At 45.6% G+C, this 232259-nt stretch overlaps 8 protein-coding genes and 2 non-coding genes across 21 annotated transcripts; 4 read left to right on the top strand and 6 right to left on the bottom strand.

Moving 5' to 3' along the window:
* Positions 1-5986: 5986 nt before the first annotated feature.
* Positions 5987-74724, bottom strand: Trpv1 (transient receptor potential cation channel subfamily V member 1). The gene is made up of 16 exons (XM_070001774.1): positions 74693-74724; positions 47549-47865; positions 46745-46911; positions 46520-46672; positions 45917-46057; positions 45525-45823; positions 44536-44715; positions 40853-41011; positions 35363-35458; positions 33916-33986; positions 25088-25253; positions 24693-24759; positions 15267-15592; positions 14478-14605; positions 13387-13502; positions 5987-7023 (listed from the first exon to the last, which is right to left on the bottom strand). Exons 2-16 carry the CDS (start codon positions 47830-47832, stop codon positions 6851-6853), a joined length of 2526 nt encoding a protein of 841 aa, XP_069857875.1. The 5' UTR covers positions 47833-47865; positions 74693-74724; the 3' UTR covers positions 5987-6850.
* On the bottom strand, positions 58395-95931 carry Shpk (sedoheptulokinase). 4 transcript variants are annotated; one of them, XR_011367746.1, is made up of 8 exons: positions 95697-95931; positions 87390-87531; positions 79141-79324; positions 78545-78697; positions 77562-77737; positions 75309-75509; positions 64764-67372; positions 58395-64083 (listed from the first exon to the last, which is right to left on the bottom strand). XR_011367746.1 is itself a non-coding variant. In XM_070001764.1 (7 exons), exons 1-7 carry the CDS (start codon positions 95856-95858, stop codon positions 66960-66962), a joined length of 1431 nt encoding a protein of 476 aa, XP_069857865.1. In that variant the 5' UTR covers positions 95859-95931; the 3' UTR covers positions 58395-66959. The 4 variants fall into 4 exon arrangements, 1 of the variants encoding a protein (XP_069857865.1); XR_011367747.1 differs by having other exon boundaries at positions 58395-64916; positions 66039-67372; XR_011367748.1 differs by having other exon boundaries at positions 58395-64857; positions 66039-67372.
* On the bottom strand, positions 58814-58920 carry LOC138813355 (U6 spliceosomal RNA). The gene has a single exon (XR_011367756.1). It is a non-coding gene; the product is annotated as a U6 spliceosomal RNA (small nuclear RNA).
* On the top strand, positions 95410-116368 carry Ctns (cystinosin, lysosomal cystine transporter). 6 transcript variants are annotated; one of them, XM_070001765.1, is made up of 13 exons: positions 95411-95427; positions 96271-96469; positions 99971-100050; positions 102264-102342; positions 103802-103886; positions 110501-110604; positions 110735-110866; positions 111983-112082; positions 112169-112288; positions 113491-113661; positions 114703-114820; positions 114971-115085; positions 115464-116368. In XM_070001765.1, the coding sequence occupies exons 3-13, from the start codon at positions 99990-99992 to the stop codon at positions 115576-115578; spliced, it is 1200 nt and encodes a 399-aa protein (XP_069857866.1). In that variant the 5' UTR covers positions 95411-95427; positions 96271-96469; positions 99971-99989; the 3' UTR covers positions 115579-116368. The 6 variants fall into 6 exon arrangements, with proteins under 6 accessions (XP_069857872.1, XP_069857866.1, XP_069857871.1 ...); XM_070001771.1 differs by lacking the exon at positions 115464-116368 and having other exon boundaries at positions 95410-95427; positions 114917-114994; XM_070001770.1 differs by lacking the exon at positions 113491-113661.
* Positions 116369-117756: 1388 nt separating this feature from the next.
* Positions 117757-122364, bottom strand: Tax1bp3 (Tax1 binding protein 3). Its single transcript, XM_070001772.1, has 4 exons — positions 122235-122364; positions 119458-119577; positions 119002-119079; positions 117757-118723 (listed from the first exon to the last, which is right to left on the bottom strand). Exons 1-4 carry the CDS (start codon positions 122271-122273, stop codon positions 118586-118588), a joined length of 375 nt encoding a protein of 124 aa, XP_069857873.1. The 5' UTR covers positions 122274-122364; the 3' UTR covers positions 117757-118585.
* A 50-nt stretch (positions 122365-122414) lies between these two features.
* Emc6 (ER membrane protein complex subunit 6) lies at positions 122415-123361 on the top strand. Its single transcript, XM_070001773.1, has 2 exons — positions 122415-122635; positions 122794-123361. The coding sequence occupies exon 2, from the start codon at positions 122842-122844 to the stop codon at positions 123172-123174; it is 333 nt and encodes a 110-aa protein (XP_069857874.1). The 5' UTR covers positions 122415-122635; positions 122794-122841; the 3' UTR covers positions 123175-123361.
* Positions 123362-125768: 2407 nt separating this feature from the next.
* On the bottom strand, positions 125769-149490 carry P2rx5 (purinergic receptor P2X 5). 4 transcript variants are annotated; one of them, XM_070001760.1, is made up of 13 exons: positions 149284-149490; positions 142965-143115; positions 142271-142342; positions 141981-142056; positions 141802-141898; positions 141094-141174; positions 140767-140899; positions 139863-139996; positions 139011-139104; positions 138822-138887; positions 134534-134616; positions 132912-133070; positions 125769-130735 (listed from the first exon to the last, which is right to left on the bottom strand). In XM_070001760.1, the coding sequence occupies exons 1-13, from the start codon at positions 149418-149420 to the stop codon at positions 130666-130668; spliced, it is 1353 nt and encodes a 450-aa protein (XP_069857861.1). In that variant the 5' UTR covers positions 149421-149490; the 3' UTR covers positions 125769-130665. The 4 variants fall into 4 exon arrangements, with proteins under 4 accessions (XP_069857861.1, XP_069857862.1, XP_069857864.1 ...); XM_070001761.1 differs by having other exon boundaries at positions 141981-142023; XM_070001763.1 differs by lacking the exon at positions 141094-141174.
* Positions 149491-159723: 10233 nt separating this feature from the next.
* On the bottom strand, positions 159724-231062 carry Itgae (integrin subunit alpha E). Its single transcript, XM_070001758.1, has 31 exons — positions 230927-231062; positions 214587-214704; positions 204306-204391; positions 203326-203393; positions 202738-202855; positions 202378-202527; positions 201969-202084; positions 200831-200982; positions 200066-200219; positions 198854-199004; positions 198430-198497; positions 197630-197771; positions 196471-196613; positions 195845-195985; positions 195283-195507; positions 193945-194075; positions 192200-192330; positions 190717-190886; positions 188241-188369; positions 184020-184093; positions 177806-177938; positions 176160-176258; positions 175650-175732; positions 174156-174230; positions 173353-173416; positions 173054-173161; positions 169795-169857; positions 169172-169267; positions 163797-163892; positions 160862-160972; positions 159724-159947 (listed from the first exon to the last, which is right to left on the bottom strand). The coding sequence occupies exons 1-31, from the start codon at positions 230958-230960 to the stop codon at positions 159855-159857; spliced, it is 3522 nt and encodes a 1173-aa protein (XP_069857859.1). The 5' UTR covers positions 230961-231062; the 3' UTR covers positions 159724-159854.
* Positions 170088-172750, top strand: Haspin (histone H3 associated protein kinase). Its single transcript, XM_070001757.1, has one exon. The coding sequence runs from the start codon at positions 170088-170090 to the stop codon at positions 172227-172229; it is 2142 nt and encodes a 713-aa protein (XP_069857858.1). The 3' UTR covers positions 172230-172750.
* On the top strand, positions 226404-226510 carry LOC138813356 (U6 spliceosomal RNA). The gene has a single exon (XR_011367757.1). It is a non-coding gene; the product is annotated as a U6 spliceosomal RNA (small nuclear RNA).
* Positions 231063-232259: the final 1197 nt, after the last annotated feature.

Here is a 232259-nt window from a genome sequence, read left to right as displayed (position 1 = left end):
TGCCTTTGCAGATGAATCCAAGAGAGTCCTGAAGTTTCCACTCACAGTTTGAAATCTCATTGATGTGCCTGAAAAACCATCATCAAAGTCCAGCCTTGAGTGAAGCACAACCAGGCTCTGTTGCTCACTTGCTCAGTCCTAACTCAGCCCCCGTCACCCCTCCTGCCTTGCTCCTGATTGTGTCAGAACCTTGCAGATGGGGCTGTTCTGGTCGGAGTTTTTAAGCTTTCCTTGTGTCCAAACTTTTCCTCATGCTCTACCTTGTAGCTAGTTAAAAAGATTTCTTATCTCCCATTCGGAGGCTTAGTTTATGGCCATCCAGGAATAAGGGACATCTTCTTCATCTGTGAGCATAGCAGGTCCAGTCACCAACAGAGGCACTACCTCATGGAAACTCAACCGGACCCCAAATGCTTAGAAATGGCAGCTCCATGCGCTAATCCACAGTCCCACTTAATCAACCATCATGAGAACCCAGCTTGAAGCCCTGGAGGGATCTGAGGGGGTCAGTGAGTGATTCAGAACCACAGGGAGGCCAGCTCAAGCAGGGAACCCTGACCCATCCATCAGTCATGTGACAAGGGAGGCCTCTAATGGGGCAGTAAGAATGAGTTCAAGACAGAAGAAGCATTTGGGTTGAACTTGAAAAGGAAGCATCTGCAAAGAGAAAAAGCCCCATCAGCAGGGGCTTGGAGTCTAGAACCAGACTAACAAAGGTGTGGTGACAAGCCTGGAGCAATGTGTGAACTCAGTAAGGTGACTGGATCTGAGGCTGCAGCCAGGCTGCTGGATCAGTCTTTACTCCTCAGTCACCCAGACTATGTTGGCATAGCCTCCCAAGGTACAGAGCCTATGGCTTGGTAGTGATGCATTCGTCACTACTGACCCAGCAGGACTGAACCCACATCTTAAGCCAAAGGCAGTGACTCTAGCTGTCTTCAACAGCACTGATTTTTGGTCTGGTGAGATTCCTGACCTGAATCTGGGATCCTTGATCTGGTGAGATTCCTGTCCTGAACCTGGGATCTATCTGGCACAGTCACAGGAGCATGAATCCACAGGTCTCAACTCTTTCTACCAAGTCTTTAGGCCTTGCAGAACCTAGCATTACCTTTCTCATCTTAACTACCACATGGGTGTCCATTAGGGCTCATCGCCATGATCCCAATGCCTCAGAGCCAAGAGGAATTAATGACTACCTTTCACTACCAGGATCTGGTCCTGGTATCAGCTAAGGGCCACATTGGGTTCTCCTTTCCTCAGGGATTGATTCCCTTTTAATAAATAGATGGGCTACACAGAGGCTCTAGACATCTGCCAGGATGCCCAATCCCCATCTTTCTCCCTCCCCATCCCCAGGTGGGGAGCAAAAGCCCTACCTAGTCAGCAGTATCTAAGTGCAGAAGCTATCCTCCTGCCTGGCAAATGTCCCTAGAGGACCAATCTGGGTCTGCACCAGAACCTGTCGCCTACATCCAAAGACCAGCTGACACCAGGCCCAAGCAATAAACCCAGAGTCCCCCTTCCCAGGGAACAGGCAGGAAAGATGGTATCTTTAGGAGTGGGGCAGGCAACTGATCCCTCCACACACCAAAGAACACTGTTTACCCATGAAGAAGAATCACAATTCCATTCCCTATCTCAGGTCTGGACAAGTGACAATGATGTGGTCAGGAGAAAGTTTGCCTGTTTGTCTACACCATGGCAGGACACCGCTGGTCCTGAGCTAGAAGAGCAGTTCCTAACTAGCCAAACAACTTCCCTGCTGGGAATTGTGGGTGTGGCTTGGATGTTTCCCAGAAAGGAAAGACAGCAACAGACTTGAAAACTGCTAAGACAGTAGATACTAATGTTATTACCACAAAAATATGGTAAGTAATGAGGTGATGTATGGGTTATGTAGTTTAACTCAGCCATTCCATGATGCATATGTGTATCAAAATATAATGTTGTACCTAAGTATATCCACTGAATCCAAACTTGCCAATGAAAAATAACAATTTTAGGGCTGGGAAGGTGGCTCAGTGGTAGAGTGCTTGCCTTGCATGCCTGAGGCCCTGGGTTCGATTCCTCAGCACCACATAAGCAAAAAGAAAAAAGCCGGAAGTGGCGCTGTGGCTCAAGTGGTAGAGTGCTAGCCTTGAGCTGAAGAGCTGAGGGACAGCGCCCAGGCCCAGAGTTCAGGCCCACTACTGGACCCAAAATAAATAAATAAATAAATAACAATTTTAGAGCACATAAACACATAAATCAACATCTTATAAAACAAAGATTTTGTTTTGTTTATGAGAGGATTAGTAAATTTAAGTATATTAAATGTATGATGAAAATATCACAATAAATTCCTCCATGCAATTAATATATGTTAATAAAATGTTTTAAAAGAGAAAATATAGAAAAATGAAAGGGAATATGACCTGAAAAGAATACAACATATGAAATGTAAATTCATACGACACATTAGTCAAGTTCCAATGAAAGTATAAGAGACAAACAAAAAGACTACTTCACTCATTAGAAAGGACCGAGTCCAAAATGCTGGCATCAAAGGCTAGTGAAGATATGGAACAAGAATCCTCATTCATTGCTAGTAGGATGCAAACTTGTTCAGCCACTTTGTAAGAAAAGTTGGTGGTTTTTTACAAAAAAAAAAGTTAGTGGGGGCTGGGAAGTTGGCTTAGTGGTAGAGTGCTTGCCTCACATGCATGAGGCCCTGGGTTTAATTCCTCAGCACCACATAAGCAGAAAAAACCGGAAGTGGCGCTGTGGCTCAAGTGCTAAAGTGCTAGCCTTGAGCTGAAGAGCTGAGGGACAGCGCCCAGGCCCAGAGTTCAGCCCCCATGACCGGATCCAAAAAAAAAAAAAAAGTTGGTGGTTTTTTAACATACTCTTACTTAGTATGACCTAGCAGGTATGTTCCTTGGTACTTATTCACAGGTGTCAAAAACATATCCTCACACAAAAAAACTGCACATGCTGCATATGGCAGCTTTACTAGGAAGTACCTCAACTTGGAACTGCTGAGATGTCCTGTAGTAGTTGGGTAGATAAAACATGATATATCCAGATATAGGAATTTTATCCAATGTCAAAAAGGAATGGGTTATCAAGACATGAGGACTGGAGTCATGGCTCAAGTGGTAGTGTGCCAGTTGAGCAAGAAAGCTGAGCAAGAGTGAGAGGCCTTGAGTTCAATCTTATAACATACACACAAACACATGCACACACACACACACACATACACACACACACGCACACACACACTACAAGAAAAGACAAGAAAGAAATTTAAGTGAAATAATTCAATCTGAAAAGGCTACTGTATAATTTCAACTACACAGCATTCTAGAGACAGTACAACTAGGACAACTATAAAGACAATAAACAGATTAGTGGTTTTCAGAGGTTGGTGGAAGATGAGGAGGGAAGGATGACAGTGGAGCACAAAGGATTTCAAGGCAGCAAAACGATTTTAAATGATACTGTAGTGATTGATAAACATACATCTGCCAAAATCCATAGAATTAGATGACCCAGAGGGACCCCAGTGGACTCTGGATCATAATAGCATGTTAATCGAGACTTGAGGGACAGGTGTTTGACCCCAGTTAAATAGTTAAGAGATAGAAAGTGACTGGAACAAAGACACGCCATGGGAAACAAAGGAAGAACATAAATCACTGTTCTTGTTTCTTTCCTAGGAAGCATGTTCCAATTGCATGTGTACTTAGATGTGAGCACAAGTGAAGGCAAGCTCTCCCACATTCACCCAGGAAGGGAGGGGTCTAACCAGACAGGAACTTCCATCCAACTGGAAAGGCCTTCAGCAGTGAGCAACCATCACTCAACAAATCAAATCAAGGTACATCTCCCGAGAGAGGCAGATATAGGGACCAAAGATCTAGCAGGCCAGACAAAGAAGCCTCAGATTTTTCCTCACAGAGTGACTGGGAAATGCCCTTCCCACTCAGGGAGTCTGCCAATTCTTTTCTTCCTTCTTCTTTTTTTTTTTTCTGCTTTCTTTTATGGTTTTTCTTTCACATTCAAAGAAACTTAATTCACCCAATGCCCTGCCTTTTTGTTCTTTTAAAGGACAGAGAAAAAAAAGAAGTGAAGCCCTTAGACTCCTCAATTGTACCAAATGTACCACTATGAGGCAGGATGTCAATAACAGAGGAAACAGGAAACATATGAGGTATCAAACTTCTGCTTGATTTCACTGTAAACTTAAAACCACCCTAAAAATCATTTATCCTTTTTTTTTTCTTTTGTGCTGATCCTGGGGCTTGAAGTCAAGGCCTGAGCACTGTCTCTGACTTTTTTTGCTCAAGGCTAGCTCTCTACCACTACAGCCACTTCTGGCTTTTTGGTGGTTAACTGGAGATGAGAGTCTCATGGATTATCCTGCCCAAGCCAGCTTCAAACCAGAATCCTCAGCTCACAGCCTCCTCAGTAGATAGGATAACAAGTGAGAGCCACTGCCTGCCCCCCATTACTAATTTTAACAGAGAAGAAAGAGAATCTCTGCCAATATGTCCTTTCTTTAACAACTCTAGATTTACACAAAAAGTTTTGATTAAAGGAACACACATGAATTTCTTTCCAGCTCTGAGTAAGTTTGAAAGCTGGTCCAATTTGCAGATAAATGATGTCCATTCAATATTTTCAAGACAAGCCTACAGATACAGCAGGGAGTGGCAGGCCTCAACAGCAAGGCTTCTTTCTCTCTCCTGACTCAGGGATAGGCCAGGTGCCCCAGGCAGCATGACTCATCAGTGAAGACAGGCTTTGGAGCCATATAGCCTGGGATCAAATCCAAGCCCGATGCTTTGCTGGCTGGATAACCTTGCCAGCTGCTAGAGCCATAATTTTTTATCTATAAATGCAGCTAAGAATAGCTTCTTCACAAGCTGTTATTTAAAGGATAATGCACATCAAGCACTTTCATAAACTCTCTCATTCGTCTCCACACTCACCTTCCCTGGGACCTAGGCATGCTTCACTTCAGTCAGCCCTCTGGCTCCTCCTTAGATCCCATATGTGGAACAGACATAATGGAGAACACGGAGTTCATGCATCACCACCAGATTTTCCTTTTATGGTAGGGCCAAAGCCCTGGCCTCTGCTTGAAGTATCTATCCTTTCATAAGCCAATGTCCCATGATTTCGTGACTCAACAATCCACAGATACTAACATAGCTCATCCATATCTGGGACAGATCTCTCTCCTAGCATAAGTTCTATTCCATAAAGGAAATTGTTAGGTTTTTTTTGTTGTTGTTTTTTTGGGGGGGTCCAGTCGTGGGGCCTGAACTCTGGGCCTGGGCACTGTCCCTCAGCTCTTCAGCTCAAGGCTAGTGCTTTACTACTTGAGCCACAGCACCACTTCAGGCTTTTTTCTTTTTGCTTATGTGGTACTGAGGAATCGAACCCAGGGTCTCAGGCATGCAAGGCAAGCGCTCTACCACTGAGCCACCTTCCCAGCCCCAAATTGTTAGGTTTTTAAAGAAGAGGTAGCCAAGTAAGAACAGCACCACGCACGTGGTATTCAGTTAAGGGGTAGGTTTATTCATTAGACCTGCTGGGGAAGGCCTGGGAAAGACCTGGAAAAGAGAGCTGGGAAAGAGAGCATCTGGGCCTGGGTGAGGCCTTATCTAGGGTATAGGCGGAGAAAGGTGTGGCCACATCAAATTCAGATGTGACCTCAACGGATGCAGATGGGACCTCTTGCAGGTATGCCAGTTGCCTAGGTAACGAAGGTACTGAGTGGAGACTTTGCTGCGAGGAGGGTGGAGTCTGCTTGCATCCAGGAGCAGACCTTACAGAAATAAGGGTCATTGAACGTTTCTATAAAGGGCTAGATCGTAGATACTTTAGGCTTTGTGAGCTATTTGGTCGCTGGTACAATTATGCAACTCAGCATTGTATCGTGAAAGCCAAAGACAATAATAAATGACTGTGTGAGGCAAGGTTTCAGTGAGGGTTTATTCATAAAAACAGGAGTAGATTGGATATGGGCCAGGGCAAGGGAAGACTGTCACCATTGGCACAACTAGGGTGACCTGAGGTTCCTAGTAATTGGAAGTACATGGTACTATGAGCATGCACACACACACACACACACACACACACACACACACACACACAAAGTTCACACCTGTAATGTACATGTGTGTATATATACATACTTTTTTTTATTTTTAAGGATGACAAACTAGATGAGGGTGAAATAGTTTAGTCCTGAAGGGGAATAGGGTTATTTCTAGTTACTACCAATTGAAGTTCATTGATAAAATTCTTACCATATCACTTAGATACAGTTCTGAACTTTTATCTAAATAGCAATTGAGCTAATTTCTGGGGGACTTTCCTATTTCACACCAAAATCACTCTTGGGAAAACTTGATTCTTCCAGAGCTTGGAGTGAGACCAGTCTTCCCCACCCTCTCTGGGAGCAAATGATAAACCATTCGAGGCAGGTAAGACATTGGGCACAATACAAATACAGATGGTTTTGACATCAAAGGAAATGTTTTGTTCTGAGAAGTGTTTTCATAAGCTTCATATACTTGTACTCCAGTAATATAAAAACCAAAGGAAAAGAAAAGGCGTTAACATGTGTTGCAGTCAGTAAAAAGTTGAAAGGCAGGTCATTTCTTGTTTGAAGATATTCACCTGGAGACGGGTGGCTGGAATCTTCCCATAGACTCAAGCACAGTCAATGCAGTATCGGGCACAGGCCCAGGCAGGCTGGCAGGCTGCACACAGGGCACTGGTGTTCCTTCAGCAGCTCACAATGGCAGTGTGGCACTCAAAGGCCCAGCCTCAGAGGCACTCTGCATGACATCCCTCACTTCTCCCCTGGAGCCATAGAATCCTTGGAGACCTCAGCATCCTCTGGTTTAAGGGACCCTGTAAAATGCTTCAGATGAACTTCCTCAGGCTGTGCAGGGTGCCTTTCTCGAGTGTTCACATCTCTCAAAAGAGGAACCAGGGCAAAGTTCTTCCAGTTTCTTCCTGAAACTGAAGGGCGAAGTAACTGTCATTACTACTTTGGATACAATAAAACAAGGCTTACTTATTAACCTCACAAATCTCTAGATGGGGGGTAGGGAGGTGGGAGAAGGGAAGGGATGGGAAGGGGAAACAAAGGAGGAGGCAACAATGCTTGATAAGAAATGTACTCATCTTGCCCATGTAATTGTAACCCCTCTATATGGTATTTTCACAAAAAAAAATCTCTAGATAAACAGAGACCTGAGGATGTACGTTCCTCTTCCTGAAGGTGCTTGGGGAGCCTCATCCACTTGGGTCAGACCCTAACTTCTCTCACCCACCCTGGCATGCTTATGACCTCATGAAACACTATTCACTTGCTTCTTTCATCACTGCCCAAATGAGAAACAGGTTTCTTCAGTCTAACACTTCCCATGAGTGGCTCCATACTAGATGAGCTCTAGAGTGATGAGTGCCAAAGAACCAGGATTTGGGGTACAGTCTAACAGGGCCTTGTAGATTGAGAACAATGCCAAGGAAAGCTCAAATGTAGCCAGAAGTCTCAGGGAGCTCCTGAAGATGGCCAAGTTGTTACTCCCATAACCACCTCAGAGCCACCATCTGGCCAACGCAGAAAATGACAGCCAAAGGGCAAAGATAGGGTGTTGTCCTTTCATTTGTTTGGTTAGCCAGCTCCTGTGGATGGCCACATTTTATATGATCTGTCTGGAAAACCCGCCTAAACTCACATCTCCCATCCTTGTGTTATGATCCAGGCCCTTCTGCTAGCATCCAACACCTACCACATTGCAAAGGCATCTGCAGTGGGCATTCTGATTGTAACTAGTCCAGCAGAACACACATCAATGATCTGCTGGCCAATGAGGTGCTGGCCAGTTCCCTCCCCCATGCTGGAACCAAGTCCTAATTGCTACAAAAAAAATCTCTATGCTCAGAATGCTGAGCATAGAGACAGAAGGACCCATGAGACAACAGGCTGGGTGAGTACTTGGATACTACCTACTGGCTGACTGAGTGGTAGGGACACCCAGCATCAGAGATTATTTGGCTCAGTCCTAGTTCTAGTGCCCTCAAAGGAGGCCCGAGTTCCCAACCACTCATTATAGCTCCAAGACTCCCTCCTCATGCTCCTCTAGCTCCTCTATTTACCACTTTTCTTCCCCAGCCTTTCCCTCCTACATTCTTTCACCTCTTTCTATCATTTACACTGATTGATGGGGAGAGGTCCTTGTTACCTGAATTTATCTAGCTATGCTTTGCTGGGATTTCTACTGTGACCAAGGAATAATCCTTAATAAATTCTTAATAAATTTTAAGTGTGAAATCAGGAACTCTCTCACCATCCCCCATGCCTGCTCTGTTAAACACAGCTGTGTGTATCCCTGACACTGGGTCAATGTTGTTATTAATATCACATTGAAGCTGGTACCAGTGGCTCACACCTACAATCCTAGCTGCACAGGAGGCTGATATTTAAGAATCCCAGTTCAAAGTCAGTCTGGGAAGACAAATCCTAGAGACTTTTATCTCTAATTAACCAGCAAAAGCCAGAAGTTGAAGTGTAGCTCAACTAGTAGAGCACAGCCTTGATGGAAAAGCTAAGAAAGAGCTCCTGAATTCAAACCCCAGTACCAGCACACACACACACACACACACACACACACACACACACACACACACACACACGCACACGTGGGCATGCACACATGTGCAGTAGTTACCTAAAATTTATAAAACTGTCTCTTATGCGGGGCAGCCTCGATTATTCAAGAAACTGAAGCAGGAGGAGCACTTGAACCCAGTTGTTCAGGGTCAATGAGGCTCTAGCGCTAAAATAAAATAATGAAATGAAATGAAACAAAGTGAAATTAAATAATGAAATAACTCTGCTTTATATGTATGTTACATCCCAATACAAAGTTGATTTTTAAGTTTATGAAATATATAAAATGAACCATTTATGATACAATATCAAATATGAAAGATATAGCATCAGGAAAACTGGTTTAAAAAAGTATGCACTTTCTGCAAGACTTGATTTACTCTTCAGTCACTTTTTTTTTTTTTGTCAGTCCTGGGGTTTGATCTCTGGGCCTGGGCACTGTCCTTCAGCTCTTCAGCTCAAGGCTAGTACTCTACCACTTGAGCCACAGTGCCACTTCCTGTTTTCTGGTGGCTAACTGGAGATAAGAATCTCACGGATTTTCCTGCCTGGGCTGGCTTTGAACCATGACCCTCAGATCTCAGCCTCCTAAGTAGCTAGGATTACATGAGCCACTGTTGCCTGGCTCTTCAGTCACTTTTAAGGACAAGGTCATCTATCAAGTGGTAGAACACATGCCTAGCAAGCTCAAGGTCCTGAGTATAATCTCCAGTGTCAAAAAAAAAAAATAAAATAAAATAAAAAGCTAAACAGCAACTTTAGAACTCACATCTGTAACCTTAGAAACAGCCTGAAGGTCTATAGTAACCAAACACCAAATCAAGAAAACAACTTTTAAATGATAGGGAACTAAAACTACTTTAAAAAAAAAAAAAAAGGAACCCTATTACACTGCTGGTGGGAATGTACACTTATACAACCACTTTGGAAAGCAGTCTGGAGGGTCCTCAGAAAGCTAAAGATTGACCTCCCTTACGACCCAGTCATACCACTTCTAGGCATCTACCCTGAACAACAGGAACCAATATACAAGGACACATGCATTTCCATGTTTATTGCAGCACTGTTCACAATAGCTAGGATATGGAAACAACCCAGATGCCCACCACAGATGAATGGATCCAAAAATTGTGGTATCTATACACAATAGAATATTTTGCAGCCATTAGAAATGACAAAATAATGGCATTTGCAGGGAAATGGATGGAGCTAGAAGGAATCATGTTGAACGAGGTGAGCCAAGAGCAAAGAGACAAACGGTACATGGTCTCCCTGATAAGTGGATGTTAAATCCAAAATGTTAGGTGATATGACAAAATTAACAGGACTTAAGAAACAAAGAACTTCCATTCATCTGGTCGAACCACTACTAAATATCCCCAAGCTGCTGATCACATGTATGGTGTATATGTGTACACCGTTATATGTTATAGACCGTGATAGACAATTTGCTCCAGGAAAGTTAGAATGAGCTTGTGACTTTAAATGAGCATCATTATTCCACAATACTGTGAAATTTGGGAAATTACGTAATCACTTAATCACAATAAAAAAAAAAAAGCACCAAAGCCGGGGGCTGGTGGCTCACGCCTGTAATCCTAGCTACTCAGGAGGCTGAGATCTGAGGATCGCGGTTCAAAGCCAGCCCGGGCAGGAGAAACCGTGAGACTCCTATCTCCAATAAACCACCAGAAAACCGGAAGTGGCGCTGTAGCTCAAGTGGTAGAGTGCTCGCCTTGAGCTGAAGAGCTGAGGGACAGCGCCCAGGCCCAGAGTTCAAGCCCCACGACCGACAAAAAAAAAAAAAAAAAAAAAAAAAAAAGCACCAGAAAACTAGAAGTGGCACGATGGCTCAAGTGGTAGAGCATGAGCCTTGAGCTGAATTGTTCAGGGACAGCTCCCAGGCCTAGAGCTCAAGCCCCACAACTGACAAAAAAAAAGAGAGAGAGAGATCTTTCATGCGATTGTTTCTAACATATTTATAAGATGATGTCTTTGTTGCCTTGTATGCCCCTCCCCCATAGTACAACCCCTGCTTTCACTAAATACGATGTTGGTATATGTGGAGGGGAAGGGAAAAAACAAATTGTTAAAACAGGGATACAGGAAGACCCATTACAACAATGAGATGTACAAGTCGTTATGTCGAAAAACGAACTTTACAACTTTGGTGGAGGGGGACGGGGGGGGGGGGGGAGGGAAGGGGAAAGGATACGAAGGGATGGGAAGGGGAAACAAAGCAGGAGGCTACAATGATTGATAAGAAATGTGCTCATTATCTTACCCATGTAATTGTAACCCCTCTGTACAGTATTTTCACAATAAAAATATATTAAAAAATTAAAAACAAAAACAAAAACAAAACCTCTTTCCAAAAGATAGGAAGAAATTTTCATACCATTCAATTTGGCAATGATTTCTTGGATGTGATACCAAAAGATAGGGAAAGAAATGAAAAAAGTCCAATTTATGGACTTCATAAAAATGTAAACAATATTCTCAGCCAGGCACCAGTGGCTCACACCTGTAATGCTGGCTGCTCAGAAGGCTGAGATCTAAAGATTGTGCTTCGAAGCCTTCTGGAGCAGGAAGTCCATGAGACTCATCTCCATTGACTACCAAAAAGCTGGAAATGGGACTGTGGCTCAAGTAGTAAAGCACTAGCCTTGAGCAAAAACAAGCTTATGGACAGCACCCAGGCACTGAGTCCAAGCCCCAAGACTGGCACAAAAAAAAAAAGAACTTTCTCATCTGGGTACAGTGGTGCAGCTGGTGCCACTGCATTGGAAGCTCAGGTAAAAGGATCACAATCTGAGTGTAGCCCAGGCAAAAATATAACTAAAATCAAAAGGAAAAAAATAACTAAATCAAAAGGAAAGGCTGAATGTCTAGCCAAAGTGGCAAGTGCAAGGCCCTAAATCAGCCTGCTGAAAGGGAAAAAAATACATATGTGATAAATGATTAATATCCAGAATAGATTAAAAGCTAATATTTTAATGCATAAAGAACTTAAATAAAGAATATTTACAAAAGGCAAATAAGAAGATAATATGTTAAATATCATTTGTCACTAAGAAAATACAAGTCAAAACTACAATGAAATACCACTTCAAAGTTAGGATGATTACACTTAAAAGAAAAAGAAAAACATGGCAATTGTTGAGAAGAATGAGAAGAAATCAGGACATTGAAGCATTACTAGTGAAAATATAAAGGAATGAAGCTACTTTGGAAAACATTTTGGCTATTCCTCAAAATGTTAAACAGAATTACCATATAATCCAGCAATTCCACTCCTCAGTGCATACCCCAAATCTCAGATGAGAATCATATACACCAATGCTCATTATAATAATTTACAATAGCCAAAATAGCAGAACCAATCCAAATACCAATCAACAGGTAAATGGATTAATTAAATTTGTTATAATGCATGTAATATAACATTATCCCACCAGCATAAAAGAACAAATATTATTGGATTCCTCTATATAACTTACAAGTGGGAAAATTCACATGAGAGAATGGAACACAAGTTACTAGTATCTGGGGAAAAGAAGAAAGGGGAACTTAATGATTAGTGATGATAAAATTTCTGTTCGAGATGACAAAAAAATTTCTAGAGATAGATAGTGATTATGATTGAACAATGTTAATATAATTAATCCAGTAAAATTTTATGTATATTTAGTGTATCTGTGGATGATAATAGTATTTTGATTTTGTAGTAGGAATCAAGCCTAGGACCACTACAAGCAATCTTGCTAGACAAACTATCTACTACCAAGTTATATCCTAGCCCATATTTTAAAAACAAAAGCAAAAACAAAAAACAAGCTGGGAACAGGTGGCTCACATCAATAATCCTACATGCTCAAGAGGCTGAAATCTGAGGATCAGGGTTCCAAGCCAGCCTGGGCAGGACAGTCTATGAGACTCTCATCTCCAATTAACCACCAAAAGGCTAGATGTGGAGTTTTGGCTCAAGTGGTAGAATGCTAACCCTGAGGAAAAATGCTTAGGGACAGCTCCCAGGCCCTGAGTTCAAGCTCCAGGACCAGTACACACACACACACACACACACACACACACACACACACACACACACACACACACACACACACACACACACACACACACACACACCATTAAAAAAATTCCAATAGTTCAGGTTATAATTATGCCTCCAAATGTACTACACTTGCCATCCTCATCATACCTTTCATTTAATGCTTACTGTGAAAGGTTGATCATTAACTATTAGGCAACATTCTGGTTGTAATTTTCCCCAAAGTTTTCTGCTTCAGATGTACCCTTTTCTCCCCTTCCATCCTTTCCACCTGTCCACTTGTGCCATTTAAAAGAAGTGTTCCCATACAACTCTTATGTCCTCATAGCCCCACATAACTGATTGCATACGTGGGGTAGCCCTCAAAAGCAGGGATGTGGCCTAAGCTTCTCTCTCAGGAGCCCTGAGGCAATGCCAGGGCCAGGGATGTGGGCACAACTGGCTTGTAGAAACCCCAGGAGCCCTCAGTGTGTCATGTTTAAGGACATTCTAGAGTACCATAGCTAGGGATATGTGGCAGGCATCTGAAGCTACCTCAGAACCCAGGCCTTCACGGGGTATGGGGACCCACCTGCCCAACGCCATGCCACTGGCCAAGGAGGCCCCTCCATGCCCAGCACTGGCCCTCATGCCTCACCTCTGCCTGACCTCAAGGAGAAGCTCAGGGTGCGTTTGACGCCCTCACAGTTGCCTGGGTCCTCATTGATGATGCCCACAGTGGTGTTCCAGGTGGTCCAGTTCACCTCATCCACCCTGCAGGTGACAGGTGAAGTCAGGGAGCTGGCTTCCCAGGCTGGCCCAGCTTCCCGATACTACTCCCAATACATCAGCATGGAAACAGCTACCAAGAGACAGGAGCCTACTTTGGGGACACTTTCTCTCCCCAGTTTCATCATGAGACACTTTAATTGTAAATTTCTAGTCCTGACCCATCAGACACTTAAAACTTTCCATCATTGAACATTTGACCATGTGCTAGAATCTACAGTGGTTTTCTTTGCCCAGAGCTAAGCCCTAAGGGGCTCTCAAAGCTACAGCTGCCTAAAGAGTTTCATATTTTTATGGGGTACCAGTAGCTCAGGCCTGTAACCCTACCTACACAGGAGGCTGAGATCTGAGGATCATGATTCAAAGCTAACACAGGCAGGAAAGCCTATGAGACCCTGTTCTCCAATTAGCTACCCACCCACTCCCCCCGCCCAAAAAAGCCAGAAGTGGAGTTATGACTCAAATGCTAAAGTATAAGTCTGGAGTGGAAAAGGCTCAGGGAATGAACCCAGGTCCTGAGTTCAGCACCACTACTAGCACAAAAATGAAAGAATACAATAGAATAGAATGCTAGGAAATTGATTTTTTAAATTAAAATAGCTAAGTGTTGGTGGCTCACACCTGTAATCCTAGTTACTCAGGAGGCTTAGATTTAAGGACAGCAGTTTGAAGCCAGCCCAGGCAAGAAAGTCTGTAAGACTCCTATCTCCAATTAACCACCAAAAGTGGAGCTGTGGTTCAAGTGGCAGAGCTGTAGCCTTAAGCAAAAACCAGGGACAGCACCCAGGCTCTGAGTTCTAGCCCCAGGACTACACCAAAAAGAAACAAACAAAAAGTCTCCTATTCTCCTGACAGGCCCTAAGAGGCCCTCTATACCCACAGCTGACTCCAAGCATGTTCCTTCATGCCCATAACTGCACCCCCCAGGTTCTCAAGCATTGATTCCTACCTAGGTCTTACCTAAAACACCACCTGTAGTCGTCCTTGCCATCCGGAGTAAACCCCACCTGCAGCAGCTTGCCAGAGCGGAAGGCCTTCCTCATGCACTTCAGGAAGCTCTTTTCTGTGTCCAGGATAGTGATAGCTCTCTGCAGGAAGACACAAAGGGCTGAGCAGCCAAGGGTCAGAGGGACAGAAGCCACTAGCCAGGATCAGCCTCTCAAGGTATCTCCTAGCTTCTGATACCTCAGACCTGACCTTCCAGGATCCCCTCTCCTGGGCTTGTTTCCACAGACAGGCAGGTTTGTGCTCTAAGAAGGAGCTCAACTCATCCAGCTCAGATCTGCCTGGTGCCTGCTGAGCCTGGCTGGGACAGTTCCATAAGTGACCCCAGACCCTCCCCTAAGGAGCTCACAGGTCACCATACAGGGAGTAGGTAAAAGGAAGGACTCCAAGTGAGTCTGAATCCTAGCTTTGCCTCTTGCAGCTGTGTTCCCTGGGACACCTAACCATCCCTATCAAAGTGAGGGGGGATTAAATGAGAGAAGCTTAATAACAGGAGGTATATGTAGACTGCATGGTTCAGAAAGGGAGCTCTCAGCATCCTTTGCCCCATGCAACTAGTATCAATTGCCACCCTGCACCAAATTTATCTGTGATGGACACTCCACATGTCCTTCACTCCAGAACTGCCCAATCTCAGCCACACATGACTTCTATGGATGCTAGTCCTAGGTCTAGCTGTGCCCAGCTGTGTGAGGCAGCAGTACAGGTAGCCCTCTGGGCTGTGTCCCCTACCAGCTGTCCCACCTGAAGCTTCCAGATGTTCTTGCTCTCCTGTGCAATTTTGTTGACAGTCTCTCCCATGAGGGCAATGAGCATGTTGAGCAGGAGGATGTAGGTGAGAATCACATATGCTAGTAACAGGATGATGAAGACAGCCTTGAAGTCATAGTTTTCAGTGAACTCCAGGTCACCCATGCCAATGGTGAACTTGAACAGCTCCAGACACGTGAAGTACAGGCTGTTGTAGTTGTCAGGTGGTTGTACCTTACAGCCTGGACCCCGCCTGCTTTGCAATGTGGGTTCAGCCAGCACAGAGTCATTCTTCCCATCCTCAATCAATGTCACCACCGCTACAGGCCATGGAAGGGAGAGGTACAGCTGGATGGAAGCCAAGACTCCAGGGCCCCTAACACCACTCTCCTGCCTTGCTACCCAGGATGGGTTGATAGCAAAAAACCTGCTCAGACATGGAGCACCCTTGCGTGCAACTATCAGAAATTTTCCATAATATATTGCTTTATCATAATAAGACTTTATGTTCATATGCTAGAAAAATGTTAAAATAAATCTGTTAGGGCTGGGAAGGTGGCTCAGTGGTAGAGTGCTTGCATGGATGAGGCCCTGGGTTCGATTCCTCAGCACCACATAAACAGAAAAGGCTGGAGGTGGCTCTGTGGCTCAAGTGGTAGAGTGCTAGCCTTGAGCTGAAGAGCTAAGGGACAGTGCCCAGGTCCAGAGTTCAGGCCCCATGGCCAACAAAAATAAAAAATAATAATAAATCTGTTAATACGGTGTGAATATAGTCACCTTTGTACAATGTACAACCTGCTTAATTTTACACATCAGCCCTAGCTTTATCCCATTTGTCAGCTACTGCCACGCCGACCCCAGTAGAGTCTGCTTAGCATGGGAAACCATCTATCAGACCATGATAGGGGCCTCGAGACCCATCTCTGAGTTTTGGGACTTCACCGAAGTCTACCTCAGAGAATGGGGCTTTACAGAAACCTATCTCCAAGTTTTGGGACTTCACCGAAGTCTACCTTAGAGAATAGGGCTTCTAAGAGGCCTACTCCTGGGAAAAGGCTGGCAAAACCCCTGGAAAAGATGTGTTTCTGCCTATCTTTTCCTCATAAGAGTGCCTATTAATCTTTTACTGTTTCTACTGCTCATTGTACTTACTCATTGTCAACGTTCCCTTATTCAAAGCTCTTTCTTAAGAGTGTTGACGACTCCAATATCTGATGAGTGTCTTAAAAATATGACTAACTCACCAGAGTTAAGTGCTACCCTGAAACCCCTCTTATGGAGGCTAGTAGACAAGTTATAAGTAAATATAAAAGTATTGGGGGTTTCACAAAGTCACTCCAGAAGGAATTGTAAGAAATTTACAAAAAGTTGTAGGCACGGCTAGAACAGAAAGAATGTATGGCAATTGCTGAGATAACTACTTAGGAGAAAGAACTTCCTCATTTACTAAGAGACTTGCTAAATCTAAGTCTCCTTGGTGCTTACTATTAAAGAAGGAACAGGAAAGATCTTAATGGGACAGTTAAGGCCTCTATAGAAAAAAGTATAGATCTAGGCCTCCCTGACCTTACTATTAAAGAAGGAACAGGAAAGATCTTAATGGGACAGTTAAGGCCTCTATAGAAAAAAGTAGTGGTTAATTGGTGACAATCATCGAAACCCATTGTATTTCTTAAAAATAGAGGTAAAGCTGGAAACAAGTGCTTATCAGGCGACCAGCTGGTGACCACCCAAGAATGAAGCCCTGCAGCAAGATTATGTAACCTTTTGCCCTTTCTTATGGAGACTTTTGCTATAAAAGTTTGTTATCCTCTGCATTAAATCGCACTCAGCACTCAGCACTCAGCATCCACTCCTAATGTGTGTGAGTTGTCTGTTTGCCATCTCCCCGTCCTATTCCAGGTTCCTCCCCTAGGTATCCTCCGTCGTCCCGACAGAACCCGGTCCGCGGCAGGTGGCGCCCAACGTGGGGCTCAGAGCGGGGCAAGAAGCAGTTTCTTCAGTCAAGGAACCTTGGGAGGTAAGCATCTATCTCTCTCTCTTTCTCTTTTCCTTTCACCTGGAATAGTAGTCAGAAGCTCGTTGGGGTGCTGCAGGCCCCTCAGTTGTGACTGAGAAAGATAACGAGTAAATCATGGGGAGTTCATCTTCTAAGAATAAGGATAGTTTGTCTCTATTTTAAAACATATACTCCACAGCAGCAGTGGGAGAACAAACTAATCCTTGGTTCCCGCAGGAAAAAGGAAACCATTGAAAAAGTGAATGTAATTCTAAGTTCCATAAAGACGGAACTCCTCCTTTGAGAGGAAACAAAAAACGGAAAAAGGGAACCATTGAAAAAGTGAATGTAAATCTAAGTTCCATAAAGACGGAACTCCTCCTTTGAGAGGAAAAAAAAAAAAAATGGAAAAAGGAAACCACTGAAAAAGTGAATGTAAATCTAAGTTCCATAAAGAGGGAACTCCTCCTTTGAGAGGAAACAAAAAACGGACAGAGGGGCAACCAGCCCCTCCCCAAGAGAATAAGAAACAGTTAGATCATTTGATACAATTTTCATATTTCAGGAATGGTGAAAGCCTGCCTGCAGGTGTGGTCTTGGGGCTGGCGGAGAGTCTTGGCGGACGCGCTATAAGACTGCCAGCGGGGCCAGTGGGAGACGTCCCCTGGACCCCTGGGTGGGGCTGTCCTCGAGATCGGGTAGAGGGGGTTCGAGTCCCCCCGATTGGCCGATTCTCTCTGGTTGGAAGCCCTTCTGGACAGACTGTCTGACCAGCAGTCTGACGCGCTTGCTGTCTGTCTTGAGTGTGCGTATATGTCTTCTATTAACTCTAATTTGAATCTTAGGCACGCAGCCCTGGGGCTGGTGGATGAGGGGCTTACTGATCCCCTAGACCCAGAGGAAGAGTGCGCATTTCCCACTTAATTGCCCCTTCCACCCTTTTAGAATTACAGGAGTGCCCGGACCAGATTGCCCACCTCCCCAGAGAAAGCGTGACCAAGTGCACATACATTACCAACCCCCGTATGTGGTGTGTGTGTATGTGTGTGTAATTTTAACTTCTTTTTCTTTCTTATCTCAGTTTTATTAATTTGGACACTCCTTGTCCCAGAGATGGGGCAAGGACAAAGCAAGCTTACTCCTCTCAACCTCCTGCTCAATCATTTCAAAGAGGTAAAAGAGAGGGGGTATAATTTCAGTATAATTGAAAATCTCAGAAGAATCTAAAAAGAAAAATTCTCTAGAATAAGTAGAGGGGGTTCTAGTCCCCTGGTAAGTGGTGAGATGTCACCCCATTCACTGAGACCTAATTTTGTCTTTGTGGCCACTTGTTTGTCTTGTTTAGTGTGTGTGTTCGTTTTATGTTTTCTGAGGTAGGGAAGATTTGGGTGAGTGTGACAGGCTCACTCAGCAGACTCTGGATTCAGTTTGCTGAATGAGAACAGCACAGAGATTCAAAAGACTAATTAGTGAATTGCCTTGCTAGATAAGCAAGCTCTGGGAAAATTAAGCCCAGCAAAGGTACCTATTTTAAAAGAACTACTGTCTTAAATTTTTGTTTAAAAACTTTAAATAATGTACGTACAACTGATTTTTATTTTTGCGCGCTTTAAGATCTGTGTGTTTTGTGTGTGTTTGTGAACATGTTCAAAGATAAAAAATTGTCAGCATGCTGTAACAATTGGGTGAGTTTAAATTTAAAATTCAAAAGGTTATGAGGTTTGGACATTACCAAAAAATTTTAAAAAATCTTCACATTGTTTTAAATGGCTTTTTAAAAGGTTCTTTAACTTGCAAATTAGAAAATCTGGTATTTTAAAAACTAATATTTTAAAATGCATAAGACTGTTTATACTGTAATCAAGTTATCTGGCTTAACAAAAATGCATTGGCTGTTTGGGGTCTAATTCCCTTGGCTAAAATTTGGGGATAAATATTAGAAATTTAAATGTAAAGGTTAGTTTAACACTGTCAAAGATGTTACCTGTTCTGTCTATCTAAAACTGTATTTCATTTGAGAACCAAGAGAAGAGACAGGGAAAAACTTAGAAACCAACAGAAGACCTATCTTTAGGGGTGAAGGGTGAACAAGCAGAAGTGCAGTTCAGCTGGTCATGCAGTGGGACAGGCCCTGGGAGGAGTCCACCCATGGTGAGGCAAGCTGGCACAAACGCAGTTCATCTAACCCTAAAGAGTCAGATAGAGTGTGTGGCCATTCCATAGGAGGGGCCAAGTGGCCCATCGTTGTTCTGTCTCTTTTCCCTGCAGATAGACACTGAAAACATGATGGTTAAAATGAATGATGTGATAATCTGATTAGTATTGCTAAACTTTCCCTTGGATGTGTTAACATTAAAATTAGGAAGGCCTTAAAAAGAGGGTAAAAAGTTATTTGTATAATGTGGCTTACTTTCAATTATGTTCTACAATTAGGATGTTTTTAAAAGTTATAAAGATGTTAAATCTAGCTTTGTGGTATAGTAAAGGTGACTGTAATTCTTGCATTAAGGAAAATTGTCATTTGAGTTTAAAAATCTTAATGTGTGTCTGTTTTAAAACAAGCAGCCAAGAGGCAATGAGTGACACTTGGCCTCAAGATTTCAAGGGATCTTTTCAAAATGCAAATGAAAACTAAAGTATAAAATATTAAAGGTGATTAATAAGAGGTTTAAAAAAATAGGGAATGGATTTTTGGATATATAGTTTAAATGTAAAATCATTCTTGACATTGGCCTCAATGTGCAAAAAAAAAAAAAAAATAGGATTATCAAAATGATTGCTATTCTAGTTTGCTCTTATAGGTTTTTTAAGTTTCCAGCAAGCCCAAAGCAAAGCACAGAGGATTCTTACAGTTTGTCAGATGTAACTTTGACTCTTAATAAGTGTCAGGTAAGTGCATGCTTAAAAGCTACTTCTATGTTGACCACCTTGTTGCTTTTAATTGGAGTAAAATGGCCTTTTATAAGACTCAGTGATCTGCAAACTGGTTCAAAGCCAGCCCGGGCAGAAAAACGTCCCTGAGAGGCTGTCACCTCTATTCAGCCAGCAGAGTACTAGCCCTGGACTGAAGAGTCAGGGGACAGTACTCAAGCCCCAAGCTGGAGACTCACAGTGGCAGAGTACTAGCCCTGGACTGAAGAGTTAGGGGACAGCATTCAAGCCCCGAGTCTGGGACTCAAAGTGGCAGAGTGCTAGCCTTGAGCTGTAGAGCTGAGGGACAGTGCTCAGGCCCCGAGTTCAAGTCCAGCAACCAGCTAAGGAAAATGCCAATGAGGCATTTATCCAGTGTAGAGAAGACACTCCTGGGACAAAAACAATGGTGGAGCATCCAGAGGCAGTAAGCCACTGCTTGGATGGCAGAAATGTCAGATCCTAGAGTCATTTGTGCATGGCCCTTCAAAACCGGTCAGAGCCGGGAGGTCATGGGAAGAGTTTATAAGCATGCCTAATGTTCATGACTACCTTGTAAGGGACAGGAACTTGCCAGTCCTCTGTGATAGTAAAAAAGCTAATGTTATAAAATATGGGGGGGTAGTTTAAATCTTAACCCCTTTATGTGCCAAAAGCTCTAATTGGCAGTAATATTGAGCTGACACCAGTAACATGAAATTCATCTGCCCAGGAAAAAGTTTGTAAACCTGAGAGAGTGTTTCTATTGATATCTGTCTTAGGCATTATTTGGGATCATTAGAGATCACATTCCTAAGCCATCTAAAAAGATGCTTTTTGCAAACTAGAGTGCTATACAAGCTACACTACTGTAGCCGGAGAAAAGGTCTGTGCAGTTGTCAAAAGTTAAATATTGTTCTTAATGACATCTAACCCTGATGGCCTCTTTGTAAAATAGGCTAAGGTTATAGGCTCCTGGCTAGGTAAGATCAACGCCCCTAAAGTCAGCTTGAAGAAGTTACAGAAGATTGACCTTCGCCCTTCTACCCCCATTTTAAGATCAAGGGTCCAGAGTCAGTTTTGAAAAAATGAGGCAAAATAGATAAAATAATTTTTTTTAGAAAAAGGCATAAAGAATAGTGTTAACAGCTGTAGGTGTGCAAGTGTGGAGACTGCATTTGTCAGAGATGGTTACAAGACTAAGCCTTCTGTGTCTATTTATAAAAAAAAAAAAAAAAATCTGGTTAGTAAAAAAGTTATTTTGGTAAATTGTCCTGGGCTATTGTCTAAATGTTCTTAGAAACCAACGGAGTCATGGCCTGCCAAGCCTATGTATTACTTGCATCCTTAACCAGTCTGTGTAGGAATTTACAGCCCAGCATGAGGTGTGACAGTCCCTTGGAGCCACTGAGAGACCCGGCTGTTGTGGTTGCTGCTGCTGCTGCTGCTACTGCTGTACACCTTAATGGGTAAAGTTCAACGACGGCCTGACAGTCAACCAGAGATACTCCTGCTTGATTCCATCACCTGAATCTGCTTCCTGGTTGAAAGCTGCTAAATCTAAGATCTTGTGGGACATTCTTTTGGGTGATATCCAGAAATCCTCTCTCTTCCCACAGTGGATATTGGGGACAAGGATATCACTGGCTTGCTTGTCTTAGGCACTTCAGTGCATAGTGACTGGAAATCCACTCTAGGGTCACAGCCTAGTTTGACTCTGATATGGTAATAACCTGAGTGTGTTATCAATAGAGGTAATACTCTTAGCCTTAAAATCTAGCAAGCTTCTGCATCATGGTGGTGCCTTAAGGCTGTTCTAAGATAAAGGTTCCGCAAGCCAAAGGAAAATTGGGCAGTTTTAAACTACAGCCACAAAGATGGACAAGAGATTGTAAAGAAAGAGGGTGGTAAAGAAAGCCTTGGGAAAGGAATTGTAAAGAAAGAAGGAAGTAAAGAAAGCCTTGGAAAGAGAATTGGGGAAATTTGAAAAGTAAGGATTGTCTTTAAGACAAACCTCAGAAAGTTTAAGTATGTCGCAAATGGTATGAGTATGTCTTAAAATTGGAGCTTACAAGGACAGCTGGTATAAAATTGATACACGGAGTCAGGACTGGTGAAAATTAAAAAAAAAAAAAAAAAAAAAAAAAAGGGGCAAATGCCACGCCGACCCCAGTAGAGTCTGCTTAGCATGGGAAACCATCTATCAGACCATGATAGGGGCCTCGAGACCCATCTCTGAGTTTTGGGACTTCACCGAAGTCTACCTCAGAGAATGGGGCTTTACAGAAACCTATCTCCAAGTTTTGGGACTTCACCGAAGTCTACCTTAGAGAATAGGGCTTCTAAGAGGCCTACTCCTGGGAAAAGGCTGGCAAAACCCCTGGAAAAGATGTGTTTCTGCCTATCTTTTCCTCATAAGAGTGCCTATTAATCTTTTACTGTTTCTACTGCTCATTGTACTTACTCATTGTCAACGTTCCCTTATTCAAAGCTCTTTCTTAAGAGTGTTGACGACTCCAATATCTGATGAGTGTCTTAAAAATATGACTAACTCACCAGAGTTAAGTGCTACCCTGAAACCCCTCTTATGGAGGCTAGTAGACAAGTTATAAGTAAATATAAAAGTATTGGGGGTTTCACAAAGTCACTCCAGAAGGAATTGTAAGAAATTTACAAAAAGTTGTAGGCACGGCTAGAACAGAAAGAATGTATGGCAATTGCTGAGATAACTACTTAGGAGAAAGAACTTCCTCATTTACTAAGAGACTTGCTAAATCTAAGTCTCCTTGGTGCTTACTATTAAAGAAGGAACAGGAAAGATCTTAATGGGACAGTTAAGGCCTCTATAGAAAAAAGTATAGATCTAGGCCTCCCTGACCTTACTATTAAAGAAGGAACAGGAAAGATCTTAATGGGACAGTTAAGGCCTCTATAGAAAAAAGTAGTGGTTAATTGGTGACAATCATCGAAACCCATTGTATTTCTTAAAAATAGAGGTAAAGCTGGAAACAAGTGCTTATCAGGCGACCAGCTGGTGACCACCCAAGAATGAAGCCCTGCAGCAAGATTATGTAACCTTTTGCCCTTTCTTATGGAGACTTTTGCTATAAAAGTTTGTTATCCTCTGCATTAAATCGCACTCAGCACTCAGCATCCACTCCTAATGTGTGTGAGTTGTCTGTTTGCCATCTCCCCGTCCTATTCCAGGTTCCTCCCCTAGGTATCCTCCGTCGTCCCGACAGAACCCGGTCCGCGGCAAGCTACCCTCTGTGTACCTGTGTTTCTTGGGGGTTCTGTCTACTCTAGAACTCTAGATGTCAAGCAGAGTAGCCTCTTCCCACATACCACCCTGTTCTTTAGCAGCTGTACAACATAGTTATGCATATCAGTATCATGAACCCCCTTGGCCTTATCCCTTCCTTTGGCTACTAATATGCAGGGATTTCAGGTACAGATGCCAGAGCCATCTCTACCAGGGCCCTCCTGGATGAGCTTTCCCACTCTCCCACAGAACCCATGTAACTGCAGAACTGAGACGAGAATCAGAACAGAGCCACGTGCTTCAAACATGATGTGCATATGTCAAATAAAAGGCACAGAAGTCTTCTTGAAGGGCTCTCAAGGACCAACCTCAGACAATCTGAGCATCAGAGTAAAGGTTGGTAAAAAGGATTTACTTGCTGAGTGCCAGTGGCTAAAGCCTGTAATCCTGGCTACTCAGGAGGCAGAGATCTGAGGATCATGATTCAAATCCAGCCCAGGCAGGAAAGCCCAAGAGACTCTTATCTCCAATAAACCACCAGAAAACCAGAAGTGGTGCTGTGGCTCAAGTGGTAGAGTGCTAGCCTTGAACTGAAAAGCTCAGAGACAGCGCCCAGGCTCAGAGTTCAAGCCCCAAGACTGGCAAAAATTAAAAAAAAAGAAGAAGAAGATTCAATCATTTAAAAGTAATAGTCCATGAAGCAAAAAGAAAAAGAGAAAATCCAAGGGAGGGAAAGAGGGAAGAAAGGAGGAAGGGAGAGAAGAAGGCAGGCAGAAAGGAAGACAAGAAGACAGGCAGGCAGGCAGAAAGGAAAGTTCTATGGGCTCCAAAAACCAATTTTCACTAAGGGGTGTGTGTGTGTGTGTGTGAGAGAGAGAGAGAGAGAGAGAGAGAGAGAGAGAGAGTGATTTGTAAATCTAGGGAATCTAAGTAAGCAGTATAATAAAGTTATTGTTATTCTTCATAAAACTCTCCTTTAAATCTTATGTTAAAATAAAGCTAGGAGGAAACTGAGTCACAGTACAGCTATGCTACAGACAATCAATATTACCTATATCAAAAATTACTGACAACTTTTTTATGAATCACATTTCCAAGTTCTCAGGCTGGTTTTAGTGTATCCTCTATCCATTCACTCTGTCACCTGCAGACATAATACTGTCTTGTCCCCCCCCCCCACACACACACACGTTTCTTTCCCCCCTCCCAGGCAGAAGCCTTAGGAAGTCAGGAGCCCAACCCTCCCACTAGGCCTGACCAATCCCCTTACCTGTGGAAAACCCAAACAAGAAAACAAGATAGACAAACATGAAGCGACACAGGTCTCTCAGGATCATCTACAAGAGAGAGTAAGCTTATTAGAGACAAATCTGGGCCCTAGAAAAAGCAAAGCAAGATGGCAGGCAAACAACCCATGAACATGCAGGAGTGCTGGGTTACCGCTCACGCATACCTCCCATGGGCTTTGTTCTGGTTGGGAGATGGGCTCTTAGGGTTCAGAGGGTCAAAGTTCAGATAAGCCCCCACACCTCAAAGCCTGATTACATGATTCTTGGGAAATGGGTTGAGAGCTAAATCAACACCTCCCAAGATGATTGAGACAGGCTGGGTAATGTGAGGGGCCATGCTCTATACCCCTGGGGTAAAAGAGACTATAAAAACCACCTTCTCAATCATGACAGCATAGATGCCCATCTGCTGGAAGCCTCGTGTATAGTAGAGCATGTTGGTCCAGCCCATGGCCAGGGAGAATACCATGGAGGCCACGTACTCCTTGTGGTGACAGAAGTACAGCACCACAGATGCCAGCATGAACAGTGACTGCACAAAGCTGAGTAGAGAGACAGGAAGCTCAGTTCATGGGTGCTTAGAAGGCCTGGTTCCCTCAAACAAAAACCCAAGGCTACACATGTGGGCCTGAAGACTAAGGCCCGTGTAGGTGCTATACTGCTATACTGCATGAGCTGTACTGCTTCCTATAGCCCATGAGTTCTCATCAGGAGCAATATTACTCTCCTAATAGGTAAAATTTGGTTAAGGGTAGGAAATAAGATCTTATTCTCTATAAAGCCCAGATATAAAAATAGCACTGATGTTCCTTATGAAAGCCCATTATAGCTGAAAAAGCATTGGATCCACTTAGGTTACTAAACATTAGAGCTTAGCAACACAGAGCATCAGAGTGTATGTAGGTTGTGCCCTCATGATCATACAGCTCTCTGCACAACCCCACAAAGAAGACCCTGCAAGCCATGCATTGGTGGCTCACACCTATAATCCTAGCTACTCAAGAGGTTGCAATCTGAGGATTTTGGTTTGAAGTCAACCCAGGTAGGAAAGTCCATTAGACTTTTATCTCCAGTTAATCACACACACAAAAAAAACAGAAGTGGAGCTATGGCTCAAGTTGTAGTACTAGCTTTGAGCAAAGAAGCTCAAGGAGTACTCCCATGCCCTGAGTTCAAAACCCAGGACTGGCATACACACCAAAAAGAGGATTATGCAACATCCTGCTATCCCAGGAAGATACACAAATCTACCCAGTACCTACTAATTACATGCCAGCATGAAGTAAAATCCTAGGTTAAACAGTCTTAAGTTGGGAACTATCTGTACATAAATGGATACATAATATCACTGAGCCACTAAAATTTCATGGAAGTTTAAGTAAGAAAAAATATCCAAAAAGATAATAACGGAAAATGGTTGAGGAACATTGCTTTAACACCCAACAACCTTCCTACTTGGTCCCCAGGAACAAGAGACTGGCAGGATAATAGATGACCTAGGAAGCCTAGGCCTGTAAGGGGAACAGCAATGTTCTTTCAAAAACCTACAGACAAGCAGGGTGCTGGTGGCTCACCCTGTAATCCTAGCTACTCAGGAGGCTGAGATCTGAGGATCACTGTTCAAAGCCAGCCTGGGCAGGAAAGTCCATGAGACTCTTATCTCCAATAAAACCACTGTGGCTCAAGCAATAGAGCATTTGCCTTGAGTTGAAGAGCTCAGGGACAGCACCCAGGCCCAGAGTTCAAGCCCCATGATTGACAAAAAAAAAAAAAAAAAACTACAGATAGTGGTGGACACATCCTTAGTTTCAGGAACAAAGCCAAGGAAAATGTCCTTCAACTCCCTAGCCCAGTGAACAAGGTGGAGGGCATCTAGAGGGCCTATGACAGAACTGTTCAGTGACTCCCTCCTTGTCTTGGTTCATCATGGTCTCCTTCAAAGAGTCTTCCTGGCTACATTCATCCTACAGACCACATTGGCAATCTTACTCCTAATTTGTATAAAAGGTTCAGCAAAAGTGACCACTGTTCTGATATGAATCTGGGAAACTGTAAAGATTGTATCAATAAACTGGTTCACCAACTTGAATCCTCAGCAGCTTCAGAACCTGGGCCAGAAAGTTAATTAAACCAGTTGCAATAGGCAAAAAGCTATCTCTGGTGACAAATGGGATCCCCACAATGGATTTGGGAGTTGAAACACAATAAATAAATGAAAAGTGAATTAGCAGACTCCAGAATGCCAAATCCAAACACAGCATTGGGGGAAAACTGAGAAACAACCCTGACAATAAAGTAACTTCAAAGGCTTCCCCTAATTAGAAGGAGAGTGAAGAAGGGCCTAAAAAGGAATACTGGAAGCTTCATCTCTGAAGAAAAAGGCCTTTGATCCAGATTTATCAGCATCATTAAAAACATTGAGAAGGGGCTCATGCCTGTAATCCTAGTTCCTAAGATTTTAGGATCAAAGTTTGAAACTAGCCCAGGCAGAAAAGTTTCTGAGACTCTAATCTCCGAATCATGAGCAAAAAGAAGAATATTTGAGGGTGACATTGTCCAAAAAGAAATGTACTCATTACCTGACTTATGAAATAGCAACCCACAATACATCACCTTTATAATAACAATTTTTTAAAAGGAAGTTGAGATGTGGATCAAATGGTAGAGCACCAGCCTTGGTCTTAAGTTCAAAGTCACACACACACACACACACACACACACACACACACACACACACACACACACACACACACACACACACACACACACACACACACACACACACACACACACACACACACACAGAGATATGGTACCAGAAACAGAAATAGCTATTGTGTACATTATATAACATAAGTGATAGAAAGCTGGGAGGTGGATGACTTCCTTCCAGGATAAAAGCTTGAGAGGAAAAAGAATTTTCTTTATAAAGTTTGGTTTATCCAAATCTGTCTATAGTAAAGCCTAAATTGATAATGCCAGTCCACACATAAAGAGCTTGCAACCAGTGTACCATGGTTTTTTTTTTTCTTTTTGTGCCTGTACTGAGGCTTCAACTCAGAGCCCAATCACTGACCCTTAGCATTTCTGCTCAAGGTTGGTGTTCTACTGCTTAAGCCACAGCTCCACTTCTTGCTTTTTGGTTAGTTTAATCGGGGATAAGCATCTCATTGACTTTCTTGCTCAGCTGGCTTTGAACAATGATCCTCAGCTCTCAGCCTCCTGGGTGCCTAGCTCAGTGCTGCACTCTTTATCACAAACATATATCAAGAATTTCCAGATTATGATGACAGCTGCTAACATAAAAGCAAAAAAACAATTAAACTATAGGAAATAACTTGGAGAAAAGAAAAACTATGCAAAAATGAAAGAAAAATAAGGTTGGAGGCCTGGCTAAGGGGGGTAGAGAGTCAGCCACCAAGTGAAAGCTTCAGATCAAGACTTTGAATATCACTCTTGGACCAAAAAAAAGGTTCCAAAAACAGCCTACTCAGAAACAAACCACCTTGAATGCCAGGAAAGACCATACTAACTAATAAGCATTTTGTGTGAAAGGCAAACTAACGCTTTCTTATCATCTTAAAGAAAGTGACAGAAAACCCAGGAGATCACCTGCCGAGCAACTTGTTTCTGTTCCATTCCAGAGATAACATGATAATAGTAACTTCCCTATAATTGCTTTTGATTCAAAGACAGCCACACATCCTGTGATTTGGGACTCTCATGTGTTCAGGCATTTCCCCTTCTCTTCTTGGAGATGCCTTTGATCTCCTAGGTAGTGTATATGCATACTTTTCTCATCCCCTGTCCCTGATTCTTCCTATTTAACCTGAAGTCAATGGCTGTACCTCAGAAGATAACTGAGGATGTACTAAAAGGCTCCCATGGCTGCCGTGGAATAAATCTCCTTTCTCTGCCTTTTACTATGTCTTTTTGTTTGGTAGGATATAACTTGGGACTCCTGGACATTGAGCCTGGTGTCCAAAAATCCAGGTTCAATGGCATATGCCTGTAAACTCCAACAGTTGGAAGGTGAGTCAGCAGGAGGATTACAGTATGGACTACACAAGTTCATAGCAAGAAGGGGGAAAGGAGGAAGAAGAGGAGGAAAAGGAAAAGGAGGAAAAAGAGAAGGAACAGAGAGAGAACAGTTATCTGGATAAAAAGAAACCCACCTGAAACCAAAACACAGCTGGGCGCCAGTGGCTCATGCCTGTAATCCTAGCTACTCAGGAGGCTGGATCTGAGGATCACGGTTCAAAGCCAGCCCTGGCAGGAGAGCTTGTGAAATACTTATCTCCAATTAACCATAGAAAAGTCTTGAAGTAGTGCTATAGCTCAAGTGGTAGAGCACTCTCCTTGAGCTGAAGAGCTGAGGAACCGCACCCCGGCCCAGAATTCAAGCCCCATACTGACAAAAAAAAAAAAAAAACCTAAAAAACATTTAGAACACGAGCACTGGTGGCTCACTCCTGTAATCCTAGCTACTCAGGAGGCTGAGATCTGAGGCTCCCAGTTCAAAACCAGTCCTGGCAGGAAGCACTGCATGAGAAGTAGAACCAGCCAGAAGTAGAACTGTGGCTCAAAGTGGTAGAGTGATAGCCTTGAAGAGAAGAGCTCAGGGACACTGCCCAGGCCTTGAGTTCAAGCCTTACAATTAAAAAAAAAAAAAGTTTAAAACATAAGGGACAAGAAGAAGATATAATAAATTTACAGAGAAAAAAATTAAAATAGATCTTAATATAAAGTCCAGAATCAGAGTGGTTTTATCTGTAATACATTTTACTTCCCTCTTGTCCTGTTTTTTGGTTCAAGACACTCTTCCCCCAAAGAAGAGAGTAAACAGAAAAATGGAGACATGGTTGGGTTTCAGAAAATAAGAAATACCACCTAGGAAATTAAAGGGATCTCCAAGAAGAGAATGGGAAATGGCTAAACACGTGTGAGTGATGTGACTCAGAATTCAAGCACACTGAAGGCTGTTATCACTGTGTCCTCTACTGTTATACCATCTTTTTTCCACCAGTTGAAAATACAGAAGCATATGTTCAAATAAAACAAGAGATAAAGCTAAGAAAGAGGAAGACATGAGAAAGCAAGGAGCAATGAAAATTCCAAGATTGATATTAGGTAAGTCTCAGGGTGTCAGGAAGGAGAAAAGCTAGATGCTAGGTGGCACACATCTATCATTCTAGCTACTAAGGAAGCTGAGATCCTAGGATCACAATTCAAAGCCAGCCAGGGCAGACAAATCTGAGATATTCTTATCTCCAATTAACCAGCCAAAAAAAATACTGGAAGAGGAGGCATGGCTCAAGTGGTAGAGCAATATAAGAAAACATTACTCCTTCTCATAGACCCTGTCTGTGGCTAGAGTTTGCCTTTTCAGAATAAAGAATAGGAATCTCAAAATTAGGGGGGAAAGATGGAATTTATGAGCCCTAAGAACACACTACCTGAAATCAAGTTAGAAATATACTCTTGCCAGGTACCAGTGGCTCACCTATAATCCTTGTTATTCAGGAAGCTGAGATCTGAGGATCGCAGTTCAAAGCCAGCCCAGGCTAGAAGGTCCATGAGACTCTTATCTCCAATTAAGCACCAAAAGAGCTGGAAGTGGAGCTGTGGCTGAAGCAGTAGAGTGATAGCTTTGAGAGCAACAGAACTCAGGGACAGTACCCAGATCCTGAGTTCAAGCCCCAAGACCAACATTTTTTTTTTAAAGATACCCACTTTTTTCTCTTCTCAGGATGAGGGAAATCTGGAGTCCAGGACAGACAACATGAGTGAAGATACCCAGAGACTGGTTCTCCCTGTCTGAAAATCCCATGTGCATGACATTCCTTGGAGGTTCTAGATTACTTTATAGAGGTTTCTTGTGACTATCATATTTTTACAACTGCATTTTTACTTCTCTGTTTCTTCCTAATATGGTATTTCTTAATTAAGAACAATTCTGGTACACATACCATATCACATCACATCATACAAAATAGAACCCTTTGATAATATCTGTGATCATTTTTATTGTCAAGACTGGAAGATGAACCAAGCACTGGTAACTCATGCCTATAATCCTAGCTACTCAGGAGGCTGAGATCTGATGATTGCAATTTGAAGCCAGCCCAGGCAGAAAAGTCCCTAAGAGTCTTATGTCCAATTACTTAGCAAAACACCAGAAGTGGAGACAGAAGTAAAGCACCAGCCTTGAGTGGAAAAAGGCAAGAAAGAGCTCAAAGCTCAGTGCGCGCGCGCACACACACACACACACACACACACACACACACACACACACACACACACACACACACACACACACACACACACACACACACACACACACACACACACACCACAGCCTGGCAGATAAGGGATAGATAGCTGTTGGCATTTAGTGAGTAAAGCCAGTGATATTGCTAAATCTTCAACACACAGGATAGCCTCCTCTCACTACAAATAAAAATTTTCTAGTCCAAAATGTCAGTAGAGCCAAGATGAAGGAAAAAAAAACCCTGCCCTTAAAGACTAGAATGCAGAACAGTCAGCGTTCCTAACACATAATTTTGTGGGAAAGACGTTTACCAAATAGAATATACTGTTTACATATACTTTTTTTCATCTTTCTTCTCACAGTGTAAAGCCAAAAATGTTCATCTTCAAATTTAGTCACATCAGGTCTTTTTTTTTTTTTTTTGGGTCCAGTTGTGGGGCCTGAACTCTGGGCCTGGGCGCTGTCCCTCAGCTCTTCAGCTCAAGGCTAGCACTCTACCACTTGAGCCACAGTGCCACTTCCGGCTTTCTTTTCTTTTTGCTTATGTGGTGCTGAGGAATCGAACCCAGGGCCTCAGGCATGCAAGGCAAGTGCTCTACCACTGAGCCACTTTCCCAGCCCCTCACAGCAGGTCTTTTTTGTTCTATACCCCTTTCAGTCTGCCATGTCCTTAATTTGAAACACAGTTGAATTCATTTGTCCCAATTTGTATTGTATATCAGATCTCTCTGACATCTAATTTGTTTTTAATTTGGAAACTGTACATTTAGCCTGTGTTGCATAGTTCCATGAGTTTTGAAAAATACATAGCATCATGCCAAGTGCTGGTGTCTTGTGCTTATAATCCTACCTCCAAACCCTGGTAACCACTGGTATGCTGGCCTTCCTTTTGAAAGATTAAAAATTAGAATTACATTTTACAATTGCTAACTGCTGATTTTGCTTTTGTAAACTTGCTCGTGCTAGCACTAACACCCCTCCCTTCTGGAAATTAGGAATTGAGTGAAAAAAAGTCTCGGAGCCAAGATGTCGGCCCTGGGACAAGCTCTGTAGTCCTAAATAAAGAACAAACATCGTAAATAAAGAACAAAGGAGCGTGAGTTCCTGTTTGGAAATTCCCCAAATGGGACCTGAGATAAGGGCCATCTGGCAAGTCCAGCAAGCTAGGTCAAATGTCAACCCATCACAAGCCTGTAACTATGTGAACTCCCCTCCAAGGTAACCGCTCCCCCTAGATTTGCCCTGAGCCAACCAGTTTACTACGAGTGCTACAAAAATTTCCCACCTAGCAAAATGATTGCCGGAGTACATGGTGAATTTTAAATTGGGCCAATCCCAGAGCACCTGGTGTCTTATGCTAATCCTGTGGTCTTTGCCTTTAAAAATGCTCGTAACTGCTGCTCCGGGCTCTCTCCCTTGCCTGGGCAGAGAGACCGTTTGTGCAAACGCTGAATAAACTCCTCTTGCTTGTTGCATCTACTGGTTTGGAGTCTTGGTTTCTGGGGTGCCCTCCTGTAGACAAAAGTATCCCAGGAGTCTGGGGTCTTTCACTTTTAAATAGCCTTTTGTAGAATCTTATATACATATAATTGTATAATCAATAGTCTCTTAGGCCTGGATTCTTTCACTTAGTAAAATGCATTCTTTTGACTCATCCATGCTTGTTGCATAAATCCTTGGTTTCTGCCTTTTTTGTTGCCAGTAGTATTCTATTGTATGTACCACAGTTTGCTTATTAAGCTACCTGTTGAAGGATATCTAGGTTGTTTCCAGTTGGGTCAGTTCAAACAAAACCGCTAAGAACATTTAAACAAATAAACAAGACGTGTTGGTGCATACACGTGTAATCCTAACTACTTAAGAGGGAGATCTGGACAATCACAATCCAAAGCCAGCCCATACAAGAAAGTGTGTGGGACTCCATCTCCAAAATAACCAGTAGATCATAGCAGGAGGTGTGACTAGAGTGGTAAAAGGCCAGTTGTGCAGGTGAACTGAGAAACCCCAGTGGAGGGGAGGCCGGGGATGGAGGGGTGAACAAAAAAGACTAGAAATTCTTGAAGGCAAAAAATAATATTTCATCACAATCTTCAAGTGCTAACCCAGAGAATGCCAGAGGGATGGACAAACTGATGGAAAGAATGAACAAGGAAACGTCTAACTTGGACATTAAGTTAAAACACAGTCTGTCAATCTGAGCACCTGACTCTCATCTGGCATGGATGGTATAGATAGCACTGGGTATGCACTCACACATGCAGTAAACACTTGAATGCCTTCTACCATGGATCCAACATGTTTAGCAATGCCCTAGTGTACTAGATGATCCAGAAGAGGCTCTTCTGGGTCTTGTGAGTTTACTAAAAGCTGATCAACTCAGACCTGCCCCCACTTTATATCTGTACCCTCTGATCTAAGCTATGCCCTGCTGCTTACTCTACTATTAACTTTGGGTTCCAGAGGGAGGGGGGGAAAGAAGAAGAAAAACAAGGAAGTAGTGGAATGCAAACAGCCCCTCAAACAAGCAATGCCAACTTCTATCATCTTAAAAAGAACAGTCTGAAGCTCAGGAACCCACAGGCACCTCATTCCTGCTGGCCCTGGTAAAGTGGTTAACAATTTCTCCAGAGACAAAAGTAATGATCCAGCAGGCCACACTTTGCCCAGTACCTACCACTTTCCCCCAATTCTCCCCATTGAATATGTACTGTCAGGTAATTAATAAACCTCCTTCTCTGCCCATGTTTCTTTATTTGGCATATAAGGGCAAGTAGCTGGACCTAACATGGGATTCCTGGGATTTAGGCCTGGAGTCTAAAAACTAGATTTTACACCTGTATTTAGGCCCAGAACAAGTGAAAGAATGAGTGAAAACTAACTGCTGTCACCTCAGGACTAGACCAAAAGAGAATAAAAGTCAACATATCACTTACAAAAGCATCTCACTGTAGCTGTCCACAAATAAGGTCTTGATTGATGGTCGTCTCTGCAGGAAATACTGAATCTGCAGGTAAGCAGACAGAGTGAGGCTTCAGAAAATGTTGGATACACTCAATGGAGAGGGAGCTCTTTAAGTATCATCTGATGAGACTCTGGAGTTTATTCAGAGATTATTAAGGATGGAAGAGAATGGATCCAGCTAATCAAGTGATTGTGGTGAACTGACCCCATTTTTTTCTAAATATAAAGTGAAATTATAAGCACACTTAGAAGTAAATGTCAGAGAAAAAGTCACCAGAATATTATCCATTACTGCTACTTAAAGGTGAGATTGAACTTTTCTTTCTCCTTTCTAACTAGTGCTTTTTTTCTTAATTTTCTCTAAACATTGTAGTAAAAAGTTAAAAAGTGAAAGTCCCATTACTGGCAGAGAAAGAAAATAAGAGAAAAAAGAGAGACAAAAAAAGAGGAAGGAAGGGAGGGAGGGAGGGAGGGAAGGAGGGAGGGAGGGAGGGAGGGAAGGAAATCATAATGATCCCACTGGGCCTGGTGGTTCCCACCTACAATCCTAGCACTCAGAAGGCTGAGGCAGAAGATCAAGAGTTTAAGGCCAGCTGGGATACATAATGAGATCCTATCTCAGTAACTGTTTTATCAAATTCTGTATTCAAATCTCTTGGCATTCACCTAAGTTCTTGCCCCTCTTTAACACTGAAACTGAAAATAATAAATCATGCATTCATTATAGCTTTAGTTTTTGCTAAAAAGATGAAGTAAGAGCCAAAAGGTAATCCCACATTCAAGAAAAGATTCAGAGCTGCGAGTGTAGCTCGGTGGTAGACCACTTGTCTAGCAAGTGCAAGGCCCTGGGTTCCATTTCCAGCACTACAAGGAAACTAGAAATGCTAATAAAGTTCTTTAAAAAAAAAAAAAAAGGAAAAAGAAAAGATTCTGCCTATTAAGAAGAACAGCCTTATACTCTGCTTTCTTTTAAGACCTTATAAATCTTTTGCCTTATATTGGAAGAATGGCCGTAGAGTATACATGCAAGAAAATTTGTTAAAAGAAAATGGGTCCAATATACAGATACATTTCCTTTATTATTCTGAGCCTTAACAGAAGCTTTGATGATTTAAACTACTAATCCTGATTTTTCATTTAAAAGACTTCCACCCAACTCCTGGATTTAACTATTACTTTCAATGAGAGGTTCCCAGTGGAAATCCCTGACTTCCTCAAATTTGAGGAGTCTAGGCTCCTAGGCATGCACTGGACAGTCTCCTACTCCAGCCCAGAATGCCCTGAGGGACTTTTCCTGAAATTTAGCTATTCTCCTCTCACTTCAGGTAGGGCCATTATGTGCCTATTGAAAACAGACCCCTTAGCTTTTTTGTCTCCTTTCCATAATAATAGAAACTCATAGCACAAAGGAATACTCACACCTCTGAAAAAGAAATAGACGCCCCCAGACACTGACAGAATCTCTCCAGTGACTCGGAAATAGTCTCCAACAGTGTTTTTCATTTCATAAGGAGGCTGTGGGAGGCAAAGAAATTGGTGATTCCGTTCACTTATTCAGTCAACAAACATTTACTAGATTCCAAGCCTTGTGATTAAGATCCAGCCCCTTACTTGGAGAGACAGCCTCCATTTGGAGAGGTGGAAGAAGGGAAGGTAGGACAGGAGGAGCAAGAGATAGAGAGATTGAAAGAACACAATTATGCCTTATTATGAGATGCCTGCAAGAAAGCTCCTTTGTGGGACATGATTTCCCCATAGTGGCAGCCTTCAGGTAGCAAACAAAGAATCCTTCACACTGCTGTGCTGTCTTCCTGGCTAGGGTCTGCCCACTGGGTGAAGGAGGCTCTCCTACAGATCTGATGGCATAGGAATCCCGCTGCTCCCACGGCCTGTGGTACTGAACTAAGGATGTTTGGTCTGGCACCTGCTTTCCAGGAGTGTAGGAACTTCTCACAGATAAGGGACAGAGAGGGCCACCACACATACACACACACACATACACACACACACACACACACACACACACACACACACACACACACTTTTGTTTCAGTCACCACTATCTCATTAGCGTGTTTCATTGATTAGCACATTTCTCATCTTTACTGAAGTCATTAAATGATCTTAATAGATGGGTAGCAATCAGTTTTCATCTAACTATGAAATTGGGGACATTGTGTTGTTTATTGGGCTGATTTCAGGTTTGGGATTTGTTTGTGGTTCTAGGGCTTGAAGTCAAGCAGACACTCTACCACCTGAGCCACAGCCCAGAGTTTTTTAGACCAAATTTCCAAGCAAAATGCCTCAGAAATAGAAGCAGCAAATTATGTGCCCTGGGTATTGAACAAGAAAGACTCAATTCAGAAAGGAAATGGAGTCCATGCCCAGAGTAGAACTGAGTAGTCTTACAAACTGATTCAATTGGTAACACAGGGCCAGATACAAAACCAGTGTTCAAAAGTATAGGTCCACAAAATGGACTATGAACAAGTAAGTGAACAAAATGGAGCAGGCAGGCAGGGTGGAGATGAGATCAGTGTGAGACCCAAAGAGCTTTCCACCAGTGGCTTATATCTGTAATACTAGCTACCCAGGAGGCTAAGATCTGATGGTCATTGTTTGAAGCCAACCAGGGTTGACAAATTTGAGAGTCTCACCTTCCACTAATCAGCAAGAAGCCAGAAGTGGGGTGCAATTCAAGTGGTAGAGTGTCAGCCTTGAGTGAAAAAGCTAAGAAAGGGGGGGCTGGGAAAGTGGCTCAGTGGTAGAGTGCTTGCCTTGCATGCATGAGGTTCAATTCCTCAGCACTATATAAGCAAAAAAGCTGGAAGTGGCACTGCGGCTCAAGTGGTAGAGCACTAGCCTTGAGCTGCAGAGTTGAAGGACAAAGCCTAGGCCAAGAGTTCAGGCCCCAGGACTGACCAAAAAAAAAAAAGGGAAGTGGCTCAAGTGGTAGAGTGCTCGCTGAAGAGCTGAGAGACAATGCTCAGACGCTGAGAGACAAAGCTCAGACCCAGAGTTCAAGCCCCACGACCAACAAAAAAGAAAGCTAAAAAAAGGCTCAAGGACCTGAGTCTATCCCATCTGCTGAGAGCTAACTACCCAGCTTCAGCCCCAGATGTCAATCCTACCCCTAAGCAAACTCCTCAGCCCTATAGGCAGTTCATTCTCAGACCTTGAAAAGCCCCCAGTCTGGTTAATCTAGCACTGGTAGTCTGAGGATAACAGTTCAAAGCCAACCTCAGGCAGGAAAGTTCATGAGATTCTTATCTCCAATTAACCACCAGAAAACTAGAAGTGGAGCTATGGCTTAAAGAGGTAGAAAGCAAGCCTTGAACAGAAAAGGTACATGCCCTGGCCCTGAGTTCAGGCCCTATGGTAGACAAAAAAAAAAGGTGCCTCCAGTCTCTAAAGGAAGTCACCCCCTGACCCTGACCATTATTGACCCTGGCCAGAAATGCTTATCAGGTTAACAAATGAGTCTCTGCTGTTGAGCCCCATCTTGCTCTTCTTTTCCTTTGACTTCCATGCTCATTTTGGGGAAACCAGGGCACATGTTAGGGCCAGGATTCCCTTGCAACCTAGGAAGCAGTGGGCAACAGCTGCTCATCCCCGGGTAACTCCTGGATCTTGTTAATTCCTTGCTTCTCCACCCAGTCCTCCTGCTCCATTGCCATCTCCGGCGCCCCTCGTTTACTTCTACTTTCCACATTTCTTCCCTTTCCTCACAAGCATCTAGATACTTCTTGCTGACAGCAACCTCTGCTATTAAAACTTACACTGATTCTAAATATGTTTATTATATTATCCAATCTAATGCCCAAACATAGAAAGAAAGAGAATTTTACACAGCCCAGAGGTCTTCCATAGTAAATGGACAATTCATTCAAAAGCTATTCCCTAAACATATTCCCAGCTACACTTTCTCTCGAAGATCTGCTCTGTCAAAAATCCACCCCACAATCCAACATCAGACACTCTTCCCCCCCCCCCCATTTCCCCATTTTCCAGTCCATCTGGGACACTCCCAGGACAAGACTGACAAACTGACTTCACTCACAGGCTCTCTATTAAAAGAATTGGTTACCTGCTTGTCCTGGTGAATACCTGCATATGATAAGTCAAACTTTTCCCACCATCAGCAAAAGAGTTTCTATACTCACCTCCAAACTACTGTCTGATATTATACCATGCTTCAGCACCCTTTCCTCCTTTCAATTAGACAATGGGTGGAATTTACCTCCCAGATCACCCAACAATTCACATTTCACAGTAAGTGGAAATTTCATATTCTCTAACAACCCAATCACCAGGAAAAGTAGACAAGATGAATTATCCCAGTGATCCATTAAAGAACTTAGTCACCTCTGTTCAGTATGGGCACATTAGCACTGCATAGCTCTACTGCCTTTGGTTTTGTTTTTTGTTTTTTTTTTTTGTCAGTTTTAGGGCTTGAACTCAGGGCCTGGGTACTATCCCTGAGTTTTTTTTGTGCTTAAGTCTACCACTTGAGCCACAGTGCCACTTCCAGTTTTTGAGAAGGTCATTGGAGATATAGTCTCATGGAGACTTTTCTGCCTGGTCTGGATTCAAACTGTGATCCTCAGATCTCAGCCTCCTAAGTAGCTAGGGTTACAAGCATGAGCCACAGGCACCTGGCTTCCCTTTGTCTCTTTTAAAGTTTTGCTCCCTGACTTGCAGTCCCCTTGTGATTAGTCCATATGAGTTCATGTCTAGGCAATCTCTGCTAACCTCTGGACTGGATCTTATATCTACTATATCCCTGCCTAATTCAATAAACTATCCAGTCTTTGCTGTGGAACCATGCTGACTCCCACTTACCCCAACCAGCATCAATATCAACTGAAACTGGACCCCAAAAATCAGGAGATTAGGTGTTTCTCAAACCTCTGGCCAACCTATTCTGGCCAGAATGAGAGAGATCTCATCAAGTCCTCCTCCCCCTATCTACAGCCCCTGAGCTCAACAGATTATCCCAATGGTGCCACTTCTACCCCCTAAAGAAGGCAGCTCCCCCACCGGGACTCTTCCAAACTCCTTCACCTCTAACCTCCTCTTCTCTTGTATACTAACAGGAGCAACCAGTCTTCACCTTGTGCAAATACTGGAGGAGTGACACCAGATGTCACTCTTGTTTCTGGCCTGCCACATGACAGGCAGGCACTACCTGGCTGGTCACACCTCAGATTTGCAGTAGTATTCCTCCTAGTAATCAGTAATTACTCCTTCACAGTTTCTGAAAGTATGATGCAAATTATAGCTACAAGGAACCTTCCAAAAGTATGCTCCCACTCAGTTCCTCTTTTTTTTCTATTGCTGTCTTTTACTAATATTTTCCAGTGCCTACACCTGTATCTAAACTCCACTATCACCTTTACTGCCTCCCTTCTGTTACTGTACCATAATGCTTCAATTCATCTGCCATGTTGGGTCTCTGTTTTCATCTCTCCCAGATAGCTGATCTAATGTACCCAGAGGGCTATAGCTCAGGCAGTATTTCACTTCCAGGAAGACCTCATGAAAGAACTAAAATAGGCCAAAGCCACCAATATTAGCAACTCCAGATTCACTGGCCAGTTAAGACAGGATCTGTCTTCCTTGTCCCTCCTCAATAGATAATACAAAGACTCACCCCCACATCACATGACACAGTATTGCCACCTCCATCTGCATCAAATGACCCCTTTTCAGGGATATGCCCAGACATAACTAATCCCACCCTTCCTCTATTACTCCACCAATAAGATATCCCTATTGCCACATGCTGTCATTCTACAGCTGTCAGTCTAGCTACTCAAGAGGCTGAGATCTGAGGATCAAGATTCAAAGCCAGCCTAAGCAGACAAATCCATGAGACTCTTGTCTCTAATTAACTGACCAAATCCATAAATAGTGGTGTGGCTCAAGTGATTGAGGTACCAGCTTTGAACAAAAATCTAAGTGAGGGGGCTGGGAAGGTGGCTCAGTGGTAGAGCGCTTGCCTTGCATGCATGAGGCCCTGGGTTCTATTCCTCAGCACCACATAAGCAAAAAGAAAAAAGCCGGAAGTGGCGTTGTGGCTCAAGTGGTACAGCACTAGTCTTGAACTGAAGAGCTGAGGGACAGTGCCCAGCTAGGCCCAGAGTTTAGGCCCTACGACCAGACCCAAAAAAAAAAAATCTAAGTGAGGGCTGGGAATGTGGCTTAGTGGTAGAATGCTTATCTAGCATGCATGAAGCCCTGGGTTTGATTCCTCAGTACCACATAAACAGAAAAAGCCAGAAGTGGCACTGTGGTAGAGCACTAGTCTTGAGCCAAAGAAACTCAGGGACAGTGCCCAGACCCTCAGTGCAACCCCAGAACTAAAAAAAAAAAAATGCTAAGTGAGAGCACAAGGCCCTGAGTTCAAGTCCCAGTACTAACGTCACCACCACCACCACCCATGCCACCACAAGATCACTTCACTTTAAAAAATCAGGAAGGATATTCAAGAGCCACCCCATGTCTTAGTAACCACATCTGTTTTCTTTTTCTTTAATTCTCATGCAATCAGAGCTTACACCATCTGATGCTGCAGACACAAGCCCTGATTTCTGCATTATTTTTAACTGAGTGCTTCCTATCCTGTACTCAAAGATTTTTGCAACATACAAGTTGAAGGAAGTTGGCCAGAAGTGGACACTGAGTGCAACCTCAAGACAACCAGAGAGCAGGAAGGCTGAGTCCAGGGCAGTAAGGATGTCCTAGGGTCCTTCTTCCTCTCCAGTGAGCCAGAAAGGGTTTTGAGGCAGAATCTGGACCTAGAGTCTGGCAGAGGATGTCTTATGGAATATTCCACCCAGTGGACACCCACAATCACCTTCCCCTCTACCTCCCCACACAACCCATGGCCCAACCCGCTAGTCGCACCAAGCCATGCACAGGCCTGTAGTATGCAGCCGTAGTGAAGATGATCATATACAGGCAGTAGATGAAGAAGTTGAAATAGAAGATACGCTTGACAAATCTATCCCATTTGTCCTGCAAGAGTCGGTTCAGGGGCTCTACCAGGAGCATGTCATGGCGATTCTAAGGGAGCAAAAAGAAGGAGCGTCATTCCCCAACCAGGGGCTGCCTTGTATATTCACAACAGCCTGTGGTGTTCTCACACCATGTAGACATATGTCTCATCAGTCCACCAAACAGCTGAGGAACATCTAGCATCTGAACCAGTAAGCAGCCAGGACCTGGGGCTGGTATTAGCTCTGGCTCTTAGTGACCACCCTCTTGTCTCAGTGTCTTTGAGGGGACAATGTGAATTTGGGAGAATTGGATAAACCCTAATTTCTCATGTAAGCACCCATAGCATTGTCCAACTATGTCCATTAGAAACTCACTTTAGGGAACCCTCATCTTTATTATTCCCACAATAATGGGAAGAAGCTGGCTCAGACAGAGTGTGGCTTGCTTCAGGTATGACTGAGGGCAGGTAAGAAAAGAGCCTCTAGATTCCTTACTTCTCACATTTGCACCCCTGGATCAGGCTGAGGTGGTCATCATCTCATCAGGAGATTTAAAGGAACCTGAAAGACTTTTCTTGAAGTAGGGGACCAATGATGGTCACTGTCATTACAAGTATGCTTTAAGGCAAAAGTTTCATATCCAGAGACTTTGTTTAGGTCCAAGTAACCCTGGTCAGTGTAGTGATCTCTTATCAGTTCTTGCCTGAGGGCCCTAAACCAAGCCTTACTCCTGGACCCAATGAGCCTTTAGAGACACAAAGATGTCAGGGATGGCCCCAGAGTTTTCTTTCCTCCAGGTCAATTCCTTTTTTGAGGTCATTTTATATGTGCATTGCCCCTTTGAGAACTCCTGTGTCTAGACTCTCAGTCAGAGGCTAGATTCAGCATGGCAGCCTAGGTATACACAATAGGGCCAAGCAGCCAGGCCTCGCCACCCCTGCTGGACTCCATTCCAGAAAGGTCCTCTGAAAGGGGACAGGTGATGGGGCCTTTCTTATGTCCTGCCTGTGATGACAGGATGACTGCAATATGTGACGTTGAGGTTTCTTAACACCTACACAGAAACAAATTCTAGATAAAGTGCCAAGAATAAAATACATGTAAAAGAAGTAAAACAAAATAAAGAATAAATGTGTGACTTGAAGTGGAAAAGGCAGAGTGAGCAGCAAGCACAGAAACTACAAAAGGAAGAGACTAAACAGCTTGACCCTGTCAAAATGAAAACCTTCTATAAGTAAATGATATGATAAGTGAAATTAAAAGGCAAAAGAGACTAGGAGAGAAAAAAATCATAGCAACATGGGCAATAGAGAAAAGATTGATTCATTCTCAAGTAAGAGCATCAACATCTGAGCACTTGTGGCTCATACCTATGATCATGACCGCTCAGGAGGCTGAGTTCTGAGTCAGCCCTAGTAGGAAAGTCCATAAGACTCTTAGCTCCAATTAACCAGGAAAAGGCTGGAAGTGGAGGTATAGTCCAAGTGGTAGTGCTAGCCTTGAGCAGAAAAAGCTAAGTGATAGTGTCCAGGCCCTGAGTTTAAGCCCTAGGGCAGAGAGACAGACAGACAGACAGATAGACAGACAGACAGATAGACATACAGAGAGAGAGAGGGAGGGAGGGAGGGAGGGAGAGGGGGAAGGAGGGAGAGGGAGAGGTAGAGGGAGAAGGAGAGAGGGAGAGGGAAAGAGAGAGGGGGAGAGACAGAGAGAAGGAGAGAGAGAGAACATCTATAACCAAAAAGCCCAATAGAAGAAATGGAAATGGATAATAAATAGGAAATTGTCCAAAGATACATGAAAGGTTGATAATTTAAAAATCTCTGCTTCATATTAATCAAGAAAATACCCTATAATCCCAGTTCTTGGGAGACTGAGGCAGAAAGATCACAAGTTTGAAGCTAGCCGGAGCTATAGATACAGTCAAAAAAAAAAGAAAGAAGGGAAAGAGAGAGAGAGTGGGAAGAAGGATGGGGGAAGGAAGGAAGGAAGGAAGGAAGGTAGTTTAGATATTAATGAGATTGCATTTTGTCTCTATGGATTTAATCCATATTTTAAAAGAAAAAAGTAATAGAAAATGACTTAAATTCAAAACACTCACCTTTCCCCCTGATATGTATAAAACTGCCCTTGTAGGCTGGGAAGGTGGCTTAGTGGTAGAGTGCTTGCCTAGCATGCATGAAGCCCTGGGTTCAATTCCTCAGTATCACATAAACAGAAAAGGCCAGAAGCGATGCTGTGGCTCAAGTGGTAGAACACTAGCCTTGAGCAAAAGAAGCTCAGAGACAGTGCCCAGGTCCTGAGTTCAAGCCCCATGACTGAAAAACAACTGTCCTTGCTATAGACCTCAATGAATCTGAATCATCTTCTACCCTGTTCCTTCTTCCCAAATATACCCTTCAGCTGTAAAAAAAAAGATAACCTACAATTTTTTGCATGCTAAAAACAGATGCTTCCCTATAACTCAACCCAGTTCTAATCCCACCCCCACTTCTGATGACAAACTACCCCAGGCCCCTGCCTGACTTCACTCTCTCTAACGAAAGAAGACCTCTGGTGTAAGAGAGTGTGCCAGTGTCTCTCCATTCTTACTGGAAGACTCTGGAGCCCCTCTCAGGTTTTCATCCAAAATAAAACTCTGTTGATCTGTTATATTTGTTTTCTGCCCTTTCTTTATCCTGATACCCTCATGACTCAATTTCCTCACAAAAAGGTTAATGATATTCAGGTTGGCAAGAATGCGGATAGTTATGTACCCATTGGTGGTAGATTGATTAAAATGTTAAGAAAAGCTGGGCATGCTGGTACATGTCATTAATCCTAGCACTTGAGAGGCTGAAACAATAAAAAGCCAGAAGTGGAGATATGGCTCAGCAAAAGTAGAGGTGTGGCTCAAGCAGTAGAACACCAGACTTCAGCAGAAAAAGCCAAACAAAAGCACAAGATCTAAACTAAAGCCCCAGTGTGCATGCATGCACAAGCTCATGTGTACACACACATACATACACATACACACACATAAACAGCCTAAATAAGCATATTTTTGATGGTTGCAACTCCAAGTATCTTTCATTGAAAAACCCTCGAACCTAGACCAAATAACCTGCAGCATGGTAGCAGCAAGAATTTGCAAATAACTGGAATGTCCTGTGGACACCTATCATCCCACAATCAAATATTATGCAACAATATTTTTTAATGAGAAGGACTCAATTGCATTGATATAATATGTCTACAAGGCATGCCATTAGTTGAAAAGACTTGTTTGTTCTACATTGTATATAGCGTGATTCCCATTTATGTAAACAAAATGAAACTTTCATATGGTACAAATGAAACCTTTTATATGATACAAAGGAAGGGTTTATCTTTGTCTATGTACTTTTTCAATGTTCCAGTTTTTATGAGACAATAATCCTCTGTTGTTTATATGCTTAAGAAAACATCCCATGGGAATAGAGGGGGAGAGGAGGCTTCAGGGTCTAGGCTTGGGGCAGTAGGATTTTACTGGTGCAAGGTGGGCTATATGGGCTAGGTAGAGCTATGGGGAATCCCTTCTGACCCTGGCCACATCTTAGCCCTGGCACTCACTGGGGTCTCACTGCTGCTGTAGGCGATCACCTCCAGCACTGAGTTCTTCTCACAGGTGTCGATGCAGGACAGGTCATACAGTGAGGAATGCACAGGCCCATAGGCCCACTCGGTAAACTTCCTGGACAGGTGCCGGCACTCAGGCTCATGGATCTCTCTTTGAAGAATATAGGCCAACACCTGAAGCAGGTACAAGAGGCCTCAGAGGCTAGTTAGAGTCCCAGCCATGGGCTATATACCCATGCAGGCCCTAAGGTCTCCTGGGAAATGAAATGAACTCAGCTTCTCCACCTGGCAGCACCACTGGGGATTCCAGGCTCCCCACTAGCCCCCACCTGCTCTTGCCCACTATCAAGACCCACACCTGCCCACTGCCTCTAACTCCACCTGCAGCCATATTGTGCCCACTATACCTGGGCCCCTAGCCCTCCCCTCCCCCAATGACATCCTAGGAAACCTCAAGCCAGAAGGAAACAAACAAAATCCAGAAAGTAAAGCCAGGTTTCCTAAGAGGCTTGGACAAGATTCCAGGATCCCCTGGTACTAAGAAATTTCCCTCCCCTCCAATTCCAGCATCCTCACCCCACCCTCAACCCCTGCCCCAGAAGCCTTCCACGGCCTAACATCATCTACAGGCCCTGAACTTGGGCCTGGTCACCCCACACTGTCCCTTAGGACCTTCTTTATCATGCAAAACTGCTGCTCACCATGGAAAGACACCAGTAGCCTCTTCTATCTAACCCTAGGCTCCACTCACTCCTCCCTAAGTCCACACCCATCATGCATCCCCACCCACCACATTGGTGACACTAGAGTTGGAAATCAAAGATGGTAGGTCTGCCCTGCTGGCTTCTGCTCCGTGCTCACAATTCCTTTGACTTACTCTACCAGCAATACTGGTTGCTGCCATGAGAGTCTTGCACATAAATCCTCTTAAACTACCCTCACTGCCCGGTGCCTCCAGTTCAGGGCTGAGACCCCTCCTTTACCCCAATCTTCCCACTGCTAGCAGCCAGAGCCAGTGGTGTGAGCCCCTTCTTGTTTGTGAGCTCCTCCAACTTCAGCGTGGGATGGAGCTTAGCCCCCAGAATCAGAATCTCATTGTACATGCTCGTCACAAACTTGGTGTTGTCAGCTGTGTTGTCCGCCACCTCCACCAGGGCATGCAGAACTGTGTTGCCAACCGAGTCCCTGGCACTGATGTCTGCCGGCTGCCAGGAGTTCTGCAGCAGAAACTTCACGATAGCCAGCTGGTTAGTGCATGCTGCCAGGGAGAGGGGAAGCTCACCTGCAGTCAACAGTGGGTCCAGGGAATGAGATGGACTGGTCCCTGTACCATCATCCCTCCAGCCCCTTCATATTTGCCAAATGGTCTCCCTACCAAAGTAGAAACCAGGTCGCCCTTTGGTCTTCTTAAAGAAGTCCCCATTGGCTGCTGCCTGGACATCTGCTCCATTCTCCACAAGGAGGGTCACCAGTGCCATGTTGCGTCTCTCAATGGCAATGTGCAGCGCAGTCTGGCCTACAGAGGATATATATTATATGCTTTGTGATGACAGTCCTATGAGGACTAGGATAAATGCACAAAAGGCAGGGCTTTGGTTGGGTAGCAGTTACCACTGGTAGTACCAGTCTGAAAGTACCCAGATGGACTCTACTGCAAGAGGCCATGCCAGCGTCCCCAGGGGAGTCTAGGAAGGTCCTACAGCATGAGTTCAAACTCACAGAATCAGGAGGAAAGTGAAAGGAATGGAAATTTCACAGGGCCAAAAGTTCTGACTTCCAGGGACAAGGATCACCAATTGAGCAGGGGACTCTCCTCCCCAGAAGGTGACTACAGATGAGGAAAGCAGGCATCAGAACCAGAAGAAACCAACACTATAGCTGGACAAGCAGTAGAGTACAGAGGAATGTGGAAGCCCTTGGCTTCCCCCTCAGTTTTAGGTATGCTGTGGGCTGTCACACTACCTCTGACACTACTCACCCTTATAGTAGCTGTCTGTATAACTGGCATTGACAAACTCATCTAGGCTGCCTGTCTGCTGGGCAATGTCCAGGAGCAAAGAGATGGTGTCATTCTGCCCGTTGTGCAGGTTGAGCATGGCTTTTAGTAGACAGGTCTTCCCTGTCTCAGGGTCTGAAAGACAAAGGGAAAATCAGAAACAGGCCAAACGGAGCCCTCCCAGGGCACCATGATCCCAATGCCCACCTTTGAACTCGCTGTCAGTGAGGCGTTTCTTGCTCTTCTGAAGAAAGGGCAGCAGGCTCTCCAGCTCCTGGCAGTTACTCTGAGCAACAGCATCAAAGATGCTTCTGCGGTCATAGAGCTTGAGGGGCTTCTCCACACCAGTGGGGACAGGGTCCTGGGATGATTGTCTGGGGGTAACAATCAATAGACACAATCTCAGACATAATTCCATTTCATGCCTTGGGCTCCCCTGAGGATTTGTCCCAGCTCATGCCCTGGGCTCCACTGAGGACTTGGAAACTTATAAAGAGACCATAACTAAAGACTGAGGCAAACCAGAAGGTGGGAATAAAAACCATGGCATAAAGGACACCCCTCTGGTTAGGTGACCTTTCCAGGAGCCACTATAATAGGATAGAACATACATGTCTCCACCCTATTTGTGGGCATTAGCCTACCTGTCTTCCTTCTAGGGCTGAGAAAGCAGGAGTTTGGAGGAAGCTGGGATTCAAGGGCTGACATAACCCTTGCTGAATGCAAAAGCATCCTCACACTATCCAGAAGTCAGCTGTGCTGCTGCCCTCCCTGTTCGGCTTCAGAAGAGGAGGGAGGGCTGGTGGGCTGGTTACTGTAACTCTCTGTCCTTTCTGTCTAATGGCCTTGAAGAATTAGAAGGGTTTAGGGCTGGTGATGAGCGCACACATCAGCCTCAGGGACCACGTGTCCCACAAGGTTCCAGGAGTACAAATGCTGGGCCAGATTGCCTCTGAAGTCTCCCCAGGCCCCATGCTATAACCCATGGCCTAGAGTGGCCTCCAGACTTACGTGATACAGGCAGGACCATCGCCAGGCCTAAGGATGGTGGCAGCAGAGCTGACTGTGATGGTTGGGCAAGAGTTCAGCTTGCCTTCCTTGGAAGAGCAATCCATAAGCAACGCCTCCCCCGACTCACCCTTCCCAGAGAGCCGGGTATGGCTCTTGGCTGTGGAGATGTGGGGTTTGGCTGGAGGTGACTTGCAGTTGGGGTCTCCATTTGGGGGGTCTGGGTAGGAGTTTTCTTGTGGCGTGTCCTCAGACTCCCTTGAGTCTAAGTTAGCCGATTTCTTCATTCTTATCAGATCTTCTGAGGCTCAAAATGAAATCTATAGGCAGCCAGAGATGAAGTTTGTTCTCAGCTTGAGGACTACACATTCTTAGCCCCAACTGCTCTCTTTGGCAAAGCCCTTATGAAACCCCAAAAGTCCAACCAGTGCTGCCCTTTACCTCAAACTAATGCTTTCATGATCAATCCTCCCTCACACCACTGTGGCCTATAATATGCAATTTTAGCTCCATTAGCAAGGATTGGGGCCAGTAGGCTATGAGACTGTGTTTAACATGACCCCAACCTCTGAAATTCTCTGTCCACAGTCTCCACTGCTCTCTCTCCCTCCCCAATCCCTCCTCAGGTGCTTCTAAAGGAGTGGACATCACCAGCTGCATCAGGGAAGGACAAGGCGCTGAGGATGGCTGAGCCCCAAAGACATAGGGTGGGCAGTCTGTATCCCAGAACAAGGTGACACCTCACTCTGCACTCTGCACTGCACAACCTTCCTCTACAGCTCATATGCCACCAGCTCTGTCTACCCCTTTTCTCAGTTATGAGTGTATTTCAGCATGCTGGCCTACCCTTTCAGGCAGAAAACTGGTTGTTAGGATGGCTGCATCCAGCTAGGACTAGGTGCTGATGTTCTTTTCCACTCCCTTCCTAACCTCATCTCCCACATTTCCCTTCACCTACTGAGCATCCTACTCCCTGGTACCCAGTGTTACCCCATCACAGGGGCCTTTGCTCTCATGATGCATCCCCCCACCCCCTGCCCAAGTCCTCCCATCCCTCTGATGCCTCCTTCCCTCAGAATGCAGCACTGCTAACTCACCTCACAAAGGCCCCTTCACCAACCATGACCCCACTCACCTCTAGCATGGCCACACTTTCTGTCTAGCTATTCTGATGGCCCACCTTGTACAATTTCTATTTGTCCCTAGCAAGTTTTAATCTAGCAAATGTGTCTATTAATTTTTATCTCTCTCTCTCTTCCTGACCCATCTCTCTGAGAAAAAAAAAACTGTGTTAGTCTCCATGGAGAAATGGAAATGGACCTAGACTTTCTGAACACTCATTTAGTTAGTGAGATTAAGTTCCAGCAGCATCTGGATCCTGGAAAACAGCCACTGAAAAAGTAGACTCCTCTCAAGTTCTGAGCACATGGCAAGGCCAGGGTAATAAATCAACTATGGTCTGATGCCCCGAGACACAGATGGGGCAGACTGCTGAGCAGTGGTCTCTCGCCTGCCCCATCCATTCTCTCCCGCCCTCTCAGGAAGGCCTAGATGCTTCTGACCCCAGAATGGGACAAGGTGATATGTTATCCAAGCCACAGAAAATTCCACATCCATCATTCTTCCCATTCAATCCACCTGTCACATTCCTTCAGGGAGAGGGAGGGAGAAGATGGGACCAGGAGCAGCTGGAGGAGAGGAAGTCAAAGATCCAGCAGGATAGGCAGCAGGCTACATTGTAGGCCTTGAAGACAAACAGAATGTGGACATGCTTATGTGGACCATAGGAAGCATTAAGTCGCTTTACAAGCATGCAGACCACAAGTGAATCTGTGCTTTCAGAAGATAATTTCCCATCCTAATGTGGAGAGCCTGTAGTCATTTCAAAGGCACAGCAGGGATGGGTATGTGGCATGCATGAGACCCTGGATTCCATCTCCAGTATGACCAAAAATATAAAATAAAATAAAAAGTAAATAAATAAATAAATAAAAACATAGGAAGTGAATGAGAATAAGTGAGCATGCTCTTCACGTGTGTGTTTGAGCATTTGGTATGCAAAGCACAATCACCATGCCAAAGAGTTTACCTACATTCCCTTAATTCTTTTTTTGTAGTACTGGGGTTTGAACTCGACCTCTGGCTTGCTAAGCAAGCTTTTGTAAACCACATAGCCAGTCTGGCATTCACTCAATTCTCACAATATTTCCTAGATGTAGATGTTGTGGCCCAGAATGGTGTCTGACTTGTCCAAGTCACACAATGAGAGGAAGAACTTAGATCTGGTCCCAAGCAGCCTTGCCCCTGGGGTATCTCTGGTGGTCTATCATCTCCAGAAGGCTCCAGGTTCTTTCTCAAATGTTAAACTTGGTCCCAGACTACAGGGTAGGGCCTGGGGATTGATTCGACCAGTCACTTCCACCCCTGGGACCAGATCTATCACACTCTCCTGAGCCACCAAGCATCTCAAGCTCAAAATCCAAAAATAAAATCACACATAAAGCTCAGGCCACCTTCCATACTTTACTCTCCCTGGAGTAAGGTTGGCTGTAAATTCAAGAACAAATAAATCCCTTGCTAGCAGCTTGTAGAATGCAAGCAAGAGAGTGCCCACTAAAAGAATTCCAACCAAACAACTAAACCCAGTAAGCAGAAAGCAGCTCACAATGTACCAACTATCAGTCAGTCAACAATCCCTGAATTGGTACTACACATGCTATACCTAATTTCCTATTGGAAATCAAGCTTCTTCCAGAGTTAAGGGTGAGATAATGAGACAAGTGCTGAGAGGCCATTTGCTATGAGAGAAAAGAGGAACAGGACAAGATAGTTTGTCACTACCAGACCTGGGATGTACCATACTCACAAGTCCCACAGTGACTCACCTGTCACAGTGATCAGAGGAATTTCCAACCATGTTATCTATCTATGGATTCTGAGCTGGCCCCCTTTGGCTCACACCTGTCATCCTAACTATTCAGGAGACTGAGATCTGAGGATGGCAGTTCAAAGCCAGCCTGGAAAGTCTGTTAAGACTCGTATCTCCAATTAACTACCAGAAAAACCGAAGTGAAGCTGTGGCTCAAGTGGTAGAGTGCTTGCCTTGAGCTGAAGAGCTCAGGGATGGTGCCCAGGCCCAGACTTCAAGCCCCACAACTATTAATATATATATATATATATATTATATATATATATATATATAATAAAATAAATAGGGTTCTGGTTTCTGTATCATCAAGATATATTAAGTTCTGAAAAACTGTCCACAAAAATCTGGATTGACCTGGTCCATCTTCACCTCCTGGGAGGTAGGGTGGTTACCCTGTATGGTCCTGCTCACCTCTCTGCTCAGAGCCTCCATCCCTGCAGGACCTGGATGCACCTCCCTGTCACTGCATATGGCTTTGAGAGTGGGACAGCACTGGTCCAGGACCCAGTCCCATCACTGCTACCCCCTCATCTGATCTGGGTACCCCCTCAGGAAAGACAGGTAAATGGGGGCTTCCCAAGTAAGGCATGAAGAACAGAGGAGCACATCCAAAAATGGAGAGGTAAGAGCCAAGGCAAGAGCACAGCATTGCTGCTGCCCAGCCCTGAGCCTCTCCTCTGAATGGAGAGAGTAATATACTCAAAACCTCCAGCCTCCACAGCAGCTCAGCTCCCTCACTTCTGCTACAGGAGCAAAGATCATAAACACTGATAACATGAAACACTGTCATTTACCCAGGGCTCGTGGGTAGCCAAGCTGAGTGCAGAGCAATGTCACCTAGGCCTCACAACCCCTGAAGCAGCCATGGCTGCCATCCTAGTGAAACCCTCAGAGTCCAAGTGAACTGCCCATTGTCACACAAGTTACAAGTGATAGTTAGCGCTCATAATGCCACTCTAAGAACATCTGCACTGGTACCAAACAAACAAACTGATAAAGGACTTACCAGACAGATGTATACACACCTCAGACCTGATGGGCACCAGTGAGCTCAGAGAGGCTGTTCTTAAAGGAAGCATGAAGCTGGTGTGGGAGGAGAGTGGTCTCCCCACCTCCCTCTGTGAGGGTCCTTGCCCCGCCCAGGGCCCTGCTGTGAGGCTGGGCAGTGGGCACACACTGGTGCGCAGGAAACATTTCCACCAACGGTAGCAGCTGCTGTTTCCACAGCTCCAATTCCCAGAGGAGCTCAAAGCTTTTTCCCATCATTTTTGCCCTGTTTTTCAGAAACCACTTAGCCACTGCTCCTCCTCCAGCTATGCCAAGGCCACAGGGCACTTAGTTTCCAGCAGCATGGAGGATCTCAGGCTAAGCCTCAGATCTCAGCTCCCCAAACCCATCTCGCTGCACATGGAAGTCTGGAGAGTCCTAACCAGAGATGTCAACTCCAGCATCCTAAAGCCACCCTGCTTTCCAAATAAAGATGGAATAGAGCCCTCATGTCACCTCCCACAGTGTCCTGGACTGGAACTCAGGGACACATGGAAGTCTGAAGAGTCCTAACCAGAGATGTCAACTCCAGCATCCTAAAGCCACCCTGCTTTCCAAATAAAGATGGAATAGGACCCTCATGTCACCTCCCACAGTGTCCTGGACTGGAACTTAGGGACCTGCCTGGATGCCCAGTACAACTTTGACCTCACTCTTGCCTCTCTTGGGCCTCTGCTTTCTTGTGTGTGCAACCCTGGATGGAGACTAGGGTTGGGGTTATTCTAGGCCTGCCAGGTCCTCGCTTTTCTCAACCAAGGTTACTCAGTGAACCACAAAACAGAAAATTATGGGTATAAACTAACATGTTGAATTGAAACCCTCTCTAAAGCTACTTAAAGATAATTTTTTAAAAGGCAATGATGAGGGCTGGGAATGTGGCTCAGTGGTAGAGCGCTTGCCTCAATTTCTCAGCACCACATAAGCAGAAAAGCTGGAAGTGGCGCTGTGGCTCAAGTGGTAGAGCACTAGCCTTGAGCTGAAGAGCTGAGGAACAGCATCTAAGCCGAGTTCAGGCCCCATGACCAATGAAAAATAAAAATTAAAAAAATAAAAAAGAAATGATGAGTACTTATTTTCTCCTCTAGTACGCTCTTCAATGGACAGGAGGCAAGGCCATTCATCACTACAATGGATAAATAGAACTGGGAGTTCATTCTTTCCCAAACTTACCTGAGAAAAGCTATGGTTTTTCTGAATATTCCTATGGGCCATATCCCAAAGCATTCTGGAGAAGCCATAAGAGAAGCTGCCAGACAAACCTGACAAGACTTCAACAAGCCATGGGTTGGACCAGCCAGAGGCAAGCAGGCTGTGCAAGAAAGCATTGTAGCCCCTCCTGGAACAGCTGAAAGCTATGACCTGATCTAAGGCAAGGGCAACTCCCTCACAAGTTCAAGGACAGCCCAGGCAAAGTTAGTGAGCCTCAGCTGGTGCAAGAGGCTTTCATTATGTTAACTACTCAAGAGGCTGAGACCTGAGAAGCAGTACTGGGCTGGCCTCTGGCAACTGCTCTTCTATTTTCTGTCTTTATTAAATTGACAATCTATGTATATCCTTTTAGCAGAATGGCATAGTATTTGTCTTTTTTAAACTGGTTTTCTTCATTTAACATGATGTCCTCATCCATGTCATAGCATGTGTCAAACCTCCTGGCTATCCGGGCACTGGTGGCTCACGCCTGTAATCCTAGCTATGCAGGAGGCTGAGATCTGAGGATCATGGTTCAAAGTCAGCCCAGGCAGAAAAGTCCATGAGACTTTTTTTTTTGTCTGTCCTAGGGCTTGAACTCTGGGCTTGGGCACTATCCCTCAGCTCTTCAGCTCAAAGTGAGCTCTCTACCACTTGACAGCAATACTTCAGGTTTTCTGGGTGGTTTATTGGAGATAAGAGTCTCACAGAGTTTCCTTCTCAGGCTGGCTTTGAGCCGTGATCCTCAGATCTCAGCCTCCAGAGTAGCTAGGATTATAGGCATGAGCCACCAACACCCAACTCATGAGATTCTTATCTTCAGTAAAGCCACCAGAAAACCAGAAGTGGCACTGTGATTCATGTGGTAGAGTACTTGCCTTGAGCTGAAGAGCTGAGGGTTAACACCCAGGCCCAGAGTTCAAGCCCCATGACCAACAAAAAACAACAACAACAAACCTCCCCCCTTTTAAGGCTGAGACTTTTATCTCCACTTAACCACTAAAAAACCAGAGGTGGAAGTGAGGCTCACATGGTAAAGCACCAGCCTTGAGCAGAAAAGATAAGGGACAACACCCAGGCCCTGAGTGCAAGCCCCAGTACCAACACACACACACACACACACACACACACACACACACACACACACACACATTAATGAGAACCTGTGTCAAAAAATAAAACAAAAACAAAATGGCTGGAAGCACACCTCAAATGTGAGTGCTTGCCTAGCTAACTTCAGGCCCTGGGTTAAATCCCTAGTAATCACAAAGAAAAAATGAATGTAGCCTTTCCCATTGGTTCAGCAGAACAGTTAACAATGAGCTTTCCTAAATCCACTCTTCCAGGCCCTACAACAACCCTTGGTAGTGGGCAGGCAGAAACTGTCACACCCATTTTACAGGTGAGAAATCTGTGACACTAAGCAATTAGACCATTGACCAGGCCACACTGCAGGTCTGGATGTGAAAGCTGGGCTCAGGACACCATGCCATGCCACACTTCTTGCTTAGACCCTTGTTTCTGTTGCATGTGCCATTTTAGCGTCAACTGATGTTTCTAAATTCGTAACTATAACTCTGGTTACTCAAGAGGTTAAAATCTGGGGATTGAGGTTTAAAGTCAATACAGAAAACTCCTTGAAACTCTTATCTTCAATTAACTATCAAAAAGCCAGATGTGGAGCTCTGGCTCAAGTGTCAGAGTACCAGCCTTAAGCAGAAAAGCTAAGAGAGAGCTTCCAGGCTCAGTTCAAGCCCCAGTGCTGGTACAAAGATTATTATTTATTAATTGTACTAGCATACACACACACACACACACACACACACACACACACACACACACACACACACACACACACACACACACACACACACACACACATATAACCTAAAATTTACCATCTTAACCTTTTTTTTTTTTTTTTGGCAGTCCTGGGGCTTGAAATCAGGGCCTGGGCACTTGCTGTTCCTGAGCTTCTTTGCACTCAAGGCCTAGTGCTCTACCACTTGAGCCACAGCACCACTTCTGGTTTTCTTTTCTTTCTTTCCTTCTTTCTTTTCTTTCTTCTTTCCTTTTTGATTAATTCATTGCAGATAAGAGTCTCACAGACTTTCCTGCCTGGGCTGGCTTCAAACAGTGATCCTCAGATCTTAGCTTCCTGAGTAGCTAGGATTACAGGTGTGAGCCACCAGTGCTTCCTAACTATTCTTAAGCACATAGTTCAGAAGCATTAATTTTTTTTTTGGCTTGGTTTTTTTTTTTAATTGTGAAAATACTGTACAGAGGGGTTACAATTACATGGGTAAGATAATGAGTACATTTCTTATCAAGCATTGTAGCCTCCTCTTTGTTTCCCCTTCCCATCCCTTCCCATCCTCCCCCCTCCCTGCCCCCCCCACTCAATCCTCGCCCCCACTAAAGTTGTAAAGTTCATTTTCAACATAACGACTTGTACATCTCATTGTTGCAATGGGTCCACCTGTATCCCTAGTTAAACGATTTTTCCCCTTCCCCTCCACAAATTATACTGACATCAAATACAGTAAAAGCAGGGGTTATACTGTGGGGGAGGGACATACAAAGCAACAAAGAAATAATCTTATAAATGTGTTAGAAACAATCACATGAAAGAAAAAAAAACATTTGAATACATATCTTAGGGTTCATTTCCTTAACAGAAGCATTAATTTTTACATTTACCATCATCCATCTCCAGAACTGTTTCATCTTCTCAAACTGAAACTCTATTCCCATTAAACTACAATTCCCCACTTTTCATTCCCCCAGCTTCTGGCAACCCCAATTCTACTGTCTTTATGAATTTAACAATCTAAGTACCTCCTGCATGCAGAATCACATAGTGTTTGTCTTTTGGAATTGGCTTTCTTCACTTAGCATGAAGTCCTCAAGGTTCATCCATGTTGTAGCATGTGTCAAGCCGCCTCCCTTTTAAGGCTGGACAACATTTCATGGTATGTGTACCAAATTCAGTTTCTCCATTCATTGGATGATGACACCTGGGTTGCTCCCGCCTGTTGGCTATGGTGACTAATGCTGTTGGGAGCACAGGTGTGTACATATTTATCCCTGCCCCTGCCTTTTGATTCTTTTGGACACCCTGTCTGCCTAGAATTGGAATCTATAATCTATAAAAGACTTGCTGATACCAGATGGCAGGATCTTATGGCATGGGAACAGTAGAAATAGATCAAGTCACATATTAGAAACAAGACAGGACAGACTCCTTTGCTGGTTTTCAGCCTGTGCTGGCAGACTTCAGCTCAAGCTGAAAGGATACAGTAGTGGGCAGAAGAGGAATCAGGCTGCTGCTCACTGGGGAAAAAAAAAAAAAAGAAAAGCTTTCATTGATTTTTTAGGGTAGGCTGAGGTTTGGTAATTTGGTCATGAGCACAGTTTCAGAAACTAATTTCCTTCTTATGTTTGACCATCCTGGCCCTGTACCAGGGCTCATGGGCTGTCAACTCCATTTAGGAGATGCTGAGTTATAGCAGGTGCCACACAAGCTTGCATACGTGTCCTGGCCTTATGATGAGGTTAAAAAATGGTCAGTGCTCGGGCTGCTAAGAAAACACAATGGTGGGGTATACCCATGCCAACAGCTCCTATACCAAGTTAACCCTGTGTTGTGGTATTGAGTAAAACATGTTTCAAATGATCAAAATGTCTACTGAGTAGTATCTAGTTTGGGTGAAGACAGAAAAGAAGACAAATACAATATGGGTCTTTTAAGCCATTTTAGTCCTCTACCAGGTATCAAATGAAGTATCAGACATCTACTGATTCAAGTGAGGAATTTTGTTGTTGTTGTTGTTGTCCCAGTACTGAGCCTTGAACTCAGGGCCTGGACTCTTTCCCTTAGCTTTTTTGCTCATGGCAGGCATGCTAGCACTTAAACCACAGCTCCACTTCTAGCTTGTTTTCTGGTTAATTGGAGATAAGAGCCTCTTATCTGTAGCCTCAGATCTCAGTCTCTTCAGTAGCTAGGATTACAGGCTTGAGCCACCTGTACCCAGCTCTGTTGGTTGTTGTTTTCAGCAAAAGTGGATTCAAGTTTCTACAAGCAGATGTTATTATAACCCACTCATCCATGGTGTTATCTCCAACTAGTTGGAAGCTAATAATGCCTTGCTCAGCTGTATGACCTCTAAAGTTAATGATTTTTAAGTTAACAAAGAAAAAGTGAATGCAGAGGCCCTATTTAGATTTTTTTCTCAGTAACAATTCCCCCTTGTCTTTATCAGGTGTGTGGTCACCTCCAAAACCCCTTGTTTTAGCTTGGTTTACTCCTAAGGGGCTCACAGAATATAAGCATTCTGGCCTTGTGACTCAATCTGGTGTTTTATGACAGATGTTGAAAGCATGTTTCTACCCAAGATTACAGGCTAAGAGGCCAGAGCTGATTTGCCTTCCTTCCGTGCAGCTTCATCAACAGTGCTCCCTTGATTCACAAGTCCTTTGGGATCATTTCCCTTCCAAGTACATGGGCCAGAACAATGTCCAAGAAAGAGCTGGCTGGCACTTCTCCAGAGCCATTCCCTTAGCATCAAAGGTGGTGAATTTTGCCTGTAGTAAAAAAGATAGCACAGGCGGGTGCTGGTGGCTCATGGCTCAAGAGGCTGAGATCTGAGGATCACAGTTTGAAGTCAGACCAGGCAGGAAACTCTGTGAGACTCTTTTGAGTTTCTTAATTCTTTTTTTTTTAATTGTGAAAATACCGTACAGAGGGGTTACAATTATGTTGGCAAGGTAATGAGTGCATTTCTTATCAAGCATTGTTGCCTCCTCCTTTGTTTCCCCTTTGTAAGGTCCGCTCCTGGGTGACTAGCAGACTCCACCCTCCTCCCAGCAAAGTCACCACCCAGTACCTGCGTTACCTAGGCAACTGGGACACCTGGAAGAGGTCACATCTGCATCCAATGAGGTCACATCTGAATTTGATGTGGCCACACCTTTCTCCACCCATACCCTAGATAAGGCCTAGCCCAGGCCCAGACGCCCTCTCTCTGCTCTTTTCTAACTCTTTCTCAGCTCTTTCCTTCTCTTCTCTTTCCCAGCTCCCTTCTCTTTCCTAGCTCTCTCTTTCCCACCTTTCCCAGATGCTCTCTTTTCTAGCTCTTTCTAGGTTCTTTTCTCAGCTCTCTCTGTTCTTTTCTAGCTCTTTCTCAGCTCTTTCCTTCTCTTCTCTTTTCCAGCTCCCTTCTCTTTTCTAGCTCTTTTCTCTCTTTTCTAGCTATTTTCTCTCTCTTTCCCAGGCCTTTCCCCACCGCGTGGAGGACCAAGATGGCCTGGTGCCAGCCAGAACGATGAATAAACCTACCCCTTACCTGAATACCACATGCCTGGTGCTGTTCTTACTCGGCTACTCTTTTTAAAAACCTAACACCCTTCCCATCCCTTCCCATCTCACCCCCCCTCACCGCCCCTGCTGTTGCCGCGCCAAAGTTGTAAAGTTCATTTTCCACATAATATCTTGTACATCTCATTGGTTGAGACTTTTTTTTTCTTTAGATTTTTTTTTATTGTGAAAATACTGTACAGAGGGGTTACAATTACATGGGCAAGGTAATGAGAACATTGCTTATCAAGCATTGTTGCCTCCTCCTTTGTTTCCCCTTCCCATCCCTTCCCATCTTCCTCCCCACCCCCACCCCTCCTCCCCCACCAAAGTTGTAAAGTTCATTTTTCAACATAACGATTTGTATATCTCATTGTTGCAATGGGTCCATCTCTATCCCTAGTTAAATGTTTTGTTTTTGCCCTTCCCTTCCACAAATTATACCAACATCAAATACAATGAAAGCAGGGGTTATACCGTGGGGGAGGGACATACAAAGCAACAAAGAAATCATCTTATAAATACGTTAGAAACAATCGCAAGAAAGAATAAACATTTGAAAACTTATCTTGGGGTTCATTTCACCTAACACCAATTTATCTGAACTGTTCTGCTTGACTCAGACATATACTAATTATTGCAAATAAGGGAAACCATGGGACCTATGTTTCTTTGGGCCTGGCTTACTTCACTTAATACATTTTTTTCCAAGTCTTTCCATTTCCTAACAAATGGGGCAATGTCATTCAAAAATATGGAACACTTCACGAATTTGCATGTCATCCTTGTTCAGGGGCCACGCTAATCTTCTCTGTATCATTCCAATGTTAGTATATGTGCTGCTGAAGCCAGCACTGAGACTGTTATCTACAATAAACTACTCAGAAAAGCTGGAAGTGGTGCTGTGGCTCAAGTGGTAAAGTGTTTGCCTTGAGCAAAAGAAGCTCAGGGATAGTGCCCAGGCTGGGAGTTCAAGCCCCTGAACCAGGAAGGAGGAGGAGGAGAAGGAGAGGGAGAGGGAGGGGTAGGGGAAGGAGGAAGAGGAGGGGGAAGGGGAGGAGAGAGAAAGCACATAAAACCTTATATAACCCCTATAACAGAGTTTTAGGTGCTAATAGTATCTGTCAGATGTACTTGGCTTTGTATGTGATCCACCATCCTGGTCCTTCTCCTCTGGCAGTTCCCTCTGTTTCCATGGCTGCCCTTCCTCATCACGTCCTTCTGGTAAACACAGGAATACCCAGGTACCCACCCAATCCTCTTTCCTAACTCCTTCTACCACATATACCCTCCAGGAAACACTCCTCCCTATGACCCCTCTGACATTTCTAACCCAGGGACTCCATTCCTGGAGTCCAATCCAACCTTTTCTCTGAGCTTCCTCCCTGATATTCAGAATCTTCAGGTAAAAATAGCAAAGCCTTTTCCTCAGCATCTCAGTTAAATTCCTCTTCCATCCACATTCAGTTCCCCCTGAGCAACTCCTGACTGTAGAGAAACCAACTTTCCTTTGGTGTAGAGAGCTGGGAGAGGCCGCACCTGGAAGATGGCGCCAGCTTCCGCCCTCCGCCTTCCCGATGGCGAGTGCTCTCGTGGTAAACAACTCCTTATATGGCTAAGGCAAAGAATCTGGCTTGCTTCCGCGCACCTGAACCTATTGGTGGTTCCCACGTGGCGTATCAGGGTTGGCTACCCAGCGGGTACTTAAGGCTGTGGGGAATTCTCCCCGGGGTTGGGGTCAGAAGATTACTCAAAGGTCCTGAATAAACTGCAGAGAGAAGAGTCCGGTGTCGCGTCTTCCTTGCTGGTCGAGGCGGTAGCGACACTTTGGCCACCAAATTCCATGTTCCCTGTTATCTCCAACCTCCTCTTCTCCGTCTTGTCTGGGCTACAGGCCTCATATCCATCCCTCCTTTGACTTGACAGCCCCTTCTTACCTAATGATCAAACATGCCTCCTGTCCCTTGTACAGACTTCTCCACCCTCATCTCTTGACCATCATCTGATCATAGACCCTGGCCTCTCAGTGATCCCCTCCATTGCTAAAGAAGACCTCAGCCTCCAAATTTACACCTGGATCTCATAGCCTTTTCTATCACTGGGCTCCCTTTCCAAGCCACACTCACCACACTGCTTCCATACTCTTCCACTGCCATCTTTCTGCCCAATCTGCTTATACCATTTATCCCATCAACTTGCTTAGCTCAACTTCAGGTGTCAAGTGGGATCTATAAATACCAGGATTATACTATTTGAGTACACCTTCTCCAACACCCTCCCTTGTCATGGGCAGGGCAGAAAGTTCCCACCTCCACACTCCTATAGCTAGCTCAGCGTCACCTCCTACTTCCTAGAACAAGTGGCACCTGTAATCACAATGGCAGCAACAACAATGGCTGTGACTATTTACTGAATATATGGAATATGCCAGGTTGGGTTCAGCACTTTATTCACAGCATCTCATTGGACTCACAAAATGTTCATGAGTACTATTTTATCCCATTTTACAGATATGGAAATGGGACATTTAACAAGCTATGTGACCTTCCCCAAGACAGGGACAACTGTACTGGTGTCCTTGGGAGCTTCCTAATGCTTGAATTGAGATTTTACTTCTCTAATTGTTGTGATCTTACTTTGGATCCTAAATGCAGATCCTAAATAGCGCTCTAGGACAAGAGAAGCTATTATGACACTTATCCTTCTTTGAGTCTAACAGTGTCCCTTGCCTTATGCTGCAAGCAGAAACTGTCTATTGGTATGGCTCTATCTGAGCAGCACTTGTGCTACTGAGTGATTGTACTATAACTCACAATACGGTACAAGGACAAGCCCTATCAGCAATCTGGGCAGTTTTCTGGGTTGGGGGGGCATAATTTGAAATGGTGTTCTTGGATCAGCTCTATCAGTTGAGCCATGTCTCCAACCCTTCTGACTTTGTGTTTGTATGTGTGTGTAATAGTACTGTTGGGTCTTTGTCCGTCCCACAAAAGACAGACAGGGTCCAAGGAAAGGTAAGTGCGGCGCTCACCCGTTCCCCAGCCTCCCTCAGCCCAGGAGACAATCAGACACAGCGGGGAGCCAAATCCAGCAGGTAGAAAAACTCGTTTATTAACAGAGAGCAGCCCCTTTTAAAGACAAAAAGGGTGGGTGGTATGGTAAGGGAGGAAAAGGAACCAATCACTGTCAAGGCACACCCTATCATTCACCTGAGCCTTCACGGGCTGGTTAGGTACTGATCAGAAGATCAATTGGGCTCTGCCCATTCTATTCTTTCCCAGCGCCATCTTGGCTGCCCATGTGCTCTACAGTAAATTAGGTTCTGCCCACTCAACCCCCTCCCAGCGCCATCTTTGCTGCCCATGTGCTCCACATAGTACTAAGGATAAACTCAAGGCCTGGTGCTTTTTTTTTTTTTTTTTTGTCGGTCATGGGGTTTGAACTCTGGGCATGGGCACTGTCCCTCAGCTCTTCAGCTCAAGGCAAGAGCTCTACCACTTGAGCCTCAGAGCCACTTCTGGTTTTCTGGTGGCTTATTGGAGATAAGAGTCTCATGCACTTTCCTGCCGGGCTGGCTTTGAACCACAGTCCTCAGATCTCAGCCTCCTGAGTAATCAGGATTACAGGCATGAGCCACCAGCACCCAGCTAAGGCCTGGTGCTCTTGCTCAGCATTTTCACTCACAGCATAGCACTCCACTGATATTGAAATACTACAAAACTGGGATCAGATCCATTGACTCTGACTCAAAGAATGAATCAATGAACATGCCAAGAAGTAAAATAGCAAAGATTTATTGAAGAAAAAGATAAAAAACAGAGCTAGATAGGAAGGGTCCTAAGAAAGGGCACTCTCTGGGGTACATTGTACAGCTGTTCATATATTTTTATAAGAAAACTATGTGGCCCTTGAGATCACTGGAGCCATCAGTCCTCAGAGTCAGAAGCTCCACATATATACCCGCACAAGTTCTCCATAAATTCTTTAGCCCCTCTTACTGGGTGCCTATTTTGGAGCATACCTCTAGGGTCCAATCAGCTCACTGTTTACATTCTAGTTTTCTAGAGGCAATGGACTGTGATGTGATGGCCAGGGTCTTGCATGCATGACTGCCAAAGGCCATGATGATATGATGTCTAGAGGAATGTATTACAGGACTGCTCAAGGCTGTGGTAAGGGATACAGAAATTCTAGGAGGGAGGGTTGCGCTTCCCTTGATTGCCTAGCCAGGCTCTTTTTTCTCTCAGTTTTCATCTTTTTCTGGTTAATTGGAGTGAAGAATCTGCCTGGGCTGACATCAGACCTCAACCATCCTATCTCAGCTTCCTGAGTAGCTAGTATTAGAGGTATGAGCCTCACCCTTTTTGCTTTTATTACTTTTCAGGTAAAGCCTTGTTTTTTCTCAGCCAGCCTCAAGCCACCATCCTTGTACCTATGCCTCCCACATAGCTAAGGATCATAGGCATAGTCCACATTTAATTTGCTGTTGGTTAAGATAGTCTCCCAATCTCTGCCTCTGATTGGCCACTGTACCCAACCTGTCAATCATATTCAAATGCTCACTTCTGGGTGGGTATTTTTCTAAGCTCCTGACCAATGGGGATCAGAGGCAGTGTAGAAAAGCTCAACTGCTTGTTGGGCCAAAACAGATATGGCAGATGCTAAAGCCAAAAAGGTCACCAAATACCACAGCTTTCTCTTTAAGTGCTATGACCAGAGTGCAACTCAATTAAGCTGAGTTCTTGATCTTAAGTAGATGTACAAAGGGGTTTCAACATGTCAGTTTATCAAATTTCCATGTCCATAAAAGCTTGATTTCTAACACTAGGGATCAACAGTGTGACATCTCAGGGGAGCCTGGCAGGCATGAGCAGAGTCAACCTCGGCCTGAGAGAACACTAAGGGGGCTGTACAAGTGCTGTTATCTGCTCAATGACTGCTCTACATCTCCCAACTTGACTTGATAAATTTCGTACTAAGGCTTTAACTTCCTGACTTTTATGTTTTGCTTCTCAGATTTTAAATGGCTTAAAGGGGGTCCCAAATCCAGGTATCAGTAAAACTGGAGGATAACTATTTCCCATTTTCATTTCACCTATTCATGAGTGTTAGCAAGTACCCATGTCAGTGTGAAAAACTAACTCATGGGGAAGACACCAGGAGGAGATGGAGCTGGCCATCCTAGCTAAGGGAAGCAGAAATCTGGAGCCCTGTCTACAAAGCTGTGTCTCAGGCAGAGACCAGGAACAAGAGGGAGGACGGCAGCCACAGGGTTGGGATGGGTAGTGAATGGATAAGGACTTAAAAGGCCCAGCTGTGCCAAATGCCAGCCATATGAACCTGCCTGGCAGCCATACCTCTGAGGCTTCCTTATCCATAAAGCAGGCAAAAGCACCTGCCCTGCTTGCTTCACAGGGCTTTTCTGGGGATTAATAAGGATAGTGGTTGTGAAAGCACTCTGGGATCTGGTAAAGTCCCAGGCAGGCAGGAAGGATTATTGTTCTCAGAACATCTGCTGACTTCTGAGCTATATCCGGCCATTAGCTGGAGGTTGTGACTAATTGTTTTTTAATGAAAAAAAAAACATTTGCTTAATGTCTCATGAAGTCAGTCAAGCAAGTATCTCTATAATGAGAATATCTTGCTGTCACACACTTGTCCTGGCCATCTATTCTTGGCTGAGATGAGAGGTCAGGTGAGACCCTTGCCTCCAGCAATGATACAATAGGGTGAATAAGAGGGTTTAAGCCCTAAGAGTACCCACAATAGATGAAGGAGGAGGGCAGCTGCACAGACCTACTGACACCAGGCAGAGTGGGGCACATGCGCCTATCAGACCAGGTGTTGAGTACCAGCAACAAGGGCTGATTCAAGGTGCAAGACTTCAGCTGCAGCTGAAATCCAATGTCTTAGGCTACCAAACAGACTCCTGTGTCAGGTAGAACACCTTTAGGCAGGGCTGGTGACCCGGTAGATAATTCTGCTATGTGAAGAGGATGTTCAAACACAAGAAGCAGCCTATGTGGTAAGGAAATGGAAAAGAGAACAGTTAACAGGGACCTTGTCCTCAAGGAACTTTCAGTCCACTTGAAAACAAAAACGGAGAATAGAAAAGCCACATCAACACTATTTGGATACAGTCTAAAGTCAAAGACATGTATGTGGCAGGGGAAGGGACAAGCTGGAAACCTCTAGCCAGGAAAGGCTAGGTTGCACTTGTCTTCCTAGGCCATTTTATAGCATCCTCTATTAGGCTTCTGCACCCCATAACACCAGCCTCATTCCTAATTTCAGAAGCCATGCAAACCACTCAGCCTGGCAGCCAAGACCCTCAGAGTCTGGCCAACACTTATAACCTCAGCCCCTATGACCTCTTTCATTTGCTCTCTGACTCAGTTACTCCAGACAATGTGCCCCACCCTAGGCATGCCCACACATTCACTCAGCCTAGCCCCTCTACCTAGAATGCCAGAAACTAGCTCTAAGGGTTGACTCCTAACATTGCACCCTCAGATAAATTTTGTGTGTCAGTTTCCCCATCTGTGAAATGGAGACAACAATACTTACCTCCTAGGATTCTTGTAAAGATCAAATGAGTTCAAATAAGTAGAGTTTAGGTTAGTTCTCACTATAAAAAAATGTACTTACAAACATGCAGTCACTAGACTGACACTCTCCAAGGTTTGGTTAGATATTACCTGTGAAGAATCAATTCTTTCCTCCTGGGAATGTGGGTGACTGTTTTCTGAGTATTCCTGGCTCAGCAGGAACATGCTGCCCATGTTGACATCCCTGTAGGCCCAAGAGCATCCTAAAGTCTTTCTGTGGTTTGAAGGGCAAGTCTTGCAATGCTGTCACAAAAGGGTCACTATCATAGCATCTATTCTCCAATTCCCAAAGGACCCCAGGTTCTGGCAGGCCTAGATTTGAAGCACTCAACACCCATGACTTTGGGAAGCAGTCAGGTTGTCTCTATAAACATTTAACCAGCCAGGGGGAGAGGGGGAATGTGGGGAGATATGGGAAGGGATAGGAAGGGGAAACAAAGGAGGCAACAATGCTTGATACGAAATGTACTCATTACCTTGCCCATGTAATTGTAACCCCTCTGTATGGCATTTTCACAATTAAAAATTTTTTTTAACCAGTTATGATTGCCAGAAATCCTTAAATAAATTTGCCTAGGGATTCTGGTTATATTTCAGATACTGAATAAAGCTCTTTTTTTTTTCCAGATTCTAACACTTTTAATAAAACATATACCTGTCTGCTCTGGGAAGGGTACATGCTATAGCCTAGCAACAGAGCCTGGATGGCAGGCTAGCATGGTGGTATGGACCCTTGTGGGCTGTTCTGTGGAAAAGCCTGATCCAAGTGCTCACCACAAGTGGGTGCAGGTCACTCAGGCAGTAGAATCAGATCTCTTTCATCAAGGAAGTCCTCAGGAAGAAAAAAAGACAGAGGGACCTCAAATAGCCTTGTCTGTCTGAGGACAGACAACCTCTCCGACCTCAGGAAGGCAGGCTCAGGGTGCTGCTCTGAACAGAAGTCCTAATACTCTAGCCTGTGCAGCATGATGCAGGACCTCTCCCCTTTCCAGACCATGCGTTTGCTCTACCACAGGGCCAATCCTTGCCAAATTCAAACATGTCAACTAAGGATCTCTTGCACATGTGCTTGGCACCATTGGGAGATAGTAAGCAGAGCATAGCTCTCAGGGCTCATTTTCTCTGGCCTGAAGTCACAAACTACTCATTGCTTCTGCCAGTGAGGTGAAAGGAAGTTATTGACATGAATACCATGAGAGTTACCCACATGCCCAGGAGGAGAAGCAATTTATTCTCCATGCAAGTGAGACCTCACAGAATGAGGCTTGGGGATAAGCTCAGGGTTTTCTCTGATTAACATGGTTACCTTGTAATGTCAGGGACAAAAACACTACTAAAATTTCAGGAAAAGGATCGTGCTAGTACCTTGTCAACTTCTTTGGAGTAATATCCAGAATGGTGCTGTCCACAGAGCTTCAGTCCCCTTTGTTGGTCAGGCCATCTGTCCATTCTTCCCTGGGATGTGTTTTAACACAGTTGTTGGTGGCATTTGGGGCAGCCTCAGAGAAGCATGCTTTCCTGGAGGTGAGTGTACATGGCAAGAAGACTGGCACAGGCCTCTCCTGCTTCATCTGAGCCAGTCTCATTCATTGTGCTTGGGTCAGCCACTTCCTGGCTAACTTAGAGATAGTAAGAGTCAGAAAGGGGTCTCAGCCACTTGGTACCATCTAGTAGAAAATGACTTTTCTAACAAATTTGTGCCTCATGTGTCTAAACCATTTCAAAAGCTGGATAAAAATAAAAAAAACAAGTTGTCTTTGCTTAATTGGAGCCACCAGACTCAGATTTATTTTCTATATCCAGGTGAATCACAGATAAGGCTGCTAACCAGGAAAGATGTGCTCTCCTTTTCCCCCTCCCACACACATATTTATATTTGTAACCAGCTTCAGATGGCTCTTTGGAAGGCACTAGTTTGTGAACTGGTTGATGGCTCCCAACTTCATGATTAGAGTGTGCACTAACAGGGCAAGGAATCTTTTGTCTACCAAGGGCTATTTGGATATTTATAAGATCACTTATGGGCCATACAAAATTAACAATACAAGCCAGGGGTAGTATATGTGCCTGTCTTGTCATGTTCCAAAGTAATTCTAAGGGCATTATACAATGCACAAGCCAGATTGCCCGCTTCCCCCTACCCCCACCCCAGCCCCGCTTCTCCAAACGTCAGATCTCTGAAATCAAGTACATTTTAAAAGCTGCCTAGTAAAAGGCTAGCTCACGGCTCATGTCAGGAATATTAACTAGGAAAAACATAGCCTTCCTTAAGCCCAAATGTAGGGACTAAGACTCCTTCTGGCCGAGGTTTCTCCGGAGCACTACCAGAGCTGCTCCCACCGCAGCATCCACATCCTGCCCAAAGGACACGGGAAGCGGGATGGCGCGCTGCACCTCCTGCTTCAGCACCTCGTTTCTGGACAGTGCACTGCCACTCCCCAGTATTCGTTTCACACCCCACTCCTTGAGCTGCTGGAAGGGGAGCATGGAGTGAAGGTTCTGAACAATGCCTCTGCACAGGGCCCGGGTCACATGTCCCAAAGAGAGGTCAGAGGAGGAGATTCTAGTCACAGAGGCCAACTGGTCCGGCAGGTGCCGCTCTCCCAACACTGTTGGGATTATAGTTAGGCAGGTATCTTTCTGCTGTGCAGCTGCCTGGATCATATGCGAATACACAGAAGATTCTTCTACCTCCAAACCTGTTAAAAACAGGGAAGATCTGTGTGAGCTCCTGCAGCTCCTGGATGAAGGATGAGACTGTTTAGAGGGCCTACCAGGCAGAGAGAAATCTACTGCTTTTCCTCACACTGTAGCCAGAAGCTTCCAGGTTCAGAGACTCACAAAGTCTTCCTATGCCCCATCCAGCTTCTCACTTGCAGCCCCAGCCTCAAATATCTACAGGCAGATGTCTCATCATCTTGCAATGAGACTTGACCCTAAAATGAGCACTGAACTATCACACAGATGTAAGACTGCAGGTCCCCGTGGAGTCAAATGCACACAATGGTTAATAAGCATTATCAAAGCTGGTATTGAAGCCATTAGCAGTGTCACACCAATCCCAGGATCCCAAGCATATCACAGTCTGGGCCACACTGATTATGTTCATAGGACACCTGAGCCTGACAGAGAAGTGATATGTTGGCAGCAAATGGCTGATTTTCCATCAGAGTCCTGGTCAGATTTTCTTCTTCTACATTATGTTAGCTCTGAATTCTAAAAAGTTTAAAAATATTAAATGGAAAATATTAAATGGAAACTCTTTTGTACAACTACTTAAAGGTAGTAACATAATAATAAAGAGTTAAATAACAAAGGTAATAAATGAAAGAGATTGCTTCAATATACTTTGACCTTACAATCATTTTGAAGGCTAGGATGTCACTTGGGGGTAGAGTGCTTGCTGAGAATGCACAGGGTTCCAATTTCTAGCATAGAAAAGAAAGAAGGAAGAGGAAGGAGAAGAAGGAAGAGAACGGAGAAAGACAGGGAAAAGAAGAAAGAGAAGGAGAGAAGGAGAAGAGAAGAAGGAAGAAGAAGGAGGAAATTTGTTTGCCATCAAATGAGGAAAACTAACCTGGCTTTGATACAAAGAAAACTGTCCTAATACAGTCACTTTGGAAAACAGTCTGTAGATACCTCAGAAAGCTAAATATAGATCTCCCCAATGACCCAGCCATACCATTCCTAGGCATCTACACTGAGCAACAGGAACCAGTATACAAAGACACATGCACCTCCATGTTTATTACAGCACTGTTCACAATAGCCAAGATTTGGAAACAACCCAGATGCCCCACTACTGATGAGTGGATCCAAAAATTGTGGTACCTATACACAATGGAATATTATGCAGCCATTAGAAAGGACAAAATAATGGCATTTGCAGGGAAATGGATGGAACCAGAGCAGATTATTTTGAGCAAAGTAAGCCAAGAACAAAGAGACAAATGGCACATGGTCTCCCTTATATGTGGATGCTAAAGCCAAAATACAAGAAGATATGGAAAACAAGACTCAAGAACCAAAGGACAGCCACCCATTTTGTTATATCATTGCTAAATGACTCCATGTTCTGGACTATATAAATGGTAGATATATGCATGGAACAGAGGGAAGCCAGGAGGAGGAACAGAATTAAGAGGGAACAGCTCACACTAAGCAAAAGGAAAGAAATGTAAACATCACCTGATATGAAAAAAATAACTTGTAATGTCAAAGCTCATAGAATTACAAACTGTATAGAGCATGATAATGACAATTTGCGTTGTGAAAATTAAAGTGTGTTTGTGACTCTAAGTATTACTATTCCACAATTCTGTGAAATAGGTGAAATTTATGTAATCACCTAATTTCAATTAAAGAAAAAAGTGAGAGAAGGGATGGGTTAAGAGAGATGGGTGACAATGTTGTCAGACACTTTGTACTCATATACTGTTTTGTAGGATGTAAACTTCTTTGTACAACTACTTGAAGATAATAAAAAAATTAAAAAAAGAAAACTGCCCACACCAGGGCCCTATACTAGAGAGGCATACTGCAATCACCTGAGCTTTAATAGCACTGTAATCCCCATCCTCATCTGGGTTTCAGGAGTTTTTAACCCTACCACTTGATTCTGAAATGCATCCAGGTTAGAGAGCCACTCACCTAACCTAACCTTAGTGTGAACAAATCACTTATTAGGTCCCTTATGAAGCTTCTGACTCAGTTCCCAGTAGGGAACACGAATGCTCTTCTTCTGTTATCAGTTCCCAGAGGAAGTGGGCACTGGTGCTGTTCCCTGCCAGAGCAGCACTTAGCTACACGCATAGATGTCAGGATCACCTGAAAAACATTCATAAAATGCCAATCTCAGGTTCCACTCATCCCCGAGTTAAATAGCCAATATCTCTGCAGATGGATCCAGAATGTCAATATTGTTGTTTTAGTTATCTGTAAGCAATGTACAAAGGGGTTTTAATTAAACAAGTCAGTTTATGCATACAGCTTATCTTGATAAGTCCCAATATTATTTTTTATATCCCACAGTTATTTCCAGTGTGTGGCTAATGCTGAGAATCTTTAACTGAGGGTCATATAGTAACATTTCAATACTATACAAACTCAACTTTATATACTCAGAAATGAAGAAGCAAATATATATAATTTTCTGTGTCCATCGTGATGTTGGAACTCTGGACCTGAGTCCCTCAGCTCTTCAGCTCAAGGTGAGTGCTCTACTACTTGAGCCACAGTGCCACTTCTGGTTTTTTGGTGGTTTATTAGAGATAAGAATCTCATGGAGCTTTTCTAGCTCTTTTCTCCCTCTTTCCCTGCTTTCTCTCAGCTCTCTCTTTCCCAGCTCTCCCAGCTCTCTTTCCCAGGCCTTTCCCCACTACGTGGAGGACCAAGATGGCCTGGTGCCAGCCGGAACAATGAATAAAACCTACCCCTTACCTGAATACCACGTGTGTGCTGCTGTTCTTATTCGGCTACCTCTTTTTAAAAACCTAACATAAATGGTGCCGTGACTCGGATAAAAGGCTTAAAGTCAGGATAGGTGGGATTCCTCTGGGTTTTTTTTTCCTCTTTTTTCTTTTTTGTTTGTTTTTCCCTTTTTGCTCTGAGGAATACCCACAGTTCTGACAGCCTTTTGCGAACCCATCTGTCTGCTGCGGACACAGTGCATCAATACCATTGCTGGCCTTCACATCCATGCACACACCACTTCTCTACTCTGGTGAGTGAAACTACTCTCTACAGCTTTCTGTCACTCAATCTCTGTCCAGACGTGGTGCCACGCCAGAGAGCTCCTACGGCCTTTAGTTGAAAGGCCGGTCACCTCTGAAACTGAGGACGCTTGGCTTTGGGGGCTTGGCCATTTCTCTCTAGAGAGCTCTGGGGGAAGTCGGGACACCGCTTCTGCCTGGTCAGCTCTCCTTCACTCACCAGACTGACTCTCCTACTCATTTAATGGGGTGCTGCGAATCACGCCTGAGCCATGAAACCCCTTTGAAATGCCTCCTGCGCTCTCTGGAAAGCCAGAGAGCCTAATTTTATGCCATTCTCAGATGTACACAGATTTTGCTACTGCAATGGTAAATGGTCAGAAGTCTGTTTAATTTCAGGCTCTCTTTGCTCTCTCTCTGCCATTCATGTCCAACTTTCTATCCTTTTTTCTACAACTTTTTGGCTTGTGCCTTGAAGAGTGCGACGCAGGTTGGGTCCCGGGGACCCCCCTCTAGGTTCCCTCTCAAAGGCTAGCCAATCTAGGTTTGATCTACTTGTTCAGGGTTTCTTTGCATTTTTTCAGAAATTTGTCATCTTGAGTTTGCCATCTTGACCACATGGTGGTTAAGGGTTTGGCCCCATCTGACCCTTAACCTTCCACCAAGCTTACTAGTTCATGTATTCTAAGGTGCCTTGCTAACAAGTTGCTCTTTTCATAGGCCCTGGTAACTGAGGCCCAACTATCTGATGTGCTTTGTTAGCAAAGATGTCTAAACACTGATGTCAAAATTTTAGGTTTTGAGTTTTGCCTTTTTTGTTTTGTGTTCTGTATTCTACTGACTACATGGTTCTAAAATACTGGGCATATCTGTGCTAAAATTCTCATCACATCTAATGAGTTTTGTCATTTCAGAATATTTGTTGGCAATTTTTGATAAGGACCAGGTAAGCTCTACTTATTCTATTAGATCTCCTTGTTACTTTAATTGGAAATAATAAAGGGCTTTTGTAGCAAAGATTGCAGTTCAAAGCCAACCCAGGCTGAAAAATCCCTAAGACTCCATCTCCCAACTAACCTGCAAAGAGCCAGGCTGGAAGCATGGCTCAAGACTCTTACCTCTAAACAGCCAAACACTAGAAGTGCTATTGTAACTCAACGTGGTAGAGCACTAGCCTTGAGCAGAAGTGCTCAGGGACAATGCCCAGGCCTTGAGTTCAAACCTCCTTGACTGCCAACTGGGACTAGCCATCCCAGCAACAAACACCTAAACTCAGCCAGTCTGGGGAACAAGGGACCATGGAGAGGAGTAAGAGGAGATGATGTCACATCATCTACTTTGTGGCTGTCCTTTCAAAATTAACCGGAGCCGGGAGGTCAGTAGAAGTAAGAAGCCTGCCCATCCAATGTCTATACCTGTCTATCTATTAACTGAACAGGAATTTATATTCTTGCCTTTGTCACCTGACTTCTCTACCTAGTAGCCAGATGTCAGAAGTAGCTAGGGACATTTCTACGAACATTTTCAGCCCCAAGTCCTTCCTCTTGCCATTTATTTGTTCTCTAGTATTTTTTTTTCCAGCCCCTCAATGTTCATGAGACTTCTCCAGACTTCATCTAAGGACTCACGCCACCAAGGGACAGCTGCTGCTCACTGCCTTTTACCCCTATTGTCGACGCCCCTTGTCAGCAGGAAGTAGCCAGAGAGAATCCGTGCCCTATTTCATGATTATTAAAAGGCTGGAATCTAAGGTCCACTACTGGATAGCTAGCAGACTCCACCCTCCTTGCAGCAAAGTCTCCACCCAGTACCTGCGTTACCTAGGCAACTGGCACACCTGGAAGAGGTCACATCTGCATCTGCTGAGGTCACATCTGAATTTGATGTGGCCACACCTTTCTCCACCCCTACCCTAGATAAGGCCTAGCCCTGGCCCAGATGCCCTTTCTCTGCTCTTTTCTAGCTCTTCTCTAGCTCTTCTCTTTTCTAGCTATTTTCTCTCTTTTCTAGCTCTTTTCTCCCTCTTTCCCAGCTCTCCCAGTTCTCTTTCCCAGGCCTTGACCCACCGCATGGAGGACCAAGATAGCCTGGTGCCAGCCGAAGGATGAATAAATCTACCCTTTACCTGGAAAAAAAAAAAAAGAATATCATGGACTTTTCTTCCCTAGGCTGGCTTTGAACCGTGATCCTCAGATCTCAGCCTCCTTAGTAGCTAGGATTATAGGCATGAACCACTGGTACCGGGTTAGTTTTATATTATAAACAACCAGTCAAACTTTGATCAGCAGGACTCCTGGTTAAAGATGACAGCATAAATATAAAATGTATCATCTCCTCTAGGAATTCTACAAAATTGAAATTTTCTGGTTTTTGGTTTTTGGTTTTCCCCCTTTGTGGTACTTAGGTGGAGCCCAGCCATTGGAACATGCTTAGCATGCTACATCTACTAAGCTACACTCTCAAAACCAGTATTTTTCTTTTTCTCCTATTTTTGGCTTTGTCTTAACATAGGGTCTCACTCTGTAGCCCAGGCTACCCTCATATTTGCAATTCTCCAGCCTTCAAAGTGCTGGGATTACAGGCAGATGCCATCACATCCAACAAAAAAGTGTCTTTTTTTGTCAGTGGGCTTGAACTCAGGGCCTGGGCACTGTCCCTGAGCTTCTTTTGCTGAAGGCTAGCACTCTACCACTTTGAGGCACAGTGCCATTTCCTGTTTTCTGGTGGTTAGCTGGAGATAAGAGTCTCATGGATATTCCCACCCAGGCTAGCTTCAAACCACAATTCTCAGATTTCAGCCTCTTCAGTAGCTAGGATTATAGGTATGAGCCTGACTCTTTTTTATGACAAAAAACATGGACATAAGGAATGAGAGATTATGATTCATATTTGGAAGACTTGCAAACAGAGTAAAAGCTGACATTTCCAGCCCAGCTGAGGAAACACCATCTATGTGTGAGGCTACAGCAGAAAGTGCTGACAAAAAACAATTCTTCCCTCTTCCATAAGGATTGGAGCTTAGGAGGCACGGTATGTTTCAAAAGGCAGAAATACAACAGAGCTAGAGCCAAAACTCCATGAGCTCTTCTCCACACAATTGGCCAATGCATCCCACTTGCCCCGACTTGGGAGGCCTGCATGCCAGAAAATTCTCAGCCCACATTTGCAGAGCATACAAAGGTCCAGCCCTGGCACTGGCTCCAGGTCTTCTACTGGCCTCTTTATTTCCCTCTCCCCAAGAGGGGACATGACCATATATATGGCTCCAGGAACACAGAACCAAGTGTTTCACAGCCCTTCGTTTGATGCCTGGGACTGCGGCAGCCAGTGACTTTTAGATCTAATGAGATCAGCAATCTAGCTGCCAGACACTGCTCTAGTTAAAACCCAGTCCTCAAAACAAAGACTAGAGTTTCTACAAAGCATATAAAGAAATTATATGTTAGCACTAAAACTAGGGTGGAAATGGTGGGATTATGTTACTCTATAATCTTCCTATATTGTTGGGTTTTTAAAAATCATGTAGCCAAAAAAAAAATCATGTAGCTCAGCCAGACCCTGGTGATTCACACCTATATATATAATCTTAACTACTCAGGAGGCTGAGATCTGAGGATCACAGTACTAAGTCAGCCCAAACAGGAAAGTCTGTGAAACTCTTATCTCTAGCAAAAAGCCAGAAGTAGAACTGTGGCTCAAGTGGTAAAGTGACTGCCTTGAGCAAAAATTCTAAGGAAAAGTTCCCAGACCCTGAGTTCAAGCCCCAGTACTGTCGCGCACACTGTCGCGCACACACACACACACACACACACACACACACACACACACACACACACACACACACACACACACACACACACACACACACACACACACACACACACACACACACACACACACACACACACACACACACACACACACACACAAAACCCATGTAGTTCTACAATAGAGTGCTTATGTGATATGCCTAAGGCCCTGAGTACTATCCCTAGCATAGGAAATAAATGAAACATTCCCAACTCTTTCAGAGGTAAGAAAACAGTCCAACACAGCTCTATGATGATTAACACAAGCAACCCACTATACCAGTATCTGGATAAAGGGTTTGCCTGGCGATTCTGACCACCAGTTCTACAACCTGAAACTTTTTCCAGGTTCTTTCAATCAAGTACCTCTCAGAGAACTAGCCTAGATCTCCCCAGCTATCCTGATGTCCCCAATCATCCTGAACCCCAGTCATCCTGAAAACACTGAGAAAGATCTGCCCACCCGGGAAGAACTTTCTACACTACTACCTGTGCCTACCTTTGTTCTCAGGTTGATGTTGTACATTTCCTGAAGTCATCTAATTTTGAGACCCTGCATCTGATGGCCATGATTTCCCCAGACCTAGACAGTGTGCCAGAAAAAGAGGCCATTATATATGCAGAACAGAGAAAAATCCTCCCCTGGGAATAAAAGAAGATAGATGGAAAACCTCAGAGTTTCCAAGGAGGCTTCCAAGAAAACGAAGCTGGAGCTGCAGGATTATATAATGTAATATTACCCAATACCAGAGTCTTTTCAGTCAGACATGTTTGAGCACTGTATTTGAGTTATTTGTAGTCAACTAAAGAAAAACTTTAAGTGCAAGGGATCTAGGAACTTTCTGGCAAAAGAAATAAAACTGTGGGTCAGAGGAAGTAGAGGAGCTGTTGGAATATTCTACATCCAAGGTAAAGAAAAGGTGCCTGCCACCTGCCACAAAGACAAGAGTATGGATGGTCTGGCAGTTCAGTCATAAGAGACAAAAAGGCTTCCACACAGACTCCTAAAGCAGGAAGGAATATGCTGGACCCAGATGGACCTAGACACAGCATATTAGACACTATCACATGAAAATGACAAGCACAGAACACATCACTGTGTGGGCCACACTTACCTAGGTCAGTAATCCATTGTACAAGCATATGAACAAATGTGGCCAGCACATTGCCCCCATTGAGTGATGCTGCCACTCCCAGGTAAGTGTTCTCAAAGTACGGAAAGTATGCAACTGGGGCTGTAGGGTCTGGAGCCTGCGCTGGCTGGAATCCCAAAGGCATGGAGGCTGCCAGCTGAATCGAGGTGCTGATGTTGAGAACTGTAGTCCAGAAAAAGCAGAGCTTAGGCCTGCTAGGCTAACCTGGAGTCATAAGTTATAACCAAGCAATGGGAGGGTGTGGGGGTTTTAAATATATCCATAATCAATTCTCTGCTATTCACTCCTTTCTAGAGGTAAAGACTGATTCCTCTGTCCCTAAGTAGAGGCAGTATGTAACATGTTTCTACAGGATAAAACAAAGCAAAAGCAGTATTGTGTGGTTTCATGAACCATTGTGTTTAGGAGCCAACCTGAGTTTAGTTTCTACCTTTTGCAACTACTGGAGTTCAGAAGTAACAAGAGCAAAAGCAAGTCTCAGAAGGTCAGAGACCTTTACATTTGGCCACGTCAAGTTCCTACCATGACTATAAAGCAGAATCACCAAGTCCCTGCCAGCCCTTTGGCTAAGGGGATCAAGGACAGTGGAGAACCAGCATTGTCTGTGGACAGGTCACAGATAAAGACACGCAGCAGCCCCAATCTGGAGCCAAAGAACCCACCACCTCCAGGAGGAGGAGGCTTGCTGTGGCTTGAATGTCTCCAACCCAAATGCTGGTGGAGATATATAGATACGTATATGTACTTATGTGTATATATATATATATATATATATATATATATGTATATATAGTCAGTTGTGGGGCTTGAACTCTGGGCCTGGGTGCTGTCCCTCAGCAATTCAGCTCAAGGCTAGCACTCTACCACTTGAGCCACAGCGCTACTTCCAGTTTTCTGATGGTTAATTGGACTTTCCTGCCCAGGCTGGCTTTGACAGTGATCCTCAGATCTCAGCCTCCTCAGTAGCTACAATTACAGGCGTGAGCCCTGGCCCTTGCCTGCTGGTAGAGATTTAATCCCCCACTGTGAGCTGTTAAGAGAACCAGGTGGGAGCTTCATGAGTGATTGGGTCACAGTGACTGAGTGGGTTAATGGGTAATGAAGGAACTAGCTTCATTATAAAAGAGGGCTCATTCTGGCTAGTTTGTTCTGTCTACCCCTGTGATGCCATTCAGCATGCCATGACCCAGCAGGAATGTTCTCCCCATTTTTCTGGCCTATTCAAGAAAAATTTGATGGGCTGGGAAGGTGGCTCAGTGATAAGAGTGCTTGCCTCACATACATGAGGCCCTGGGTCCAATTCCTCAGCACCACATAAACAGAAAAATCCGGAAGTGGTGCTGTGACACAAGTGGTAGAGCGCTAGCCTTGAGCTGAAGAGCTGAGGGACAGCGCCCAGGCCCAGAATTCAAGCCCCATGACCAATGAAAAAGAAAAAAAAAAAAAGAAAAAAGAAAAAAATTTGCCAATCTTGTCCCAGACTGATACCTCCCACCTCAGTGTGACTCTCTTGCCCTAAATATAGAAACGTGCCTGCAATTCTAAACATCTTGACATAACTTTCACTGACAAAAACACAATAACAGCTCTACTCTACACATCTCTTTTTTTCCCCCTGTGCTGGGCTTGTACATGCTAGGCAAGTGTTCTACGACTGAGCTTCATTTCCAGGCTAATCATCTAATATTTTGGTCATAGAGTATAGAAAATAACCTTACAGGGGCTGGGAAGGTGGCTCAGTGGTAGAGCGCTTGCCTTGCATGCCTGAGGCCCTGGGTTCAATTCCTCAGCACCACATAAGCAAAAAAAAAAAAAGAAAAAGAAAAAAAAAGCCGGAAGTGGCACTGTGGCTCAAGTGGTAGACCACTAGCCTTGAGCTGAAGAGCTGAGGGACAGCACCCAGGCCCAGAGTTCAGGCCCCACAACCGGACCAAAAAAAAGAAAAGAAAGAAAATAGCCTTACAATAGAGCTATTTCCTTCACCTGGCTCAATAAGCCCAGATGGTCAGCCTACAGGGGCAGAAACTCATCTGCTGGCCTGCAAGCTCTCTAAGGAGAGGGATTCACTTGCATAGATGAAGTTGCTTTCATTTCTGTAGATTAAAGGGTACTAAGGCTGCTAAACTACCCATGCCCCTCAGAACTTTGCTCAGGGATAGCACTTAGGAGACAGGAGACGTTAGTGTCTCGGGAGAGAACAAAAGCAAAACTTACCTGCATCTGTCTTTTGACCCATGCAGGAATAGACTGAGGCCTGTAAATCACCCATGGCCACACCCACCTGTGTCCCTTTGGGGATTTCAAACCACATATGGGAAGTTCTGCCAGCTGTACTCCCTGGCTCAGCAATGTCCGGGAGCAGGTGGGTGGGAAAGCCTGAGGTTCTCAGTCTGCAAAACAAAAGCAGCCACCTGGATTTACCTGGTGCTTGGTATTCTGGATTTTGTTATTTCAAGGAAACTCACTAAGAAAAAAGTGCTATAGAGAAAGGAAAGTAGAATCCTTCCTTAGATTCCTCTTTCCTTTGGCTTTTTTTTAAACCATGAGTTTGTTTTTTCTATAGTGAACAAAAGCTGGGGATTTGCCTTTAGTGGAGGGTACAGTTTAAATACCAGCCACAAAAAAGGAGCAGAAGTGTTAGTTTCATGACCATTCAGCATTCCAGACCCCCTCCACCTCACACTTGAAGGAAACACAAACTCTCTGCAAAGGGAGGCCTCACTGCTACAGTGCAGTTAGAGTTGGTTAGCCTGGGCCAGACAAAAGCCAAACCTGCCAGCCTCCTGGATCCCCACACACCCAGCTCTCAGGGCTAGTGAATACAGAAGTACTATTTTATAAAACACGCTATAAAAAAAAAAAGTCCTTTACCTGAACTACCAGATGCTTTTCGCTTTATGTCAGAATTTGGGCCCTGAAGGAAATGAACTTACAAGGCACTGAACTTCTGTACCTGAAAAGGCAAATGATTGCTTTAAAAGTACTTAAAAGGCATCCCTCCAGTCTACTAACTCTGGTTATCAGTCTTACTTTAAACATATAAAACTCAGAGTGGCTCAGGTGGTAGAATAATAGCCAATGTGTGAAAACATCAAATACCAAGTTCAAGTCCCAATCTTGGAAAAAATATACCTATGTATATGCATATATATGTGTATATCTACATATATTATGTATAACATGTAGGTTATACTTACACCTCCAAGTTCCAGCTTTGGCTCTGGGTGTTGAAATACCCCCAGCTGGCAGCATTTTGGTCAGACATCACAGGTCTTGGCAAGCCACACAGCATAGTAACCACATAGTCCTGGATGGTGCCAGCTACATCATAGGACTTCAGGAATTCTGGGCTGTTTTTCACATCAAAAACAATTCAGTGCAGTCTGATGGGGGTGGAAGTACGTGATGTACCCAGCTGTGAATGACAGGACCAGACAGTGGGCAGCTGGGGGTATATCACAATTCTGTGGCTCATGCATAGCTGAACCCCTAAAATAAAACCTTGCCACTCCATGCAAAACATGAAGAAGCACTATGCCTGGGAAAATAGGACATGCCCTCCCCTGTCCCATTCCTTTCCCCTCTGGGTTATATCTGGATGACAGTAGAGAACTGCCTGCAAAATGGAGCCATCCTAGACCAAATCTATGTTTTGTGACCACATCTTATGTCAGGCCACATTTACAATAGCACTGTCCAACAAGGGCCATCTAGTCCAGGGGCTGACTAGGTAAAGCTGCAGTCCCTGCCTACTCTTAGCCCCTGGAAATGATTCAAAGAGTAGTTGTCATACCTATTTTTCAAAAGCCAAAAGATGGTTGCACAGCCAAATCCTGTGGCCACACTGAGATGGGACCCTGGCTGGGGCAGAGAAGCCAGGAACTCACTGCTACATCGGCCATCCTGCCATGTGACCAGCTGGCTCACAGCTCTGGGCTCAAACACAGGAACAGGCCCTCCTTCTATCCATTCACAGCCTGGAAGAAAGAAGACACAAAAAAAATGGAAGAGAGAACTAGGGGAATGGTTAAGTGGTGGAGCCTCAATGGGTTCTGAGTTCAATCTGGGGTAGAGGGACAGGAAGAAGCACCTGAGAAGTCACCCACATGGTCTCAAGACCACTGTACTTGTGAGTTTACAACACAGCTGTATCTACCCTGTAATGATGCTGGACTCAGACTTGGTATTGATATCAAGGTGACTTCATAACTGTGGGCAAGTCATTTACTCCCTCCATGTGTCCCACTTCTGTTTTTTTTTTTATTATTTTATGTATGTATGGGTGTATGTATGTATGTATGTTTGCCAGTACTAGAGGGCTTGAACTCAGGCCTAACACTGTTGTTAGCTTTCTTGTTCAAGGCTGGTGCCCTACCACTGGAGCCATGCCTCTAGTATAACATTTTTGCTGGTTAACTGAAGGTAGAGTCTTGTGATCTTTGCTTTCTGGGCTAGTTTTGAACCATGATCCTCCCAAGTTTCAGCCTCTTAAGCAGCTAGGATTATGGATATGTGCCACCACCCTACTCTTTATTCATTTGTGTGTGTGTGTGCTGGTATGGGGCTTGAACTCAGGATTTAGGCACTTAGCTTTCTCACTCAAGGCTGGCAGTGTACCACTTGAGCTATTGCACCACTTCCAACTTTGTTATGATAAATTGGAGATAATAAAAGTCTCATAGACTTTCCTGACCATGCTGGTTTTGAACTGTGATCCTCAGATCTCAGCCTTTTAAGTAGGTAGACTTATAGGCATGAGCCATCAATGCCCAGATTTTCATTCACTCTTAAATTATTACACTTTCCAGAACCCCATAAAATATTTAGTAGTCTCAAGTCCCCTATCTAAAACTCTCATCATGATGACATTATCTAGACTTGATTGTATGATTACCAACATATTTTCTCTTTTCCTTTGGTTTTACCTAATTGATCTTTTTAGGGGGAGGAGGAAATGGCTGGAACTTTACTAGAGAGCTGCATGAGTGTTCAGTATGTGCCATGTGCTCTAATACTGAGCTACAAGCCCAACTCCAAGCTAATGGATCTTTGGACATCATACTTTACATCATTGATCTCATACACCTCTGCCAATTATCTGCTCTGATTTAAATATTTCTTCCAACTTGTTTCCAGCTTAAACCATTCTGTAACTATGTGTCTATAGGCCTAAAGGCCTCCAAATGCTTTTCATATTCTCATATTTGAGAACAGCTAGATCCATTGTAGTATTCTAGTCTTAATGTTGTTTTTGTAATGCTTGAAAGCTTTATTTGTGGTAGATTTGCACAAATTCTTCACTATACTTCCCATTAGGTGGTGTAGCACAATACCATGCCAGTAGTTCATGCATATAATCCAATCTACTCAAGAGGCTAAAATATGGAGGATTGTGGTTCAAAGCCAACCCCAGGCAAAGAAGACTACAAGACTCCATGTTCAAAACAACTAAATGCATGGCTCAATTGGTAAAGTACTAGCAGAACAAACAAGCCCAGAAAGTACAAAACCCTGAGTTCAAAGCCCACACCAGAAACAAAAAGCCCACACCAGAAACAAAGAGTGAGTGAGAGAGAGAGAAAGAGAGAGAGAGAGAGAGAGGTAATATCATAATATTTAAATCCTCTCTCCTTGAATTATTGGCTGGCCTTGGTGACTTGCTTAAGCAAGAGAATATGGTGGAAGGCAGCCACAACCTGGAATATAGAAAGCTAATTCATAAGAAGTGTTGCAGCTCCCACTGGAGCCTCTCTGGGAGAAACCAGCCCTTAGGGAAGAAGCCTAGATACTCTCAAGCTACAGTGCCAGAGAACTACAGGAAGAGGCCACATGTAGGTCTGGTGCAGTCTTCCAGGTAAACCCAGCTTTACAGCCCACCAGTTACATCACAGCCATTGAGAAAGGGCATCATGAAACCTCCTCATCTGTCTATCCACCAGATGTTCAAGCAACTGCTATTAATTCCATGCAGAAGAATCAGCCAGTTGAGCCCTGTGCAGGCCTTGACCCAAAGAATATCTAGATATGGTAAAATAATGCTTGTGTAAGTTACTAAGGGATGAGCAAAAAGAGCTCAGGAATAGTGCCCAGGCCCTGAGTTCAAGCCCTGAGACTGTACAAAAATGAAACAAAACAAAACAAAAAACCTGCTAATTTTCTGCATCCAAGCAGAGCCAAAGTACCAACTCAAAAAGTAGAGGGCCAGGAACCAGTGGCTCACGCCTGTAATCCTAGCTACTGAGGAGGCTGAGATCTGAGGATCATAGTTCAAAGCCAGCCTGGGCAGGAAAGTCCATGAGACTCATCTCCAATTAACCACCAGAAAACCAGAAGTGGTGGTGTGACTCAAGCGGTAGAGTGCTAGCTTGAGCTGAAGAGCACAGGGATAGCGCCCAAGCCGGGAGTTCAAGCTCCATGACCAACTGGGGAAAAGAGAGAGAGAGAGAGAGAGAGAGAGAGAGAGAGAGAGAGAGAGAGAGAGAGAGCAATGGCTGCTATTATGACCAAAGGCCCCACAGGTACAGGCCTTCTTTGCCTTGAGGCTCCACCATAACAAGCCAAGGCCTCAAAGTATTCTTCCCTTCCCTTAGTGAGGAAACACATCTGGGTGAGAATGGAATCCCATTTGAGTGCACCTTTCCTTCTTACAAGAGCTTAAGCAGATTAAGGTTCATTTAGAGAGTGTTCCAAATTCAATTTAATATGCTAATTTAAAGCCCACTTCTTTATCTTGGTAGCTTGTGTTTGTTTAAAAATAGAAGCTCTGCCGGGCATCGTGGCTAATGCCTGTAATCCTAGCTATTCAGGAGGCTGAGATCTGAGGTTCATGGTTCAAAGCCAGCCCAGGCAAGAAAGTCCCTGAGACTCTGATCTCCAATAAACCACTAGAAAATCAGAAGTGGCGCTCTGGCTCAAGCAGTAGAGCACTCGCCTTGAGCTGAAGAGTGCAAGGACAGTGCCCACGCCCAGAGTTCAAGCTCCACGACCCACAAAAAAAAAAAAAAGTAGAAGTTCTGCAGGGTACCAGAGGGTAACATCTGTAATCCTAGCTATTTTGGAGGTTGAGGCCTGAGGATCACAGTTTGAAGCCAGCCCCAGCAGAAAAGTCCATAAGACTCTTATCTCCAATTAACTAGCAAAAAGCCAGAAGTGGACCTATGACTCAAATGGTAGAGTTAGCCTTCAGAAAAAAATCTCATAGATAGTGCTTAGGCCCTGAGTTCAAGCCCCAAGACTAGCACACGTACATAAACACACACAGCCATATTCTATAGGAGCATTTTATATGTACCAGTATTAGGACTTGAATTCAGGGCCTGAGTACTGTCCCTTAATTTTTTCACTCCTAGTTGGCACTCTACCATATGAGCCACATTTCAACTTTTTGGTGGTTAATTGGAGGTAAGAATGTCACTGACTTTCCTGCCTGGGCTGTTTCAAACTATGATCCTCAGATCTCAGGTATGAACCACTGGCACCCAGCTATTTTAAGTTTTGAGTGACACAAGTGGATGAATTCCCAACACAAAATTTTTAAATATTACAAATAAAGATCCTGCTTGCTCAGCCTTTTTATCTCTCCCAGCATTTGTGAGGCTACACAATATATTTAGTTAATTTGTGTGTGGATTTTTTTTTGGGAGGGTCCAGTTGTGGAGCCTGAACTCTGAGCCTGGGCGCTGTCCCTCAGCTCTTCAGCTCAAGGCTAGTGCTCTACCACTTGAGCCACAGCACCACTTCCGGCTTTTTTCTTTTTTGCTTATGTGGTGCTGAGGAATCGAACCCAGGGCCTCAGGCATGCAAGGCAAGCACTCTACCACTGAGCCACCTTCCCAGCCCCTGTGTGTGGATTTTTAAAACAATAGTACTTTATTCATTGTTGCTCAATGTGTTCTTAATTGTACTGTATTCTGTTTAAGTATTTCATATCACTCCACAGCATGGGCCTGCCACTATCCATTTAATCCATCCCCACAGGTAAATGTCACATTTTCACTACAATAAGCAAGGATGCAGTAAAGCAGCAGCATAATGCCTCCTCATGCACATGTGTGTTAATTTTCCTGGATTGATCCATAAGCACAATAACTCCTGAGTCACAACAGCTACCTTATTTTTAACAGACTAACCAAAGTAATCAAAACAGCTCTACTAATTTGCATTACCAGCATTAGCATTTTAAAAGACCACCTTACACTCTATTAGCACCTGACATCCTCAAACCTTTTGAATTCTTGTAATACAATGGGTGGGAAACAATTTCTCATTGTTTTCACCTGTACATCTCAAATTACCAATGCCATAGATTTGATCATCATGTTTACTAGCTATTGAATATTCTCTTTTAAGAACTACCTGCTACATATCTTTTGTCCACTTACCCTTTCTTTGTTATTGCTTCTTTATTTGTACTGGTATCTGTACTTTGCCTACTCTGGCAAATATTTTCTTCCAGCCTAATGCTCACCTCTTAGTTTACTTTAAGATCTCCATTTCTCTCCACTTTTACTGAGCCTGAAAACAGAATGTGAAACAGGTGTAACCACAGGCCTCTAAGAAGATACTAATCACTCCGCTCCCTCTCCTCCAATTTGCTGGCCCTTGCCTTCACTGAAGCACTTAGCTCTCTGCTCAGGTTACAAGTGCCTAATTGTATTAGCTATGTTCAGGTTTCATCCATTCATTTTTATATCTCCCACAGGGTACAATATGGGGCCTTATGTGTTGTAGGAACCGAAACCAAACTGAATTAAGGCTGCCATTAAAAGTAGTATAACTTGATTCCAAATGTGATTTCACGCAACTCTACTAAGCAGGAACAATCAGCCAAATGATGGCTGTCCTTCTTCCCAGAAACAGAAAACAAAACAAGAAAGCATCAGGCTGGTCCAATGAAATATTAAGCAGCTTTTCCAATGTTGTGGCTGATGGTTTGTGTGGTTGGTACAGAATCCAGGAGATGGGCAGAAAGGAAGGCATGTGACCAGACCACAATCATTAGATCTTTGCAGCCCTCTTTGGGAAGGGTTTTAGTATTAAAAGGACATTTATTCTTGTTAATGAATAATTAAGGAGTTTAAAAGGCTTTTACAACCTAGACTCTGGTGCTCTAATTGGCCTTCTGCTACTGCCACTGCTGGAGCCAAGCAGCTTCCATAGTCTCAGCCAGCCTGACAAGAGGCAGACACAGGAGTAGGAGGGAGACAGCTGCCTAAGGCTTCCACAGTTTGCGAGCCCCTTCCAGGGCAATAATTTAAGGATGCATCACCAGACACCAGTCATACTAAGAGGCAAGTCAGTACTCACTCAGCCAGGGACTCTGAGTCTGACTCTCCAGGCAGAAAGGGATGAGTACAATGTTCACATCCTCTTAACTATATCAGTCCAATGTTGATGAGTACAATGTTCACATCCTCTTAACTATATCAGTCCAAATTAGCCATCCAATGTATATAAACATATACAGGGGCATATGCATGTGTACACAAACATATTAACTAAATTATGGTATATGCAGGGGAAGGTTCCAATGGTTTAACTACTTTTAACAACTAACTTAGTTTAACAAAATGAATAGCCAAGAAACTGCAATGTATGTTGTTGGGGGCAGCATAAGGCCAGGGGGAGAAGGGGCAGACAAATGGAAAGAGGAAGAGTAAGTAAATATAGTCATAACACCAAAGGAGGATACTCTTAGGGGTAAACACAAAGGTATAATGCCTCTGATCATATAAAATAATATCAAATTAACCCCAAGAAATGGAAACAAGAGGGTTTTTTTTATTTTTCCTTTTATATTGTTTATTCTTCTATCTGCCTTTGGGGTGGGGAAAGACACAGAAATGGCAGGACAAAGAGTGAACAAAAGCAGCACTGGTACTTGGTATGTTGAAAATAAACTGTACAACTTGTGGGTGGGGATGGGAGGGAAAAACAGAGAGAATGAAAAAAGGATGACATTGTCCAAAAAGAAATGTACTCATTACTTGACTTATGAAATGGTAACTCTGGTACATCACCTTTATATTAACAATAAAACAAATGAAGATGGAAAAAAATATAGTCATAACATTCAATGTACATATGTAAAAGTGGAAAACAGAAGTTTTCCATTGAGGGAATGAGTGGGGTTGGAAGAAGCAGGGGATAATGATGAAAAGGGAAACACTGACCAAAATGCATTGTATTCATAAACTGACAAATTGAATTGAAACCCCTTTGTGCACTACCTAAAGACAACATAAATAAATAGCAAAGTACTATCTATGCTGTGCTTCAAACACTTAGCCAGATGTGTTGATGGCTCATACTCACAGTCCTAACTGAATAGATGATATGAAATAGCATCTAAAACAGTGTTTTGTTTTGTTTTTTAAAGTCACCCATACCCACACTCAAATGCTGCTTATTTTATTGAAGCCAGTGATGAGTTCATAGTATTAGTCTTAAGATTAAAAAAATATGTTAGCTGGGTATGGTAGCTTATGCCAATAAGCCCAATACTCAGAGAGCAGGAGCGGGAGTGTCCTGAGTTCCAAGCCATCCTGGACGATGCACTATGAGACAATGTAAAGACAATGTAAATATATAAACAAAAAGGGCTGGGAAGGTGGCTCAGTGGTAGAGTGCTTGCCTTGCATGCATGAGGCCCTGGATTCAATTCCTCAGCACCACATAAGCAGAAAAAAAACGGAAGTGGCACTGTGGCTCAAGTAGTAAGTGCTAGCATTGAGCTGAAGAGTGAGGGACAGTAACTGTAACCCCTCTGTGCAGTATTTTTACAATAATATATATATATATATATATATATAAAATAATTATAGAACAATTAAAAAAAGAGTGAGGGACAGCGCCCAGGCCCAGAGTTCAGACCCCACAACTGACAAAAAAATAAATAGATTAAATAGATAAACAAAAAGTATTTCCCACTATAACAGGGAGTTCATGACTTTATATATAAAGTTGGAAACACTAATGGGAAAGTCTTTTCCTTCTCTGAGCCATTGTACCTTCCTATGAAAGCTTGGTATCTGAAGGCACACAGACCTAGGTTGCTTTTATATAACCCTAAAGACATTATTCTAACCTACTGAACTTCAACTTCTCCTCTTCACATAGTAAGGTATTGGGAAATATTGATGAGGTCATGCAAGTAATTCCCTTAACATAGCATGTGAATTGTTCTTTGTTGTTGTCCTGGCTTAGTGTCCTCCTGGAGGCCAGACAGAGGAGGTTACCACCACTGTGCCGCTGGAGACCTTCATCAAATAACCTATTAAGTGCAACTCAGCCCTTAAAAGGGTTACTCCCCAATGGATGTGGTGACCTTGATCAAGATATATTAAAATCATAAAATGACTTACAGAATTGAAACCTCTTTGTATAATTATAATAATAATAGTAATAGTAATAATAATGAGTTACTTATTGGAATTGAAGTCATAAATCCTTGTGATTATATAAAGAACAATGAACTTATTCCAAAGAGTTTCCTCTGTATCTTGGCATCTCCTAGTTACAGCTAACTTCTTGTTTTAAAACACTGGTACAATGAAGAAAAAGTTCAGAAAATCCACTTCACTGTACTATACAGAAAAATCAGAAAAGCCTCCCTTTTGATCACATTGTGTGTGGATAGTTCACTTTCTTTTTTTTTTTTTTTTTGGTCGTGGGGGCTGAACTCTGGGCCTGAGTGCTGTCTCTCAGCTCTTCAGCTCAAGGCTAGGCTAGCACCCTACCACATGAGCCACAGCGCCACTTCTGGAATTTTCTGCTTATGTAGTGCTGAGGAATTGAACCCAGGGCCTCATGCATGCAAAGCAAGCACTTTACCACTGAGCCAACTTCCCAGTCACAGTTCACTTCTTTATTACACATTTGAAGCAGAAAAAAAATGTACCCAAAAGTCAAGGAAACACCATGTTACTTCATTCTAAAGAGCCAAAGCACTACTCTCTTGTGTCATTAGAAGACACTCCTCACAGAGCCCTTGTTCTCAGTCTGTTTGTCAGTAGCACGTGATCATCCCACATTCCAGCATACCTTGGCCTGTTTTCCAAAACACTACACCATGCATCTGTCCAGACACTCCAATAGCCCCAACTCTCTGGAGCTGATGCTGGGGAAGGGCAGCAAGGCATTCGTTTAGGGCCTGGATGATTCTACTCACATTCTGCTCCCGACCCTGGAAAAAGAACAAGAAACAGTGGGTATGGGTAGATAAGATTAGGGAGTTTCCTGGAGGGAAACTGCTCATTGAACCAGGGTCACAAAAAATAAAAATTGAAAAGAGGAGAGAGGAGGAGAGAAAAAGAAAGACAAGGGAAAGGAAAAAGAAAGAGGGAGGGGGAAAGGGGAATAGTGGAAAAGGGGAAGAGTTGGGGGAAGGGGGGGAGAGAGAGAGAGAGAGAGAGAGGGATGGAGTGATGGAGGGAGGGAGGGAAGGAAGCAGAGAGGGAGAGGGAGAGAAACCAATTCCAATCAATGGATGGGAGTCACAGACTGACTCCAAACAGGTAATGACAAAACAAAAAATATCCAGGCTCTGTGACCTCCTCATCCTTAAAATATTAAGTCCCTATTAGAAACTTTACACCCCATTCCAGGAAGGCCTACAACTAGAGCTCACCCTGAAGTGCTTTAGTCCTTTGGGCCCTTCTTAGCAACATCTTCCCAATACCCTCAAACATGGTATTGTTTTTTGTATACTGAATGATTTGATCTAAAAGAAATTAAAAGGCTTCAAAGTTGAGAGCACCCCATGTCTCTCCCTGAGAGCACCCACACTCTGTTAAGAGTGTGCCCCTCCCCTTCTCTGTGTGTTTGTCTGCTTTTTGTCTGTCTGCTTACTTACTTAATAAAGCTCTGCCAAGTTTTCTTTAAAAAAAAAAAAAAAGCTGGGTACCAGTGGCTCACTGGTTAAGATCGAGGATCAAAGTTCAAAGCCAGCTTGGGCAGGAAAGTATGTGAGACTCTTATCTCCAATTAGTTACCAAAAAAGCCAGAAGTTGAACTGTGGCTCAAGTGGTAGAGTGCTAGCCTTTAACAAAAAAAGCTCGGGGACAGTGCCCAGGACCTGAGTTTAAGCCCCTGGACTAGCAAAAAAAAAGGCCATCAAAAAAATATTCACTTGGGAATACAAGACAGAATTTTTCCTTTGTGAATAACTAAATTTCCAAGTAGGAGAATCAGAAAATAAATATATATGCATATTTAAAAGAATCATACCTGTGCCATTAGTATTTATAGTTGTCATGGAAGTACTTAATATTTTAAGGTAGTATACATATTTAAGTAACTGTTCCATTTACAAAAATATGTGAAACATATAAAAACATTTTTAAAGTTTTATTGGCATATATTTATTTGACTTATAAAACTTAAGTATTTTGGGGCTGAGGTGAAGCTCAGTAGTAGAATACTTGTTTAACATTCTCAAGACCCCAGGTTCTATCCTCAAAACAACAGTATTGTGAAAATATTTAAGTCAATTTGTGAAAATAAAAGGAAAAATCATAATGATAAAACGCAGAAAGCTCTTCAAAACAGCCAGTAGGCCATCAGGAAACAGGCCTTAGGTATAACTGTTGCCTGAAATTTAACTGATAACCAATGTCCTTTTGTGTAGGTGTGTGTATGCTGGTACTTAGGCTTGAGTTCAGGGCCTGGGTGGTATCTCTGACCCTTTTTTTTTTTATAAGGCTGGTACTCTACCACTTGGGCCACAGCTTCACTTTTGGTTTTGGTGGTTAATTGCAGATGAGTCCCACAGTCTTTCCAGCTCAAGCTGGCTTCAAACCTCTATCCTCAAGATCTCAGCCTACTGAATAGCTTACAGATGTGTGAGCCACCAGCACCAGGCTAAATTGTCCTTTTGACTGCAAATTCTAGAGCAGACAGTTTCCAGGAGGCTGGAGACGCATATACAGACTACTAGATTCTTGGTATGCAAACTTTTTTTTTTTTTACTAAATATATACATTGTTTATCTTCAACAACTGTTCTTTTGCAATTGCAACAGAAATTCCCCACAACATAATTTGTATTGCTTTGTATTACTTGCCCTTTGGAACTCCTCCTTTCCCTATCTTCTTTGGAAAAGTGATTCAGATCTAGCAGAAGTTGCGCCTTCCAAACTGCAATCCCAGTGTGAGTTTGAATTGACAAAGTACAAGTACCTCTGCAAAAATAGATTAAGTGTATAACTGCTGTTTAAAATATCTGAGGAGGCAGTGTTATGCCTCAAAGTTAAAGCACTTGCTTACTCTGGGTTTGATCTGTAGTACTACAAAAATGCAAACCAAAAATACAAAACACCGAGATTTTGGGGGGCTTGGGGGAGGGGTTGAAGGTCATGCAGCTTGAACTCTGGGCTTGGGCGCTGTCCTTGCCCTCTTCAGCTCAAGGTGAGCACTCTACTGCTTGAGCCACAGTGCCACTTCCGTTTTCTAGTGGTTTCTTGGAGATCAGAGTCTCAGGGACTTTCCTGTCCAGGCTGGCTTTGAACCGCGATCCTCAGATCTCAGCCTCCTGAGTAGCTAGAATTACAGGCATGAGCCACCAGCGCCCGGCTTGAGATTTTTGTTTTGTCACATTGGGGTCTCAGGAATCAAACCCATGAAGTCAAGCATGCTAGGCAAGAGCGCTCTACTACAAGTTACACACTCAGCATTTCTCTTTCTTTTAGTTTTCATTTTGTTTTGGATTTTGGTATTAGATTTCTTTCTTCCTTTTTTTTTTTTTTTTTTTTTTGCCAGTCCTGGGGCTTGAACTCAGGACCTGGGCACTGTCCCTGAGCTTCTTTTGCTCCAGGCTAGCACTCTACCACTTGAGCCACAGCATCACTTCTGGCATTTTCTGTTTATGTGGTACTGAGGAATTGAACCCAGGGCTTCACGCATGTGAGGCAAGCACTATACCACTAAGCCACATTTCCAGCCCTTTTTTGTTGTTTTGGTTGTTGTTGTTGGTATTGGTGGTGGTGGTAGTGGTTGGGCTTGAAATCTAGGCCTGGGCACTATCCCTGAGCTCTTCAGTGCAAGGCTAGCACTCTACCACTTGAGCCACAGTGCCACTTCCAGCCTTTTCTGTTTATGTTGTGCTGAGGAATGGAACCCAGGGCCTCATGCATGCAAGGCAAGCACTCTATGGCTGAGCCACATTCCCAGCCCCCTAATGCTATTTATTAATAGAACAATCTTTATAAGCTAAATTTAAAAACTTATATAGGAGCTGAGGTTCTACTACTTATTTTTATTTCAGCCAAAACAAGCTATTTCTGAAAAATAAAAATTATCTCAAGGCACAAAAGAAACTAGCTTTTACCAACCAAAGGGATCCACACACAACTCAGAAATCAGTAAGAAATATAGCACAACTCTCAACAAATGCTGATTCTATGGGGAAGGAAAAAGGCTTGCAGCCTGGAAACATCCAGAGTCCTGGAGATCCTGGAGGGAGTGCAGCTTTCCCCTCCCAGGAGCAAACCTGTTAGCTTTGCAGAGCATTCTCTGCTTCTACGGAGCATGAAATAAGGAACAAAGAGGAAGTGTGTGTGTGTGTGTGTGTGTGTGTGTGTGTGTGTGTGTGTGTGTGTGTGTGTGTGTGTGTGTGTGTGTGTGTGTGTGTGTGTGTGTGTGTGTGTGTGTGTGTGTGTGTGTGTGTGTGTGTGTGTGTGTGTGTGTGTGTGTGTGTGTGTGTGTGTGTCAAAGAGAAAGGGAGGGGTGTATGTGGTGTGTGTGTGTGTGTAACAAAGAGAAAGGGAGGGGTGTATGTGGTGTATGCAGAGAGAGCATTCTCTGCTTCTAAGGAGCATGAAATAAGGAACAAAGAGGAAGGGGTGTGGTGTGTGTGTGTGTGTGTGTGTGTGTGTGTGTGTGTCTATGTGTAGAACAAAGAGGAAGGGGTGTGTGTGTGTGTGTGGTGTGTAGAGACAGAACAGCATTTCCTGAGGAGGCAGCCCAGATCAAGACAAGGATTTTTTTTTTTTGGGGGGGGGGAGGCATCCAGTCATGGGGCCTGAACTCTGGGCCTGGGCGTTGTCCCTCAACTCTTCAGCTCAAGGCTAGTGCTCTACTATGTGAGCCATAGCTCCACTTCGGCTTTTTTCTTTTTGCTTATGTGGTACTGAGGAATCGAACCCAGGGCCTCATGCATGCAAGGCAAGCGCTCTACCACTGAGCCATCTTCCCAGCCCAAGACAAGGATTCTTTATATATGGGAAGGATAACAGCAGGTGTTCAGGAGTTGTCCTGAACAACAGCAGTCAAGACAAACAAGCACAGAGGAGCCACCAGGCCACACATGATTCCCAAAGAGGAAAAAAGAAGACTGGGCAAGTGGACCTCCACTGTCCAATACAGCAGTCATCAGCCATGTACAGCTAGTCTGAATTGAGAGGTATAGCATGAAACATATACAGGTTTAGAGTTTGTATGGAAAAAAAAAGGATACTAAGTGTCTTGTTAATAATTTTTTTTTTTCAGTTGTAGGGCTTGAACTCTGGGCCTGGGCACTGTCTCTCAGCTCTTCAGTTCAAGGTGAGTGTTCTATCACTTGAGCCACAGTGCCACTTCTGGTTTTCTTATGTTTATTAGAGATAAGGGTCTCAGGGACTTGCTTTGAACTGTGATCCTCAGATCTCAACCTCCTGAGTAGCTAGGATTACAGGCATGAACCACTGGCTCCCAGCTCATTGGTAAATTTCTGTCAGTCTATTGGTCACTACATGCCAAAATGATAATTATTGCATTATATAAAATATATGATAAAATTAGGGGCTGGGAAGGTGGCTCAGTGGTAGAGCGCTTGCCTTGCATGCATGAGGCCCTGGGTTCGATTCCTCAGCACCACATAAGCAAAAAAGAAAAAAAGCTGGAAGTGGCACTGTGGCTCAAGTGGTAGAGTGCTAGCCTTGAGCTGAAGAGCTGAGGGACAGCGCCCAGGCCTAGAGTTCAGGCCCCATGACCGGACCCAAAAAAAAAAAAAAAAAAAAAAAAAATATATATATATATATATATATATATATATATATATGATAAAATTAATTTCAACTGTTTCCTTTTACTTTTTTTCTCAGTACTAGAATTTGAACCCATGCCCTCACATTTGCTAGGCAAGTACTCTACTACTTCAGCCATACCCCCAGGGGTTTTTTGCTTTTAGTTTTGGGTGGTACTTTTAGGTTAGGAGGTGAGGAGGCAGTCTTGGATTTGTTTGTTTGTTTTCCAGATAGGGTCTCCTGCTTTTGCCTAGGGATTCAGACCTCAAGGGTCCTACCCCTGCCTCCCAAGCAGCTGGGACTACAGGTATCTGCCACCACACCTGACTTCTTTTTACTTAAATGTGACTACTCAAAAAATTGCACAAATGGCTCACATTTGTGTCTTGCACTTGTATTAGAAGATAGTAAAGAGTATTCACATGGACAGATCATCATATATCATCTCAGAACAAATCAGCCATAGTTAAAAGGAGCCTGAGGGTAGGTAAGTTGTGAGAATGAAGCATACAGACTAGGGAAACAGGAAAGATAGGAGTGAAGATGAAGTACTGTGTGGCAGGCAGTCAGTTCCAGTTTCAGCAGTGTGGTCAGTCAGGAACAGAAAGTACACACACGCCCACTGCATGATAGGACAGCTCTTGCCATTATTTCTTAGTTCAAAATATCACCCTATATCCAGATCAAACCCTAGAATTTTAGACTTGAAAAAATAATTAAGGCACTCGCATGCTCTCATTCCTAAACCCTTTGTTTATAGCTGAAGAGACTGAAACCCAGAAGACAAATAACTTGAGACAGGATCATTGAGCTTTCCTTAAGACTCTTTTGTATTTTAGCCTGGTGTAATGGCACACAATGTGAACGAAGTCCCCATTTAAGGGGACATTCAGACAAATACCAAGGTCCAGGTGAAACAAGTGAGCCTAGTGCTTCCAAAACAAGCATGTGAAATGAAGGAGGGAATCAAGCCTGAGAAATGGGACAGACAGAATGCAGATATGAAACAGGAGAGTGCAAGCGGTGCCCATGGCCTCAAATTTTTAAAGTATGGTCTAAAGAAGGAATAAAATCCCCAGTAGCCCTATAAAAGCCTGTCCCTAAGTCTATACTTATACAGAAGTAGCAGCACCAACAGCAGTAGTGCTATGCTCCTTTAGCTAGCTCCCCATCCTGTCTCTCTTGTACAGGTGTCCTAATAAACCTTTGCTCCTTCTATTCTCCTGTCTTGGTAAATTATTCTTACCAATCCACAACCATAGCTCTAAGTATCCAGGACACATAGTTTTGATCCCAATGTTCCATAGACTGAGGTAGGAACCAGCCTAGGTTATATAGCAGAACCTTACTCCTAAAAGAGGAGGGAGGGTGGAAGGATCAACAAAGAAAGAAAAGGAAGAAAAGATTTATCTTAAATTGCAAAAGCCTACAAACTTGATCATCTGAATCTCTGCCAAGTTCAATCTTGGTATACACAGTACTAATGGTGAGTGACAAGGATGAGCATACATGAGGAAAGAGCTTAGCCATCTGATATTCCTATAGATGGTATTTCTACTTGGGGTGATTTAGTTCTTAGGGGACATTTCACAATAAGGACATATTTTTGGTTATAACATCTGGAAGGGGAAAATGCCACTAGCACCTAATGGGCTAAGGTTGGAGTTACTGCTAAACAACCTACACAAGATAGTACCTACAACCAAATGTCAACAGCCCAAATGTCAACAGTGCCAAGGCTGAGAAACCTGCCATAGATGAAATCACAATGTTGTTTGTCATAAATAAGTATAAAGGGAGACAGATAATTACTGCCACCCCCATGCTCTTCACTGGGCAGGTGTGACATGCTGGGTATACCTGCAAACAGAAACAGCTTGCCTGTAAAGCAGGAACCAATGGCTCATGCCTGTATTCCTAGTTACTCAGGAGGCTGTGATCTGAGAATCAGAGTTCAACTTAAACTCCAAAAAGATGGAGATGGAACTGTGGCTCAAGTGGTAGAGTAACAGCCTTGAGTAGAAGAGGCTCAGGGACAGCACCCTGGGCCTGAGTTCAAGCCCAAAGACTAGCCAAAAAAAAAAAAAAGTGATCCTGGACTGAGTATGTAACTCTACAACAGAGCAGAGGAGAGCAGAAAGCACTTGTCTAACATGCATGAATTGAACCCTAGAATTGGGAGGAAGGGAGAGGAAGAGAGATTGGGGGGGGGCGGAAAGGGAGGCGTGCCTGAAGTTACTGTCCTGTAATCCCAGTTCAGCTGCTCACCTCCACAAGGTCAGAATCAACTTTACCTCCATTTCACAGTCCCTAAAGTGAAATAAATCACTCTAAAATACCAAGGCCCCAACCAGAGTACTTTTAAAAGCCTCTCTCAAAATGCAAAGTGTTCTTCAAATCTTTATCCTCTGAAATGTTTCCCAGAAAGATGGATTCTGAACCCTAAAGAACTGAGTCCACAAGAGCTTAGGAAAAACAAAGCTCTTGGGGGTAGGGCTCGGCCCGGAAAATGCCAATTTGTGGCTGGAAGAGGACTTAAAGGTCACCTATTTCAACTCAAGAGAATAAGCTGAGGCCCAGAAAATAACCAAAGGTTACACGGAAAGTTCCCTGGTATTCATTTCTATCGTTAATTGGTTGTACAGAGTTACTTTTGCAGGGTCCCCATTTGTGAGGACTGAAATCCTTTCTGAACCCACCCGCCTCTCTCCTGGCTTCACAAGCCACTGGTTGTGATGCATAATTATCTATCTTTTAAAAAATCAGTATTTTAATCCACTTATCTGTGTCTTCCTACCAGTTCTGGTCTTTCCTCCAGAGTGTCTGTTTTTGGAGCTGACAGACTTTGGCTAATCAAGTGAGTGTTAGTTGCGGTTATATTCGGTTCTAAGGAATGAAAGGAGCCTGTTAGGCCTGATTCTGCATCAGATTTGCTGAAGATAACTCCCAGGGAACAAACTGAGGAACAAACTGACCCTTGAACTATGGACATAGGGCAGACATAAGCTGCAGCGTACAGCCAGGGTAGGAGAGGCCTGTGGTCATTCTACACGCACAGGAGGGCGATTCCTCGAAGCCAAGGTACAGAAAGTAGAGGGCAGAGAGTACTGGAAGCCAGCGCCACAAGTGGGGTGCTGCCACCGAGCAGGGAGCCCATTGACAACAGGTGGCAGGCTTGGAGCGGGGCTGTGGCAGGCAGCCAAGCCTCAGGAGACAGCGCGGACGGCAAACAGACTACTGCAGGGGCGGGGGGTAGGGGGGCGGGAGCCCCAGCGGGAGAGTGTGGCAGGAAGGCCTCACGGAGGAGGGCGTCGAGAGGCCCCGGGGCGGCGGGTCCGGGCGCTCCTCACCTGGGACCCGGCAGCCACGCACTCGACCTCCGCCCGCGCTGCCCGGGAGCAGCTCGCCAGTACCAGGAACCCGGATGGATGGCCGGGTGCAGCCTCCAAAAGGGCTGCCTTCACAGACGTGGTGCCCAGGTCGAGGCCGAGAGTGACGGGCCGCACGGCCATGGCAGCGGGAAACCAGGCAGCCCGGGTAGCAGGCGGTAGCGCAGCTCCCTTCACCCCGCAGCGAGGCACGGGGAAAGCTACCCGACGCCTCTCACCCACATTCAATATGGCGGGCTCTCGCCTTACCATTGGTCGAGCGAAGAGGACGCCCGTCACGGGTTACGGGGATAGGTGGAAAGCAGGGAGGAGGCGGGACCCAGAAGGACCCGCCCAGTAAGGCAAAGGTTCCGGGACCACCTAGTGCTGCCTGGGCCTCTCACCCCAAACGAACTCTGGTTTCACCACTTGGGGAAAGAGGCTCCGAGATCCTTTTGTCCCTAGTCATGGCTTGATCATTCTCATAACTGAGCCCTTGTCCCTGCCCTGGCGCCAGTGCCCTTCCTTCCTGCCTTACTCTGTCCCACTAAAACAGACCCGTGAAAACTACAACTCCCAGGGTGCCTCGCGCGGAGCTCGGCCTCCAGGAGTCAGGTGGCGCTGGTCAGGTGACCGCAGGCCCGCCCCGACACAAGACCACCCGGCCAGGGGCATCTCCGTGCACTCCGAAGCTACCTCTGGCGCGAGGTTTCTGCGTCCGGTGAGATCGGTCCCCGAGCCCGGGAGGCTGTCAGGTGAGCAAAGGCTCGGCCCCAGGGTCTCCCCCCCAGTTTCCCGAGCAGACCCTTGAGACCCAGAGACTGGCCTCTCACGCTTCTGTGGGACAGCCTGCTGCCGGTCAAGCTCCGCTCCGCCGCCCCTGGACTCCAGTGGCACCGACGACCACTCCACGTCCAGACGCCTGGACAGCCCTGGGCTGAAGGGTCTGGGTGACGGTGCATGAAGGCAGGAACACTGGCCGGGATGCCAGGGTGATGTGGGTGGCTCTCCTCGCTTCCTGCTGTGTTGCCTCCTGAAGCTGGGTTGGAGAGTATGCACGTTGTTTTGGAAAGGCGAGATCCCCAGAGGACCATTCCCTGGAGCTCCTGCTGACTTGTCCAGTGCTGGGCTCCAGGGGACTAGGCAGGAGGAGACGCCCCCCCTGCCCTCTTGGGTTCTTAGACTGGAGGATACCTGGGCCCTGTACTGAGGAAAGTGTTAATCAATGCCGTGTGATTCCTTGGTAAGTATGCTGGGCTATGGTAACGATCACATTACATCATTCCATCATCCACCGCCTTGAAACTTTAATACAGCTGATAAGCTGTATGTATGTTTTATGACTTTTGGGAGCCCTAAACCACTGTAAAATCTTACCTTTTTTTTTCATATGCCAAAAGCTGATTTTAGTTTCTTTTGAAAATGCAAGCCTTACATCTCATTTAAATTCATTCCTGTTGTCCCATTAGGAAGTCGGGAAGTTAAGTAGTACCCAAAAATACCACAACAAATAAATGTATGCCCACGTTGGAACCTACCCAGCCTGTCTCCAGCCACACATTCCTTGCCACGTTTGTTGTTACCTCTCCAGAAAGTTCCAGATGGTGGGACAGACATACCTGTCCTTTGTGACAGGAAGGTAGCCACTGGAGGCATCTGCATCCAGGCTGCTCCCAGGAGGGAAGGGAGGAGTGGCAGAAGTTCTTGAAACTGTTGATACCTGAGTGAGACCTGGAAGAGAGTTAAAACTTACAGCAGAAAAAAAGTACATCTGCTGGTCATCCGTGGCTCACACCTGTAATCCTAGCTACTCAGCAGGGTGAGATCTGAGGATCATGGTTAGAAGCCAGACCTGGCAGAAAAGTCCCCAAGAGACTGTCTCCAATTAACTACTCAAAAACCGGAGTGGCACTGTGGCTCAAATGGTAGCACGCTCACCTTGAGTATAAAGAGGCTCAAGGACAGTGTCCAAACCCTGAGTTTAAGCTTCACGGGAGGGGGGGGGAAGGGGGGGGAAGGGGGGGGAACCACCGAGGAGCCTATTGTCACAATGAAGTGCTCAGTGGTGGTTTGGTTTTTTTTTTAGTTTTTAAAGTTGGATAACAAAAGCTTAAAACAACAACATATTGCCTGTGGTAGTCTCTCTGCTCTCTCTCTCTCTGCTCTCTCTGCTCTTTTCTAGCTCTTTCCTTCTCTTTCCTGGCTCCCTTCTCTTTCCTAGCTATCTCTTTCCCACCTTTCCCAGACGCTCTCTTTTCTAGCTCTTTTCTCTCTTTTCTAGCTCTTTTCTCCCTCTTTCCCAGCTCTCCCAGCTCTTTATCCCAGCCCTTTTCCCACCACGTGGAGGACCAAGATGGCCTGGTGCCAATCAGAACGATGAAAAACCTACCCCTTACCTGAAAAAAAAAAAATATTGCCTGTGGTGAATACAAGATAACCTCATCAAAATAATAAATAAATATACAAATTCCTAATGGGAAAATTATGTCAGCATATTAGTTACAGAAAATATCACAATAATTAAGATAGCCACTAAAGAAAAAAGTTGAAATTTAGTTGCTGAAGAAAATGTAAATCAACACTGCTAGGTCAATAATGTTTATTTGTAAAACTTCAAACTAGATAGTAACTTATCTCAGGGAATTAAAATGTATCTCTTAGATTTTGAGGCAATTTCCTTTTCTTTGACATAATTTCCTTTTAAGTAAAATAAGTTGTAATTTGACTAAATGCATTCAGTTTTCAAATACTTTTTCAAAACCGATCTGTGAAATCATTAAAATGTTTTAAATTTGTAAAATAGATATAGAAAAGGTAAAGTAAATCAATGATAGCATGACTTTTGAGTCAACTCCGCGTACAATCTTATTTTTTGGAATTTGATAATGAAACAAAACTTTAAGCAGATAGAAACTAACATTGAACAATTTACTCATCTATTTCTACAGTGGGGTTTTTTGTCACCATATCATAATTGATGAAGTGCTCTGTTTCTGCCTTGTAGCATCCACCAGCCGTTAGTCGTATGTGATATCAAATCTGAATTTTTTCAGCATTAAGATCAACTTACTGGTTAATGCTTTTCTGTCTGTCCAGAGTGTCTCATCCTTTGGCATTGAGGGACTTTTGCTGACCCAGTTTCATTTTCCATGTTTTGCTCTCAGTAAAATGACAGATGTTTTAGGGAAGTGATACTAATTAAAAAAAAATTATTGTGAAAATACTGTACAGAGGGGTTACAATTACATGGGCAAGATAATGAGTACATTTCTTATCAAGCATTGTAGCCTCCTCCTTTGTTTCCCCTTCCCAGCCCATCCTCCCCCCCCAATCCCCCCCCAGCACCAAAGTTGTAAAGTTCATTTTCTACATAACGACTTGTACATCATTGTTGCAATGGGTCCACCTGTATCCCTATTTCAATGATTTGTTTTTCCCCTTCCCCTCCACAAATTATACCAACATCAAATACAGTGAAAGCAGGGGTTATACTGTGGGGGAGGGACATACAAAGCAACAAAGAAATAATCTTATAAATATGTTAGAAACAATCGCATGAAAGAAAAAAACATTTGAATACATATCTTAGGGTTCATTTCCCTAACATTAACTTAAATTTTTTTATAATCACATTTCACCTTTATTTTAGTTAAAGTACTGATTAATTTAAAAAAATTTTTAACACAAAACTAGGTTACAAAAGGCAATTGAGGGGAAAAGATAAGGCTTGTGTTGACTTCCTCAGAATAGCACAACCCACTTAGCTTCTCTAAACTGGTTTTCCTATGTATCAAAGAAAGATAAGCCCTTTCTGGAGGTCCCCTTTTCTGACACTATGATGTCAAATCTTTGAGGTCAGAGATGTGAAAGTCTTTTTTTTTTTTCTTTTTCTGCCAGCCCTGGAGCTTGAACTCAGGGCCTGGGTGCTGTCCCTGAGCTCTCGCGCGCACACACACACGCGCGCACATGTGCAAAGCTACAGCTCTACCACATGAACCACAGCTTTACTCTTAGCTTCTTTGTGGTTAATTGATGTAAGTCTCATAGACTTTCCTGCCCAGGCTGACTTTGAACCTTGATCCTCAGATTTGGACTCCTGAGTAGCTAGGATTATAGGCATGAGCTACTGGTGCCCAGTTGCAAGTCTTTTATGAGCTGTCTTATTGTTGTGGTTCCAGGTGGTATATTGTCCACTTGGAGCTGAGTTGATTTCAACCTTAACATGAATTTTGCTTGCTGTTTGTTTTTCTTCCTAGTTCTAAGAAATCAGAGAACATGATAAGGAATTTGCTGCTTATTTTTATCCTTTTTCCCCTGAATCTCATAACAAATTGTGGTAAGTTTTTAAATGGTTTGTCAACTTTGTGAAAAAAAGAATATATATATATATATATATATATATATATATATATATATATATATATATGTATAGAGAGAGAAAGAAAGAAAGAAAGGAAGAAAGAGAAAGAAAGAAAAAGAGAGAAAGAGAAAGAAAGAAGGAAGGAGGTTGAATTAGGTAACTTTCAAGTTTCCTTCCAACCTAAGCATCTTAAAATTTCACATCTCATTTCTTCATCTTCTGCCTGTAAGGGGTTTGGGTAGATAAAAGCTGAGCCCTGTCTGCAGACTCTACCCCTTGTAAGGAGTTGGGTTCTCTAGACTATGTGTAATCCCAAAAACAAGGAAGCAGGGAACATGAGATTGGCAGGTTTAGCATGAGGCTTTTATCACACATGGGAAGGGGACAAGAAGTGGGAAATGGGTTACTGAAAGAACACAGGAATAGCTCAAACTAATAGTTCTGTTCGGTTACAAGGATGTTCGTAGTCATTTCACCTAACAATATGTTATCCACTTTTTTCCTTTGATTTTTTTTTTATTTGGGGCTTGGGGGATTTTGTTATTGTTGTTGTTCTTATTTCATTTTTTTTTTTTTTGGTCCGGTCATGGGGCCTGCACTCTGGGCCTGGGCGCTGTCCTTCAGCTCTTCAGCTCAAGGCTAGCACTCTACCACTCGAGCCACAGTGCCACTTCCAGCTTTTTTCTTTTTGCTTATGGGGTGCTGAGGAATCGAACCCAGAGCCTCATGCATGCAAGGCAAGTGCTCTACCACTGAGCCAACTTCCCAGCCCCTGTTGTTCTTATTTCTGTGCTGAGTTTTGAACACAGGGCCCCTCACTCTCCCTTAGCTATTTTCTTTTTCTTTCATTCAAGTCTGGCACCTCCATAGCCAGTGATACACTTTTTTCTATCTTCTTCTTTTTTTCCCTCGCTCATCTTCCTTCTGTTCTTCCTTCCCTCCTTTCTCCTCTTCCTTTTGTTCTTTGTCTTCCTCTTCTTCCTTCTCACCATGTATTCTAATCATACACTCTTCTATACCTCCATACTCCCATACCTCCAGACTCCCAAGTTAGTTTCCTAAGGCCAAACTTGTTCCCCCATCATCCTGAGGGCCTCTTTGTCTCAAGCTAATACCTTAATGTCAATAAGCCCCAATAGTGAAACTGTATGTTTGTCATTCTCCTCCAGTCTCCAGATAGACTTGCAGAAAGATCATACATTGGTTGGGTAGGTCAGGAGAGGAACCCAAAAGGCTATTTAGAAACATGTTAGCTGGACCTGTGCATCTCTGAAAATGCAAGAATGTATTGAACCAATTCTTTGTGCTATTTTGGGCCCCACAAATAGGGCTATCTGTGCTATCTGTCTAAAGAGGTGGTTCACCATATACAGAACCAGATGGTGGCTTGAATTCCTTTGTGATAATTTCTGGGTTCTATGGTTCTTAGACTCTCTGAGTAATTGGGTAGCAAGTTCTCAGAGTCTGTCAGGAGAAAGAGATGATGCCAGCATCATCTTCACTGTCTGGCAGTAGATAGGGAAGGCACAATCAGTGGTCTGAAGGTCTAGTCCCCTCATGGAAACCTCCAACCCCTCTGCCTCCCTCTCTCTCCCTCCCCTCTCTCTTTCTGGTGTGTGTGCATGTGTGTATCTGTAAGATAGTGTGACTGTGAGTACTGGGCTTAAACTCAGAGCCTCACACTCTTGCTTAGCTTTCACTTGAACCACAGTTCCACTTCTGGCTTTCTGGTGATTAATTCAAGGTAAGGGTCTTGTGGGCTGAGATCTGAGGATCATGGTTCAAAGCCAGCTTGGGCAGGAAAGTCCCTGACACTCTTTATCTCCAATAAACCACTAGAAAACTGGAAGAGGCGCTGTGGCTCAAGCAGTAGAGCACTTGTCTTGAGCTGAAGAGTACAGGGACAGTGCCCAGGCCCAGAGTTCAAGCCCCACGACCAACCAAAAAAAAAAAAAAAAAAAAAATCTCGTGGATTTTCCTGTCCCCACTGGCTTCAAACCTTGATTCTCAGATCTTAGCCTCCTATCTAGGATTATAGGTATGAACCACCAGGGGTGGTTTCATCTAGAAAATAGGACTGTCAGTGAGTCAGGGTTCATGAGTTCATATATCAGGGACCTCATACCTGTTTCTCATGGGCCTGTACTCTCTGACTGAATAATTCATGTCATCAACTTGGGTCTTTTCAGAATCTACTTTCAGCCTCACCGTCCCTCCCATTGTGAAGCTGGAAAATGGCAGCTCAACTAATATCAGCATCACCCTTGGGTAAGTTCTCTGGCCTGGTCTTGGACAGACCCTGTGGACTTTTTTTATTTGGGTATAACACTTTTGCCTTTTAGCTATAGACAAGCCATTCAGGGAGCAGTGAGACCAGCCTGGGGCTACCAAGCAGGTTCTTGGAGCACCATACTGAGCCTGTGGTTGCACTGGGGGGGAAGAGAAAAGGAAAATATACTGCTTTTCTCTAAGACTTGAGCCTTCCCCCATACCCTGCCCCATGACAATCCTTGAGTGAATAGCAGTAGATGGCCTAGACCTTTCCAAGATTATAAATATTTCAGGCTAAGGGAGCTGAAGTACTGACCAGCACTGCTGAGGTCACATGCTAAACCAGAAGTGACTGCAACAGAGGATTCCATAGTGCTGCTAACCTAGTAGTGACTGTATCAGAAGATTCCATAGTGCTGCTCATTGCTTGGCCTTTGTTGGTGGAGTGTCATTTGCTGACACCTACTGGTTTTGATGTCACAGCAGTCTCCACCTTGTGCAGAGTGTTCCTCTTCTCCCTTTGTCTCCCTTTGTCTCCCTTTGTGTCCTTTAGTGGTTCATCCTACTCAGGCCCCTCAGCTATGAGAATACTCTAAGCTGAACACCTGGAATTCCTTCCTTTTTACATTATCAAAGATCAAATCTTAGCCAAGTGCTGGTGGCTCACACCGGTAATCCTAGCTACTCTGGAGGCTGAGATCTGAGGATCTTGAGTCAAAGCCAGTCTGGGCAGGAAAGTCCAAGAGACTCTTATCTCCAAGAAACCACTAGAAAACCTGAAGTGGCGCTTTAGCTCAAGCGGTAGAGCACTCGCCTTGAGCTGAAGAGTGCAGGGACAGTGCTCAGGCCCAGAGTTCAAGCCCCACAACCAACCAAAAAATAAAATAAAAATCAAATCTTTACTCTGATTTCAAACCAATACTTCAGCTTCCAGGCCCCATCTTGGACCTCCAGTTTCATTCCCATATCCCAAATCTCTATACATACCCACCCACATGGTATAGATCATGTAAGTCATCTTTTACCTCAACTCTCCCCTTACCAGAATCCTTCCCTGTTCCCCACTGCCCTCTATAAAGTAATTCTTCTGTTCCCAGAGGTTTCAGTTCTTTCATTCAAATGCTGACTTTCTTATAATACCCTGCTTAAATCTAACCCTTTCTGGGAAACTTTTCCCACTAGAGCGGGGAGACATGGGCCTGTTCACCTCTGGGTACCTCCGCTATTATTCTCAGCCCGTTTGCCACCTTCTCATATTCTCATCCTTTACTAAAAGGACTTTCAGTCTCCTGATTTAAAAAAAAAAAAAAGACAACTGCTCCTCAAGGTTAAGCATGCAGCACTTCCTGCTCCTAATTACTAGAGAAATAAAAGCCCAGAAATGAAGTCTAGAGGGTTGATTGAGATCTCATTGGGCCCCATTTTTCAGCAGTAATTAGACTCTTGTCTTCCATAGGTATCCATTAAATGCAACCTTACTGATCACTTTTGAAATCACGTTTCGTTCAAAAAATATTACTATCCTTGATCTCCCTGATGAGGTAAGTAACAGATCTTAAACTAGTGAGTAGGGAAATGCTAGGAAACAAAACAAAAGCTACGGAAATATATGACGTATACTGTCCTTTTGCCATCGTTCTAGAAATCTGTGGGTTTTTTGTCTTTGTTGTTCTTTAGGGGAACGAATGTTTTTGTGTTGTGTAGGTTTTACTAAGTAGAACTAGCAAAATGAATGCAAGTCCATTAGGATGAATAGTTTCTAGAGAACTATTGTACAGCATGATGACTGTAGTTGGTAATAAGATTATTTTTTATTTTTTATTTTTTGCCAGTTGGGGGGCTTGAATTCAGGACCTGGGCACCATCGTTGAGATTTTTTGTTCAAGATTAACAATCTACCACTTTGAGCTATAGCAACACTTCCAGTTTTTAGGTGGGTTAAGTTGTATGGACTTTCCTGCTGCCCAGGAAGACTTTATCAAACTGTGATCCTCAGGGCTCAGCCTCCTGAGTAGCTAGGATTACAGGTGTGAGTAGTCTTGCTCCAATAAGAAGCCTGAGGCAAAGGTGGTTCCAAGAATGTAAAAGTTAGCCAGGCACTGGTAGCTCATACCTATAATCCCAGCACTACTCAGGAGACAGAGATCAGAAGATCATGGTTCAAAGCCAGCCCAGGCAAGAAAGTCCATGAGACTCTTATCTCCAATTAACCTCTAAGAATCCAGAAGTGGTGCTGTGGCTCAAAATGGTAGAACACTAGCCTTGAGCAAAAGAGCTCAAGGACAGTACTCAAACCCCAAGTTCAAGCTCCACAACTGACAAAAAAAAAAAAAAAAAAAAACCACGGTAGGTCATTAGATAGTTTGCTAATGCCTTGCTACATTCATAGACCAGCAGCATTAACCTTGCTTAAAAACCTGTGGGGCTGAGGATATTCAGTGGTAGAACACTTGCCTAGCTTGCATGAGGCCCCATATTTAGGCACCCCCACCACATCAAAAAAAAAAAATCTTTAATTAAACAGAATCACAGACCACAATCCCAAATACACTGATTCAGATTTTACTTGTTCACATGGTTTCCAGATAATTGGGGTCCATATTAAGATTTGTGAAGCATTGTACTGAGGCACCATTAAGTTGGATGACACTTGGAAAGATGAGTTCCAGAGGCTATCTGGTATAATAGTGGTAATCATTCATACCATCATATATTTACTTATTTGTTTCTATCTTGCTTCTGTCTTAACAAGGATGTGAACCAGTTACCATTTAACTAGATAAAAGACTACCAGATCAAGGTTGAGGATTTAGCTAAGTGGAGGAGGACTTGCCTGGCAAGTGCAAGGCCCTGAGTTCTGTCCTCAACTCTGCAAAGAAAAGAAGAAAGAAAAAAAAAAATACTACCATAAGGAAGCAGCCTCCCAGGATCAATAAGAGTCCAAAATCATGTTAAGGGAAGTAAGTCAGGCCCATAGACAAAGGACACATTTTCTCTCATATGTGGAAGCCAGAATTAACTTACAGATATATAAGTAAACACTTTGGAGTGTACACAAATGTATCAAATGGTTGGAGTGTATACAGATGTACCAAATGGTCTAATTCCTTAGAAAGGCTAACTCACAGTCCAACAAAATAAACAGAAAATGGGTACTCGAAAGTGGAGGGGAGGTAGGATCAAGGGGAAGGGGATAGACAAATGAAGGGGGGGGAAATGCAGTCATAAAATTCAATGCATATCCTTTAAAAATTAAGAAAATTGAGTGGTGTTGGATGTGATGAGGGAGAATAATGAAATAGGTGACAGTGATCAGGATTCACTGTATTCATAAACTGCTTTGTTGAATGGCATCTCCTTTGTACAACTACTTAAATATAATAAAAACATTTGAAAAACAAGTTGAACACCAGTCAGTTTAAGATGGATAATTTGTGGACAGCAGGGTGACAACAGTTAATAAGTTGTAATATGCAGTCACACACCACAAATGCCATTTTGGTCAGTGAAGAATAGCGTATAGAATATAGTCCCTTAATATATCATCTAGTGATTTTGTAGCCATCTTAGTTTGTGCACATACACTCTATGCTGTTTGCACAATTATGTAATCACTTAATGACACAATTTTCAGGGTATAGCTCATTCTACAGGTACGCATGATTGTAGTTGAAAATTGCTAAGAGATTAAATCTTCAATATTCCTACCACACAAAAACTTATGTATATGAGATAATGGATATGTTAATTTTCTTGATTAACTCATGCAAAAATACGCACTTCACATTGTATGATATAAATATATGCAATTTTTTTTTTTTTTTTTGTCAGTCGTGGAGCTTGAACTCTGGGCCTGGGCCCTCAGCTCTTCAGCTCAAGGCGAGCACTCTACCACTTGAGCTACAGCGCCACTTCTGGTCTTCTGGTGGTTTATTGGAGATAGGATTCTCACGGTCTCTCCTGCTCGGGCTGGCTTTGAACCGCAATCCTCAGATCTCAGCCTCCTGAGTAGCTAGGATTACAGGCGTGAGCCACCAGCGCCCAGCAATATATGCAATTTTTTATGACAAGAGTTTGAACTCAGGGCCTTGTGCTTGCTCAGCTTGCTTGCTTGTCAGCACTCTACAACTTGCGCATGCCTCCTTCATTTTTGTTGTTTATTTTGGAGATAAAGTTTCTGCCCAGGCTCGCTTCAAATCAGGATCCTCCAGATTTCAGTCTTCTGAGTAATGAGGTTTATATGAGCCACCAACTCCTGCATAAAATATACATTTTGTTTGTCAATTATGCTGTAATAAATCTGGGGAGGGGCAGGAAGAGAATAATGCAGGAATGAGCTTGATGGCCATGAGGCACATCCTGAGAATCTGGGATCTGACAAATCCCATTGCTGAGAGGAGCTTCAGAGTATCCCACTAAAGAGACTTTGTGTGAGAGGTAGATTTTACCTCCCCCACACGCTAAGTCCAATGTACAGTGCAAGGAAAGCTGCTGGTTCTAACAGCAGGTCTGACATGCAGCCACCAGGGATCTGTGTAATCCATGTACACTCAGAGGAACAGATGCTGATCATTTCATAGCTCCAGACATTTAAGTGAAAAGATTCTCTTAAAAATAAACAAAAGTCGGGGGCTGGGAAGGTAGCTCAGCAGTAGAGTGCATGCCTTGCAAGCATGAGGCCCTGGGTTCGATTCCTCAGCATCACATAAACAGAAAAAGCCAGAAGTGGCGCTGTGGCTCCAGTGGTAGAGCGCTAGCCTTGAGCTGAAGAGCTGAGGGACAGCGCCCAGACCGCTGTCTGCATGACCGGCAAAATAAAAATAAAAATAAAAGTCAAGTGTAATATCAAATAAGAAGAGCATGACGCCAAAAGTATGGGCTATATGACTCCTTGTATAAAAAAAGGTACCAACCCGGGCGCCAGTGGCTCATGCCTGTAATCCTAGCTACTCAGGAAACTGAGATCTGAGGATTGTGATTCAAAGCCAGCCTGGGCAGGAAAGTCTGTGAAACCCTTATCTCCAATAAACCACCAGAAAACTGGAAGTGGCGCTGTATCTCAAGTGGTAGAGCACTAGCCTTGAGCTGAAGACCTGAGGGACAGCACCCAGGCCCAGAGTTCAGGCCCCATGACCGACAAAAAAAAAAAAGGTACCAACACAAGTTACCCTGGGAGTCAGTAGCCTGGAAGAGACAGAACAGGACTTCTAGTATGTTAAACTATTCATTTCTTCATCTGGGAGCTGGATGTGTTCCGTCTACAAACAGGTCATCAAGTGTGATCTTTGTACTTTTCAGCATTGTGTCTATGTATAATATTATAGTTCAATTTATATTCATTTATAGTTCAATTTTAAAGAATTTTAACCGTAAGCCAGGTGCCTGTGGCTCATGCCTATAATCACAGCTACTTGGAAGGCTGAGATTTAAAAGTCAAGGTTCAAAGCCAGCCTAGGTAATCAACCAGCAAAAGAGCTGGAAGTAGAGGTGTGGGTCAAGTGGTAGAGTGCTGACTATGAGCAAAAATGCTGAGCAAGAACATGATGGCATCAGTTCAAGTTCCACTACAAGGAAGGAACCTATTTATTTATATTTATATATATATATATATATATATATTACATATTTATATAAGTATATATATTTGTATAACTAAAGCCATACATATATATTATATATATCTATTTCTACCTATTTCTAAATCTTCATATATATCTTATGAAAAATTTCATAGGAACCTGAACCACCTTCTCAGGCTTCTGGTTGCTGGCCTGCCCTATCCAGCTTTTATCAGTCCTGTCCCTTACTTTACTTGTTTATTTATTTATTTTTGGGTCCAGTCGTGGGGCCTGAACTCTGGGCCTGGGCGCTGTCCCTCAGCTCTTCAGCTCAAGGCTAGCGCTCTACCACTTGAGCCACAGCGCCACTTCCGGCTTTTTCTTTTTGCTTATGTGGTGCTGAGGAATCGAACTCAGAGCCTCATGCATGCAAGGCAAGCACTCTACCACTGAGCCACCTTCCCAGCCCCCTTACTTTATTTGTGAATCAGAGAGTCAAGTGGCTAATGAGCCTGGCCTTGCCTGTAAGCCCTGGTAATATACTTCAGCCCAACACAATATTTCCTCATTTGTCTAGGTAATGTCTCCTTGGCTGCACTGTGAGAATTAAAAGCAGTAGAGGCAAATCTAAAGTGTCTGAGTTTGTACCTGGCAGGTAGGGAGCACTCAGTAAAGGCAGTGGTCATTATCATTTCATTGTACCTTGTTCTGGTCAATATCTGGTTGGTCCATTTGTTCCTGCCTTTCTCCAAACGGATTTAGTGGCCATATACAAAATTGCAAGCAAACTCTGTTTAGGGATTTAGTGGCCATATACAATATTGCAAACAAACTCTGTGTAAGGGGTTGGGGGGGGGATGAGGTGATAAGAAAAGAAAAGAGCCAAAAATGATAGCATATCACCAAAATGTAACTTCCAGGTCAGTCGTGGTGGCATGCCTGTAATCCATGGGCAGTTCATGGTCCAAAGCTAACCAATATCCAAAAAATTACTAGCCAAGCATGGTGGCTCAAGTCTGTAGTTCTAGATACCTGAGAGGTGGAAATTTAGGGATTTCTGTTCGAGGCCTGCCTGGGCAGAAAAGTTCTTGAGACTCCACCTTAACCAGTGTGTAGGTGTGATAGCATATACCTATCATCCCAAGCTACAGGGAAGCAAAGATGGGAGGGTCACAGCCCAGACTCCCCAGGCATGGAGCAAGACCCTATTTGAAAATAACCAATGCAAAAAGGGAGTAGTAGAATGGTTCAAGCAATAGAGCACCTGCTTAGCAAGCATTGGGGCCCTGAGTTCAAATTCTAATACCTAGTACTAACACACACACACACACACACACACACACACACACACACACACACACACACACACACACACACACACACACACACACACACACACACACACACACACGGCAGGGGGGAGGCGCAAAGAGTTGGAGGTATGGCTTATAGACTGCTTGCCTAGCAAATGAAATGCTCTGAATTCAAACTCAAATATTTAAAAAAAAAAGTGGCTTGCAAGACACAGACCACAAGTTGGACTTCATTTCCATTGCCAAAGCCCCCCATTTTCTGGGGCTTAAGACCAAAAACTAAATGCCTGAAGGATTCTCATTGAGAAGCCACTGTTAGCCTGGCATGATGGTACAGCTTGTAATCTTAGCTATCAGTAGGTAAAAGCAGGAGGTCTGGAAATGAGGCCACCCTGGGCTACATAGTGAACTCCAGGTTGGCTTGAGCTGCATAATGAGAGCCTGCTTCAAAAGAAAAAAAGAAACCACTGCTATCTATGAGCTATATCCTCATAGACACAAGTGATCTGATAGGTTGAGAGTGGCACCCAGAGTATTATCCAGGGACCAATAGCCATTGAGGGCAGGAGACAGTTTGGTTCAATAAAGATACCATCTTTGTTGCTCTGCATGGATTTGTATCAGAAGGAATGATTTCAGAATGTGACGTCATAGGCGGGCTTTAAAACCTGTTTTCTTAGAGCAAGACTAGATAAATATTTGATGAAAATGAGGATGAGAACATTGTCCTTACCACATATTTGTTCACCTTTCTGTTTTTCCATGTGGTAGCCAGGCAGTGCATGGTAGATATCCTTCATGGGAATGGAGGAACCCAATAATGATGAAAGTAGCAATGATACAGATATAGTACATTTGTGACATGATGTACTCATGGCCTGCCATGTGCCAGGTCTGTTCTGTAAGCTTGATGGAAGTTGTATCATTGTTAGTGACCCTGTTGAAGTCAATGCTTGATGTTTTGTTGTTCCCTAAAGTTTACAGATGAACAGAGATCAAATAGCTAGTAAGAGAAAGAGGGCCATCCCACACTCCTGTCCATTGTCCATTAGCTAGGGGAGGGCCTGAGTACCAGACTGCAATACTGAATGGAAAGCCAAAGAGAGAAGAGCTGGGGAGCAGGGGTCCAGTTGGTTGGCTAGCCCAATACTGCCTTTGGTTAGGAAGCTCTTGGAAGGCAGGGACCATGTGTGCTATGTTCTCAGCCTGGAGCAAGGCACTTGTTTTGATAGATGGTCAATAATTACATATGGCCTCAGATCAAATTTTCAGTCTTCTTAACAGGTTGTAGTGCCTCCCGGAGTGACTTATTCTTCTTTCCAAGTGACATCTCAAAATGTTGGACAAGTGACAGTTCATCTGCATGGAAATCATTCCAACCAGACCAGGTAGGCTGGCCTCTGCCCCTGCGTGTGTGGACCACACATGATGGGAAGGGAGGCTGTGCTGAGCACAGACACACTGGGGTTTCCTTCAGAAAACTAGCCTCAGCTTATCCCATTCCCAACTCCATTCTAGCCCAAGAATACTCTTCTTAGTGATCCACAGCAGTGCTATTAGCATCATAAACCAGATGATTGGCTGGATCTACTTTGTGGCCTGGTCCATCTCCTTCTACCCTCAGGTGATCAAGAACTGGAGACGGAAAAGGTAACCTGCTGAGCCAGACCTGCAGCAGGCTCAAGTGGGGTGGTATGATGGGCATCTTTCCTGCCCTTTTGCAAAAGCTGTCCCTATAAGAAATCTCTACAGGAATCGAGATAGGACTTACAATGCTGGGCCTTTAGTCCCTCACCCAGTTCAACCCCATTCTGTGGAAGCAGTGACATGGCTCTTCTTCGCTAAGCAAAGAATGGACTGGGTGAACCCGTTTTAGCCCTGTAAGACTTGGGTATTCTGTCACACAGCCCTCAGCCCTGGACACTGAGCCACTCACTGATTTTATAGACAGAGTATAGGTGCTTCATAGACACTCTGGCCTCTTAGGGTACTTTGTGCGGTAGATGCTGCCTTCCTGAAGGAAGCCTCTAGGAGAAATCTTTGGAGGGAGAGAGAAGGAACAAACTGGGTCTTAAGAGGTATGGAGGCTGGGAATGTGGCTTGTGGTAGACTGCTTGCCTACCGTTCATGAAGCTTTGGTTTCAATTCCTCAGTATACATACATAGAAAAGGTTGGAAGTGGTGCTGTGGCTCAAGTGGTAGAGTGCTAGCCTTGAGCATAGAGAGGCTCAGGAACAGTGCCCAGCCCTGAGTTCAAGCTCCAGGACTGCCAAAAAAAAAAAAAGAGGCATGATTGGCAGGGAAATGGTGTCTTACACCTGTAATTCTAGCTACTTAAGAGTCTGCGAGGCTGGAAAGGTAGCTCAGTGGTAGAGTGCTTGCTTTGCATGCATGAGGCCCTGGGTTCGATTCCTCAGCACCACATAAGCAAAAAGAAAAAAGCCAGAAGTGGTGCTGTGGCTCAAGTGGTAGAGCGCTAGCCTTGAGCTGAAGAGCTGAAGGACAGCACCCAGGCCCAGAGTTCAGGCCCCACGACTGGACCCCAAAAAAAAAAAAAGCTCAGGAACTGTACCCAGACCCCAAGTTCAAGCCCCAGGACTAGCAAAAAATAAAAAGGGAGGAGGGGTGTGGTTGGCTGATACCAGTTGTGCAGTAAGACCTAAGGACAGTGCTCTTCCCTGTGTGCCAGGAGCTCTGTCTCCTCCCTTCCCAGTGGTCCCTATCCTCATCTTTGCCCTATTTCATTCCTCTGTCCCCTGCCCACAGTGTCATTGGCCTGAGCTTTGACTTCTTGGCCCTGAACCTGACGGGCTTTGTGGCCTACAGCGTGTTCAACATTGGCCTCCTGTGGGTGCCCTACATCCAGGTACAGTACTGCCCAGGCCCCACAGTCCACCAGAGCCACTTGGTAGCCAAGCTGCCGTCACCTCCCATCTTCCTTCCCCCTAACAGGAGCAGTTTCTCCAGAAACACCCCAATGGCGTGAACCCTGTGGACATTAATGATGTCTTCTTCAGCCTGCATGCAGTCACTCTCACTCTGATTGTCATCCTGCAATGCTGCCTATATGAGGTAAGAGATCAGGCCTGCCTTCATTCACCTGCATGAGCCAATATCCTTCCCATCCTACCCACATGCCACTGCTACCTGTCCTTCAGTGGAAGATGGGGAATACTCAGAAAGGAAACATTCATCTATCCACCCATTCATTCATCAGCATCTCCTTCCTGGGCCTAGAGAATGGGCCAGACCCTGTACTAACCATATGGAACACTGCATGTCTGGGGTGAGGGACATAAAGAGAGGCAGTATAGAGAGTGTGGTATGGAGTGGATTGGAAACACAGACAGTTAGTGGAGGCCTGAGCCCAGCCAGGGAGAGAGGATGGCAAAGGAAATGCTTCTAGTAATCCAAGGGTTAGTGAAGAACCCATGCTGAAGGGAAAGGGAGGATGTTTTTCTTGGGGAACAGAATCATGAGGCTGAGGAGCAGGTGAGAGGAACTATGAGCAGTAACTGTAGCCAGGGTTCTGAGTACCTATGGGGGAGCTGTTTTCCAAAAGGCCAGGAGCAACCAGGACTCAGCCTTGTTACTGGAGGACTGTGGGATCTCAGCAGGGAAGACATCCTTAGGAGACCCCAGTGTTTCAGAGGACTCTTGAGGTGCCAGCTTTGCTTTCGCTTTCCCATGGTGCACCTCATCCCTTTTACCCTGTGTGAGGAGAGGGGTTGCATGGCTTCCAAGAAGGTTCTTGGACCTCCTAGGTTGTCTTATCTTTGCTATGACACTGTAGTAAAGATAGCCTACTTTGGAACCATGTCAGAGAAAGGCTGACATACAGGATTCAGAGACTTCTAGACTTCATGCAAGCCATGGAACAAGTCAGTGCCCAGGCCAGAACAAGGTGCCAGGCCTCCAGATTAGAATCAATAAACCTAACCTCATTCAACTCACTCAGAATGACACTCAGCCATGCAAAGTAAGAACACAAAAGTAGGTGAAAGCAAGAAAATCCACAGTGGATATATCAGGAGACCTTGATAGTATTTTTTTTAATGGAGTCTGTGCTGGGGACCTTACACCTTATCCAAGCCCAGGTGTTGACTTATCCCATGATCTAGACAGAGCAAGATCTCTGGATCTGCCGAGGGCCCCTCCCTCAGGCTATGTCAAGGCCACACTTCTGCCTCCAGCTCTCTTACACCATCCCCCCCTTAGACCTTGCAGCAACTTCTGTGCCCCCACCTACAGCACCTCCTCCATCTCATCCTCAGCGAGGCAGCCAGCGTGTGTCATGGCCTGCCATTGGCTTCCTGGTGCTCTCATGGCTCTTTGCCTTCATCACCATGGTTGTGGCTGCAGTTGGAGTGACCACATGGCTGCAGTTTCTCTTCTGTTTCTCCTACATCAAGCTTGCCATCACGCTGATCAAGTATATTCCACAGGTACTCCAGGGCCTTCCTGCATTGTTATGTGGCTGGTAGGTGGCATGAGAGATGAGAGGTACCTAGCCTGGGCCCTGCTTCCATAGGGCAGCTTGCTGCTCACCAGAGAAAGGAGAGTGGAAAGCTGCAGTGGATGCCAGTGAGACTAGACTGGCACTAGACTAAACCACTGAGAGCTGCTGCCTGCTCTTGCCCTGCAACTGAGTCACACAAGTCTGTCTCCATGCCCACAATGACTCAGGCTAAGAAGCTTGTATGATGTAGCTGCCACTACAATTTCCACAAAATTTTTCTTCCTTATGAGAAGGCTCCTTGTGTTCACAGGTTCAGGAAGGAGAGCATTGGCTGGGAGCACAGCTATACCTAAGGGAAAGTAGAGTTCAGTGGATGATGAAGGGTGCCCCAGGCTGGGCTACACACAGGAGACCTGGCTGCTGAACAGTATTAAGAATGTTGGAAGGCTAAGCTCTAAGAATTGTGGTTTGAAGCCTGCCCAGGCAGGAAAGTCCATAAGGCTCTTACCTCCAATAAACTACCCAGAAAAAGCCAGAAATAGCGCTGTGGCTCAAATGGTAGGTAGAGTGCTTGTCTTGAGCTGAAGAGCTCAGGAACACCACCCAGGCTCAGAGTTCAAGCCCCATGGCCAACTGATGTGAGGATTTCTGTAGGGTCAGGCCCTGCATGTGGGAAGGCTTGGGACCAGGAACCTGGAAGGCAGAACTGCAAAAAGGGAGACATTTGCAATTGTCTGGGACTGGGAAAGAACCCAGAAAGAGGGCGCTACCCCTCCCTCCATTGGAGTTGGAAGGGACAGAGGTAGAAGGGAGGTCTTCTTTGGCCTGGATGATTAGACCATGGGACACCCAGATTGTTCTCTGGACGGAGGCTTGTCAGAGCCCAAAGGTCACTGTGTTCTTTGGTGCTAGTCCTGAGTGGGAGCCTTCAAAGCTGCTCTTGTTTAGAGTAGCAGTCACCAGACACGTAAGGCAGTGGCCCAGACCCCTCCCAGCCCTCCTTGTGTCTATCCCTCCTCCTGCCTAGGCCTACATGAACTTTCACTACAAAAGCACTGAGGGCTGGAGCATTGGCAGTGTGTTCCTGGACTTCATTGGAGGCAGCTTCAGCCTCCTCCAGATGTTCCTGCAGTCCTACAACAACAGTAAGTCAGTCTGAGAGCTGCCCCTACCCAGTGGGTGGAGGTATGGGATGGGGTTGGGGTTTCCAAGCTGACTGGGCTCCTCTGCTCTTGCTGCAGCTGCCTTGGGCACTATCAGCTAAAACTAGTTTCTTCCCTCCCGGCTGTTAACAGACCAGTGGACGCTGATCTTTGGAGACCCAACTAAATTTGGACTTGGCATCTTCTCCATATTCTTTGATGTTATCTTCTTCATCCAGCACTTCCTTCTGTACAAAAAGAAATCGGGGTACGACCAGCTGAACTAGCACTCAGAGAACCACCAGTGTAAACAGCCAGGGCCAGGGTCCTGGTTGGGGAAGGCTGTACCCACTGAAGGCCAGAGAAGCAGCTGGCATGCAGGCCCTGTGTGGCATGGCCCAGCATGCCGGAGAAGCACTTTCTTCCTCAGGCCAAATGCCTTAAACACAACCACCTTGCCTTCACCCAGGCCCCTCCTGGGCCTCAAAGGACCCCCCACCCCCTTTCTGGGATGGACACCTGACTCTGCTGAGACTGAAAAGCAGACCTCAGGTGGTCCCTCTCTGCCTCCTCAGAGGTCCCAGCTGAGCCAGACTAGGGGTCTGGCCCTCCTGCATCTTGATGCACCACCTCTCTTTTCTTTAAGGCCTCAGGCAGCATTCACAGATCCTGACAGCCATACGAGGCCGAATGGGACACTAAGCTTGCAGCCGAAGGCCTTGCCCCAAACAAGTGTTTCTGGGAGCAGCTTGAAAGGCTGACCATGCCGCTGGGAGAGCCAAGGGCACTTTGCTGCCACCGTTGTGGTCCCAGGAACCAAGCAGCCAGGTGCTTTGGCCAATGGACTCGAAGGTGCCGATGCTGGTGGTGGAGGGGTGAGGACTGTGGGACTAGGCCTTAGGGTCCTTTCTCGGAAGGCCACTCCTGAAACTCATCCTGCATAACTCAGCTTCCACAGCTGCAGTAACAGGTGGCCCAGAGCAGGGCCTGAGCACAGAGGTACCTGCCAGATAAGCTCTGAACTGCACTCTGCCCAGTGTCCATTGTCTAGACACCAGTCTGTTGTCCTACTAACTCAGAGTTTGAGAAGGGATGTTTTAGAAATGGCTTGCTCTTCCCTGCCTTCACTTTTCTAGTGAATTGGGGCCCTGTTTGAGCACCCTACTACTCCTAACTTAGCACCAGCCTGTGCCTTAGAGGCCTGCCCACCTGCCAAGTAGTGACAGCTGCTCCCTTGGAGGGGAGGACCGGGCCCCCTTCCCTTGATTTCCCCCAGACACCTGAGACTTCAGTGTTTTGGTCATGGAGAAATTGAACCCACCTCACACAATTGGTATGGGTCCAACCCCAATCTCACACTTCCTTCCTTATCCTCTCCAGCTGGTGCCCTCCCTGGGGTGGAAGGAACTGGAATGTGCCTTGTGTGACCTGAGTTTGCCAATCTTTTTTTTTTTACAAGTACTTGTGCCTTGTTTTTCCTTAACTGCTTTTTGTGTCCTATTTGGGTGGAGCCCTAACCTTAATTAAAGCTTGGCTTATTTCCTTTGTGCACACTGAGTATGCTAGATATGGAAGCTTCATCAGCCTGCAGAACCAAGCCCATTGGGCTTAGTGAACCAGTCTTGCTCACTTCGCATAAAGGAACAGGTAGGGCTGTGGAGTTCACTGACCAGAGGTAGCTGCATTCTGACCCCCAAATTCATCAGGGAAGGTCCCTGCCCTCTCAGATCCAGGTAAGTCTTACAGGTACAGTCTACCAGTATCAGTGTGCCACTAGCATGTCAAAAGCTGTGGCTGTGAGCAGGGATTGAAAGAGATGGGCATGACACCACTAGAAGCAGGGGCAGGAAGAAGGGCTTTTCCTCTATCCAGTTGTAACTTAAGGAATTGCAGATCCCTTTCCCCAGCGCAGATTAGTTAGACCAAGCCCACAGCCCTATTTTATTGGAGCCACCTAGTGGTTGGTTGGTGTGTACATATGTATCTGGGTGCTGTGCACTCCAGGCTGACACTCTACCACAGCTCTACTCTGTCTTGAAGAGTTGTATGGACTTTGCTGCCAAGGCTTGGCACAGCCTTCTGAGTAGCTAGGATTATAAGCATGAAACACTGGTGCCCAGTCCAGTGTCTTTTATAAAATATTGTTGGGCTGGGTATGTGTCACATACCTATAATCCCAACTATGTGGGAGACTAAGGCAAGAGGATCCCAAGAAGCTGGGAAAGGCTGAGGATATGGCTTAGTGGTAGTGTTTACTTAGCTACATGGAGGCTCTGGGTGTGATCTCCAGCACCTAAATATATATGTGGTACTATATTAAAAATGGGAGATTGTAAATTCTGGACTTTAAAAAATAGTTCTAGCAGAGGGATGCTATAGTTTAAACCCAAGGCCTACATGCTAGACAGGTACTCTGTACTGAGCTACATTTCAGGTCTTCCAAATTTTCTTGACAAATCTGATTTGGCAGTGCTAGACAGGGTCAGGAGTGACAGCATCATTCTGGTAGTAACAGGATCTAACCAGCCCTATCCCTTTGAACATCTGGGGTTGTGTCTTTGACTGTGTGCTTTATAGTGTTTTTGAGTCTCGGGGGCAGTGAGGCTTTGTGGGCAGGGGCTGAATCTAGGTTATTCAAGGCAAATTGAGGGCACTCAGAATCTTCAGTGATAACAAGAAACAATACATACCAGGTTCCTCACCCCAGCTGCACTGAAGGTGCACCCCAGGTTTCAACAGATGTGAGCCTTGCCAAGTACAGCATGTCTCCTCCGCAGGTCAAAGGTAGCACACCAGCCAAATATTCCATGCAGGGGATCCTGGGAAGACTTAGGCTTTTTCTCAAGGCCAGGAAGAGGGCAGACACTTTAAAAACCAAAACAATTGTCCCAATCCTCCCTTAAATCTCCCTAATCTCATGGCTCAGTAAAGACCCCTCATGAATTTCATCCTTTATTGAGCACAAGATGTCAAGTGTGGGTAGCATCATACTGCCCCATTTCCACATTAACCAAATTAAGGCTTGTTTGTGTGTGCTAAGAGTAGTTGCTCCCAGATGTGAATTAGTAAGCTAAATTCAAAAGTGAAACTGGCATTTTCCAAATGGTAAGATAAAAACACTTTGTATCAAAGTTACGATTTAAAAAAATACAAAAGTTAAACCCACAGGTGAAGAAAAACTTGGCAATCCTGAGAGCTGCCCAAAAATAGCTCTGGAACTCATCTAAATCCTGTAAGCAGACACGTCCCTCCCACCCCCACCCCGGAGGCCAGCACCTGTGGGAGAGGAGGTTAAGTAGCTCTGGTACTGTGTGAGTTTAGACCCCAGCTGGGCATGTAGGGAGCAGTGTGGTGCCCAGGAAGCATGCAGCACACATTGTGGTAGTAACAAGGCAGGGCCAAGTTCTGTAGCCAGAACAAACAGAAAAGTGACCCCACCTGGCATTTCCTAGCTTTGGCAATTGTCAGGTGTTTCCTGTTCACCTGAGCACTGCTATGGGCAAGCAGCAGGGCTGAGAACTGAATCTAGTCACTGCAGATGCACAACCACTCAACTTCAGGCCCTGGTTTCCAATCCTCAGTGTCCAGGGGAAACTGCTGCTACCAGGGCTCAGACTTGGGGTAAGAGGGGAAGGGAGGCTGACTCAGCCTGGGGATCAGCTGTCACCCTTCTAAGCTGAGGCCCAGCATACAGAAGCCAGGAAGTAGGCAGAGCATGGTAGTGGTCACTGTACAAATAGGCAGACAGGTATGAGTCAGGGCAAGCTGCTAGGACAACATGGACTGCTGCACGGCCTTCTGCAGCGACTGCCTTGTCACCAGCAGACGCACCACTTCTTCTGAGCGCTTGGTGAGCCGCTTCCGGGCCTGGTCATGTGTCACCATGGTCATGTCCCAGCCATTTACCTGGTCCAGGGAGAGAACACATCAACTCCTTGAAAGCAGACAGCTTGGGGGGAACCCAGGCCATCCAAGCGGAACCCCAAGTTATCCCCAGCCTTGAAAGTGCCCAGCACTGGAGCCAAGCACACAGGATAAAACAAGCTTCCTTGGGCATCAATACCAGCATGGCTTCCAAAACTGCTCTGGTGAGTCCCTCCCCATGAAAGGCTGGGCTAGCTCCCCCATCCCAAGGGCTTTAACCCCTCAACAAGCCCTTTTTCCTTCTTTGGGACTCCCATTACCTGCATGATCTTGTCTCCAATCTGTAGCCCAGCAATTTCCGCAGGACCTCCCTCAGATACACGTGTGACATAAATGCCCTGGGAAGAGACAACCCAGGTAAAGCTCTGCAGTCCCAGGACTGGCCCGTAATCCACAAGGCAGAGCCCAGCAAAGTATATCCTAGCCCTCTGTCCTTGTGCCCACCCTCTCCCTACCACTTCTCTCCCTGCCACTCAGCAAGTACATCTTATGTCAAGACAGCAGGGAGAAAGTATAGATTTTCCAGGATGCTCTAACCTGTTCCTCCTGGCTATCTGAAGCAGGCCTTCATAAGACTGGGAGGCCTAATATTCACCCCCACTTATTCCTACAAGGTCATTCTGGGACCTCCTTAGGACTGTTGATAAAAATGAGGTCTGCTACTTCCACGTAGGCACAGGAAGAAAGCCATACCACCTCCTGCCTGTCCCTCTCACCTTGTCTGTCTTATCTTCTGAGAAAGGATTCTGGGAGGGATCCTGGTCAATCCCACCTCCGATGCTGAAGCCAAGGATTAAGTTCTCACCTTGGCGTAGCTTGTGAATTTCAACTCGTTGCTGCCAAAGAAAAAAGCAAGTTGTAGGTAGGTGACTAGGCACAGAATGAATCTGGTCTATATCCACAGCAACAGCAGGCTTTGCCAAGTAATAAGGCCTACGTCCCTTTGCCAGTATCCAGCTGTTCACTGTTCTGGGAGCCTGGAGATTTGGGACCCAAACCAGCCACATGGAGCTATAGCATAGCTCTCAGCCTTCAACCTTTTCCCTCCTCTTCCCCCAGGTTTTGTCAGCAAATAATGAGCTTCTCTAGGCCCAAGAACCAAGGGTGCTATGGCTACTGTGGAGAGGATATGCATCTATCCAGGGAGGGCACACAGGGAAGGAGAGGTTATAGCCTAAGAAAAGCCACATATCTTGCCTGAGGCAACTCAGGTTGCTGAACCAGCCCTAGGAAGGGTAAAACAGGAAGTACTCAGGAAAAGTGGAGAATATAAATAAGCACTGAAGAGAGAAAAAGGATTTCTTAGCCAAAAGGAAGCAGGTCCCAGGTGCTATGGGTACATGTTTGTGAGACCTAAGTGTACAGCACAGGATGCAGGACTAGTAGGTAAGATGAGACTGAATAAGTAAGTCTATGGGCTACTGGCCTGAGACTGGTCACATAGATGGAGCGTCGTCCTCAAGCCAAATTCTTGTGCAGTGTAAAAGACAGTATCTTAACGGCTTTCCTACCATGCGTTGGGACTTAGAATCCCCAACTATGCAGTCTCCTTTCAGAGCCCTTGGCAAACACCTTCCAAACACTAGATGCTGAGAGTCAAAGCAGATTATCCTCAAAGTGTAACACAGGACAGGAAAAGACTTCACAGAGGAGGGATTATTTGTATGAGGTCTTGGAGGGAGAGGGGGTGATGCCTGATCTTGGTTCTGAACCCAGTGGAGTTCAAGGAGTCAGATTAGGGTAAGGCACAGCCAGGTTTGATCTGACCACTCCCATAGTCAGTAGAGGAATGGATGTTTCATGAGTTGGATGTGGAAGCCACAGGACATGAGCTACTTGGAAACAAAGATCCACAGACTTGAGGACTGCTCGAGGAGGAGGAAAAGCCAGTCATCTGGCCTGGCTGACTGCCATGCTCAGACAAGGTGGAGTTGGGAGTGTCAGAAGCCACTGTACAGTTATCCAGAAGGCAAATCTATGGAGCCAGTCCAGCGAAGCCAGAATGATTGTAACATTCACAAGGATGAACTACACATGAGTGTGGGAATGGGGAGAAAGCCACCCCCACCTCATCCACTATCCAAGACACAAGAGAGGCCAGACCCACACAAATGTACTGACGTGCTTCTGGCGTTAGAACTGGAGGGTTGTGTGGGCTTGCAGCTTTGAGGGAGACCCTGGAACTGGCCATGACACGAAGGGAGGAGGCACAGAAACCCCATCCTGAAGCCCATTCAAGTGACAAGACTCCAGACCTGTTTCAATACACCTTCCTTCATACCCAAGGTCAGGAAAGAGGATTCCCCTCACTGCCTTGCTAAGAAAAGACAGTAACAAAGTTCTCTCTGGCTCCTCACTTACAAACCATTTTTTACCAGCTAAGGAGCAAACCTGCAGCAGCTAAGAATCTGGAAAAGCCAGGCTGGTGCAATCAAGGTAAACTCCAGTCCAACTCTTAGCAGCTGGTCCAGCCAGAGCTGGTGTTCTAATCTCACCCTCACTGGTAACTGCTTTGCCCCCACCCTCCAGACAACCACAGCCCTCAGGTAAGGCACACCCATCACACACCTCCAGTCCCCCACAGGGCTGAGACTTGCACTTAGCCCTGTGCCTGCCAGACAGGCATTTTCCTCCCCCATTGTCTAAAGCCTCTGGACTGCTGAGTAGGTAACCCAGGTCCTTCCTAAGATTCTGTCTATGGCTGGACATGAACAGCTTTCTCTCTGGGACTCAGTTCACCCACCCCTGCCATGGGGTTGGCCTTCAAGGCACCTTCTGTGACTTTGGCATCCATACCTAATTGCCTAAGTCTCCCTTCTCCTCTTTGCCTATTCAAAGAGCACCGAAGAACGAAGCAAACCTGAGCTGACCTCAAGGGTCTCCTCGTGTTTCAAGTGTCAGGCATGGAACCTGAACTTTATCCGGAGGACTGGGGATCCAGAAAAAGTTCGGAGAAGGATGGAAACGGTCGTAAGAGTATTCTGGGACTGGCCATGGGTGGGTCCACGGAGCAGGGTCAAAGGGGAAGGGGGGGAAGAGGCCGCTAGAGCCACCCCGCGCGGGCCGCCCCCGCCCCCCACCCCTCCCCCGCCGGGCGGTGGCGCCGCGGGGCCCAGGAGCAGGAAGCGCTTCCTCATTCCAGCGGCTGAGACTCAGCACCGCCCCCCGTGGCTGCCGGCTGGGGACCGAGACCCCGGGCCGGGAAGCTGCCTCGGTCTCAGACCACCGAGGTCCTTTTCCTTCCGCCTCCCGCCTCAGCCAGCAGAGAGCCCGCCGGCGACAGCAGTGCCAAGGGGCTGGCCTCGGATCCCACCCATCGGTTCCGCGGCTGGAAGAGGTTGCATAGCTGCTCCGGCCGGGCGGGGTGCCGAGCTCCGGTCCCGGTTCTCACACAGGAGCCTCACTCCCCAAGCACTGTCAGTCTGCTAGGACGTCAGTTTACCGCCCTGCACAACGGGGCAGCCAAAGAAGGAGCCCGCGCGGGCGCACTCACCACCACGGCGGTGACCGGCTGGCCGGGGATGTAGGACATCTCGACCCCAACCCGGGAACCGAACGCCACTCCGGGAAGCCCAGCCCGAGAACAGCCAGGGCCGCGCCCGCCCGGGCTAACAAAGGCAGCTGGACTGAGCCCGCCCCCTCGTGAGGACTCCGCGAGGCACCAGCCAATCAGGGGCCGGAGCGGTGTCAGCCTTCGGAAATCCAAAGGCGAGCCCAGTGCTAAGGGGAGCGACTGGGAGGTGCCCACTGCGCAGGCGCCAGGGGGCGGGACCGAGGTGTGCGCACGCGCAGCTTGTCTTCCCAGCAGCCCCCAGAACAAGATGGCACCGCGGGAGTCTGTATCCCTGCCTATCTGAGGGAACGTCAGGCTGTCTGTCCGCCTCCGTATTCCAGGTAACTGGGAAAACGTGGCCGAGGAAGGCAGACGTGCTGCCAGGCCCGGCGAGCCCTAGCCTTGGGCTTTCCCAGCGGCTTTGAAGGGAGCCCGGGAGGAGCGGCGTGCGCTTCGCGCGCCCAGTTCCGGCATCAGGGCCACTTGGTTTTCTTTGCAGCTCTGCGTTGCTCCTCGTGGAAGCGAAGCCTGAGCTCCGGCGGGCGCGATGGCCGCGGTGGTGGCCAAGCGAGAAGGGCCGCCGTTCATCAGTGAGGCCGCAGTGCGGGGCAACGCCGCCGTCCTGGATTACTGCCGGACCTCAGTGTCAGCGCTGTCGGGAGCCACCGCCGGTATCCTCGGCCTCACCGGGCTCTACGGCTTCATCTTCTACCTGCTCGCCTCCATCCTGCTCTCCCTGCTCCTGATTCTCAAGGCGGGAAGGAGGTGGAACAAATACTTTAAATCACGTAGACCTCTCTTCACAGGAGGCCTTATCGGCGGCCTCTTCACCTACGTCCTGTTCTGGACGTTCCTCTATGGCATGGTGCACGTCTACTGAAGTGAGGGCAAGGGAGACTTTAAAAAAAAAAAGTAAAAACAGATTGAGAAGACTGTTGCCAGAAATTAACACCTTGTAGACCTCCTTAGTTTTTAAATTGAATTCGCTGCTTGGTCTGTAACGTTATAAATAACTTATATCAGAAGACAGCCTGTAATATTCTTCAGATTAAATGAAGTGTGAGATATTTGGTGGAGTGCTTTTCTGCCTTAATGCAAAATGTGCATAGTTACAGAATGGCCAAGATTTGACTCCTGGAGAGCAAGCATTAGAGGCCATAGCAGGTAGTTCCCTTACATGTGGGCCGGAGAGGGGCCACTTAAGAGTTAACACCCTGAGGGCTGGGAAGGTGGCTCAGTGGTAGAGCGCTTGTCTTGCACACACCACATAAGCAAAAAGAAGCCGAAAGTGGCGCTGTGGCTCAAGTGGTAGAGTGCTAGCCTTGAGCTGAAGAGACCGGACCCAAAAAAAAAAAGAGTTAACACCCTGAGAACTGATGACATTTATTGTGTTCCTACATGCCAGGCATTGTGCCTTGTACTCTTTACACCCATTATCTCACTTAATTCTAGCAATAACTATAGAGATCTTTTTTTAACCCTCTGTTGATGAGGAACCTGAGGCAAAAGTGAAATTCCTCTGCCAAAAGAGGCTGAGCCAGGATCCAAATGCAGGTCTCTTAATTTGCTCTTGCTATATTGGCTAATGTATCGTTTTCACATCTCAGGATTCCCTCCTAGTAACCACTACTTCCCTAGGCATGAGTGGAGTTCTTCTCATTCCATTTTACCTACCTAGGCACTGCTTGTCTTTCTGTAAGGAAGTAAGTTTAGCTGGGTGCCCGTTGCTCACACATGTAATCCTAGCTACTCAGGAGACCGATACCTAAGGATCACCATTTGAAGCCAGCCTGGGTAGACAAATCTGTAAGGCTTTGGTCTCCAGTTAATCAGCAAAAGCCAGAAGTGGAATTGTGGCTCACTAGCCTTGAGCAAAAAAACTAAGAGGTAGTGCCCTGAGTTCAAGCCCCAGTACTGGCACCAAAAAAAGTAAGAAATTCAAGCTATGATTTCATATCTTGATTCAGAATATGTCTTGGGAAGATTAAATAGAGTCCTTAAAAGTTTGGTTTGGGCTGGGAAGGTGGCTCAGTGGTAGAGTGCTTGCCTTGCATGCATGAGGCCCTGGATTCAATTCCTTAGCACCTCATAATCAGAAAAAGCCAGAAGTGGCTCAAGTGGTAGAGTGCTTGCCTTGAGCTGAAGAAATCAGGGACAGCAACCCAGGCATAGAGTTCAGGCCCCACAACCAACAACAACAAAAAAAAAAAGTTTGGCTCAACAGTTGCCTCTGCCTATAAATTGACATTTTCTTGTTAGGAGGGTTATCTTAAGAATATGCTTAGTGAAGAAATGCTTCATTAGAGTTAACAGTAATGAACATGTTCATGTTGAGATTATCATTACCTAATTTTGTAAATATTTAAGTACTGTGAAAGAGTGCATAGAAGCACATTGAGAATGGGGGTCAAGGAAGGCTTCTTTGAGGAAATAGTTATATCTGAGACCCAGAAGTTGAATAACAGCCAAGGAAAGGGTAGGGCAAAAAGAGGCTATCCACAAAAACGGACACATAGGAGGGCTATTAAACAGGAAGGAAAATGGCCTTTTATCTGGAGAATAGAGGCTATGGGATTGACCGGGATTATGGAGAACCCTAGGAGACAGTTGGTCTTATACCAGAGAAGCTTTTGGAAGTTATAGTCAGAACTGATGTCAATCAGGTTTAGATTTTAAAAAACAACAAAACAGTCATATTGGAGGATAAGAATATGAGTCCAAAGACCCTTTTACAGACTATAGGTAGTCTGTGTCCAGTAATACATTCAAGACCCAAGTATCCTGAATCCCATTTTAAGCTCTGAAACACAGGGGGCTGGAAGGTGGCTCAGTGGTGGAGTGCTTGCCTTGCATGCATGGGGCCCTGGGTTCGATTCCTCAGCACCACATAAATAGAAAAAGCCAGAAGTTGTGCTATGGCTCAAGTGATAGAGCAGTAGCCTGAGCTGAAGAGCTGAGAGACAGTGCCCAGGCCCAGAGTTCAGGCCCCACGACTGACTAAAAAAAATAAATAAAAACAAACTGAAAAGAAACTGAAGCCACAGCTTTGCCTCTAGGATCCTCACACTCATGGTTTGCACAACCCAGTCCTCTTTTGGGCTGCCTTTTTTGTAGGAAGGGAGGACTCATTCCTGATGCAGAGGAAAAAGTAAGCAGAAGGGTTCCTGTTAGGACAGTGGAGAAAAGGATGAATGACAAGTGTGCAAATTTACTTAACCACTCCCCTATTGTTAGGCAGTAAGCTTGTTTGGAACTGTTCAAAATTAGAAGGAAAAAAAATATACCTATATATACATACATACATACATATATATATATATAGTAATGAATGTCTTCACATTTATGCTGTTTTGAGGGAATGTATAATCTCCTAAGGTGCAAGAGGACACACACTACACTTGAATAAAAATACCAGCTTTATTAGTGCCTTCCTAGTCTTCTAAGAGTTCCAATACTTTTATTTGAATCCCTTGTGAGAAAATGAGCACAGTATATTGCTTATTATTTCTTGTGTCTGCCTCTTTTGGTCTTCTCTCACCATATATTTTTCCTTAAAACATAGGGTAACTATAAAACAGGCAGGCAAAAATTTAGGACATTTAAAATGGATGCTTTTTATTGTTTTAGAACCAAATGTGCCAGAAAACATATTTTGGGCAGTTCCCAGAAAATGTCTGTCATCTTGCCCCTTGAACTCAGTACTGGCCAAAGGGGAAACAGCTGGAAGAATGATGTTGCCTTTGAAAAGAAAACATTCTTTGATCCACTGAAGAATGTGCTGCGAGGGCAGCCGCACACATGAGGGGGCAGGGTGCTGGGAGGACAGCTGCACCTGCACACTTGGGGGAGAGGTCAAGGTACTGGGAGGACAGGGCACACTTGGGGGAGAGGGCAAGGTGCTGGGAGGACAGGGCACACTTGGGGGAGAGGGCAAGGTTGGAGCAAAATGGAGCCTCTTTCCAGATACGTGGGCTATCACTCCAAGGAAGGTGATTGAGCAACTCCACAAGACATCATACTTGGCTGGTATAGACATCTAGAGGAAGTCATCTTTCCCCTTTATGACTGGCCCGCACTAAGAGGAAGGAGAGGGGACGCAGCCAAGGCTAGTCAGTCCTGATGACCGCAGCCTGGGCTGAAAATAAGCATAGACACTTCATCTCATCCTGGAATATCAGAATAGAAAGGAGCTCTTGGGGTGGGGTGTTACAGTGCAGGCCTTGTTTCCAATTCCCAACACTGCTAAAATACTCTAGAAATATTGGTGCTCTCAACAAATCAGTGTCTTTGGAGAAAATTTTTACCAGCTTTTAAGTTCCTGCTTTACCTCTCCCTGAATAAAAGTCCATTTTCTGTGACTTCTCTTGGGTCCCTTCCCCAGATGGAGAGTTTTTGCTACCTTTACTGCTTTTCTTTTACTTTCAAATAAACTTTCTCTTGGTTGAAAAAGAAATCCATTTTTCTGCCTGTATTCTCAACGCTCAGATGGCTGAGGATGATGAAGATAGGGAGGATGGAAGAATCTGAGGCCTGTCTCAAAAACCTTCAACCAAAAAAAACAGCAACAAAATCCTTCCCTAAGATTCCCCATCCCCCTCACACCAATGTGTGGAAGGTCAGAAGCAGAGCATGCAGTTCTGTCCGAAAGCCACAATGGGTTCCTTGGCTTTTCTGAGCTTCTAGCCCCTAATATTCAGGCAGTGATGCCACCTAGAAAGCTTTATCAGCCATGAATAGGTTAAGTCTCTAAGGCAGTAAATTTTTGAGCTATCCTTAGGATTAAGGAAAAAAACTTGGTTAAAGAATCCATCAAAGCTGGGTGCCAGTGTCTCACACCTGCAATCCTAGCTACTCAGGAGGCTGAGATCTGAGGATCAGAGTTCAAAGCCAGCCCGGGAGGAAAAGCCATGAAACTCTTATCTCCAGTAAACCACCAGAAAACCCAAAGTGGTGCTATAGCTCAAGTGGGAGCCTTGAGCTGAAAAGCTGACAGTGCTCAGCTTAGAGTTCAAGCCCCATTACCGACAAAAAAAAAAAAGGCATAACAAACTAGGTACTGGTAACTCACATCTGTAAAGCTACTCAGAAGACTGGGATCTGAAGAATCACAATGAAAAAGCAGAGGTAGAAGTGTAACTCAAGTAGTAAAGCACCAGCCTAGCAAGGCAAGACCCTGAGTTCAAATCCTGCCACTCAAGACTCACTGAAGACTGGTTCACACATGTAATCAGCATTCAGAGGCAGAAGAATCTCAAGTACCAGACTAACTTGGGCTATGTAGTGAAGCCCTGTCTCAAGAGAGGAGGAGTATAGAAAGAGGAGTGGAGAAAAGGAAGAAAGGGAGAGAAGGAAGGAAGGGAGGAAATACCCACTTCATCCTCTGCCCATGCCAAAGCAGCTCTGTGCCTGTGTTCTCTTACTGAGAATGCCAAATTGCCTTGCTAAATTCAGATTTCAACACCTATGTATGGCTACTCGTGGTTAACTCTTGCCAGACCTGAAGCATGCTACGTAGATTGTCACCACTGTATCTCTAAAATGTCCAACAACTGATACATGATAGAATTCAATGAGTATTTACTGATTGAAAAGCTACAGTGAGACATTTTCATTCCCATATAAGTAAATAGTACAATTGTTCCCAAATTCTATGATTGCTGCCATGCCATTTCAAAATCTGGTTAAAAGGAACCAGACCAGTTGTTTACTAGCCATGACTCTTGCTTGTCCCTCATTTCCTCCCACACATAAAAGTAACATGTTAGATTATAAAACCCAATTGCTTTAGTGAGGAAGCAAAACACCTAAGTGAATTACCTAGATTTTTCACTTTCCATTTGGAAGGGCAAATTGGCTCAGTTCCCAGATACCCCAAGGTGTGGGAGCTGCTTGCTCTAGAAAGGATTCCGAAGGCAGCAACTTCTACCAATACCCACCCGCCCGCTTTGAGATGGGGCCTCCCTCTCTATGTTGTCCAGGCAGAAAACTGAGTCCAAGTCATCCTGTGTGCTGGAATTACAAGCGTGTGCCCCTACACCCAGCTGACCCTTCTGATCATGCTTATCTCCCTCTCCATGTGCAGAAGAAATCCTTTCCAAAGAGGAGGGATCCACTCCACAACAATGCCCTAGAACTAAATCAAAGCAGCCCTGGAGCCCTGTTGTCTGCTCATAGTCTAGACAACAGTGCATGATGGCTACCTTCTGGCCTTGTGTTTCTTCAAGGACTCTTCCATATAAGGGGAAAGGAGACCTGATCTAGCCAGTTCCCAAGCCCAGTATTTAAGCTTTCCGTGTGAATTTCTGACACAAGAGACTTGATTCTCCAGGAAAAGATCATTTCCTGAGTGAGCACACAAGCAAGCCAGTGCATTATTAACAAAACAAGGGAGTCTTTTGGAATTGATCACACTATTTGCTCCACAAAGAACAAATGTAGGAAGGACACTTTTAACTTCTATTCTTTTGTACCTTTAAATTTTTGAATTATGCAAGTATTACCTAGTCAAGCCCAGCAAAGGTGCTCATGCCTGTAATCCTAGCTACTCAGGAGGCTGAGATCTAAGGATAGTGACATTCAAAGCCAGCCTGGGCAGAAAAGACCATGAGATTCTTATCTCCAATTAACCACCAAAAAGCCAAAAGTGGAACTGTGGCTCAACTGGCAGAATGCCAGCCTTGATTGAAAAAGCTAAGGGAGGTCTCCTCACTAAAGCAATTGGGTTTTATAATCTAATGTGACTTTTAGGTGTGGGAAGAAACAAGGAGCAAGGGTCATGGCTGCTGAAGTTCAAAGGCCCAGAGTTCAAGCCCTACTACTGGCACACACGCACACAAAAATAACAGTATTACCTAGTCAAAATAGTTAATTAAAATAAAGTGAGTATAGTGTTGCTTTTGTGATGGGAATGAGAGAGAACAATCCCCCTGCTCTCAAGACAGCATGGGTAAGTCTAACCTAGAACACCCCTTCTGATCAAGTTTACTTCCTCTCACTCCCAACTAGAGCTTCCCAAATAGAGTGCTTGCAAATCCCGTCAGGATCTTGAGCAGAGGCAGGTTCTGTTTTGGTAGGACAGGGGAAGGGCCTGAGACTGCATTGCTCACTGGCTTCCTGGAGACACTGACCCTGCTGGTCCACAGACCCCATTTTGAGTTATTGGACTCTCCAGCCCTTAAAAGTCTGTAGCTTAGGGGTGGGAAGGTGGCTCAGTGGTAGAGCGCTTGCCTTGCATGCCTGAGGCCCTGGGTTCGATTCCTCAGCACCACATAAGCAAAAAGAAAAAAGCCGGAAGTGGCGCTGTGGCTCAAGTGGTAGAGCGCTAGCCTTGAGCTGAAGAGCTGAGGGATAGCACCCAGGCCCAGAGTTCAGGCCCCACAACCGGACCCCCCCCCAAAAAAAAAAGTCTGTAGCTTAGAGTGGGGCATTTGACATGGGGAAGGTGGGGCACCAGACTGGGAGTGAGGGCTCCCTATCAACTTTGCGCCTGCTCAGAGAGCATTATCCTTCATTTCATTAGCAGCACCTCAGCCCAGGCATCTAAGAAGAGTGGGCTGGGTGCAGCTAGTCAGAGCCAGCCCCACAGAATAGCAAGAGCCAACCGTACACACAGAGGCATCTCTCACTTCAGCCAGTCAGTATTCCCAGAGCTTCCTGGACCTGCGATGGGCAGCAAAATGGAGCAGAGGCTTCCCTGCCACCCCTTCCTCACCAAGCCTCTGCAGCTGACCTCTTCCCTTAAGCGCCAATTGCTTCCTGATTGGCGCAGCCTTTTCCCAGTTGCCTCCTGAACCACTTTTAAAAATTTATCCCTGGGAGTACACCCAAATGTCCCTTGGGATCTTGTCCAAATGATTTTTCTAAACAAGCATCATTCTCTACAGGGTCTTGTGAAAACTGTTAAGTTAGCAACAAGAGGAGGGCTAGGTACCCAGGCTGGCTGTCATGTCTCTGTAGGCTCTGGAGGGAGTTATATGTGTATCTCTTCCCTAAGAACCAGGTTAGCAGCTCATTTAAGCATCTCTAAGAAAGCACCCAGCAATAGGCATGCTTTAATGCACATTTTCTGCATAGATGAGTGCATTTCCATTCAGGAGAAATCATACCACTCTAGCATTGCCAGGCCTATGGCGGGCCCTTTCCCTGGGTGCCTGCCCCAGGGCTTCTCTTCTGGATTTGAACTGCTCTAGTCACAGAAGGTCTTCCCCTTCACACAAGAAAAGGCTTAGAGTAGGACTCTAAAAAGCAGGAGTGATGGCTTTTCCAGAAAGCCCCTGTCCAATCCAGGTACAGGGATGCCTCTTCTCAGTTAAGAGCTGTGAACTCTTCTGGCCCCAACATCTTCAAATCTACTCTTGGCCAGAAGGTCTGGCTACGTCTCTACAGTCTGCAAGATCTGCCGCTGCTTCTCATTCACCGTGGCATCCTCCTGGAGCCCAGACCTGTTGGTAAAAGAAAGGACACACAAAGGCAGAGAAGACTGACAGGTCACTGTCTCTCAAAAGGTAGGAAGCACACAGCAAGCAGCCTCAGCCTCTGGCAGGCAACAAGTAGTGTTAAGAGCATTTTGAAAGAGGTGCACCCTGGGTTCATTGCAGCATTATTTACCATAGCTAAGATAGATGCTCCAACCTAGATGCTCCTCAGTAGATGAATGGAACAAGAAAATGTGGTATACACACACACACACACACACACACACACACACACACACACACACACCAGTGGAATTCTATGCTTCCATCAGAAAGAATGACACCACCCCATTCATAAGGAAATGGAAAGACTTGGAAAAAAATCATATTAAGTAAGCAAGACCCAAAGAAACAGACTGCACAGTTTCCCTCATTTGTAATAATTAGTATATGTCTAGGATAGTCCAAGAAGAAGATCACAGTAGCTCAATAGCTATGTACATATGACCATATAAGATGATGCTAAGTGAAATGAACTCCAAGATATGGAAACAAGAAGTTTGTCTTTGTTGTTGTTTTTAATGTACTCTGTGAAGTTATTTCTTTTTTCTTTCATTCTCTTTTTCCCCTATGGTTTATCCCCTATTGTTACTGTATTTGATTTTGGTGCCCTGGGTATTATAAATACGTTTATCTGAATTAGGAAAGGGAAGGGCAACAACAAAATGGTGAGACAAAGGACAAAGGGAGAAACAATGCAACAGTGATACTCACAAGACACTATGTTGGAAATGATCTGTACAACTTGGAGGGAGTGTTAGGAGGAGGGAAAGTAGGAGAAAATGAGGGAAGAGGAACAAGTCTGACAAAAAATGTACTCCCTACCTTACTTAAGTAACTATAACCCCTTTGTATATTACCTTGACAATAAAATAAAATTAAACAAAAAGAGGCACACCCTGTTGGGGTTCCTGGACACTTCCCAGACACAAGGAAATCCTTAGGCTGAGGCCTATGGGCTGCTTAGTAATGAGCAACAGTAACTGCGGTGGCAGCCAGCCAAAACCCTGCCATTCCTCCCTCTCCCCCCTCCATAAGGTAAGATGCTCAGAGAGGTACCAAGACAGTGACAGTCAAAGCAGGGAACGTGGGGACAGATCGGGATAGCCAGTCTGGCCCTGCTGTTTCAGTTCTCAGTCTCCTGTTTTGTTTTTTCTTTCACTCTGTCCCAGGCTGTTTCTCTGCCCTTCTTCTGCCCTGGCCCAGATTCAAGCCTAAGGCTGCCAAACCCTGAGTCAGCAAGGACTGAAAGCTAAGGGCAGCAATGCTGTCCCAGGCCAGGAAACTCCATGGGTTGTGGCTTACAGGAAGGAGGCACAGAGCCCAAGCCTAACTGCAGAGCAGGCACCTGTCTAGCTCCACACTGGAAGGAACTAATAAAGGAGCCTGGCTCAGGTAGCTCTCCCTGTAATCCATCCTAGCTAATAAGGCTGAAAATCTGAGGGTCATGATGGTTCGAAGCCAACCTAGTCAGGAAAGTCCAAGCCCCAGTTCCAACACACACACACACACACACACACACACACACACACACACACACACACACACACACACACACACACACACACACACACACACACACACACACACAAAATTTACTGAAGAAAAGAAAACAACAAAGCAGAGAACACAACTAGGCAGCAGTGGAGTCTTATTTGAAAAACAAAAAAGGTCAAGCTGAGCAGGAATTCAGGGCAGTACCCCAAGGAAGAGCAGCTCAAGAATATCCACAAAGAAAAGGACCAAGGGGAGTAGCTTGCTGGGAAGGTGGGGGAATGGGGAGCTTGAGCAGGTAAGCACACGGCTTGGAGAACAAGAGCTGAAGATCGGCTACCTTCATTCAAATACCAACTCTACCATTTATTAACTGTGGGGCTTGAGCAAGTTGTGTAACCCTTTTTGTGCTTTGGTTTCCTCATTTGTTAGGGCCTATCTATGTCCTCATTAAGTTGTACAAACAAGTTAATATATACTAATAGCTCAGGGCTGTGTTGGTTGGGAGAGGCTTGAGGGTCTGGGAAGTTAGGAACTATGTAGCAAGATGCTTGCTTTGCAGGGGGACTCAGGGGTCCAGTCCATGGGCAGCACCCTAGCAACCCCCACATTGGGGATTCTAATCATCATCTTCCCAGAAGCTCCTCACCTGGCAGGCCGGAGGATCTGTGGGTCCAAACTGCCATTCTGCTTCCAGCTGCTGTTTCTGGGCTGCTCGAGGGGCAGATCCCCCTCCAGGGGCTCATCCTCCTCTACCCCCTGCTTCATCACTTCACCCTTGGATTCCAGAGACCTGTCCTCTCGGCCCCTGGGCAGAAGGATATGACCCATTAACCTAGCCCAGGCCTGCTGCTACCAACATCCACCCTCCATCTTCCAGGGGTACAGCCTGCAGCCAGGTGGGGCTCAGAGCTCAGGCTGCAGCTGGAGTTAACCCAAGCAAACTACTCAGGCCCCACTTCTGGAACCCACCATCATAGGCTGAGGGAACATCCAGGTGTCTGTTCCAGGATATTATTTTGTTGTTGTTGTTGTTGTTGTTGTTGTTGGCTATGGGGCTTGAACTCAGGGTCTGAGCACTGTCTCTGAGCTTTTTCTGCTCAAGGCTAGTGCTCTACCTCTTTGAACCACAGCACCATTTCCAGCTTTCTGATGATTAATTGGAGATAAGAATGTGGCTCAGTGGTAGAGTGCTTGCCTAGCATGCATGAAGCCCTGGATTTGAGTCCTCAGTACCACATAAGCAGAAAAAGAGAAGTGGCACTGTGGCTCAAATGGTAGAATGGTAGCTTTGGGCAAAAGAAGCTCAGGCACAGTGGCCAGGCCCTGAGTTCAAGCCCCAGGACTGGCAGAAAAAGAAAAAGAGTGTCTCACAGACTTTCCTGCCTGGGACCGTGATCCTCAGATCTCAGCCTCCTGAGTAGCTAGGATTACAGCTGTAAACTACTAGTGCCCAGCTCAGGGTCTTAGCACCTCTTGAAAGATTTCTCAAGGAGAAAGAGCACCCCAATCACATGGATCCCCTTACTATGATCTGCTGCTCTATATATACATACATGCACCCCGCACACATGCACACATGCATCCCACATGCATACATACATATGTGCACACACATGCATGCACACACATGTATGTGTGCACATCACAAAGCCCACTCAAGAGACCTTGGAAGAGGTTCCAGAGGAGGAGGAAGGGGAGAGGCATTCATTTTCCCCTTCCCTTGTCATTCATCTTCAAAGCCCCACCCTCTAGTACAACCAAGTACAAGAATCACAAATCACAAGTGCTGGGAGGCCCTCTGCTACTGGAGGGGAACTGCTAGCCTCCAACCACATAAGGTCCATGAGATCATTTGGTACCAGATAGGACAGACATATGGCTTCCCCCATGCACCTCATCTACTGTTGTATGATACTGATAATTTCATATGGTTCATGGTTCATCACGGAATGCATAGCCCTTGGCAGGAAAAAGTTTCCCCACCCCTGGACCAACATTCATCTGAGGCCTCTTATCAATACTCATCTTGCAGACAGAGAAACTGAGGCCCAAAGAGGCCTGGGAGTGACCCAAAATCACAGAGACTGTGATGCTGAGCCTGCAAAGCGGGCCTTCAGCAAGATGGCCTGAGGCAGGCTCTCCCTCTGGAAGCTCTGAGGTAGTGCCCTGTTCTATGGACAGCCACACCCAACATTCCACCTCCACACCCTAACCCCACAACCCACCAGGTGAAGATAAGCTGGCACGCAGGAAGGAAGACTCACTGACCTTACTTCCTCATATTTCTTGTCTCGGTAAAACTCTCCCGTTTTGATGATATAGATGAGTACGAGGTCACAGAAGAAAGCCCCCTGAAAAAAGAGTTGAGGGGGGGGAGCTGACCCAGAATCCTAGCTTCCTATTGTTTGATTCCACAACAACACACAAGATGAGGGAGTTACCATGGCCCCATTTAGCTCAAGAGGAAACAGGACCCAGAATGGAACACCACTGTCCAGGGCCACAGAATGACCTGTGGTCAACTCAAAACTAGACTAAAGTGCTGCCACCTATCCCATGCATTACCTTGAGCAGCTCCAATGCTTTCACCACATTTGTCAAGCATCCAGCACATTTCTGTACTACACCAGGGTACAAGGAAGACACTGACCATACAAACCTTCTAAAGATACCACCTCTGCTGCAAAAAGCAAGGAAGTTGGGCTGGGGAGGGGGCTCAATGGTAGAGCACTTGCCTTGCATGCATGAGGCCCTGGGTTCAATTCCTCAGCACCACATAAGCAAAAAGAAAAAAAGCCGGAAGTGGCGCTGTGGCTCAAGTGGTAGAGCACTAGCCTTGAGCTGAAGAGCTGAGGGACAGCGCCCAGGCCCAGAGTTCAGGCCCCCACGACTGGACCCAAAAAAAAAAAAAAAAAAAAGCAAGGAAGTGTACTGTGACAGAGTGGCATGTCTTATAACAGAGAGGATAGGAGCAGGCAGAAGACAGGACTTCACTAAGCCTGGGAAAATAATTCTGGGGTGACTTTTGAGGGCAGAATAGGAGTTGATACAAAGCCTATGGAAAGTACTGCAGAGGAAGGAGTAGGATTTGGTGCCTGAAAGCTGCCACGGGGCCTGTGGGGAAAGAGCAAGATGCTCTTCTAGGGAAGTCCATAGGAAGCGGCCTACGTGAGAATGCTTTCAAGGTATGTGTTCTAGTCCTTTAGTGGGGGTATTTAGGGAAGATTCCTCTGGCCAGATGCCAGTGGCTCATGCCTATGATCCCTGATAGCTCAATTAGATTACTTAGACTTTGCCAGAGAACCACACACACATCCAGGTACAGAGAACAAAGAAAGGGTTATTGCCGGGAAAGGGGCTGGCAACACTCCTTCTCACAAGGGAGGAATGAGAAGAAGCACCCGCTATTGTCTGGGGTGACTTATATAACCTAGGAGGTTTAGGAGGGGCTAGGAGGGGCTAGGAGGCAGAGACCCTGGTGTGGACCTGTGGGCCAAGGGGTTCATCATGGTGAACTAGGATTTATGGCTGCTGTCCAAATAGTAGATAAGGGGTCCTGCAGCTATCCAGACCTGAAGGTCTAAGAGGCTCTTGTTGCCTTATATAGTGGTAGGAAGGGGGCATGCTAAGCTGTGGAGAAGGGAAGGAGTGGACTAAGCTATGGGAAGGGACTCATTTTGCTAACAATCCCAGCTACTCAGGAAACTGAGATGTGAGGATCATCATCTGAAGCCAGTTCAGGCAAACAAATTTGAGAGACTCTAATAGCCAGTTAACCACCAAAAAGCCGGAAGTGGAGCTGCAGCTCAAGTAGTAGAGCACTAGCCTTGAGCACAAAAGTTCAAGGGTAGTGTCTAGGCCCTGAATTCAAGCCCCAGGACAAGTTCTCAAAAAGGGAAATGAATGGGCTGGGAATATAGCTTAGTGATAGAGTGCCTACCTAGCATGCCCAAAGCCCTGGGTTCAATTCCTCAGTACCATATAAACAGAAAAGGCTAGAAGTGGCTCTGTGGCTTAAGTGATAGAGTGCTAGCCTTGAGCAAAAGAAGCTCAGGGACAGTGCCTAGGCCTGAGCAAAAGCCCCAGAACTGGGGGGCAAGGGGAGGGGGAAGGAAAAGAAAAGGAAGGAAGGAAAAAAATAGGAAGGAATGAGGGAGAGAGAGAGGGAAGGGAGGGAGGAAGAGAGAGTGGGAGACAGGGAGGGAGACAGAGAAGGAGAAAGAGAGAGAGAGTGTGTCCTCTGGTAATCAATGTGAATATATTGGAGAATTGGGGACAGCCTTGTTCTGAGTTCAAGCCCCAGAACAAGAACAAAAAAAAAATTCGGGGCTGGGAAGGTGGCTCAGTGGTAGAGCACTTGCCTTGCATGCATGAGGCCCTGGGTTCGATTCCCCAGCACCACATAAAAGGAAAAAAGCCGGAAATGGTGCTGTGGCTCAAGTGGTAGAGTGCTAGCCTTGAGCTGAAGAGCTGAGGGACAGCGCCCAGGCCCAGAGTTCAGGCCCCAGGACCGGACCCAAAAACAAACAAACAAACAAACAAAAATTCTAAGCCAGGCATCAGTGGCTCACGCCTGTAATCCTAACTACTCAGGAGGCTGAGATCTGAGGATCACAGTTCAAAGCCAGCCCAGGCAGGAAAGCCCGTGAGACTCTTATCTCCAATAAAACACTCAGAAAACCGGAAGTGGTGCTGTGGCTCAAGTGGTAGGGTACTAGCCTTGAGCTGAAGAGCTGAGGGACAGTGCCTAGGCCTAGAGTTAAAGCCCCACAACTGACAAAAAAAAAAAAAATATATATATATATATTATATATATATAATTATTCTGGTAGTCAATGTGAGATAGATTGGAGGAGGCCTGACCTTCACCGCATGAAGCTACAGTAGTGGCCAAGGAAAGAGAGGAGGCCTCACAAAAAGTCCTGACCAGCATGTGGCCTGTATGCAGTGCCTGTCTGCTCCAGCAGATGGCACCCCCACACCACATAGGTGGGAGTGTGATCTTGAAGGCTAGAGTAAGGAGGTGGTACACAGGGGAACTCAGTCTGGCTGTGGGTATAACACACGTTTTTCCCCAGATGCTATGTGATTCAGTAATTCCTTGTTCACTCTTACTCCAACAGCCACCATCTCACTTGACTCCGCACATCACCTTTAGCTCACAGGTGTGCCCTCTGATGCCTGGACTACTCACAGAGCAAGCAAACTGCATGTACACACATCCAGGATTCCCTAAGGATGTCAGCAGTCCACGTAGGACTCACTCTCAGTCCCCTCTCAAGAGCACTGCCTCTCTGACTCCTGTCCTCCTAGCCCATATGAACTTGATCTTGGGTCTTGATAGAATCCCCCAATGGGCCTCAGACTGCCTAGTAGAGCAGTGAGGGAAGAGGCTCCAGAAAACTTGAAAGGAATTTGCTGGCATGGGCCCAAGCTCCCACTTGTCACGAGCACAAAGGGCATTACCTTTCTTATTCTCTAACCACTATGTCTGCTTCTGTGAGCCCCACTGGGACAGTTGGGGCCTCTTCCCAGGAAGGACTGCCTCCCCTGCCTCTCTTTCTTTTAGCTGGCCAGTTCTCAGCAGCTGCCACTTTGAGGCATCACAGCTGAGAGGGGGCCACTGACACTCAGTAGGTAGACATCAGGAATGCTCTTAAACATCCCACAGTATGCAGGACAGCCCCCAAACAATGGCTGAGTGGGGTTGGTAGATCACACTTGTAACCCTAGCCACTCAAGAGGCTCAGATATGAGAACCAAGGTTTGAAGCCAGCTTGAGCAGGAAAGTCTGTGGGATTCTTTTTTTTTTTTTTTTTTTTTCCGGTCGTGGGGCTTGAACTCTGAGCTTGGGCACTGTCCTTGCCCTCTTCAGCTCAAGGCGAGCGCTCTACCATTTGAGCACAGTACTACTTCCAGTTTTCTAGTGGTTTATTGGAGATAAAAGTCTCACAGACTTTCCTGTCTGGGCTGGCTTTGAACCGCGATCCTCAGATCTCAGCCTCCTAAGTAGCTAGGATTACAGGCGTGAGCCACCAGCACCCAGCTTTGTGGGATTCTTATTTCCAATTAATCACCCAAAATCTAAAAATGGGGGTGTGACTCAAGTGGTAGAGTAATAGCTGTACGTGAAAAGACTAAGGAACAGTGCCCAGGCCCTGAGTTCAAGCCCCAGTACTGGCACAATAATTAACAGCCCAAAATGTCAACAGTGCCAAGATTGAAGAAAACTGTGTATATCCACCTCCTAGCTGAAGCAGAGATAGGAGATGTTAGAAGACCCTGGGTTTAGACTGACCCGGGATCCCAGAAAGCTCCATTTTGCCTAAGACTGACCCACACACACCACACACCACCCCACCTCACAGTGCGGAGCTTCAGACAAGCAAATGCCTCTCCACTCTGTAGACTCTCAACAGAAGTTGCACCCAGGGTAGCTGGGAGGGCATGAAACTCTTGAGGTCACACACACTTGTATGTGACCTCACTATCTCTGAGCATCAGATAGGTTTCCTGTCCCTCCGAGTAGAGGGCGGGAGGTGGGGTAGGTACTCACCGCACCCATGAGTGCCACCCCAGAGCCTACATTGATGATCATGGGGATGATGTTGAACTTCCCTGCCTGAAAGACAGAGACACCAAGGATTGACAGTGCTAGGATGGGAAGCAAGATCCCCGGATCTCTCCAGCCCCCCTCCACCCTCTGGGCCTGCTCAGTCTGAGAACAAGAAGGCAGTATGCGCACCTTGCCATTAACTATCACATCAAAGCGTATCCCATAGGCTTTCATCAGGTTGCGGAACTCCACCCCAGCAGCATCTCGGTAATACCTGGCAAACCTAGGGGAGACAAGGCCCAGAGAGGTTCAGCCTGCTGGCACCTTCCCTCCATGGCAGCACAGAGCACTGCTTCAAGAGCCCCCAGGCCCCTGACCCTCAATATCCATAGAGGACAGAGATCCACTCACTGAGTCAGGGACAAGATACATCCGGCTGGTGCTGGTGATGTGGGCTTACACCTGAAATCCTAGACACTCAGGAAACAGATCTGAGAATTGTGGTTTGAAACCAGCCCAGGGAAGACAAATCTGAGGGACTCTGATCTCCAATTACCCAGCCAAAAGCCAGAAGTAGAAGGGTGGCTCAGGTGGTAAAGTGTCAGCCTTGAGCACAAAAAGACAAGGAAGAGTACAAGGCCCTGAGTTCAAGTCCCAATGCTGGCACAAGAAAAAGAGGGAGGCACATCCATACCTTATAAAACCTCTGCATTCTCCAAGGGGCCAGGGCTTTCACACTGTGCTCAGCACCAGCCTCTGGGGCTGCCAAAGCACTGAGGGACTTCACTCCACAGAGAAGCCAAGCCTTACAGCCATTATCGTAAGAACAGGGCAGAACAGACCCCCTACTTCTCCCCCCCCCCACTCTCCCACCTCACTGGACCAGTGCTTACAGCTACTGCCCAGGCCACCCTTGCCTTCCCTCAACCATCCCTCCCTGACTCCCACCCCAAGGCACAGGTGTCATGGTATTAGTGCTCAGGGAATGGCACAGAGTATGGTCAAGGTCAGGATTAAAAGATGGTATAAGATAGCTGTTACCTGAAGTTGTACCCCGAGGATACAGACTTCGTCTCTTTGTTGTCCAGACGGTTAAAATAATAGTGCGGGTGGCATTCAGAGGCAGCTTTGTCAAGGTCGCAGTCCCATTCAATATGAATTCCTATCACGCCACCCTTGATACAAGAGATAAGGTCAGTGCCTAGAGCACATCTTCAGACGAAGATGGACCGAAGTCACAGACAGCTCTTCACAAGAGCTTCAGGCCCAGGATCAGCCTGCTGGAGCAGCCTTTGGAGAAGTCCCAGCCCCAGCCCTGTAGCAGCTGTGAAGGTGACTTGCCCCAGCCCTCACTGCTCATGAGAACAGGGAGCCAGCTGCCCACATGAGTATGTTTTATGGACAGCGACTTCACATATGAACCAGCATGTACTCATGGACTTTTTTTTTTTTTCTTTTTTGTCAGTCATGGGGCTTAAACTCATGACCTGGGTGCTGTCCCTGAGCTCTTTTTGCTCAAGGCTAGTGCTCTACCACTTGAGCCACAGCACTACTTCTGGTTTTCTGGTGGTTAACTAGAGACAAGAGTCTCACAGACTTTCCTGCCCTGGTTGGCTTTGAACCATAATCCTCAGACCTCAGCCTCCTCAGTAGTTAGGATTACAGGCATGAGCCACTGGCACCAGGCTTTCATGGGACTTTTCTCTGGCTCTTTTCTACTGATACCCTGAGGCCTGAGGAACAGATGCCAAATCTGCCCTATGCTGAGTGAGTGCCTAGCACAGGCTGGCTGTGTGGCACAGCTAACTAACACAGTGAGTTCCTGTTTGGCAAGTGACTTTGCAGGGCTGCCTCCCACTCACCTTACAGGTCCCCCATCCACACTCACCTCCCTATCGCAGAGCCCGGGTCCCCACAGAAGGCTCCCTTGGTGCATGCCACCCACCTTCAGAGCCATGTCCTGGAAGCTGCTCCCTGCCCAGTGTAGCACAGACCCCAGGTGGAAAATGGGGCAGTAGTGATTCTTGGGGCCAAAGCGACAGGATTTCAGGAAATGTTTGTTGTCCAGCACATTTGCTCTGGGTGAAAGTCATGAGATAAGAGTCAGACTCTGTTCCTGGGCACAACTCAGTAGTGAGTGAGCCCCTTGCTTGACGACCACTCTCCTCAGCATTGCCCTGAGGCTCATTCACATGGAGATGTCACATGCGCATTCCCAATAAACATGCACAGCCACAAAGAAGGCCAACCAAGAGTCTCAAGCCCTACATACTTGGAGAAGTTAAACTTGGGGAAACGAATGAAGTTCTTTATGAAAATGGTGAAGTCCTCAGCCTCCCTCAGGAGTGGCTCTCTGAAAACCAAACCAGGAAAGCTTAAGCAAAAGTTGGACTACCCACACGAGCACTTTTTTTTTTGTTGTTTTTTGCAGTTATGGGCCTGAACTCAGGCCTGGGCGCTGTCCCTCAACTCTTCAGCTCAAGGCTAGCACTCTACCACTTGAGTCACAGCGCTACTTCTAGCTTTTCTGCTTATGTGGTGCTGAGGAGTCAAACCCAGGGCCTCATGCATACGAGGCAAGCACTCTACCACTGAACCATCTTCCCAGCCCTTTTTTTTTTTTTTAAATCAAGGCTGGCACTCAACCACTTGAGACACGCCTCCACTTCTGGTTAAGTGGACATAAAAGTCTCATCTGCCCAGGCTAGATTTGAACCTCAATCTTCAGGTCTCATCCTACTGAGTAGCTAGGATTACGGGCGTGAGCCACCAGTACCTGGCCACAAGCACTTTTAATGGACAAAGATTTCACACCACCATTGGCCTGTGGCAAGGCCCAAGGCTATCCCTTGCTCTCCTGGAGCCTTTCCCCTTTGCAATGTCCTCACAGCTTTCTGGTTTGTCCTGACATCCCCTCAGAATGAGGCTCCTGGAATGGGCATGGCACTGTGTAAGTTCTCAGGGTACCCCACCCACTCACGTTGGGTTGGAGTTTGTTTCCACTGGGCACCAGGCGAAGATCTCACAGGTGCCCCTGGTTGAGTTTCTGACCCTCAGACAGCGACCAGTCTTCACTCCTGCAGGGGTGGGACAGGGACAATCCAGGAGCCTTCAGGCCCCAGGTCCCCTTCATTCCCCTCATCCCTACCCATTCCTTACCATGTCCAGCGATAACAGGCACCCCAGCATGGCAGTCGTTATCCTGAAAACAAATGCCATCAGGAATATCTTCATGCTGTCAGTAAAGAAAGGTGCCTGAATAAGGACCTTCAGCTCAAGCCTTGGCCCCATGCAGGGACTAAAATTGGGGTTTTTCCCTGCCTAAGGCCACACACCCTTTGAGAACTTCCTTGTCCCCAGACAGTGCAGGTGCATGCAGCCTCCCAGCCCCACTTCCAACCATGGCTGGCAGCTCTCCCACGCTTCCTCACCCCTGTGTCAAAGCAAACCTCAGCACAGATGCCCTGCCGCTGGTTGGCAGTCACGATCAGGTTGGTGACCACAAAGAAGACGTTCTCCCCCTGAGGAAGCAGAGAGGGGCTGAGGAACCCCTGCCTGTACTCTTGGAACTCTCCTAGCCAGGCTCCCTGGTAGAGTGGGACCTCTACATGGATGTTTAATTCAATGGGACCACAAAGCGGGGGGACTTCACCCAGTTAACAATAGACCTGCAGAATCTAAATAGAAATCCTTTCACTGTATTTCTAAGTGACCCTGATCAGTGAATCCCTGTTCTGAACTTTGCCTGGGGCAAGCCCTGATCTTAGAGAAGTGGCAATGGACTTGCCCTGGTCCTGGCCCAGGATGACTGAAGCATGGGGGGGAGCTATTCCCAAGAACACTGTGGTAAGGAAGAATTTATCTGTGTCAGACCACCTAATCATGATGACTCCGAAGTTGTTTGGGCCTCATGATCTTAGTAGACTCAGAAATCTCTGGAACGGAACAGTCACCCTAGGCACAGAAATGAAGATAGGACTTGGAAGGGAAAAAGGATTTAGATATCCTGAACCAAGGGAGATCACAGATGGAAATCCCTGGGCACCCAGTCTTGGGTGGGCACCCAAGCTGTTTCCTGTATGATCCACCCAAGCCATACACACCAGCTGGGGTCCCTGCGACTGGGATGGAGGGATTGCTCACCTGGGGTGGAATGACATAGTCGGCAACATCCCAGAGCCGCTCCCCGAGCTCTGAGGTGTTGGTGTAGGCCACACCTTTGACTTTGGTGACAACCGCACTCTGTAGTGAGGTGTCTGTGTCTTGGTAGCTCTTCTTCACCAGGAAGACCCATCTGGGGGAAGGAAATCAGCAAGTGGGCATCAACCATATGGCTGCCAGGCCAGAGTGGACGTCAGTAACTTCTTGGGCAGAGTGGGGTTTAGAGCTGCTCCACTGTCTTCTGGGCAGAGGACACAGCTCTGACTGGTGCTTGAAACTCAGTCCTGCAAGCAGCACAAATGGCAAGGCAGTCCGGAGGCAGGCACTCTAACAAGGTTAAGACCACAGCTCTTAGAACTGCAGCCCCAAACTGGGAAGGCCTGGCCTGAAATGTGTTAGCCACCTGCTGGCCACAGACAAGTAGCTTAGCTCTGGGAGTAAGAGGGAGCTTTCCCAGCCTCGTGTGGAATTAACAGACCCTCCTCTCATCAGGGCTTGTGGGGATGGTGAAATGAGACAGAAGGTGCATAGCCTACCTCTAATCACAAAGAAGCCTCAGACAAACCCAAACCATGGGGCAATAAGAGAACAAGCCTGGAACAGTGGCATTCTCCTGTAATCCTAGCACTTAAGAGGCAGAGACAGGAGGTTTGACGACAACCTGAACTACACAATAAGATTGTATTTTGTGGGGGTTTTTTTGTTTTTGTTTTTGTTTTTTTGTTTTTTGTTTTGTTTTTGCCAGTCCTGGGCTTGAACTCTGGGCCTGGGCACTGTCCCTCAGCTCTTCAGCTCAAGGCAAGCACTCTACCACTTGAGCCACAGTGCCACTTCCGGCTTTTTCTGCTTATGTGGTGCTGAGGAATCAAACCCAGGACCTCATGCATGCAAGGCAAGCGCTCTACCACTGAGCCACCTTCCCAGCCCCTACACAAGATTCTATCTCAACCAAAGGCTAGCCAGGCACTGGTAGCTCACATCCATCCTAGCTACTCAGGAGTCTGAGCCAACATAGGTAGATAAATCCAAGAAATTTTTATCTCCAAATAATCACAAAGGTGTATGGTACACACATACAAAAAATACCATTAGGAAAGACAATCAAAAATCACAGTGAGGTACTATTTTGTACTCATTAGAATGGCCTTAATAATTGTGTGTGTGAGTGCACACACACGTGCATACACACATGCACACACACTAGTCCTGGGGGGTCAAACTCAGGGGCACTGTCCCTTAACTTTTTTTTTTCTCAAGGTTAGTGCTCTACCATTGGAACCACAGTTCCACTTCTGGATTTTTTATTTTTTATTTTTATTTTTTGCCAGTCGTGGACCTGAACTCTGGGCCTGGGCACTGTCCCTCAGCATTTCAGCTCAAGGCTAGCACTCTACCGCTTGAGTCACAGCACCACTTCTGGCTTTTTTCTTTTTGCTTATGTGGTGCTGAGGAATCGAACCCAGGGCCTCATGCATGCAAGGCAAGCACTCTACCACTGAGCCATCTTCCCAGCCCTTCTGTATTTTTTAGTAATTGAGTGGAGATAGAAATCTCAAAGACTTCCCTGCTCAGGCTAGCTTCAAACCACAATCCTCAATTCTCATCCTCCAGAGTAGCTAGGATTACAGGCATGAACCACCAGTGCTTAGCTCTTAATATTATTTTTTAAGCAAGGTAGTGGAGAAATTAGAGTCTTCATACATTCCTGGTGGAATTATAAACTGATATGGACACTGGGGAAAGTTTTAAATTTCCTCTAGAGGTTAAAGATAGAGTTACTAGATAACCCAGCAATTCCATTGTAAGCACATACCCAAGAGAACTGATAACATATCCACCAAAAGGTTGCACAAGAATGTTACTAGCAACATCATTCATGGTGGCTGAAATAACCCAAATGTCATCAGTTGGTGCTTGAATAAATGAAACATGGTGTAGCCATACAATGGGATATTATTCAGCCATGCAGATGAGTGAAGTACAGATTCATGCTACAACATAACCAACATAACATTGTGTTAAGCAAAATAAACAAGACTAGGAGAAGCTATATATTGTATTTCTATGAAATGTCCAAAACAGACAGATTTATAAGTGATAGAGAATAGGTTGGTCATTTCCCAGGGAGTAGGAGTGGGAGAAAATTGCAAGTGACTGGTGAAAGAGACAGATTCACTTTGGAGGGGATGGATATATTCTGGAATTAGATAGCAGTGATAACAGTGTAATACTAAGGATGTTCTAAAAGGTCCTCAATGATATAATTTGATGGCTAAATGGTTAACATTTTAAATGGTCAAAATGGCAAATTATATGCTATGTGTGTTTCATCTCAATTAAGAAATAATTTTTAAAAAGTTCTTACTCTTCAAAAGATATCTATGAGGGGCTGGGAAGGTGGCTCAGTTGTAGAGTGCTTGCCTTGCAAGCCTGCCCTGGGTTCGATTCCTCAGCACCACATAAGCAAAATGAAAAAAGCCGGAAGTGGAGCTGTGGCTCGAGTGGTAGAGCGCTAGCCTTGAGCTGAAGAGCTGAGGGACAGTGCCCAGGCCCAGAGTTAAAGCCCCACGACCGGACCCCCCCCCCAAAAAAAAAGATATCAATGACATGAAAAACTCAGTAATAATTCCAGATTAAAGGAGACTAAGAGATATAACAGCTAAATGCAAGGCACAATTTCAGCTTTCCTTTGCCATATAGCAACTATTAGGACAATGTACAAAAGGTCTACAAGTTGGATTGTTTAATTGCTTGATACTAATTTTATTATTTTTTTGTTGTTATTAGTCATGGGGCTTGAACTTGTGGCCTGGACACTGTCTCTGAGCTCTTTTGCTCAAGGCTAGTGCTCTACCACTTTAAGCTACAATACTTCTTCCAGTTTTCTAGTGGTTAATTGGAGGTAAGAATCTCATGGGCTTTTCTTCCTGGGCTGGCTTTGAATGGTGATCCTTATATCTCAGCCTCCAGAGTAACTAGGATTACAGGCTTGAGCCACCAGCACCTGGCTTTGATGCTAATTTTAATGTTAATGCTCTAATTCTTCATTTCCATGTGCTGATACTGGGAATCCCAAGGCTTGAGATTTTTTTCTTTTTGCTTTGTGTGTGTGTGTGTGTTTGCACATGTGCACATGTGTGCACACACATGCACACTCTCACTGATACTGGGTCTTTTTTGGGGTGGGGAGCATCCGGTCATGGGCCTGAACTCTGGGCCTGGGCGCTGTCCCTCAGCTCTTCAGCTCAAGGCTAGTGCTCTACCATTTGAGCCATAGCTCCACTTCTGGCTTTTTTTTTCTGCTTATGTGATGCTGAGGAATCGAACCCAGGGCCTCATGCATGCAAGGCAAGCACTCTACCACTGAACCACCTTCCCAGCCCTGATATTGGGTCTTGAACTCGGCACTTATGCTCTCACTTAGCTTTTTCACTCAAGCCTAGTACTCTATCACTTGAGCCACATCTCCGCATCCAGCTTTTTGCTAGTTAATTGGAGATAAGAGTTTCATGGACTTTTCTGCCCAGGTTGGCTTTAAACTTTGATCCTCAGATATCAGCCTCCTGAGTAGAAGGCGTGAGCCACCAGCACTAGCTTAATCTCTGCTTCTCATACTTGTATTTCATAAAATAAGAGAACTCCTGCTCTCCCCATCACATGGGTCATCTGCAAGTCAAGAGGCCCTCATCAGAATCTGGCCATACTGGCATTATGACCCGGGTTTTCCACCTTTCACAACCTTAGCAAGTAAATTTCTTGTTTTCAAGAGATACATAGAAAACATTTGGGAATGAAGAGTCATCTCACCTGCAATCTACTCTTGCAGCAGTCATATGTGAATATGAACAAAGAAAACAAGACACTAACATCTGAGAATTCTGCTGAAAGGGCATTCAATGATCTATGTGTGTGCTGGATGCTGTCCCTGAGCTTTTTTTTTTCAAGGCTGGCACTCTACCACTTGAGCCACAACTCCACTTCTGGCTTTTGGCTGGTTATTTGGAAATAAAGATTTTACAGACCTTCCTGTCTAGGTTGGCTTCAAACTGCAACCTCAGAGCTTAGACTCCTGAATATCTGGAGTAATGGGCATAAGATACTGGTGCTCTACTCTCAAATTCAATATCTGACACTTTCTTCATTCACTGGCTGGCATTCTACCACCTGAGCCATCCCTTGAAGCTCAATTGTTTTTTTCTTTTACTATTTTTGTCACTTTTCTCTAAGTCTGATGTCAAAACACAACATGTGTCTATGTTTGTGTGTGTGTACGTGTGTGTGTGTGTGTGTGTGTGTGTCTGTGTGTCTGTGTGTCTGTGTGTCTGTGTGTGCGCGAAAATTCCAGGACTGGGGCTTAAACTCGGGGCTTTGTGCTCTTGCTTGGCTGGCTTCTATTTTCAGCTCTTTTTGTTGTTTTTGTTGGTTAATTGTATATAAGACTCTCATGGATTTGGCTGATCAGGTTGGTTTCAAACCTCAATTCTCAGACCTCATCCTTTTAAGTAGCCAGGATTATAGGCCTCAGCCAACAGCACTGGCTCAAAAGATACATTTAAGATGAGCACCATGTCATGTGCCAGGCACAGTGAGAAGCGGCAGCAGAAGAGCTCACACACAACTCACCAGCTTACTGTGGGTGTTGATTCTAGGATAGTCCAGGTTAACCCTTCTTAGGGAAGTTGGGGAAACTGAGGTCAAGACAGGAGGTAGTCTTCTGTCTGTCTGCCTGAGGTCATGGAGCAGGAAGTGTAGGATGCCAGCACTTTCCAGGGAGCTAGTGAGCATACTTAGTACAGAAGTATAACTAACCAGCTAGACCAAGTATTCACCTCCTCGTGTCTGGGGCAACCCAGGAGTCATGGTTCTTAAGCTGTCATATCACCCTGAGAGGGGTGTAACCTTTAAACCAAACAGTCATTTCAGAAGAGACACACTGAGGCTGGCCCAGGCAAAAATATTAGGCAAACTATTCAAGAGTCAGTTCCTTCCTTCCTCCCTTTCTTCCTTCCTTCCTTCCTTCGTTCTTTCCTTCCTTCTTTCCTTCCTTCCCCCATTCATTTCACATCTGTTCTCTAATAAGTGATTAGGCCCTATCCACATAGCAACACCAGACAGTGAGCAAATGATTCTCTGAATTAGCTTATAATTACACTGCAGGAATGCTAGGGAGGAAAACAGGGAGTTATGTGAGAATCCTGTCTCAAAGATGAATGGAAGCTCATCAAGAAAAAAGAAAAGGAAGTTTGCTAAGGAACAGCACATAAAAAGCCACAAGGTGGGAGACAGCCAGGTGCTTTGGGGGTGATGAGTAAGCTCAGCTTCTGGGAGGAAGCAAGACTAGGGTCAGGGTTGCCCTCCCAGAAAGAGATGCAAGACACCATTCACTGAATGAGAAAAGGAAAATGCATTCTAGATGGGCACTGGCGACTTACACCTGTAATCCCAGCTACTCAGGAGGCTGAGATCTGAGGATTGCAGTTTGAAACCAATGAACCTCTTATCTACAATTAACGGGGGGGGGGGGGGGGGCGGGAATCTGGAAGTGGAACTGTGTGGCTCAGGTGGTAGAGCATCAGTCTTGAGCAAAAAAGTCAAGGGAGAGCACAAGGCCCTGAGTTCAAACCCCTGTACCTTACACACTCACACATGCATGTGTGTGCACGGGCACACATGCATGCAGTCATTCTAGTTGTTCAAGCTACGCATAACCCGCTCCCAGGGCCGAGGCTCCCTCCAAGGCTTGGCTGAGCAATCTCAAGGAAGCAGCCCTAGGCTGGTGGCATCGCTGCCTGCTAGGCAGAGTGGGCATTAGGAGGTGCCCAGTAGGGCTGGGGTCCCTGGGCATGGATCCCCAGCTGAATCTCACAGAGGCAGTCAGAGGCAGTCACAGGTCCGGGGAGCTGACCGGAAGGGAGTTCTTTCTGGGAAATGCCAGGCTGGTGAGCTGTCCACCAAGAGTAAGACACTGACACTGGCTGATTATAAATAACCCGTCCGGCTGCCTGCGCCGGCTGTCGGGGGCACAGGGGCGGCTGCGGCTGAGCTCACCGCATTCCTGCCGTCTTCCCTCTGCCCTGGCACTGAGGGCTCCCGGCTCGTGGGAAGGAGCTGCCCGCGACAAGCCTCACAAACCAAGGAGCCCTGCCCACACCTCCTAGGGCGGAGAGGACTCCTGAACCCCATCTTCACACTCCAAGGCTCCGGGAGGACTCTCCCCGCCAGGCACCGCGGCCCGGCCTGAGCCTGCGAGCGGATTCGGCAGGGGGGTGGATCCCTCCTGCCCAGCCGCGCCCCGACTCACAGGACCAGGTAGAGCAGGATGGAGAGCTGCAGCAGTCGGTAGAGCAGCCCCACTTTCTTGTTCTTGGCCACCACATACTTTTCGGTCTTGTAGTCAAACAAAGACAGACAGAGTCGCTTGCAGTCCACTTGCCCCATGCCACCGGCTCCCCCGGGCCTGCGGAGCGCCCAGCCCCACGCGTGCCGCAGGGAGCCGCCGCCTGCGGCCGCCCGGACCCTGCGGGGCGCTCCGCGTTCGCGCCGCCGCACTCCGGGGCGCGCGGCTCCAACGGGTCTGGGCGCCGGGCGCGCGGGCTCCGGGCGGCTGGGCCCGATGACGGCCGCCGGGAGCGACCGCAGAGCCTGGGGCCGCGCCCCGGCCCCGCCTCCCGCCTCCGCCTTCGCCGCCGCGGACACAGTGACCCGCTGGGCCGGTCCCGCGCCGCCGGCCGGTGAGGACGCCCAGGGCCGGCTGAGGACCGCGCTGCGCGGCTGCACTGCCGTCGCCGGCGGAGGGAGGACGTGGAAGAGTCAAGGGCCCTCTCCGAGGCACCCTCCCGCGCCCTATCTCTTCTCCCAAACACATCGCAGAAGGGAGCCCCCCATTGAATAGATGGGGAAACTGAGGCACGGGGATGGGGAGACATAGAGCGGGGGAAGCGGAAGGGAACAGGGGATAGAGAGCAAAGAGCTTTCCCAAGCCGAGCGCTCATGGCTACGCCTACAATCCTAACTACTCTGGAAGCTGGGGACTGCAGTTTGAAGCGAGGCCTAAGGAAGTGGAGCTGTGGCTCAAGTGGTAGAGCTAGTGTGTGTGTGTGTGTGTGTGTGTGTGTGTGTGTGTGTGTGTGTGTGTGTGTGTGTGTGTGTGTGTGTGTGTGTGTGTGTGTGTGTGTGTGTGTGTGTGTGTGTGTGTGTGTGTGTGTGTGTGTGTGTTTGCTTCCAATCCTGGGGCTTGAACTCAGGGCCTGGGCACTGTCCCTAGCTTCTTATGTTCTAGGCTAGCGCTCTACCACTTGAGCCACAGTGCCACTTCTTTTTCTGTTTATGTGGTACTGAGGACTCATGCATGGTAGGCAAGCACTCTACCACTAAGCCACATTCTCAGACCTGGTGCATTTCTTCATTCTTTTTCTTTTTCTTTTAATCTTTTTTTATTTCTTCATTCTTGTTGTTAGACAGTTTTATCAACTGGGCCCAGAGATTTCAAGGTTGGCCTGCTCTCTAATTCTGGATCATAGATGTCTGAATATCCCTTCAAACAAAGGACGAATTCTGCCACACACTCCTTTCAAGACAAGTGTCCATTTTTCTCTCCTAAGACACGTTTTCAAATATATTTTGGGCCAAGATGTATCATTTCCCCAAGTATCCTTTCTTTATCTCTCCACATCCTCCTCCTGGATAAGTTTAAGAAAACTTTGCTCCATTTCTAATCATTTTGGACATGCAAAAAAGGTCAGAGGGAGAGAGCTGCTCTTTTTCTTCTTTTACTCTACAAGATGTTGCAGCTTATGAAAGTATATAAGGCTTAAATCAAATACTGCTTATGTGCTTTTAATAAAGCTATTAATACAGTGTCCATCTCTGAATTCCTGGATGCTGTTGCCCATGCCTCATTTTCCTTGATCAATCCTGTCTCAGATCTCCAAGGCTTACAGATTGTTCTTGCTGCCTGTGCAAACTCAGGCCCTCACTACACAAGCTATCAAGCATACTCACAGTCCTTGGTTGCCTGTCAAATGTGCCTTTTTCTTTTCTTTTGCTAGTCCTGGGACTTCAACTTAGGCCCTGGACACTGTCTCTGAATCTCTTTGTGTTCAATGCTAACGTTCTACCACTTGAGCCACAGCCCCACTTTTGGCTTTTCCTGAGTAGTTTATCGGAGACAAGAGTCTCATGGACTTTTCTGTATGAGCTGGCTTTGACCTGTGATCCTCAGATCTCAGGCTCCTGAATAGCTAGGATTACAGGTGTGAGCCACCAGCATCCAGCTTGACTAGTTTTTTTAATGCTCAAAAATCATTAATGTATTTTACAACTGTCAATTTATTGGGTTTTACAGTACTAGCTCTTGAATTCAGGGCCTGGGTGCTGTCCCTGAGATTTTTGCTCAAGGCTAGCACTTGAGCCACATCTCTACTTCCAGCCTTTTGGAGGTTAATTGGAGATAAAGAGTCTCACAGACTTTCCTACCCAGGGTAACTTAGAACCACAATTCTGAGATCTCAGCCTGAAGAGTAGCTAAGATGACAGGTGTGAGCCACCAGTGCCTGGCTCTATTGTTTTTGTTCATTTTTGTCATATTCTGACATGTCAAATTTATTCCTTAAAATAAATCTTCTCTGGTGCTTGTGACTCATGCCTGTAATCCTAGCTACTCGGGAGATTAAGATGTGAGGATTGTAGTTTGAAGCCAGCCTGGGCAGGAAAGTCTGTGAGACTCTTATCTCCATTAAATTACCAAACAAAACAGAAATGGAGTTGTGACTCAAGTGTAGAGTGCTAGCCTTAAGCAAATGAAGCTCAAGGGCCGTGCCCAAGTCCTGAACTCAACACCCCCAACCTCTCTCTCTGTCTCTGGGCTTCTCTTTTTACTGTGGTTTCATTTGTTAAATTTATTGGATCTACAATTTTAAAATAGCTAATTTTTAAATTTTAATTATTTTAAAGTCATTTTAAACATTAACAGATTCTTCATATTTACCTGTATAGCATAGCTATTTGAACTTAGCATGTTTTAATCATTTTTTTTTCAATTACATTTAAGCTTTTAAAAAATGGTAGCTTTAAAACAGGTTCCAGTGGCCCATGCCTGTAATCTTAGCTACTAAGGAAGCTACTAAGGCTCATGTCAGTAATCTTAGCTACTAAGATCTGAGGATCATTGTTCAAAGCCAGCCCAGGCAGGAAAGCCTGTAAGATTCTTCTTTCCAATTAAGCACCAAAAAGGCAAGAAGTGGAGCTGTGGCTCAAGTGGTAGAGCACTAGCCTTGAGTATAAAAGCTGAGAGACAGCACCCAAGCTCTAAGTTCAGGACCCTGCCCCAGCACAAAAAAAGGGGGTCAGGTAATTTTAGCCTAGGCTCTGGAAGCTCCTGTCTGTAATCCTAGATACTCAGGAAGATGAGATCTAAGGTTCGAGGCCAGCCTGGGCAGGAAAATCCCTGAGACTATCTCCACTAACCACTAACAACTGGAAGTAGAGCTGTGGCTCAAGTGGTAGAGTGTCAACCTTGAGTGGAAAAGCTAAGAGACAGTGCCCAGATCCTGAGTTGCTCAAGCCCCATTACTAATGCGCGTGAGAACGCGCGCGCGCGCACACACACACACACACACACACACACACACACAAATTGCCTGCCATTTTTCTTTTGTCGTGGGAGAAAAATGTTATGTTCCTGCTACTAAGGTACACCCTCTGCTGCTGCCTGATGCTTGATTCTAGGAAGCCTTGTGCTGCCCCGTTAAAATGATCTTATCAGACTGGGAAAGTAGCTCAGTGGTAGAGAGCTTGCCTTTCATGCAGGAGGCCCTGGTTCAATCTTCACATAGAGTATTCCTCCAGGCCTGCAGTACACTAGTCAAAGCACTTCACAGAAGAGACAAAGCATGTAACTGTGCTGCTCGTAAGCATCTCTATCAGAACAGGATTCAGTGAGCTGATCTATGGCCCAAGCAATCTGCCTAGCTGCTCTGAGCTGCTTTACTGTTTCTACATGGCCTCACCAGACTCGCTCTGAACTATCCAGAAAGGTCAGAGCAAAGCCCACTTCCTATTGCTGAAAAGCTCTACCAGTCAGTCTCCTGAGCCTTCACTGGGGCTCTCAGGCTCTGTCCTCTAGTGACCATGGCCTCTTCTGGAGGATATTTAGTGTGTCATTTAATGTGACATTACAGGCCACTGCCAGGGCCAGGGTCCCACAGACACTGTCCTCCTAAGAAGTTATGCAGCACTTCTGGGAGGGAAACAGTGCCTGCAGGGATCAGTGGAGAGAACAGACACCTTGGGGAGAGGACCCACTGCCTAGTGGCTTAGGAGCACCACTGCAACATGCTAAGCACCTAGTGTTTACCTTCCATGTCACACTTGGGATCAGGAGTCAGGGATGCACAAAGTTGTCAAAGACTCCACCTCCCCTGCTAAGTACCTACCACTGCCTCATCATAGTGAGCACTATCACCTGAAGTGGAGGGTAGGCTTAGTAGTGTGAACCACTCTCAGCTTCACTGGTCTCAGCCAGTTGGATGCTTTAAGGTATGTTCAATGAAGTGATGAAGAGTTAAACGTGAATTTCTTTCTTTTTTTTTTTTTTTTTTTTGTCAGTTGTGGGGCTTGAACTCTGGGCTTGGGCGCTGTCCCTGTGCTCTTCAGCTCAAGGCAAGCGCTCTATCACTTAAGCCACAGCACCACTTCCGGTTTTCTGGTGGTTTATTGGAGATAAGAGTCTCATGGACTTTCCTGCCCCAGCTGGCTTTGAACAACGATCTTCAGATCTCAGCCTCCTGAGTAGCTAGGATTACAGGCATGAGCCACTGGCGCCCGGCTTAAATATGAATTTCTTGTATCCATGTGTGTTGTGGGAAAAAGTATCTTTTCTATCAAAGTGGATTGCTTACTGAGGCTTGAACTCAGGGCCTTGGCACTGTCCCTTAGCTTTTCTGTTTGAGGCTGATATTCTATCACTTGAGCAATACTTCTGACTTTTGGGGGTTAATTGGAGATAAGAGTCTCGAGGATTTTCCTGCCCTAGCTAGCTTTAAACCTCAGATCTCAGCCTCCTGAATAGCAAAGATTACATACTTAAGCCACTCATGCCCAGCTTAGACATAATTTCTTTCTTTTCTTTTTTCTTTTTTTTGTCAGTTGTGGGGCCTGAACTCTGGGTGTGCTGTCCTTTAGCTCCTCAGCTCAAGGCTAGCACTCTACCACTTGAGCCACAGTGCCACTTCCGGCTTTTTCTGCTTATGTGGTGCTGAGGAATCAAACCCAGGGCCTCATGCATGCAAGGAGGCAAGCACTCTATCACTGAGCCACCTTCCCAGCCCCTAAACAATTTCTAAAGGGCCTTTTTCTCTTTACATTATCTCCTTTGTTCCTAAGGCTTGCCTTATGTTCAAGCCTATTGTTCTGTGTGGTTTGGATCTGCTCCTGAGAACATTTAGCTCCATTTTGAGTCTTGGGAAAGTCTCCATTTAAAACCACAGTGGTAAGTCAGGCACTGTTGGCTCATGCCTGTGATCCTAACTACTCAGGAGGCTGCGATCTGAGGATTGTGGTTCGGTGCCAGCCCAGGCAGGAAAGTCCATGAGACTTTTATCTCCAATTAACCACCACAAAACCAGAAGTGGTGCTGTGGCTCAAGTGGTAGAGCACTCACCTTGAACTGAAGAGCTCAAGGACAGCACCCAGGCCCAGAGTTCAAGCCCCATGACCGACCAAAACAAAACAAAACAAAAAAAAACCCCACAGTGGAGTAGGGTGCTAATGGCTCACACCTGTAATCCAAGCTACTCAGGAAACTGAGACCTGATAACCTGGGTTCAAAGCCAGCCCAGGCAGGAAAGCCTGTGAAACTCTTATCTCCAATTACCTAAAAAGCCAGAAGTGGAGTTGTGGTTCAAGTGGTAGAGTGCTAGCCTTATGCAAAACAGAGCTCAGGGACAGCTGGTCTCTATGGCTCATACCTGTAGTCAGAGTTACTCAGGAGGCTGAGATCTGAGGATCATGATTCAAAGCCAGCCCAGGCAGGAAAGTCCTTGAGACCTTTATCTCCAATTAACCACCAGAAAACCAGAAGTGGAGCTCTGGCTCATAGTAGTAGAGTGCTACCTTTGAGCAAAAGAGCTTGAGGACAACACCCAGACTCTAAATTCAAGCCCCAGAATTAGCACATACACACACACACAGTGGAGGCTTCCCAACTCTTGTCTCTGATTCCAGCCTTTTCTCATGCCTTTCTCTTTTTCTTGTTTTTATTATTATCATCGTTAGGTAGTTGTACAAAGGAGTTGCCATTTAACAGTTTATGAACACAATGTCACCCCTTTTAACATTCTCACCCATCCTTCTACCACCCCTTCCCTCACTCTTCTTAATTTTGTAGGATATATATTGGATTTTGGTCTGCATTTCCCCCCTCTTCTCCTCTTCATTCATCTACCCTTTTCCCCTTGACCTCACCCAACTTCTTCCGAGTACCCATTTTCTGGTGGTGTATTTGCTGAACTTTGAATTTGTCTTTCTAAGGAATACACTATTTGAGATCCTTTGTGAATTTTACAGATTAGAAGAAAGAATGGCACATTGGAAGAGACTTCCAATGCAGAAACATTTCCTCATACTCTAGAAATGTTCCCACTAGAGGATGAGCAGAAAGGGTACACAAGGGGAATGACACCTGTAATGGGTGGGTGGCTGCAAGAGACTGGCTAACAGCATAACTGATTTCCATCTGCCCCTTGGAGAGGGCACGTAGTCTCCAAAGATACATGAGCTTCCTGTTCCACTAAAGTCTTCTCTTAGTCTAAGAGGCTCACCATCTGAAGTAACTGTCTCCATGACATTAAAGGAAACAAAATAGAGAAAACATAAATCCCACAAAATAATACTGTTCTTGAAATGGAAAGTTCAGATGTCACTTAGAGATAGTTAACTCTTATATCCCACTCCAAGGGAGAGAGAGGACCAGGAGGTAGATTTAAAGGCTCCTTCAGAGTTCTGTGTATCTCAGGAGGCAGCCAAGCATGGGAAAGGTCTGAAAGGGCAAAAATGGGAAAGGCTCTTTGCCAAGGGCCTTAAAGACACTCTGTGCAGTCCTGCTATCACTAACATATTCCATTAATAGATATTTCTGATCCATTATTAATGTTGTTAAACACAGTCAGCAGGGAAGGAAAAAATCCTTTCTGTGGGGAATATCCTGTAGTCATGAGTAATCTCAATTGATGGGTTGCATTTATTACTTAATTCCCAATATCAAATCTAAGGAAACTCTTGGTTACCAAAATTTAAGACAATAAAGTTAGCCAGGCAGGGCAGTAATTCCCAGAACTTGGGAAGTGGATGAAGGATCTCAAGCTCAAAGCCATCCCAAGCTACATAAGTGAGCCCCTGTCTCAATATCACATGACCTGAAGATGTAGCTGTAGTCCAGTAGTAGAACACTTGCCTAACATGTGCAAGGCTCCAAGTTCCATCCTCAGCACTGAACAAAATCAAACCCAACAAACAACATCAACAAAAATAGTTAAGACTTCAATTCCAGTTCATTGGGTCCTAAAATGGATAAAGATTCAATGAGGCAATCAAAACCACTACTGTGGATGTGGGACAGAGATTAGAAAAGAATCCATTGTTCTCCAGCTCCCAGTGGATCTCTTGCACCTGATCTGGATGCTCTTCTTACACCTTCTCCTGCCCTCAGGTCACAAGACTGAAGTGGAAGAATGAGCATGGGATCTTAATATAAAACATGGAACTGGCTGGGCATTGCTGGCTGAAGCCTGTAATCCTAGCTACTCAAGAGGGTGAGATCTGAGGATCATGATTGAAAGATAGTCCTAGAAGACAAATCTGAGACTCTTATCTCCAATTAACTAGCAAAAAGCTGGAAGAGGAGCTGTGGCTAGAGCACCTGCCTTGAGGAAAACAGCTAAGGGAGAATGCTCTGGCCCTGAGTTCAAGCTCCAATACCAGCATTTTAAAAAAAATGGCGGTGTACCAGTCCTGGGGGATGAACTCAGGGCACTGTTGCTGGGCACTGTCCCTAAGCTTTTGTGCTCAAGACTAGAACTTGGCCACTTGAGTCACAGCTCCAATACCAGCTTTTTGTAGTTACTTGAAGGTAAAAATTTCCTACACTTTCCTATCTGGGCTGACTTCAAACTCTGATCCTCAGATCTCAGACTCCTGAGTAGCTATGATTACAGGTTATGAGTCACTAGTATCCAGCTCAAACATGTATATATATGGATATATATCTTTTTTTGGTTGTAGGGCTTGAACTGGGCCCGGGCATTGTCCCTGAGCTCTTTTATATTTCTTCTTGCCAGTCCTGGGGCTTGAACTCAGGGCCTGGGCACTCTCTCTGAGCTGCCTTTTCTCATGGCTAGTACTCTACCACTTGAGCCACAGTGCCACTTTTGGCTTTTTCTGTGTATGTGGTACTGAGAAATCAAACCCAGGGCTTCATGCATGCTAGGCAAACACTCTACCACTAAGCCACATTCCCACCCTTCCCTGAGCTCTTTTGCTCCAGGTTTGCACTCTATCACTTTGAGCCATGGCTCCACTTCTGATTTTCTGGGGGTTAATTGGAGATAAAAGTCTCTCAGAGTTTCCTGTCCAGGCTAACTTTGAACCAAGATCCTCATATCTCAACCTTCTGAGTAGCTAGGATTACAGGCGTGAGTCCCTGGCACACAGCAAACAGATAGATAGATAGATAGATAGATAGATAGATAGATAGATAGATAGATAGATAGATAGATAGATAGATAGATAGATAGATAGATATTCCCCCAGTCCTGGGGCTTGAACTCAAGACCTGGGCACTATCCCTGAGCTTCTTGTGCTGGCTAGTACTGTACCACTTGAGCCACGGCATCACTTTTGGCTTTTTCTGTTTAAGTGGTACTAAGGAATCAAACCCAAGGCGTCATGCATGCTATGCACGCACTCTACCACTAAACCACATTCCCAGCCCAAACTGTTATTTATTTTTTAAAATAAGTTGTTGGATAGATAGATGAGAAAATAAGTAATAAATCCAGCAGAGTAAAAGATTACTACAGTAAGTAAAAGGAGTTAAATATACAGATATTCACTGTACAATTCAACTTTTCTATATTTGAACGTGTTAATAAAATTTTGGGGAAAAAAGACTAAAGATAGAGTTGCTAAACTATCAAAAGGATCTGTGACACACACAAGTCAGAAACCATGACCTGGAAGTCACAGCATTATTGAGCATAAGTCAGTCAGTTATTTGATTAGGAGGCAAACTTCCTGCAAACCTCAGTGTCTTATTTCCTGTTAGGCTAGCAGCCTTTTGCTACATGCAGAAATCACAATCACCCACCAAATGGAGCAGATACGTTGGCCAACCAAATAGACCGGGGGTGATTCCTCTTACCTTGGAACTCTAGCCTTAACCTCAGGTCTCACTATTCTCAACAGAAAGACAAGGCTCTGAGTTCAAGCCTCAGCCTCAATGCACATGCACACATACACACACCCCGCCCACACACATTGAAGTTTCTTTTAGAAAGCTGAAAAAAATATTAGGATTTATCTGAGATACTATAATCAATAGATATTTGTATGTGTGTGTGCTGACCCAGGGGCTTAAACTCTGGGCCTGAGATCTGTCCCTGAGCTTTTTTGCTCAAGGCTAGTAGTCCACCACTTGAGCCACAGTCCCACTTCTGACAAGGGGGATGTTTAACTGGAGATAAGAGTTTCACAGACTTTTCTGCAGATCTCAGCCTCCTGTGTAGCTAGAATTAACTGGCATGAGCCACTGCTAGCCAGCAATACTCTTACTTTACTTATTTTTATTTTTTGTTGGCCATAGGGCTTGAACTCTGGGCCTGGGCTTCAGCACAAGGCTAGTGCTCTACCTCTACCACTTGAGCCACTGTGCCACTTCCATTTTCTGGTGGTTAAATGGAGATAAGCATCTCACACTTTCCTACCTGGGCTGGCTTTGAACTGCAATCCTCAGATCTCAGCTTCGTGAGTAGCTAGAATTACAGGCATGAGTCACCAGCACCCAGCATACTTATTTTTTTTTTGGTCGGTCATGGGGCTTGAACTCTGGGCCTGGGGGCTGACGCTCAGCTCTTCAGCTCAAGGTTAGTGCTCTACCACTTGAGCCACAGTGCCACTTCTGGTTTTTTGATAGTGTATTAGAGTCTTACAGTCTTTTCTGCGCGGGCAGAACCATGATCCTCAGATCTCAGCCTCCTGAGTAGCTAGGAATACAGGTGTTGGCTACCAGTGCCCAGCCTTATTTTTATTTTTTAAAATAATTTTGTTATTATAAAGATGATATATAAAGGGGTTATAGTTTCATAAATCAGGTAATGAGTACATTTCTTTTTTGGACAATAACACCCCTTCCTTCGCTCTCTCTGATTTTCCCTCCCATCTCCACCCACGTTATATAGTTCATTTTTTTTTGGGGGGGGGTCCGGTCATGGGGCCTGAACTCTGGGCCTGGGCACTGTCCCTCAGCTCTTCAGCTCAAGGCTAGCGCTCTACCACTTGAGCCACAGCGCCACTTCCGGCTTTTTTCTTTTTGCTTATGTGGTGCTGAGGAATCGAACCCAGGGCCTCAGGCATGCAAGGCAAGCACTCTACCACTGAGCCACCTTCCCAGCCCCAGAAAACTAACTTTAATACTAATGTTCCTCAAGTTTCCTTTTTTTTAGAATACAAAGAGACTTTGGAGACAACGTGTAGTCAAAAACAATACTATTCATTTGGTACTTCTCTAGATCACTGTATAGAAATGTAGTTGGAAGTTCCAAGTTTCTAGAAGTGTGGAGACTGGTTGGTATTCTCTCCCAATAGATGAGAAAGCAAGTTCTAATTTTCTTCAGCGAGCACACTGTCTGATTTCAGCTGGGCTCTCATGCTCTCCAAGTTCCGACGTTGGTATTTTCTTTTAAAAAAGCCACACTGAAACAAGGGAAGAGAAAGCACAATTACAGACCTAAAATATCCACCTGTTTTTACAAAACAATCAATCTGCTTGTTGCCTAAATAGCCCCAGAATCCTCTGCTTTCAGACTCTCCTTCTGACCTCCTCTGAATCTCTCCCTGAACATCAGTCCTTCCAGATCCTTCTTCATGGCTACATTTCCTGGTGCTCCTCCTAAACCTCCCACCTCCCTCTGGATACCCAGAGCGCTTAAGCCCTTTCAGCTGAACTCATTCTGCAAAGTCATAGATTTCTAGCGCTACTAGATCTAATCCTGTTCATGTAAGAGTACTCAAAGCAGCCTGCCATGCCAGGACAGAATGAGTTCAAGCAGGACCTCCTACCACCAGAACTCAGAATCCAGGAAGAAGGGCAATAATACTATGCCATGTGACAACTGCCACAGTTGGAAGGCTGACAGGACAAGCACATAACCCAACTAGGAGGATCCAGATGTCTCCAGGCTCGGTTTTCAAGGAAGAATGAATTAGAGCAAAGTGAAAAGTGGGGACAGGCACCCTGGGAAGGGGAGTAGCCAATGCTCCAGAAGAGACATGACCTTAAGGCACTTTTCAACTGGGCTGGAAGAAAAAGCAAGACTTGGGAGCACAGAGGAGCAGAGGCCAAAGAATAGAGGGTCTAGAATAGCAATAAAATAGTTTGGGCATTGGAATAGGAGAAGACAGGGAAAGAATTTTAAGACGGGAATGCCAATCAGACCTGTTTTAAGCAGCTCTGTTTTGCCTAAAGCACAGTACTGTGGTTAAAGCAAGAGAGAAAAGTGGCCACAAGCCTAGAATAGCTGCTCTAGGTTCAAAGTTGGTCAACTAGAGGGTGCTGGGCCCAATCCCATAGCCCAGTCCTTTCTTACCCTATGAAAAAGAGAACTGACCTTGAATAGGATGGCTACAATCACCAACAAAACCAGAAGGCCACCAACACTGCTGCCAATGATCAGAAGCAAAGAAGGAGGCTCTTCACTCTTCAGGAAGATGACAGTGATCTAGACAAGGCACAAAGATTGCTTGATAACTCGGGTGAAGAGGAAAAAAATTCCACATTATTTTAAAGAGCAAAATATGAGACCTTGGCAACATACTGTATATTGATCAAGAATGAGGACACTGGAGCAAAAAAAAATGGCACATTTGCTTTATGCAGCATTTTGAGTCATCTAAAATCATCTAATGACCAAAATAGTTTATCTTATCCAGAAAAGCTAACTTGTCAGGAGAGTGCGACCTTGTGAGAAAGATGCTTTGACAGTCTGAAAGACAGTCCGTTCGCAACAAGGACAGGATTCTACACCCAGCTGTGTCCTATGTCCTTAAGACCCATTATCATTAGCTTCAAAGCAGTGACTTACTTAAACAATCTCCAGATGCTATCAACTTAAATCTGAAAGAGTTACTGTTTTTTTTTTTTTATGCTGTACTGGGGTTTGAACTCTGGACTTCAAGCTTTCACTTTGCTGGCAAAAAGCAATAGTCTTAGGCTGGGAATGTGGCTTAGTGGTAGAGTGCTTGCCTAGCATGCATGAAGCACTGGATTTGATTCCTCAGTACTACATAAACAGAAAAAGCCAGGAGTGGTGCTGTGGCTCAAGTGGTAGAGTGCCAGCCTTGAGCAAAAGAAGCTCAGAGACAGTGCCCAAGCCCTGAGTTCAAGCCCCAGAATAGTAAGACAAAAACAAAAACAAACAAACAAAAAGAAACAAAAACAGTAAGAGTCTTGAAGATTTGTCAGCTTGGTCTGGCTTTGAACTGGGATTCTCAGATTTTTTTTTTTTTCTCTCTCTCTCTCTGTTTTTTTTTTTTCATTTGTCAGTGGTGGGGCTTGAACTCTGGGCCTGGGCACTATCCCTGCACTCTTCAGCTCAAGGTGAGCACTCTACCTTTTGAGCCACAGTGCCACTTCTAGTTTTCTAGTGGTTTACTGGAGATCAGAGTCTCAGGGACTTTCCTGCCTGGGTTGGCTTTGAACCACGATCCTCAGATCTCAGCCTCCTGAGTAGCTAGGATTATAGGCATGAGCCACCGACACCTGGCTAGACTTTTTTCTCTTGAGTAGCTATAATTATAGGCACTGTAGTCACGAACTACTGGTGCCCACTGACAGACTTTTTTTAAAATCATGCACAAACCCTGAAAGTCTTTGGAAATATATCTTCCCCAAGGGGGAAATGTGACAGGCTCTTTATCATCTAAGAAGATACATTTCTGGGAAACACAATACATTCAAAGTTCTGTCCCTGTGTGGCTGATACCTGTGGGCCTCTCCCTAGAAGTCATTCATTTTCCTCTGGCTCTGTCAGTTCTCTCTGGGCTTGGCTAGAAAACATCGGAATGTGCTTTTCTACTGGGACCCAGTACTCCCAGAGCATACTGCAAGGGGGCAGGGCAGAAGGTGTGTGTAGAGGGCAATCAAGATTTCCCTGCCTGCCAGGGACCAGTGGCACCTGCCTATAATCCTAGCTATTTAGGAGGCTGGAATCCAAGAATACCAGCTCCAGGCCAGCCCAGATCAACAAATCCAAGAGCTTATCTCCAATTAACCAGCAAAAAAAGCCAGAAATGGATGCATGATTCAATGTTAACAGTGAATGAAAACCACCAAGTGAGAGTAAGGATTGAGTTCAAGCATATCAATATTAAAAAAAAAACAAACAAAAACAAAAAAACACCTAAAGCTGGGCACCAAAGGCTCACGCCTGTAATCCTAGCTACTCCGGGGGCTGAGATCTGAGGATCGAGGTTCAAAGCCAGCCCAGGCAGGAAAGTCCATGAGACTCTTATCTCCGATAAACACTGGAAATTTACTGTATTTTCCCCTTACTTGTGCCTAAATGCAACTGAGTGTATAGCCATTCATATTTATAGATTCATTGCAAGTCAGGTGTTTACTGGCAGGAAGTACTTAGTTATTTTGCTTATTATGACAATGAACTTAAAGAAGGGAATCTATATTACAGAAATGAAGCTTCAGTAAGTGGGGAAAATATCTAAATATCTAAATAAATTAAGAATATACATATAAGAAGCAATCAGAGTAACTCCCTTTGGAAAGGGAACTGGAGGTGTGGAGACAGGGAAAGTGAAGAAAACATTTTCCTGTAATAATTGGATTTAATAATACCATACTTTTTTTCTTTTTAATTCAAGACAGTGCAATAATGAGATACTTCTATTTTGCTTGGTGGAGCCCCAGCCTTGAGTGATAAAAGCTAAGGGACAGCACCCAGGCCCTGAGTTCCAGCCCCAGTACCAACACAAAAAAATAAAATCTACACACTAAGAAGGCATTTAATGTGTACCAAAAAATGTTTTATCATTCTGAAAACGGAACATTTCCTTTTTTTTTTTGCCAGTCCTAGGGCTGAACTCAGGGTCTGAGAACTGTTTCTGAGCTTCTTTTGCTCAAGGCTAGAGCTCTACCATTTGAGCGACAGCACCACTTCCAGCTTTTTCTGTTTATGTGGCATTGAGGAATCCAACCCAGGGCTTCATGCATGCTAGACAAGCACTCTACCACTAAGCCACATTCCCAGCCAGAATCAGAATATTTCCTAAGTATTTTTCAAGTCACCCTATTTCCAAGTGGAAGAATATACTGGTGTTGATTCCAGCCTCCTTATTTCAAGGAGAGCTCTTCCGTTCACATCTCTGATCCAATTGCCTCATTTCAATGTTGGGAAATTATGTGAACAGCTCAAGGTCACAGAGCAGAAAAAGATCAGAAGTAGTAAGAAAATGGTTTTCTGTACAGAACCCTCAAAGGTGGACAGTTTTCCCAGGGCACTACTCAGAAAACAGCCAGGGTATGATTACCTTGGTTCTATGGTTTTCTGCATTCAGTCCCTCATACAGAGACTTGTTGAAAGATATTTCACCAAAGATCTGCAGTTCAGTTACATCTCTCAGTAACTACAAGACAAGAAAAAGGGAAGGAAAGAAACATCTTTTAGACACGGATTTACTGTTTCTGAATAGTTTACCATCTTTCCCTTCAAAGGTGTTTCTTCTCCAATATTTGTGAGCCTTGTTAATGGACTTAGCTCCCACACAATTACTCAAAAAGGAAATTTGCAGTTATTCCTTATTTCTTTTCCCTTACCCAAACTCATTCTTGACAATTTTTCTTGGTACTAGTATGGGGCTTGAACTCAGAGACTTGATATTGTGCCTCAGCTTTTCCCCTCAAGGCTAGTGCTCTATCAGTTGGGCCATAGTTCTACTTCTACCCTTTTCTGGGGGATGGGGGAAGGGGAACAGTTAGGTAGTCTCATGGACTTTCCTGCTGGCTTCAAATTGCAATCCTCAGAACTCAGCCTCCTAAGTAGCTACAATTATAGGCATGACCACTGGTATCTAGATCTTGACAATTCATTTTTAAAAAACATTCTTTCTAGCTAGGCGCCAGTGGCTCACACCTACAATCCTAGCTACTCAGGAGGCTGAGATAAGTCTGTGACACTCTTGTCTTCAATTAACCACCAGAAAACAAGAAGTGGTGCTGCGGCTCAAAGTGGTAGAGCACTAGCCTTGAGCAAAAGATCTCAGGGACAGCACTTAGGCCCTGAGTTCAAGCCCCATGACCAACAATATAAAAAGAAAGTACTAAGACAGCTGCTGTCGGTCATACCCTTACAGTAATCCTAACTATTCAGGAGGCTGAGATCTGAGGATCACAGTTCAAAGCCAGCCCAGGCAGAAAATTCTGTGAGACTTATCTCCAATAAAGCCAGAAGGGGCATGCTGTGGCTCAAGTGGTAGAGCACTAGCCTTGAGCAAAAAGGCCCTGAGTTCAAGCCCCAGGATCAGTACCAAAAAAAAGAAAAGAAACTACTAATGTGAGGACTGAGGAGAAAAGTAATGTTATGCAAAGAAGTTACAAATACAATTTGATGATGTACTTTTATTTTAGCTCGTTATAGAAAAACAATAAATTCATGTTACTGCAGTATTAATCTTTTTAAAAAATAGCTTATTTTTTATAGCTTAGGCAAAACACAATGAATAATATAGTATAATTTTTTTTTTTTGGTCAACCCTGGGCCTGAACTCTGGGCCTGGGTGCTGTCCCTCAGCTCTTCAGCTCAAGACTAGTGCTCTACCATTTGAACCACAGTACCACTTCCAGCTTTTTCTGCTTATGTGGTGCTGAGGAATCGAACCAGGCCCTTATGCATGCAAGGTAAGCACTCTACCACTGAGTCACCTTCCCAGCCCTGTAGTATAAATTTTTAAATGTTTTTGTGGATATAACTGAGTTTTAAAAGTCATCATAACCATAACCAAGGATAAGAAATGTACTCATAAATGTGGTATATATACACAATGGAATTCTATGCCTCCATCAGAAAGAATGACATTTCCCCATTTGTTAGGAAATGGAAAGGTTTGGAAAAAATTATATTAAGTGAAGTAAGCCAGGCCCAAAGAAGCATAGGTCCCATGGTTTCCCTTATTTGCAATATCTAGTATAGGTATGAGTCAAGCGGAAAAGGTCAGATAATGTGATGTTAGGAAAATGAACCCTTAAATATGTATTTTAATGTTTTCGTTTCTTTCATGCATGTGTTTCTAACGCATTTATAAGATTATTTCTTTGTTGCTTTGTATGTCCCTCCCCCACAGTGTAACCCCCGCTTTCACTATATTTGATGTCAGTATAACATGTGGAGGAGATGGGGACAAACAAGTCCTTTAAGGATTCAGGTGGACCTGTTGCAACAATGAGAAGTACAAAATGTCATGTCAAAACCAGCTTTACAATGTCGGTGTGGGGGGGGAGGGGGGTATAATTGGGTGGGGGGAGGGGGGTAAAATTGGGTGGGGGGAGGGGGGAGGCGGGGAAGGGAAGTGAAGGGTAAACAAAGGAGGAGGCTGCAATGCTTGGTAAGAAATGTATGCATTATCCTGCCCATGTAATTGTAGCCCCTCTGTACAGTATGTTCTCAAATAAAATAAAATACAATTAAAAAAAAAAAAAAAAGAAATGTACTCATTATCTTGCCCATATAATTGTAACCCCTCTTTACAGTATTTTCACAATAAAAAAATAAAAAAGTTATAATCTTTATTTTTTAAACCATTAAGTCTCTCAATTTCTTCCTAGATCAAATGTACATGGAATGTTTCTATTTTATGTAGTTTGTTCACATTCACATGTATATAATAAAAACTCAGTTATCCACAAAAAACAAACAACTCCTAGCTCATTTGTAAGAAGATAAGATGCTAATAAAATGAAAAAAAGCTGACTTCATACAGAGTCTAAAACTACAGTGGGATAATTCACTGATAATTCTTTTCTGGAAAAAGTTTTGAGGAATTGTGTTTTTCTTTTTTGTTTGTATTTCTATTTGTTCTTTAAATTATTATTATTACTATTACTATTTACTATTTTTGCCTGTCCTGGGGCTTGAACTCTGGGCTGGACATTGTCCCTAAACTTCTTTTTGCTCAAGGCTAGTGCTCTCCCAGTTTAACCATAACACTACTTCCAGCTTTACTGTGATTAATTAGATATGAGTTTTAGGGCTGGGAAGGTGGCTCAGTGGTAGAGCGCTTGCCTTGCATGCCTGAGGCCCTGGGTTCAATTCCTCAGCACCACATAAGCAAAAAGAAAAAAGCCGGAAGTGGCGCTGTGGTTCAAGTGGTAGAGCGCTAGCCTTGAGCTGAAGAGCTGAGGGACAGCGCCCAGGCCCAGAGTTCAGGCCCCATGACTGGACCCCCCCCCCAAAAAAAAAAAAAAGTTTCAGGGACTTTCCTGTCCTGACTGGCTTCAAACCTCAATCCTCAGATATCTATTACAGGCATGACCCACCATCCAATCTTAACTTATTTTTAAAATTATATTTTTCCATTTTTATCATTAAGTAGTTGTACAAAGGGGTTGTCATTCAACATACCAGTTTATGAGTACCTCACATCTTGATCAAGATCACCTGGTTCATTGTTCTCCCTCATGCCTCCCAAACCCATCCATCTGCTCAGACTTCCCAGTTTCATAGAATCTGCATTGAATATTATTATTGCATTCTCTCTCCCTGCAGTAGTAACCTTATGTACACAATGATTCCATATTAAACATGCAGTAGTTACACCACTGTTCTTCTTAGTTACAGGACTTTCAAGCTTTTGTTAAGTAAAAATGAAAGTAGGTTACAATATACATTTTTTTTTTTGGGTCAGTTGGGCATCATGAATCTAGGCCTGGGCACTGTCTCTAAGCTCTTCAGCTCAAGGCAAGTGCTCTACCACTTGAGCCAGAGCGCCACTTCTGCTTTTCTGGTAGTTAACTAAAGATAAGAGTCTCACAGACTTTTCTACCCAGGCTGGCTTTGAACCTGGATTCTCAGATGTCAGCCTCCTAAGTAGCTAGGATTAAAGGAGTGAGCCACTGGCACCTGGCTTTACAATATCTACTTTGAAGTACAGTTTTTGAAAGTTTTATGATTTTTGACTATACAACCCTTAGATTTATGTTCACATTTTAAGAAAAAGAAAGGAACAAACAAACTACAAGTACCCTGGCCCTGAGTTCAAGCTGAGTTCAGTAAGGGCATAACACACAAGCAAACACACATACACATAAATACATACATAAATACAATAAATGGGTAGGAGAGAAAAGTAAGTATTAAAAGATAAAGCTTGGGTCAGGGAATGTGGCTTACTGGTAAGAGTGCTTGACTAGCATGCATGCGGCCCTGGGTTTGATTCCCTGGTACCACATAAACAAAAAAAAAATAAAATTAATAAAAAAAATTTTTTTTTGGGTTGGTCGTGGGGCCTGAACTCTGGGCCTGGGCACTGTCCTTCAGCTCTTCAGGTCAAGGCTAGCGCTCTACCACTTAAGACACAGTGCCACTTCTGGCTTTTTTTTCTGCTTATATGGTGTTGAGGAATCGAACCCATGGCCTCCTGCATGGGGCAAGGACTCTACCACTGAGCCTTCCCAGCACCTAATTTTTAAAAAAAAATTAAAAGAAGGACTATAAAATAAAGTTAAAGATAAAACTTGAGCTGGGGGCCGGTAGCCCATGCCTGTAATCCTAGCTACTCAGAAGGTTGAGATGTGAAGATTAAAGTTTGAAGCCAGCATAGGCAGAAAAGTTAATGAGACTCTATCTACAATTAACCAGAAAACTGGAAATGGAGCTATGGCTCAAAGTGATAGAGGATTAGCTTTGAGTATAAAAGCTCAGGGACTGTGCCCAGACTCTGAGTTCAAGCCTCATGACCAACAACAACAAAAAGATAAAGCTAAGGGGCTGGGAAGGTAGCTCAGTAGTAGTGTTTGCCTTACATGCATGAGGCCCTGGGTTCAATTCCTCAGCACCACACAAACAGAAAAAGCTGGAAATGGTGCTGTGGCTCAAGTGGTAGAGTGCTAGCCTTGAGCTAAAGAACTGAGGGACAGCACCCACGCTCAGAGTTTAGACCCCACGACCGACCAAAATAATAAATAATAATAATAAAGCTAAGGAAGTAACAGGGTAGTGCTTTGCAGATCATGGGGGAAAAAACATAGATTTTAGTCTATGTTCAAACTGCACTGCTTTTAGTCAGGTGCTCTTTACACTTACAATTACCCTCCCTCCTTTTTCTTTTTTTTTTTTTCTTTCAGCAGGGGACTGGCACAATCTAATGTTTGCTTTCAGAAGATGGGTAGTTGTCAAGTGAAGAATTATTTGTAGAGGGGGAGGATTGGGTGAGGGGACAGGGGGAGGATGGGAAGGGTTGGGAAGGGTAAACAAAGGAGGAGGCTACAATGCTTGATAAGAAATGTACTCATTATCTTGCCCATGTAATTGTAACCCCTCTGTACAGTATTTTCACAATAAAAAAAAATATTTGTAGAAGTTAGAGAAAAGCAGAGGCCATGAAAGCAGGTGCAAGGTTACTGCAATAGCCCCATCAAGAGATGGTGACTGTAAGAGTAGTAGACATGGCAGGAAGTGAATGTTCTAGAAGTAAAATGGAAGAGCCTGCTGCTGGAATAGATATGGGTATGCAAGATGGGAAGGAGTGGCAGGTAATTCCCATATTTCCTACTGTAAATTACCTACTGAGTAGCCTGAGTGATTGGCTAAGGAGCAGGTTGGGACAGAAGATCAGGAGGCCTATTTTTGACATTACATTTCATATGCTGTTTTCCTGGAAAAGTAAATCTGGAGCATTTCAGTGTCAAATACCTGCTTAACATGACCCAAGGAGATCTCTGCAGCCACAGTTACATTTTCTTTATCTGATGTGATGGCACAGCTTACTAGATGCCATTGCTCCACGTGCTGGGAAGACAAAAGCTTGGTAGTATAATCCCTCAGGAAAAAACGAGTTACGTTGATCTTGCTCTGCTTTTTCCATAACTGCTAGTGTACTGAAGCCATGCCCCCAGCCTAAAGTGTTTAACATTTAGGACACATTGTCTTTGAGATCCTAAAATGTAGGGTGTGAGCAGTTTGAGTGCTCCTAGTCACGCTTGGCAAACATGACTCCAAGAAGAGGTTGAGGTGGGCCTGGCCAAGCCATCCTGTAGATGCCTTGCAGGGAGTAGAGCCTGGTTTCCCCGTCACACCCTCTAAGCCTTCCCCAGCGGTCCCAGACTTGTCCCAGATCTTCCCCCAGACCTTCTTCCAGCCTTCTTCAGCCTTCCTAGACCTCCCCAGCCCTTCCCCAGCCTTCCCAGCCCTCCCCCAGCCTCCCCCAGCCTTCCCAGCCTCCCCCCCCACCCCCCCCACCCCCACCCCCACCCCCCCCCCCCCCCCGCCACACACACCCCGGCCTTCTCTCCGCCCTCCGGGGTGGCGGGGCTCACCTGGGCGGCACCACTCCCGCTCCCGCAGGTGCGCTCCTGGGTTTGGGCGCATACGGTGCGTTCCTGAAACGAGAGCCATTGCTCTGTTCTCAGCACGCCCCGCGAACGCCTCCTGGTGGCATCTGCCGAACCCGGGGCCTGGTATGTCTTTCCCAGCACACCCCCCACGAGCGCCCCCGGCGGCGCCCGCCGGACCGCGGGAGGCGGGGCCGGCGGCGGCGGAAGCGCGCGCGTGCGCGCGCCGCTGCAAGTCTCGCGGTGTTTGCATTTGAACCGTTCGGCGGGCGCCGACCATGGCTACGTCGCTCCGGCCGCCGGGAAGCCGGCTGCTCCGCACGTACGGGGCCGGGGGCGGCGGGAGGCTGCGGCGACGGCCCTGCGAGGCGGCCGTCCACTGGTTCTCGCCGCAGGACCGGGGGCGCTTCTTCAGCAGCGCCAGCAGCGAAGCGTCCTCCCCGTCCGTCGCCTCCGACGACCCCGACGATCCCGACTTCCGCGGCAGCCCGGCGGCCCGGCCCGGCAGGCGGGAGGCCCGGTCCCGGTGCACGGTGACCGCTCGGTCTTGGCGCCCGAGGCTACGAGCGCGGCCCCCGCAGCAGTGCAGCACTCCGTGCGGCTCGCGCCGCCCGCCGCCCTTCCCGAGCCCCAGCCCCAGCCCCGGCCGAGACCCCGGCGTGTGCGCCCTGGACCCCAGCGCCTCCCTGTTCAGCTCGCCGGCCCCATCTGGGTCCCCGGGTTCGCCGGATGCAGCCCCGCGCGGCCGCCGCCTCCCCGCACCCTTCCCGGCCACGGGAGGAGGCAGTGTCGTCCGGGAAACTCGCGGAGCGCGCGGCGGTCCCCGGCCGGCCCCCCGCAGCCCCACAGATTTATTGGGAAGCCTCGAGGACGCTGAGTGCAGGCCCGCGGCCGAGGACGCCACGGGGCCGCGGCAGCGAGAGGGACTGGAGGGCCCGAGCACAAGGAAGAGCCGGGCCGCAGACCAGGGGGCCAGAGGCTGCCGGGGACTTAACTCACCTGGGGAAGTCGACAGGCCTGTGAGAGCCGGCCCAAGCCGGAAAAGGAAACATCAAGAAGGTATGGAGACCTCCGCCCTCCATTATCACCACACTAAAAACGGCTCAAAGATGGGAAGAGATTCGTTCCTGTCCCAGAATGTGACTCATCGAGACAAAGCCTGCTCTTGGGCCAAAACCAGGGCCTCCTTAAATCTCCACAAGAAGAAAGTTGTGACTGATGTGTCAGAGGTATGCAGCAGCCACACCTTGGCCACTTCTCTCTCAGCATCCCTATCAGAGTGTTCAAACCCTTCTATCATGAACAGAACAAATAGTGCACTTTTCTCTTGTCATTCCTCTTTTATGCATTTGCTAAGCCCCTTAAAGACTGTACATGTTCCAGACAGAAAGGCATCTGATGCTGAAAAGGTGTATGGGGAATGCAATCAAGAAGGTCCTATCCCCTTTAGCTCTTGCTTTCCCATAGAAAAACTGGAACATTGTGAGAAGATTGGGGAAGGGGTGTTTGGTGAGGTGTTTCAGACAATGGCTGGCCAAACACCTGTAGCACTAAAAATCATCGCCATTGAAGGATCAAATTTAGTGAATGGATCATATCAGAAAACCTTTGAGGAAATCCTGCCAGAAATTATCATTTCCAAAGAGTTAAGCCTCTTGTCTGATGAGGCATGCAACCGCACAGAAGGCTTTATTGGGTTGAACTCAGTGCACTGTGTCCAAGGGTCTTACCCTCCCTTGCTCCTCCAGGCCTGGGATCACTATAACTCAACCAAAGGGTCTCAGAATGATAGGCCTGACATTTTTGAGGAAGACCAACTCTTCATTATACTGGAATTTGAGTTTGGTGGCATGGACTTAGAGCAAATGAAAACAAAGTTGTCCTCCCTTGCTACTGCAAAGAGCATTTTACATCAGATCACTGCCTCCCTCGCAGTGGCAGAGACATCACTGCACTTTGAGCACCGGGACTTGCACTGGGGAAATGTGCTGTTAAAGAAAACCAACCGCAAGGAACTCCACTACACCCTCAATGGAAAGACCAACGCCATTCCCACCCATGGTTTGCAAGTCAACATCATTGACTATACCCTGTCCCGTGTGGAGCGGGATGGGACTGTTGTTTTCTGTGACATTTCCACAGATGAAGAGCTATTTACAGGTGAAGGTGACTACCAGTTTGAGATCTACAGGCTCATGAGGAGGGAGAACAACAACTGCTGGGATGAATATCACCCTTACAACAATGTCCTCTGGCTACATTACCTCACAGACAAGATTCTGAATCAAATGACCTTTAAGTCTAAATGTAATACCCCTGCCATGAAGCAAATGAAGAAGAAGCTCCAACATTTCCACAAGACAGCACTGAACTTCAGATCTGCCACTGACTTGCTCTGCCAACACAGTCTGTTTCAGTAAGCCAGTGTATCTTACTCCCTTAAACAGAGGGGCCCTGGTCTTGAAGCCTCTGGTGCAGTTTTTCAGTTTCCATCCCCAATCTCAGGGTGGAAACTGAAATTTTGGTTGAATTGGTTAAGGTTGTTGTTAACAGATGTTCTTTAAACTACCTATGAGAACAAGTATTTACAACCTGTAAGTCTGCTTCCTAGTTGTCAGCAAAATCTATCTGTAAAGTGCATATTTTTGTTTTTGAGCCTTGATCTTTTATGTCGCCTGAGCAAAGTGCAAACAATCAGGAAAGCCCAGGCCTCAGCTGTTAGGCTGAGTTGCTGCTTTTAGATATTAGGCTGCCTTTGGGAACTGGACAAAAGATAGTGAACTGAAAGCAAAGGCTTTAGGAAAGACTAGAGGGAGAGAAAGGGAAGACAATTTATAGAGGGAAGTGTGGGATGTTTTTCAAGTTCTCATAAAGCAGAATTTCAATTTTCAAAAGGGAAATAAACGTTTTCATGGCTACTAATAATGTTGGAAATTTTGCTTCTTATCAAAGTGAGGAAAAGAAATATTTTAAGAGGTGAGTAATCAATATTCCTTCTGTTTTCCCCTGGTTAATTAATCTTGATTTTTTTTTGTTGATTGATCGGTGTAGGGGGTTGTTTGTTTGACTATGTAGCCTTGAACTCATGATCTGCCTATCTTAGCTAGCCTTCTGAGTGTTGGGATTACAGTCATACTCAGCTATTAACCTTTTTTTTCCCCTAAAGTTCTAGTTTTTATATTGTTGAGATCTGTAGATACACTAGAAAGAGATGTGATTGTGATAAAGAATCACTTTTACATACCTGAGTTTTTGTCAGATTTTTCACTCTTACAATCTGGAGACCTTGTAATTTAATTGGGACACAAATTTGCAAGTGGAATTTGGCTCCAAAGACATTTTCTCCATGTATCTGTCAAATGAAATCAGAGCAGGAGAGTAAGTATGGTGGCACATACCTGTGACCTCAGCAGTCAGGACACTGAGGCAGGAGATCATGAGTTTGAGACCAGCCTGAGATGCTGAGATGCTTCAAACAGGAAGGGAAAGGAGGAAGGAAAAATCACTGGTAGTGTTGGTTTGCGACAAGCACTAAGCACTCACACTGAAAAGGAATTCTTTGTGTTCAGGAAGTCCCAGGCTTGCATTCATGTACATCACTGATGGTCTGCAATTAAGAGAAAATAAATTAAGCCTCAAAGTCCCCTTCTCCTTTTGAATGTATTGAATTGTATATACTAGTATAGAGAGTACCAGCCCCTTAAAAGGAATCAAAACTGAATGTCAGTTTAAAATGTTTATAAGGTGGTTGGGGTGAGGTAGACTATTGTGTCTAGGTGAGCTGGTTTGTTTATAATGATCACTACTCAGAGTGGTCTTCCTAATTTCTAGCCCTATAGTCCTTTTCCATCCATACCATCATATCTGTTCCCTCTTATAGAAAAATAGTTGGTGATTTTTGTTTGTTTTTTGCTGGGCCTGGGACTTGAACTCTGGGCCCAGGTGCTGATCCTGAGCTTTTGTACTCACAGCTAGTGCTCTACCATTTGAGCCACAGCGCCACATTTGCTGTGGGTGGGGGAGAGGGGCGGGTGTTAATTGGAGATAATGGAGATGAGTCTCATGAACTTTCCTGACTGGGCTGGCTTTGAACCACATCCTCAGATCTCATCCTCCTGAGTAGCTGAGATTACAGGTGTGAGCCACCAACACCCTGGTTTGGCAGTGCTCTTTTTGATGACCACTGTGAAGTTTCTAGAACCCAAACATTAGTGTCCTAGATCAGTGTCAGATGCTTCAGAGAAGACAAGGACCACATATCACCTTGCCAGCAGGTCCATCACAAGAGGCCTGAAGCTGTCCTGTGTGAGGAATTACACAGGCATCAGCCCCTTGGAAGTTCTTACCTGGGGAGAACAGCAGTGAAGGCATGCCGGAATTGAAGACTGTGAGTCTCTCTGGCCAAAGACCTTTCCTCAGAGCTGGGAATACAAATGTAAACAAGTGACTAAATAAGAAACCACCCTTAAAAAGTATTAACTTTATATATATATATATATATATATATATATATATATATATACATATATTGGTCAGTCGTGGGGCTTGAACTCTGGGCCTGGGTGAGGTCCCTGAGCTTTTCCGCTCAAGGCAAGTACTCTACCACTTGAGCCACAGTGCCACTTCCGGTTTTCTGGTGGTTAATTGGACTTTCCTGCCTGGGCTGGTGTTAAAGGGCAATCTTCAGATCACAGCCTCCTTCTGAGTAACTAGGATTACAGGCATGAGCCACCAGTGCCCAGCTAATTTTTTTTTCTTTCTTTTTTTGGTCTAGTTGTGGGGCCTGAACTCTGGGCCTGGGTGCTGTCCCTCAGCTCTTCAGCTCAAGGCTAGCACTCTACCACTTGAGCCACAGCGCCACTTCCAGCTTTCTTTTTGCTTATGTGGTGCTGAGGAATCGAACCCAGGGCCTCATGCATGCAAGGCAAACGCTCTACCACTGAGCCACCTTCCCAGCCCTCAGCTAATTTTTTTACTCAGGGCTGGGTGCTGTCCTTGAGCCTTTTTTTCCTCAGAGCTAGCACTCTACCACTTGAACCTCTGCTCCACTCAGGACTTTTTTGGTATTAGAGATAAGTCTCATAGACTTTCCTGTCTGGGCTGGCTTCAAACTTAAATCCTCAAATCTCAGCTTCCTGAGTATTACAGGTGTAAGCCACCTGACTAAATGGACTTTTTAAGCCTAAATATTGTTCACATTGTGGGCCAGATAATTCTTCGTTGTGGACTCGCCCTGTATATTGTATGATGGTTAGCAACATCCTTGGTAGTACCTTCCTCTGTCATGACAATCAAAAATGCCTCCAGACATTGCCTCTGGGGAGCAGAATCACCCTGACACCATACAACATCCTACCCTATACAAGGGGATTGGCAGATGACAGTTACTCCCAAGTTAAAACCATAACTAGGAATCTTTGCTAGCTGGGCATTGGTGGCTCATGCCTATAATCCTAGTCACTCAGGAGGCTGAGATATGAGGATCATGGTTTGAAGCCAGCTCAGGCAGACAAATCTGAGAAACTTTTATGTCCAGTTAATCACCAAAAAGTCAGAAATGGATGTATGGCTCAAGTGGTAAAGTGCTAACTTTGAGTGAAAAAGCCAAATGAGGAAAGATAGATAGATAGATAGATAGATAGATAGATAGATAGATAGATAGATAGATAGATAGATAGATAGATAGATAGATAGATAGATATCTTTGATAACAAGAAGAGAAGACAGAGTCACTGTCAGAATACAGAGGCTCCCAGAGGTTTCCCTGATCTCTGGGCAGTGGGGTTATGATAGCAGTCATGTCACATGTTATTGTGTGCTGTGTTGCAGGCACTACTTACTTGGAGATCGTCACAGTGATGTCTGCTGTCCTGTTGGGGAAGGGGAAGGCATTCTCTAGCTGCCAAACTACTGAGGCATTTGCCTGTTTTAAAGAGAGAGAAATAGTCACTTGATACCATTCATAATCCAAACTGCTTACTAATTAAACAGAGCTAGGAAAAGTGTTAGTTCTATACATGTTAACACCCTGCACTCCACATCCATAATTGCAAGTAAGCCTCAAATGCAAATGCAGAGTAAAGTTGGCAATCAACCCTTTTCTGCTGCAGATAGATCATTTGATTTGATGCCCTTCCACACTTGCATACCTGGGATGAACTGACACTAAGCTATGGATGTATTTTGAGAAACTATCCCCATCCATTATGCCACTTTCAGAGCTATTCTAGCAGTCCTGAGCATTGCTGAGAGAAGCACAGTGGCCACAACTGAAAGACCTGAATGAGGCTCAGGTGTGGACAGCACTGACTTCAGGTAGGAAGAAGAGCCAGCTTATCCAATAGACTCACAGATGACTTCTTGAGTATGGGGTGGCCAATCTTGCAGTTCATGACCAGGGCAGAAGCAACTGGCACTGGATCATCACACTGAATGTCTGGAGAGAAAGGCTGTTAACACAGAAGGAGATGCTGTTCTTAAGTAGCAAAAAACATTTCCTAACACAAATTTAATAATCATTCACTGATTTTCTACATGCCAGATGATATGGCCAGAGCTGGGGACCCAGTCTTCCTCACAAGCTGGGCAAGAGAGCTCAGTGGGAGAAAGCTAAAGAGGTGTTTTTGTTTTGTGTCATGCAGGGGCTCAAATTTGGGACCTGGGCACTGTCCCCAAGCTTTTTTGCTCAAAGATACTATTCTACCACTTAAGTCACTGATCACTTGCAACTTTTCTTTTTTTTTTTGGTGGTTAATTGGAAATAAGAGTCTCAAGGACTTTCTTGTCTGGTCTGGCTTCAAGCCTCCATCCTCAGATCTCAGCCTCCTGAGAAGCTAGGATTATAGGCATAAGCCACAGGTGCCTGACTAAAGTAGAGTTTAGATACAATGCCTAAGGTGGTTCAGTGACAGCAGCAGAGAGCAAAAATGGCAGGAGGTTGGTTCTAGCTAGGTTGACTACAATCCTCACGGGAAGGGCATATTGCTTTGGCACTGGGCTGTGGATTAATGTCCCATTTACCTTAAGTATATAAGATAGAAACTTAATCTGTTTCACTTTGTCAAAGTGACAGCACAAATAGCCTAGGACCAACTCCTGGGATGCTACACTATCATTGCAACGGAGTGAAATTTATTGAGGCACTGCAATTAGGAAGCTGCATTGTGGCATCAGATCCAGTAAAGGAAAAGATAGTTATTAAGGGATTCTAGGAATGACTGGAGCTCAGGTAAAGCATGAATAAAGCTGTTTTAATAGCAAAGCAGGGCTGTATAAAGGGGTCAGTCTGGGACAGGTCTAGACTGTGGAGTGGTCCACTGATGATTAATTACAGATGAAAGCTGTGTCCAGAACATTTTTTTTTTTTGTCAAGGGGGTTAAACTCAGCCTGGGCGCTGTCCCTGAGTTCTTCAGCTCAAGGCGAGCACTCTACCGCTTGAGCCACAGCGCCACTTCCAGTTTTCTAGTCATTTATTGGAGATAAGAGTCTCACGGTCTTTCCTGCCCGGCCTCTCTTTGAACTACGATCCTCAGATCTCAGCCTCCTGAGAAGCTAGGATTACAGGTGTGAGCCACCTGCGCCTGGCTGTCCAGAACATTTTATCTGAAGCTCTGTAAGATAGAAATTCAATCTGCTTCTTTGTAAAGTGACATAGTTTCTCCAGGCAAGAGAGAAATGATTTCATAGTTACTGATACAACTTCAAGTATCAGTCTCAGCTAGGTGCTGGTGACTCACACCTGTAATCCTAGCTTCTCAGAAGGCTGAGATCTGAGGATCGTGGTTCGAAGCCAGCCCAGGCAGAAAAGCCCAGGAAAATCATCTCCAGTTAACCATCAAAAAGCTAAAAGTGGAGCTGTGCCTTGAGTGGTACAGCTAAGGGGCAGCATCCAGGCCCTGAGTTCAAGCCACAGTAGTAGTACCAAAAAATTAAAAGAAAAACAGGCACACAGCAAAGGAAGCACAAGTGAATATGCTTCCAGAGCTGCTCTCATACCTTCCACATCTTCTTAAACTGTAAGTTTTGGGGGTAACTCAAAGCCATGCTTGTCATGAAGGAGTCTTCCCCAGAGTTCATTAGGCTGATGTTCATGGTAAGCTCTTTGGTGAGACCCACTACCAGCTCTTGCCTGTACAGGTGAAGATAAAAACATTACCTGTATGCAATCTGCAAAGCTTCAATACAGTAGGATAACAGTGTGTGTCTCTGTATATATGTGCACACTCACCAGTCTTGGAGCTTGAACTGTCCTTGAGGTCTATTTTGCTCAAGGCTAGCACTCTATTACTTGAGCCACAGCTCCATTTATGGCTTTGTTGCCCAGGCTGGCTTTGAACCTCGATCATCGCACCTCAGCCTCCTGAGTAGCTAGGGTTACAAGCATGAGCTGCCACCACCCAGCTTTAGGATAGCATATTATTCTTAGCTAAATTGCCTTAAGGATTCTCTTTTATGTGTTTGGTACTGATGTTTGACCTCAGGACCTCACATTTCCTAGGTTGGTGCTCTACCTCTCAAGCACACTTCCAACCCTGTTTTTTGTTTGTTTTGCTGTATTTTGAGATAGAGTTGCAATAACTTCTATGCCCAGGCAGGCCTCAAAACAATCCTTCCCATCTGAGCCTCCCAAAAAGCTAGGATTTAAGGTGTAAACTATCTGTGCCCAGCTTAAACGATGCATTCAGCTTACATTCTCTTCCCCTCAACAGAAGCACACACCTGGATACTACACCCACCGGAGTTGCTAGGTGAGATTATAATGTACACCATTTAGTACTATCATATTCCAAATGCCAAACACTGTGCTTCATATGCCCAATCCCCATAATAACCCTACAAAATAGTACCACTACTCTATTTTGCAGAAGAGAAAACAAGCCAAGAGAGGTCAATTTACCTGAGATCTAGTAGCCACCAAAGAAAGTTACAGAAATCATGTCTATAATCCTAGCTACTCAGGAGGCTGAGATCTGAGGATCAAGGTTTGAAGCCAGCCCAGGCAGAAAAGTCCATGAAACTATCTCCAATCAAAAAGCCAGAAGTGAATGTGTGGCTCAAGGGGTAGTATAGTAGCCTTGAGAAAAACAAAGCTACGGGACAGCGCCTAGGACTCTGAGTTCAAGCAAGAAAGAGAGAAGAAAGGAAAGAAAGAAAAGGAAAGGGAAGGGAAAGAAAGGATGAAAAGGAAGGAAAGAAAAGAAAAAGGAACGAAGAATTCAGTCCATATTTTCTAAGAACAATTTACCCTAGATAAGGTCCTCTATGACACAAATGTACCTGTTCCACAAAGGTTTTTGGAGCCCTGAATATGTGCCAGCTGCTTGCTCAGTGCTGGAGAACAGAGTACCCTAGACACAGTTCTGCCTTTGTCTCAGGGAGCCCTCTCTGTTGGCCTCAGCTTTCTCACTCAGTCACTCAGACCCAAGTCAAAGGCTACTGTTAAAGAACATGAGTCTGTTCAGCCTGGGGAGGAGAAGCCTTTGGAATATATAAGAACTTCCCCTGACTGTCAAGAGACTTAAGTAGTTGACAACATAGTAGGACAACATAGTAACAGCACAATGGTTTTCTGAGACAGGGTCTTGCTTTGTAGTACACTGGAACTCTCCATCCTCCTGTCCACCCTTCTGTGTGTTGTATTACAAACATGCACTACTACACCAAACAAGGAAACAATTTTAACTATTTGCAGTGTCCAAAAATGGCCAGGCACTGGTGGCTCACAAGAGGCTGAGATCCGAGGTTGAATTCCAAAGCCAGTCTAGGCAGACAAATCCAAGAGACTCTTCTCCAATTAACCAGTAAGAAGCCAGAAGTAGAAGTGTGGATTCAAGTGATAGAGTACCAGCCTTGAGTGAGAAAGTCAAGCAAAAGCACAACGCCTCAAGTTCAAGCCTCAGGGCTAGCACAATTTTTTTTAATGTCTAAAGATGAGATATGCAAATCTGGGAAGTGATGTGGCATATCTTTTGTTACTGTTTTGTTGTATTTTTTTAATATTATTTTATTTTATTTGAGAACATACTGTACAGAGGGGCTACAATTACATGGGCAGGATAATGCATACATTTCTTACCAAGCATTGCAGCCTCCTCCTTTGTTTACCCTTCACCTCCCTTCCCAGCCTCCCCCCTCCCCCCACCCAATTATACCCCCCTCCCCCCCCACCGACATTGTAAAGCTGGTTTTGACATGACATTTTGTACTTCTCATTGTTGCAACAGGTCCACCTGAATCCTTAAAGGACTTGTTTGCCCCCATCTCCTCCACATGTTATACTGACATCAAATATAGTGAAAGCGGGGGTTACACTGTGGGGGAGGGACATACAAAGCAACAAAGAAATAATCTTATAAATGCGTTAGAAACATATGCATGAAAGAAACGAAAACATTAAAATACATATTTAAGGGTTCATTTTCCTAACATCACATTATCTGACCTTTTCTGCTTGACTCATACCTATACTAGATATTGCAAATAAGGGAAACCATGGGACCTATGCTTCTTTGGGCTTGGCTTACTTCACTTAATATAATTTTTTCCAAGCCTTTCCATTTCCTAACAAATGGGGAAATGTCATTCTTTCTGATGGAGGCATAGAATTCCATTGTGTATATATACCACATTTTCTTGATCCATTCATCTACTGAGGGGCATCTGGGTTGGTTCCATATCTTAGCTATGCTGCAATAAACATAGTTGTGCTGGTAGCTTTAGTGTGGTCTTGTTTGTAAACATTTGGGTAAATGCCCAAAAGTGGGATTGCTGGATCATAGGGGAGATATATGTGAAGTCTTTTGAGGAACCTCCATACTGCTTTCCAAAGTGGTTGAACAAGTTTACATTCCCACCAACAATGAAGTAAGGTTCCTTTCTGTCCACATCCCCTCCAGCATCTGTTGTTGTTAGAGTTCTTGATTTTTGCTGTTCTAACTGGAGTGAGGTGATATCTCAATGTTGTTTTGATTTGCATTTCTTTTATGGCTAGGGATGTTGAACATTTCTTCATGTGTCTATTGGCCATCCTTCTTTCTTATTCAGAGAAGCTTCTCTTTAAGTCTTTCGCCCACTTATTTATTGGGCAGTTGTTTCTTTGAGGATTTGTTGTTGGGTGGTTTAATTTTTTGAGTTCCAAGTATATTTTAGATATGAGACCCTTGTCAGTTGTATGGCTAGTAAAGATCTCCCAATCGGTGGGCTTTCTATTGATCTTGCTAGCTATGTCATTTGCCCTGCAGAAGCTCTGCAACCGTATGCAATCCCATTTGTCCAACCTTTCTTTGATTTGTTGTGCTTCCGGGTCTCTATTCAGAAAATTTCGGCCTGAGCCAAGGAGACCTAAGGATTCTCCTATTCCATCCTGTAATGTTTTCAGAGTGTCTGCTTTGAGTTCAAGGTCTTTGATCCATTTGGAGTTGATTCTGGTGCAGGGTGATATATAAGGATCTAGCTTTAGTTTTCTACATGTAGTTAACCAATTTTGCCAGCACCATTTACTGAAGAGGCTGTCTTTCTTCCATTCTATTGTTTTAGCTTCCTTATCGAAGATTAGATGGCTATAGGTCTGTAGGTTCATTTCTGGGTTTTCAATTCTATTCCATTGGTCCTGAGGTCTGTTCTTATGCCAATACCAAGCTGTTTTGATTACTATGGCTTTATAGTAGAGTTTGAAATTTGGTATTGATATTCCTCCAGCAGTGTTCTTTCCGTTGAGGCGCGTTTTTGCTATTCGGGGTCTTTTATTGTTCCATATGAATTTTTGGATTGCCTCCTCTATTTCCTTGAAGAATGAGGGTGGAATTTTGATAGGTATCGCGTTGAATTTGTAGATAGCCTTGGGAAGTATTGCCATTTTCACGATGTTAATCTTGCCAATCCAGGAGCATGGGAGGTTTTGCCATTTTTTAAGTTCTGTGTTGATTTCCTTTTTCAAGATTTTAAAGTTTTCATCATAGAGGTCCTTCACTTCTTTGGTTAAGTTAATTCCTAGGTATTTTATTTTTTGTGGGGCTATTACAAATGGAGTTGCTTTCCTAATTTCAGCCACACTTTTCTCATTGTTGGCATATAGAAAAGCCATTGATTTTTGGGGGTTAATTTTATAACCTGCTACTTTGCCAAAGTTTTGAATCAGCTTGAGTAATTTGGGAGTGGAGTCCATGGGATTCTTTAAATACAAGATCATGTCATCTGCAAAGAGGGAGAGTTTTATTTCTTCTTTCCCTATTTGGATCCCCTTTATGTCTGCATCTTGTCTTATTGCATTCTAATATTAGATTTGTTTTGTTGTATTTTTATTTTATCACAGCTGGAATTGGTTGAGGGAAAGATAGAGACAGGGCCTACTATGGAAATCCATGCAAGAGACAGTAGATACATGCCTGCATTAAGACAGCAGTAGTGGAGATGTAAGCAGGGAGGAAAATCAGAGATGATAAAGCTGGGAGATCAGAGAGAGGACTAAAGGACAAATTTGGAGCCAGAGGCCGATGGCTCACACTTGTAATCCTAGCTACTCAAGAAGCCAAGAGCTGATGATCATGGTTTGAAGCCAGCCCCATCAGGGAAGTCTGTGAGACTTAGCTCTAGTTAATCACCAAAAATGCCAGAAGTGGATCTGTAGCTCTGGTGGTAGAGTGCTAGCCTTGAGCAGAAGTAGCTCAGGGACAATGCCTAGGCCCTGAGTGCAAGTCCCAGGACTGGTGTACACACACACAGACAAAAGGACACATTTGGAGCATCTAGTTTGGATGGTTTTCACGAGGGAAGAGAACACAGGAAGGAGACCCCAGGATGGAGGAAGATGAGTTCAGTGTGAGACATGAGCAGAGATGCCTATAGGATAAAAAGTTAGAAGTGCTAAAGGTTGGTTATTCTAGATTCTGTTCTAGATTCCTACAAAGAGATCGGAGCATCACTAGAATATGTGGCAGAGTTTCTTAATCTGAGTGACGTGTTTCAGAAGGATTTAGGATGCAAGCATTTATGGATGCGCTTGTGCTCTCCTAAGGAGAGGGCCTATAGTTTTCATTAGATCTATGTCTGCAAGTCAAAGGCATGCTATCCGCTAGAGGGCAATGCAGGGCAAGTTTTGTGTGTGCTTCATTTCACAGGGAATTAGCTAAACAGTAATTATGTCTGTAATTAATTCCCTGTTAAAAACAGCTGTGTCTGCTCATTGGGCAGTGTTCCAAAGCACTCGAAGGTCATGAATTGGGTCCTCAGTGGGCAGTATTTAGCTGTCCACATCTAAAATGTGAGCCTGGGAGGGCTTACCAGGACTTGAGAAAGTGTCCTTCCCCACAGATGCCAACTCTGGCCAACTGGCTATCAGTGTCATGATATACACATGGCACTAGTTGCCAGAAAAGGATTTTTAAGACAACTGCATGTCACAGGCCTGCCTTATCAGTCCAGTTCTTTTTTTGGGGGGGGGTGTCCAGTCGTGGGGCCTGAACTCTGGGCCTGGGCGCTGTCCCTCAGCTCTTCAGCTCAAGGCTACCACTCTACAACTTGAGCCACAGCTCCACTTCAGGCTTTTTTTTTTTTTTCGCTTATGTGGTGCTGAGGAATTGAACCCAGGGCCTCAAGCATGCAAGGCAAGCGCTCTATCGTTGAGCCACCTTCCCAGCCCTCAGTTCTTTTTTTGAGTGTGTGTGCACACACACTAGTACTGGGGCTTGAACACAGGGTCTGGAAGCTGCCCTTTAGTTTTTTCATTCAAGGCAGGACTTCTACCACTGAAATCCTTGGGCACTGGTGGCTCATACCTATAATCCTAGCTACTCAAGAGGCTGAGATCTGAGGATTACAGTTCAAATCCAGCTCAGGCAGGAAAGTCCATGAGAACTCTTATCTCCAATTAACAACCAGAAAACCGGAAGTGGCTCAAAATAGTAGAGCACTAGCCATCCTTGAACTCAAAAGCTCAAAAACAACTTCAAAGCCCTGTGTTTAAGCCCCATGAGCAACAGAAAGAAAAAAAAAAGTGCAATTCTCAGATCTCAGCCTCCTGAGTAACTAGAATTACAGGCATGAGCCACCAGAGCCTGGTGAGTCAGATTTCTGACCTGTAAAATAAGAATTCATATCTCCGTATCAATGAGATAATCAATGGGAAAGGGGTGAGGGTAGAAGGGACTATGTAATTGCTCCAGGAGGTGTTTGCCCAGGATGAAGTTAACTATAAAGACAGGATCAAACTCACTGAGAGATGGTGGTGGCCAACTGGAACTCAGCAATGCAAAACAGCTTGTTCTTGCAGGCCTTCTCGTAGGGCAGCTGTAACCAGAGGAGCAAGGGTCAGTGAGGTGGAAGGGGCTTCACCTTTCACAGCAGCCCTGCCTCTTGACCTTCTGAGGATATTTGGCCTCTCCTGTCTCCTGTCTTAAGTACAATTAGGAGTAAAGGCTGATGCTGGGATGTTTACACACAACCAGGACAGCCTACAAAGATATTCACAGCCCTGGCCTATAACATGGACATACCATGAGTCAGGCCACTGGCCAAAGTAAAGCATGTGGTGCCCTTCATGGAATTATACATATCATACGCACTAAGCAGTAATTCCCATAACAGTCCTCACTAGTGCCATCATAAGGACAGGAAAAACCTGCCTGTAGTCTTTTCAAGGACAGTCAGGAGAGCAGGGCAGGAACAGGAGTCACCCGATCAGATATTAAGCCCACCCCAGTACCATGAGAAAAAGGAAGGAAGGAAGGAAGGAAGGAAAGAAAGAAAGAAGGAAAGAAAAAATGCTATGGGTTCTCTCCTTGGCCAGTCTTCTCTGTAAGTTAACTATTTCCCTTACAATCTTGTTTATGTATCACAGACTAATTCAGGAAGTCATGTTTGGCTCAAAAGCTCCTTTCAAGCTTGAAAATCCCCAATTTGAACTGAAAAATTAGATTTGCTAAAGTAACTATTTTTATAATGAAGGAAACAGCTCAGAAATGGAGCTGTGGCTCAACTGGTAGAGCACCAGCCTTTAGCAAAAAAGCTAAGGGACAGTTCCAGGTCCTTAGTACCAGCACACACACACAAACACACAAATACACACACTAAATCTTTTTCCCAAACCATGTCCCATTACATGTCAAGCTAGATGCATACATAATGTTAAAACAGCTCAACATAATACTTATTACAGAGGAAATAGCCCCAGTGATGGGGTCACTTGATTCCATGTACTTCCTGAGGTAATGACATCCTAAGGACATAACTTCTGTAACAACCCTACCAAAAACACACAGCCTAAATCTGAGGTTCAGTAGTTTATAAGGTTTTCATCATACTGTGTTGTATAGGAACATGCTCTTATTTTTAGGAAATATACACTGAAGTGTGGAAGATAAAAAGGCATCATTTCTGTAACTTCCAAATAAACTCTCTGGACTGTTGTTTGTTTTTTTTTAATTTTGAGATGGTATCTCATGTTGGCCAAGCTGACCTTCACCTCCTGTGCGCCAGTGATCTGCCTCAGCCTTCTGAGAGGCTGGGACAACAGGCACCAGCCACTTGACTTTGGATGAATCTTTGTGACTTCTGGTGAGTTGAATATTTCAAAGTAAAGATTTTCTTTGCTTTTTTGTTTGTTTCAAGAGAAAATACCATCTAATGCTAATCTACAAACCACCAAAACTCTATGTCTTTAGTTTTTCTAGTCTTTTTTTTTTTTTTTTTTTGGTCTGTTGTGGGGCTTGAACGCTGGGCCTGGGCACTGTCCCTGAGCTCTTCAGCTCAAGGCAAGTGTTTTACCACTTGAGCCACAGTGCCACTTCCAGTTTTCTGGTGGTTTATTGGAGATAAGAGTCTCATGGGACTTTGCTCCCCCCGGCTGGCTTTGAACTGCAGTCCTCAGATCTCAGCCTCCTGAGTAGCTAGGCATGAGCCACCGGCACCTGGCTTTAGTCTTTTCTAAATTAGTTAACTTGTCAATACCACAGTTTTAAAACTTTTAAAAACAAACACCTGTTGGGCACTGATAACTCATACCTGTAATCCTTCATGGTTCAAAGCCAGCCTGGGCAGGGAGATCCATGAGACTCCTATCTCCAATTAACCACAGAAAACTAGAAGTGGCTCTGTGCTCAAAGTAGTAGGGTACTAGCCTTGAGCAAAAGTGCTCAGAGAGTGCCCAGACCCTGACTTCAAGCCCCATGACCAACAACAGCAAAAAAAACCCCAAACAAACAAAAACACCCTATTATATATTTAAGATACTCTTTGCCTAATATGTCAAGATGCTAACCTTGACTCACAGAGAATCTTAGTCTCTTATGCTCGGACAATGTGGATGTGGTGTGGGGACAGTCACCTGATTATGTTGCTTTCCTCTTGGTTCTCCATGTCTGGATGATATACTAGGTACTGATCACAGCCGGAGTTAAAAGCTTATGTATAACTTAATGAACACAGAGCATATTTAAAATTAAAAATACAGGACAGCCTGGATACTAGATACTGGAGGCTCCTGCTTATAGTCTTATGTAGTGAGGAGGCTGAGATCTGGAGATACTTGTTTGAAGCTAGCCTGTGCAGAAAAATCTATGAAACACTTATGTCTAATTAGCAAAAAGCTGGAAGTAGAAATGTGGCTCAGATGATAAAAGAACACCAGCCTTGAGTAGCCTTGAGTATAAAAGCTAAGCAAGGGCATGAGGCCCTGAGTTCAAGCCCCTGTACCAGCATACACACACATACTGAACAGTCTGAGCATGATTGTATATACCTACAAACCCAGTATTTTGGAGGCTCAGGCAGGAGGACGGCTGAGTATGAGGCCAGCTCCGGTTACAAAGGGAGACCATGTTTCCAACAACAAAATACTGAACAGTTATGAGTGTCCTAGGACTATCTGGATATATGCATTGTTTTTTGTTTGTTTTGGGGTTGTTGTTTTTTTTTTGGTTGGTCCTGGTACTTGAACTCTGGGCTTGGGCACTATCCCTCTTGAGCTCTTCAGCTCAAGACAAGCGGTCTACCACTTGAGCCACAGCCCCACTTCTGGTTTTCTAGTGGTTTATTGGAGATAAGAGTCTAATGGACTTTCCTGCCTGAGCTGGCTCTAAACTGTGATCCTCAGATCTCAGCCTCCTGAGTAGCTAGGATTACAGGTGTGAGCTACCCGGCACCTGGCATACGCATTGCTTTTTATTTATCCCAATTCACTGTAATTACTTATTTCTTTTTAGACATGGTCTTGTCTTGAACTCATGATCTCCTTGCCTAGACTTTCTTTGTGGTGTGTCTACAGGCATGTGCCACCATGTCCAGCTGCAGTGGCTACTTTTTTTTATTGTTTTTTTGGGTCCAGTCATGGGGCCTGAACTCTGGGCCTGGGCGCTGTCCCTCAGCTCTTCAGCTCAAGGCTAGTGCTCTACCACTTGAGCCACAGTGCCACTTCTGGCTTTTTTCTTATGTGGTGCTGAGGAATCGAACCCAAGGCCTCGAGCATGCAAGGCAAGTGCTCTACCTCTGAGCCACCTTCCCAGCCCCAGTGGCTACTTTTTTTCTTTTCTTTTTTTTTTTTTTTTTTTTTTTTTTGGTCCAGTCATGGGGCCTGAACTCTGGGCCTGGGCGCTGTCCCTCAGCTCTTCAGCTCAAGGCTAGCACTCTACCACTTGAGTCACAGCGCCACTTCCGGCTTTTTTCTTTTTGCTTATGTGGTGCTGAGGAATCAAACCCAGGGCCTCAGGCATGCAAGGCAAGCGCTCTACCACTGAGCCAACTTCCCAGCCCCAGTGGCTACTTTTTAATGCTTTCATTGTCACCTCTTTCTCCCTGTTTTAAATGAAGCCTGTCAGGGTACCCAGGACTTAAATCCTGGTCATATAGCCACTTTAGGTGTCAAAGGATCTAGCAACTCGGCTCTTTTTCTCCTATCCCCTCCCCAATTCTTTTAGTTGTGAAAAGGCTTCTGTGCTATCACCTGCCTGTTTCAGCAGCACTGACAGCACCAGGAAAGTCTGGATGCAACCTTGGAAGGACCATACACTCCATAGGATGGGCCCTCTGGGGGGAGCCCAGTCCAAACCCCACAGGAGATCCCACCACACCAGCTTCAGACGCCTCCACCAAGCGATGCTCCCAGAATGCACCATGTTCATAAGCTTTGTGAAATAGTGAACATACAGGAGAATATCTCGGGGAATTGTTTGGAGGCCTGTTGCCTACCATTGAGCAAATTCATACCCTATCAAAGTCTCCTGAAGGAGGCCTGAAGACCCTCCTTCCCAACTCTATAGCCTTTATTGAAGTCAGGAGAGGAAGTGGTACTGTGGCTCAAGAGGTAGAGCACTCGCCTTGAGCTGAAGAGCTGAGGGACAGCCCAAGCCCAGAGTTCAAGCCCCACGACCGACAAAAGAAAAAAAAAATGAAGTCAGGAGAGGAGGTGTTTTTTGTGAGATGGACCCAGAATGGCAGTCACCTGGAAGATGGCAGAAGGCTTCACGTAGTGGTCCAGGATGGGGTAGGGCTGGCCCCTTGGGCCCTCAGGGATCTGGAGCTGGTAGCTGACTACGATGCTGATGTTGGAGAAGCAGTCCTCCTCACACAGCTGCAGGATCACCAGCACCATGGAAGGCAGGGTCAGAATTACATGTGGAGAAAATGATAACAAGAAGACTCTCACTTGGATGCAGTCATTAAGAAATTAACAAAGGGGATGAAATTGGTAAATTGGAAGTCCTAAAGCATCTTCTGAAAAATACAGCCTGAATGAAAACTTTCTTTGAGCAAGCTGCCAAGAGCATTGGAAAAACTGCCCTGGCCTTAGGTCTCATGACTTCTGGTTCTATCAACAATCACTAAGGGATTGTGGCCCTCTGTGCCCAGAACTGACCTGGACTTTATTTGGAGGACAAATAGGAGCTACGGGAGGGAAGAGTCAGTCACATCTGAGTTTTCAAAGATGTTTCTCAAAAGCCATGTAGAAGAATATACTGAACATGTTAAAACTGAAAATAAGCACAGTGCCAATGGCTCACAATAGGTGTGAGGAATAGGATTATAGGATTATAGGAATCCTAGCTACCCAGAAGGTCAGAATCTGAGCATCAGTGGCTTACACCAATAATCCTAGCTACGCAAGATGCTGAGATCTGAGAGGATAAAGGTTCAAAGCCAGCCAGGGCAGGAAAGTCTCTGAGACTCCTCTCTCCAATTAACCAGAAAAAGGTACAGTGGCTTAAGTGGTAAGAGTACCAGCCTTGAGTTTAAAAAAAAAAAAAAAAAAAAAAAAAAGCCGAACAACAATAGGAGGCCCTGAGTTCAAATCCTAGTACTGGTACACACATACACATACACACCTACAGCCCTGAAAATAAGGGGTCAGCAGAGAATGCCATTTGCCATACTTTGTTTAAATGAGCCTTCCCACCAAGAAAAGGGCTTTGAATATACAGAACAAATGAGTCACATTTCCAGTGGAAGTGTACTCATGCTTTTATTTAATGAAGGCCATGGATATAAATATCTTTAAACCAACACTTTGGAAGAAGATACACTCAGAAGCAGAATGCAGGATTTTGTTTTTTTGGAATAAATGATCCATGTAGGTTCAGAGTTCTAGGTCCTTTTAGGCTCTACTTATTGACAAATACAATTTTTTCTCATGCCTCTGAACACCTTGTGGAGTGGAGGAGAAATTTTCTAAATTATAACTTCTATCTTTCCTGTTTATTGTTCAATTTTTGTGATACCGATTTGTATAAAGCTATTTATCCTACTGTCCTTATCAAGTGAGGTTAGGTAACATACTAACATACTGAACATTTGTCTGTATGTGTGTTTGTGTGTGTTGGTATTGGGGCTTGAACTCAGGGCCTGCGTGCTATTAGCTTTTTCACTCAAGCCTAGCACTCTACCACTTGAGCCACAGTTTCACTTCCAGATTTTTCTTGGGGGGGGGCGGGGGTAATTGCTGGTTAATTGGAGAGACTTTGCTGCCAGGCCTGACTTTGAACCTTGATCCTCAGATCACAGCCTTCTAAGTAGCTAGGATTACAGGTGTGAGCCACTAACCCCTGGTATAACATTTCCAATTTATTACCAGAAAAATTTTCAGTTATAAGAACATTTCCTTTTTTGTCCAGGTCCAAGTTCCAAGAAGTTCAGAGCTGTAGTGTTCAATTTTAGTAGTTTTTTTCTTCCTGCTTTTGTTTACTTGCTTGTTGTTTGTTTCGTTTTGCTTTCATTGCTATGGACAGTAGCCAGGGCCTTATACATGCCAAGCACATGGAGCTAAATTCATAGCCCAGGTTGCTTTAATTTGAATTTCTGGTATGATTATCTATTATGTTCATGCCATTCCGTGGCATGGTGTGCTAGGATTACTTTAATCATTTTATTTGCATGTACTGGTGTGGGTCCTGCGTCGCATGGATCTTTATTTTTATTTTTATTTTTTTGCAAGTTCTGGGACCTGGGCACTGTCCCTGAGCTTTTTTTTTTTTTGGGTCCGGTCATGGGGCCTGAACTCTGGGCCTGGGTGCTGTCCCTCAGCTCTTCAGCTCAAGGCTAGCGCTCTACCACTTGAGCCATAGCACCACTTCCGGCTTTTTTCTTTTTGCTTATGTGGTGCTGGGAATCGAACCCAGGGCCTCAGTCATGCAAGGCAAGCACTCTACCACTGAGCCACCTTCCCAGCCCCTCCCTGAGCTTTTTTGCTCAGAGCTAGTGCTCTACCACTTGAGCCACAGCTCCACTTCCAGCTTTTTGGGTAGTTATTTGGAGACAAGAGTCTCACAGACTTTCCTGCCTGGGCTGGCTTTGAACTGTGATCCTCAAATCTCAGCCTCCTGAGTAGTGAGGATTATGGGCATGAGCCACCAGTGCCCAGGTGCATGGATCTTTTGTTAACATCACAGGTCACTCTGGACTCTGGTCTAACTTCTGCCCCTTACCTCTCCATTTGTGGGGCTGAGCCAGATATGCTCACACAGCAGGGGGCTGCTGGTCCAGTTCCTAAGGCGGTCCTGACAGTCAGTCATGTGGGAACACTGCAGCCTCTTCTTCTGCTTCACTGCATCCACATCCATGGTGAAGTTGAGCAAAGCTTCTCTGAGGCCTGGGGCTGAGGACCACAGCTTCCTGAGGAGACTGGCCTGGCAAGGCCTGGCAAGGTCCAGGCAGAGACCCCACCTGCTTGAGACTCCACAAGCCCCAGCTGGGCTTGGGCACCATGCAGGGCCTTTTCTGGGGCCAGCACCAGGTTCTTCACTTGGAAGGGGATTTCTCACCGCCTCTGGTACTGGCAGTGGGAAATCCCTGGGGCTCTGGACTTCACCAGTGCAGCCCATTCCCAAGTCAGAGGCTGTCTTCCTTAGGGAAAGAGGCACAGGGCAGGATTTTGGGAGGCAGTGAACAAGTAAGGAGAAGGAGGAAGAAGAAGGGAGAGAGAGTAAAACCTGAGCACAGAAAGGCCTTGGAGGGCTGGGAAGGTGGCTCAGTGGTAGAGCGCTTGCCTTGCATGCCTGAGGCCCTGGGTTTGATTCCTCAGCACCACATAAGCAAAAAGAAAAAAGCCGGAAGTGGTGCTGTGGCTCAAGTGGCAGAGCGCTAGCCTTGAGCTGAAGAGCTGAGGGACAGCGCCCAGGCCCAGAGTTCAGACCCCACAACCGGACCCCCCCCCCAAGAAAAAAAGAAAGAAAGGCCTTGGAGATGCCAGGGCCATCTGCCTGTTCCTGTATAAAACAAGCCAGAGCACAGAGAGGGAAAAACACCTGCCCAGTGTCACACAGCAGGCTCTGTGTAGTAATAGGTCACTTTCTAGTATCAAGTTCACAATGGCCCTCACCCCAGGAGACTGCTCTGTGACTTGTAGTCAGCTATCTCTGGGATTACTCCTAAAGATGATGCCCTGGCGACTGTTATCTAGATGCTGCCTAGAGGGGAGCACTTGAATTGGCAGTGGATACTTCAGCCCTGAGAACCATGCCTAGCCACTCCTGGAAAGTCTCCCAACTCAGGATGGATGAGAGGCCTGGCCTCCAGCAGACCATTCAATCTAACCTTGGCTGGGAAGCCTTGATGTGGGGAGCAGAGAAAATATAACTCAGAGAATAGAGGAAGGGTACCCCTAGGAGCCTCTCAGGCATACACATAGGCAGAGGCAGATGGAGACCGAGCAGTAGCTGGTTTTCTGTGTGTTTTCTCAGAAACTCCTCCCTTCAAGCCAATAAGGACTCCTTCCCAGCAATGTGGGTGTGACACGGGACCACCCTTTTCAGGCTGGGCAGATAGCTCAGACTGACAGAACTGCTCAGGGCTAGTAGAGGAAGCTCAGGCACAGGGCCTACACCAGCCTTCACCCCTGCCCTCTCTCCCTGACTGCCATAAGCCACCATACAATGGGCACAGCATGCCAGACTGCAAGGATGCCCTTACCTGACTCAGTGGCCTCGGTTGCTGAAATTATTTTAAAACACAAATCTACATTCACTCTGCCACCAAAGCCAATGGGCAGTGCACTGGGGGTGAAGTTCATGGACAGCTCCAGGTGAACCACAGGTCGTGAGCTAAACAAGACAGCAAAGAGGCCCATGAGAAGTGTGCACTGAACTCTTAGGGCCATGCTTGGCTGATTCATTCACACATTCAATGAATGGGAGTTCTGAGATCTCAGGCTGCAGGAAGAGACAAATCCTTGCTCTATGGGGATGCAGACAAGCAAATAAGCAAGAACTGGGGCGGGGGGGTATGTATTGATTATGGTGAAAATAAAATAGGACAAAGTGACAGAGACTGGGGACTTCTTAGATGGTGTGGTCAGAGGTTTACCTCTCCAATGAGGAGGCACTGAAGTTTTGGTCAGTTAACATGAAAGCCAGTTTCATGATCTTAGAGGGACAAGGAACATTCTAGGCAGAAACTACAGCTAGTGCAAAGGCCTTGAGGCAGGAGTGAGTTTGGATTGAAGGTCAGCAAGACGAGTACAATGTATGAGACAGAGGGCTTAGACGGAGCCAGCCACAGACATCAGGCTCCTGTGAAGAACTGGGACTTGGCTCCACATGGCAGCCATTGAGGAGTGAAGAGGTCCCTCAGCTACTGCATAGGATGGAGCAGAGAGCGAGGTCTTAGGAAGAGATAACAGTCTCTTACACTTGTACATATTGGGGGGGAGGGGGAGATGCACGTACCTGCTTTTACCTGTACTGGAGCCTAAACCCAGGGCCTTCCATTCCGGCTTAGCCTTTTCCTCAGGGCTGGCACTCTACCACTTGAGCCATACTCCTACTTCTGGCCTTTTTTTTTTTTTTTTTTGCCTAGGCTGGCTTTGAACCAGGATCTTTAGATCCCAGCCTCCTGAGCACTAAGATTACAAATGTGAGCTGCCATGTCCAGCTCTAGGAGGTATTCTGGAGACACAGCCAACAAAATGTTGACAGAGTGGTAGAGAAAAAGGAGGGGGCTGGGAAGGTGGCTCAGTGGTAGAGCACTTGCCTTGCATGCCTGAGGCCCTGGGTTCAATTCCTCAGCACCACATAAGCAAAAAGAAAAAAGCCGGAAGTGGCGCTGTGGCTCAAATGGTAGAGTGCTAGCCTTGAGCTGAAGAGCTGAGGGACAGCGCCCAGGCCCAGAGTTCAGGCCCCACGACTGGACCCTCCCCCCCAAAAAAGGAGGAAGGGGTGACTTTGTCCAACAAGAAATTCACTCATCACCTGACTTATGCAACTGTAACCCCTCTGTACATCACCTTTAGAATAACAAATAAAAAAAAAAGGAATCGAGGCTGACTGGGGCTTTTGTCCTGGATGGGGTAGATGATGGTGCCATTACGGAGGCAGGAAGCCTGAGGGAGGGAAGGGAATAAGAGCTCCATGGTGGTGTATACATGCTCAAGGCTGCTGGAACCAGTCCCCCAGAGTGTGCTGAACAGACAGACAGGGCCTCCAGGAGCTTGCTGGCCGGGACAAGACTGGCAGGTGCTCTCCCACTTTCTTAGAGTGGTTCTCATCCAGCAGAAACAGCGACCACAAGCCATGTTACCCCCTACACTGTCCTTCACATAATTCCCATGCTTCAAAACAGGCATCCTCCTTGAGGACCTGATGTCTGCTGGTGGCTGTATCAAGGGCAGGCCAGGGGTGATGCTGGGGCTAGAAGGCAGAGCAGATCTCCTGTCCTACCAGAGCACAGCTGCCCGGCCCAGCGTGCCCACGGTGATGTCAGCCAGGCCATCGCCACTGAAATCCAAACCACCAGCCAAGGACATGCCAAAATAGTGGAGTCTTGGGACCATGGTGGAGGCTCTGATCCTCTGTGAAAGAAAGAAAGGAAGGAAGAAAGAAAGAAAAAGAAAGAAACAAAAAACGTGGTGTGAGGTAAGAAAAGAGAAGAGAAGTCTTTCCTGGTTTTCTGGGAGTTTCCATCATCCCCCACTTTCCTGCCCCAGGGAGCCCTTTCAACCTAGAAGCAGCAAAGTGGCATTTGAATGAAGCCAGGAAAACTGAGTGAGAGAGGGGGGAGGGAAGAATCAGGAAAGAGAGGGTTCTCCAAGGGAGGAGGAGTGTCCACCAGGGGTTGCTCCTGTAGGCTGGAGTGTTGACACTGAAGAAAGTAGCCAGGAGCAAGGCTGGGCTGGGAATCCCAGGGAGGGATGCCAGGCCTGAATTGGGCTCATGATGTTGGGGATGAAAAGGGGGGGCTGGGTTTGGGACAAAGCTAGAGTCAGTAGTACGTGGAGACTGACAGGCTCAGCTGAGACTGTCCAATGGCTGACCCAGGTTTCTGCTGGGGAGAAAAAGAGGAATGGAGCCCATGGGAATTTGGGAGAGGCTGGCTTCCATTGGGCGGTGTGAGAGTGAGAAGACTGCGAGCCAACCAGGAAGAGGTGTCAGCAGCTGGCAAACAGGATGGGCCCAGGAAACATGCAGCCAAGCTGGCAGTGGCCCAGGGTCAGGTAAAGCATAATGGGGTTGGGAGGGAAACAAAGACCAGTCAGAGAGGGAGGTACCTGAGGCAGGTCAAGAATAGCAAAACAAGATAGGCACCGGTGGCTCGTGCCTATAATCCTAGCTACTCAGGAGGCTGGGATCTGAGGATCACTGTTCAAAGCCAGCCTGAGCAGGAAAGTCCGTGAGACTTATATCTCCAGTTTACCACTAGAAAACTGGAAGTGGCGCTGTGGCTCAAGTGGTAGAATGCTAGCCTTGAGCTGAAAAGCTGAGGGACAGCATCCAGGCCCAGAGTTCAAACCCCATGAGGGACCAGAAAAAAAAAGTAGCAAAACAAGGAGATATAGATCAGGAAAGTGAACAATGCCCCAACCTCTCCCCCTCTTAAGGTTCTGTAGAAGGCCTGGCCTGGACCTCCCCCCCACCCAGTCTTGTGACCTCCTTGTCTTTACTGACATTACCAACCACTCAAGGCCAGCCTAGCACTTAGCTCTCAGGCTGACCTGTCTCAGGTAACCCCACTTAGAGGTAACAAGCTCCAGAGAAGGGCAGGAGAGGCTCCCAAGTCACCTGTGAGGGGCTGGCAGGGAGGCCATCCCGGCGTCCATTGTAGATGTACACGCTGCCAAAGCTGGCCCCATCGTCCAATGTGAAGCCCTCTAGTGGGGCTCCGATGGCCACGTCCGTAAGCCTGTCCTGATTAATGTCCCCCACAGAGGCCATGGCGAAGCCAAAGCGACCACCACCAGGCTCTACATGTCCACTCAGTGTGTGTGCCAAGGAGAAGGAACCATCCTGCAAAGCACAAAGCAGGCAGCCCTCAGAAAGTCGTGCATGACATCCTCCTTACCTCCGGGGCAGGTCCAGGGCTCAGATGGGTAAGGGACTCTCAAGGTTCCACAATGAGCCCATGGTAAAACTGGGGTCCTCTCGTCTTGACATCAAGACCCCCCCCAGCCACACCCCCTTGACTCCTACATGAAGGAGGGCTAAATTAGCCATTGGGAAGCCTGGGCTCCAGGCATGGCCCTCATACACACTCGCTAGGCAACATCACTGTGACTCACTGAACTTCATCTGTAAAATGGGAGTAATGGCTACCTTCTGTTACCAGGAGAACTGACACTCCCACCTGCTCATGTAGTTGATACACGTAGACTCTGCCTTCTTCTCTACGAATGTGGAAAAATGGAGCAGCCACCAGCAAGAAATCCGTGGTCCCGTCCATGTCCACGTCCACAGGGCACAGCTCAGAGCCAAAGTAGGACCCCATCTGTACCCCAGAAGAAACTTGGTGCTGAGTGCTGGGTTGGCCTCTCCAACCCTCAGCAATGCCAGGGGCCTGCTTATAGAGTTCTTGGACCAACAAGTGGGATTGTTCCAGATCAGAGTGTGTGTGTGTGTGTGTGTGTGTACTCACACACACGCACACCAGTACTGGAGCTTGAACCTCAGGGTCTGGGCACTGTTCCTTAACTTTCCTGCTCAAGGCTGGTGCTCTACCACTTGAACCACAGCTCTACTTTGGACTTCTTTGGTTAACTGGAAACAATTTCACAGGCTTTCCTGCTCAGACTGGCTTTGACAGACATGCTCAGATCTCAGCCTCCTAAGTAACCCACTTTGCTCACTAGGTCACTTTGTGACCACCAGGCAGACATTCAGAGCCACAAACGTCTACCGAGGAGCCTAAGTGTTGCCCAAGTTGGCTTCATCTCTTTTCCTAGGGTCCCCAAAGCCTCTACTGGCAGCAGGTACCTGCTCTCCCTCCAGCCTTGGTACAAAGGTAGCCTCTCTGTCTTTCTTCTGAAGCTCAAACACTGCTCCATGTTGTTTGTACCGTGGAGCCCCAGAGATATAGGAAACTCCACGGGCCTTGTGTAGTACTGCCACAGAGTAACCTGTACAGAGGTAGACAGAAACTCACATTATTAGCTATACCACTCCACTCAATATAGACTTTTGTTATTGTTGTTGTTGTTGGTTGTGGGGCTTGAACTCTGAGCCTGGGCGCTGTCCCTCAACTCTTCAGCTCAAGGCTAGCATTCTACCACTTGAGCCACAGCGCCACTTCTGGTTTTCTGAGTGGTTTATTGGAGATAAGAGTCTCCTGAAGGGAAGTAACAAAATGCTGAAACAAGGATACAGGTTGACCCATTGTAACAATGAGATGAACAAGACACTATGTTGAAAAGGAAATTTACAACTTGGGGGGCAGGGAGTAGGGGAGGTGGGACCAGAAGGGATGGTAGGGGAAAAACAAAGGCGGTAACTGCTTTATAGGAAATGTACTCATACCTTACTCATGTAGTTGTAACCCCTCTGTACACTAATATTACAATTTAAAAAAATAAAGAAAAATCTAGTATAATAAAGGGCTTACTTATTTAAAAAAAAGGAAAAAAAAAAGCCTCACAGCCTTTCCTGCACAGGCTGGCTTTGAACTGTGATCCTCAGATCTCAGCCTCCTAAATAGCTAGGATTACAGTCATGAGCCACCATTGCCCAGCTTCAGTATGAACTTGTACACACAAATTCACTGCCTGCCCCTTTCTTTTTCCTTTTTTTTAAGGGATGGAAATTGGATGTGTTTGTTATTTAAAAAAAAAAAAATTCCTTAGGATTCTTAGCCAAGAAAGGAATATTTTGCATGTGAGGATTAAGAGGACGTGGTGTGGGGGCCAGCCAGTCTCCATGATTTTCCTTCCCTAGGCAGCAGCCCAAGGCACCCTGTGCCCTCAACCTTAAGGTCCCCAGCGAGGGTCCCTCCTGCTCCCACCAGGAGTCCTAAAGTGTAGTAAACTCCTCTCACACACCATCAATATGCCTGCCTCTTCAGTTTACCTAGGCCCCAGGTGAGGCCCCGCCCTCACCTCCCTCACCCCTCCAGGCCCCGCCCTCTCCCAGCCCCCCTCACCTAGGTATCCATACTGCGCCGGCCCGGCCCCTGCGGCCTCGGCGCTGTGGTTCAGGAAGCGGCCGCGGCGCTGAGCGGGGCTGTACAACACGGCTCCCCCCGACCAGGTGAAGGCGCCCACGGCGCCGAGCAGCAGCCGCCCCTGCGGAGGCAGGGAGAGGCGGTAAGGGTGGGGGCCGGAGGGCAGCCGGCCCGGGCCAGGGGCGGTGCGAGCCCGCGGGTCTCCCGCAGGCCTGCAGACCGGCGCGCTGCGTCCGCTGTGTTTCCTTCCACTGGGTCCAGGGTTGTGTTTTCTGTGTGTGTGTGTGTGTGTGTGTGTGTGTGTGTGTGTGTGTGTGTGCGGTGCGTGCGTGTGCATGTGTGTGGACGGTCGTGGGGCCTGGGCGCTGTCCCTCAGCTCTTCAGCTCAAGGCTAGCCCTTTACCATTTGAGCCACAGCGCCACTTTCGGCTCTTTGGGTGCTTAATTGGAGATGAGTCTCATGGACCTTCTAGCTGGGGCTGGCTTCGAACCGCTCTCCTCAGATCTCAGCCCCCTGAATAGCCCCGGCACCCCGCCAGGATCATGTTCTCCCGGTGTGGTATCTCTCCCTATGGAAGAAACAAACGACCTGGGTGCACGTCATGAGTGCACAAAGCAGAACGACTTCCTGGGGCGCGACCATTCTCTTGTCTCTTAGTGGTAACAGACTTCTTCCCTTCATCCTAAAACGACTCCCCCAGAGGTCCCTCACAGGGCCCAGGGCCTCTTGGAGTCCATCCTCTCCCAACAAGTCTGCCCATGTGGAGTAGACCACAAACCTCGTCCAGAATCTGTGCGCTGAAGCCAGTCTGTGCCAGCTGGTAATGAAGGGCGTCTCCGACGGTGCCTGGAAACCAAGGAGTCCAATGAGGTCTCCACCATGCCAGAGAATGTGGTCCCGTGGGGCTATTGCCCCAGAGGAATCGATGGAGAATAGGGAGACTTGGCGTTTGCTTTAGCATAGTTGGGAGCCAAAGTTCACTCTTTCTGGGCTCATTTCCTCCGGGAATGAGGAAGTGTGCCTGGGGTGTCCTTGTTTCTGGAGTACCAGTCCAATTCATCAGAGTTTCTTGGAGATTCTGGGAGGTAAGGAAGGCTGGGGTGTAGTGGTCTTTTTACCAGTGAACAGCTGAGGCTCAGACAGGTGATTGGGGTGGGACAGAGGCCCTGCTGCTGGGGGGAGAGGGGAAGTGTAGCCCTCACCTTCCATGTGAATGATGCTCTGCTGCAGCTTGCTCAGCAGCCCATCCAAGGCACCGTAGTTGGTCACCTTGAAGGCGTGGGTCTCACTGGGGTCCGAGGCTATCAGCTTCAGTTCCCTGTCCTTCTTAGCATTCTGAAATTCATCTCCTACCTGCACAGAGCCCTCAGGATCAATAGGGACTCCATCACCTCCTGCACGCTCTTTCTTCTATGCTCCTGTCCTCTGCCCCTTACATGAATGCATGAACAACACACACACAAATGCATGTGCACGCGCACATGCAGGCACACACACACATTCACATTCAGGAAAACTCTCTAGTTTTGCCAAACTACATGTGTTCTTTCATGCAGAAGCTAGCTTTAGGGCCCTCCTCACCTTTTCTAACCGAAGCCTGCCACTCCTGTCATCCACCAGGACATGGCTCAACACTGTTTCCCCCAGGAGCCTTCCTGTGGGCTCTCCTCAGCCGACTCAGCCAGCAAGCTTTGCTCACCATAAAAAATAAGGCCCATGTCAATGAAGTTGTGGACAGGATGTGGGAATCAAGAGAAAACAAGGAAAGCCAAGTGCTGGTAACCACTCATGCCTGTAATCCTAGCTATTCAGGAGGCTGAGATCTGAATATCTCAGTTCAAAGCCAACTTGGGAGGGAAAGTCCATGAAATTCTTTATCTCCAATAAACTACTCAGGGGCTGGGAAGATGGCTCAGTGGTAGAGCGCTTGCCTTGCATGCATGAGGCCCTGGGTTCGATTCCTCAGCACCACATAAGCAAAAAGAAAAAAGCTGGAAGTGGCGCTGTGGCTCACATGGTAGAGTGCTAGCCTTGAGCTGAAGAGCTGAGGGACAGTGCCCTGGCCCAGAGTTCAGACCCCACAACTGGACCAAAAACAAAAGAAAACAAAACCAATAAACTACTCAGGAAAAATAAACAAAAACACAGAAATGGTGCTGTGGCTTAAGTGGTAGAATGGCAAGCCTTGAAAGGAAAAGCTAAGGGACAACGGTGTCCAGGCCCTGATTTTGAGCCCCAGTACTGATACGAAAAGGAGAGAGAGAGAAAGAAAAAGAAAGAAGAAAGAAAAGACAGAGAGACAGACAGAAAGAATGAGTGTTAAGTTTGGATACACTGCTTTCAGAAGTTCCTGTGGGAGCTCCCTACCCAGGCTGTACCACAGGAGGGGGTGCCTCCTGGCTCCTGGCTCTTACCCCAATGGCAAAGCGCTCAACACCCTGCATCTTCGGAGAGTTGATGACAGTTGTGAGGTTGAGGGGGTCTCCAAATATGTCACCATCGGTAAGCACCACCATGACCTTGGATGCCTTTTTCCTGGAGCCACGGCTTGATGTGAAGATATGATCTCTGACAACAGAAGGCAAAGTGAAGAGAACTTTCCAGGGGAAATGGCTGAGATCTGGGGGGTGGGGAGGTTTTGTTCACTGTCCCACTTCTGAAAGGCCTTGAAAAGGGTGGAGATGCCCCTTGTGTCACAGCGAGGCATGTGCTCCTCACCTGCTCCAGACAAAAAGCACCTGGACAAAATATGCCCATATCTGTCCCTTTCATGCACATGCAGGAATCATGCTGACAATATTCCAGCACAGTACTTAACACAGCACTTATGTGTCAGGTACTGCTTTAAGCATTGTATATATTTTAAACTACTTCATTCTCACAAAATCCCACAAAGCAAAATCAACTATCTCCCTGTTAGAAGTGAGGAAATTGAAACACAGAAAGGTTGGGTAACTTGCCCAAGGCCACACAAGTACAAAGCTAGAAGTTGGACCCAAGCAGCCTGTCCCTGAGCACGGCTGCTCTGTGTCTCACAGGAGAAAGCCCGGAAGGTCTAGAGGGCCGTCCCAGTTTTCACCCCACTCTCTCAGCCAGGGAAGAGCTGAACCCTGGCGCCCTCCTCTCAGCTCTGTGCAGCCACCTCCTCAGGGCAGGATGCCGCTGAGTCTCCCACTCACAGCACGTGCTGCATGGCTGAGGCAGTCTTGGTGACACTCTTCACTTGAGTGATGTTCTGGACTCTGGCAAGGGAGGCCATGGCATCCTCGCTGGCTCGAAGATCAAATTCAGTCTGGATCACTTCCCCATACTGCACCAAGGCAAAGCTGCACTGGAGGGAGGAGGGCCAATGGGGAAGGATGTGTCTCCAGGCTCAAGGCCACCCTTGCCTAAGAGGACTTCCCTGGACACAACGCTCATACACCTGAGCCTGAGCAGGAGAGGAACTTTGTAAAGAGGTAGAGGAAGATGTCATCATCATGGCCCCTAGAGAATCAGGTCTCTCCCTGAATCCTCCATGTTGGCTATAAGATTGGCCAGGTGCTTGCTTTGGCTAGTGGGACAGGAGAATGTTACTGTCATGAGAAGGCCAAGCCAGCCTGCTGGAGACCCAGGGTTTGAACAAGTGAATGAGGCCATCTCAGGCTATACAGCCCCAGCCAAGCCAGACATCTGCCTGCAGTTGCAGGGTAACTCTAGGCAAAAGCAACAGAAGAGCTACCCAGCTGAACCCTTAGAAGGACTGGGAGAAAATACAAAAGTACTTTTTTTTTCTTTTTTTTGGTCGGTCATGGGGATTGAACTTGGCTTGGGCGCTGTCCCTCAGCTCTTCAGCTCAAGGCGAGCACTCAACCACTGGAGCCACAGCACCACTTCTGGTCTTCTAGTGGTTTTATTGGAGATGAGTCTCACAGACTTTCCTGCCTGGGCTGGCTTTTTGAACCATGAACCTCAGATCTCAGCCTCCTGAGTAGCTAGGATTACAGGTGTGAGCCACCGGCGCCTGGCAGTGCTTTTTGTTTGTTTTTTTGTCGGTTGTGGGGCTTGAACTCAGGGCCTAGGCTGTGTCCCTGACCTCTTCAGATCAAGGCAAGTGCTCTACCACTTGAGCCACAGTGCCACTTCCAGTTTTCTGGCTAATTGGAGATAAGAGTCTCAGATTTTCCTGCCAGGTTGGCTTTGAACCATGATCCTCAGATCCCAGCCTCCTGAGTAGCTAGGATAACAGGCATGAGCTCAGCTAAGGTGGTTCTTTTAAGGCAGTGATGATGACACACAGTCATAGGTGACATGAGTCCAGGCCACACAGAAACCCACCTCAAAACACTTCTCATAAAAGTTCCTCATCATGTTGGAGATGAAGTCTTTGGCTTTCTGAAAATCTTGGGGTTCAATGCTTCCTGAGCCATCCAGGACTATGGCAATCTCAGTGCCTAGCCAAGACAAGGGAGCAGGTCAGGAGGAGGCATGGACGTGGGGGGAGAAGTGGGAACACATCTCTGTTCAAGCCCCAGAGAAGCTGTCTTGAATAAAAGCTCTTGTTTTAAAGGCAAAGAGAGAGATGGAACTTTCTCAGGCTCTGACTTGCTGTGTGCTGCCACTACCATGGCAGGAGTAATGAAGAGCCTAGCCCCTTCTTCTGTGTTCCAGACCTGGGAACGCCTGATCCTTGGAGGCTGCCAGCCAGGAGATCTGATCTGGGAGCCCCCAATGTGCCTTTTCTCACCAGCTTCCTCCTCCTGCTCTCCCTCATCCTGCTCTCCCTCCTCCAGGGCCCGATGCCTTCTGGCTAAGTTCTTATTCTCTCCTGGGCTGCCTCCTTTATTCCTGTAGCAGTGGCCAGTGTCCACCTGCGCATCTGGGTCCAGGAGACTTTCTTTAAGAAAAACACATGAAGATTCAGTCAGAGACTTCATATTTCCCCAGGCAAGCTGGCACTTAGCTTTGACCTGATAATGCCTTCCATTAGGGACTTCAAACTTGCTTTACCCCACTTTGGGTCTCTCCCATGGATCAAGGCCTCTTGCTGAGGGCTCTAGGGACTCTCTGTGGAGCTGTCCAAAACCAGTGAGTAACCAGTCCTCACCAAGATCAAAGAAGTCGACCTGGGCCTGGGGAAGCAGGTTGGGGGTCAGCAGGCTACAGTTGCTTGTGAGTTCTGAGCTGAGGCTATGGGGCTGCCGGGCCTGCACCTGAATGCATATCTGGACAAAAGGGAAGAAAGGAAGTAAGGGGGGAACTGGGCCACTGTAGACATGCCTGTAATCCTAGCATTCAGGAGACTGGGGCAGGAAGATGGCAAGTTCAAGGCAAGAGTCTGTCTCAAAACAAATCTATACACACACACACTTAATAATCTGAATCAATCTCATGTCCTCTATTATAGCCATACTATTAGCCCATTACAGAACTCAGTGAATTTCCAAACCAATTAGGAAACCCCTATTTTGCCCCTCACCGGATTGATGCTTGGGTCAAAGCTATAGTCAGTAACTTGGTTGGCGCATGGGCCATGAGGAATACTTGGTCAGCCCTGGCGTTAGCACAGGCAGGACTAGGCCAGGTACAAGGAAGACAGCACATCAGTCGGAACTGGCATGCATACCAGAGTCACCCAGGGGAGTCAGTGCCAACCTCCCCTTGACCCTGAATCCACCCATCCTTTCCTACTCACCAGGACACCATGCTGGTTCTGGACAACTGTGATTCCCCGGTGCTTCCCCTTTAGGACAGGGACATGCTCTGAAACAGGTCAACCAGGTAAGGAGGGACAAGAACCAGGAGGCCACTCTGGAGCCAGGGTCAGAGGACATAGGGCTGCTTGTCAGGGGCTCCTGAGCAGCCTTTGAAGGCAGGAGCTGGGACTTCAGAAGTAGACCTGGAAATGTCTAGGTTGTATTACCTATCCCAGCCCAATTTACCATCTCAACAAATGCCCTGGACACCTGCTCCATGCCCAGCCTCGTAACTTGTGAGGATTGAGATCCAGAAATGATGATATCCTGTGGCTTCTCCTTGAGGGGCTTCTTGTCTAAGGCACTTCTGAGTGGAGAAGCACTGCTAGCGGATGTGTGCAGTACACAAAGTGTGCAAAACACTATGGGCCGGAAAGTGTGGATCCACAATCCCCTCAGCTTCAAAGACCTTCCCAGGGAAATTTCCTGCTCCACTTACAGCTTTTTTGATGGTTAATTGGAAATAAAGAGTTTCACAGACTTTCTTGCCCAGGCTGGATTTGAACCACAATCCTCAGGTCTCAGCTTCCTGAGTAGCTAGGATTACCTAGCTCTAGCACTCCTGTTGATGATCTACTTGTCTGGACAGACACTGAGTCTGCACAACAGAGTGTGACTCTCACTGGTCTGAGGATCACAGCTTGAAGCCAGCTGGGGCAGGAAAGTCCATGAGACTCATCTCCAATTAACCAGCAAAAAGCCCTAAGGTGTGGCTCAAATGGCAGAGCATCAGCCTCAAGTGTGTGGCACCAGATGGGCTTGGAATGGTGGTGGGAGAGCTGGGCCTGGGAATTGGGCTGGAGGACCAGATGGGTGGGCAGGATTAAGTGAGGCTGGAGCTGGGAAGGGTGGGGCTGGGATGAGTGGGATTCCTAGAAAGGGGCCTGGGTTGCACATCCTGGCAACAGGCCTGACCTACCCACTGGCTGGCAAACGATTCCATCCTGGATGAGGGAGCATCGATGCAGAGGTGCTGAGGTCCTGTTGGCATTGGTGACCAGAAGCCTGAGTGGAAAACAGATGGTGGCAAAACCAGGCTGGCTGAGCGCTCCCTTCTCCTCCATGCCTGCCCAAGCACAGGCCCATTCCAGAACCTTTATGACCAGCTACAACAAAGGCCCAGAAAAGAGAGACACAAGCTGTTCCCCTAACACAAGCCTGCAGATGCTATATTGTAGGGAAGGCCTTTTCTCAATCTCCATTTCCACACAAGATGGTGAAATGCAGCCCTTTTTTGCCTGCCACCCACCCTGATAAAGCGGGGGTGGGGAAACGTCTTCTGGTGACCACCAGCAGCAGTGTCGGTTTGTTTGGAAGGAGATCTGAGGCTCAGCTTGTGAGAGTGAACCAAGTTCAGGGTCTTCGTGCTGTTGGGGGCAGGAAGTAATGGAAGACTTTATAAAGGAGAAGCCAAACTCAGTATGTGTTTCTGAAAGGTCATGATGTGGCTTTCGTGGATTAGGGGACAAGCTAGAGAACAAGCTAGTGAGGAAGAGAAACAAGGTGTTGTTCCCATTTCACCAATTCCTATCACAGTACTTTACTTTTTTTTTTTTTTTTTTTTGCCATTCCTGGGGCTTGAACTCAGGACCTGGGCACTGTCTCTGAGCTCCTCCTCCTCCTCCCCCTCCTCCTCCTCCTCCTCCTCCTCCTCCTCCTCCTCCTCCTTCCTCCTCCTCCTCCTCCTCCTTCCTCCTCCTTCCTCTTCCTCCTCCTCCTCTTCTTCTTCTTCTTCTTCTTCTTCTTCTTCTTCTTCTTCTTCTTCTTCTTCTTCTTCTTCTTCTTCTTCTTCTTCTTTTTTTAATGCTCAAGCCACAGTGCCACTTCTGGCTTTTTTCTGTTTATGTGGCGCTGAGGAATTGAACCCAGGGCTTCACACATGCTAGGTATGCACTCTACCACTAATCCACATTCCCAGCCCCATGTTACATGTTTTAAATGATGAAATAGATTTATATGTTTGCATGGTTGACAGACTAATAGGTCCATACTTACAAGTCCCTAATTATAATAATAACTGCCCAACTCCAACTGCTGACCTCACATTGTGTTGATTTCTGCCCTTTGGCACAGCTCTTGTCAACGTCACCTGTGTCCCACATGGTCAAACCCAGTGGACCCCTTTCTGCCCTCATCTTCTTCAGCCTCTCAGCAGCCTGGGACATGAGTGGCCATCTTCTCCTTCACATTTTCCTCCTAGTTTTCCTCACCTATTTGTCTTCTTCAAACTCCCTGCTGGCACATTTGCTGTATGACTGCTGAATATCATCCAGGCTCTAGAGTTTAGTCCTTTCTAGCTGGCATGTTCTCCCAAGTGATCCCTTCCCATGCCAGGATTTCAATCTACCTCACCCTCTGTGTGAGTCCTGACTGCAATCCTCAAGTGGAGACCAGGAAGACGGCTGAGATCCCTTGTTAATCCAGATGTTCTGCCACTTATGTAGGATGGGTCATTGGGCCTGCTGCCATCTATGGCTTTAGGAAGCAAAATAGTGGCCCCTGAGATGTCGTCCTCATGTGAATATTTTACCTTTGATGGCACCAGAGACTTAATAGATAGGATTAAATTAAAACTCCAGATGGGGCTGGGAATGTGGCTTAGTGGTAGAGTGCTTGCCTGGCATGCACAAAGCCCTGGGTTCGATTTCTCAGTACCACATACACAAAAAAGGCCAGAAGTGGCACTGTGGCTCAAGTAGTAGAGTGCTATCCTTGAGCAAAAGAATCTCAGGGAGGGACTGGGAAGGTGGCTCAGTGGTAGAGTGATAGCCTTGAGTAAAAGAAGCTCAGGGACAGTGCTCAGGCACTGAGTCCAAGCACCAGGACTGGCAAAAAGATTTTTTTTTTAATTAAAAGTAAAGCTCAGGGGCTGGGAAGATGGCCCAGTGGTAGAGTGCTTGCATCCCATGCATGAAGCCCTGGGTTCGATTCCTCAGCACCACATAAGCAGAAAAAGCCAGAAGTGGAGCTGTGGCTCAAGTGGTAGAGCGCTATCCTTGAGCTGAAGAGCTGAGGGACAGTGCCCAGGCCCAGAGTTCAGGCCCCACGACGGGACCCAAAAACAAATTTAAAAATCTCAGGGACAGTGTCCAGACCCTGAGTTCAAGCCCATGGACTGGCAAAAAAAAAAGTCTTGAGATGGGGAAGAAGTCTGGATTATCTGGGTGGACCTATACAACCAGTAGGCCCTTTTCTTTTTGTCCCTTTTTTTCTCTCTTTTTCAGTTTTTTCTTCCCTCTGTCCCTTTCTCTTTCTCGTTCTCTTTCTCTTTTTTAATTTCTTGATGTCCTGGGGATTAGGCCTTACACTTGCTAAGGAAACCCTCTGCCATTTGAGCCAATCCCCAAGTCCTCCAAAGGTCCTTAAAAGAGGAAGACATGAGAACCAGAGTCAGAGAAGTATCTGAAACATGTGATGCTGCAGGCTTTAAAATGCTTCAGCCCCAAGACCTTCCTTGACCTAGGCCCATTGCTAGGCTGCTCCCTCCACATAGACCTCTCCCCTCCTACTCCCCCCAGTGTGGCTAATTCCTATTCCTGCACTCAACTGTGCCCTTCACCTAAATGCTTCCTCCAAACAGCCCTGCCTCACAACCCAGTTGTACTGCTTCACATCATCCTGTTTCACTCCCTTCTCAGAACTTGTTGCCACCTGATGATGTCTTCTATGTCATTTACTTGCTCATTATCTATCTCCCCCACTAATTAGCTCCACTTTATTCACCATGTAATTCCAGGCCTGGAACAGTGCCTGGACAGCACATAAGCTTGCATTTGTCACATGGCTTGAATGACAGCCTCACCAATGACAGGGGTTGATCTGCGACAGGCTTAGGCATAGAAGGCCAGGTGCTCCTGGGCTCCTAAATTAGGTCACCCTTCAGTATCCCCCGCCTCCTCCCCAGACTAAACCTCAGTGCAGTCTGCTGACCTGGCACCTTGTTCTCTGCTCCCCACAGCAGATAGGCTTAGCCAATTTCCCCCAGACCACGTTTCAGGCCAGGTACAGGCCTATAACAACTTCATTTCTCCTCTTGAGCCTTTGTCCAGGCTGCTTTCTCCACCTGTAGCACTTTGCGCTTCCTTCTCCTGCAGAAACACCACTCCACATACTACTCTTTTTTGGGGAGGAGGTCCGGTCGTGGGCCTCAAACTCTGGGCCTGGGCGCTGTCCCTCAGCTCTTCAGCTCAAGGCTAGCACTCTACCACTTGAGCCACAGCGCCACTTAGGGCTTTTTTTTTCTGCTTATGTGGTGCTGAGGAATCGAACCCAGGGCCTCATGCATGCAAGGCAAGCGCTCTACCACTGAGCCACCTTCCCAGCCCCTCCACATACTACTCTTTAGGAACCTTCCCAAGGCTTCCTTGACTCCTGCAAGCCCTCCAGGGTACCCTGACTACTGGAATCCCACCTTCATCCCAGCTTTTGTTCCCACTTGAGTTGTGAGCTTCCAAGAAAAAACCAGAGGGGCTGGGAAGGTGGCTCAGTGGTAGAGTGCTTGCCTTGCATGCCTAAGGCCCTGGGTTCGATTCCTCAGCACCACATAAGCAAAAAGAATAAAAGCCGGAAATGGCGCTGTGGCTCAAGTGGTAGAGCGCTAGCCTTGAGCTGAAGAGCTGAGGGACAGCGCCCAGGCCCAGAGTTCAGGCCCCACAACCGGACCCCAAAAAAGAAAGGAAGAAAGAAAGAAACAACCAGAGGCTATTATATTACCATTCATCATCATGAAATTCTGTGACCGGTGTCCAGTCTAAGCCACTGCTGCTTCCCACCCATTTTATTTCCTACCCAGTAGTCTCCAGGTTTGCTTAGTTATCCACTGATTGATTGATTGATTGATTGATTAATTGATTGATTGTGCCATTACTGAGCTTGAGCTCAGGGCCTTGACTCTGTCCCTCAAGGCTGCACTCTACCAGTTGAGTCACAGCTCCATTCCTGGCTTTTTGGTGATGGACTTTCTTCTCTGGATTATCTTCAAATCATGATCCTCAGATCTCAGCCTACTGAGTATTTAGAATTATAAGCATAAGCTACCTATGCCTGGCTTAACGGAGTTATTTATGAGCCAACTAAACACTGGCCCACCAGCTGTGACAGAGCCCCAGCCATCTGTCACCAGCCCTAAGGAATCTGTTCCATCTTGGACGAGTTGTATGGCTAGTACTTGTTGTTCATCCCTTGCCTTCTCCCAGTTCTAACTGTCCTTTTCTTCAGAGGCATTTCCTAATCTCTCTGAAAAGGCTTGCTTTATGTCCCCCCTCACCCCCTGGAGCAGTCACAGCCCAGTGCCAGTGCCATCAGCCTTAGTTTGGTGAGGGTGGGGTTGGAAGAATGGGGAAGAATGATGAAAGGAGTAAATCGATCAATATGGACTGTACTCATAAATTGTTATGCTGAATTAAAATTCTTTTGCATATTACTTAAAATATTCTTGTGTGCATCCTGTTATGGGGTTTGAGGTTGGGTTCTGGGTGCTGTCCCTGAGCTCTTTTACTTAAGATTAGCACTCTATCACTTTGAGCCACAGCTCTACTTCCAATTTTTGAGTGGTTAATTGGAGATAAGAGGCTCACGGGGACTATTCTTCCCAGGCTGGCTTCAAACTGTGATCCTCAGATCTCAGCCTGCTGAGTAGCTAGGATTATAGCTGTGAGCCACTGGCACCTGGCTAAAAATAATTTTAAAAAATAAATAATTTAAAAATAATTAATTTTTTAAAAATAAAATATTTTTTTTTTTTGATTTGGGAATGTGGCTTAGTGGTAGAGTGCTTGCCTAGCATGCATGAAGCCCTGGGTTGGATTCTTCAGCGCCACATATACAGAAAACCTGGAAGTGGTACTGTGCCTCAAGTGGTAGAGTGCTAACCTTGAGCACAGAGGCTCAGGAACAGTGCCCAGGCCCTGAGTTCAAGTCCCAGGAATGGGATATATATAATTTTTTTAAAGAAATAAAGTGAGAAAGTCAGGCCATACAGTGCTGTTCTTCACACCCTGTTTCTCTGTTCCTCTATCACTCAGGCCAGCCAACAAGTGCATTTCCTGTCCTGTACAGCAGGCCCTAGACTCAGGAACCCCCAAGTTCCACCACATCCTCCTTCCAGTGAGCCAAACTGCCTCATCAGTCACCAGGGGGGGGGGTGAGGGGGTTCTTGAGTCCCGCCAGTCTCCCACCCACTGACAGACTTCTAGCCCTCTGAACTACGCATTTCAAACACAAACACCTGGGCAATTTGGCCTCTAAAAAAGGGATGTTAAAGGCTGGCTGCCAGTGGTGCACAACTGTAAGTCTACTTGCTCAGGAGGCTGAGATCTGAGGATGGTGGTTCGAAGCCTGCCTGGGCAGGAAAGTCCCTGAGATTCTCATCTCCAGGTAATCATAGAAAAAGCAGGAAGTGGTTCTGGTGGTAGAGTGCTAGTCTTGATCAAAAGAAGCTCAAGGACAGTGCCTAAGCCCTGAGTTCAAGCTCTAGGACCAACACACACACATACTGTATGTTAAGGTCTGTGAGGCCTGGAGTTGGGGAAGGAACCTAGATTAATGGTAGAAGGAGCTGTGGCAGAAGATGGTCATAGATCACTGGCTAAAACTGCTCATGCCAGGTGCTGGTGGCTCATGTCTATAATTCTAGCTACTCAGAAGGCTGAGAGCTGAGGATCTAACCCAGGCAGAAAGTCTCCAGCCTTGAGCAAAAAAAAAAACTATGGGACACCACCCAAAGTCCCAGAACACACACACACACACACACACACACACACACACACACACACACACACACACACACACACACACATTGCTGGTGGAAGGAGCATGAGACTGCATCTTCAGGCAGCACAATGCAAGAGCACCTGATGCTGAGTGAGAGAAGCCAGAGAGAGCACATCTGGAATGTCTCCGACTGAGATTCCAGTCAGGCAGAGGGTCCTGCTGGTAGAGGTGTGCCTGGAAGCCTGGGGCTTCTTAGGGCATTCAGGAACATTCTGTGAACATTTACTAGGCACATTTAGGCTCAAAAGAATTGCTTTTTTCTTCTTTTTTTTCCAGTCATGTTAAGTGGGGTAAGCCAAGCTCAGAGAGACAAACAGCACATGTTTTCTCTCATAAGTGAAAGCTACATCTGAACTACAACTAGACACCATAATTTATACAGGACTCGGGGTACTCACACATAGATTAAAAGAGGATAGCCCTAGAGGAGGGATGCAAAGGCGTAACTCCTCTGAACATTCAAAATTCTATTTATCAAAACAAATTCCAGGAAATGGAAACATGGGTTTTTTGTTGTTATTGTCAGTAGTGGTGGTGTTTGTTTTTGCTTTGTTTTTTGTTGTTTGTTTTTAGAGGGGGCAAAGGGAGGAAGCAAAAAGGGAGGGAGGCAGTGTGAATAAATGCAGTCATGTTATTCAGTATACACTACACGGAAAATGAACTGTGTAACTTGTGGGCAGGGATAGGAAGGGCAAAATGAAGAAAGGAGTGACATCGTCCAAAGAAAGAAATGTACTCATTACCTGACCTGACTTATAACATGGTAACTCTTCTGTATAATACCTTGATAATAACAACAAAATTATATTGACTTTTTCAAAAACAACACAGTAAGTTCTAATTCTTTCTTTCTTTCTTTTCTTTTCTTTCTGCCTTTTTTTTTTTTTTTTTTTTTTTGTGCCAGTCATGGACTTAACTCAGAGTTCTGGTGTTGTCCCTGAGCTTTCTTGCTCAAAGCTAGTGCTCTACCACTTGAGCCATAAATCCATTTTTGGCTTTTGGTGATTAATTGGTGATAAAGATTTGACAGACTTTCCTGCCCAGGCTGGCTTCAAACTTTGATCCTCCGATCTCAGCCTCCTGAGTAGCTAGAATTACAGGCATGAGCCACTGATACCTGACTTTCCAACTCAGTTTTCAAAGCCCAAATCTTCCTGACAGTCTCACCACCCCTATAGCTTCCCTCCTACCTATGTCCTCCACCTTCCTCAGCCTCAGTCCCAGGACATGTTCTCAGAAACTTTTTACTCAGAGCAGCCTCCTGACCTTTTACCAAGCTGCTCTCTGCTTAGACTTTCCTCTATGAACCTTCTCTTGCTGCCTCCAGTCATTTCCTCAGGTCTTAATGTACATGGATGGTCTGTTCCCAGGCATCCCGTCTGTCCCCAACCACAGCTGCCATCATTCTTGTCCTTGTGTGATTTTTCTGTGTCCCTCATGAATCCAGGAGCTCCCCAAGGGTAGCAGTGTCTCTCCTAACCTTAATTAGCACTGAGCAGACGTTCCATACATACCTGCTGAATGGGTGCATGGATGAAAGAACTGACTGCCACTGACATCTCCTGATTGAACTCACAGAGCAAGCCCCAGCCCCAGCCCCTAGCCTTGCATGCTTCACTGTTCTTAGAATGGAGAATCTCAGGAGCACATGATGCCAGTATGGGTAGAGTCATCTCCAATACTGAAATTTAAGAAATTTTTGTTTGTTTGTTTTTTTGTTGGTTGTGGGGCTTAAACTCTGGGCTTGGGCACAGTCCCTCAGCTCTGCAGTTCAAGGCGAGCGCTCTACCACTTGAGCCACAGCACCACTTCCGGTTTTCTAGTGGTTTATTGGAGATAAGAATCTCACGGACTTTCCTGCCTGGGCTGGCTTTGAATGGCAATCCTCAGATCTCAGCTTCCTGAGTAGCTAGGATTACAAGGGTGAGCTACCGGTGCCTGGCTTAAGTAATTTTTAAGCCACTCACATCAATAGATACCTATTACTTTCCACTTTAATCCTGGTATTTTTGACTCCTTAGTTTAATAAGCAACAGAAGTCCACTATTGACAATTAAAACATAATATTGTAGCATGTAATTTACACTTTGTTTTCCCCATTGCCCCAGCTATATATATATAGTTTCTCACTGTTATAAACATCAACATTTTTACATGTCAGAGTTAGAGATGTAGCTCTGAGAATGTGCTTAGAATTCTCAAGACTGTGAATTTAATTCTCAGCACCCACCTCAAAAACAAATCGATAGCTAGGTGCTAGTAACTCACGCCTGTCATCCTAGCTACTCAGGAGGCTGAGATCTGAGGATCATGGTTCAAGGTCAGCCTGGACAGGAAAATCTATGAGACTCATCTCAAATTAGCCACCAGAAAATTGGAGGTGGTGCTGTGGCTCAAAGTAGTAGAGTGTTAGCCTTGAGCAAAAAAAGCTCAAGGACAGTGCCCAGGCCTTGTGTTCAAGCTTCATGACGGACAAAAAAAGTATTTTCTTGCTGGATGCTTGTTGGTAATGCCAGAAATCCTAGGTGCTCAAGAAGCTGAGATCTGAGGATAACAGTTCAAAGCCAGCCTTGGTAGGAAAGTCTGTGAGACATATCTCCAATTAACCATCAGAAAACCAGAGGTAGAACTGTGGATTCAAGTGGTAAAGTGCTAGCCCTGAGCACCAAAGATCAGGGACAGCACCCAGGCCCTCAGTTCAAGCCCCAGTACCAGCACAATTTTTTTTTTTGGGTCCAGTCGTGGGGCCTGAACTCTGGGCCTGGGCACTGTCCCTCAGCTCTTCAGCTCAAGCCACTTCCGGCTTTTTTCTTTTTGCTTATGTGGTGCTGAGGAATCGAACCCAGGGCCTCAGGCATGCAAGGCAAGCGCTCTACCACTGAGCCACCTTCCCAGCCCACAATTTTTTTTCATTAGTGCTAGCACTTGAATTCAGAGCCTCTTGTCCTCAGTTGACTTTTTTTTTCTCTCTCTGAAGGCTGTCATTCTACCATTTGAGCCACCTTCACTTCCCGACCAATTTCTAGCTTTTTGGTGGTTGAGAGAAGAGTCTCATGGACTTTTCTGCCCAGGCTGGCTTCAAACAGCAATCTTCAGAGCTCAACCTCCTTAATAGGTAGTATTAAGGAATGTGCCACCGGTGCTTGGCAAAAAAAAACGGTGGTCCTAAGAGTTTCTCTAATGTAAGGGACATGACCTCTTTGTCAGCATCGTAAGCACCCTCAACTTTACCAGATATGGCAGTGCTGGGCTCCAAGGGGGGCTACCAAGCTCCCTCCCACACCGTCCTGTCTCACCACATCCTTCCCCATACAGCCTTGTCAGAATTGACATTTTTTGCTTCTCTAGTGGGTGGATACAGATGATGTTCTCAAAATATAAGGTAATATTTACTGAGCCTTCATTTGTCTAGAAATTATGTGATGGGCTTTATATATTCATTATCTTACATAGTCTTTGCAACAACCTTTCGAGGTAGGGAAATGGCAACTTCCATGGAGAGGAGAAGCCCTTGCTCCTGGTCCAGCTCCTTGACAAGGTGACCTTGGGACCACAGCAAGACTGTGTGGAACCAGTAGCAGAATGGCAGCGGCCTCAACCTCTGGCTCTTGGACTTCACATGTTCAGTCTGCATTTGAATTTTTTGGGGGGGTTCACTTTACAGATTTTCTACACTGAGCACATTAACATAATAAAGCTTTACTTTATGAACTTTACTTTTTTTATTTTTTGCCGGTTGTGGGGCCTGAACTCTGGGCCTAGATGCTGTCCCTCAGCTCTTCAGCTCAAGGATAGCACTCTACCACTTGAGCCACAGCTCCACTTCTGGCTTTTTCTGCTTATGTGGTGCTGAAGAATCGAACCCAGGGCTTCACACATGGGAGGCAATCACTCTACCACTGAGCCATCTTCCTAGCCCCTGAGCCTTAATTTTAATTAAAAAAAAAATCTTTTTTGCCAGTCCTGGTGCTTGGACTCAGGGCCTGAGCACTGTCCCTGAGTTTCTTGTACTCAAGGCTATCACTCTACCTCTTGAGCCACAGTGCCACTTGTGGCTTTTTCTGTGTATGTGGTACTTGAGGAATCGAGCCCAGGGCTTCATGCATGCTAGACAAGCACTCTACCACTAAGCCACATTCCCAGTCCTTATGATCTTTATTTTAAAATTGTTTTTAAGTTTCCCCTTCTCCCAGGGAGGGGAGAAGAAGAAGGCTGAGTGAATGAAGGATCAGGGACTCTGAGGACTTTCCAGAGGTCCCAGCCTCTCGACCTTTATCTCTCGGTCCAGGACACACTTCTGAAAATGAGAGGAGTTTTACCCAGGCTGTGTGTTGGAGTGTCTTGGCCTTTCCTGGGGTATATGTACCTCAGGTTTCCTGGAGATCCCCCTCCCCAATCCTTGCCTTCCTGCCTGCAGGCCCCAACTCACCATGTCTGGTTGGTGCTGGGATCTTGGTGCAGCAGGGAGCTGAGCACAAAAAGGCCTCCCTCTGGTGTGACCCAGGGCTGGGTTACATCCACATTGAAGGCCACAAGCATGTTCCAGCCTGTGGGCAAAAGAGGAACATTTAATGAAATAAACACTTTGCTGTGGCTGTAACTTGGCCTTTATTCCCAGAATTCCACCAGATCCTGTGGAGTCATTATCTCTGTTTTACAGGACAGAATTGTGAACCGCTCACCCCCAAGGAGTAGGAGTAGATGTGGGCCTATCTGATCCAGAGCCTCTGATCCTCCTTCTAAACCAAGCTGCATTGGCCCCAGAGCCTCCTCAGAAGACCTTCCATGTAGGCCACTTGATCATACTCTCTGCAAGCCTTTCTCCTGTCCCAGGAAGCAGATTCATCACTGAGTCCTGCACCAAAGTTAAGATAGACCATGAGCCCTCAAAGAGGGCTGTACCCCACTTCAGGTTACCCAATAGAAAACATATGTCCTCAGAAATACCTTCCCTAGAGTGCTTTCTCACCCTTTATTTATTTACAATCCATCAATGGAAGAAAGGATAAACTAATTGTGGATATTTTTTCACATAACAGAATGGGAAGTTACATGCCACTGTAGAAGAAACCTCAGAAGACCTTCATGCTGAGTAAGAAAAAAAGTACTAGATATATATCTACTGTATGGTTCCATTGCTCTAGAACTAGCAACATTCAACTATAGTAAAGCCAGAGTGGAAAAGTGAATAAGGATTTATTGGGAAGGGACAGGAAAGAACCTTCTAGAATGATGAAAATATGCTCTATATTGCCAGAAGTTTTGATTACAAAGTTTTATCTGCTTGTCAAAACATCCTAAATGGTACACTTCAAATTTGTGCATTTCTCTGTATGTACCTTTTACCTTAAGAAAGACTATAGCTGGGAATGATGGAGCATGTCTGAAATCCCAGCTCTCAGGAGGTAGAGCATTTCAAGTTCAATGTCAGCCTGGACTACACATCAAAACCTTATCTTGGGCTGGGAAGGTGGCTCAGTGGTAGAGCGCTTGCCTTGCATGCTCCAGGCCCTGCGTTTGATTCCTCAGCATCACATAAGCAAAAAGAAAAAAGCCAGAAGTGGCGCTGTGGCTCAAGTGGTAGAGCGCTAGCCTTGAGCTGAAGAGCTGAGGGACAGTGCCCAGGCCCAGAGTTCAGGCCCCACGACCGGACCCAAAAAAACAAAAAACAAACAAACAAACAAAAACTTATCTCATTTTTTTTTTTTTGGCAAGTCCTGGGGCTTGAACTCAGGGCCTGGGCACTGCCCCTGAGCTTCTTTTGCTCAAGGATAGCACTCTACCACTTGAGCCACAGCACCACTTCTGGCTTTTTTTTTCTGTTTAAGTGGTACTGAGGAATTGAACCCAGGGCTTCATGCATGCTAGGCAAGCACTCTACCACTAAGCCACATTCCCAGCCCCTTATCTCACTTTTAAAAAAGAACTATAAACAAAAATTATGAATTGCAGCTGCTATGTATATTGGGATATTTATGGATAAAGTGGATGGATGTCCGTAACTTCAAAATGTATCAAAGATGGCTGGAAGATGAACAGATTAAGATGTTAATATGCAAATGTTTTTAGAAGATCATCATGGGTGAGATAAGCCAAGAGCAAAGAGACAAACGGTACATGGTCTCCCTGATAAGTGGATGTTAAATCCAAAATGTTAGGTGATATGACAAAATTAACAGGACTTAAAAAACAAAGAACTTCCACTCATCTGGTCGAACCACTACTAAATATCCTCATGCTGCTGATCACCTGTATGGTGTATATGTGTACACCGTTATATTATAGACCATGATAGACAATTTGCTACAGGAAAGTTAGACTGTATTTGTGACTTTAACTGAGCATCACTATCCCACAATACTGTGAAATTTGGGAAATTATGTAATCACTTAATCACAATTAAAAAAAAAAAACCACCAGAAAACTGGAAGTGGTGCTATGGCTCAAGTGGTAGAGCATGAGCCTTGAGCTGAATTGCTAAGGGACAGCTCCCAGGCCTAGAGTTCAAGCCCCATGACTGACAAACAAACAAAAAAAAAAAGAAAAATGAAAAAGAAAAGAGAGATATCTTTCATGAAATTGTTTCTAACATATTTATAAGATTATTTCTTTTTTGCTTTCTATGTCCCTCCCCCATGGTATAACCTCTGCTTTCACTATATATGATGTTGGCATATGTGCAGGGGAAGGGAAAAAAACAAATCGTTAAAACAGGGATACAGGAGGACCCATTGCAATAATGAGATGTACAAGTCATTATGTCAAAAAACGAACTTTACAGCTTTGGTGGGGGGGGCAGGGAAAGGATGTGAAGGGATGGGAAGGGGAAACAAAGGAGGAGGCTACAATGTTTGATAAGAAATGTACTCATTATCTTGTCCAGGTAATTGTAACCCCTCTGTACAATAAAAATATACAATAAAAAATACGTTTATAATAAAAAAAAAAAGAAGTTCATCATGGTAAACTCTGTCCCAGGGCTGGGAATGTGGCTTAGTGGTAGAGTGCTTGCCTAGCATGCATGAAGCCCTGGGTTCAATTCCTCAGTACCATATAAACAGAAAAAGCCAGAAGTAGCACTGTGGTTCAAGTAGTAGAGTGGTTGCTTTGAGTAAAAGAAGCTCAGGGACAGTGCTCAGGCCATAAGTTCAAGCCCTAGGACTGTAAAAAAACAAATGTGAGTCAAGCGGAAAAGGCCAGATAATGTGATGTTAGGAAAATGAACCCTTAAATATGTATTTTAATGTTTTCGTTTCTTTCATGCATGTATTTCTAATGCATTTATAAGATTATTTCTTTGTTGCTTTGTATGTCCCTCCCCCACAGTGTAACCCCCGCTTTCACTATATTTGATGTCAGTATATTATGTGGAGGAGATGGGGACAAACAAATCGTTTAAGGATTCAGGTGGACCTGTTGCAACAATGAGAAGTACAAAATGTCATGTCAAAACCAGCTTTACAATTTCGGTGTGGGGGGGAGAGGGGGGTATAATTGGGTGGGGGGAGGGGGGTAAAATTGGGTGGGGGGAGGGGGGAGGCAGGGAAGGGAAGTGAAGGGTAAACAAAGGAGGAGGCTGCAATGCTTGGTAAGAAATGTATGCATTATCCTGCCCATGTAATTGTAGCCCCTCTGTACAGTATGTTCTCAAATAAAATAAAATACAATTAAAAAAAAAAAAAAAAAAAAAAAAAAAAAACAAAAAACAAAAAAAAACTGTTCAATTTACAGTCTCTCAACTTTCCTCCCTCCCTTCCTTCCTTCCTTTTTTTTTTTTTTTTTTTTTTTTTTTTTGGTTAGTTGTGGGGCTTGAACTCTGGGCTTGAGTGCTGTTCCTGCACTCTTCTGCTCAAGGCGAGCGCTCTACTGCTTGAGCCACAGCGCCACATCCGTTTTCTAGTGGTTTATTGGAGATAAGCGTCTCACCAACTTTCCTGCCCAGGCTGGCTTTGAACTGCGATCTTCAGATCTCAGCCTCCTGAGAAGCTGAGCACTTGCCTAGGATTACAGGCGTGAGCCACCGGTGCCCAGCGGTGCCCCGTTCTTCCTTCTTTCCTTCCTTCCTTCCTGCTTTCTCTTTCTCTTTCCTTCTTTCCTTCTTTCTGGTCCTGGGGCTTGAACTCTAGTCTGGGTGCTGTCCCTAAGCTTTTGCTCAAGGCTAACACTCTACCATTTGAGCCATAGCACCACTTCCAGCCTTTTCTGAGTAGTTTATTGGAGATAAGAGTCTCATAAACTTTCCTGCCCAGGCAGGCTTTGAACCATGATCCTCAGATCTCAGCCTCCTGAGTAGCTATGATTACAGGCATGAGCCACTGGCACTCAGCTTAAGTTTTTTTCTATATAATATTTTTCATTCAAAATTGTAGGGAGAAAATGGGGTTTGACTAATAACCCCAAAAAGGTCATGACAATTTATCCTCCAATAACAGAAGACTGCCCACAATATCCCCCTGAACTACGAGTATACCTTCTCATTCTTGCTTTAAAAGAAAATCCTCAAGCTGAGCCCTGGTGGCTCATGCCTATAATCCCAGGTACTCAGGAGGCTGAGAGCTAAGGATCAAGATTTAAAACCACCCTGAGAAGGAAGGACCGTGAGACTCTTATATCCCATTAAACAGCAAAAAAGCAGACAGGAGGTATGGCTCAAGAGGTAGAGTGCCAGCCTTGAGTGAAAAAGCCAAATGAGAATGAAAGATACCAAGTTCAAGTCCCAGTAGCAGCACAAAAAAATAACCTATAGATAGGTAGATAGATAGATAGATGGATAGATAAAATAGTATCCCATCATTTTGTTCCAAAGCTATTTTTTTTTTTTTTTTTTGTCGGTCGTGGGGCTTGAACTCTGGGCCTGAGCGCTGTCCCTCAGCTCTTCAGCTCAAGGCGAGCGCTCTACCACTTGAGCTACAGCGCTACTTCCGGTTTTCTGGTGGTTTATTGGAGATAGGAGTCTCACGGTCTCTCCTGCCCGGGCTGGCTTTGAACCGCGATCCTCAGATCTCAGCCTCCTGAGTAGCTAGGATTACAGGCGTGAGCCACCAGCGCCCGGCTTCCAAAGCTATTTTTTAGGGCTGAGAAAGCAGCTTAGTGGTAGAGCACTTGCCTAGCATGTGCAAGGCCCTGGATTTGAATCCAGCGCCAGGTTAAACAAAACAAAAAACTAGTTCCTAATGATAAGTGATATCATTGCTTTGTCTAGAGTTATATGTTGCTCACTCATGTACATTATCCATTTTTGTAAATATGTATCTATCATTTTTTATCTATTTGTGCTTTTTCCTAAAGAAACTGGCCATGGGCTGGGAAGGTGGCTCAGTGGTAGAGCGTTTGCCTTGCATGCATGAGGCCCTGGGTTTGATTCCTCAGCACCACATAAGCAAAAAGAAAAAAGCAGGAAGTAGTGCTGTGGCTCAAATGGTAGAGCACTGGCCTTGAGCTGAAGAGCTGAGGGACAGCGCCCAGGCCCAGAGTTCAGGCCCCACGACCGGACCCCAAAAATAAAAAAAAAAAGAAATTGGCCATGTGTCACAAATATTGTTTCTCCCTGAGTTGCTTGACTTGCATACAGTATTTTCCCATAGCTACTTTTTTTCCTTTATGTCAGTGTGTGTGTGTGTGTGTGTGTGTGTGTGTGTGTGTGTGTGTGTGTGTGTGTGTGTGTGTGTGTGTGTGTGTGTGTGTGTGTGTGTGTGTGTGTGTGTGTGTTACTGCAGGTTGAACCAAGAGCATTGTACATGCCAGACTACTGAGCTTCACTCCATCTCTGTAGACCTGAAACACACCTTGATTGTATTCAGAATTCTCATGTGCATTTGGACCTGTTGCAACTCAGTTCCACCCCAGATGACACCAGCCAATCTCCTCTAACTCAGCTCCATTCCAACATTGGCTACCTGGAAATGGCGTTACCTCCCACAGGTGGAGCTTCCTCCCTCAAGACCACCTCCACTTCTGATGTTCATCAAAAATCCTCAGGTAGTCTTGTCTGAAGTTCTGGCCTTTGGCCATAAACCATTACTGCCGCAACCCCTCCTTGGGTTCATTTTTATTTTTTTCAGTCACAGGGCTTGAACTTGGGGCCTAGACACTGTTGAACTCTTTTGCTGAAGGCTAGCTCTCTAGCACTTTGAGCCATAGTTCCATTGCTGGTTTTCTGGTAGTTAATTGGAGATGAGAGTCACATGGTCTTTCCTGCCTAGTCTGGCTTTGAACCAGGATCCTCAGATCTTAGATTCCTGAGGTGAATGAAGCCCAGTTTTAATTATTTTTTAAAAATTTTTGTGTGTGTGTATAAAAGAGAGAAAAGAGAGAGAGGGAAAGAGAAAGGGGGGGGGGAAGGAGGGAGAAAGGGAGAGGGAAGAGAGAAAGAGAGTGTCCTGGGGCTTGAACTCAGGGTCTGGATGTGGTTCCTTTCTTTTTCCCTAAAGGTTGGTGTTCTACCACTTGAGCAATAGCTCCACTTCTAGCTTAACTGGAGATAAGATTCTCATGGATTTTTTTTTTAACCAGGCTGGCTTTGAACCATGTTCCTCAGATCTGAATAGCTAGTATTACAGGTATGAACCACCAGTGCCCAGGAGAGTTCAATTAAATTTTTTTTTTGTCAGTCATGGGCCTGAACTCGGCCTGGGCACTGTCCCTCAGCTCTTCAGCCCAAGGGGAGCGCTCTACCACTTGAGCCACAGCACCACTTCTAGCTTTTTCTACATATGTGGTGCTGAGGAATCAAACCCAGGGTCTCATGAATGCAAGGCAAGCACTCTACCACTGAACCACCTTCCCAGTCCTCAATTAATTTTTTAGAATGGTTACATAACTCAGGGAAACAAGTATATTTACTGATTTATTATAAGGGATAACATACAAGATCCCGATGAAGAGATAGATAAGGCGAGGCTTGTGGATTGGCACCTATTGTATTCTGGGAACCTAGTCTTTTTTTTTTTTTTTTTTTTTTTTTGTCAGTCCTGGGCCTGGGCACTGTGCCTGAGAGCCTCTTTGTACTCAAGGCTAGTGCTCTACTACTTAAGCCACAGCACCACTTCCAGATCTTTCTGAGTAGTTTACTGGAGATAAGAGTCTCACAAGGACTTTCCTGCCCAAGCTGACTTCAAACCATGATTCTCAGCTCTCAGCTTCCTGAGTAACTAGGATTACAGGTGTGAGCCACCTTTTTTTTTTTTTTTTTTTACTTTTGGAGATGTTATCCCTGAATCCCTGAGATTTTTCACTCTACCACTTGAGCCACATCTCCACTTCCAGCTTTTTTGCTAGTTAAAGATGAGAGTCTCTTGGATTCGATTGCCTGGGATAGCATCAAACGAGTCTTCAGATCTTCAGTGAGACACTGGCTGTACAGCCTTGTTTGGGGTTTTTATGGAGACTTTATTACACATCCAGGATTGATCAAATCATGGGTCATTGGTGATCTCACTGACTTTTAGTTCCTCTTCCTTCCTTAGAGATTGAGAATGGAGCTGAAAGACCCAGCCCTATCATCCTACCTTGTTTCCTGTGAGGAGATTCATCCTGAAGCTGCCCAGGGGCTGCCCACCAACACTCATTCACTAGCTACAGAACACTTTGGAAATTCCAAGATGTATGGATTTGTATGTCAGCTAATAAGGAACAAAAGTCAAACATACATATTTATGCATACATACATATATACATATATATGTGTATGTTTGATTACATATAATATAGCATAATATATATTTTTTGGGGGGGTCGATCGTGGGGCTTGAACTCTGGGCCTGGGTGCTGTCCCTCAGATCTTCAGCTCAAGGCTAGCGCTTGAGCTTCAGTACCACTTCTGGTTTCCTGGTGGTTTATTGAGATAAGAGACTCACAGACTTTTCTGCCTGGGCTGGCCTTGAACTGCTATCCTCAGATCTCAGCCTCCTGAGTAGCTGGATTACAGGTATGAACCTGTAATATATATCACCTGGCTAATATATGTATATTTTCATAGTCTCACAGTAGGCATCTATATTTTATTCTTCTTTCTTTGTATCACTGTTTGTTTGAAAATATGTATTATAAAAATATGCATTATAGGGCTGGGAAGGTGGCTCAGTGGTAGAGCGCTTGTCTTGCATGCCTGAGGCCCTGGGTTCAATTCCTCAGCACCACATAAGCAAAAAGAAAAAAGCTGGAGGTGGCGCTGTGGCTCAAGTGGTAGAGCGCTAGCCTTGAGCTGAAGAGCTGAGGGACAGTGCCCAGGCCCAGAGTTCAGGCCCCATGACCGGACCCCCCCCCCAAAAAAAATATGCATTATAGTGAAAATCACCTACAGTCTGACAAAAAATGATCAGAAGGAAAAAAAAAAACATCATTTTCATTCTACGCATTTGTTGTTGTTTGGGGATATTTTTTTAAAGTGGAACCAGGCACAGTGGAATATATCTGTAATCCCAGTACTTGGAATTGAAAGCAGGAGGATTATGAGTTCCAGGTCAACCTCAGCCTCATAGCAAGACATTGTCCAAAAAAAAAAAAAGAATCCAGTGGAACCAAGAAGGAGGTTAACAGCTAGGTGGTATATACAAGAGCTGGCAGTACTTGCTGTGATGGGCCCTGCTTTGTCTCTGAAGGCAGTAATAACACTCAGTAGAGGCTCAAGAAAGTTATTTTTGGGATAAATGTATTAATGAATAAACAATACTTTAAAGATTAAAAAACCATCAGCATCATTTACAGTTCCTATAACATTGGAAATTATTCTGGTGAAGTACAATTAGTCACATTGTTTAAATTGGAAACATTTCCTTGAGGATTCTCCAGTCAACACAGAGCCAGGCACTGGCAGCTCATGTCTATAACCCTAGCTACTAAGGAGGCTGAGACTGGAGGATCAAGGTTCAAAGCCAGCCTAGGGAGACAAATCCCTGAGACTCTCACCCAGCCAAAAAAAGAAAGAAAGAAAGAAGGAAGGAAGGAAGGAAGGAAGGAAGGAAGGAAGGAAGGAAGGAAGGAAAGAAAGACAGAAGAAAGAAAGAAGGAAAGAAAGAAAGAAGAAAGAAAAAGAAAAAGGAAGGAAAGAAAAAAAAAGAAAATGAACCCTTAGATATGTATCTTAATGTTTTTTTTCTTTCATGCATGTGTTTCTAACGCATTTATAAGATTATCTCTTTGTTGCTTTGTATGTCCCTCCTCCACAGTATAACCCCTGCTTTCACTATATTTGATGTCAGTATAACTTGTGGAGGAGATGGGGAAAAACCAGTTGTTTAAGGATACAGGTGGACCTGTTGCAACAATGAGAAGTACAAGTTGTCATGTCCAAAACGAGCTTTACAACGTCGGTGTGGGGGGGAAGGGGGGGAAGGAGAAGGATTGGGATTGGGGGGGAGGGGGAGGCTGGGAAGGGATGTGAAGGGTAAACCAAAGGAGGAGGCTGCAATGCTTGGTAAGAAATGTACGCATTATCCTGCCCATGTAATTGTAACCCCTCTGTACAGTATGTTCACAAATAAAATAAAATTAAATTTAAAAAAAAAACTGGAAGTGGAGGTGTGGCTCAAGCCACAAAGCTTGAGACCCTGAGTTCAAGCCCCAGGACTGATGGGAAACAAACAAAACAAATGAACAGAGAAGGAACAAACACCCTATCTCAAGTTACTCAGAGCTGCCATCCATTTGTGTCTTCCCAATGTAAAAGCACAGAAAACATGATCAGTGGACCCAAAGTTTCTCTTGTGCGGTAGTCACGGAATCCTCTGGGAATTTCATTATACAAGTGCATGGGTGTACAATAGGGTTCAGGACACATCATCCCAAAATATGACTGCAGTTATGCTTTCAGTCTCTTCTCACCCCACTGCTACATACCATCTGCATGCTGCCTACTTCCAGGCCTTTGCCCATGCTGTTCCCTCCACCCAGCATTCTTCCTTCCTCTCCTTTGCCCACTAGCCTGTTCTCCTGGCTCTGCTCAGACAGTCTAATGTCATCTAGATGATGGGAAGCCTAACAAGGCTGGCCCCTAGGCCCATTCAGACACCCACCTTGTGGTGTCTGACTCTGACTAAACCCTGTCTTTATCAGTGTGACCTGAAACTGTGATCTGACTTGAGTCATCTACTATACCCCAACCCCAAAATCAGCTCAGCACAGGACTGAGCCTAAAAGGGTGCCTTGAAAATGTCAGGATGGGCCAGAGAGCTCTTCTTTGCCCCAGTCTCATCTGTTTTGGTTAAACTTCCAAGTCTTGGTGCAAGACCCCTGAAGGGATTAGGAAAGGGAGGGAAAGGAAAGAGAGCTGTTCACAACCAGCCTGCTAGAGCATCTGCTGTCTCTGGCTACCAGGATAAGGCTCAGAGTTTGAGCAATTTGCTCACGGACCATTAGTAAATTGAGGATTTATGTGTAAGGCCAGGTTGTTCTAAAGTCTTCAGTAAAAGCTGGAAGCAGCTGGGAGCTGGTGGCTCACATCTGTAATCCTAGCTACTTGGGAGGGTGAAATGTGAGGACTGCAGTTTGAAACTAGCCTGGATAGCAAAGTCCATGAGACCCTTACCCTTAATAATCCACCAAAAAGCCAGAAGTAGAGCCATGACGTAAGTGGTAGACTGCTAGCCTTGAGCAAAAAAAGCTAAAGGACAGTGCTCAGGTCTTGATATTAAAGCCAAAGACCAACTCACGTGCACGCGTGTGCACGTGCACGCACACACACACACACACACACACACACACACACACACTCGCTGAAATGTCTGTTGATTAACAGAGATCAAGGAGGGTCACTAATGGCCTGGAGCTGGGCACATCTCGTAGTTTACTGGCAGCTCACTGGGATAGCAGACAGCCCTGATTTAGAGCTGAAAACTAGGTCAATGAGAGCACCCTGTGGAGGCTGGGTGGCGTGAGAGCCAGTATGGGAAGTGGGCGTGGAGGGGGTAGCATGATAACCAGTGTGGGGTGTCTGGGTGTGGAGGGAGTGGCATGAAAACCAGTGTGGGAAGTATGTGTGGGGGCCGGGTAGCATGAGAACCAATGTGGGTGTGGGGGTGGGGGTGCCTGAATCTGGCTGGCATGGCACATTTCACTTTTGCCTGGTTGGTCTCTGGGTCGTGTAACCTCTTCCTTGGCAATTCTCATAGAGACTCAGAAAACAGCATGGACCCCAAGGGTACACAGTCCTGAGTTCAAATCTTTGATATGCCACAGAGTCACTGAAGGACCTTGGGCTGTCAACTCACTTCAGGGCTGTGTGTGTGGCATGGGCCCAGGGTCTGCTGCTGGAAGGCCTGGCATGTGCATATGGGTGTGAGCTGCAGGAGCGCAGAGGTGCTGTCAAAGTCCTCACAGCCTCACCTGCCCTCCTTACAGGCTGCCAGATGTGAAAGCCCAGCTAAACCAGTGTCAGTCACCATACTACCCACAGCCTGCTTCCTGCTGAAGGGCAGCTGAGTAACTAAAATGCCCTCCGGCCTGTCAGCACCATTACCTGCCTCATTCCCTCTGTGTCCTGTTGCTCTGAGCATCCTTCCTGCCCCCCCCCCCCCCGTATATTATGTGTGTGTGTTTATGTTTATGTGCTGACACTGGGGCTTAAACTCAGGGCCTGGGAGCTGTTCCTTAGTTGCTGGGGACCCCTCCCCCCACCAAAAAAACCCCCAAACCCTCAAGGCTGGCATTCTAAGGCTTGGGCCATAGCGCTACTTCTAGCTGTTGGATAATTAATAGAAAGATAAGAATCTCATGGACTCCTGCTCAGGTTGGCTTAAATTGCGATCCTCAGCCTACTGAGGATCTAGCAATTAAGGCATGAGAGACATTAAGGTAAGCATTCTACCACTTAAGTCACAGCGCTACTTCTGGCTTTTTCTGTTTAAGTGGTACTGAGGAATGGAACCCAGGGCTTCATGCATGCTAGGCAAGCACATTCCCAGAACATCACACAGTACTATGGTGATCACTGTTCTCAATAAACAAAGGCCCAGGGGCAGAGTTTGCCACATTTAAGTATGAGCTGACTGTAGAAGTAGGCTTAGTGTTAAAAGAATAATATTTTGTTATTTGCAGGGAAATGGATGGAACTAGAACAAAGCAAATTAAGTGAGGTAAGCCAAGTTCAGAGAGACAAATGGCACATGTTTCCTCTCATTTGTAGAAGCTAGATCTAAAATACCCCAGGACATGATAAACTATACAGGACTCTAGGCATTCACACACAGTGAGGCCAAAGGATACTTTTAAGGGAGAAACACAAAGGTGCAATGCCTATGTGCATCTGATTGTGCTCACGTCAGCAGCACATATACTAAAATTGGAACTATACAGTGAAGATTAGCATGGCTCCTGCACAAGGATGACATGCAAATTCGTGAAGTTCCATATGTGCATCTGATCATATAAAATAACATTTATTAAAGTGGACTCCAGGAAATGGAAACAAGAGGGTTTTTCTTTGTGGTTGTCTTTGCTTTCTTTTCTTTTTGTCTGTTTATCTATCTTGGGAGGGTAAGGGGAGGCACAGAAATGGAGAGAACAAATCAGCAGTAGTACTCACTGGACACCAAGTGGAAAATGAACTATACAATTTGTGGGTGGGGACAGGAGGGAAAAACTGAGAGAGAATAAGGGAAGGAGTGACATTGTCCAAAAAGAAATATACTCTAAGCCAGGTGCCAGTGCTCATACCTGTAATCTTAGCTACTCAGGAGGCTGAGATCTGAGGATCATGGAGTCTGTGAGACTCATCTCTAACAAACCACCAGAAAACTGGAAGTGGCACTGTGGCTCAAGTGGTAGAGCGCTAGCCTTGAGCTGAAGAGCTGAGGGACAATGCCCAGCACCCAGTTCAAGCCCCATGACTGACAAAAGAATATATATATATATATATGTATGTATATGTATATATATATATTATATATATATATATATATATACATACACACACACTCTATCTGCACCCAGCACAGCGCGCATACCCATGTATACCCAGATGTCCTACATATCCCCATGTGTCACACACTTCTTATATCCCATGTGTGCCTGTGGAAGCCACATATAGCCTGTAGACACCCATATATTCTCACACATGCTATATACACCCATATCCCTTATATACACACATTAACCCCCCCATGTACACCTGTGTGCACCACACATGCTCCATATGCAACTTAGACCTCAAACAAGCCAGTTTCCCAGAAGTCTGCATTTCACCCTCCTGCTCACCCACAAACCCCCATCTGTTGCCTGTGCCTGAAATGAGCTTTCTGGGACCTTTTCCAAGTTTCCAAGTCCCACAGCACCCTCCTTGGATGCTCTGCTGGGGCAAGGGGTTGCTGTGTATGAGCTGCCTTCTCATTACACAAGGGCTCAGGCAGGGATAGTGACTTCTGCCAAGGCCCAGCAGGTCCTGGCCTGCGAGGAGCAGGCCCCTCACCCTCCATCTTCCCCCAGAAAGGTTTCTACCTTGGCTGAGGATCTCAGTCCCTAGGGCCTTGGACTCTGGAAGCCCCACTTGCAGGACCCAGGTATGGGTTGCTTTCTAAGCTGAGCAGGGGCCACCTTTCCCACTTCCCAGCATGCTCCAGTCAACAGCACAGTCCTTGGGCTCTGAGGTTCTTTTTTCTTTTGAACCCATATAAGGTTTTATAGGTTGATAGTCTAGTTCCATCCTGAGGTAGAGTCAGGAGGGAGAAGTGAGTTGCTGTGGCCACAGAATGAGTCAGAGCTGAAGACTGACCCAGGGCAGGTCACAGGTTTGCAGGGTGTGCTGGGGGGAAGGGTGGTGGTGGTGGTGCTGGGAACAGGGATGTGAGCAGCCCCAGGTCTCACTGGGTCTATGTACCTGTGCCTAACTCTTCTATACTACCTTTGAGCAATTGCTGTCTCCTGTATTTTTTTTTTAATTACGTTTAGTTATACAAAGGACTTGCAATTTAATAAAACCATTGATGAATACAATGCATCTTGATCAATGTCATCCCATTCAACATTCTCATTCCTGTTTTCCCTGGGAAGGTGGAAGATCAGAGCCAGGCCAGAAATAGTTCTGAATTTGCAACCACTCCGGAAGGCCCAAGAAAGCCCAGGATTTGGGCCACTGGCTCTGTGCTCACAGTCTGAGGGGTGTGTGTGTGTGTGTGTGTACACACACATGCACAAGTATCAGGGCTTGGATGCTGTGCCTTAGCTTTTCTGCTCCAGGCTAGTGTTCTACTACTTGTGCCACAACTCCACTTTTGGCTTTTTGGTGGTTCATTGGCGGTAATAGTCTCATAGACTTTCCTGGCCAGGCTGGCTTCAAACCTCCATCCTCACCCTCCTGAGAAGCTCCTGGCCACAATCAGAGTTCTTCACATTCTCCCTTACCTGCTTTTCAGACCCCCCTAGAACCTCAGGCTCAGGACATGTTACCTTTTTAGGAAGCTCTCAAAAACTGGTCCATCTCTAGGTTTCAGGGCCTCATAGTTCAAAACAGAGCTGTCAGTGTCATTTCTCATACCCAGACCCAGTTGCTTGTGCTCTGGTCACATCCCCACCTCCAGTATAGCCAGGCTTTGACCTTACTGATTTCAGTGGAAGTCTCCATGTGCTTTCAGCCTGGGAAATTAAGTGCCCAGACCTTAGTGGAGTAGATGAATGGCACATGCTAGAAAAGGTGTAGGATAAATGGTGGATATCCCAGTGTGAAGTTGCTAGGGCTGGTGTCCCAGGCCACAGAGGACTCTAGACAGGAATATGGGACTGAAGCAAGAGCGTCAGCCTCTCATACTGCCTTGTTCACAACTCTGTCAGTCCATGTCCCTCTGTGCCACAACATTCTGTTGTTTTTGTTTTTGTGCAAGTATTGTGGCTTGAACTAGGCCTGGCCACTATCTCCTACCTTTCTTTCTTTTTTTTTTTTTTTTGGAGGGGTGGGGGTCCAGTCGTGGGGCCTGAACTCTGGGCCTGGGCACTATCCTTCAGCTCTTCAGCTCAAGGCTAGCGCTCTACCACTTGAGCCACAGCGCCTTCCAGGTTTTTTCTTTTTTCTTATGTGGTGCTGAGGAATCGAACCCAGGGCCTCATACATGCAAAGCAAGCGCTCTACCACTGAGCCACCTTCCCAGCCCCTATCTCCTACCTTTCTTCTCCCAAGGTTAGCACTCTACCACTTGAGCCACAGCTTCGCTTTTAGCTTTTTGGTGGCTAATTGGAGATAAGTCTCCCAGTCTTTCTTGGCTGAGTTGTCTTCAAACTGCAGCTTCCTGCATACCTAGGATCACAGGTGTGAGCCACCAGCAGCCAACTCTTCTTCCTACATAATTTTTTTTTTTTTTTTTTGCCAGTCCTGGGGCTTGAACTCAGGGCCTGAGCACTGTTCCTGAACTTCTTTTGCTCAAGACTAGAACTCTATCCGCTTGAGCTACAGCACCACTTCCCACGCTTTCTGTTTATGTAGTACTAAGGAATCGAACCCAGGGCTTTATGCATGCTAGGCAAGCACTCTACCACTAAGCCACATTCTCAGCCCTGCAGACATTCTTGATGAGGGGATATCAAAGCCCTAAGCCATGAGGGTGAGACCAGCTCCACACCCCTTATGCAACAAATAAAGACAAGTCTAAATTGTTAAATAACAATAAAAAAAAAAAGGAAATTCTAGTTTTGATCTTTGTTTTTTTGGGGGGTCCGGTCCTGCAGCCTGAAACTCTGGGCCTGGGCGCTGTCCCTCAGCTCTTCAGCTCAAGGCTAGCGCTCTACCACTTGAACCACAGTGCCACTTCGGCTTTTTCTTTTTGCTTATGTAGTGTTGAGGAATCGAACCCAGGGCCTCAGGCATGCAAGGCAAGCGCTCTACCACTGAGCCACCCTCCCAGCCCTTAGTTTTGATCTTTCCATGACAAGTATTCTGATGCTTTTCAAATATCAAACATCAAAATCTATCCCAAAGATATGCTTTGCTGGGTGCCTCGGCAGGGTGTGGCCTGCCTCTTGGTGATCTGGCCCCTGACGGGTGTTTATCCTCCATCCCATCTCTCTCTCTCTACCAGCAGATTTGGTTTTCTCATACTGGTCCTCATGGCTGGACTTGCCTGGCTTTCAGAGACTCAAGCTCTTGGGAGCCTTGATACAGCTATGCCTGCTGCCCACCCTGTCTTCTTGCCAAGACCCCCAGAAAGAAAGTGTGCCTGGATGCCAAGGTAGCTACCCTGGCCTCAAGCTTGCTGAGTAGTCTCCAGGGCCACTCATTTGGTAATATTCTATTTTGTCCCTGGATCCTTCAAAGTGGACTCAGGACTTAGTTTACCTAGAGTGGTTTCCATGGGTGTAGGAAGGGGGTACAGAATGGGATGGACCCCCAGCAGCAGAAGTGCATCTGCCCTTCCCCCACGTCACAAACAGGAAGTAGGTTCCCCCAATACCCATTCTCTACCTTGCCACACTTGCCCCTACATTCTCTTGCTAATGCCTCCATCCGCCTAAGTCCTTACTCTCATTAGTAGAACTTCTGCTCTGTAATAGAAGGATGAGGCACGCTGGATAGAGTGGGCACTACTAGCCTCCAGACTCTGGGAATTGATTTGCACAGGTCCAAAAGAGAAAGAGCTCTGGAATCTGAGCCACTGGCCTTCAGTGGTCAACACAAAGCCTCCGAAGCTCTTCCCAGAGTCTGGAGAGCTGATCCACCAAGTAGGAGCACTTCCCTGGGGAAGTACCCTTTTTGATCTGCACCCCAGAGCCCCATCAGACAGACAAGGTTGTACTCCACAGACATCCAGCCCATGCTGAGGGCACAGTAGCCAGTGGGTGAGGTTAACTTACCAGCCACACAGAGAAGAATGTGAAAGAGCCACATGCTAGCTGTAGAAGAGGCAGCGGGGGAGAGCAGAGTGGGGAGTCACTGATGGGCCGCAGTGGGAGCTCAGCTTCCCCTCCTCAGCTGGGAGGGCGGTGACAGAGGCACACACACAGACAAAGGCCCACAAGGCAATGTGTTGGTTTCAAGTGCACAGCCAGCATGTGGTTTCCCTTGCAGCTGTGGGCTAGGACCCAGAACCTTGCAGACAACTGCAGCTCCATCACTGATTTCTATCACTCAGAGTTGGGCTTGGACTGGGGTTACAGTCCCGAGTGTCCTTGGCAAATGCCAGAAGTGCAGGAACATGTATTATCCAGCCCATTGTCTGTATCCATATGAATTCCAGGCCTCCTAGCCTGCTCCAGAATTCCCCATCAGACACCTCAGCTCACCAACTAGTCCAGATCTCAAAGGGGACTCCTCCCATAAGAAGTGCCTTACCACCAGAAACCGGGTTCTTCCTGTTCCTGAGACTGCAAAGGGCCAAGTGAGCAGAGTGACCCAGTGTGTTGGATGAAGTCACTGACTTGATCCAATCAAGGCTGGATTTTCTTCCAAATCTGGTTATAAGCATTTGATGCTAAGACTCCTTCTGCCCTCTACTGATGCATACACAGAGCACGCGTGCGCGCAAGCACGCATGCACGCACACACACACACACACACACACACACACACACACACACACACACACACACACACACACACACGCACAGAACTGAGCTACAGACCTAGCAGCAGGGTTCAACTCCCTAGTGTTTAGCACACCTTTCCAGGCTGCATCCCCATTAGGGGCTGTCATATCTATAGGTCAACAGAATTCCCTATCAGTCAGCTTTGCCCATGTGATTGTCAGCACAGATGTTCTTCAGGCTGCCACAAATATATAAGTTCTGCCCTTATATAAATAGCTCTGTGGTGCTGGGCACAGTGGCACATGCCTATAATCACAAAACTCAGGAGGATGAGATGGAGGATCATAAGTTCAAAGTCAGCCAGGGCCACATAGTGAAACCCAGTCTCAAAGACGAAACAAAAACTATGGAGGTGTGCTGCACTAGACCACACTGTGCAATTCAGTAGCCACAAGAGGCGGATGCGGCCTCAAAAAGTCTTCAGCACAATGAAAAATCTTTTCTTTTCTTTTTTGCCAGTCATGGTGCCTGAACACTGGGCCTGGACACTGTCCCTCAGCTCTTCAGCTCAACGCTAGTGCTCTACCACTTGAGCCACAGCACCACTTCCAACTTTTTCTGCTTATGTAGTGCTGAGGAATCCAACCCAGGGCCTCATGCA

This window comes from Dipodomys merriami, unplaced genomic scaffold (genome assembly GCF_024711535.1).
Source record: "Dipodomys merriami isolate MVZ:Mamm:240054 unplaced genomic scaffold, mDipMer1.0.p SCAF_59, whole genome shotgun sequence".
Taxonomy (NCBI): domain Eukaryota; kingdom Metazoa; phylum Chordata; class Mammalia; order Rodentia; family Heteromyidae; genus Dipodomys; species Dipodomys merriami.
This window is presented reverse-complemented; position numbering and strand designations above follow the sequence as displayed.

Excerpts from the sequence above, each read along its gene's own strand:
- Haspin (XM_070001757.1), top strand. The coding sequence starts at position 170,088 with ATGGCTACGTCGCTCCGGCCGCCGGGAAGCCGGCTGCTCCGCACGTAC.
- Itgae (XM_070001758.1), bottom strand. The coding sequence starts at position 230,960 with ATGTGGCTCTTTCACATTCTTCTCTGTGTGGCTG. Across the intron at positions 202,528-202,737 it reads GGTCGACTTCTTTGATCTTG|AAAGTCTCCTGGACCCAGAT; the intron begins GTGAGGACTGGT and ends TTTTTCTTAAAG. Across the intron at positions 188,370-190,716 it reads TCAGCCCCACAAATGGAGAG|CTGTGTGAGGAGGACTGCTT; the intron begins GTAAGGGGCAGA and ends GTGATCCTGCAG.
- Ctns (XM_070001765.1), top strand. The coding sequence starts at position 99,990 with ATGATAAGGAATTTGCTGCTTATTTTTATCCTTTTTCCCCTGAATCTC. Across the intron at positions 112,083-112,168 it reads TGTGGGTGCCCTACATCCAG|GAGCAGTTTCTCCAGAAACA; the intron begins GTACAGTACTGC and ends TCCCCCTAACAG. Across the intron at positions 114,821-114,970 it reads CCTGCAGTCCTACAACAACA|ACCAGTGGACGCTGATCTTT; the intron begins GTAAGTCAGTCT and ends GGCTGTTAACAG.
- P2rx5 (XM_070001760.1), bottom strand. The coding sequence starts at position 149,420 with ATGGGGCAAGTGGACTGCAAGCGACTCTGTCTGTCTTTGTTTGACTAC. Across the intron at positions 141,175-141,801 it reads GAAACAAACTCCAACCCAAC|AGAGCCACTCCTGAGGGAGG; the intron begins GTGAGTGGGTGG and ends TTTGGTTTTCAG. Across the intron at positions 139,997-140,766 it reads TCCAGGACATGGCTCTGAAG|GGTGGCGTGATAGGAATTCA; the intron begins GTGGGTGGCATG and ends TCTTGTATCAAG.
- Trpv1 (XM_070001774.1), bottom strand. The coding sequence starts at position 47,832 with ATGAAGAAATCGGCTAACTTAGACTCAAGGGAGTCTGAGGACACGCCA. Across the intron at positions 33,987-35,362 it reads TCTATTTCTTTTTCAGAGGT|ATTCAGTATTTCCTGCAGAG; the intron begins GTGAGTATTCCT and ends GCTTACCTGCAG. Across the intron at positions 24,760-25,087 it reads ATGCTGTCATGATTGAGAAG|ATGATCCTGAGAGACCTGTG; the intron begins GTGGTTTTTATA and ends TCTCTCTTGTAG.
- Tax1bp3 (XM_070001772.1), bottom strand. The coding sequence starts at position 122,273 with ATGTCCTACATCCCCGGCCAGCCGGTCACCGCCGTGGTG. Across the intron at positions 119,080-119,457 it reads CAGAAGATAAGACAGACAAG|GGCATTTATGTCACACGTGT; the intron begins GTGAGAGGGACA and ends GTCTCTTCCCAG. Across the intron at positions 118,724-119,001 it reads TTGGAGACAAGATCATGCAG|GTAAATGGCTGGGACATGAC; the intron begins GTAATGGGAGTC and ends TCCCTGGACCAG.
- Emc6 (XM_070001773.1), top strand. The coding sequence starts at position 122,842 with ATGGCCGCGGTGGTGGCCAAGCGAGAAGGGCCGCCGTTCATCAGTGAG.
- Shpk (XM_070001764.1), bottom strand. The coding sequence starts at position 95,858 with ATGGCCGTGCGGCCCGTCACTCTCGGCCTCGACCTGGGCACCACGTCT. Across the intron at positions 87,532-95,696 it reads GCGTGGCTGCCGGGTCCCAG|GGTCGGGAGCAGAATGTGAG; the intron begins GTGAGGAGCGCC and ends TTCTTTTTCCAG. Across the intron at positions 78,698-79,140 it reads TTTTGGCTTTTGAAAAATAG|CCCAGAATTCCTGAAGTCCT; the intron begins GTATGACAACTA and ends TGTGAAAAACAG.